The sequence below is a fragment of the Antechinus flavipes genome, chromosome 2, assembly GCF_016432865.1.
Source record: "Antechinus flavipes isolate AdamAnt ecotype Samford, QLD, Australia chromosome 2, AdamAnt_v2, whole genome shotgun sequence".
In the NCBI taxonomy this organism is placed as follows: Eukaryota; Metazoa; Chordata; class Mammalia; order Dasyuromorphia; family Dasyuridae; genus Antechinus; species Antechinus flavipes.
Genome location: NC_067399.1, coordinates 617,216,025 through 617,464,266, shown reverse-complemented (window position 1 = coordinate 617,464,266; position 248,242 = coordinate 617,216,025). Strand labels below are relative to the sequence as shown.

General features: G+C 35.8%; 5 protein-coding genes and 1 non-coding gene across 10 annotated transcripts; 2 read left to right on the top strand and 4 right to left on the bottom strand.

The window, feature by feature from the left end:
* Positions 1-21,984: 21,984 nt before the first annotated feature.
* PARG (poly(ADP-ribose) glycohydrolase) lies at positions 21,985-138,380 on the bottom strand. The gene is made up of 18 exons (XM_051981866.1): positions 137,842-138,380; positions 135,911-135,974; positions 131,678-132,646; positions 124,260-124,443; positions 122,731-122,853; positions 122,506-122,589; positions 113,450-113,524; positions 94,270-94,362; positions 90,838-90,995; positions 79,255-79,334; positions 69,519-69,579; positions 63,965-64,040; positions 57,540-57,687; positions 50,584-50,662; positions 48,816-48,924; positions 36,068-36,173; positions 26,909-27,037; positions 21,985-26,167 (listed from the first exon to the last, which is right to left on the bottom strand). The coding sequence occupies exons 1-18, from the start codon at positions 138,092-138,094 to the stop codon at positions 26,001-26,003; spliced, it is 2,958 nt and encodes a 985-aa protein (XP_051837826.1). The 5' UTR covers positions 138,095-138,380; the 3' UTR covers positions 21,985-26,000.
* An 86-nt stretch (positions 138,381-138,466) lies between these two features.
* Positions 138,467-162,524, top strand: LOC127551793 (mitochondrial import inner membrane translocase subunit Tim23). The gene is made up of 7 exons (XM_051981872.1): positions 138,467-138,789; positions 141,561-141,619; positions 142,833-142,926; positions 143,232-143,316; positions 144,876-144,934; positions 146,090-146,200; positions 161,954-162,524. Exons 1-7 carry the CDS (start codon positions 138,678-138,680, stop codon positions 162,067-162,069), a joined length of 636 nt encoding a protein of 211 aa, XP_051837832.1. The 5' UTR covers positions 138,467-138,677; the 3' UTR covers positions 162,070-162,524.
* LOC127552644 (small nucleolar RNA SNORA74) lies at positions 144,229-144,437 on the top strand. Its single transcript, XR_007951500.1, has one exon. It is a non-coding gene; the product is annotated as a small nucleolar RNA SNORA74 (small nucleolar RNA).
* A 267-nt stretch (positions 162,525-162,791) lies between the features above and the next one.
* NCOA4 (nuclear receptor coactivator 4) lies at positions 162,792-183,253 on the bottom strand. 5 transcript variants are annotated; one of them, XM_051981867.1, is made up of 11 exons: positions 183,144-183,253; positions 177,745-177,798; positions 171,695-171,848; positions 170,515-170,655; positions 170,055-170,143; positions 169,497-169,605; positions 168,367-168,456; positions 167,126-167,269; positions 165,774-166,775; positions 165,192-165,332; positions 162,792-164,397 (listed from the first exon to the last, which is right to left on the bottom strand). In XM_051981867.1, exons 3-11 carry the CDS (start codon positions 171,833-171,835, stop codon positions 164,392-164,394), a joined length of 1,863 nt encoding a protein of 620 aa, XP_051837827.1. In that variant the 5' UTR covers positions 171,836-171,848; positions 177,745-177,798; positions 183,144-183,253; the 3' UTR covers positions 162,792-164,391. The 5 variants fall into 5 exon arrangements, with proteins under 5 accessions (XP_051837827.1, XP_051837829.1, XP_051837830.1 ...); XM_051981869.1 differs by having other exon boundaries at positions 171,695-171,843; XM_051981870.1 differs by having other exon boundaries at positions 177,745-177,795; positions 183,144-183,213.
* Positions 183,254-189,701: 6,448 nt separating this feature from the next.
* LOC127547155 (chymotrypsin-like elastase family member 1) lies at positions 189,702-194,548 on the bottom strand. The gene is made up of 3 exons (XM_051973975.1): positions 192,646-194,548; positions 191,573-191,856; positions 189,702-190,291 (listed from the first exon to the last, which is right to left on the bottom strand). The coding sequence occupies exons 1-3, from the start codon at positions 192,789-192,791 to the stop codon at positions 190,116-190,118; spliced, it is 606 nt and encodes a 201-aa protein (XP_051829935.1). The 5' UTR covers positions 192,792-194,548; the 3' UTR covers positions 189,702-190,115.
* Positions 194,549-201,543: 6,995 nt separating this feature from the next.
* On the bottom strand, positions 201,544-235,780 carry GPRIN2 (G protein regulated inducer of neurite outgrowth 2). Its single transcript, XM_051981865.1, has 4 exons — positions 233,970-235,780; positions 228,934-228,969; positions 210,913-211,013; positions 201,544-209,473 (listed from the first exon to the last, which is right to left on the bottom strand). The coding sequence occupies exon 4, from the start codon at positions 209,454-209,456 to the stop codon at positions 207,840-207,842; it is 1,617 nt and encodes a 538-aa protein (XP_051837825.1). The 5' UTR covers positions 209,457-209,473; positions 210,913-211,013; positions 228,934-228,969; positions 233,970-235,780; the 3' UTR covers positions 201,544-207,839.
* Positions 235,781-248,242: the final 12,462 nt, after the last annotated feature.

Sequence of the window (248,242 nt, the reverse complement as noted above, 5' to 3'; positions counted from 1 at the left end):
AGAGATACTGGGTTTAGAGTGGGGAAGGATCCAAGAGTTGATTGAATCCAGTACCCACATTGTACAAAAGAGATGACTAGAGAGAACAAGTTACTTGTCCCATCTCACACATAAGTAGCATTGTCAAAAGTTAACCCAGTTTCTTGGACTCCCTTCAAGTATTCTTTCCACTACATCAACTCCCTATTAGTTTAGACGGTTGAAGCAGGATCTTGACAGTATTATATTTCTTGAGACTCAGCATAAAGAGTGCTGGATTTCTGAAAAAATGAAAATGTTGAGTTCAATAATTTCTAAAATCCTTTCCAACTCTAAATCTATAATTCTCTGATTCTTTCCTGAGTGAGAGGTCCATAACTGTAAGGCAAAAATTTGGAGAGGAGTCAAAGAGCATAAGAAAAGAATGTTCTTTCACCTCTGCAGGGGGACAAGAATCTCAGTTCCCTCCTGTGTCCTTAAGAGTCAGATCAGCATAGCCAACTTCATTTAGCAAGAATTGCTCAGCCGGGATGGAATTTTCTATTCCTTTGAGGCTCAGACTGAAGAACACAGCAGTAACTGTGTATAGCTTTTCTAGCAGACAGAACATCACTTCAAGGACAGAGATGAGATCACCAGCTAGACAGATCCCAGGGGACTCTGCTGCCATGAGGGTGAAGTCGCAGGGTTAAGAAAAACATAAAGAAAGCTCAAGGAGAAATATGCAGCCCTAGAGTTGGAGGAGAACAAGACAAGGGGTTATTGTTGGCCAGTTTTCTAGACATATACTTCCTAGGAGGAAAATGGTTATTAAACATCCTGGCTCCCATTAGGCTATCCATCAGATCAGCCACAAGACTGGGTACTCATTAACTTGCTTCAAACTTCTAATGTTGAGTCATCTCAGTCTCTTCTCCCTAACTCACTACTCTAGTGAGTTTAGCAATTATGAATGAAAGTGTTCTTTGGTCCACCTGCCTCCCACATGATGACAGAGATGAAACTGAGAAACCTGGATTCCTGGCATCTTATTAATCCTCATTCTTTCTTTAAAATATCTTCAGGCAACTGCAAGCACAGTGGCTTAGAAACTTCAACAATATCATTACCTTCTAGTGTATAAGAGAGATAGGTAATCTCATAACGGGAACTGGGGAGGGTCTTTGTCTCATACAGAAGCATGAGGGCTGGAGATGACTGTCTTACTGTAATAATCAATACAATTTTAGTTTTATATTGACAAATGTTATAAGGAAATATTGAAGCATTACATTGCCAGATGTAGGTTTTCAACAGAACTTTCTAATTGTTCAATGTGGGAGAAGAAAAATCTCCAACAATATTCCTAGCTGTTGAATCATGAGGATAAGAAATATATCTAGAACCTGCCATAACTCAAAATGCTTCTCCAAAAAGACATTTAACTCAGAGTTGGCATGTGGTGCCATGTTAGTCTTTCAGGTAAAGCCTACAATGTACAAGCATTTTTCTTTTAAGCTCAGCATCCCAACAATTTATGCTTTCAAATGAGGGTTTACAAAGAAGCTGATAAACTGCTTTTATCAACCTAATACCATTATTCTCCCGGTGACATAAAGACCCTTTGTGCTCTGGAGGGGATTTCTATCCAAGTTAATACTGCCAACAAAAGGAATATTTAAAGGGAAGAGATTCAAACTGTCTTCCACCATGGTTAACTGTGCAAAGTATAGGTCCACAAATAGCACAAATAATGCCATCTTTGATTTCTGTGCTTTGATGAATGAGAAGCATTTTCACTTTTGTTATTTATATGTGAGTTAGAAAATGGGCTAGACTTGGCATCAGAACTGTACGGGTTTATGTTCCAGCTTTTACTTTTTTGGCTTTGTGATTATAGGTAAGGGAGTATGCTGAAATAGAAATAACACTATATTTGGAATTAGAGGATTTAGTTTAAGCCTCAACCCTACCACTTGTTACCCAAGTAAGTCTTGGAGACATCACTTCCTTTCAAAGGCTTTAGTTTCCTCATTTGTAAATTGAAGAGGTTGGACTAGATGATGTCCGTGATCACTTCTAAATCTATATAATGCCTGGTATGTGATAAGTACTAAATAAATGCTTACTGATTGATCAATGGTCCTATGTCATCTCAGCTTCAGTTTTCTCATTTGAAAGGGAGGAATGATAATACTTTCATTGCCTACCCAGAATTGATATGGAGCCCAGAAGTTTGACAGTTATCCATTGAATATGTTTCTAAAATCATTCAAAGATGAAGAAAGGTAATAATCTCTGTAAGACATGAACTGGAGATGACACAAGTGTATGTTTGTAATGGTTTATGTAGATGATGTCACTGGATTCCAATCAATTTCTAAGGTAAAATCTCACTACTATTATTCCTTCAAAAGCCTATCTTTATTTCTTCTCCTCCTCCTCCTCCTTTTCTTCTTCCTTTATATCTTCTTCTTCTCGTCTTTCTCCTCCTTTTCCTTCTCCTTCTTCTTCTCCTTCTCTTCCTTCTTCTCTTTCTTCTCCTCCTCCTACTCTTCTCTTCCTTCTTCCTCTTCTTCCCTTCCAAAGAGTATATCATTGAAATATACCCTATTCCAAAGTGTATTGCAATAAGGTGGACAAATGATGGGCCCAAAGATCTTTACTACACCACATTTTGGAGGGCTTCTAGCTAGAATAAATGTTGGGATAAAACTGCTATCAACAATAGCTGCTATCGTTCTGGGTACACGTCTGACTAAATGTGCTGCAAAATAAAATTTAACTGTCAGGACCATGGACAGCTCACCTAGGGTTTTTAACAGCTTGCTGCTTGTATTTAAATAGCTCTATAAAGTTACAAAGCACAACTACATATATTATCTCATTTGATAATTTAAAACAACTCTGTGAATTAAGTAGTGGAAGCATCATCATCATGATCATTGTTGTTGTTGTTGATTTTGTTATCGTTGTTATCATTTGACAGAAAAAGAAGCTTACGGCTCAAAGAAGTTGTGAAGTGTCCAAGAACTTAAAAAGACTGTATTAGAATCTAAGTCTAATGACTCCAATTCTGGGACCTCTTAGTATCATACAACATTTAGTTCTGCATAATTCCATCCGTTACAGTGACTTTTCAGGTCTCAATTTGCAACAACTAAGGACTCTATCTGTCTCTCTCTGTTTCTCTCTCTTTCTCTGATTCTACATACACACATGTATACTATATATATATAATATCCCCATACATTTATGTATATATATACATACATATATGTGTACATATATACACATGCACATATATATTTAATATCTTGAATTCTCAAAAAGGAAACTTTAATTCTCTTTAATTTAAACTTTAAAATCCCATAAAACAATGTTTAAATAGGATTGATATGTGCTACAAAGATCAGCCAAATCATAGGTCAAACTCTCAAAAGGTTGGGAATCACATGCACATAGCAAGTTCTTTTGAAAAGTTCAGTGAATTTGGCAACAAATTATTTGAGTTTGAAGCTTGGATCTGCTATTTGTTACTTTTATGACCTTAGGAAGATCATTTATGCTATTTAGCGCCTCAGTTTTCTTACCTATAAAGTGAAGGTGTTAGAGTACATGATCACCATAGTCTTTTTAGTTCTAAATTCCTTACAATCTCAATGTATCATATATCTGATGAATATTGAGAACAGAGGATATGTATATCTAAGATGGTACACATAATGATTAAGTGGCATAATAAGGGCCATACCTGGGCAAAATTGTAAAATTTGGAATTTTGATCTTTTGTCCCCCTTAATCTCCTATCTATGAGCACTTTTTCCTGCCTAAACTACTACTAATTAATATTAAAGTATCGACTGATAATTTACAGTGTCACCCCTTACAGAGCTATTTGCTTCTTTTTAAAACTGCTAAGGCTAGCCTTTGTTGATCGAATCACTTGTCTGATGCCATAGTGGTATCAACATCTCTCTTTTTTGCAACACACACACACACACACACACACCCTAGAGGGTGTGGATAAATAAAGATTTGCATTGTTTCTTGAAGTGTGTTACTTGCTACAGTGAGAGGCATACTAAATAATTTGTAGGATCTGGAGGTGGAAGAGAGCTTAGAAAATATTGAGTCTAATACCTTCATTTTATACAACTTGTTCAAGATCTCCCTGGAAAAAAGCATCACTAAATTTGCTACACCACTCAAGGATAGAAACCAGTTGTCTCCATTCAAAACATTATTTCCTATTGCTTTATCTATAGAGGTATAGTGAAATAAAAAGCTAAAATTTGGGGCCGGGGGAATCTAACCTGTGTGAGACTCTTTATATACTCTTTAAATATTTTAAGAGTTCATTTCACCCATATGTGACACAGGGCATAAATACTTTTCATGCTTTGGGTAAGAAAAAGGTGCAATCTTCACATGAGCCACTGTTTTCTATCATTGAAGAATAATCACTTCTGATTTGGATAGGTGGACAATGCAAGGTAGCTTTTTTGCATTGATGAATTATTGCCCCCTTTGCTGTGTTTTGAGAACACCATGGCTTCCCTATGTCTGCATTTTAATTTATAAGATGTATGAGTCATTATGAAAGCAACCCAAGGAAGGAAAACAGCACCTTAAAAATAAAAAAATTTAAAAACCCCATAACCACTGGGGCATAATCTAGTAGCTTTGCCTTTCTTTCTAAAAGGGTAAGGTGATATCAATAGTTTCATGAAAAAAAACTGTTCTAAATCATTATCGATTAGAGAAATATAAATTAAAACAATTCTGAGGTGTTATGGGCCAGAACTCTGAACTTGAAACAAGGATCCTTACAAGGTACTAAGTGGAATTGATGAGACAATGGTTATCTAGTTTAGCATGGTGATTAATAGTTCTCTAAATTCAGTATGACTGAATTAATCTTACAACAAATAATGATTTCCTAGTGATATAATGATTGCTTTATACTCAGTAGGGCACATAAGCTGGGAGCCTCAGCTAGGTTGAAGCCGAGAGGCAGAGAAGACAAGAGAATTGGAGGCAGGAGCTTAAGCTCTTAGAACCAAGGAGAGAGATTCATTCAATCTTCAGTCAGGCTCCTGGTGGCAGGCTCTCCTCCTGTATTTTCTCCACTGAAACCAAGATTCTGGAAGGCCTTTAAGAAAGCTGCCCATCCTGAGGCAAGGAGAAATAAAGGATTTGGATTTTAACACCTGACTCTTCTTGTGGTGATTGCTCTGAACTGAAAAGAAGGCTGCTGCTCAGAGACCCCCAGGAAAACTGAACAAAGAACATTACACTGAGGTACCACCTCACACCTTTCATATTGCTAAATTAAAATGAAAAGGAAAATTATAAATATTAGTGGGGATGTAGAAAAATTGAAACATCAATGCGTAGTTGATGGAGTTGTGAACTAGTCCAACTATTCTGGAGAACAATTTGGAACTATGCCCAAAGAGGTATCAAACGGCACGTATGCTTTGACTTAGCAATATCACCACTAGCTTTATATCCAAAAGAGATCAGAGAAAAGGAAAAATAACCTAATTGCACAAAAATGTTTGTAGCAATTCTTTTATATTGGCAAATAATTGGAAATCAAGGGGATGCCCATCAAATGGACAATAGCTGTGATATATGACTATGATAGAATATTATAGTGCTGTATAAATAATGAGACATTGGCGGCTTCAGAAAACCTGGAAAGACGCATATAAACTAATGAAAAGTGAAGCAAGCAGAACCAGGAGAATATTGTATACAATAATAGCAAAACTGTAATGATAATCAATTATAAAAGACTTAGCTATCCTGATTAAGACAATGATTTAAGACAATTCCAAAGGACCTAGGATAAAAAAATGCTATCCAACTCTAGAGAGAGAACTGACAAACATTAAATACCGATCAAAGCAACCTTTTTTCACTTTTTAAAATTTTCTTGCTTTTTTCCAAACATGGCTAATAATGAAATAAGTTTTGCATAATTTCACATGTATAACTAATATCATATTGGTTGCCTTCTCAATAGGTAAAGAGACTGAAGGAAGGGAGGGAATTTGAAATTCAAAATTTTTACAAATTAATGTGAAAAATAAAAGAGTAAAATAAAGAGAAATAGTAAGCTGAATTCTAGATTCCCAGGAATGGAAGTTCCGTTTAAGAGTCAACTTACAAAGGCAGCTAAGTAGTGCAGTACATAGAGTACCAGGTGGGAAAGAGGCTGAAGGAAGGGAGAGAATTTGGAATTCAAAATTTTTACAAATTAATGTGAAAAATAAAAGAATAAAATAAGGAGAAATAGTAAGCTGAACTCTAGACTCCCAGGAATGGACATTGCATTTAAGAGTCAATTTACTGGTCAAAGGATATGAACAGACAATTTTCAGATGATGAAATTGAAACTATTACCACTCATATGAAAGAGTGTTCCAAATCATTATTGATCAGAGAAATGCAAATTAAGACAACTCTGAGATACCACTACACACCTGTCAGATTGGCTAAGATGACAGGAAAAAATAATGATGAATGTTGGAGGGGATGCGGGAAAACTGGGACACTAATGCATTGTTGGTGGAGTTGTGAACGAATCCAACCATTCTGGAAAGCAATCTGGAATTATGCCCAAAAAATTATCAAATTGTGCATACCCTTTGATCCAGCAGTGTTTCTATTGGGTTTATATCCCAAAGAAATACTAAAGAAGGGAAAGGGACCTGTATGTGCCAAAATGTTTGTAGCAGCCCTATTTGTAGTGGCTAGAAACTGGAAAATGAATGGATGCCCATCAATTGGAGAATGGCTGGGTAAATTGTGGTATATGAATGTTATGGAATATTATTGTTCTGTAAGGAATGACCAGCAGGATGAATACAGAGAGGACTGGTGAGACTTATATGAACTGATGCTAAGTGAAATGAGCAGAACCAGGAGATCATTATACGCTTCGACAACGATATTATATGAGGACATATTTTGATGGAAGTGGATTTCTTTGACAAAGAGACCTAACTGAGTTTCAATTGATAAATATCGGACAGAAGCAGCTACACCCAAAGAAAGAACACTGGGAAATGAATGTGAACTATCTGCATGTTTTGTTTTCTTTTCTTATACCTTCTGAATCCAATTCTCCCTATGCAACAAGAGAACTGTTCGGTTCTGCAAACATATATTGTATCTAGGATATACTGCAACATATCCAACATATAAAGGACTGCTTGCCATCTAGGGGAGGGGGTGAAGGGAGGGAGGGGAAAAAAATCGGAACAGAAACGAGTGCAAGGGATAATGTTGTTAATATAAAGTAATCATTAAATAAAAATTAAAAAAAAAAAGAGTCAATTTACAAAGGCAGCTAAGTAACGCAATAGATAGAGTACCAGGTCTGAAGTCAGGAGGACTTAGCTTCCTGAGCTTAAATCTGGATTCAGGCAGTTACTATGTGACCTTGGGCAAGTAACTTAACCCTGTTTGCTTCAGTTCCTCATCTGGAGAAGAAAATAGCAAATCATTTTAATATTTTAAAAATTATACCTTTTTATTTATAAGATATATGCATGGGTAATTTTTTAGCATTGACAGTTGCAAATCCTTTTGTTCCAATTTTTCCCTTCCTTCCCCCCATCTCCTCCCCAAGGTGGCAGGTTGACCAATACATGTTAAACATGTTAAAGTATATGTTAAATACAATATATGTATACATGTCCATACAGTTATTTTGCTGTACCAAAAAAAAATCGGATTTTGAAATAGTGTACAATTAGCCTGTGAAGGAAATCAAAAATGCAGGTGGACAAAAATAGAGGGATTGGGAATTCTATGTAGTGGTTCATACTCATTCATTTTAGTATTTTTGCTAAGAAAACTCCAAATGCGGTCATGAAGAATTAGACCAGAATGAAACAAAATAACAACACAGAAAGTGTGGCTGGCATATGTGGGTGGCAAAGTTCTCCCTTCTCTAGACAGAGGGAAATAGGTACCTATGTTTAAAATTTAAAGGGTTATATTGTAAATATTTATACGAGGATAAAATCAAGGGATAGGGCTTGGCTGGGGAGGAGAGGATACTAGGGGGATACCTGGAAGCAGAATTGGAAAGAATTAAAGGAGGGAGAGAGGGATTCTGTGGAGGAGTGGAGCATGACAGGGGATGGGGAGAACTGGTTCTACACTAGCCAAGAAGTAATAATGAAAAGTTTAGAAGCAGAGGGTATAGCCATTTATTAAGAGAAGTCAAGATTCATAGGATAGCATCTGATTAAGGAAACCAACAATAGCTAGAGTCAGAAACAAAATCAGTGTGTATACCAGGGCTTAAACAAAAAAGGATCTAATTATTTAGAGATCAAAAGGAGGAGAGTTGTCATAAATAAGTGTATGGGTGTGTGTGTGTGTGTGTGTGTGTGTGTGTGTGTGTGTGTGTGTGCGCGCGCGCGCGCGTTAGCTGTGAGCCTATTGGGAAGGCTTTAGACAGCATCTTCAATTCAGAAACTATAGGTAGAAGCAGGAATTTCCTAATCAGAGGAACTATAACCATGACAGGGGTTTAAGAATCCCTAGAATGGGGATTCTTGATCTGAAGTTTTCATCTATGATCTCATCTAAATCTAAGATACTATCATTTAATAAATGCACATGAATGCATCATAATTGGTCTTCTTGATAATCCTATATATTTTATTTTATTCAATAAAATGTATTATTCTGAGGCTTCCCTGGACTGCCAGAGAAATCCAGAATATAAAAAAGGTAAATAATTCTTGGTCTTAAAAAAAACCCCGTAGATTCAAGAGATCAAGAGATATCATCCGGAACTGTTTACTGCAAGGAGTCTTTTTGCTCAGTTGTTTTCAATCACATCTTCATCAATCAATCTTCATAAACCCATTTGGGGTTTTCTTGGCAAAGATGCTGGAGTCATTTGCCATTTCCTTCTCCAACTCATTTTACAGATGAAGAAACTGAGGTAAATGGGATAAAATGACTTGCCCAGGATCATACAGCTAGTAAGTTTCTGAGGATAGTTTGAACTCACAAAGTTCCCAGAAAAGCTCATTAGGTAGGGAGGAGTTGCTTAATCATTTTAATTGTGTCCAATTCTTCCTGACCTCATTTGGGTTTTCTTGGCCATGTCCTTCTCCAACTCATTTTAGAAATGAAGAAACTGAGGTAATCGGGGTAAAGTGAATTACCCAGCATCACACAGCTAGTAAGATTCTGAGAATAATTTTGAACTCACAAAATTGCCCCGCCCCCAAAAAAGTTCACCAGGTAGAGGAGGAGTATGTTTCATTGTCTAATCATTTCAATTGTGTCCAATTCTTCCTGACCCCATTAGGGTTTTCTTGGCAAGGATATTGGAGGGGTTTGCCTTTTCCTTTTCTTCATTTTACAGATAAAGAAATTGAGGCAAACAGGGTAAAGTTTCTTGACCAGGATCACACAGCTAGTGTTTGAAGCCAGATTTTAATTCCAGGTCCTGCTGAGTCACTTAGCTGTTCCCAAAGCTACTGTGTCCCTATAGTTTTACACAGGTTTAAAACATAATGTAAAACTCTACTTTTGATATACTGTGTTGACACCCGATGTTACCCTCACATTCCCTCATACCCATAATGAAATATGACATTGAACCTGAACTAGCTGTATATGTGCTTGGCTTCATGGTTCAACAGTAAAGGAACTAGAGGGAATAGAGGGAAAACTGTAAAATAATAAACACATAGCCCCGGATAGAAAACCTCATTGTTCTCCTCTGTCTGTAGCTAGTAGCAATATAATATGAATCCCAGGTTGTCCCCCCACTGATGATATCTCCCCCTTTAGGCGACCTCCCACTTGCAATGTGTCTTCTTTTAACTGCATATCCCTGCAGAGCCCCATCATCTTATAAAACCATCAGACAGTTCGGCTAACCAGGAACTGATGGGGCTTCAGTAATAGAGATGCCTCCTACATCACTCCCAGGTCACACTCACTTAGGCAATGACAATCTAACACAAGCTACTTGAAGCACAAAATAGAGAGTAGAAAATATAACCTTCTACCTCAAAGGCACCTGCTAGATACGTAGCCAGCAGCTTCTGATATCTTAATTTATTAATACCATACGTAGAATTGGAACAGAGTGGAAAGAGGAGAAAATTTCAAAATGAGCATATGAACAGAATTTGTATTGTTTGTTGGGTTTTTTTTCCACAAAGAACTAAAAGGTACAAGTATTTATTAAGTTTTGCTGTGTGCTAGACATTGTGCTAAATGTTAGGGATATAATGAAAGGTAAAAGTGTGTAGAAGTATACTAAAATAAAATTAGCCTTTTACTAGAAGGAAGATGTGGAAATATCTAGTGTTTTGGAGCAGAGAAGTCGATGGGTGGAAAAGAGAATGCAAAGATGAAAAAAAAAATCGGTTCAACAAGGAACATGTGTGAGAGAGACATGTGTGAGTGTAGTGTAGGACAATGAGAGCCAATCTTAGGGTCAGCAGCTTCAGGTTCTTTCTCCAATACTTACTACCTGTGTGACCCAGGACAAAACACAGCTTCTCAGATCTCCAAGCAACTCTCTAAGACTCCAGTGGAGGAGAAGGTGTTGCTATGCTTTGGTAGAGGAAGTTCCTCGAGAAAACCACATTTTCCCTACATCAATGAAATCAAAGATTTCATCAAAAAAGAAAATCCCAGTTCTAAGCACTGGGGTTATAAAGATGAAAACAAAATAGTACTTCTCGTACATTCTAGTAGGATATAATATGTATACAATTCATTCAGTCAATATTTATAGATGAGGAAACTGAGTCAGTAAACATTTATTAAGCATCTACTATGTGATAAAGACATTGAAGAGGTGACTGGTCTAGACACGCTACTTAAATGGAGATGTCAGAAGCTCTGTGTTCCTGAGGATGAAAGATGAGATCCGCATACTAAAACCTAGTCCATCTTGGAAAATGAAGAGACTCCTGAGGACACAATGGAGAAATCCAAAGGAGTGCCTCCAGGTGGGAAAAAGTAAAACCAGAAAGTGTAGGAAAAAAGTGTGTTTGTGTGTATGTGGGGGGGGGGTGTCTTTCATCTTCTTCAAAAAATGTGGTGTGTGTCTTTCTTCTTCTTCTTCTTCTTCTTTCTTTCTTTCTTTCTTCTTTTTTTTCCTGAGGCAATTGGAGTCATCCAGCTAAGAAGTATGAAGTATTAAGTGTCTGAGGTCACATTTGAACTCCCTTCCTCCTGACTTCAGGACTGGTGTTCTATCCACTGCACCACCTAGCTGCCCCAAAAATATATATTAAAGATACAAAATAATTTAAAGAGGGAACTAGTGCTAACATATGGCAGGGGCATTCTTGTGAGGAAATCAACATTAGATTTCGTGTAAGAAATGACTCTCAGCAATCTGGAAGTATGCCCAAAAAGTTATCAAACTGTGCATACCCTTTGATCCAGCAGTGTTTCTATTGGGCTTATATCCCAAAGAAATACTAAAGAAGGGAAAGGGACCTGTATGTGCCAAAATGTTTGTGGCAGCCCTGTTTGTTGTGGCTAGAAACTGGAAACTGAATGGATGCCCATCAATTGGAGAATGGCTGGGTAAATTGTGGTATATGAATGTTATGGAATATTATTGTTCTGTAAGAAATGACCAGCAGGATGAATACAGAGAGAGGCTTGGAGAGACTTACATGAACTGATGCTAAGTGAAATGAGCAGAACCAGGAGATCATTACACACTTCGACAATGATATTGTATGAGGATGTATTCTGATGGAAGTGGAATTCTTTGACAAAGAGACCTAACTGAGTTTCAATTGATAAATGATGGACAGAAGCAGCTACACCCAAAGAAAGAACACTGAGAAACAAAAGTGAACTATTTGCATTTTTGTTTTTCTTCCCAGGTTATTTTTACCTTCTGAATCCAATTCTCCCTGTGCAACAAGAGAACTGTTCGGTTCTGCAAACATATATTGTATCTAGGATATACTGCAACATATCTAACATATATAGGACTGCTTGCCATCTAGGGCAGGGGGTGGAGGGAGGGAGGGAAAAATCAGAACAGAAACAAGTGCAAGGGATAATGTTGTAAAAAAAAAATTACCCTGGCATGGATTCTGTCAATATAAAGTTATTATTAAATAAAATAAAATAAAATATTTTTTAAAAAAAGAGATGACTCTCAGGCAGAAGTGAGAAGGGAATGCATTTCAGACATTGGCAACTACTTGTACAAAGGTGTGGTGGTAGGAGGTGGAATTTTATGTGTTATATGATAGGAATCAGTAGAAGGTTAGCTTGATTGCAATAGAAAAATAATAAATATATGATACAATAAATAAATAATACTGGAAGTAGTGGAAGGAATCAAATAAAAGAGGATTCTAAATTCCAGACTGGAAAGTATATATTTTCTCCTAGAAGCAATAAAACCTACATAAGTCAGAATTCTATCTAGACTCAGAGACATAATGCCCAAGGGATAAGGTGGAACTCCCTCTATTTACAGGGTCACCATTTTAACACATTAGATAATGAAGATTCTTGGGCTATGTAGAAGCATGAACTATGCCCCTAGGAATAAAGAGGAGCAGGCTGAAAGACTAGCCTCTGAGTTTGCTGCCAGCCCAGAGGGAGAGACTAAGGCTTCAGCAGAAATTGTGTGGTTTGCCTTAGATGACAGCATCCTTCCTGGAGGTGAAAGATGCCAGTAAAGTATCATTTCATTTTACATTTTGTTTAAAGGCCCCCAAGAGACTTCAAATTAATTATTCCCTGACCAAATACATTAGGAAATTGGAAGTGACTGTTCTTTCCCTCTGCTTAATATTTAATTTTTTGAAACATTATTTGGATACTTCTGGGTGTTGGGTTTTTGTTTTTTCTTTAAGCCAGAGAATATGCAATTCTCTAAAGTATTTTCCTTCCTTTGATTACTAACTACTTTAAAAATCAATCATGGAGGGGGATAAAAAAGCAACCAGAAGGCTCATTGTTCTATTAAAGCTTTTTAATTAATGATTGTCAAGATTGCTTGAATTTGCAGCAGCCAATAGCTCCTGACTCTGATCCCAGAGCAGGGTTTGATTTACTCATCACTATGGCTGACACAATCCCAAATGAATATTGAACTCACCCCCATCTTTCATGTGGCAGGCAGGGACTAATGCCAAAGAATCATATAAACAAAAAGTTGGAAAAATCCCCAGTGCTTTAAAGAAGGATGAGTGCAGACATCTCCTTGTCCTTTATGGCTATTATTGATTTTTTTTATAGTAGGCTTATGTATATGGAATCCAAGGGATTGATGGCTATCACATAATACTCAACTTGCTGACATAAGTGGTTCCCATTTTTAGAAGCAATGTATTCCAGGAAACCACATCTTAAAATGAGATCCCAATTATGTGTATAATTTCCTCTGAGTGCCTCTGCCACATATTAGCACTAGTCCCTTCTTAAAGTTATTTTGTATCTTTTATATATATATATACTTTCTTATTTATATATCCTATATATACTATCTATTTGCTGATTTTACTTTTTCCCACAGGAGCCTTCTCATCCTTCAAGTTGGACTTGGTCTTGGTACACAGATCTCATGTTGCCCACAGCTACTAGAACATTAGAGTAGCCATTGAATGAGAAGGGGGAAGCAGTAAAATACAGTACTTATTATGCGATATCCAATGAGTAGGGTTTCAAAATGTGGACTACCTATATACTTTTCATTTAGAAACTCCCTCCAACATAGGTTTATACTATCCATTTGCTTTAACTTCAGAAAACTCCCGTGGATCTAGGATCTCATCAAAATGAGTGGTCCTTCCAACAACACTCCATCTATATCCTCTGTCCCAGGCATCTTTGATTCCCTTTGTCCCATAAATTTCCCCTAATAGAACAACTATAAGGGCATATTTTGAATACCTGTATGAGGATACATCAAGAGATAGTTGAGAACCAAGTTGGGGAAAGGAAGACCTCAGTTTCATCTAACTTGTTGGACAACAAGGAAGTATGAGGGCTGTAAATAATTTATTCTTCATTCTCATCCCATCTTCCTTTCTGGTCATAGATCTCTCTGCTGATATCCTTTGCACCATTTAATTTGGGCAAGTGAATGGTTGGTAAGATTGTACAACCTAATCACATTCATCGAGTCTCTCTCAGATCCTGTAGATCTGTCTTCAGATGCTGATATTCTATGACTCAAAGAAATAGAGTATCACCAAAAGTACTTTTTTTTTTTTAATAGGAGTTTGGGAAGAACGTTTGGCAATGGAGGGGGAGACCAGTGGTATCACTGAAATCACTGTATGATTTAAATAAAATCCCAACAATCAGCTATCTTCATCTTGTTCAATTTTAGGTGTTTCCAAGCACAATGTCTATCTAAGACATATGTCTATCCAAGATAGAATACTGATTGAACTACTCCATGAGTTGTCCATTCAACTACATACAATAATTTGGGCAAAAGGTCTTTTTTCATCCTTTCATCACTTAGTGATGAAAAGTGATGAAGTAGTTAGATTGGTAGAACTGGGAATAATAATAGCACCTACCTCCCAGAATTGTTGTTAGGTTAAAATCATAAATAAATATTCACATCTGTATGTATATATTTTAATAGAGTCATACACATGTGCATCCTTACACATGTGTACATACAATAAACATATATTCACTATGTGCACATATAAATATGTTTACATGTGCATACATATATACACTACAAACATTATACATGCATGTATATGCACACACAATGTATTTTGTTAACCTTGAAGTATGATATAAATGCTAGCTATTCTTAGCTTTATCTTTTTTTTCCCCCAGTACAGCTAATTGAGATGAACTCTTTTAAGTGATTATGAATCTGATATAGAAGATATATAGAAAACTCATTATACAAAAACATATATAGACAAAGGATTAATTTACAAAAGATTTTACCAAAAGGTTAACTTTAAATAATTACATCCCTGATGTGCTTAAAATTATTTGATTTGCAACAATATGATATAGTTTTTTTTTTTTAAATGATATCCCAAATTAGAAGGTAGTGTGGAATAATGGCAAGATGACTCTATTTGGAGTCAGAAGACTTTGGTCTGAGCCTTGGGTCTATTTTTTTGTACTCTCTTGATAAAGTTAAGTTTTTCTTTCTGGGACTCAGTTTCCTCATCAGTAAAATGGATAAGTTGAACTAGATCATGCCTGTTTTGATGAAAATACTCTCAAGTGTTTTACATTTACATTTTATATTTTAAATGGTCTAAAACAATATTGAATATTACTTTCATAGTATAGTTTCTATATTTTTCTCATTTGATTCAATCTATTTTAGCTTTACCTCTGAGATTATCACTATTTCTGCTTTTTTTAAAAAAACTATATTAACCCTATGTTTTATCTTTGAGTTTATCTCTCATTTTTATTGTGTTTCCTGAAAGCAACATATTGTTAAATTCAATTTTTTAATCTGCTATGCATTTTCTTTTTATGGGTAAATTTATCCCCTTCACATTCTAAGCTGTAATTACTTGTAGTTTCCAGCACTATCCACCTCTCCTCTAATAGGTTTTTAAATTAATTTTTCTTTTATGCCTATTTTTTTGAGTTAGTTACTCCTTTTTATGTCTCCCTACATACTTTTTTTTTTAGAATCACCTCATCATACTCAGCTCAGTTCAAACCTTTCTTTTAAAGTACCCAAACTCTCCATTCTTTTTTTTTTAATTTAGATTATTATTATTATTATTATTATTATTTTTGCTGAGGCAATTGGGGTTAAGTGACTTGCTCAGGGTCACACAGCTAAGACGTGTTGTGTGTGAGGTCAAATTTGAACTCAAGTCCTCCTGATTTCAGGTCTGGTGCTCTAATCACTGTACCACCTAGCTGTTCCACTCCTCTCCACCCTTAAGCCATGACAGGGATTCCCAGATACACTGTCCCACAAATAATTTTGCTCCCTATATTCTCACAAACTACATCATTTTTGTGTCCTCTTTGTTCTGGAATAGGGTCCCTGTACCTCAGCTACTGCACTCACCAGGTGTATGCTATTTCCTTCTTCCTAGCAGTGGCAGCCCAGCACAGAACAGATATTTCTGGTCAACAAGCTGAACTTGGCATCCTTCAGCAGTGAAAGGTCCTTCAGTCTTGTCCTAGTCAGTGGTGGGATTCCCACAGTCTGTGAGTCTGTGAGATGAAATTTCCTAAGGCTGAACTGCCTCCAGAGCTTGTTTCACCTGGAGGTATTTGCACTTCACTTCACTTCACTCAGGCTGAATTTCTGCCCCTGTAGGTCAGCTAATAGGTGTTTGTTAGAGCTGGAATTGGAACTCAGGTTCTCTGACTTTTGTGCATTCACAGTTTTGGTCAAGTTGGTGTTATTTTCATATTCCTACTCTTCACAAAGGCCTTTCCCTCAACCTATCCAACCATTCCCCTCCATTTTTTTGGGTGGGGGGCCACAACTAAAGTTGACTTGGCCAAAATCACAGTTATTGAGTGTCTGCAGCTGCATTTGAACTCGGGTTTTCCTGACTCAAGAGCTGGTGCTCTATCCACTGTGCCAATCACTGATCCATCCTCTCCATTTTCAAGACTCCTCTTAAATTCCTTCTTCTCCATACTGTTTTCTTCCTGACCACTGTGGTATTTGCTGACCTCTCTCCCATCTGAATTGCTTACAGAATATCATCTACATCCTATCATTCATCACAGTTTCATGTGTCAGGGCAAGCTTTCTATCAAGTTTCCTAAGGGCAGGAGCCTTGTCTTGTATTTGCATGTTTTTGACAGCACCTTAATACTAATGCTAAGCACACAGTTGCTTTGCTCTTGGACAGGACTTATGATTTCATTGCTATAGAGAACTGAAGAACGAGGATGCTTTTGCAATTCAGACTGACAATGGCCCAGCAATTTGTGGTAGGAGTTGCCTGGGGACCCTGAGACTTAATGAGTTCACACAGTCTGTTTGCTACAGATCGTGGGCTTGAAACCAAGTCTTTATGTCTCTAAGTTGGGCTAAGAGGCTCCATCTCATCTGTGTAGAAAGTGGCTGGAACACAGCAGATATTCTATAAATTCTTACTGGCTGATTTTCCACTGTCTCCCTTCACACAGCTGCCAACTGAAAGCTTATGTCCCCAAGACTCCTAGAAGAATCTCAAAATCACCTGTTTTTCCCAAGGGCCCTTACCTAAGATTGTTATGCTTTCTGCCTTCCCCAGAGACTTCTCTTTCACTGCAGTTCACTCCCCACTTAAGATAGCAGCTGTGTCATCTGCCAATTTTAGTTTTTGGTGGAAGAACTGGTCCCAGGCAGCACTCTTAATGAAAAATGAATGAAAGGGTGAGCTCTTATTATATTGACTACTGTAGTCTCTGAGCCATAACATTTCATTCTTCAACAAAGGTCACTCCGATGCAAGGAGGCCACCAGCCTGCCTTCCACTGATCTCATCCAGCTGCCTCTGGAGCTGTCCCTGGGTAGCAGCTGTTAAAGACTCCTTTGATGTGGGCTGAGCTGGAGAGGAAGAGAGCTTCTTAGGTGTTACTCAAACACTGAATATGCAAAGCAGGAAGCTAAAGCCACTAAAGTTCACTAAGATAAATTCTGCACAATTATTCTATCAATCAAACCTTGGAGAGGGAGAAAAAGTGGTTTTCTTTTGCATTACAAATTCATAATACTAGGACTTGCTCAAATGATAACAAAAGGGAATCAGAGAACCTGGGCATGTGCAAAGAGTAAAAGTCAGGAGTTCAATTCAATAAAGGTTTATTGATTAACAAATAAATAATAATAATAAATAAACCTGCTACTTGCCAGTCATTGTGCTAGGTCTATGAAGCATATGAAAACCAAAAATCAAAGCATCTGCCTTCATGGAGTTTACATTTTGCTGGAGGATAACCACTTGCATATAAATATATACACATGTATGAATGTATGTATGTATGATGTACACAAAATAAATGCAAAGTGCTTAGAAGAAGGTAGTAAGAAGTGGGGGAATCATGAAAAGCTTCTTGTAAAAGGTGACACTTGAGATGAATATTTAGGAAAGTGAAGGATTCCAAAAGATGTGGAGAGGAAAAGGAAACCATTCTAGACATGGGACACAGTCTGAGTGAAAGCACATTAGTGGGATATGGAATATTGTGTACAGGGAACAAAATTAAGTGGACAATTTGGCTAAAGGTATAATGCATGTGAAATCATTCTGTAGATACTGGTTAGAGCCACATTATAAAAGGCTTTAAGACACTAAACAGAAATTTTTTTTTTTCTTTTTCCATGAGGCAAAAGACAGATACAGAATTTCTTGAGAATGGAAGTAACAAGAGATGCCTTAGAAAATCCTCTTGCTACAAGCATGAAAAATGGGTAGAAGTAGAGAGAGAGAGACTAAATAAAGACTAAATAGGGAGCTATTGAAATAGTAAAAATAAGAAGTGATAAGGGTCTGATTAAAGATAGAGAAGGGATACAAAAAATGATGTAAAATGAAAAATTAGCCAATGGGAAGCAACATGGTAGACAGATTACTTTGATTCAAATCCCACCCCCTAAATGTGGTTATTCTTTGTCTCATTTCTTACTTAGGGTTAAGCATTGAATGGACATTGGCTCAGTGAGACTGAGACCTGTTAAAAACCTTAGTTTAAAAAGGCCAAGGTCTCCCACTGCAGCTAGGGCCATTTCTAATAGGGCTACTGGACCCAGACGGCTCTGGAGGGGAAAGTAAGGTAAGTGATCTCGCACAGCCCTCCCCCAATTAAAATCCAATTCACTAGCATGTCATGGCATCCCCTCCCTGATGTACCGATGCTCTTCCAGAATGAAGGACAAACAAAAACTTTCTGGACTTCAGTTTCCTCATCTGTAAAATGTGGGAGTCAGAGTAAATGGCTCATAAGGGGCCTTCTAATTCTACACTTGTGATCCTATGAAAGCTTGATGATTGATTGGATATGCAATGTGAGGGAGAAAGGAAGAGTCGAGAATGACTCCTAGTTATGAACCTGGATGATTTCGAAGAGTGATAACGTTATGGATGGAGATGAAAGACTGGAGAAGGGGTAAATTTAGTGGGAGAAGACTTTTATTTCAGGCATGCTGAGTTTGAGGCCTATGGGACAACCAGCTGATGTCTGGCATGCAGTTGTTGAGCCAGAACTGAAGGGAATATCAGCTCAAAGAGTCCATTTGGATTGAACTTTTTGGAAATGATGTAAAGAAGTGACCAAGCAAGAGACTCACAGTCACATCCATAGGGAATTCTCACAAGAGAGAACAGTCACAAAAATCTGAGAGAAATTAGTCAGGAGAAAGTAGTGGTCAACACTCAACTGTGGCAGCCCTTTTAGTAGCGGCAAGAAACTGGAAACTGAGTGGAAGCCCATCAGGTGGAGAATGAATAAGTTCTGGTATATGAATGTTATTGAATATTATTGTTCTGTAAGAAATGACCAGTAGGATGATTTCAGAGAGGCCTGGAGAGATTTACATGAACTGTTACTGAGTGAAGAGAGCAGAGCCATGAGATCATTGTACACGGCAACAAGACTATACGATGATCAATTTTGATGGACATGGCTCTCTTCAACAATGAGATGACTGATACCAGTTCCAATTGTTCAGTGTTAAAGAGCCATCTACCTGAGAGAGGACAGTGGGAACTGAGTGTGGATCACAACATAGCATTTTCACTCTTTCTGTTGTCGTTTGCTTGCATTTTATTTTGCTTTTTTTTTTTTTTAAACTGGTTTGATTGGATTTTTCTTGTGCAGCACGAAAATTGTATAGATATGTATGTATACATACATTAGATTTAACATATATTTCTACCATGTTTAACATGTATTGGACTACTTGCCATCTAGGGGAGGGTGTGGGGGAAGGGGAGGAAAATTGGAACACAAGATTTTGCAAGGGCTAACACTGAATTGTCCATGCATATCTTTTGAAAAATAAAAAGATTAAAATAAATGAGGACTCAGAAAAGACCATTGGATACAATAATCAAGATATTGCTGGCAACATGGGAAGAGAACAATTTTAATTGAATGGTTCAATCAGAAGTCTGATTACAGGGGGTTGAGAGATGAATGAGGTGGAGAGCCCAGCTTTTTCTAGGATTTTGGCTGTAAAGGAAATAAAGGAAGAGAGATGGCAGAGGGTTTTTTGTTTGTTGTCTGGCAAGGAAGTTGGGAATAAGTGACTTGCCCAGGATCACACAGCTATCAAGTGTTAAAGTGTCTGAGGCCAGATTTGAACTCAGGTTCTCCTGAAGCCAGGGCCAATGCTCTATTCAGAATGACATCTAGTTGCCCCAAAGATGGCAATTTAAAGGAAATAAGCAATATTTGTAAGTGGCAAGGAAGGACTTAGCAAGCAGAAAGAAAATGAAGATTAAATAGTTGAATGTGGCAAACCCTGGGATTAAGGACACAATTACTCAATGCTTCAAGGGAGTGCTCTATAAATCTGGGGATGGAAGATAGGGTATCTTGTATGAAGAACATTAAAATCAATTTAAGTGAATATAGGGAGTGACAGGAGAACTAATGTGGACTAAAGCCAGAATGGTTGGCTGGGATCAGATTATGGGGGCTCAATTCCACTTAATCCTTTAGTTAGTATTTAGTCCTGGAGATAAAAGGATCCAGTGGAGTTTACTGAGTGACATGATCAAACTTGCACTTGGAGGAAATCATTTTGGAGGATCAATTAAAAAGAAGAAGCCTGGAGGTCAAAAAAGAGGCTATTTTAACAGTTATTGTTCAGGAGATATGATGAAAGCTTCATGAACTAGGATTGGCAGACAGTTGTGGAGATGGAAACATTAAAATTGGACAACTGATTATAGATGTGTAGGGAGGATATGAAGTTGAATTTTGAGGTAATAAATTGTTACACTCTTCTCAGTAGTTGTAGCCATATTTTGGGCCTCAGTTCAGAAGTGATTTATCTTCTTCCAAGCAGGAAAAGTGGAAGGAGTTTGACAAACCATTTTTGGTCCCATGTTAGGTCTGGCTCCCTGGCAAAGGGGCAGGAAATGGGGAGGAGAGAGAGAAGAGGTATGGTTCTTAAGATGGAGAAATCAGACAGAGTATGTCCAGTGATTCATTACTCCAACACTGGGAAATAAGTTCTACAAGTTACCTTGGAATATTTCCATAGCTGAGGGCCCTGAAGACCCTCATGTCTTAGACACATTCAAGACCAAGCAAAAATAATTTTCCAGATACAGAAGCAAATCAACAATTTTACACAAATGTTTCAATACATACCAGAACATGAGACATCTGATTCTTATAAACGCTAACCTAAGGACTCAAAAAAGGGACAATGAAAATTTCTAACTTATGTCTCCCCTCCAGTTGCAAACAGAGAAATGTATCTCAACTATATGTATTAGTTTCACTGTAAATTTAGTAATGTTATAGGACTGAAGCCTTCTATGCTCTATTTCTCGTGCTGGGTGATTGTTTAGGGCTCAAAATCAAAAGCCCAAAACAAGTAATACTTTCAGATTTAAGACCAAATCTATGCAGATATAGGCCTCAACAAGCTTAACCTGTAAAGTTAAGTCAATGTCCATAAGACATTTCTACTCAGGCTTCTTGACTGACATCTCTAGGAAAGCTTGTCTGAATCTTTATTTTTTTTTTTTTCTTTTAAATCCCTTTTCCCTCAAAGCCTCTCCTAGGACTATAGTAGAATGAAATTCAGGAAAATCAGTTAGTGAAGCAGACCTAAGATAGAAAAGCTTTGATTCAAACTGACTCTTCTCCCCCCTTTTTAGTCCCTCTATCTGACAAGTAATTCTTTTTCCTTTTAATGTTTCTTCATAGTGACCAAGCCAAATATTCTTATACAACATTTGAGATGATAAACCCATACAAACTTATATTCCAAGAGTTATTCTCTGACTCCCCCCCCAAATACCCAAAGCACCCTACTTCAACTTTAATCAAGAAACAAAGTAGTAGTAACAGTATGATCAGAATGTCTTTATTGTCTTCCTATAAAAATCATGTAAACATTAGCATACAGACACCTCCCATTCTCTAAATAAAAATGATTATGATGCATTAAGCAGGAATTTAGAAGAAATTGTAAGGAAAAAACCAAATCATTTGTCAAATGGATACACACAGATTTAATTGTTACTATTTGGTAAACTGTTAAGTCTTATGGCTTGACAGATAACATAATCGTTGAGAGAGACAAGAAAACTCTGGTACTAGAATAGATGATGTCAAAAATTTTGGGGAAATTTTAGCTCTCAATTCTATTAATTGTGTCCTGTGACAACTAAAGTACAACACAAAATAATTAATTTTATTATAACAGTGCCTAGTACATAGTAGGTGCTTAATATATGCTTATTTAAGATTGGCTACTAGTTTAAATTCCTGCCTTTCATCCTAAAGCTTTTCCCTTCCACTTAAGTGAAAGATAGAATATGTATAATCAGTTTTTATTGGGACAAAATTCCAATCCTTAAATTGCAAAACTGCCTTTAGGATATCCTTGTTTTATCACAAAGACTGGAGATGGCTGGTAGTACACATGCTGGTAAATGTTAACAACCAGCTCCTGGGGTGGAGGAGATGTACATGTGTTATATTTTGAAATTTAACCTGCATTGTTTGCTCTATTGTCTTTTCTAAGTCTAAATAATCAACAAGACTCTGATTTGTAATGTTTGCTGATTTCCAAGGTATAAATGCCCACACTGAAAAAAGAACTGGCTCAAGCACACTCCTATATGAGGATACAGAGACTGCTAGAAAAAAAGAGGGGGAAAGCAGATGGGAATTAAGTGCATGTTAATTTCCCTCCCCTAAAAAGTAATATTGATGAGAAGTGTACGGGTCAGAGAGAATTCCTGTTAAAGCTCTTTTTCAAAACCCTAATCTTACATATCTGTGCTGCCATCATCATCTCAAAGAAGGGTCAGAACTATCTACTTGAAGATGGCAGAACCAATCCTATACATGTTCACTCACGAGTAATGATCAATGCCAGGCACTTAATAAAGAATGCAACTATCATTTGCTTTTCTGCCTTGTTGCTCTTTAAAGGAAGGTAAGGGTATGAATTACTTGATAGTCAAGTTTTGATTTAAATTTAACTTTCCTTCTCTACCAACACCTGAGAAATTTCTCAGAAATATGTATATGATATATTGAAAAAATTCTGAATGGTTATAAAGACACCTCTTTATTCTCATTTATACAGAAAAAAAAGAATAAACACCATTAAATGACAATGAAAACCATTAGCTTTAGTTCAAGTAGATAAAAAGACAATAAATATCTCACAGTAGAGATAGCAATTTTCCTTCCTCTGATTATTGAATACTCCAGTGGAAAAAACATTATTAGCTCAGGTAATTTCTGGATGAAGAATAACAAAGGTCTCAGTAGTCTCAATCTGGTCTGAATCGCTCATAGGTCATTAAGGAGGAAATTGGTCATCTAATGATGACTTCTCTCTCCACCTTTTTCCCCACACAGAAATGATCATTTTTTTCAAAGTTATGCCATCTACATGTACTATACTTGTTACATTTTAAAAAAAGGAACTAGACTGGAAAGAAGAGATGAAACTACTTATTTCCCTAGTTCAGCACCAAGAAGTGAGAATGAGGGCCATTAGGTTTGGAAGACCATTATCTCTGGTTACCTTCACCTGGGTTTGTGCATTTCTACAGTATACTTTGAACTGATTTGAAGAACAACAATCTACTCAATACTGAAGTGGAGATAAGAACATAAAATTTAACTATGATTACTATGCCAAAGGTTTAAGTGGATTGGAAGGAAAGGTGAAAGATATTAATAACAGAAAAAAAAGAGTAACTTTCAAGCATTTGGCTAGGTTACATGAAAATGAATAGTATCTTTGGCTGTTGTAATAAAAGCTACTGCCAATCATATGTGTACCAAACAAATGCAAAATGTCATCATACTGACAGCTAATGTTAATTGGTGCCATGAAAATACTTCTCAAGGTGAAAGATCACAAAAGGGCAGAAGTTTGGGAAAGTAGACAAAGAACTACTCAGTCAGGGAATAGGACCCAGAGTAGCCTCAGTAAAGAATCTAATGTTATTTTATTGTAAGGATGTGAAATTTTATATGAGTATTGGTTAAAATGAATTTACATTATCACTCAAAACTTAATTGAGCTATTATGTGAAGTATGTAAACAAAAATAAATTCAAGCCTTGGCTAATGAATGGCCAACTATTTCTAACAATATTTTTGGTCCACATTTGTGATTTCATCAGCATGGGAAACTCCTATTATGAAAATCACCTGAAGTGATGCAGATTAGGAACTTAACTGTAAATTTTATAGTCTTAGAGAATTGCCTGAGGTACCTAACAAGGGAAAGCATTTGTACAATATCAGTTCAATTCTATTAGAACAGGATCCAGGCAGTTCTAAAGAAGTAGTCAAAGAAGGGAGAGTCCCAGATTGAGATCAGTACATCCAAGGTCTGACCAGAGCTTTGCAACTAATTTGCTAAGTGATTTTCAGTAAAGCATATGCCCTCTATGTCTCTTTTTCTCTAAAGTGAGTGTTATTAACTAAATCGCAGCTGAGGTCCTTGCCAGTTCTCACACTTGGGGTCCATAAGTGCTCCCAACAGAACTTGACCTCGACAATATTTCCTACTAATTGATTACAAACCAAAGTTGATAGTCTGGTTATTCTAGAACTGTCTTGGAAATCTGGTCACATATTTTTCTGCTTAAATTGTGCATGACATAACAAATCATTAATATAACCCTTCTCTCTAATTTCTTGAAAAGTATGTAACCGTTCACAGGGGGTTTCCAGTTGTATGTCCATCTAACTGTAGTTAAGAGAACAGAAGACAGAGTCCCTGATAAGGCCCAAGCCTAATAATTTTCTGTCACTTCAGTTTCATTTATCTTTTATGAACACAAATTAAACATACTGGAGTCCAAACTGGTCTATAAAGAAAATACAGCTATAAGAGAAAGAATAACTTTTAAATGAAATTCCATTGAAAATCTCTTAAAATCCCACAAAATGTCAGAATGATTTCAATAAAAATAAATTAGCTTCAAGTTCCGGTTCTTAATTTTTTGCTATACACACTTCCTCATTCACCACTGATCACATATATTGATCCTAGTTTTTTTTTTTTTTTTTTTTTTTTTAGCTGCAATGCTTTTAAATCTGTATTTTGTTTTCACACAGACCTCTTCCTTTCCCTTACATTTTCCTCCATCTTTGTAGGATTTCAAAAATATGATAAAGTAAAATGTGTTTTAAGAAAAAAGGACAGACAAGTTGATATGAATGGTACTTCACCAGCAAAAATTTTTAAAAAATAATAATTATTTTTATATTGAAGACATTTAATTCAAATTTTTATACTGTGCTACACATGTGTGAACACGTATATGTGTATCTATCTGTATATAAATGTGTGTGTGTGTGTGTGTGTGTGTGTGTGTGGGTGTGTGTGTAAATCAAAAACTTAAATAATGTAGACACATAATCCTTGAATTTGAGATGGAGGAGAAAGGATTACTTGTGAGCACAGTCAATTAAAAAAACCAGGATTTACTAGTACTCACTTAGCTGCAGAGGCATTTTGTGTGATTTATAGGCATCAAAAAAGAAAAGTGAAAAATTAAGAAAAATCTTTTACAGTTTTTCAATAAGAAATCTCATAAACTATGGAGCCTATAGAATATGGACTGAAATATGATGAATAAGAAAAAAAATTATATTTAGCAAAACTGACTCTAAATCAGAATAGAGATGGTTTAAATGAACAACCTGAAAAATTCCATCTCTCCAAAATGAGACAGCATACTGGATTACAAATGCAAGATTATATACACAATTCTATTAAGTTAAGCCAGTCCCTATATTACACCCAACAATTCAAACAGCATATTGGAAGGACAGGGAAGTGGGGAAACAAAAGCTCCATGTTGACTAAGGAGTCCCATTCATTCCAATCCACGGAAACCGATCCTTTTCCCATTGTGGTCGGTGGTATCTGCATAGGAATCAATGATACTGTAAATGAAAGGATAAAGCTTAACATCAGGTCCTGAGCTGGAACAGCTTTTGCATTCTTCATGGTAATACCGGAGCAGCAGCTTATAAATTTGCCCTAGAAAATAAAAAATCAGACTATTTAAGATAAAATAAAGACAATAACGTACAGATAAAACTTACAAAATTCCCTCCCCCCATTCCAGTTTTGTGAAGATCATATCCTATAATTTGGTTCCAAGAAGTCTTTTTCATATGCATGCCTGAAGAACAATCTTACATAAAATGTTTCAAAAACTCATTTGTCTTTAAGTGTACAGATTCATAAGCATGCATCCAGAGCCTTCTCCTTGATAGCTGGATGATAAAAGGAGTAACCCAGACTGCCTGGCACATAGTAGGCACTTAATAAGTGCTTAATGATTGAATGACTGACCATTACCTAATCATTCAGCTTCTGAATAATGTTGGAAAACTTTCTGGGTTAAATTGGGGGGTGGAGGGGAGAACAACACCCAACTGCCCATAAACAATGAGCATGATACTCAGTTGATAGCCACCTATCTATACCTGGCTAATCTGCATTTTTCTTGTGAAAGGGGGAATGAACAGTCCCATCAAATTCAAGGATTTTTAACAGAATTAGCTGTATTATGTTTATTCATTATATCAAGGACATAGACAAAAAGTCACACTGGCCCACTAAAATACTGCAAACGAAACCCTCAGACCAGAAATTTCTCATCTACTCTGTCTCCCTTTCTCAAGTAAATTCTTTTCCTTCCTACTCGTGACACTATCCCGGGGTTTTAAACAAACCTCTCTTCTAAAAAGAGAGACAAAATTACCAAGTACTTACCAACTGTCTGTCCCCTTTCAGTAAGGAAGGTGTGCATGTTATAGATGTCTCTCATTAATTCTGAATCCCCAAAAGTGAAATAAGCCACATCTCGTTCAACTGCAGCTGCAGCCAGTATTTGTATTAAGGCTTAAGCAAAGAAAAAATCATACCAATCACAACTCCACATTATAACAATATATAACAAGATACCTCTAACTTTTAAAAACCGGTTATGTTACAGCTACTACCACAGTAGATTAGATTAAAGCCTTGCTGTGCAAATCACCTGAGATTTAAACTGAGCCTCAGTTTTCTTATCTTTAAAATGGTGAGAGTTGCTTCACTATAAAAATGTACCTACTTCCTAGGAATGTTAGGAAAATCAAGATAATATATATAAATGATCTTGTAAACATTCAATGCTATGGACATATCTGCTGTCATTCCTTATTATGAGTATTTCACAGTAAAAAGCAACAAATAAAAGATGGTCCTCTTCAAGAACTAAGGACAAACAACAGCACTTAAGTTACACATCTAAAAGGCTGTCCTATTTTCTAAACTAAATTATTCTCAGATAGTTATTATTTTACTTTAAACTTAGTCACTGGCCTTTCATTGACAAAAAACTGGGTTTTAGTGAAGAGGTACTGATGTGCTCATTAGAGAAGTAAATCACTAAACTTGTGATTTATTCCCTTTTTAAAAATTAAAAAAAAAAAAAAACATTTACTGATGACTTGTTTTTATTACAAGCATTTTCCATTATCTCCCAAAATTAAACTACCTCTTGTGCCAAAGAAATCAATTAATCAAAAAATATTCAACAAAGGACCACGTGTGACAACATCTAGACTCTCCCCCCCCCCCATGTAGTCTTCTACTTTTCTGCTGTGAAGGAGGAAACATATTTCATTATCTTTTCTCTAGGACCTTCACTAGTTTTTCCATTACTCAGATTTCAAATTTCTTTACTGTTCTTTTCATTTAATGTGATTTTCTTGGTCTCAATTACTTTACTCTGTATCATGGTAAGTTTTCTAGACCCAAGATCCTTTACAAAGTTAAACTCAAATTTAACTCAAAAGCCTAATTAAAAACCTCCACTAAAGTCCTCTTTTAGTACTTTTTATTGTAACATGGAGGTGACTCTAGGTTCCTAAAGAGTGTCATAAGAACATAGTCCTGGCTGCTGAAAGACTGTTGAGTCTTGGTCAGACAAGAAATTACTTAGATAATTTCAAAGAAGTTTCATTGTCAGCAGAATGACCAGAAGGGGTAAGTTTTTTCAGCTACAGCAATTCACTAAGACCATCAGTTACAATTGATTGTGTCAATACAGGAAGCATCTACTCCAATAAAATCACTCATTCTTGAAAAAATTTAAAACATTCAACATGTTTATATTACGCATTGTCAAGATGAACATGTCTTTGTCCTCAAGAAAGGGAAAAGAAAGTTGGATTACAACGATGATAAATATGTAATAGTTAAAATATCTTTTAATAACAAACTTAGAAACAACATAATTCAACTACAAGAAAGATAGCTCTGAACACATGTAGTATTTATAATATATAACTGGGAAATGGAAAATTAATGTTTTATATTCTAAATACTCTCATGTTCTGTTGCACATATGGTAATTTTTTCTTTTCCTATTTTGTATTTAAGTTTTTAAAAAATATATATAATTCAATATACATCAGGTCAAGAAAGGAATCTTTGACATTTTATTATGATTACAATTCTAAAGACTATCAAAGGATATGGTAAGTTTCATCAATTAACATTTCCCAAGGAACTGCAACTTGCTGGGTGCCACAACTGGAATTCATTAATCTCATAAGTGTTGGAGTAATTTATCTCAAGAGAGATGATATTTTAATTAAAACTACTTAACCAACTTATCTATTAAAGCTTCAGTAAACTCATTTTTAAAGGTGCCAAAGTAAGCTAATTTGCATATCAAAACTGAAGCTAATGAATCTCTAACGTCTACAAATATGACATATTATTTATTACATTTTAGTGGGAATATGAAAATCTGACTAAATATGTTATTAATAAACAAAAGACCTTTACAGATCCAGCTCTCCAAGCCAGAGAAAATTTTGAATTTTCAATTTTATGGGATCATAGATTTAGAGCTGAAAGAGATTTTTCAATCATCTCCCCTCCCCTTCCCCCTTCCCTTCCAAACATATTTGGAAACGGAGTCAGAAAGAAGAGAAATGACTTCCCAAGGCCACCCAGGTCATGAGTGATCTGACCAGAACTGAGCCCAGATCTCTCAGCCCTCAATGCCAAGAGCTTTCCCACTGCCTAGACCCTTCTGAGTTCCAGGGAGTCATCAACTCAACAGCTCAGACATTCTCTGGTCAGGAAGAGGGGCAGGCCCTCTCACACAAAGCTGGCCCACAAGTCCTGGAGCTGTAAGGACCAAAGGAGACAGACAGAAGATGGGGCTATGTGAACGTCAGCTAAAGTCAGTCCAATGCCCTCCTCGCTTTATAGAGGAATAGAAGGAGGCACAGATTAAGATCTTTTACAGACAAACAAAGTGAGGCTCAAAGAAACTGTGTGACTGAAGTGCCAGAGCCAGGACTTAATGTTAGAACCACAGGCCTCAGCATAGAATAGACTCCAGGATAGCTCCACACTGGGGATCTTTACAAACAGTCAATGGGAAATGAGCTGATGGGATGCTAAGAGCTAAATGAATTTTAGAGGAAAATGACAAGAATAATTGAATAAATGATAAGAATAATCACACACACTCACACACAAAACATGGACACATAATGTTAATAAATACGCTGACATAGGTACACTCCAAATATTCAAATTCTCACATCAGTCATTTTCAAACTTTAAAACTATTTTCCTCCCCTGAATGTATAAAAATAGTAAATATATAAAAATTATATAAGATTTTCAGAAATAGTTTAATAATAATGATGGTTAAAAGGACACTTTAAACTATAATATTGTCCCTCAGATTTTCAATACTTAAAAAAACCTAAAAATTTCTACAGCTCTAAAGAACATTTAAATTTTGCCTCTCTTTTTGACAAAGAGAATAGATCCACAATATAACAAGGTCTGGTGTGTGGCCCGAGTCCAAGAAATCGTATAAAAGCACCAGATTCTGACTTCAAGCATGTCTAAATGCCAAAGGAATTATTTAATTCGAACTGCAGGGAATTGGGTTTTAATTTTCTTCTTGGCAGAAATTTTAGGCTGTAAAAAAAAAAAAAACAAAATACAAAACAAGCATACATGACTAATTAAAAAACTAATTAAAAAAAAAAAAAAAAACTTGGTCTCTTTTTTGTAATGAATGCACTCGAAGAATGAAACAATTCAGGAAGACCAAAACAAGACTGTTCTTCAGGAATATCATATGCAGTCATTGATACAGGAAGTGAACTCTACTATACACTAGAGTAATCTTATAATGTATGATTACTTAAATGATACACATGCATGCTACAAGGGTTGTAGTCTAAGTTTTGAAAGTTAAGACAGTCGTCTCATTTAGCGTTTTTTCAGATCTCATCTTCTGTGACCCCTCCAGAAGTGATGTGAATAAAATATTTGGAGGCTAGATCTATAGACAGACAACTAGGTAGACGAATATAAATGGATGGATGGATCAGACAGACAAGCAGAGAGACAGATAAACACACAAACATATATTTGTATCTTTTATATATAACAGACATGTATATATAAAAATAATTTCTCTGTTACATGATCCTATGCTATCTTTAATTTCCTACCTTTTTTTTTTTAATTGCATTTTTATTCTATCAATTATTTTCAGGTATCTTTCAAGGCTCAATCAATCCTTAATTTTTCAGGATTCTTGTCTTTGTACATTCACTTCCCTACAAATTATTTTCTCTTACAACTTCAATTAAAAATACCATCTCTATGATGGTGATCCTCAAATCTAGACCCTCAGATCCCATCTAAAAATTAGGTTATATAATTCCAACTGTCTAGAAGATATTGCAACATGGGTATCCCATAATTACTATAAACTAAAGTTGAGTTTAAAATTAAACTCAACTTCCCTGGTCAGACAAATATCACTGTCCCATTAAGATGTGATGCTTATTTCCCACGACCATGCTTTGGCTTATAGAGTCCTTCCCTCCCCCACTCCAAATACCATCTAAACAATTCCTGTTCCTTTCTGTCTATTTTCAATGCCCAGCTCAAATCATGTCTCTTCTACAAAGCTTTACTTAGGATATCATCTCAGTTTTGGCCTATTCTATATAATTAGAATCTACATAATTAGAGGATCTCTAATCATCATTACTATATATAAAACAAATTCACAAATATCCTAAAGAATATCTGTTTATTATTTCATGCATATACATATGCTTTCATCAATTAGATTAAGGTAATCGTGAATAGTCTTGCGACTACAGTTATTCTCCCCCAGCTTTGTATGATAGACCAAAAATACTTAAAATATTTTCCGTTTGAATAAAATAGACAAAAGATATGACAATACTTGGAAGGGTTACACAAACATGTATCCTCTAGAGTGGAAAGAGGCTGTACTTAGAATCAGGGCTCCAAATTTTAATCTGGTCTCTGTCACTTATGACTCGTTTGTGACTGTCACTCAAAGTCTCAGTTTCTCATCTATACACACTGAGATACTTGGACTAGATGGTCTCCAAGGTCTTTTCCAGTTCAAAAGCCTACAATTAGAAATTTTCATCATTTATTTCAGAATTCTTTTTTTAAAAAATCAATTATCCTCAATAATTTCTAGCTGTGAGCTTTTCCTTGCAGTTCTAAAGGTCTATAATAAAATAGGTTAAGACATAATTTCCAGATTACATAAAAACCTTTTAGTGAGATAACTATGTTGTGGCAGTGCTATTCATGGAATTAGCACCGTCATAGGTAGCTTTCATGAAAAAGACAGTTAAAGCATGTAACTCTCAAGGAAAAACCAGAGCACAGGATCAAGCTATAGAATACACCCTCCTCATTTTCTTTCAGGTTTTACTTGTCATGTAATGGTTACAACATAGTAATTTGCATTTAGAGCTAGGGAAATGGGATCATATATAAGGCAGGGGAATAAGACAAATTTTTTTTAATGAATTCAAGTTTTGGCATGCATTTGTGGTTTTCCAACAAATAGTTGAAAGTATTTTTGAATTAAAATCATTTTTATTGTCTCTCTCCATGGTTACTTACATTGTATGTGCTTACAAAAAAAATTTTTTTTCTGTAATTTTTGAGTCTACCATTTTCTATATTGAGAAGCTACTCAATATGACTGAATCAAATCCAGGTTATATATTCTCTTCTTCAGTAATTCACAGATAAAACTGTATGTGATCAAGTCTGCAAGAACAACATGCCACTTCCTTAATAATCAAATTATCTTATGTCTTGACACATTTAAGAAGAATGACTGAAATTAGAGATGCTACTTTTGGTTGTTTTGTGCTTCTTTTAAAAAATGTATTTGTTAAAAAAAATTTTTTTGTTGCCTTCCATTAAAAAAAAAAAAGATATTTTAACAAATTTCTTACCTTCTTTGTGCCCTTCCAATCTAGAAGTAAACTTTTTTTTTTTAAAGACTCTAATAACATACCTTAAAACTTAATTTCACTAACAGCACAGGTAAAATAAATATTCATTACTATAAATACAAGCCTTTCACAAAAAGATGTATATCTTTTTTGAGGTATATTAACATGCGAAATGCCAAACTACCATCAAGCAGTACTAAATAAAATAGCTCAATCCTGGGAAATCCCCTGATGCCAAACACTTGTATTCCATAATTATAAGCTTCAAGAGTCCAGGACAACACCCAGACTAGGACAAGGTTGTCTTTTCTCTGTGGGATGTGACTAACAGCAGGAAAGAGAGAAATTGCAAAAGCAAAATATGCCATAATCAATAATATTGATGACTCTGTAGGTAATGTGGAAAATTATTAATATTTTGAATTGTGTGCTATAGACTATAAATCCATTAAGAATTTATAGATAGGGAAGACCAGCAAAGGTTGGAAGTCAAGCTAAATTTCATGAAAGAGGCAGAAACCTCAGATGTACCTTGGAGGACAGATAGAATTTAGATAGGTGCAGGAAATAGATAAGGGCATTCCAGGCAAGGGGAACACAGTCAGTCAAGAATGAGCATGCAACACTCAGGGAATGATGAGAGGCACATACAAGAGCAGAAGCAGTGTGCTAGATAGTTGTAGAGGGAAAGAAAAAGTTGGCTGACATGAGGGTGAAGGCTAAAGAATAAGGCAAAAGACATTAAATATAAGAATTCAAAATAATATGTAAACTGGATAGACAGACAGAGGGTAGCACTTTTGTTTGCAAAGAAGCGTTCATAAAAAGTTTTTTTTTTTTTTTTGGTTAGAAGAACAACATGATGACAACAGCATTTAAGGAAAATCAGTCTGACAGTATTACAAAAGAAAGCTTAGAGGCACAAAAATAGCTAAGACTTATTTTAACTAAGATGATAAACCTTGATTAGAATGTTTATAGAAAAATAGAAGAGGAATGGACGGGCATAAGGGATTTTAGGAAGGCAATTAGCAACTGATAAGTGACTACATATAAAAGATTAAGGAAATGAATGCGTCAAAAAGTTCCAATATAACTTAAAAGGTGATTATGGAAAAAAAATTTAGTTTTGAATTGAGATATTATCTCATTCTTTTGAGGGTTATACACTGGAGAAATGCAGTTAAGAATGAAATCTTATGCCAATGTATAAAACATCTTGAGCTGACAATCAAATAGGGCCAGGCCTATGGCAGAACTATATTTGGGGATTGATGACATAAACTTGGTCATCCATTTTACTTTGTGAAAAACAGAAAAAAGGTGGCTGTCATAAAATCAATAAGCTTAGAGTAGAAAATAGGTTTCCTAAAACAAACTCAGAATAAAGAATGAACGAGATAGACTGAAAATCAGGAATTACATTTTTGAGATAAGCAAAATTACTAGATTTTTAAAGTATTGCTGAACTTTAAAAAATCAGGAATTACATTTTTGAGATAAGCAAAATTACTAGATTTTTAAAATATTGCTGAACTTTAAAAACTATCAGTTAATACAAAATACAATTATACTTGCAAGGATCACAGGATCTGGAGATGATAGATCAAGTTAAGGATGAAAATGATTACAGGATACACAGATCATTCAACCAGTTTGTAGACAAACTAGATATAGGTAAATCTCACTACAATCAATATAACAAATGATTAAATAATGACACTAATCCTATTTCCTGGCAGACAGTCCATATTGTAATGATTTTTCCTAACAGATAGTCTAGTTAAAAAAAATACTTTCACTGGTGCTTAACTATGAAAGATAACTTTTAAAAGAGACCAGAGTCTTTTCTCCCTATAATAATCAAACACATTGTTACAGAATCTTAGAACCTAACACTTAGAAAGAGCCTGGCCTTAAAATCGAGCTGGTCCATCTCATACCTGAATAAAAAAATCATTCTACATTATACCTGGTAAGATTTAGCTCAGACATCAAATCTAAATGTGCAACTTCCATATATGCTCCAACTTCTGCAGTCTGAGGGATCAGAACAAATGTAATGTTGCTTTCATTTGATGCAAATCAGATGCTTAGAGCCATCTCTTGCATTCTCAGGAGAGCAGAAGAAAATGGAAATGTTTTCTCTTCAGGAAATACCTGAAGAGAAAGTTTAGTGTACCAAGGGAATGGCGGAGTCTTCTAAGCCCCAGCTCACTGAAACGTGCGTTATGACCCCATATGGAATCTTTTAACTGAATATGTGGAATGTGAAATTATGATTATTAGTACATGTATGATTTGTATATCTATGTATAGCTATTTTATATTCCTGTGTACCTAGCACCATGTAAAAATTTCTTAGGCAAAAAGGGATTATGAATAGAACAAGTTTAAAAAACCCTGGTCTAAGCAATAATGGCTTTGATCAACGTTGTGAGGAGACTACTGAGAGAAATTTGGATTATTTTTAATATGGCCAAAAGAATCAGAAATACAGATTCTGAGTCTTCTCACCTAGAATAATGTGAATGATGATGTGTAACTATTCTAAGGTGTGGCTGGTTGGGGAAAGGGTGGGGATGGGGAGGCGGGGGTGGGAAAGAGTGAAAGCCAAGGACTTAGCTTTGCTTCAAGAACCATTCTGGTTTGTTGATGGTTGACTGACTAATCAGGTTAATGAGATGTTATCTGTATGACAAAAAACTGGGTACTCTGGGGAGTATATAATAAAAAGATTTATTTTTGCACAAAGGACTATATCCCCATTTTATATTTTTAAAAAGATTATGTTAGAAAGAGCCTGGCCTTAAAAGTTCAATATTTACACATGTACATATGCTATGCTCCTCTCAACAACTTACTTTTCTTTTCTCAGTCATTTGAAAAGTTTTAATAAGGTGTTTTTCATCTTAATGAAGACCAGAGGAAGAGTACAAATATTAAATTCTAATACAAAGTCTGACTTACTGTACTATTTTGAGCAAGTCACTTTTTCTTATTCAATTGACTCATCTATATCATGACCCCCTTAATAATTCATTCTTCTTTAAAAGAGACTGTATGATTCTAATCAAAGTAGTGACCAATCAACTTTAAAATAAAAAGGCTGAATATAAACATACCACACACAATTCTTGACAAGATGACAGATTAGAGATACAGAATGAAATACACTTTTATGCATAGTCAATGTATTGACTTGCTGTGCCAGATTATATGTATTTGTTACAAGAAAAGGCTTCTAGAATGTGATGAATTAATGTGAATAAAGAAGACACAAAACAGGGGGAAAGAGCACCAGTAATAAGCATTAAAAATACTCAGAAGAGAAACAAAAATTCAAACACGACATAAAAGGGAAATTTTGTTACTAATATATTAAAATTACTATAAATTATTAAAAAAAAAAAACAAACCTACAGAACACAAGTTCAGTTTCATACAAAACTTTTTTTTGTTCTTTGTATACTGAAGTACTTATTGATAATGTCTAAATTCATAATAAAAAGAAAAAAAGGAGTATTATGGGAATGAATTAACTTCTGGCCCAATCAAAACATACACAAAACTATCATTTTTTTCTTTTTTCTTCACTCACCTTTTAGTCTAGCATCACCCCCAAAGGCACCACATCCCCAGTTTCCTGTGGCCACTGCTGAAAGATTCTCAGAAGAAAATCCAGGTCGAAAAAAACCACAGTAAGCCTATAGGAAAACAAGAAATATATCAACATGTGAGCAGATGTATTTTTGTTAAGATGCTTTAAGAAAAGCCATGCATGTGGATTTTTTTTAGCCTATTCTTTTTCTGAGGAAAGTAAAAAAATGTAGTTCAAAGTAAACAGTGAGAAGCTTTAATTGTACTTCAGCTTTTGTCATTGACTGCCTTCATGAAAAGCAAAGCAAATCCTTGAACCACTTATATACTTAGATTTTTTTTTTAAGCTGAAAGTAAAGAACAACAAGTGGATATGATTTATAAATTCTACCAGTTACATATACTGCAAGAGCTAATAAGATAGATCTATAAATTACTTGGGCAGTGGGGTAGTACAATGGATAGATTGCTGAGCCTTAAGTTAGGAAAACTCATTTTCCTAAGTTCAAATCCAGCGTCACATACTTGATATGACCCTCAACAAGTCACTCAACCCTGCCTTACTTGCGTCATCTATGAAATGAGCTGGAGAAAGAAATACTAAACCATTTCAGTATCTTTGCTAAGAAAACCCCAAATGGAGTCACAAAGAGTAAAAACAACTAAACAACAATATAAATTACTTTTACTTATTAGAAAGGTGCTTGTTTCCCTTTGAAATCCCATGAGAGCTCACTGTTGCACCTCTCCACAGGAGCTATGCACCCAGCCAGATATGCAGATGGTATTTAAGAAATGCACAATCTTAAATGCTCTCACTTTTGACTGGAGAAATACAAATTAAAACAATTCTGAGGGACCAACTTATACCTATCTGATTGACTAATATGACAAAAAAGGAAAACGACAAATGGTGAAGAGGATGTGGAAAAATTGGAACACTAATACACAGTTGTGGAGTTATGAACTGATCCAACCATTCTGGAGAACAATACTCAAAGGGGAACCAAACTGGGCAAACTCTTTGATCCAGCAATACTATTTATTGGGCCTATATACCAAAGATATCATAGAACAGGGAAAAGAACCTACATATACAAATATATTTACAGCAACCTTTCAAGTGGTGGCAAAGTATTGGAAATTGAGGAGGTGTCCATCAACTAGGGAATGGCTAAACAAATTGTGGTTTATGATTATAATGGAATACTATTGTACAATAAGAAATGATGAATAGGTAGATAGAATTCAGAAAAACCAAAAAGCCTTATACAAAATGATTCAAAATAAAATGACCAGAACCAGGAAAACAGTGTACACAGTATCAACAATATTGTGGAATAATCTATTATGAATAACTCAACTCTTCTCACCAACACAATAATCTAAGATGAATACAAAGGACTCATTATGGAAAATACTATCCACATTCAGATAAAGAACCAATGGACTCTGAATGTAAATCAAAGCATTTTTTTTTTTACTTTATTCTTTTGATGAATTTTTTCTTTCACAATTGTGATGAATATGGAAATATGTTTTAATGACAGCACATGCATAACCTTTATCAAATTGCCTACGATTTTTGGAAAAGGGGAGGAGAAAACAAAGAAAAATTTGGAACTTAAAATCTTTAAAATGAATGCTAAAAATTGTTTTAACAGGTAATTGGGGCAAAAATAAAATACAATTAAAATGTACAATGACTAGTTTATTAAGAATTCTGATTAACAAAAATAACTTCTACTTTCCTCACAACAGCTTCATGAGTTAAGATAGCACAAAAATAACTATTATTCCCATTTTACAGGTGAAAAACTGAGGTTCAATGAGATTAAATGCCTATTGGTTGCATCCTGGGATTTGACTCCCAGTCCCTGGGACTCCCTGAATCTGGCAGACAGCTGATAATGATCTATGGGATATGTTAATGTGGATGGTATTCCTTAACTAGAATTATTTCTAAGATACTTTCTGATGTTATAAGGCAATATAATAACAACAGGAAAGTATAATATGCCCTGTAAATATTTATTAAACATTGGGTGAATTGGCAGAATTAACTATTGGGCCTGAGAATTTTCAGTTTCCACATCTTTATTCTCAGGATAGTTGGACTTTTTGGCTTCTAGCACACATATTTTCTATCAGACAATATTAAAAAGCTTAATGTTACAGTCAAGTAAATCTGCTCTGTGTTTTCTCCAGTGCCAAATAAAGCCTAAAATATAGGTTTCTGTACAACAGTAAATGAAGGAAAGAAAATGATCTGTGACAAATGCTCCCAGGGAAAAATCTAGGATAAAGAAAGATGCTTCTACAAAATCCACATATAGAAAAGTAGTAAATCACTCAGTGAAGTTTTTGCAAAGGCATAAAAATTTATTTAACACATTGTCTGGAGTGGATTAATAAACCCGTTCTTTCCACCCCCATCTAGGCTGTAAATTCTGACAGATATTAATTATAATTTGGTACGACACTATTATTCAATGCTTGCAGTACAGAGCTTACACAAGCGTCCACAAATTACCTGCTCCATCAGATATATGGGGCTTCAGAAAATCTCTCTCAGGTCACAAATATCGAAAAACTCAATGTTTTAACCAAGTTGCTGAGAAATAACAACTCCTGCCATTATGCCATAAGGATGAATAGCAAATTTTTCACACCGAAAGATAAGCAGTTTTCCGTCAGGTCACAGCTACATAAGGAACAGGAAGTCTTCACTTTCTCCAGTTTCCTTTTCATGCATATTTGAACAGTATTTTTAAGAATTTTTATTAGCCTTTCCCTGTCTTTAATGGCTTTTTTAATGAGTCTGGATATTTTACTTGACCTCTGTTCAAAAATAATTGTGTGAAACCAAGTATGAAAAGGAAGAGTGTAGAAAACTTTGATTATTTGGGCATAAGTAAATATACACTAAAATTATAACACTAAATATTCCTGAAAATATTTAAGTTCGGTGTGAAATTTAAATAACAGAGAAGTCGTGCCATGTGAACAACAATCTACAAAGACTGAATATTACATGAACAGAACTTAAGTTATAACAAGTAAAAGTTACAAATGTGAACCAGACATCATTCAACTACATACAGAATCCTTACTTTATATCAGCATAATCAGACATAAATGGCAAGCTGATTATATAAACTGATTGTTTGTACCAATACAGCTAAAAAAAGAAGATTCAAAAAAGAAAACCTCTAAACTCACAGCCCTTTTTATGTCTCTTTTTTCTGGCATAGATGGCCAAAATGAGAATCACTGGCTAAAGCCTCTATTTCCTTCCAGCTCAGGTAACCCAAACCACAAGATGGACATTGAATCCTCAATCACACTAAACTTAGGAAGGATCAATAAATCTTTTTCTCTTTAACAATAATCACCTCTCTTCTGTGAAAAATGAAGACTAAACAGAAGAGAAACTGAAAATACAATAGTGACTAACTTCTTCCTGTGGCAAAGGAAGAGGCTAATGAGAAAGCCCTCTTAGGACCAGGCCCACACATTTTCTTTTTTCCCCTAGCCACACAGGAGGATAAACTCAGTGGTATAACTTGAGGAAAGTTCCATTAAAGTCCACACCACAGAACTGAATTTTAAAAGCATGAGGAAAACCATAGGTAAGACATAATTTTGGAGCACAGCAGTAGTGGGAAGTCTGAATTAGGGAACAGAATCAGGGATTTTTGGTATCAAGAGTCAGAAAATTTCATAACGGGGACTGAACAAACAGGGCCAGAAGCCCTAAGAAGAAGAGGAAAAACAAAGATAAGAAGGAGGAAAAGTTCAGGAGGCAAGAAGGAAAAAAGAAAGTAAGAAGTAAAGCAAGAAAGCATCAGAGGTAGAAAAAAGATAAAAAAAAGAAAAAAATAAGGACCTAAGAAAAGGAAGCAGGCATGCAGTATAGAAAGTAAGGGGTAAAAAAGCTAAAGAATTGAGGTATAATTCACTTAGGCATAAAGAGACATACCACAAGCAAATTAAGAGAGTAAGGGATAGTTTACTTGTCAGATCTTTGGAGAAAAGAGGAATTTATGACCAAAGAAGAACCAGAGTACATCATGGAATGTAAAATGAACAACTTTGATTACATTAAATTAAAAAGGTTTTGCACAACAAAACCAACAAGATTAAAAGGGAAGTAGAAATTTGAGAAATAAAGTGTACAGCCAGTGTTTTTGATAAAAGCCTCATTTCGAAAATATATAAAGATCCCATGTCAAATATATAAGAATATAAGTCATTCCCCAATTGATAAATGGTCAAAGGATATGAACAATTTTCAGATGATGACATTAAATTCATATAGTCATATGAAAAATGCTCTAAAACACTATTGATTAGAGAAAAGCAAATTTAAACAATTCTGAGGTACCACTTCACACTTCTCAGATTAACTAAAATGTCAGGAAAAGATAATGACATGTTGGAGGGGATGTGGAAAAACTAGGACACTAATGCGTTGTTGGTGGAGTTGTGAAATGATCCAACTATTTTGGAGAGCAATCTGGAACCATGCCTAAGGGGCCATAAAACTGTGCATAAACTCTCTGACCTAGCAGTGCCATTATTGGGTCTGTATCATAAGGAAATCATAAAGGAAAATGATCCACATATGCAAAAATGTTTGTGGCAGTCCTTTTTGTAGTACCAAAGAACTGGAAGCTGAGTGGATGCCCATCAGCTGGGGAATGGCTTGTTTTGGGCCAGAATTCTGAACCTGAAACAAGGAGCTAAGTCAGTGGAATTGAGGAGTCAATGTAATCATCTAGTTTAGCATGGTTCAGTATGATAGATTTAATCTTATAAGAAATAATGGTTTCCTAATGATATAAAGATTGGTTTATACTCAGTGAAAAGCATATAAGGTAAGGGCCTCAGCGAGGACTCATGGAGAGATTCAGAGGGTAGAGAAGACAGGTGAGAGTTCAAACTCTTGGAACCAAGGAAAGAGATAGGCCTCTAAGAAAGCTAACCGGGCCCCAGGAAAAGAGACAAGACTTTGAAAGAGATAATAAAGGATTTGGACTTTAACCCCTGGCTATACTTGTGTGGTGATAGTAAATGAAGGTCTGTGGGAGCAACCCTAAGAAAACTGAACAAGAGAGCATTACATTTTAGTGCCCGAACATGGGACCAAGAACCTTCATCTGTGAAATTAGAATGAGCACAAGAAGGAAACTTTACAAAGGGTTAAAGTAGTATTTCAGTTAAAATGGGACATATGTTTAGAAAGGAGATTTCTCCACCACAAGGAAAATTTGTCAAAAGTTTGGTTAAACTCATTAAAAGCCAAAGTTTGATTGTAATTTGGGAGCAGATCATTGAACTTTTAGAAACATTACAATACACATCTCCTTGGTTCTCTAAGGAAAAAGAATTAGATCTAGAGAAGTGGAAATTAGGAGAGCAACTATGTGAATACTACAGTGATAACAGACCTGACTCAATTTCTAAAGAAACACTTTACATATGTAACTTATTACACATAATTATATAATTATTACATATTATATAATATATATATTACATAATAATATAAGTTATAGAATAAGGAAAAAGAAGAAAGTGCAGGAAGGGGAGGAAATTGACAAACTAGGTGAAAAGGATGAAGAATTAGACAAGAAAGAGTTAAATACAATTCTGAGTGTGGTGCTTCACAGCAGAAGCCATTAGGGCATTCCCCATCTCATGATCCTTCCCCCCTCAATTAATCCTTCATGGGTGGAAGGAGAAGAAGGAGAGGGAGAGGCAATAACACAATAAGCACCACCTATGAAGCAGCCTATGACAAGATTACAAAAGGTACTGGTTAAGGCTAAAAAAGAAAGACAGGATATATCTGATTTAATAGAAGCATACCCTGTGACTGAAGAATTTGACTCTTCAGGTCAACAAAGGAGAAGATACACTCCTTTTGATCTGGAAAAAATTAAGGATTTGAAAAATGGCTGCACTCTTTATGGGGCTACATCATCTTATGTTAAGATGTTACTTGAGAATTTGGCTTATGAAATCTTAGCCCCTAGTGATTGGAAATCTATAGCAAGGACGTGTTTAGAATCTGGACAAAACTTGTTGTGGCTTTAGGAGTATAGTGAATTATGCAGGATACACAAGTCCAACACAATAAGCAAACTGGAGTTAATGTACAAATCACCTTTGACTAACTAGTAGGTGAAGGTCAGTATGCAGACCATCCAGCATAGATTAATTACTCCACAGCAGCATACCAGCAAATTGCTACTGCTGCAATAAAAGCATGATGTTCTCTCCCAGGAAAAGATTGAGGGGAAGCCTTCACAAAAATAGAGCAAAGTCCCAATGAACCTTTTTGATTTATACTCAATGTAGAGCATATAAGCTAGGAGCCTTAGCCAGGATTCATTAGGAGAGATTCAGAGGGTAGAGAAGACAGGCAAGAGCTTAAGCTCTCAGAATCAAGAAGAGAGGTAGGCCTCTAAGAAAACTAGTCAAGTCTCAAGTGAAGGAGATAGGCTACTTGTGTGGTGATTACTGAACTGAAACAAAGGCTGCTCCCAGAGACCCCAAGAAAACCAAAACAGAAAACATTACAATGGCTGAGTAAGTTATGGCATATAAATGTTATGGAATATTATTGTTCTATAAAAAGATTATGAACAATTGATTTTAGAAAGGTCTAGAAAGATTTACACAAACTGACGCTGAGTGAAACAAGTAGAACCAGGAATATATCATACACAGTAACAATAAGACTATACGATGATCAACTATAAAAGACTTAGTTTTTCTCAGAGATTCAATGACCCAAAGCAATTCCAATAAACTTTGGACAGAAAACAAGATCCACATCCAGAGAAAGAACTACTGAAACTGAATATAAATCAACACACACTCTGTTCATTTTTTTCCTTTTTTTTCTATTTTTTCCAGGAAAAAAAAAAAAAAAACAATGAAAAGTGAGCAATACATACCACTGAAAATTCATACTTCCTTGATAAAAATTTATCATATGAAAGCAATGCAATTAAAAACGTGTTTATTGCTGTGATCTTAAGAAATAAACCTTCTGAATCTTCCTATGCCTAAAGATATGAATATATTTGAGTTACATATTTTAGAGTTTCTTATATTTGACACTAAATATTCAATGTTCTTTTTTTTTCAATTCAATTCAATAATTCTTTTTTTATAGCTTTTTATGAACAAGATATATGCATCAGTAATTTTTCAGCATTGATAGTTGTAAATCCTTTTGTTCCAACTTCTTCCCTCTTTCCTCCCACCCCTTCCCCCAGATGGCAGATTGACCAACACATATTAAATATGTTAAAGTATAAGTTAAATACAATATATGTATACATGTCCAAATAGTTATTTTGCTGTACAAAAAGAGTCGGACTTTGAAATAGTGTACAATTCGCCTGTGAAAGAAATCAAAAATGCAGGTGGGCAAAAATAGAGAGATTGGGAATTCTATGTAGTGGTTCATAGTCATATCCCAGAGTTCTTTCCCTGGTGTAGCTGGTTCAGTTCATTACTGTTCTATTGGAACTGATCATATAATTCTTTCTTTAAAAAAAATGTAGATATATTTGAATTGTTATATCTTTAGGTTCCCTTAATTTGATATTAAGTATTCAATGTCAAATGAAAAAAACTCTAAAAATATGCATTCATGTATTCATGCATGAAATGTATTCATATATTGTATATTAAAAAGAATTCATAATTTATATTTGTATAGGTTTATGATTACTCTTATTACAAACCTTTCCTTAGAGTCTAATTAGTTGTTAATAAAGCATCCACATATTCAAACAAAAGAAAAAAGAAATCAAGGTATGGAACTCTATAGGCTCCAGGATTATGCTCTACAGGAAGAATACATTTCATGTCTAATGTAGCCCCCAAAACCCATAGTTTAACCAAACTTTTGGTCTCTTCATTCAATTGAGCAAGTTTCTGCAGCAGCTATCTTGAGCTGTAAAATTTGCTTAGTGAATTACATTCCCCCAATCTTTTAGTAACAATTATATTAATCCCATATTAACATTAATTAATAGAACCACTTTAATTTTCAAAATTTAAAAGACTTCCTTGTTAGTGTTATCTAATAAAATTTCCATAGTTGAATTTAAATTAACAAATAATACTAATTACTATATGTTAATTAGCACCAATACTGATTAAGGCTGACTTCTTCAGGTTTTAACACCTTTTGATTTCTTGGTACAGGACTCCTGGGTGAGTCAACTCCTTCTATCAATGCCAGTTAGCATCTTTTCTGAAATTTAAAATCACAGAATTTCTTTGAGCAGAATGTCAAACACAAATAGAAAGAGGGACCACTAAAATATATAGAAGTATCCCTATGGCAGCACACTGGCTGACAAAACCACATATTAATATTATCTATGCTTCATTATATATATTTAAAATTTTGCTAAATATTTCACAATTTCATTTTCATCCAGTTTGGACTACACTTGGATGTGATAGGTGTGATAGGTTGAAGGAAACTTGCAGATCACATGTTGGACACCTCTGGCTTAGACTTTGGGGAGGGTAACTGACTGATCAAGAGTCACGGTCAAAACACAGAGGCAGGGCTAAATCCAGTCTCCAAAATCAAATAACACTGTGTACACTATGTCATCCTGCAAACCAAAATTCCAAAGTATTTTTAAAAACTGATTGTATTTGAGAATTTTAAAAAATTCTATAAATGTTATCTTGGACTAATACTTCTGAAAACCTAAGAAACAAAAATATCAAGGAAGGACCATCAGGGATTAAGCCCTAGAAGAACCAGCTGCCAGTATCGAACTTTTTGTGTTCATACATTGGCTCAATACCCTATTCCTTTCCATGTTGCAAACTAGCTAAATCCATCATCTCTACAAACAATGGGAAATGATGGAAATTCTCTTTTTTAGGTAGAATTGTCATTTTTATTATATTTGCGCAATCTACCCATGGGCACTTAATATTGTTCCAATTGTTTAGATCTGACTTTATTTGTGTGGAAAGTGTTTTATAATTGTGTTTACATAAGTTCCTGACTTTGTCTTGGCAGGTAGAATCCCAAATATTTTATGTTATCTACAGTTATTTTTAAATGGAATTTCTCTTTATATCTCTTGCTGCTGGACTATGTTGGTAACATACAGAAATACTGATGATTTATGTGGATTTATTTTATATCCTGCAATGTTGCTAAAGTTTTAATTGTTTCTAGTATTTTTTCAGTTGATTCTCTAGGATTCTCAAAGTATACCAATGATGGAGATTCTCTTCAGGGATCAAGGGGATGGTTCCCTCAACATCATCTGACTGACAGAAGGTTAAGAGGATGATCACTAGTGAACGTATGCTAAGCCCCAAAACTTCATTTGATTAGTTCATTCTTCACAGGGACAGATTGTTTATGATTTTACATGGCATATTCATTTATCTTCCCAATCAAATTATTGCTTTAGATGTCAATATATAACTGATAAATGACAGTATTAAAAACTGTTTAATAGTTTTAGTTTGACAAAAAGCAACATTATTCCCCTTTAACAGATTTTACCAGCAAATCAAAAAACCAACAGAACAGGTGAATGACTGAATATAGCAAAAAGATATACAAAATTACTATTAAATTATGACTTCATAAAAAGTGATTTCAAACTATTCTATCAAATGTAATTCTCCCATTCATATTGTTAATTTTCTTGTGCTTTAAAAAAAATTGAACAAAAGCTATCTCTGAAATGACCTGAGTATAGCTTGTTTCTTTAAAGTTATATTTACATAATATCAAATGAAATCTTTTAAATTCAGAATATGTGGATCATATAAACTTCCTGGATGGCTATACTATCAATGAGCAAAAGAAAATTCCTTTACTTGTCTTAATTTTGAAGGACTGCAATTTTTGTAGATAGAATAAGAGGCCCTAAGGTTTAGATTCCTAGTCAACCTACCACTGACATTTAATAAATAAATTCATTGTTTCTTTCCTCATCAGTAACAAAATAAAAGCATCCCTTTACTAACATCTTTTAGGCTAAATTAGTGTTGATATAATGAGATGATGCAGGCCAGTTCCAATGACCTTGTGATGAAGAGAGTCATCTACACCCAGAGAGAGGACTATAGGAACTGAATGTAGATCACAACATAGCATTTTCATTCTTTTTGTTTTGTTTGCTTGCATTTTATTTTCTTTCTCATTTTTTTCTTTTAAATCTGATTTTTCTTGTGCAGCAAGATAATTGTATAAATATATATGCATATATTGGAGTTAACATATATTTTTACCATGTTTAACACATATTGGATTGCCTGCCATCTAAGAGAGAGGGTGGAAGAGAAGGGGGGGAAATTCGAATACATGATTTTGCCCATGCATATGTTTTGAAAATAAAAAGCTTTAATAAATTAAAAAAAATACATTAGTACTGATAGTTCTGTAGCATTTGTACAAAAAAAATAACTTTTTAAAATGCATTTCTTTTCCTTATGATAATACAATTCTTCATATTAAAAAAAAAAAACTATGGCACTTTTCAAACTTTTTAATATCAATATTCTCTTGCTGATGCTGCCTGATCTAATTAAAGAATGTGATTCCAAATGGCTACAACTTATTGTCAATGATAATTTTAGATCAGAGATATCAATAAGGAAATCTCTGATTGGAAAAGGACTTGGACTAGAAGGGTAACGAAAGCGAAGAAGAGAAAAAGCCTGCATGCTTAACAGATAAACACAAAATGTTAAAAGACCAACAAGAGGATTTCAGCATGTTAAACAGATCTCCTATGGGGATTTTTTGGAAGACATGGACAAGATCATAATAGGATGAGTAGATTAGAATTTTCAACAGTAGAAAGAATACTTATGATCAGTGAGAACACAGATTTATTAAAGTTTATGAAAGTGCAACCAATAGGCCAAAAATATACTTGAGTTTTCTTCAGCAAATCTATCACTTAAGAACATAATTCATAAGAAAGCACAGTAAATATATCATATATCCATAAAGATGTTTCGATAATGTTTTAAATGATAATCACATCAGTTTCTTATTTATTTATTTTCCTTTAAAATACTTCTCCTTCAAGCTTTCCTCCACCTATTCCACAAAATACTACAATCTTAATGATTATGTATCTTTCACACATGGATATTTAATAAATAGTGCTTGGTTATAATTTAAAAATGTGTCCCTTATCTCTCTCTACTTCTGGACCGACTTCAAATTGTTACTTAGAATCTGTTCAAGACAAAGACTGTCTTAATACCAAAAAGAATTCTTGTTACCATATAATTAAAATTACATTTATAGTCCATGGTTATTATGCAGATGTAAACTAAATCCATGATTCCACTGATATTTCTGGATAATCACTGCATTCTCATTTGTATCCAAACTTCATATACAAAAATCAAAGGATAGGATTCTCCTCATTTCTGTTTTATTTTAAAATATATAAATTAAAAAAAATACAACAGATTCATTGATAACTTTTTTTGTAATGAAAGGCCATACAAATACTTTATACTGTTAAGAGAAAGAACTATTTGGACAATAAAAGCATGGAGAAGATTTACATGTCCACCTCTCAAGAATTTCTTACATGTGACAACTGCCAACCTGTCTTTCAAACTCAGCTTTAAAAGGGAGGAGAACTGAAAATAGATGTCACGCTTAAAAAAAAAACAACTATAGAATATAATTTGTGTTGTATTATTTTTTAATGTAGAATTTTTGTAGGCATGAAGGTCATTTGTGACACATCACCTTAAATGTAACTTTGAAAACAAATATGCACATTCACTTTAATTTTTAAACAGAAGGATATTTTGGCAGGAAGTCTGAAAGTTCTAAACATTAAAAAAAAAAAAGTAATATATTTTAAACAGGTATGGAAGCTTTATAGCAATAAAAAAAGTCCCACATATAATATAATCTTAGAACTAAGATATAGACCAATGTGCATAATCAAGCTAAATCCTTTCAACATTGTAAATGGATTAAGAACCTTCCTGAATTTTTAAAAAATCAATTTGGCAGCTAATGTTATTGAAGACAGTGTCTACTGAGCACAACCTGATAAAATGTTCTTGTGGTAAAAGCCAGAGATGAGATGATAATATATCTTCTCTTGAATATATCCACCACAATGAACTTGTGACATACTTGCAGTTAGAATGAAAAGTGTGAAAGATTCTGACATCTTATACTTTTACCAACCAGCAAAATGAGGTAAATGGTTATAGGGAACAAAATAAATTGTACCAAAATATTAAATGTTTACTAAAATGTCAAGTTAAAGAAAACATTAAATAACCTATCTAAACTGTCACACAATAATACCAACTTTATTTTTCCTTTTAAAAATACTGAAAGCACACATTTTAGAGAAAATGTCAACAAGGAAGATTTGGAATAATTTTTAAGGGGCAGATTAGTTTATTTCTATGTGAATTAAAAACTGTTTAATTTTTTAATACATATATATTCAGACATGGACATAATATAAAGCAACAGCCTATCTGGAAAGCTCTGATTTTAATCACACAATTACAAAATGGAAAGTACATTCTGTACAAAGCTGACACCACCATTAAATCAGGAGACCTGTTGGCAGACTTGTTGACATTGCAAGAATTCCCAGAAATCATTAACTCCAGCATTTAAAAAAATAGCAGTAAGTAGATGGCGCCTCCTGGGTGATTTAAGAAATAAAGTTACTGACCTTGTTAAGTTCCCGCTTGATTTTCTCAGGCACAAACTGATCGAGGTAGCGTCTGAAGTGAAGTGCGTCAATAGCAACAATCTCCGTGCAGCGCCTCTGCCAGTCATCCCTGGGTTGATGAGGTGAAGAAGTAGAGAGAACACATCCGTGAGTTAGATTGCATAGGATTTGAACACAATTGTTCTTCCAATTTACAAATCCCCCACCCCATCCCCATCTTTAAAAAAAAATGAAAACAAAACCCTGATAATAGAAATGCACAAACTTGCCTATTAGCCAGGAAGGACATGGCCAGTACTGACAAATACTCCTTTTTCCTATGCTAACTTAAATCTTAGGACTCTTAGTAGCAGTCTTACAGTTACTGGGTGCTACTGCCGACTGCAAAAACAATTCTTCTAAACAAATAAGTGTTATACAAAATCACATAAATGATTCAGTGTAATACTTTAGCCTCACTTGCTTATTTGCCACAATGACAACAAAAAACAATTTTCCAACCAGATAATGATAACACGGACAGTAATATTCTGCATTTCAAGACCAGGAAGAACCAGCTCAGAAATAATTTTTAGAATCTCCTAAAATATATATTATTTAATATATAATAAGTTAAACTAATTTTACTATTATAAACATTTAAAATACACGTATGGCAAAGGAACTAAATTTGGAATATGAATACCAGGGTTTAAATCCCAATTCAGGTCTGTTGAAAATGTATGAGCACAGGCAAATAAATTACTTAATCCCTTTGGGCCTTAGCTCCTCTGCTTGCAAAACAAAGGCATTGGACTGGATGTTTTTGTGGGTCCCTTCGAGATCTAAATCCTAGGATTCTACTTCTCATGTTAGATGTAAAGCTGCTTAGTTTGTAATTACAACACAAATAACATTAACATTGAAACAAACATCTAAAGAAGGGCAAATATAAATTATAACTTTACAAAACTACATCTAATAAAATAGAGATTATACACACACACACACATACATACACACACACACACACACACACACACACACACAAGACCCAAACTGACACACTATATCTTAAGTGAGTCCATGACCCAAATGCGCAGTGTTTGACTTAACTATCAATGCTATCACAGTGATCACACACACACCACACATACTGCTGGCAGTTCTGTCAATACTACATAAAAATCTAACTCCAGTAAAATGGCATTAAATATCTAAAATTTCAACAATGATGCTAAGAAAATGGGAAAAAAATAAGTCCATGGGAATTTGGTCATCAAATGTTATGTGACTTGGGGTAAATACTTCTCAGTATTCTCCACATAAAAATATGAAATAACTGGGACATAGCTTCAGAGAAGAGTTGTAATGATTAACAAGCTAGTAAAGCATTTTGATTTTTAAGGACACATCTTCACCACTTTTAAGAATCTGAATTTGACAAGTAGTTAACTATACTTAGATATTTATATTCCTTTTGTGTTAATAAGGATAGGTTCAAAAAAATAAAAAATAAAAAAAATAAAAAAATAAGGATAGGTTCTCCCTTGTTCAGGATCCTTGTTTAATTTATTATTTTCCCTGTTTTTCCTCCCCTTCATGGAAGATGAGACATTCTGTTTTTACATCCAGGATGAAATATAAAAGTTTAAAACATGTAGATATGCAAATAAAGCAGCCTAGGAGACTGGGAATGCCATGGGAAAACTTTTGTATTCATTTCCTTTATTCTCTGGCAACTGTGCAACCACCACACATAAAGTAAGAAATGAATAGCAAGACTTACATTTCACTCTTATCATCATGGCTTCGGGCCCAACGGTATGTTTCTGCATAGCCTATGTATTCACTGTACTGTTCAGTACCTGAAATAATCAATTTGTTATTATACTTTTCTAATAATTTTCTAAAACCTGCTTTTTCTATCTCTTAAGCATGTTTGGTTGATAAACTTATTCCTTCTTCCTGGATATTTTGCACAGGCAAAAGACAATTTTAAAAGAAAATCAGGTCTTTATAGACAGTCCTCTTTATCCTTAAAAACAAATAGATATAAAGAAAAAAAAAACAAACACACCAAAATACTTTTGCATATATTATCTATATAAATAATGGGCATAATGGATTACATTGCTTATTCAACAAAGATGAAAATTCACTGACAGGGAATTTTCACTTCATAAAGAATATCAAGACATTCTTTTATAAAAGTATATTTCTCCTTTTAATGCAGAACCTGAACTTTTGAAAAGTAAGAAAGCTTACACAAACACATCTGCAGCTGAGAAAAGTTAAATTATTATTAACTTTGGGACTTATCTATTAATAGACAAAGTACTTTAAGAAGTTATTGAAAAACCAAAAATGACAGAAAAAAGGGAAGGAAAAACACATAATTGTACAAATTGGCATTTATTAAATTAGAACTATTATCAACTCCTCCTACAATAATATACTGATAAATAATTAGCATGGGTTGGGATTGGAGTCACAAATGTATGCTATTTAACTAAAAAAATTATGCTGCTTATTCTAGCTCCTATGGATAATACAAATACTACCAGATTTTGTAGGATAAAATTAAAATTACTATAGCCTGCACCAGTGAAAAGCTGAAAATTTTAAGCAAGAGAATCATTTTGACAAAGTATTTTCTTATGCTTTTTACATATATATATTTAATAGAAGAGAAATAATGTCACTAATAAGAGTTACAGAAGAAGGATAAAGATTGTTCAGAGCAGCCTGAAAACTTGTAAGAAATCTCATCTCAAATGGAGAATCAAGGTGCAATAAAAGAAAACATTTATGGCAAAGACATTTTTGAAAGATGTAAAAAATATTGTATCCAACAACAACAAAAAAGAACAAATAAAAGAAAAAGGAGTAAAAAAGATCATGACGACATATTAACCACTAGATCCAAGATGGTCTTCATACCAAACATTTAGTTGTTCTGAGGTACAGGTTAATTCATCTCTTGATTAAAATTTCCTGACATGCCTTTCAATATATGTGTTAAATGAGGATAAGTAATAGGATGATTTCTGTGATAATCAAGGTCACTTTGGGAATCTAGCAAAATGGAATCTGGATTTTTTATCTCTAGAGTTTTTGAGTCTGTAAAACATACTGACTCATAAAGATGAACTTGTATTTTGTTTACATCAGGTAAAAACTTTTAAATAGTCTTGGACAAGTTCTCATGCTCCTCGATCAAGAAAAAAAGTGCTATTATAACAGACTTGATAGCCAAAGAGTTAGTATGGAACTGTTCTAGTCACTGAACTAAGGAAAACAAGGTGTAAGACTTCATTTTTTTAAATGAATTGACAGCATTATTTAATACAGAAAACTGGTTTTACACTTCCTCAATGCTTCCAACTTCTTTATATTTATCAGCAAAAAGTTAAATCACAGAAAATTATCTCCTTTTTATGTGATTCTGAGAAATAAATTCCACTATCCAGATTAAGAATCAGGAACTAACAGTGATAAAATCTGGATCACTGTTCCACATTTCTGTCCAGTACTCAACAAGTCACTTAGCTCTTCTATATTCTTTAGATTCTGCCTTCAAGTAGAAAACATTTTCTAGTCAGAGCTTCAAATGATAAAAATTAATACTTTCCAAATTCTTAAAAATTAAAAACATGGTTTTAAGTCCAAAACACTACAAATTATCATTTCTATGTCTCATGTTGGGATCACATTTCACTTTTTCTTTATCAAAGGAAACGATGTTAAGATTTATTTCCTAGTGATGTGAAAAATCAAAATATGAATACTTAAATTTTTTGACCTGAGTAAATTAAATTCTGACTCCCCATTTAAGCCCCTTTCAAATTATACAGACTATCCACTGCATATTAGCTGTTCTGAAGCTGCTTAAAATTTAAATTGACTGATAAAATAAAATAGTATGAAAATGTGTGGGTAAGAATTCAGACAAGAAAGGTAAAAGAGTGCCCTTGCTCACAGCTTTCTCTAAGACTTGTGTAATTAATGAAGATGTTTCACAGTTAATAAGATAAGCTTTTTCCTATGATAAAGCTCCTGAAAGACTGTCAAAATCCTAGAAATAAGGAATTATATCATAGGTGATTTTTTCCCCCATGGAAACAGGAATGGTTAAATTCTCTAGGAAGAAATATTCTCCCTTCCTAATATGACAGAGAATGGGAATTTTAATAACACAAAAAGAAAAAATAATGTAATAAGATATACAATGCAGGAAAAAAGCCCACAGGAAAAGTTCTGGTTTTGATAACATTTCTTATACAAAAACTATTAATTTTTACTAATAAAATTCATGTTGATAATGATGATGATGTTGCTCTCATATCTAAATCAACGTTGTAAAATAAGGTTAGAAAACACTGCTCCCAAAATGGTGAGAAAAATCAAAGGATATGGGCCAAGAAAGTTGAAAGGCTAGTCTCCTACTTTTGACTTAGATAATTTCTAGGCTATTTGATATTGCCAGGATGTTGGAAATTAAGCTGATATGAAAGAAACATAAGAAATGTTTAGGGAACAATGAAATATGGTATTCTCAAATGAATAAAGTGCTACTTTGATTACTATAAAAATCATCATTTTTTTTGGTATGTATGTGTGTGGGTCAGAAAGAAAAAGGGGAGAAGGTGGAAAAAAGGAAGAAGAGATTAGGTTGAAGAAGAGGGGGGAAGAAAGAAAAGGGGGAAAGAAGAGGAAAGGGATGAAGAAAAAGAGAGAATGCTATTAATTATTGCAATAAAAAAGAACGAGTGCTATAGTAATAATATTGGTGACATTCAGAAAAGGGGTAAGTATTTGTATTCAGACAGTTTCTCTGGCAGTTTTGCTGAAATAATGCAGAATTTTTTGCTTTCTGGGACAGTGTATAGTATCAGCAGGCAGCCAATCCATTAAGTAGTCAGCATTTTATTTGGCTTAAAAGCCTTAAGGTATCCAAGTACCTGATTTATATGCTAACAAGGAACAAACAAAAGAATACTCATCAAGACCGGATGGCACTAGAGCAACTGGGCAGACACCACAGAAGAGAACACGAGAGGAAAGAAAAGTTCGGTGAGGACGGTCATTTGAAAGGACTTACATATATATCCATCTATTGCTCTCCTACTCTTCAAACCACAAAAACAATGTGAAGTTTGAGCCATTTTTCCTAAATTAATGTTTTCTTAAACTATTATTGCTCATGGTTATCCTGAGAAGAAACCACAACGAATAAGATAATAGCAAATAATAGAAAATTACACACAGAGACCATTAAAAAAAAAATCCTTAGTGTTTCTGAACATCCACCTCTCGTCTTTATAAAAGGAAAACATTGTCTGGATGAAAGCATTTGCCTGTTTGCATGACCTGTTTCATATTCATTAAAAAGCCTGATGCCAACCAGATGCTCCACAATGATGTCAAATTTAATTTATTTCCAATTTCTCAGACTCTTCTACAAATTCAAATAGCACAGTCACAGCCATTAGCCCACTGAGTCAAGATACATCATTGAAGGAATGTAATTGATCAGGCAGATAGATTGTGGCACATGGTTAAGACTCTCCTAAGCAGCGAGATGGCAGAAAGCCAGGGATCAAATATGGATGATGAAATGGCCATTTCCATTAAGGGAACATCACATCACAGATATTAATTAGGCAGTACTATAATAAAGCAAAGTGGATTTTAAAAAAAATGTGCTGAGTAAAAAGTCACCCTGGCTTGTCCTTCCCTAGCAGTGCCAATATCTCAGAAGCTCAAGTATGTTAGTAGTTCTGCAAACTTGCTTTAAAAAACCACAGGTAAAACAAATCCCCAACGAAACCCCCAGAGACCCTTTTCAGTATATGTAATAGTGGTCAAATTCAATTTAACTTCAAAATGTGGAAAAGTTTTAAATTATTTCTTAATAGGAGAAATCATATCCTTGGAAAAATTATTACCAGAAGACACTCCCTGTCATTCTAAGTCTTTTGTTACATACTTAATTTAAGCTATGTCTGCACATAGTTAACATTTTGCCAAGAAACATTAATAAAGAAATATACATTAATGTTCCTTTACAGAAATTTTCTCTTCTAATGTCTCATTTTGTATTAGAGGTAACGCTATATTTGCAGGCTCTAATAGTTACTTCTATGCTAGATAGAAGCCTATCTTCACATAAGGGCCTGAAGATTTACTCTAACCCTAGGCATTCAAGGCCCAAGCATAGATACCTTTGGATAGACTTAATCACCAAAAGGTTGGCTGCAAGGTGGTGAACTTTTCAGTCACCACAATTCATGAAAATCATCTAAAGAGTAAAGGGCTTATGTATGAATGACATGAACAAAATCAGATTCTTGAAATGAAAATCCACTTTCAATAATCTGAATTAATAACTAATAATAATAATAAATCTGAAAAACTTTGTTCCACAGGCAAAACCCCTATAAAATGCTATAAAAATGAAAATATCTATGCAAACAAAAATATTGACATGACCCAGACACTAATTTTAAGAAATACTTCCACTCAGCTAAAGCTTTCTAATTGGTAGTGCTTTACATTTCCTTGTAATAAGGTATGCTAAAAATTTAAGTTATTTAGTCATTTAATGAATACTGAATCAACTTCTTGATTTTTTTTTTTTTTACTTTCTTTTCCTTCACATTTTCCTCTTTCTTACCTATATCATTCTAATTTACAGACAGGTAGATCCTTATATTATCCACATAAAATAGGCCAGAAAGCCTAATAGAAAGTCCAAATATGAATAAGGAGATTGAAGAAGCCTAACTAAAGCCTAGGTAAACTTTCATCTTCCTTCCCTAGACTCTCTTTAATTTCAAAGAAAGAACTTTGGTAAAGCTAGTTCAAGACCTTACCAAAGTAGGACCACCAATGGAGAAGAAAGAGATGCAGTAAATACAATGCAGATTCTAAGAATAGAACATTCTGTCACTGGCCTAACTCAAGACATTTCTGTTCAACAAGTTGTCTCATTTTTCTTTGTTTCCTATGCAATGAGACAGGGTACACATGACAGGGTCCTACACAGGATTTCATGGGATTGGAAGGAATAATTTCACAGTGGTTTATAAAATAATATGGAACACCTTATGACAAAATCCTTTAGGCAACAGGTATTTTTTAGATGACAAAAAAGGGAAGAGAATTTAAAGAAAGGCAAACTAATTTCCCTGAAGACTAACTGCAGACAGATCTGTGGCATAATATGGTCTTAGGGGTGCTATCTGTTACTACAAATCAATCCAAAGAGTGTAGGATTGGTTTAGCCTTAGTTCTTCAAGCTTTCTTCTTTAGAAATAGTTCCATTGATGCTCAGTGAAACTCTCCAAGGTATGGACTATCTCTCACAGCCTTTGGTGGAAGTAACAATAAACTAATTTTTTTTCCTAGGGCAACTGTTAAGCTTCCTAAATCTTATCTGGTAAAATGGGATGGGTTCCAGAAGAAACTGGAAAACTGCTTTTGTAGAAAACAGAAATATCAATTAATGGTGACTGATAATGGCCTTTACTTGAAGTTTTTTTTTTTTTTTTACAATGCTATTTAGTGTAAGTTTATAATAGCTAGAGTGAATAGTTAGAAGTCTCTTAGGAATTCTGAGAAATAAATGACTTAATTGTTTTGTCAGCTAGCAGTGACTTTTTAGTAAATCACCCCACCTGTCCCACACCCCCCACCTCCCCTACCCCAATCTTATCATATACTGACCATCTCCTTTGAAAAGAGGTTTACATGGATAATAAAACATTGTTAAAAATCACAGCATTAGATCATTTAAAATTTTTCACTTGAAACACAAACCTGGCTAGATGTGTTAAGTCCATAATTAAACAAATACAAATACATCTATATATGGTTTTTTCTTTAACCAAGACAAATTTGGTTTGGGAATAAGAGATTAAAAAAAAACAAACAAACAAACTAATAACTAGCCTATTACTGTGCCGCTTAAATCTGCCAAAAATTTATTTGAGCTTTTTCAATTATTGCAATTTTGATACAACTTTCTTAATTACAAAATTAACAAGGTAATTTATAATGTTTGGGCTAGCTTTCTGGAGGACCTTGGGATCAGCCTGAGCCCTTGGTCTTAGTGGAGAAGTGATGAAGGCAGGTCAGCCAACACAAGGCTGGTCAAAGACAGAATGTCTATTTTCCAGTCCTTCTCAGCCCTTACATACCTTAGTACAATTACATCATTACAGCATACTGATTATTGTGTGAATGTAGAGAAATATTACATCACCATGCTAAGTACTAAGTATATATATGAACTAGAAAACCATTATCTCATTAATTCCACTGAGTTAACACCTTGTTTCAAGTATACTTCTCCAGAGTTCCAGCTCTCTACAGTAATTAACGTATTTACAGTCTGACAAATGAATCTCTAAAAATGTTACCCATTTCTTACAAAAATATCTAGTAATTTATAAATATCCTACTATTAATTCTCAAAATTCCCAATTTAACTCTGTTATATTCATTCTACAAATGGAAAAGTTCATAAAGGAATTATGTAAAATGTTTTATTCGGGTTTGAAATAAATAAAGATTGTAACAATTTTCAAAGCTCAAAAGCCTAAGGCTAATGAATAAACCTCATATCAATGGCAGGAAATAGTAACAAACTAGACTTTTATCTCTATTCTTTGTAGCAGATGTTCATGAAAAGGGAAAAGCATTACATAAAAACTTTGGAGAGTCTTGTCTACCACTAACCTGTGATGATAAGACATTCATTGTGATCCAGCACCTCAGTGATGAGTCGTGATACAATCAATTCAGGGTTGATTAAAAATCTGATTTCTTCCTGTACCAATCCTGCACTGGTTACACCCCCTCCAACAAAGCGATTAGCAAAATCTACCTGTTAGGAATAATGAAGCTAGTTTTATATGCATATAATGACTTCAAAATTTATATTAATAAAATAAATTATCTCTAAAGGTTCAATTTTCTCCTCCCCCCAAAAAAATTTTTTTTTAAAAATTTTAAACCCTAAACTTGATCATGGAGGAAATAATCACCAAAAAATCAACAAATGAGGAAAAAATTTTCTCAGAAAATTTAAATAAACATATTCGTTTTCATTTTGATTAGTTAACTTGTCTTTTCAATTCTCAGAATCCCAAACCATTATGGAGCTGAAACTTAAGTTAAAATTCCAATCTATAATATGGACTTCATTGTAAGCCTCTTTTTGGGCCACAGGAACACTCTATAAAGCTTTCATTGGAAAGCTTTCTTTCTGTAGGGGTTAACTATAGGTATTTGTCTTTTATCCCCACTTTTTTTCCCCTCAATTTCCCTGTATATATTTTACATGACTATCATAAATTATACAGCCTTCCATATCAAACATAGGAATCAAATTGTCTTATAGTACTTTTATAACTCAGTGACTGATCTTTCCTGATGCTTCTGTAAGAAAGTTTTATGAGGAATTTTTTACTTTTCTAAATATAACCTATGAAACCAAAGATTAAATGGATGTTACAAACTCTTAACTACTTCCTACATCCAAAGAACCAAGAAACCATTTATAGTCAAAACAAAAACCAAATGCGTTAGTTTTAAAGATAGTTCATGGCTCTTTTATGGGAATGATATTCAAAAACCTCATGAACAAAGCTGAGTTATGTTCTTCTTAATTAAATCAAAGACAATTCTACATGCTGGTATAGTCATATGAACAATGGCTAACATTTACATAGTGCTTCAAGATTTGCAAAGGGCATTATAAATAATATCTCATTTTATTCTCCCAACAACCCTAGAAAGAAGGTATTGTTATCATTGTCATCATCACTGATATCGTCTCCATTTCAACCTGTCTTCAGATATAAGGATATGGGTGTAGTGTACATATGTTGTTTTTTCTATTTTATTAAGAAATTTAAAATAAAATTACAATTCTAAGTCTTTTTTTTAAATAATGGAACAAAACCATGAATGCTGTATTTTCAGAAGAAAAATGCTTATGAGGGGACAAACCAACTCAGTAACTCAGAGATGGAAAAAACAGAGTCTAGCCTTCTATCCTGAAGGAGGCATCAGAAAAGTACTAAAAAACTATTTCCTAAATTCTTGAAATTAATCATTCTAATTCCATGCACACACATGCGTGAGTGCAAGTGTATACATATATTTCGTGCATCTAAATTAAATTTTTTTCCTTTAATGTTTTAAGTCGTTGATAAAAAGAAGACTACTATTTAGCATTTACTGAATCTTCTCTTAAATATAAATCTGTACCAATCAACAAGTGTTTATGATTTACTTAAAAGATCCTAGCTTTTCTCTATATGACTACTGGGTAGGTACAGGGATGTGAGAAGATAAGGAGTTTTACAACCAAGCTGAATATATTTTGGTATAAACTGAGAAAAAAAAATTATGGTACACACCATTCATTCTTTGAATAAAAAGATAGCATGTCGAATTTTGTACAGAAATCACTATACTCAACACAATAGGTCTCACAGGAGTGACTTTTCTTGAAATAATCTTTAAAACACTTTCTACTAGTTATAAAAACTGTGTTACAATGAGGTTCCTCGAATTCAGGAAATATGTATATTATAAGAAAATCGTTTGAATACTTCCATATGTTTAGTGAGTTATGTTTCCAAAGGAACATCTTCAGTTTTTTAAGTCTGTCAATTTCAACTCAAAAAATAAAAAGCAATGACAATATTGCTAAAAGAGATTTTGTAATAGTCATTTAGCTAAAAACAATTTATACAAAATACAAGGAGGTTTCTACTACTGACATACAAAACTCTCTCACTCTCTGGGGGCATGGTGGGAACAATTAGTAGTGGCAAAAGCATTTAGGCCCTTCTTTAAATCTACTTCCATTTCAGCGTAGAATTTCATGTGAGCACCATTCATCTTTAATAAATTCCAAGGAATAGGGTTAAATAATTCTTCTTTGAATTATATTGTAATAAAAGGTCAGCATTCCTAGAGTGCTGATTTGTAGTTGCTTTGTTTACTTCAAGTGGAATGTCTTACTAAAGGAATCTTGTACTCCTATATATAAGCCAATTCTCTTTTCATCTTTTTTTAAAATTGCCATTCAAATAAGACATCCCCAGACCAGGCACCACATCTGCTTTGGCCCTACATATCTGTCAAAATCGTGGCCCTTTCATTAATCAATTAAACTTCATTCCATCTTCAATTCTTGAATCCCTTGCCCCGCTGCCCTATGACCATTCAATACTTTCTAAATTCCCCCTTTAATCACCCACCTTCTCTACTTGCAGTATGGTAGACACCTCTCACGTAGTGTTAAATACAAATAGAGGAAGTTATTGCACTTTGCTGCCCAAGACCACTATAAATTAATGTGACCCAACCTCACCTGGGCCTTCAATCTACTCATTAATCTTTCTATTCTTCCCTCATGACTACATTATACATCAGTCACATCCTTTTCAGCAGAGGACTTCAATTTGGCTTAACTGAAAAAAACTGAAGCTGCTGCTTCTCCTTGAAGTCATAATTCTAAGCATCCTAGTATCCTCTTCCTTATCTACCTTGTTGCAGTCTAACATGATGAGAAAGTCTTTCCCCTTGCCAATGCCAATCTTCTACTTAGGACTTTGATGTCATGCTGTTCTGCTTTCCTGAGAGTATATCCATTTAAACATGTCCTCTTTAGTGTTCTCGCTACATCTAATGGCTCCTTCCCTGTTGTCTTTAAATGTGTCCAAATCTCCCCCGTCCTTAAAATACCTTCCGCAGATCTTCAAAAATTATCAGCCTCTTCTCACTTCAAAAAACAAAACAAAATAAAACAAAACAAAAAACAGCAGACTATACATATTGCCTTCACTCTCACCTCCCAATCACTCCCCAACTAAATGAAATCATTTCCACCAATAGATACTTGATAGAAACTGCTCTAAAATCATTAATCTCTTTATTACTAATTTCAACAATCTTTTCTCTGTACTCATTCTTCATGACTTCTCTTCAGTATTTAACAATACTGACTCTCCATGCTTGGCTTTCATGATTCTGTTCAGTTAAGGTTCTCTTTCTATATCAGAACAATCCTCAGTCTCTTTTACAAGTTCATCATCCATGCCCCACATCCTGGGTTAATGATTCACTCCATTTTCCAAAATCAGAAGGACAGAAAAGAAAAAAATCAGCTTCCTAGGGATCCAATTATTATCTCCCTGAAGCAGACTACAAAATCTATAAATCTAGTCCTCTTCCCTCTTCAAAGTTTCACTCCAACACCTCCAATTACCTACTACACATTCTACCCATGTCCCAAATGTATCTCAAACTCAAAAAACAAAACAAAAAACTCAAAAATTTAAAAAAAAAAATACTCGCTGACCTCAAGATGTTTACATTCTCCTGGGGTGGGGCAAGGGGAGAGGAATGCAACATTGGACTTTGTTAGTATATAAATTAACGTTTGAGAAAGGAAAAATTCAGAAAGATTTCTAATAGATGCAATTCACTATATTCACCTTAACCAAGTTTTCTTTCTAATTTCTCTGTTTAGGCCCCGAGTATTCCTCCCAGGCACTCAAGGTTTGTAAATTCTAGGTTAATGGAGAGACAGCATTATGTACTAGACAGACATAAAGAACACGGGATTTAAAGTTAGCAAAACTTGGCTTCAAATTCTACCTCAGACATTTAGTGCCTGTGGCAAATCACTTAACTGCTGTGCCCCATACCTTCATTTTTAAAATGATTGAGTTAAATGTGAATATTTCTAAGGTCCCTTCCAGCTTTGTATCCATGATGCTGTGATCTTCAACTCTTTTTTCAACTTACCCCCCCTCCCCACATGCAATTAGTTCCTCACCTTGTTCAGTCCACCTGTTCAGTATCTCTCACATCATTCCCCTTCCTCTTTACTATCACAACTACCCTACCTCAATTCCTTATCACTTCTCCCCTCAGATTCCTTCTCTAATCCAATCTCCACATGGCTACCAAGTGCATACTCCTAAAACAAAGGTCTTACACTATTATTCTTCTACCACAAAAGATTCAATGGCTTCTGACTGCTTTTAAGATTAAATTATAAGCTCCTCTGCTTAACAAGGAAAGTCCTTCATAATCTAGCTTCAATTTGATGATTAAATTACTCTAGTCACACTGGGTTCTTGGCTGCTGCCCAGCCCAACATTCCATCTTCTACTTCTATGCCTTTGCAACCCCAAAACCTTGGAATACTGTTTTCCTCAATTCCAGTGCTCAGAATTCTTTCCTCCCAGCAAGATGGCTTTCTTGCTTCCTCCAATTATTGGTTTCTCCCTTTTCAATCACTTTGAATATAATTTGCATAGATCTTTTAGGTCTTATCTGAGAACACACTATAATGTCTTCATATCATGCAAGGTCCTTGAAGGAATAGGCTGAATCACATTTCTTTTTGTACCCCAAATCCCTAGCACAGGGCCTAGCACATGCAGGCATTTAATAGATGCTTGTTGATTGATTATGGCCTAAGAAAAGGGTAGAAAAGAATGATTCATTTTTTATTGTGGAGCAAGTAATAATGAACATCAGCTTAGAATAAATAATTAGACCTGGTCTGTCAAAAAAGAGGATAAGATATGGAGGCAAATAAAGATTTCAAAAGAGAATTCTCAAAAGATTCAATTGTACTCCAAGTATCAGTTCAAGGAGCTGGATGGATATGGTGCCTTGAGCTCTGGGCTTGAAATCAGGAAGATTTCAATTCAAATTTGGACCAAGTAACTTCCCAGCTTGGGACAGTGTCTAATTCTGTCTGCTTCATTTTCTTCTTCTGTAAAGTGGGATAATAAAAGTACCTAATTCCCAGGAATGATGTGAGAATCAAATGAGATAATAATTGTAAAGAGCTTAGCACAATACCAGGCACAGAGTATGGACTACATAAATGCTACTTATGATTATTATAACTGCTAATTAGCAGTCAAAAGAAGACGAAAAAGCAATTAAAAACTGAACCGGTTTCCCCTCCTTGCAGCATTTTAATTTTAGTTAATTCTAAAAGGTCATTTTAAAATTATCACAGTTTCATTATATCTTTTAAATAAAAATACATAATAACTAGAAAAAAGAACATAAAACAGTTAGGAACCTTAATAAAAACATTAAGCAATGTTCAAATATCAACCTGTACCAGTCATTTAAATTAAGGGAATATAAGACCACATTCACTTTCCCACCCCTCAAAAAAGCATGTCATAAAATGTCAGCCCCCCCTTTCTGTAAAACTGCCCGACTTCACCAGTTTCTTTCCTAACACCAAACATTTGCCAAGTATCTAAGAGAATGGATTCTTGTTTTGGTAGTATTTGGACTAGATGGTCTCTGAAGGCCCTTCTAACCTTGAGATTCTGTGATAATATTAATGTATATTCTACTGGATGTGGGGAAGAGAAGCCAAAATACATGCTCATTTCTCAACTATGAGACTATAAAAAGGTTACTAAAAATAAAAAGTTCACTGATGATGTCATAAAATGATAAAGCACATAGAGGGTTTTGATTTTCAATTTTCCCAAAATTAAGACAAAAACACAGTGGAATAGAATAGGAATAATGACTGAATAAACTAAATCAATATCTCTAAAAGAAGAAAAAAGACATCAACGAGAAAAACACGTTCACTGCCTCAAAATAAAATTACTGCTAGTTATAAGAGAGAGGTCTCTCTTATCAATCCGTTTTAGATGACTGGCTCTCAGACCAAAACACAGCAGTCAGCAGCAGAGAAGCATCTCAAATCTGGTCAACATCTGGGGCAGAACAACTATGGAGAAAAAAGGAAAAAGAAATGCTTGCTGACAACTTGTCAAGATTATACCCTAGAAACTGCACTGCTGTCAGTCTACAATCAGCGCCTGTCTGCATTGAGAGACAGAAGCTACCCAGATCCAGAGGTTCTCTGTCAAAGGCTTTTTTGAATAGGCACAGATGAAAAACATAGAGAGTGATCTGGTCAGTATCACCATTACAAAGGCTGTCAAAATGACTCATTTTGTTGTTTCTATTCAGTTATTATGCTTCACAAACTGAAAATCAACTCAGGGTATACAAAAAAGAGGGAAAACTCCTTCACTCCCTGAAGTCAGCCAAAAGAAAGGGAACCATTTCTGTTATTATTCACTTACCTGTAGCATGCCTTGTCCATTTCCTTCTATGGTACCTTCATAAGTTACATGTAACCGAGTTAATTTTTTTTCACACCTACAATTAAAAAGATTTTCCTTTAAGTTGGTAAAAAAAATTTTCACTAAATACAAAGGACCTACCTACCACGTTTTTGTCTTTTTTTTTTTTTTAAACAAGCCAAATTGTATGTACGGATTCAATAAATCCCACATGATTTTCTCAGTGGCTCTATTTTCATTAGTTTGTTAATTATATTTTTCTTTTTGGTGAAAATGAAGGCAACAGAAATTCTGATCTACTGTATTCTTTTATTCATAAGGTTGTTAAATTGACTTACTGCCTTTAAGTTATCCAGAAAACATAATCATTCTCCTCTTTCACAAAGAGCAGTCACTGACATGTTTACCTACACTGAATTTAAATTAAAACCAAAGACGTTTGAGTTCAGCCACATGTTAATATTTACTTTTTCTGTTTTCCATTTCTTTAGGAAACCATATGAATTATGATAAAGAGAAATAGACTACCTAAGCATAGGATATTAAAAAACCAAAGTACTAGATTGATGAAGAGAGGCACAGTATAATAAAAAGAGTCTGAGAATCACAGATCTAGATGCTGAAGGAGGAGACAGTGGATCCCTTGGACCTCTTCATGTTTCTGTATTAGCAGGGGGACAGAGGTTCCTCCATGCCCCTAATCAGTCTGTACTAATTTGTTATTTCTTACTAAGTCTCTTGCTTAACTTTACACTAAGACAGCATAGTTTAACTTAAAGTAAAACTACTGGCTATTTAGCTATTACTTTCTAATTCAAAAACACCATATTTTTCTTAAGTTATCCTCAGCTGAATTCTTCTTTGGAAATAAGTATAATTTAGATAAAGATTATATCTTTATATACATCTATATACATATCCACATATGAATATAAGTGATTGATATACAGCATTCACAGGAAAACTATTTTATGTAATCTTTATAATGAACAGAGTTTAAATATCATCACTATGAATTCATTTCTGGGAATATACAAACTAAAGTGCTACAACATGAAACAACACAGCTTCACCTCTACTACACTCTTTGATCTAGCTTTGAAAATGAAATGCTTAGGCATGTTTCAATAAACAAACTGACTCTCATGTTATAGAACTTTTCCAAACATTTTAATGATAATAATACTGTACCTCTGTGAAATACTACCCTACAAACATAGAACATTATTTTTATATTTTAGCACAATGCCTGGCACATAGTAGGCATTTAATAAATAATAAAAGACTGACAGATTTATTGACTATTCTTCCCATGTGAGATATGAAACATGATCAGAGAAGCACAAGCTAATCTAAAGAAACCTCAGAAGTCATTTAGTTCAATCTGTTCATTTTCCAAATGAAAAAAACTGAGTTTCAGAGAAGGTTAATGGGCATGTTCAACATCATTGTGACCTAGCATGGGACAGCACAAAGATTCAAATTCAGATCCTCAGAGTCAAGCCTCAGTGTTCTCTCCACTGGACCACAACAACTCTCCAGAAAATACTCCCATTGTAACTTACGATAGTAAGACCAACTTTGGAGTGCTAGACTCATTTCTGGGAATGACATTTTAGAAATGATACTGATTAAATATTGAGCATCAAAGCAAATGAAGGATCTCAAACAGCTGTATTAATTCTAGGTGATTATTCTAGAGAAAACAAAAGGCAAGATCACAGAGAAGACACCAAAACTCGGAAAGGCCATGACACGGTTGAATGATTCACATTTATATAGAGCCTGGTGAGAAAGTTAGTATAAGTATTAGAATGTGTAGAGGGTCACAGTCAGTGGGGAAACTCTGGGCGAGGTATAAGACCTTTCACAACCAGAGGGAACCTGCTGACAATGTCTGCTTCGGCTCCCCATCTCGCCTAAGGGCTCTCAGCTTTCCCGAGAAGTCAGGGGGTGGTGACAACCTGTGTTGAGATTGAAGCAGAGTGATATCAGGTGGCAAACTATGTACAATAGCAAGTTGTTTATGTGGTCCCATGTGCTCAGTGTTGTTGTTGTTGTTTTTTAAACATTATAAAAAAGGGGAAAGCCTTTGAAATAAAATAGGCTCCACTTTCCCACCATCTTTGGGGAGTCCTGCCTCATCACTTCTCCACTAGGAAGGTATGTTTTAATAACCCTGGCATGGGGGCTCTAGAAAGCAGGATTCAATATTTTAATCACTCCAACTTGGGGGGGCTGTAGAAAGCAGAACACAACAAGTATGCTCATTCTGAAGATGAAGAAATGAGATTATGGATATGGTTGACTGTTCCTTGCCTAAGGACATTTATGGTGAAGTTTGAATTCCAGTCTCGCTTACCTCTAAGTTGCATACTCTGCCCACTACACCAGTAGTGTCAAGTAGAAATGGATCTGAGCTGAATATTCATTTAGGAACCATAAATAACATCTGTGTGTATTGTATTTTTATTTTATTATTTTATCTTGTTAAACATTTCCCAATTATGGGGGTGCTCTGGGGAGTGCCTGACATCTCTGCACTACATTGAAATGACTACAGAGCTATTGCAAAGAACAAAATGAGAAAGAGACTTGGTAAGTGGAGATGGACTTTAGGCAAATACAACTATTTGGACTCTTACAGCTTACTACTATATTGAGCTGCATGATGTACAAAACAGTTCTAACAAATATAGAGTTATCACAAAATTATATAGCCTGTTTTATCAAACATATATGTGCATCTGTATACACAGGTAGGGCCCTCTAGCCTTTATCTTGAATCCCATCATTAATGAAGTTTATATATATCCCCATGTACATATGCTTGTACATGTGTATGTGTGTTTGTATCTAATTCAAAATATGAGAGGTTACTAAGGCACATTGGATACACAATTGCCCATGAATCAGGAAGATACTGTGGTTTTGTTATTATGAACAAATCATTTAACTTCAATACCTTAAACAACTTTCTAAGATGATACATTACAGAAAGTGCTGACCTGAATGGCAAAAGGAGTTCCCTCACCTACAGCATATTCCCTCTACCAATCAAAGTCACAGATCAGTCCCTATTACTACCTATGAAATGAGCAGCCTTACATGGTATGCATGTAAACACTATCAGTCAATCAATAAGCATTTATTAAGTGTCTATCATGTGCTAAGCACTGTGCTAAGTGCCCACCAAGTACTGAAGATACAAAGAAAGGCAACAACACTCCCTGCCCTCAAGAAGCTTAAAACTAATAAGGGTGTGTGTGTGTGTGTGTGTGTGTGTGTGTACATGTGTATGTATATATATACAGCATACCTAGATGGGTGCAGTAGAGAGGGAGCTGGGACTAGAGTCGGAGAAGAGCCAAGTTCAAATCTGATTTCTAACATTTAGTAGCTATGTGATAATTAGCAGTCATTTAATCTGCCTCAATTTGTTCAAATGTAAAATGTGTATTTATTTATAACCAATTGTTGTAAGGATCCAATGAGATACTTGTAGAGAACTTAGATTAATATTAAGTGTTTAGTAAATGTTGGTTCCTTCCTATATGTGTGCATGTGTACATATGCATACCCATGTACAATGAGCTCTTTATCAACAAAAGTATTCAAGAGGAAACTAGAAATCATTTATCAGGAATGAAAAAGATCTGTGTGTTCAGTTGAAAACTGCATTAGATGTTCTCTAAGGTCTTTTCAAATGCTATCACTAAATGCCTTACTTATTTTACTTAGCCTACCTTTTCCTGTAAGGTTGTGTTTCCTCCACTTTATTAATCATTTCAACTACTACTCAATCACACCTCAGCAAAGTTCTCCATTTCAAACCAACTTCAGTGTTACCACCTGCTGTCAAGAAGATTCCTAGCCCTTCAAGTGCCCCATCCTAGGGAGCTGTCCTCAAGCAGCTGCTAGTAGAAACAATCCCCTTTCATTATACAATTCCAAACAGAATAAATGAGGACAATTACAATGACATGATAAAAAGCTAATTTTACAATGTAAATTTCAATTAATAACAACAGGTATCAGTGTGCTATGTAAACCATAATCATCAGTCCTGGCATCACAGTGACAACTATAGGACTAGGTAGAACAGGAAGTTTTAGCCCAATATTTAATGCCTATAGTTTTACACAATACAGACATTAAGAGAGTAGCACTAGAAATACTTTATTATTAATGAAATTTTTCTTAAATTTTGGTTTGTTCACATCTCCACGTTTGTGTATGTCAATATTTAATTATTTTAAATGATTTTACTCTCCAAATACAATTAGACTTCAGAACTCATGTAGCTCAGTTCTCATTACCCTTAGCTCAATTCCAAGAAGCCTCAGAATTTTAAATAGAAATTTGTTCCAGAGATGGAATTTAAACCAACAGATAAGAGAAGTTACAAGGTGTTCAAAAAAGGAAAAAATTATTATAACTGCCCCAAATCAGAATGTGTTGCCTAATGAGAAAATAAATTCAGTGCTACTTGAAGGTATTCAAGCACAGACATTATGGTTATATTCCAAAGAAGTTAAAAAAGGGAATCTTCTCTTCATCCTCCCATCCCAAGAGTATAAACTTCTTTGAAGGGAAGGATGATTTTTAACTGTCTTTATATTCTGAGATCTAAAGGTGCTTAATAAATGCTTCTTGAATTGAAATAAAAATAGTGGATACAAGACTAAAAAGATAACCTTCCAAATCTAACATTCCATAAATAAATTAATGCATTTTTTCTGCTAGGCAATCTGGGACAACCAAACATGAGTCAGATGGGTCCCTGCTTTTAGGGATCTCACAGTTTATTACGGGAGACAACATTTATATATCTACAAACATATAAATCAAGACTGAATGACCTAAATGAATGATAGAATCACAAAGTTATGAATGTTTACAGGAGGGAGATATCACTTGTGGTTGGAGAATTACAGAAGGCTGTTCATGGAGGAGAAGGTATCTAACAACAGGTCTTGAGTTAGGAATTGAAAAGAAAGAAAGCAGAGTTTATTCTCCCATTGGGGATAATCATGTGAGCAAAGGCGAATAAGTGTTAATTATAAAGTATTTACAGGAATGGTGAACAAGCTAGTTTAGTTGTACGGGAAGAGGAATTTTGGGAGAAATCTGAGAAGAAAGGTAAAGGACAAATAATGGAAGATCTTGAATAAAAACTTTAGTTTAAAGAAAATGGGAAGCCAAAATATTTTATCAAGGAAGTGACACAATCAGAATTCTGCCTTAGTAAGATTGACCTGAAAACAATATGAGGGATAAAGTAATAAGGAGAGTTAGCAATGGAAGCACTATGATTGCAATAGTCCAAGAAAGTAGCAATGATGTTTAAAGTTAGATTATATTACTTCAATTTGTTAGGGGGTGAAAGATATTAACACTATCAGAAATTAAATTCCAAATGGATTAATGGTTGGATGTGGGTGGGAAGGAGGGGGAAAAAAGGGACCAGATAGCTATAAAATTCTGTAATTCTATGACAAGAAACTTTTTAGTCCATAAGATGCTATTGATATATATAGGCAATGTTTTTTACCTTTCCCATTCTGGAAAATCTTGAAGACTTTGTCTTGTAAATGTCACCAAGCCAGTAGGTTCTACAAAAGCAACAACAGAAAAAAAAAATGCAGATATATAAACATCCCACAAGTTTCAACATATGCAAGTTTGTTTTTCAGATTATAATAGATTTAAAAATGACTATGAATCTGACCAGAAAAGCCAGAAACAGCAGAAATAACACATGCTCTTCTCTTTCTAAAACTCCTTTCCACAATAAAAATTATGTACAGAAATACTATACAATAAAAAATAAATAAAATCACGCAAAAAGAAGTCCTAACAATGGATGTTAATTAATTTCTTAATTAAATTGTACATAAGCTGCAGTTTATAAAGGATGCTTTTGGGTCAAGGCAGATAAATCAAAGATTAAAATAATATGCAGTCCTAATAGCTGAATAGGAATGTTGATAAATATCAAGAGATATGTGAGAAGAAAGAAAAAGGATTTATCCTAAAGGATCCAACAACTTCACAGGGAAAGGAAAAAAGAAACATTACTAAGCTAATAAATGCTATTTTAAAAGAGATGCCCCTTTTGGTTTTAAGAAGCCATTTCTGAAAAATCAAGTAACAATCACAAATATATCATTTAGACTAAAGGTAATTAAATTGATTCAAAGAGTAGAATTAACAAGCCCAACCATTTCTAGTTATCTTCTGAATAATTTTTTTAAAAATAGTTTTTATAAAAGGAACCATGTCAGTAGCTATTAACTATAATGAAGACAGAGCTCCAATAAAGGCTTACTAATTCCATTCCTAGTAAGCTTTCTATTTAAAAAATTCTCAATCACCAGCAACAATATCTCAATAATCCTACATGAGTGGAATCGGAAAATTAAATTTGTGAACAGAGCTTTTTTAAAAAAAAAAAGTTTCTTTAGAAGCAATCTTTTTTAGATGAATGAATAAGCTTTAAATATTTATATCTACAAAGAGAATCAAACTTCAATTTCTGGATAAACAGTCTTTTTACATACTAATATTGTTCTGTCATCTATTCTTGTCATTTAATGGATAAGAAATAATAAGTTGTAACTTCCTACATTAATACTAAGACAAAGAGAAACTAATAGCTCAATGTAAACTGGCAAAGAGATAAGTCCAAAGAAAATCAGGACGAATGGCCTTTCGACAATGTCACTGATGAAAGTACCAACAGAGATCACATAGTATCATATATACCACATATGCCATAGAAATCACAGGATCATATAAAACATACTATTTCCTCTAAACACTGTATTTTATTTAATTAATTATTCCAGTTAAAAAATTACCATATATTAATACTATATTATGTATTTTTAAATAATTGAATATGACAGGGGGCAGCTAGATAACGCAGTGGACAGAGTTCAAATCTGTTCTCAGACACTTAATACTTTCTAGCTGTATGACCCTGGGCAAGTCACTTAACCCCAATTGTCCCAGCAAAACAAACGAATGAATGAATAAATAAACAAATAGATAAACAGATAAATAAATAAATAGTTAAGTATGACATAAACCATTGAAACCAATGAAAATTTCTTTGATAATACATATTTTTAAATAATTGAGTGTTTTATATTATATTCAATTATTTTAAAATGAATTAAACAAACCAATGAAAAGATATTCTTTGAGAAATGGAAAGTACTGCTAGATCTTTTCATATGTCAAATTCATCATTGAGAGATAAGGGTTTAGTGGATAGTGGATTTTAATTTTAATTTTAGTGGATTTTAATTCTAACTAATGGCGAGAATTTGAGAAAGTTATAATCTTTCTGAATTCAGGTTTACCTGTAATATAGATTCTGCATCACTTCTGCCTACCTCACAATTTATGAAAAAACACTATTTTTGTTGTTCACTCATTTCAGTTGCATCCAATTCTTTGTGAACCCATTTTGGGGTTTTCTTGACAAAGTGTGGTTTGCCATTTCCCTCTCTAGCTCATTTTAAAGATGAAGGAATTGAGGCAAACAGGGTTAAATAACTTGCCTGGATCATACAGCTAGTAGTGTCTGAGGCTAGATTTAAACCCACAAAAATGAGTCTTCGAAGCTTAGAACACTAATATTTTCTTGGTGGAACTGTTAACTATCTTGGAGAGCAATTTGGAACTATGCTCAAAGAGCTATCAAACTGTGCGTACTCTTTGATCCAGCAGTGTCTCTATTGCATCTATAACCCAAAGACATCATAAAAAAGGGGAAAAGGATCTACATGTGCAAAAATATTTGTTAACAGCCCTTTTTGTAGTGGTAAGGAACTGGAAACTGAGTGGATGCCCATCAACTGGAGAATGGCTGAATAAGTTACAGAATATGAATGTTATGGAATATTGTTCTACAAGAAATGATGAGCAGGACAATTTCAGAAAGGCCTGGAGAGACTTACATGAATTGATATTAAATAGAGTGAGTAGAACCAAGAGAACACTATACACAGCAACAAGATTATACGATGATTAATTCTGATGATGTATCTCAATATGTTTCAATAATGAGATGGTTCAGACCAATTTTAATGGACTTGTGATGGAGAGGACCATTTACATCCAGAGGGAGGACTATGGGGACCTGAATGTGGATCACAACATAATATTTTCACTTTTTGTTGTTCTTTCTTTGCTTGTTTTTTTTTTTCCTCTCATTTTTTCCACTTTTCTACTGATTTTTCTTGTGCAGCATGATAAACGAGGAAATACGTTTAGAATTGCACATGTTTAGCCTATATCAGATTACTTGCTGTCCAGAGGAGACAGGGAGGGAGGAAGAAAAATTTGTTACACAAGTTTTTGCAAGGGTGAATGATGAAAATTATCTTTGCACGTATTTTGAAATAAAAAGATATTATTAAATTTTTAAAATTGTTCTAAACATTTCTATATACCACACACTCTACTTTCCTCATCCTGTTTTCTTCTTATAGCGGCATGACAATTAAGAACAACTTAAATACAGATTCTACAAGAGATGTAATATATAATGAAAAATTCTAAAGTTAATTAAATTAAACATTTAATTCTGAAATCCACAAATTTCTAAGGAGGAAATTAGTTCTATCTTATTAAATTCTTAATACTGAAAACAATCTAGTTGCTAGGGTTCACTTTTTGAAAGTTAGTATAGTCCTAGAAAAAGAAATTTTAGTTTTTCCCCAAAAAACTTGAAATGTTAAAAACTAATAACTCCTTTTGGAAGGACCATAATTTGCTCAATGTCCCTAAATTTAGAATTGTTTAATTATAGGAATAGGATTTATTTTACTCAGATTTAGAAAAGCAGAAAAATGTTTCTCAGAGATGAAGGATAGGGCTGAATCAGATATTTCCAAGATATGGAGGATTCTCAAATAGAAGAACTTCTCTCTTTATCAAGGCAAGTCAGTTTCTTCCCTGCAATTTGCAGTCTCAGCTTCCTAGAGCACTAGACTACTTAAAGAATTTGTCTGAGGTCACACAACCCAGTGTATGATCAGAGATGGAATTTTTAAAAAATTCAATATGATTCTAGGAAAATGGTAGTATAGATCAGAAAATTTCATACTCTCTAGATTTTCCCCACAAACAGATCAAATTTGTATTTCAGGGCGAACATAGACTGGTGAAAAACAAAGAAGAACAAGAGTTCTCCTGGGACAACCCAAGATGACTTATAGAAACCCCCTGGCCAGGGATTAAAACAAAAACAAAAGGAGCCCTGTGGCTAGCTGGGTTTGGCTGGAGCCTCAGCCCCAATCCAAGTAACTTTCACCTCCCATACAGCTGCTTCTGTCCGTCATTTTTCAATTGAAACTCAGTTAGGTCTCTTTGTCAAAGAAATCCACTTTCATCAAAATAAGTCCTCATACAATATCGTTGTCGAAGTGTATAATGATCTCCTGGTTCTGCTCATTTCACTTAGCATCAGTTCATGTAAGTCTTGCCAGTCTTCTCTGTATTCATCCTGCTGGTCATTTCTTACAGAACAATAATATTCCATAACATTCATATACCACAATTTACCCAGCCATTCTCCAATTGATGGGCATCCATTCATTTTCCAGTTTCTAGCCACTACAAACAGGGCTGCTACAAACATTTTGGCACATATAGGTCCCTTTCCCTTCTTTAGTATTTCTTTAGGATATAAGCCCAACAGAAACACTGCTGGATCAAAGGGTATGCACAATTTGATAACTTTTTGGGCATAATTCCAGATTGCTCTCCAGAATGGTTGGATTCGTTCACAACTCCACCAACAATGCATTAGTGCCCCAGTTTTCCCGCATCCCCTCCAACATTCATCATTATTTTTTCCTGTCATCTTAGCCAATCTGACAGGTGTGTAGTGGTATCTCAGAGTTGTCTTAATTTGCATTTCTCTGATCAATAATGATTTGGAACACTCTTTCATATGAGTGGTAATAGTTTCAATTTCATCCTCTGAAAATTGTCTGTTCATATCCTTTGACCATTTATCAATTGGAGAATGGCTTGATTTCTTATAAATTTGAGTCAGTTCTCTATATATTTAATCAAACCCAAACTTAATAAAAAATTTAACACATTCTATTGGGCTTATATCCCAAAGAAATACTAAAGAAGGGAAAGGGACCTGTATGTGCCAAAATGTTTGTAGTAGCCCTATTTGTAATGGCTAGAAACTGGAAAATGAATGGATGCCCATCAATTGGAGAATGGCTGGGTAAATTGTGGTATATGAATGTTATGGAATATTATTGTTCTGTAAGAAATGACCAGCAGGATGAATACAGAAGGACTGGTGAGACTTACATGAACTGATGCTAAGTGAAATGAGCAGAACCAGGAGATCATTATACACTTCGACAACAATGAGGACATATTTTGATGGAAGTGGATTTCTTTGACAAAGGGACCTAACTGAGTTTCAATTGATAAATGACGGACAAAAGCAGCTACACCCAAAGAAAGAACACTGGGAAACGAATGTGAACTATTTGCATTTTAGTTTTTCTTCCCGGGATATTTATACCTTCTGAATCCAATTCTCCCTATGCAACAAGAGAACTGTTCGGTTCTGCAAACATATATTGTATCTAGGATATACTGCAACATATCCAACATATAAAGGACTGTTTGCCACCTAGGGGAGGGGGTGGAGGGAGGGAGGGGAAAAAAATTGGAACAGAAACGAGTGCAAAGGATAATGTAAAAAAAAAAAAAAATTACCCTGGCATGGATTCTGTCAATATAAAGTAATTATTAAATAAAAATTTTAAAAAAAAATTTAACACATTATAGAGCCAACATCAAAGACTAATTTCAAGTAATTCTACATGGACAAAATGTTTGTGTTATGCACATTTAAGATTGATATCAGCAGCTCAAAAGAAAGACTTGGCCAAAGTTTAGTATGATCTAATTCTAAAAAAAAATACTGTCTTGGAAAATAGTAAAAATGTCATACAAATGAGGGTGCTGAGAAAAAAACAATATAAAGGCATTAAAGCGGGGAGGAGGGCTTGTAGTTTTGAAAATCTTCATATCAGGAATAGGTTAAGTAGGAAGGGAATAGGATAATGTGGAGCATTATGTGTATGTGTAGATTTATGGCAATGGGACAAGATATATACACTAATGGGTAAGGGATAAAAGATAAGATGAGGTATAGGAGGGTGTTGAGATTAATAGAGGTGGGATTATACAGAACAATTGGAACAGGATAAAGAGGAAAGGAAAAGGGTGGGGGGGGGAGAAGATGAGGGATCTGCAAGGCAAATTAAGCAGCAGAATTAAAGTAGAAGAGTTAGCAGAGATAGGAAATAAGAGATATACACAAATACTACAAAAGGATCAGGAGTAAAATTTATCAGAAAAAAAAAAAGTACTGCTAGTAATCACTGATCTTCGACAAAGTCAAACAGTTTCAATCAAGAAAGAAATCTACATTATATGTCAGCCATACCAACATTGTTTTAGATAAGCATGTTTGCACAGGGGAAAAGTGTGTGTGTGTGTGTGTGTGTGTGTGTGTGTGTGTGTGTGTGTGTGTGAAGGGCTGAAACTCTGAATAGGTGCACTGGAATCAGATAACAGAGCACTTAAGGCTAATTACCAATTGGACAATACTCTATTAGCATATGCTTGGAAAATGGCCCTTCTCACTATTCTGTGCTGGCTTGATCTTTTGGTGTATACAGAGAATTGGAGGAAGAATTAGGGGGTGGAGTAAGACAGGTCAGGGTCACTTTGATTGTGGACAAGGAGGAGAGAGGAGATTGTGAAGAGCTCGTAGAGTTTTCGTCCATTTCCTTTACTTCTCCCCATAAAGACCAAGGACTTTTGCTTATCCTGACTCCTGCTAATTCTAAGACTTCCAGAATGCTAATCTGGACTGTGTGTGTGTGTGTGTGTGTGTGTGTGTGTGTGTGTGTGTGTACATGCATGTATGTATGTATATACAGATATATGTATATGTGGATCTGGGAGTGGGTGTAAATATATATGAGGGTGGATGTGAGGGTGGGGGTGTATATATATACTCCCATCCCCATTCCTACTTCTTTCTCTTTCTATATAAAACTTAACTGTAGGCTTCTTGGGGAAAGTAGAGGTAATGAAAAGGGGAAAAAAAGAATAAAGTAAAAAGTGCACAGCAGAGAACAAAAGAATAATCTATAAGGAAAAAAAGACAGTCACTCATAAACATAATTTCCACTATTATTATATATGCTTTCTTGAAATTAAAATTTATTGTTACATATCTTGAATTCCCCCCCCAATGTTTTGCTGAGCATATGACAATATTTTGCTTTGTTTTTTATTTTCCTTTTTTGCCTTTTTCTATTGTTTTTTTTCTTGTTTTATTAATAAAAAATCTACAGTTAGGATTGGAAAAATACCTTTAAAATTTTAAATATATTTTATTTCATTTTCAGGTATGAATTCTCTTCTCTTAAACACTCTTCGCCCCAATTGAGAAAGCAAGAAAAACAAAATTCATTATAAATATATCTAATCAAGCAAAACAAATGCCTGTATTAGCCACGTCCAAAAACAAAAATGGAACACAAGCCTCAATCTGCACTTAGTCCATCTCTATTTGGAGGTGTTTCATCAAGAGACTTCTGGAATTGTGATTGGTCACTGTGTCAATTAGAATTCCCAAGTCTTTCAGAGTTGATTGTCCTTATCATATTGTTTGCTATTGTAAAAATTATTCTCCTGTTTTTTTGCTCATTTCCCTTTGTATTAGTTCATACAGATTTTCCCAGGTTTCTCTGAAACTATCTGCTTCATCCTTTACTATAGCAAAATAGTATTCCATCACATTCATAAGTAGCATAACCTGTTCAGCCATTAACCAATTAATGGATACCACCTTAGTCTCCAATCTTTGCCATTATAAAAAAAGCTGCTATAAATATTTTTGTACAAATGAATCCTTATCTCATTCATTAAAAGAAGAAGATTTTTCTAATAAAATGATAAAAATTTTACTTCTTTCAGTTTTGAACTTGCACACAGTTATATGTCTCCTGCTACTTATTTCATATAATACAGAAAAAACCATGAACAATGACAAGTACAAAAACTTGTTAATGTAGCTTACAGATTTCAGGATAGTCCTATAGATCCTATCAATAATTCATTCAGAAACAAGTGAATAATCTGCCTTGGCAATATATGCAAGGTATTATATATAAAGCACCCACAATAAAAGGAGAGAAAACCACTAAAATAAGGACAATTTATTGCTTCAAAAATGACCTGATAAAATGGTAAGCCTATGCAAAAGCACTGTAGAGCCTATCCTTTATCAAGCTCTCTCAACTTTCCTCAATCACACCAGGTTAGCCTACCAAATTAAGAGAAAATTGATGAATAGCAGCTAAGCTTTCATCTCAAAATTGTCATAAGAGGGGGCAGCTAGATGACACAGTGGATAGAGTACCAGCCCTGAAGTCAGAAGGATCTGAGTTCAAATTTGGTCTCAGACACTTAATGCTTCCTAGCTGTGTGACCTTAGGCAAGTCACTTTACTCCAACTGCCTCAGCAAAATTCTCATAAGAAAACACCACAACAATTGGCTTTATGAACTAATTATCATTATGAAAACCAGCATTTGCTGATACAAATACAGGTCACAGTCCTAAAAAGGGATCTTTTTTTGAAAAGAAAAAAATTTACCAGCAAGTGTACACTGAAAAGATCATATTACTATATTAAACACAAACCCAACAACAATTTACCAATTTGAGGATGATATTTTTTCATAAAAATAAATTAAAATATCTTAAATGTAATGTAAACACCCAGGACTATAAGGCAATGTAGAAAGTTCAGCTGAGAAATCACACTTGGAAATATAAAGAGGGGTAATCTTTTTAAAAATTTAAACTTAAACTCAGTGCCTTTATATCAAGCTTCTAAAAAGTCATTAAAATGTATTCATAAATATGAATTTCTCCAAACTCAGCATTTTTCCAGAGCACTCTCTCCACATCTGGCCTCACTGCATTTTTGTGAGACAAGAACACTTGCCAGTGCATTTCCTCACAATTCCTCATATTCTCAGACAGATCCATCACAGGAAGTGCCACCCACACAAGTGAAAATTTTCTATTACATCACTCATAGAGAGCTCCTACTATGGTGTTTTAAGAAAAAGCTTGCTATTTCTCTTCTTCTCTTGTCTGTCCCAGCAAGTATTTTCAGCAAAACAGAAGTTTCCTCACTTTCCTGTGGTTTCTTTGAAGTCCTAGAGGTTCTCACCCTCATCATCTAGCTGTCATATAAAACATGGATATTGCAAACACACTAGACCTGAAATAGGTGCAAGTTCCTTTATTTGCACTACCTGGCTCCTCCATTCCTGGGGTAGATTCAGGTTGTTTAAGGGCTCTAAACTAAGAGGGCTAACTTGTTCCTATACCAGACCAATAAAGATCTCCTCACTTTTCTCCTATTTGGAAAACATTTTGGACAGACATTTAGACTCCAGAATTTTAGGATTTTTGTAGCTAAGAAGGAAACTCAACAAAGATATCCTTTCCACAACCATTAATTAGCCTTCTCTTGTTTCAGGAACTGCTTTATTGCCAAGTCTATAAATATAAAGCCCACTATCCAAGTAAGAATCAAAAGTCATGTGAACATTTCAATCTGTGACAATAAGTTCTCAAGATCCACCTAGAAAGGCTTTGGTAGCAGTCCCAGAAGCGTCTCTACAAATGAGAGATCCAAAGAGCAAAACAAAGGCCAAGGTCTTTAAGTGAGAGAATCTCAAGATAACCTCCTAATATTCTCCAAATAACTTCTTTCTTCTTTAAATTTGAGGATATGGGAGGTAGAATTTTTGAGAACTTCAGTGAGATCCTATCTCTGAGGATCTAAATCTAAGATGCAGGCAGTTACTGGAAATTTGAAAGCAGAAAATCTGCTTCCTTTATATTGAAACCAATGAAGAAAACAACTGAGGCTTAAACTGGGTCTGTGACAATAAAAGTGCTATTATAAAACACAATCTTAGATTCAGAGATGGGGGGGAAAAGTATGATCTGAACTCAGAACAGTAAAGTCTAAATACAAATGAAGACTCACAAAGGTAAAAACCAAATTACTATTTCAATCACATTAGCATTTTTGACTTTGTTATTTTCTTTTTATATAAAAGCATCCTCAATCATTTTCCAGCTGAATTAACAAGCCCCTTTCCTAAAAAGGCCATGCAAAAACAAAATGGATTTACTTTTCTCTGTGACTTTTCTAAAATAGCAGAAGAGGGTTTTAAGCTTCTCAGGCTTCCTCGTTGATCTTCCTTCAAACAATCTGAAAGAGACAACAAAAAGAATCCTAGATTAAAGGTACTTAAATAGTGAAGGCAATATTCAATATACCACCTAAATAACTGATAAGAGGAAAACTGTGACATAGGGCCCTTTACCTTTATAGTACAAAAGTGGAAAACTAGTTTGTTCTAAATAGCAACTAGAAAGGCTAGATATCAATTATAACCTGAGCATATGGAAAAAGGATCAGGTTTCAAAGTAGTTTTTCCTAATTGTACATCCCTAAAGTAATACGCTTTAAAGAAAACTTTTTATTTGGAACTTTCCAAACTCAATTAAGGGCACATGAAGGACAATTTCCCCCAACAAGTGACCTAGAAAGGGCAAGCTGTGTTTACATTTCTTAATACTGAGTCCTTCATCAAAACAAATATCCTCTTTACACTTTGCAAATAAATTGTCTTGAACCAAAATGTTCATATCTGGATTTTTTAGGTGGCAAATAATAGTGCCTTGAATTATAATGCTTTTGGTAATTAGGCAAATGCATTTTTTACATGGTAAACCAAAACATTTTGTGGCATCTAGCTCCCAGCAACCTGGACCTGTACAACTTAATTTGGTTTCCTTCAAAATGACATGGTATTGTTATTGCTAATACATAATGCAATTTGTCCAGAGGAAATAGCAGTGGGAGCTTTGGAAAAAATATGCCCTGAGTATATAAGTTCTCTAAGTGATGTCTGATACAAGAATATCCTTTTGGGCTTAAGATCATGTTTTTGAAAAACATTTTTAAAATATACTGATGGTCACCGGGAATAAAACTGATGTGATGCCATCCATTTGTTCCCATGTTATGCATCTTAGATTTAAAATCAGAAATGCTCCAGGTAAAATCCACTTTCTGGGGTTAAATAAATTATTTTTCCTAGCTAGAAAAGCAGGCTTATATAATTTCAAAAGAAATGAGATAATTCCAAAAGGAAATCCTGTTTGGCCAATGAAATGAATTAGGAAAAGGGAGAGGAGAGGAGGAAGAGAAGACAATGATGATGCCTCCCCACATAATTATTAAGGTCATGCCTGAGGAAATAGCTCATATGAATATCTAAACTAAACAGTAGTCAAGAAAATATATAAAAGTAGTGAATAAGCCTGATTTTTAAAATTAAAAGATTTGTCTTGGATATCTTTTTTATTTAAAAAATTTAACTTCTTTAAAAGTCATTTCTGTGGTAATTTTATTGAACTAATACAATTAATTCTTCTAAAATTCTCTACTGCTTTATCTACTCTAAGAATCTGGCATAAAAAGAGGTTATTTCACTGTATGGGTTTGAATTTGACTTTTCAATCTATAATATCAGAATATCTGACAAATATCTGACTGCACATCTACAAAATGAATAACAATATAATGAATGTTTATGTCAGGACCTGTTGTAGTGTCCTTTTTTCTATTTTTCCTATATAGTAGGATAAATCAAGTCACATCTAAAAATCATCTACCCAATTTTCCCCACTAAAGGAATTGTGGTGTATAATTAAAAGAGGAAAAAGCAGCTATTGCACTGAGTAGCACAAAACCACACTTTTCAAAAAGTTTTAAAAGTCACTTAAAAACAGTAAATTCATAATTATCAAAGATTTTAAAACCCAGATGCTCTCCAATGGAGTTCAGTATTTTCTAATGTCCATACAGACAAATTTGAGACAATAAATGTATCATTATGATAATTAGAGGCTCTACAGGCAATTACTGCCATCCTTCACAAACTATGAACACATTACTCTGTAGGTCCACTCCTCACTGATATAAAATAGTTTTTTCAATTTATTCTGTTTATTGGTTTTCTTAAGCCTAATTTTAAACCTAGAGATAACTTACTCTTCATTCTCTTCTCTTCCTAATTGGCCAGCAATATTCCCTTCACTCCCCTCTATCCCCTTTCTAAACCATAGGAAGAATTGTGGGATCATAATTTTAGACATAGAAGCAACCTCAGAAGCCATCGATTCCAACTCCTTCATTCAAAAGTTAAGAAAACTGAGGTGGGAAGGGGTTAAGGAACTTGCTCAGGATCACATAGCTACAAATTCTAAGGCAGAATTTGAACTCAAGTCTTCCTAATTTCAAGTCTAGTACTGACTAGAAAATTCAGTTTATATTATCTATTGTCCACCATCTCAAATAATAGAATTCTGACTCTGTTGCTGTGGGGTTTTTCTTTTAAGTATATCCTGCTTATCTAATCAATTATGCCTAGTAAACCTAATCATATAACAAATTTTGTTTTATGCTTTTCCCACAACAATGCAATTTTATGTTTTCATTAGTTCTTTATTTATAACCTCCAACTCTGGATTCCTTCTTTGTTCTCAGTATGTGTACTACTTGAAGTAATACTTTGTAAAAAGAGATCCATCAACAGTTTTGCATCACTAGTTCAATTTGGAAGATGTAACAGTTAAGAGTCAGTATTCATTCCACAAGGAGTTATTAAGCACCTACTATGTATCAAGCCCTGTGATTTGCATTGGGAAGGCAAATACAATGAATTCATCTCAAAAAGAGCTTAGTTAAGCATGTGAATAGGAAAGGTTAGTCAAGCAACTTCTTCTTAACAGAAGCTTTTTTAAAGCAAACTGTCTTTACTCTAAAAGGAACAAATGTAACAAGAATTATGTTCTATCCTTCTGATTCAAGGACACACTCACAGGGAACAAAGCAATTCCCTCACAGGAATATATAAAGTTAATGAAATATGACTCTTGGCTCCAAATCATGAACTAAAAAGTTAAGGATTCATTCCATTAAAGTATATTGTAAATCAAGTACAAGCACAACCACCTCACTTTTAAGTGGAAGTAATGGATAAAATTCAACTTTAAATTTTCAGCCAGGAAGTCACTCTTTCTCTTATAAGATGTTCTGTCAAATGGCCAGGCCAGTATTTCAATCTAAAACAGGGGCTGAGAGATGTAAAAGCTGCCAAGGGCAGACCACTGTGGCAACCTACTATTTATCTTTGCCCTTTTGGGTTCCAAGCAATCTCAGCAGCATCAATGCTAATCAAATTTGAAGCTTTTTCTATGGATATTTAAGCATTCTGGGACACTGAAAGGCAGGCAGAGGAGAAGGTCAGGGGTATTTAACATAACTAAACAGGACTGTAAGAGCACTATAATAAATAAAAGGACCATTTATTCAATTTGTTGACGTCAGTCTTTAACCACATAGTCTCACTGCTTTATCTGATTTCAGAAATTCATAACCCAGGTTACTCATATCCCACCAATGGATAATGGAAGTAAAAATCTTTTACATGCCATAAAAATGTAACTATAACTAGTAATCATGCTCAAAAAATGGATGCTCAATAGAAATGTGACATCCAACAGGTATTGGGAAGATTAGTATATTTCAATATTACACAACTACAAATATTCAAAGGTTACTAATCTGTTCTCTCACTAAATGATCCAAAATAAGAGAAAAAATTAATATTGAATTTGTCATAACATTAAATCTGTAATTTCAACTTTCATTAGTTACTTAAAAATGAGAAAGATTTGCTGTTTTCAGAAGATCACAAATTTAGAGCTGGCAGGAAACAAATGAATCCTTTGTTGAAACAGAGAGAGAAACCTAGTAGACCTGCCTAGCATTACATGGCCAATAAATGAGGTGGGATTTGAATACAGATACTTCTCATTCCAAATATATTACTTGATCTACAATGTACTGCCTCAGTTTTTTCTTAGCCTTTGTTGGTATACTGCTGGTTACAGCATGCTGACTCTTGAGTAACCACTCTTACCCAAAGTATAAAAGCATAATTGTAGGAATGTTTCCTTCTGAAATAATATCTCTTGGAAACATGCATTTTGGAGGGGAAAAAAAGTCTATCATATTGTTCAGAACATTTAAGATAGGATTCATTTGAGATAAGTTACTTTCTTCCTTAAAAAAACAAAACAAAACAAAACTGGATCACAGCAAGGGTCATACACTTTTAAAACCTTACACTTCAGTAAGTAATCTAGTTTTCATTCTAGTAAGTTTTATACAATTAACTCAGCTATCTGAACCTTTTCGGTATTTTTTTAAACTCAGGTAATCATTTGACCTTTACTCAGTTACAAGGGGCTGCAGAATGTTTCAGTTCATTGAAGAAAAGGCCCCTCTCCTTTTCCTGAAAGAAGTGATGCGAAGCAGAAAATTGAACTCATTGATGAGATACCCATTTACCACAGGTCACTGCATGCTTTTTAGTTACCATACATATTTAATGCAAAATTGACAAAAAACAAAAGATAAGGGAAAAGAAAGCACAATAACTCTGATAAGATACAAAGAAAAAAAATGAACCTAATTCTCATAACTGTAAATGTGAATGGATTAAACAATCCAACAAAACAAAAAAGGGGCATTCTATTTAAGAAAGCAAAAATCATACATTCTGTTGCTTACAAAAAAACACATTGAAAATTTTTTAAATTATGCATCAACAGAATTCCCACCCCCCACCCTTCCACAAAAAAAACCAGGTTTTTCAATTGTGCTCTCTGGCAAAGCAAAAGCAAACATCCCTCTTTTCCCCCCTCCCCCCCCCAAAAAAAAGAATTAAGGAAGGAAACTATATTATTTTAAAAGGAAACACAGACAAAACTCTTACATTAGTAATAAACATATATGCACTAAATGTCTTAGCATACAAATTCATAAAGGTAACATTAAAACTACAAGACTCAGACAGTAACAAAAGTGAGAGGAGACTTCAATAGCCTTCTTTCAATTTTGGATAAATCTAACAGAAAGATAAACAAAAGGGAAAATACGGAACTGAACAAATTGCTGGGGAAAGTAGAGAAAAAGTAATATTGTCTAAATGAGAAAAAATACATATGTAGGTATGTGTATAGATAGATATAAAAATCCTCTCTCTATCGATCTATTTCCTTTTTGTTATTTATCCTTTGTTATCAAAGAGGACCATTATATTAGAAAGGTGATGCCATGACATGCAAGTGAATTGGATTTAAGTGAGGGAGGTCTATGGAAGGTTATCTGGCTCCAGCAGAGGATGTGTGTATATATGTGTGTGTGTATGTAATTATCTATCAGCACTTCATGAAACTGTGTATAATTATTTATCAGTACTTCATGAAATTTTTAGAACACCTGACCATGTGCACAGAATTATTGCAAAAAGACATAAATAAACAGTTACATTTTTATAGACCATAATACAATTAAAAAAGAATAATGGGTTCAGAAAGCGCACACACAAAAAAGATACAAAAAGAAACAGAGATGTAACAATGAAATCCCAAATAATGAGTTAAAGAACAAAACACAGAAATAATAATTATGTAAAAACAAAATTATAATGATGAAACAACATGCTAAAATTTCTGGCATGTAGCTGAAGCAGTCTTCAGGGGGAAAATCATACCCTTAAAAACATACATGATTAACACCTGGCTGCATTTGGGTGATTATTACTTTGAACTGAAACTAAGGCTGCCTCCAGAAAACCTCCCTGAGAAACCTGCTTTCTCCCAGAGAGAACCATTATTATAAAGAAGAAGAATCCAACATATAGTATCACTATATTAAACTTCTCCACATCTACTTTTCACTTTCAAGACCTATTCTTCTCTTGATATTGACTGCTACCTCTTGCTTCTATTTTTCCATAAGCCTCTCTCTGCTTTGGCTATATAGATAATCAAAGTTTTTAAGAATAGGATCCTATATACTGTAACCTATTTAACATGTATAGGGCTGCTTGCCATGTGGGGGAGGGGGTGGAACGAGGAAGGGAAAAATTGGAACAGAAGTGAGTGCAAGGGATAATGTAAAAAATTACCCAAGCATGGGTTCTGTCAATAAAAAGTTATTAAAAAAAATACATGAACTGAATATTTGTTTTTAAAAATTAAGAAGCCAACGAATAAATATAACAAAAGTATTTAAGAGGAAATATTAAAAATTAAGTGAGAAATATAAATTGGAAACCCAAAATGTATAGAAATGATAAATAAAATCAAAAGCTGATTCTCTAAAAAGACCAATGAAATTCTAACTCTCAGGGTAGCTAGGTGGTATAGTGGATAGAGTACCAATACTGGAGTCAGAAGACTTTTTTTTTTTTATGAGTTTAAATGTAGTCTTTGTCACTTAATTAGCTATTTGATCCTTGCCACTTTACCTAATTTACCTGTCTACCAGTTCCTCATCTATAAAATAAGCTGGAAAAGGAAATAGCAAATCACTCCAATATCTTTGCTTCCTTCCCCCTCCCCCCCACCAAAAAAAACCCAAATAGAGCCCAATGAAGAGCTAGACAGAAAATCGTATCAGTAGAACTGCATGAGCAAGGTGAAATCACTGTAAAACCAGAATAAAAAAATTAATCAGAAGTATTATGCACAATGATAGAAAAAAAAGACATAAAAGAAATAGGAGAGTATTTTCAAAAACATAAAACACCCAAACTATCAGAATAGGTAGATATTTTAAATAATCTGATAACAGAAAAGAGATCTACCTATATAGAAACTATCCTCCCCCCCACACACACACACTTCCTGTCCTGATAGATTCACAGGAAAATGCTTATCAAATTATTAAAGAACACAATGTGAATTACCCTCAAAAATCACAAAAGAAAGTACCCTACCAGAATCCATGTACAAAATAAGTATAATCCTAATACCTAAACCAGGGACAGACAAAGCACAGAAAGAAAATATATGCCAATACAATTAATGAATACTGACTAAAAAATATTAAACAAAATTCCAGACTACAGGAATTTCTCCAAGAAAACTTTTTTTTTTTTTGCTTATTATTGACAGCCACAGTTATTCTTTATTTATTTTTAATTATAGCTTTTTATTTGCAAGTTATCTACATGGGTAATTTTGCAGCATTGACAATTGCCAAACCTTTTGTTCCAATTTTTCCCCTCCCTCCCCCCATCCCTTTCCCCTGATGGCAGGTTGATCAACACATGTTAAGTATGTTAAAGTATAAATTAAATACAATATAAGCATACATGTCCTAACAGTTATTTTGCTGTACAAAAAGAATCGGAGTTTGAAATAGTGTACTATTAGCCTGTGAAGGAAATCAAAAATGCAGGTGGACAAAAATATAGGGATTTCTCCAAGAAAACATTATAAGCAAGTGGAATTTACAGCACTGCTGCAACAAGGTTCAACTTAGGAAAACTGCCAAATATTCAATTATATTAAAAACCAAAACATTAATTAAAAACTGCATGTCCATTTCAATGGATGAAGAAAAGACTTTTAACAAAATAATGCTCCTTCATGCTACAAACCTTACAAAGTATAAGCACAGAGGAATCTTTTTTTTAAAGTTCATAAAAATCATATATCTAAAATCAAAAGCAAGAACTAAATGCAATGGACATACATACACAAGAAACTTTTGTAATAAATATAGGAATTAATTAAGCAAGGGTGCTCACTCTTATTTAGTGCAGTTTTAGAAATGTCAGCAACAATAATAAGATGAGAAAGCAATTTTGCTTTAGCAAATTTGCAGGATATAAAATAAATCCACACAAATTTTCAGCATTTCTATGTGTTAATCAACAAATCCCAGAAACTAGAGATAGTGAAATTCCATTTAAAATAACTATAGACAAAATAAAATATTTGGGTGCCTGTATACCAAGACCAATCCAGTAACTACATGAAAGAAATTACAAAACGCTTCTCATGCAAATTAACTCAGATCTAAACAATTGGAAAACTATCAAATGCTCATCGGTAGGTCATGCTGATATGATAAAAATGACAATTCTACCTAAATCAGTCTATTTATTCAATGCCACACAAATCAAACTGCCAAAAAAGTCTTTTATCAAGTTAGAAAAAATAATAGCAAAATTCATCTATAAAAAGAAAGGGTCAAGAATATCAAGGGAATTAATTTTTTTTTAAATTATAGCTTTTTATTTACAGAACATATGCATGAGTAATTTTTCAACATTGACCCTTGCAAAACCGTCTGTTCCAACTTTTTCCCTCCTTCCCCCCACCCCTTCTCTTAGATGGTAGGTAAACCAATATATGTTGAATATGTTAAAGTATATGTTAAATACAATATAGGTATATATATTTATATAGTTATCTTGCTGCTCAAGAAACATCTGATCTAGAAAGAAGGCTAAAAAAAAAAACCTGAGAAGGAAAGCAAAAGTGCAAGCAAACAATAACAGAAAGACTGTTAATGCTATTTGTGGTCCACTTTCATTTCCCATAGTTCTCTCTCTGGGTGTAGTTGATTCTCTTCATTACTGAACAACTAGAATTGGTTTGAATCATTTCATTGTTGAAGAAAGCCACATCCATCAGAATTGATCATCATATAGTATTGTTGTTGAGTACAATGAGCTCCTGGTTCTGCTCACTTCACTTAGCATCAGTTCATATAAGTCTCTCCAGGCCTCTCTGAAATCATCCTGCTGGTCATTTCTTACAGAATAATAATATTCCATAACATTCATATATCACAATTTACCCAGCCATTCTCCAACTGATGGGCATCCACTCAGTTTCCAGTTCCTTACCACTACAAAGAGGGCTGCCACAAACATTTTTTGTGCATAGGGGTTCCTTTTCCTTCTTTAAGCTCTGGGATGTAGGCCCAGTAGAAACACTGCTGGATCAAAGGGTCTGCACAGTTTGATAACTTTTTGAGTCTAGTTCCAAACTGCTCTCCAGAATGGTTGGATCTGTGAAGCTGTTCACAATAATTCACAAGGGGAATAATTTTTTTTTAAAATGCAAAGGATGGTGGCCCAGCGATACAGGCCTGAAATTCTACTTTAAAGCAGTAGTTATTAGAGAACATTATGAAATGCAAAAGAGATAATTTTGATTATATTAAATTAAAAGAGTAGTCGAACAAACAAAACCAACCAAAAATTTTATATCCAAGGGCTCTGATAAAGGCGTCATTTCTAAAATATATAGAGAATTGACTTGTAAGAACACACGCCATTCCCCAATCGATAAATGGTCAAAGGACATGAACAATTTTTAGGAGACAAAATTAAAGCTATTCTTTGTCATCAGGCTAATATGACAGGAAAAGATAATGAAAAATGTTGGAGGGGATATGGGAAAAGTGGGAATTAATGCATTACTGGTGGAGCTATGAATTGATCCAATCATTCTGAAGAGCAATTTAAAACTATGCCCAAAGGGCTATCAAACTGTGTGATCCAGCAGTGTATCTACTGGGTCTCTATCACAAAGTGATCATAAAAATGAGAAAAAGACCCACACATGTAAAAATGTCTATAGCAGCCTTTTTTTGTAGTGGCAAGGAACTGGAAATTGAAGGGATGACCATCAGTTGGAGAATGACTGAATTAAGTTATGGTATATGAATACTGTGGAATATTATTGTTCTATAAGAAACCATTAGCAAGCTGACATCAGAAAAGCCTGGAGAGATTACACAAACTTATACTAAGTGAAGTGAGGAGAACCAAGAAACATTGTACACAGAAACAACAAGACTACGTGATGATCAACTGTGATGGACCATGGCTCTTTTCAGCAATGATGTGATTCAGGCCAATTCCAAGAGACTTGTGATGGAGAGAGTCATCTGCACCCAAAGAGAGGATTGTGGGAACTGAATGTGGATCACAACATAGTATTTTCACGCATTTTGTAGTTTGCTTTTTTTTCTTTCTCATTTTCCCCCCTTTTTGATCTGCTTTTTCTTGCACAGCCTGACAAATGTGAAAAGTATGTTTAGAAGAATTAAACATGTTTAACTATATCAAATTACTTGCTGTCTAGAGGAGGGGTTTGGGCAAGGGGGGTGATAAGGAAAGAGAAAAATTTGGAACACAAGGTTTTGCAAGAGTAAATGCTGAAAACTATCTTTTCAGGTATTTTGAAAATAAAAACCTGTTGTTAAAGAAAAAGAAAAGTAGCAATCACCAAAACCATTGGATACTGGCTAAGAAATAGATCAGTGGAAGAGGTCAATAATCAATGACCACAGTAATCAACTTACAATTTGACAAAAATTGCTGGAAACATTGGAAAATAGTATGTTACAACTCAGCATAGACCAACATCTGATATCTCATACCAAGATAAGGTCAAAATGGTTACATGACTTAGGTATAAAAGGTGATACTATCAATAAATTAGGAGAGTAAGAGATAGTTACCTATTAGATCTTTGGAGAAGGGAGGAATTTATAGCCAAAGAAGAATTAGAGAATATTATAAAATGCAAAATTGATAATTTTGGTTAAATTAAATTAAAAAGTTTTTGCACAAACAAAATCAAGGCAGTCAAAAAGGGAAGCAGAAAGCTGAGGAAAAAATTTTTACAGTCAGTGTTTCTGATTATAAAAAAAAAGTCTCATTTCTAAAATATGTAGAAAACTGACTCAGATTCATAAGAATTACAAGCCATTGGGCTAGCTAGGTAGTTCAGTGGATAGAGCACCAGCCCTGAAGTCAGGAGGACCTGAGTTCAAATCTGGTCTCAGACACATAACACTTTCTAGCTATGTGACCCTGAGCAAGTCATTTAACCCCAAATGCCTCAGCAAAAAGCCAAAAAACAAAAAAAGAATACAAGCCATTGTCCAATAGATAAATGGTCAAAAGGTATAAAGACAATTTTCAGATAAAGAAATGAAAATCATCTATAGTCATATGAAAAAATACTCTAAATCATTATTGATTAGAGAAATGCAAATTAAAATAACTCTAAGGTACGATTTCACATTCATCAGATTGGCTAAGATAAGACTGGCTAAGGAAAAAATAATGAAAAATATTGAAGAAGATTGTGGAAAAACTGTAACACTAATACAGTGTTGGTGGAGTTGTGAACTGATCCAATCACTATGGAGAGCAATTTGAAACTATGCCCAAAGGGCTATAAAACTGCACATACCCTTTGATCTAGCAGTGCCATTACTAGGTCTGTATCCCAAAGAAATCATAAGAGAGAAAAGAACCTACATATGTAAAAAATGTTTGTAGCAGCATTTTGGGGATAGAAAGGAATTGAAAAATAAGTTTTAAAAAAAAAAAGTGGTTTTATATGCAATTGGAAAAAGCACAAATTACAAATAAATAAATAAATCTGTTTTTAAAAAAAAGATGCTGTACTGATTTAGGGTGTTTCAGAAATACTACTTGAAGCTTTTTGCAAGGAAGTTTTTTCTCAAACTATTTAAAAGTTTTAAACTTAATTTTTTCCTTTAACTATTTAAAATATCCTCATGCCTTCCAAAAACTAAATTTTTGAAGTATTCAAAAGGAAATTTAACTTTTTCACAGGCTTTCAATTTCTAATCTATTCTAATATACTGTAGGTTTAATCCTTAATTTTAAAAATCAAAAGAATTTTTTTATGTAACTACTAATAGCATAAAGCTATATACTTTGGGGTTTGAGCAGAATGTCCCTTCCACCCCTTTCCATGCTTTCATTAAATGGACTTAGGAAATATACCTGTTGAAGTTAATGTCTGGGTAACTAGAATACTCCGATTTCATCTTAGCATTTCGGCGTGGAAATGTGCAAAAGAAAGCATTGGCTAGAAGACTAGCAATCTGCTCTTGTGACATCGTGATGGAGTGATTCATCTTCTGTTTCAGTAAAGGTATTGGCTGACAAAGCAAACAAAAACACACAAAAGAGAAGAGCAATAATTAGTTTAGCAATTTGAGAAACAGAAATACAAAATTACATTTACTAAATTAAAGTAGGACTAATTTAGGACCACTCCTGGGTTCTTAAATAAGCAACATCATTAAAATCTAAGACTATTTATCCTGGAAGACTGGAAAGATGTTCTCATTTGACGAATTGCAGATTTCTAATCAATAATAATAATAATAGTGAAAAGAACACAAAGCACTACTTATCAGTGAAAAACAAGACTGTTAAAGCAATAAAGATGAAATACAACATTACACACATCATTTAAAAAATCAAAACTAAAGACTAACAGGAAAAAAAAAGGCAAATACTAAATTGCCAATTTATAATTTTGGTCTTGTGCTCACTTGAGTTAAAAAAAAAAAAGATGCAGACATTTTAATATTAAGAATTATAAAATAAAATTTTTATAAGTTTTGAGAACAATGCCACAGTGGTTAAACAGGTGAGCTGGGAGGCAAAAAACCTAGGATAGATTCCTAACTATCACTGTGTAAGAAGAGGCAAATTTTTAAGTTCCATGATTCAATTACCTTATCTATAAAGTATACTTGCCCTACTTATCTTATAGGGTCAGTTTAAGAGTAATGTGAGATAATGGTATTATAATTATATAAATGGAAGAAAATGTCAGGCATCAGAAGCTGGGCATTTTTCACTGAGAACTCTCAGGTTTAAAATATTTTTCTATAATTTTTCAAATTATATTGAACACACTTTTTAAGCAAATTCCAGAATAGCCAAATAGTCTACCTCTGCACACTTTTATAGCATTGTAAATATTTTTAAAATAGTAAATGTTTCTTAATAATAAACATTTTAAAATATAACAATATCCAAATATAAATTTTGAATTATCCAACTAATTTTATATATGTGTATATAGAGATATACACACACACATATATACATAAAATGTGTTTGTGTACACACACAAACATATACTTACACACACATACACATAAAACTATCATGTGTTTTGCAGAAGTGTCAATGCAGCCCACAACCATAAGATTAAGTCAATATGAAGCCTGTGGGGATCCTTTTGTGTGATTTAGTGACAATACTGGCATGTGAGTTTGAATTTGATACCACTGGTGTAGAGGAGAGACAGCTTTGAAGTCAGAAAAATGTGGATTCACAGCCAGAAAAATCTGGCTGTTATAATATGAATGTTATCACATTCATAAATATAATCACACATAAAGGAAGTTTTACAAATAACACTAAATAACTCCCAGAACTTAGAATTAATAACCAAACTAAATCTGAGGAGAGAAAAGAAAAATGAAAGCTGCAAAGTTATAATATAGTTTCCTTTTTAAATCACAGGAAAAAATATTTGCATATTTAAAGGAATTAATTAAAAGGAAAAATATTAAAATTAGTTGTTTAAACTTTTCAGTAAGAAAAATTTTAAAAAGCAAAACAAAAGGCTAAAACATTTTTATCACAATATCAACAATCTCCTCTCTTGGTAATAGTTATTTCAAGTAAGTGAAAAACTTTTATTGATTTATTAAACCTATTTTACTGCTTTTCAATCTGTAATAAAGTAAAATATTTTAGAAAGGAGAATCAAAACTCTCCCCACTAGCTTAGTATATATCTAGATTTTCATTAATAATTTTTTTCCTTAGCACCAAACCTGAGAGAAATGATGAAATTGGTACTTATAGAATTAAAATTAAATGATTTTAAAATGATTATTTTTATTCCTTCACAAATAACAACCATTTAGGTTTTATGCAAATAAGAAATATTAATCTTTTCTGGAGTCAAAGTACCACTAATCTTAGGATGGAAAGCCTATGGTTTTCACAGCGAATGTATTTAGTAAGATTTTTGAAATGCACATCCTATAAAGAAATAAGAAGCACAAAGTTTAAAAATGTGATGATTATTGACTTGGAGCAACCCTCTAAAAATTTCTGCTTAATACTTCAGACTCTTCCAATCTTTCCCCTTATGAATTTAACTTAAAGCATCAAAAAGTAATAAAAAATATTTAATGAGACACATTTTGAGAAAAGACAATTGACTTTATAAAATATATTCCTCATTCTACACAGTAGGAATTAACTTGAGAAATTTTTCTAACTAATAATGCCTATGAAATAATAAAATAAATTTCAATTTGGGTTAAATGTCAGGAAATCACACATTTCACTTCAGTTTTTAATCAGGTCTCTTTATTTTAAAATTTAAAATTAACTTGTCTTAAAATCAATTTCACTATTACTATATAAAACAAGGAAAATATTCTCTTTTAAGACAATTTGGAGGGATTAATTGAGACTATAAGACAATATCCTTTGAATGACACAATGAATGTCCTCAGTTTCATAAGTTGACCTTGAGTGAAAATAATAGTTCCCTAAAATATATCAAACCTTTGTTGTGAAGTTTGTGCACGAAAAAAACACTTTAGAAAGTAATACATTCTCTCCAACAAGGAGAGAAAATATAAGATATAAATTGTCAAAGACTTCTATATCAGAAAATTGTAAACAGCTTAATGAATTCCTAATATATCAAATTCCATTCTAAAAAAAAAAGTATACATTTCTTACTGTGCTTTTCTTCTGACTTGTTATTAAAAACATTTACTTAGCTTGTAAGAAAACTAGAAGCAAACAAAAGCCAACTTAATTCAAAGTCCTCATAACTGATACTCTATAAAGCTCTGATGGGAAGAGGTAAGAGAGAAAAACAAAAGAAGAAGAAAATTAAACACATTGATCTATAAGACAGAAAGGAGGACTCACATCAATCATTTTTCAAAATAGTAAAAAATTAGAACCAAGCCAGAAAACCTGTTAAGAGGTATTATAAGTAAGGATGTTCTATAGTACACTGGTTTATGTTATTTGTTTAAACTATTTAAGAAATCAAATATTTTATTTAAATCCATTAATATGTTTTGGGAAAAAGTAAAGTCATTTGGTAACTATGTTTTTGAAAAAGAGAGAGAGAGATTGAGCCTCTGAGTAAAACAAGGTTCTGACAAAACCTTAAAAATTGAAAGGTACATGAGAGCCTTCACATATGCATTTTCTCATCTATTAGTGATTATGAAAGAATGATTACAACCTTTACAAGAAATATTTTTTCCTCTACCCTTTTGATCTTAGTTATCAGAAATTCATCTATAGGAAATGAATCTGTTTGTAAGGAATTTCAAGCCACTCAAGCATAGATTAACAGCCTGTATCTACTCACCTGAGTGCAAATATCTGGCAGACAAAGGGCTAATTTCACCATATCAGGCAGAATGGACTGACATAAATGCTGGGCCTCTGCTTCTTCAAGGACCTACAAACCAACAAGAGACTTTATCAGATCAGGATAAAACAAAAAGATTCTTTAATTATTACATAAAACTGTAAGGAAGACTTTTTTCCTTTGTAGATGTAGCAAAGGTTTTAATACTATTTTAGCTTTGTGTCTGCAAGCCCAGAACCTGGGGAAAAGGGAAAGGAATAAGTATTTATCTAGTACCTACTGTTATATAAATGCCAAGACCTGTGCTAAGTATTTTACAAGTATCTCGTTTGATCACAACAACCTTGCACAACAGATTCTATAATAAGCCCCATTTTAGCTCCAAGAACAATTGAGGCAAACAGAAGTTAAGGGATACAGTCAGAGTCCCAGAGTGTCTGAGAAACTACATTAACAGGTTTTCCTGATTCCGGGTCCAGTATATTGCTGTCAATCATTTCCCTGTACCCATCTAGCATAATGTCTCAGAAGAGATGTATAATATACATCCTCAATACTGGAAACCTTTCTTTGATAATCTTTTATCTGTCATTTGGGTACTATGTTTTGACTATTTTAGCTCTTCACATCTTTTGCATAAATCCCTTCTACTCTCTCTTCTCAATGTCCTAAGTTCAGTACAAGTCTATTTTTTTTTTTGACTCCTGCAACAAACTCCTAGAAAAAATTATATACTTAACACTCCATAGCACACACCCACAATGGTTATCCCACCTCTGCCTGAAAAGCTCAAGGAAGAAGCCCCAAAGAGAGCCTACCCCCACTTTGGACAGTTCTGCTTTATTGATTTCTAGTTATTTAGATCTAGTACACAGACCTGCAGCAAAGGTCTCTTGTTTTCTTTGTTCTTAGTACCAGGGTCAAGAAAAATTCAGCAAAATCAACTTAGTGAAGTATCTCCAGTTACTCAAAGTGTTTGGATCATGTGTAAAGAGAGTCTGTGTGTAGGGAGTGAGAAAGAAGGCACAATAAATATATATTTAAAATGTTAAAAAAATAAACAAAAATTTTAGAGGCTCTTTGGGTCAGGATTTGATTTTAAGTCATAACCTACTCCAATAATAAAATTACAGGAAAATGTTAAAATGCCTCTGAGGAGGGACAGGTTTTCTTCTCTTCCCCCCCCCCCCCCATTACAACATCAGTCCCTTTCAAAGAGTAGGCTCTTAATAAATGAAGATGAACTGCTGGTTTAATGGAAGATTTTGTGATCAGAATGGCCAGAATTGAAAATAGTCTTTGCTATAAAGCCTATTTAAGAAAAAAATGTTTATTAAGTTTTGTCTTTATGGACTATAAAGTAGGGGAAAAAATCTCTGTATCAAATTTTTCTGATAAGCATTTGGCAACCAAGATAAACAATTAACATATGTATGTGTGTACATATATACACATCTGAATGTATGTGTATATACATGGACACACGCAAATGTACACACAAACACACAACCAAAAGTCATTCTCCAATAGATAAAAATGGCCTAAGATACGAAGAAACAATTTTCAAAAGAATGGCAAACTATTTGCAACCATATGAATGAACAAATCCAAGAAATCCAAATCATAATAATCCTAAATTTCGCCTTGTACCTTCTATATTGGCAAAAATGACAAAATATGTGAAGATTCAATGAAGGAAGAATTGTGGAAAGACAGTCCCACTGGTTTGCTAGTGATGGAACTGTGAATTGAATACAACCATTTTGGGAAACAATTTGGACTTGTTCAATAAAGTGAGTGGTCAGGAATTCTACAAGGCTTTTACTCTAAAGTCATTGATAAGAAATCCCCCACATACACCAAAATATTTACAACACAACTTTTTTGCAACAGCAAAATAAATTCCCATTGATTGGGAAATAGCTAAACAAATTGTGGTACATGAATGTAATTGGAATATTACTGTGATAATAAATGATGAACATGACAAATACAGAGACACATGACAAGATCTGATGATGAAATGATGCAAAATGAAGTAGAGAGCCAACAAAACAACATACACAATACCTATACTACTATACACACAAAGCACCAGAAAGAAAAATCAAGTTAATGTTGTGAAATTACAAAGAACAGCTATGAAAGATATGAGAAGGTACTCCCCATTTCACTTTTTTGCAGAGATGGGAGGTCCACAAGTGTAGTATACTACACATATTTATAAACTTTTTCAAAATACTGATAAATTAGACTGATTTTTCCCTTGCTTTTTTTCCTTTTGGTGGTTAAAAAACATTTGTTAGAAGAGCTGAATTAAGGAGGGAGAGGGATCCTGGGGAAAACTGTAATGTAAGATAATAAAACATCAATAAATTATTTTTTCAAATATAGGAAATACATTAATATTTTTATTAAATATATTCAAACATTTTTGACCTCAATACATTTCACCTCAGATGTCAAACAAGCTGTCAGCTTCTTTGACTGTTCTCATTTAGGTACCTTTCTTTGTCTTTTCCAATTGACATATGAGTAGCTGTGGTCTTGCTATGCAGACTGTCACAAACTATACAATATCACTTATCTAGTGACACATTACAACACTGGACTTTTTCAGGGCCATCTATATTTCAACTATTTGTAAAATGCCACATTTAAAAAGTAAATGATAATCACAAAGCACTCCTCTCTGGAAACAGAATGACAGCCAGTAAATAAATACTCAACTCATGTCTAAGGTGGAATGAATTATCTTTAAAATGCCAATCAAACCTTCTGTCTTCTGACCTAACAGGAGCATCTTCCTTCAACTCCTAAATATTAAAAACAAAAACAAAAACATTTACTTTTAAATTAGTGTGTAACTATGCAAAAAAAATAAAAATAAAAATAAAAATATTTCACAAATTGCAATAGGTAAGCTATTTGGGGGGCAAAGATCCAGGTAGTGTTACTAGAAAATGAGAATTTGTTTACAAAGAGAGGTTTCAGCAAGTACTTTCAAAAGTGTTGATCTAAAACACTTTCATTATAAATTAACATTCTCCATGTTAATAAAAAGAGTATAACCTGAACAATAAGTCAAATAACACGTGCACAGAATGATATTAGGAAACTATAATGAAACATGATAAAACTCAAGCAAAGGAATCAAAAAAAATTAAAATCTAGAGAGTATACCATCAGCAGACATTTACAATATAATTCTGGTTTCTATTTCTAACTTTCCCTATACCAGTTCTAGGCCACCAAATGATTGAATGGCCTACATATGGAGGTTAAGGTAGAGAGAGAACAGAGAACGGATGTTTCATTTAGACCTGGAACAGTCAAATCATATCATAGAGACCACTGTCTTTCATTGTTCCATCTAAAGCTACAGAAGTTTACTTGGATGAAATGTCTCAAAAACAAACAAACAAAAGCTATTCAGTCTTTCTGTTTCTCCCAACTGTCATAACTAACCTTGTATAAAGATAAGCTACCAGTTATGGCCACTTCACATAAGTATCTTTCCTTAGCAGATGGAAGACATGGACATTTTCATTTCATGAAAAACTTTTTTTTGAGAATTTGTCTAAAATATTAACAAAGGTTTGTGCCTCAAATAAGAAAAGCTAAACATTCATTATTCCTTCTTTCCAAGAATATTTAAGGAATTCAGTTAACTGAAACAATTCTGTTTCGATTTACCATTGATTCTGTTATCATTCCTTTTCACCTCACTCAAATAGAGAGCCAAAAAACAGCAGACAAGAGATGTCTCTCAAACAAAGACAGCAAAGGGTTAAGTGACGTGGCCAGGGTCACACAACTATCTCCCTAACACTGAGGCTAGTTCCTCTCCACTGCACTATGCTGTCATAATAAGGAGGCCTGATTTACAGAAATTGTCTCCATCAGAGAGATATGGCAGCCAATGAGAGTCTGGGCTCAAAGTACAAAGTAATTAGCAAAACATGGCAAAGGATGACTGAAAACTAACAGGTAATTACTTCACAGACCAAAAATGGCACAGAAAAAAACAAGCCTTTAGAAAACATGTCCTAAGAGCCAGCATCACAAACCCAGGGTAAAGGAATCCTTAGAAGTCATAGTGCAATCACTGCATTTTACAAATGAGCACGCTAAGGCCCTGAAAAGTTACTTGCTCAAAGTCACACAGGTAAAAGTTGAATCTGAACCTAGGTCCTCTGACCACAGAGGCAGTGAGTGCTCTTGAAAAGAAATAATGTAAAAGTATTTTTACAGTGATTTATTTTGGGCTAGGATGATACTGTAGTGACCACATTTAAACTGTTTCCAGATGTATTAAGTGAGAAAATACCAATTATCACTTAAGATTAAGTCATGAAGAATAACTGGACCTCACTAAATATATTAAAAGTTACACAATTTTAAATGTACTCAGGGTTCTATTTGTAAGACATCTCAAAAGAAAATGATTACTGATTATGCTTTATAGATCTAAGAAGATATCAGCAAATACAATAGCTGCTTTTCTATATCTCTGGGAATATAATGAACTTTGAAGGCTCTACAATGGCAAAGCACTTTCCAATTATGTTTTTAAATTATCCAGTTCTAAAAATATATAAAGAATTGACTCAAATTTATAAGAACACAAGCCAATCCCCAATTGATAAATGGTCAAAGGATGAACAATTTTCAAATGATACAATTAAAGCCATTTTTAGTCATATAAAAAATGCTCTAAATTACCACTGATTAGAGAAATGAAAATTAAGACAATTTTGTGGTACCACTTCATACTTCTCAGATTGGCTAAGATGACAGGAAAAAAACATGATAAATGTTGAAGGAGATGTGAGAAAATTGGAACACTAATGCATTATTGGTGGAGTTGTGAGTTGATCTAACCATACTGGAGTACAATTAGAAACTATGCCCAAAAGGGCTATCAAACTATGCATATCCTTTGATTCAGCAGTACCACTACTGGGTCTGTCTCCCAAAGAGATCATTAAAAAAAGGCAAAAGAACCCACATGTACAAAAATGTTTGTGACAGCCCTCTTTGTAGTGGCAAGGAACTAGAAATTGAGTGGATGTCCATCAGATGGAGAATGACTGAATAAATTATGGTATGTGAATGATATAGAATATTATTATTCTATAAGAAATGATCAGCAGGATGATTTCAGAGGTCTGAAGAGATTTCCATGAACTGATCCTGAATGAAGTGAGTAGAATCAAAAACAAGAAGATTATGTTATGATCAAGCTGTGATGGACTTGGTTCTTCTCAGCAGTTCCGTGATTCAAGGCAATCCCAATAAACCTTGGATGTTAAATGCTATCCACATCCAAAGAGAGAACTACGGAGACTGAATATGGGTGAAAGCACAATATTTTCACCATTTTTGTTGTTGTTTTTTTTCTTTCATCTTTTGATCTGATTTTTCCTGCACAGCATGACAAACATGCAAGTATGTTAAGAAGAATTACACACGTTTAAAATATTGGATTGCTTGCTGTCTATGAGCAGAGGTAGAGGGGAGTGAATGAAAAAAATTTAGAACACAAGGTTTTGCAAATGTGAATGTTGAAAACTATCTTTGTATGCATTGAGAAAAATAAAAAGTAATTAAAAAAAAAAAAAGAAGGAAAAACTACATGGAAGAGATGCATTTAATCTGGGATTTTGACTAGAGATAGGAAGTAGAGTGTTCCAGGCATAAAAAAACCTATGAATAAAAGGAGACTATAGAATATGATCAAGAAATGAAAAATCCAATGCGAAAGACTTCATTGAACCGATGTTGAGTGCAACGACTAGACCCAAAAGAGCATTATACACAATAAGAGCAACATTTTACAATGATCAACTTTGATAGATTTTGCTCTTTTCAGCAATACGATAATCTAAGACAATTCCAAAAGACTCACGATGAAAAATGCTATCCACATCCAGAGAAAGAACTATGGAACTTGAATATAGATCAAAGCACACTAGTTTCACTTATTTTTCCTTTGTTTGCTTTTTCACTCTCATGGTATTTTCTCTTTTTCTTTGATTCTTCTTTCATTAGAGGACTAATGTGAAAAGATGTTTAAACATAATCATACATTTATAACCTTTATCAAATTGTTTGACATCTTAATGATTGGGAAAGGAGGGAGAAAAAAATGGAAATCAAAATCCTATAAAATGTAATGTTGAAAATTATATTTACATGTAATTGGAAAACAAAATATTAAGTGAGGGGGAAATAAAAAAAAATTTTAAATGAAATTATCAGATTCATGACAAATTAACTATAGAGATAACTTTGATAATCAAGAGAAATATAAAACTAGAAAGTCTTTGCAAATATTTAAATACCTACTATGTCTAAAGAAGGATAAGTACATTTAAAAACACAGCAAAAACATAAGATTAATAAATTCAAATATATGCAAAGTAGTTCAATCAAAGTTAGTATGGGAAAGAGAATAACTAAGGCTGCTCAACTAAGATGTTTTCTAATGTTATGGAAGATGTGTCTCATAAAGCAATAGAATTGCTGATTTATGCTAAGATTCTCCAAATGCTCTTATTCATAGATGATACAATATTAATTACATTGAGCCCTGGATACAGTAAAGCCTCCACAAAACACACAAAAAGATTAAAACTAAATCCTTAGAACTGTAGGACAAGTAGATTGTCCATCAAGCTAACCCATCAATAAGTATTTTGGAAGAAATAAAGGATAGAAGTATTTTCCTCATACAGTATTAGAATCTGCACACTACTGGCCAGTGAGCCTGACTTGAATTCTTAGTAAGATTCCAGAATATAGATTAAATTAGTAAAATACCTAGAAGAAGTGTTCACAAAGACCCAGCACCATCTCATTAAGAATAGGTCATGCCAGGCTAAATTTATGTTGTTTTTTATAACACTAAAAGATCAAAAGGTAGGGCAGAGTTAAGGACTGGCCCTGCGAATTCCTTGATAGAGGGGTACTCCAGGGAGAAAAAACTACCAATACAGGTAGGCATCTACTACAGAAAGCACTACTGAGTTATGACTTTCACAGAGTCCCATAACCAGTATGGATATGTGAGAAAGGTGATACTTTTTAAAAATATATATCTTTTACAAGCAAATGGCTAATTTGGCTAGACTGCTCCAAGAACTCTTCTTCCTTTGAATTGTCCTGGCTAACAGCAGAAGCAAGGGAAAAGGAAAAAAAGCTTCCACCTTCCTATACCTGCACTCCCAATTCCCACTGTCAAGGAGAATGAAAAAAAGGGAAGTAAGAAAAATGTATTTCTATTTTTAGCCTAGCTCTAGGAATCTACCATAAGATCCAGAATCAAGAGGAATGCTTTTCCATACTTCCCCATCCCATCATCAACATACTCCCTTATCTCAGTCTTCTTACATCTTACTCAGGCCATGGGATCTACAACTAAATCCATAAGTTTAAGACCAACGGGGTAAATCCCCATTCCTATTGCCAAGGTTATACTGAGGGACAGGTTATAAACTGTCATGTGTCTACTATGTCACATATATTCAGAATATTACAGAATAGTATAGCAAAGTATAGTATACATTATATATGGCAGCCAAAAAGAAAGGCTAATATAATTTTAGTCTACAGAGATACAACTTCTACAATAAGGCTGCCAAAGATCATTGTATTCTGTTCTAAATAAGTGAATTCTGAATAATTAGGTCCAATTCTGGAAATCATCATTTAGAAAGGAACTGATAAACTATAGAGCATCTGGAGGAAGGCAACCAGATGATGAAAGACATCACACTGAAGGAACCTAAAGTATTATCCTAGAGACAACTTTAGAGGGACATAATAGTGATCTGCTAGGATTTGAAGAAAACTATTATGTGGAAAGGACATTAAATTTCTATTTCTATCTAGAAGATAGAATGAGGAACAATATGTACAAGTTTCAAAGATTAAAAGGTAAGGCATGAATCAAAACAAAACAAAACAAAGGTACTTCAAAGAGGAATATGTCCATAGACCCCTTGGAAATAGTGAATTCCTTGTCATTAGAGTATTTAAAGTAAAAGGGACTCTTGACTCAGGATGGAATGAATCTTCCAACTCTGAAACTCCATAATTCTGGTTCATGGGATTTAAATAGTTTTTTCTTTGTTTTTATAGTATAGTCTGGTAAAATAACTATCATTTGTAATATTTTATGTATATATTTATATGTAAATGTATTCAAAATTCCAAAAAGGAAGCTTAAAAATTGAACTCTGATTCCTAGTTTGTGAATTACAAACTAATTATTTCTGTTTTGCTTAAAACTGCATTTATTAGGGGGAAAAAATGCTATTTCCCAAAGCTTTCTACTGTGATAATCTGAAAATTAATTATATGTCCTCCAACAGTCTGCTTTACTTGCCAAAACTTACCTCCCACTATTGCCAAACACAAACTCTATTCCTGTTAAGACATTCTTCTAGTGTCACATCCATCACATATAATTCACACTTATGTACCACCTTTAACTTGCTTTGCTCCTATCACCGGGGTAATTTTTTAACTCTCTCTCTCTCTCTCTCTCTCTTTTTCATTTTTTTTTTAAACACCATGGCATATCTTCCATCTCCTTAATTTTCTCATTGAAGACTTCCCTGATTATCCCCAAATCAAAAATAATCTTCTTTCAGCTGCTAATGGCACTTATACTGTTTCATACAATTCACCAGCATCTGATTACATATAGTTCTGACTGTTCTCTGGTGTTTTAATTGTACAAACACAATGCAAGCTATTTGAAAGCAAGTTCTGTCGCATATTTACATCCCTCTTATTACAACATCAAGTACAACATAAAGTACACAGAGATACCTACTGTCTGATGTGACTAACAATATTTAATCCTTTGAGATAATCATTAATTTCTTAGGCCAATGGAGTATTATTTATTAAATAAATATATAAAATTTTAGATGCACATAGAACTGTGTGAAATGCTAGACCAAACTGTCCTGATATATCTGTCCCAACTGCTTATAATCTTTAAAACAAAACAAAACAAAACAAAAAAACAATATGGCCTAGATATACATATAAGAAGTACATTAGAATAGATATGTAGATATTTAAGTGTTATGATGGTGCTAAAAAAGAGAAAACAATCATGTTCTTTATCCTTCCTGAGGTACAGGAAAAGATAAACAGACTTTCAAGTTCCTAGTCTACATCCAGAGTGTGAGAATTCACAAATTTAGCAGCACCTAGGTGATAATGATTGTAAGTATTACAAATTGTTAGATTAGAATTAGAACATCTAAAAGAGTAGGATAAAATTAAAATAGTTCTGAAACAAATGAAATATAACAAATTGGTAGACAAATAACCCGTACTAAACCTAATTCAATAAATTTGAAGCATAATACTTAATCTTGAGAACAGCCAACTAACCAACATGCTATGTGTACCTATCTAACTTTTGAAAGGCAGGCAATTCTTCTACACATATTTCCACAATTATCATGCTGCACAAGAAAAATCAAATCAAAAAGCAGGAAAAAAGAAAACAAAAAGTAAGCAAATAGCAAAAAAGTAAAAATATTATATTGTGATTCATATTCAGTCTCAAGTACTTTCAAAACTACTTCCCAAAGATTACCCATTTTAGTTTGAATTTTATGAGTCCAAAGGTTTTTGATTTTTTAAAAGAAGACTCATTCAACTAGTCAGCCTAAAAAAAAAAAAATCACTGATATTTTTATTAAAATTCATCAAGCCTCATCCCATCTTGATTTAACAGAACCTTTGTATACATGCTAAATGTTTTGTTCTTTAATAATAAAAAATACAATAAATTTGCTCCAAAATAGGAAATGCTATACTCATACCACACCCACTCAAAAGAGAATTTATTTCTCAAAATTTATTAATTTGAATTAGTACTGACTAGCAATCTGAATTAGAATATTAGGTAATGATCCTGCATAAATATGGTTATTGAAATGACTTAAGACAAGGGTTTTTAACCTTTTTTACATCTTGGTTCTCACTGTTAGTCTTTTGAAGATTATGGAATCTTACTCAGAATAACGTTTTAACTGCATAAAATAAAATATAGAAAATTACAAAAGAAACAAAAGATATAAATAATAATAAAGGCATGCTTTTCCCATCCAAGTTCCTGGACCCTTTGAAACCTAACCATGAACTCTGGTCATTTAATGAATCTTTTCCATCTGTGAATTATGTGTTATTTTATAAATATATATAATCCTAGCCATCCATCACTTGTAAATCAACACCAAAGCAAAATGTCATTATATATAAACCAAAAGATATTTTCAATTCCTCAAAGACACACTATCATGCATCTTGACTTCTGCAGGCAGGCAAAACAACATGAGATTAGAATAAATGCTATCTAACAATAAAAAAAATTTTCCTGTCTTAGAGATAACAACAGGGATTTAACTTGTTTTGACAGAAATCACCCTAATCTTTTACTAGTTTACATTTTTTTAAAATGATATTTTGAAATTTCTCTTTCTCTATATGAATGCAATTTATAAATCCATTCAAAGAAAGCTTCTAGGGTAGAATAATGCAGACATAATCCCAAAGACATTGAGGTTCAATTTCCAACCACCATAACAAAGCAAATACAGAAATAGTCACATGATTTTTTTTTGTTTGTTTCCCAGTGTGTGTAAAAGTCATGCTTACACTAAAATGTAGTCTATTAAGTATTCAATACTGTTCAATCAACTTTAATCAAAAAATACTTTATTGCTTAAAAAAAAAAAAAAGCTAATCATCAGCTGAGCCTTCATTAGGTCATAATTTTTTTTGTTCATGGAAGGACTTAGCTCAATTTTTGGATAGCTGTTAATTGATCAGGGTGGTAGATTGCTAAAGGTTGGAGGGGGATGTAGATGTACCAATTTCTTAAAATAAGACAACAATGAAATTTCCCACAACCAACTAACCCTTCATTTCATTTGAATACTTAGAGGTCACTGTAGGATTATTAATTGGCCTAATTTCAATATTGTTATCTCAGGTTAAAGGGAGGCCCAAAGAGAGGAAGAGAGGCAGGGGAACAGCCTCTCAAGTGGAATAGTTTAAAAAATTAGTTAGAAAATATAATATTTATAGAATCTAAAGTTCTTAGTTTGATACAGGGATGGTCTGTGACAGCTCCAAGACAACAGCAATAGTAACAACAAAAATCACCAATCACTGATTATGGATCACCATAAAAATACAACAATTAAAAACATCTGAAAGACTGCAATAATTGTCAAAATGTGTCAGAGGCATGATGTGAGCACATGCCAGGGAAATATAGTGTGAATTGACACACTTAACTCAGGGTTTCCCCAAATTTTCAATTTAGGGGAAAAAATAAACAGTTCATGCAATATCTATAAAGCACAATAAAGCGAAGTGCAATAAAACAAGATATGCTTGTACTCAAGGCAATAACACCAGATATAAATTCCAGGATGTACAATGTCAGTCAACTAAAATGCATATGATAGATTATCCCATAAATTACACACTAAGTAAATTTCTGCTATATTCTAAAAAGTCTCTCTCTCAATAAGAAAGAAAAATGGCATGAGCCTTGGATGCAATTATAATGCCAATGTGAATGCATGTATAAGCACAGGCAAATCACTGGACATCTCTGAACCCAGAGTCATTTAGTGGTAAATGTAGTGGTCACAGTCTATATTATATCAAAGATTCTGAACCTTTCATGCATTATGGTCCCTTAACAGTAGTCTAGTGATTGTTACATATATTCAAAATGGAAAGAAATGCTAATTTCAGCAAGAGGTAGTGAAAATAAAGTGTATATTTTTTCCTCGTACAAGTTCAAAGATCCTCTGAAATTTAACCATAGGTAGAGTGAAGCCCTCAAGTTAAAAAACCTTAGAACAGCTGATTCTAAGGTTCCTTCAACCTATACTAAAGATTAAGGGTGAATTTGAAAACCATTTTCCCAGATGGTTTCATGGCACCCCCTTGTGGCAAACTCTCAAAAAAAAAAATACAAACAAAATTTTAATAGTATAAATATGACTAAATGAAAGTAATTGCTCAGAGAATTTTGGAGTTAAGAGACCCTAGGGTCAATTCATCCAACTTTCTCATTTCCACTATATATAAACTGAAATCCAGAGTAATTAATGGTACGCCACATGGTTACAAAGGTTGGCAAAAGACAAAGCAAAAATTCCAGATAATGGCTCTTGGCTCTCAGGCTAGCACTACACCACACTATCTTTTTAAAGATACACAACACTCCTATTTCAAGCTATATTCAATTTTTAAAATCTAAGAAAATAAGAATTTGAATAATCCTCTGGAATTATATATTACAGGATTTTGACCATTAGCTGAAAGACACCATTGTTTTATGTAGTCTACAATCAAATCTAAAATGTAAGATAACTGGAAAATGTTCAGAAGGTGTCACTGAAATTCTTTTAAGTCTTATAATCTATATGGAGCTAGGAGGCATAGTGACAGTGCCTAAATAGTAAATAGACACCAAGTTTTGAATCAGAACTCATCTTCCTGAGCCCACATCTGGTCTCAGAAACTTCCTAATTTTGTGACCTTAGACAAGTCACTTCACCCTGTTTGCCTCAGTTTCCTCATCTGTAGAATGAGCTCCAGAAGGAAACCACTACAGTATCTTTGCCAAGAAAACTCCAAATGTCATGAAGATTCAGACAGGACTGAAATGAATGAACCACAAGGCCAATGGAAGGTAGGGGATCCACCAAGGACAGCAGGTGCAGAGCTCAGCCTTGTAACTAATCTCTGTGCATGTGACTCTGGATTCGAAGAGCCAGAGATAAAGAAGTCAGTAAAATGACACAAGAAAAGCGGATCTGGCCTCCACATCATGTCCACCTACAAGCAGAGTTAGCTACTACAAGTGGTTCTGGAAACTCTTAATATATGGCAGGGTCAGAAGCACTTCTTAGGACAGTAACCTCACTGTAACACCAACAATAACACCAGAAGAAAGCGCACTCCATAACAGCAGTGTTGTTCATTGAATTATTCCAAGTAACAAACACTCACATCACTACAAAGAACCTTGGGACAAAATGCCATCGTCCTCTAGAGAAGTTCTCTCCAAGAAGAGATATAAGTGTGCGCAGTGTCTGCACATAGCTACCTGGGCCAAACAACGCTTTCTCAATTGTGGGCTAGGAAGGGAGGTCGTGAGAGAGAACCTCCTAAGAACGTAAAATGTAACAAAATAGAACCAAAAACAATGATAGCTAGATAATAGCTAGCACTTACATAAAACTTTAAGGTTATGAAGCACTTTATAAATATTATCTCATTTGATTCTTACAATAACCCTGGCAGTTAAGTGCTATTATTATTCCCATTTTACAGAGCAGAAAACTGAGGCAAACAGAAGTTAAATGATTTACCCAGGTCACACATTATATCTGAGGGCATATCTGAATTCAGATCTGCCTGACTCAGCCAGTATTCCTATCCACTGCACTGCCTAGCAGCCTCTAATCGCTTGGTGAGGTAAATGCCTATTTTATGGATGAGAAAACAACCCTGTAAGGTATGTATTTATTTTATAGATGAAAAAACTGAAACTTAGAGAAATTAGGGACTTGCCTATGTCCACTCTACTACTAAGTTCCAGACATGGGATTTGACTCATGCCTTTTTCACCCCATATTCAGCACTCTATTCAGTATCCCCATAAAGAAAACTAATGAGACAAAAAAATAAATAGATGCACTATCATCTTGAAACAGGTCTTAATAGCAATCTTACTCTTGTATCTCTGAATCTTGAGAAATTAATGGAGTCAGGTTTGTATTATTTTAACTAAGTTACAAGTACCCTTACATTATTTTTTAGTATGATAGACACAGAGATTAATTAACTAAGATACAAAAATACAAAGCTAATTAATTGCATCAAACAACCAGACTTTAAGCTAATTCCTATTTCTTGTTCTAAAGACATATGGGTAAAATGGTATTTTATATTCTTTTAAATGTTTATTTGAAAGACAATATTTTAAAAAAGCATTATTTTCTTCTTTTTAGTTTCATCTTTCAGGTCACTAGGTGACACAGTGACCAACCCAAAATTCCTGTGAGAATAAAATGAGGTAATATTGGTAAAGCACTTAGCATGTGCTTGACACAACATAGGCATTTAATAAAAGTTTGTGCCCTTCATTCCCCATGAAGCTCTAATGAGATACCGCAAATAAAGCACTAGATAATTGTAAAGTGCTCCACAAATGTTTGTTAGAATTATTGTCCTCAAGTGTATACATACATACACACACTCTTTCTCTCTCTCTTTTTCTTTCACTCTCCCTCTCCTTCTTTCTCTCCCTCTCCCTCTCCCTCCTCCTTCTCTTCCTCTCTCCCTCTCTCCCTTTATCTAATTCTTGGTTTCACAGATATGGAATATCAAGCTGGAAAGGGCTTAAGAAATTCCAGCACTCAACCTTGATGGAGATAGTTCAGGACTAGGAACCCTAACTCTTGGGAATACCAATCTAAAGTCCTCACTCATCATCCTAGGAAATGACTTCTGTTGAGACACAGCCTGGCAACTGTTTTTGCTGGCTCTAACTGCAACAACTACTAAAGACACAAAAAAGAAAGTTCTTGCAACAAATTTCTAGGTAGTGTCAACAAATTCAATTGTTCAACATATCAAGAGATTGACTTAATTTTTATTAGTGGAAATATGACATTTAAGAAGCAGCACTGCCATATGCTTTTGTCTCTATACCCAGAGTCTCATGTGGTCTTGCCATCTATCTTGGAGCCACAATGCTTACTATGAAATTTCCCTGAGAGCAAGGACTTTTCTAATAGGTTCTCCAATGCTTAGCACATAGTAAGCACTTAATAAAAGCCTCATTTCATTCATTCATCCAATCCCCTTATTACCAAGATGAGAAAAAGGAAATTAACAATGGGAGAATCCCATGGTCAAGATCAAATAAGTGAGTTAGGAACAGAGATTGACTGTGCAGAATCCTGGACCTACACCTCTAAACACTTTTTTACCCACATCTCAATAGATTTTTTAATCTCCATAAGTTGAAAACACCAACCAATACCAGATCTAAGCCTATCTAATTATTAGATAAAATGCAAGAATGAAAATCTTTGTATGCATTTATTATGCTCTATTTCCTGTCAACCATTAACGGTTTTTTAAAAATTGTTATAAAAATAAACTTTATTCTTAAAAGCATTATGGCATAAATTTATTTGGAGAATTTAAATAAATCATTACATTGAATAATTTTCAATTTAATTCAATGACACTATGCTAATATATAAATTTAATAAATGTAAAAAAAACCAACAAAGTTGCATCGACTCTCATGTATCAGCAATTTATATCTTAAGACAACAGTATTCAAAATACTCCAAATATGCTTAAAATGACATTCTCCTTTTCTCTAACATAATGGAAATTTATTTTTATCTTCCTGTGGAAAACTGCAGTATTAAAAGTATTGATTCATTTAGAAGATAAATTATAGCAAATGTTTCAGATTTAATTTAATGGAACACTACACAGGAGGGCCATAAAACGGCATATTCATTCCTGGTGCTTCCAACAGCTGGCAGGGAGGAAGGCTAACATTAGCACTTAAGATGCAAATAGCACTAAATAAAAGCCACTTCAACTTAGCAACACTTTTGCAGTTTAATTTCCAAATAAAAAATTTTCAAATTACATTTTGACATATTCAGTGGTTTACTTTAACAAAATAATTAGATCAATGATTACATTGGTGATCTCCATCCAAATGAGTATATTAACATAGAAAAATCCTGTTGACCTTAATCTTGGGGATATAATGGGTAAATGTGAACAGTCCTTATAGATTCAAAATAAGTGTCAGGTAATCTTAAATAACTTGATGTTTTAATAGGTATCATTAGCTACAGAATTCATCACTCAAATCAAAGTAAATTAAAAGGAAAGCTTTTCGGAACACTAATACAAAAATGAATTTCATTCCAAAATTCGACTAACAAGTAAATACCATATTAGATTTGATAGTTAGCTGAAATTTTCTTTATTCTATTTTATTATTCACATTGAAGTGACAAAACTGTGTTTTATTTAATACTGTGCAAAATTTAAAAGAAATGAAAAGAAAAATACTCACAACATCAGTTAGATATACATAACACTAAATAGTTGCTAGAAAAGACTATTTAAGAACTTATAGTAACCTAAACCGAACAATTGACCCATTCAAACTAAATCTGTTTTCTTCTTTCAATCCCACTTAAATTTTTTTTAAAAGATTACTAAGACATATGCAAATGAAAAAGAGGACTTCTTTTCACTAAATCTAATAATAATGTCCTCTTGTGCTGTAAATTGTCAGCATTCTGTCCTAAATATCTAAAAATCAGATGAAATATAGAAAGAAATAAAGAAAGAAAAAAAAAACATTCTGAGTCTTTTCTTATTCTATCTCCTATTTTTGATTAAAACAAGAAAAGAAATTCTAATAATCTTCATTTCTAGGCAGAACAACTCATCGTTACTGGAGAGAAAGGTGAAAAATAGTCAATATGCAATGACCAGGAAATATATAACACAATCCCTACAGAAACAATAACTTTGATCATTTCATCATCATCATCATGATAATTCACTCACATCTGCTCTTTTCATGAAACTTGTCAAAACTTCTTGTACCTTTACTCTCTGAATGCATCAATCATTTCTCAACAAGGTCACCATACTAAGGGAAAAGGCAACCATGTCAGAGCATTCTTGATTAAGGAGAGAAAATATGATTTAACTCACAGGAAGATTCCTATAATATCTTAAACAGTGGCACCTTTTACTGCCACTCCAGAGTATTAAATTTAATATTATCTTCACAGAAAAGTAAATCACAATATTCAATTTGGGTCTGAAAGATAACAAAAATGCAAATGGAGCATCTGCATTTTTCTTATGTTCTGGTGATTTTAGTAAGTATAAAGAGAAAAAATTAATAAAAATAAATTTATTTTTAAAATAAAATAAACACAAAATCTTAAAGTCAAACAGAATTATTTTCAAACTTTCTGTAGCATCAAAAATAAGACCTTTTTAAAAAGCAAGGTTTGGGGATTTATTGTGAAAACATACATCCTTCTCTAATATTACAACAGACTGAAAACCTGAATTAAGTATTTTATGCCCACCTTTCAGCATCACACATGCCAAAACTCCATAAACCAGACTTCAAATTACTGACACTACAAAGATGATAGATTATTTTGGATTTTACAACAACTACCATAAAAATGGACCTTGACTTTTTTTGATGGTTAAAGGTCAATTAAGACAATCAAAGCAAGCAGGAGAGATATTAAAATGCATTAATCTGCCAACATCAGAGTGAAAGACAACCAGTGGAAAATCTAGTTATTGCACCCTTGACACAGTCTGACATCTGCTAGGATGCAGCAAGTGATTGCAGTCCCAACACAACATAAGAGAAAACATTTACTTCAAATACTTTGAATTGTATCATATTTCTGTGACACTTTCATTCTTCAGTATTGCAAAAGTTCAAATTTATATTTTAAAATCTATATATGTGTGCATATATATATTTCTTTACACACCTGCTCAATGATCTTTTCTATAAAATAGTTCACATATTTATGTTAATTTTTAAAATATGATACATTCAGAAGTGGTCTAACTTTTCACTAAAAAAATCAAAAGGAAGACATATAATTGCATAGATTATGAAGATGGACATGGAGATGGAAAGAAAGTCCATTGAGTTAGTCAGTCAAATGTATATAATAGCTAATTTACATAGCACTTTAAGATTTATGAAGCACTTAGCATACCTTATCAACATATTATACCACAGTATTTACAACTTGTACATGAGGTATGGTTGGACAATGATCTAAAACCAAAATTAAATGGAAAAACTACAAGTTTAGGAAAATATGAAGTATCTTTATGATCCCAAACTGCCTGCTGTCACAAAAGGTCATCTTTTTATACCATGATTCTCCCAATGATGCTATAAGATTATGAATCATAGACCATCATCTCAGAATTAAAATTACAAGTATATGGAAGGGAAATGTTATTTAAAAAAAAAAAAAAAGGGTGGCTAGTAGAAGATTAAAGTACAAAACATGACTTGCATAAAAGAGATGGTATAAAAGACATCAATCCTAGCAAAGAAGGCCTGTCAGATTGCTAAAGTAAAGGATAACAGGTAACCAACCTGAATGTTATGTTATACTCATAAGATATCAAAAGAACTATAGGAAAGTCCCGAAGACATTGGGTAGATCCTGTATGAAGGATTGTTATAAAGATGTAGTCAGGTACCACAAAGGGAATTGTAATCTCCATTAGTAAAGTAAGAAAATGAATCCACTTATGTATCAAAGTCTGGAACAAAAAGAAGTAATCTAAATATGTTCAGACAGCTAAGGGAACTTGACTCATTTAAAGTTTAGACTTCCTGAAAATTCCAACAATCTCCATTCTGAACAACTATACTTTGTCACTGATAAGTATACTTCTTTTTAGTCATGAAAAAAGCTCTGATGATATCCAAAGATGTCAAAAGTATCACTACAGCAATCACTAGGATACTTACTCCTATAATACAATACTATTCAACAGCACTCTTACCAATATAATTTACAGGGAAGTTCTTATGCATTTTGAAAGAAAGCATTGGAAATAGAATATTGTTTCAGAGGTTAAAAAAAAAGTTTATATTTTATGAATGTTTTCTTAGGTATTGAAAACAATCATGAAAGATTTCCTTATAGGGCAAAAACTTTAAGTCATTTAAAAACATATTTCCATATTTCTTGCTTTTTATATAGATGCACTATTAAGTAATAAAATATTATAACTAATCCAATTTGTTACACTAAAAAATGCTTTTTTGCTTCATTTTAGTAGGCAATCAAAATTATATAAAATTTATCTTGTTAGACAAATAAATGAAGAAAATGATTAATTTGCAGCAGCATGCCAAAATAGATGTCATTAAGTGAATGAGCCAAGTAGGTAATATGATCAAACAGAATAGCTGAAAATGATGGAACACAGAACAAGCAAATTAGGAGTATTTTCAACTCCTTACAATGATTACTATACTATAAATATACTGTACCTTATCCCAAAAGTCGACCAAAGCTGTAAAGTCCCATTTCTTGGCATATGCAACGTTATATTTCAATATAGCATCCTATGGAAAAAGCATCAACAAAATCTAAATCACTGACTGGGATACAGAACAGTTGTACAATTAACTCAGTTATCTACTAAGAAAGTGTCCGTTTATATAGAACTAAGACATTTTTAGGTAATAATCCAAACTCATCATCTACCTACCATATGTCATATAACAATAGATATACACAAAGAAAACGCACATTCATTTTTAAATAAGCTTATGATAAATGCAATTTAAAAAGTTAATTAACCATGGATTGTGGCAAGTGAAGAATGAGATAGGAAAACATATAATGTATTTAATTCCAATAAATAATTTTTCAATTGCCTAATATTTGATATTTCCTGTTCAATTTCTGCCACGTCAGAAAGCCTCATCAAAATTTTTTTTTATATATTTGAAATTTTACCTATATCCAGCAAACTGGTTAAGATGATAAAAGATAGGACTAGTCAATGCTAGAAGAGTTGTAGGGGGAAAAAAAATATCAATGCACTGATGGTGGAAATGTGAATTAATACAATTCCATAAAGGAATTTAAATTTTTGCAAATAAAGTGACTAAATTGTTTGTATATTTTTTGACCTGGAGATTCCAGTTAAGCAGGTACCCCAAGGGAATCACTCATTATAAAAAGTAAAACTTGACTCCAAAGAAGAACTATAGCAAGACACTTCCCACTATTTCTCTGCAGAATTGGAGGGGCATTGCTTATGCTGTCAAAAATTTTCAATTTCTTGATTGGTTTATCTCATTTTTCCTTAAAATTTGCTTTAAAAATAAAATATGCCCATTATAAATGGAATTAGGAAAAATTAATCAAGGACAGGAGGATGGAACAAAGAAATATATGACGCTCTTAAAATCAATAAATAAGATTCTTATTAGCATTTCTCATATTTTCTGTTCAACTACTATCCTCTGTCAGAGCCTAATCAAAGAATTAATTATACCTAAATTTTCACCTTATATCCAACATATCTGCAAAAACAAAAGATGGTTCGGAAGGGTTACTAGTAGTCAGGCACAGCAATAAACTACTGGTAGAATTGTGAATTGGTCCAACTATCTACAAAGCAATTTGGAGTTACATTAGGGCCAAAAATGTCTGTATCCTATGGGCTGGAAAAACCACTACTAAAAAGATATACCTAAAGGAGGTAAAAGAAAGATTCCAAATGCAACAAAATAATTGTAGCAGTACTCTTTGTGGCAGCAAAGAAAAGGAAGAAAAGTTTGTGTCCATCAATTGTGAAATGGATAAATGAAGAAGGTTTAAAATATGACAATAAAATCACAACAGGAAGAATTCACAGAAGCATGTAAGAATTACATGAACTGATATGAATAAATAGAACCAGGAAACCAACCTAGTTTCATATTAGGTTTCATACAATAATAATAATGAAAATGCAAAGAATAACAACAAAAAAAGAAACTAAGTGCTATTTAATTGTAAAAAATAATAATAAATAAGATTATCTCTGAAGGAGATGAGAAAATGAACCTCTTCTTCTTGCAAAGGGAGGAGATTATGGATATACAGTGGCTATGTATTGTCAATTCATATTAGCTAGTTTTGCTAAAATGCTTTCTACATCCTCCCCTCTTCTTTTATGCTTTGTTACAAGGTATGAGTTTAGCTGCCAGGGAAGAAATATAGATTCAGAAATGGTGACCAAAAAAGTTGATTTTTTAAAATTCAGCAATTATTTATAGTTTTGTTTTTGTACAGACTATTTTCAGGACAAAAAAAAATGTATATTAAGGAGTATTTTATTTACATTAAGACCTTCCAGCATGTTGGAAGAATTCCCAATGGCAAATATGGAAAGACAAGGACAGCAGCAATTCCAAAAGATAAACAGAAGTACTAGGTTACGATATGCATGATCTGAAAATACAGTTGAATCAATGAGATCAAAGTTCTGTTTGATACAGATGATTATGCCATCTACTGGTGTACTTGTTTAACAATTCAGAAAGACAACTAGCTGAGTCTGTTCGTGTCAATATAATTCCTCTGCATTAACTGTCTTCTAACATATTGTTATATAATTCCCCCAGCAGTTTTTGTCAAACTGTGAATCCTTTTCATGATAGGAGTTTTGTATTAGATACATTTGCGTCTGTTTCTTGTATTCCTATGTGTTCTGATGATCAATTTTTCTGTTTCTTAATCTGTACTGAATTATTTTAGTAACTGCTTTATAGCACAATTTGAGATCTAGCACTGTTAGACACCCTTTGCTGCCATTTCTTTTTGCTACAGTTATTCCTTCCATGTAACTCTCTCAATCACAGTTTTGATATATGTCAGGCTGGCATAAGAAATTAAATGCATAAGATGCAGACAACATATGAAGGCCAACAGATAACACAGAAAAAGTTTACAAGTGCAAAAATGCATAAAATATGTGTAGTATTGTACAACAACAACATATTTTACCTTCTAATACCATAAATATACACAATTTCTTCTTCTCTGGTAGAAAAGAAGGATCAAAACAATTTATGCACATTTTCCAGATTACAGAGGTACTATATCCCTAACTATATTACAGATAACTGTCTCAAGATTACTGACTTCCCCCTCTCCATGAATTTCATTATTTTTTTCTAGTTCTATAATCATTTGATACTTTGATTGGCATGATACTAAATAAGTAAATTAATTCAAGTAATGCTGTCATTTTTGCTATATGACAACAATATATACTACCCATGAGAAAAAATTTTCCCAATTACTTAAGTCTATTTCCATAAACTGTTGCATTTATATAGTTCTTGCATATATTTTAGACCTTTATATTTATTTTAAAATTTTCCTCAGAAACAGCTACACCCAAAGAAAGAACACTGGGAAATGAAGGTAAACTGTTTGCATTTTTGTTTTTCTTCCCAGGTTATTTTTAACTTCTGAATCCAATTCTTCCTGTGCAGCAAGAGAACTGTTCGGTTCTGCACACATATATTATATCTAGGATATACTGTGACATATTTAACATGTATAGGACTGTTTGCCATCTGGGGAAGGGGGTGGAGAAAGGGAGGGGAAAAGTCGGAACAGAAGTGAGTGCAAGGGATAATTCTGTAAAAAATTACCCAGGCATGGTTCTGTGAATAAAAAGTTATAATTATGGAAAAAAAATTTTCCCTAGTTGTATTCAAAACAATCTTTTTTAAGATTTTTGAGCTCTAGGTTCTGGCCTTATCCCCACACACAATTAAAAAACCACATTGTATATATTTTAGAATTTAGAAATTCCTAAGTACTTTATCCATCCTATAATTTTAAATGGAATTTCTTATTTATTTCTTCCCACTTTTGGCATTATAAAGAAATTCTATGGGACATTATATAGAAATCCTGATGATTTATTTTATAAACTGGACATTTGCTAAAATCAATTGTTTCAATTATTTCTAATTGACTCAGGTTTCTTTAAAAAACACCATCATAACAACTACAAAATGTTAATTTTCTTTACACATGGGTATTCTTTCAATTTCTTTTTCTTATTTTAATGCTATAGAGAGCATTTCTGATACCATGTCAAATAGAAATACTAATAATGGACATCCTTGCTTAAATTAAATTTAAAAAAAATTAAAATTCATTTTCACAAGGAAATAACTGGGGAAAAATTTTTTGCAGCAAGTTTCTTTGATAAATGTTTCATTTTTCCATGATATACATATATATATATACATATATATATATATTATATCTCAAGGAAATAAATGAAACCTGCTTATCATAAAAAATTCTCAAAATTACTACTAATTAGAGAAATAAAATTAAAGTAAATGTAAGATTCAACCTATTACCATCAGTGGCAAAGATGACAAAAAGGAAAATGATAAATGTTGAGGCTATGGGAAAACAGGTACACTGATCTTGGTAGATCTACTCTGGAATGGGTTCAACCACTCTGGAAAAAAATTTTGAATTATCCACAAAAAGTTACTAAACAGTATATTCCTTTGACCCTACTATGCCACTAGCTAAGCATATATCTAAAAGAGATCAAAGAAATTGAAAAAGGTCTTATGTGTATAAAAATATTTACCGCAGCTCTTTTTGCTGGAGCATAAAACTGAAAATAAAAAGGCAGTCCAAAAATTAAAGAACAATTGAATAAGTTGTTGTTTATGAATGCAGAATGAGAAAATGATTTCAAAAGGACATAGGAAGACTCATATGAACTGATACAGGATTAGGGAAAAAAACAAACCACGATGAAAGCAGAAGACCACTTATGACTCTAGAGGACCAATAATAAAACACATTAAATGCAGACTATACATGTGCACGCACACGAACAAACATACCCCCCCCATAATCTTTGAAAAAATAGATTTTGCTTAACTATGCATATTTATTACAAGAAATTTGCTATTTATTTTTTTAATGGTGTGGGAGGAAGAAAGAAGAAAAAATAGATTTCTTTTAATTTTTCAAAAGTAAGGTAGTTAGAGAGGTCCTAGAGATGTGAAATGTTGCAGCAACTTTTAATTAGTTACTGTGTATTATTACTTTTATTTTGTTACAAGAAACCTCCCACAGAGCAAGAGTAACCACTAACTACTAAAAATTTTCTCATTATTTGGGCAATTAGAAGGAGGATACATAAATAGAGGGTATAGCTTATGAATTGAATATTACAGAATGGTATTTAAAAATATTAAGAGTGAGAAGGAATGCACTGGAGAAGAGAAAGGGAAAGAGTAGTTATTGGAATAAATTATCTCATATAAAAGATATACAAAACAGTTTGTACAGTAGAAGAAGAGATAGGGGAGAAGGGGAAAGCACTTGAATCTTTTTTTGATTAGAATTGGCTCATAGAGGAAATAATAAACACACTCAGTGGGATATAGACATTTATCTTACCCTACAATAAAGTAGGAAGGGCAGAGAATAAGAGAAGGGGAGGAAAGGAAGCTAGTGGTTGAGAAGCTCATAGAAGAGAAGGAAAACGGGGAAGCAGTCCTCAGAAATAAAATGATTTTGAGGATGGACAGGGTGAAAGAAGAGAGAAAGTAGGATAAACAGGAGGAAGAAAAAAGAACAAAGGGCAAAATATGTTAACAATCATAACAGGGAAAAAATTCATAGCAAGTTTCTCTGATTAAAGACCTCATTTTTCAAAGATACAGAGAAGTGAATCCAATTTATAAAAATAAGACTCATTCCCCAAATGAAAAATGGTCAAAGTATATGGCATGGTCAGGTAGTTTTCAGAAGTAATCAGAGTTATCCATAATCATGTTACAAAAAAGTTCTAAATCACTTTTGATGAGAAAAATCCAAACTAAAACAACTCTAAGGTACTATAATATTTATTAGATTGGCTAATATAACAGAAAAAAGAATCGACAAACATTGGAATGTAGAAAAACTGAGATGCTAACTAATGCACTGTAGGTGGAGCTGTGAACTGATTCAATTCACTCCTAGAGCAATTTGGACTATGTCCAAAGGGCTACAAAACTGTACATACCCTTTGACCCAGCAATACACTACCAGGTCTGTATCCCAACGATATAAATAATAAAAAGGAAAATATCTGTACCAAAAAATGTATAGTGGATCTTTTTGTGATGGCAAAGAACCAGAAATTGAGAGGACGTTCAACAATGGTTGAACAAGTTGTGGTATGACTGTAATGGAAAAGAAATCATTAATCTATATTTAATATCAATTTCTTGGCCTATATGGTTTCTTGCAAAGGAGTACATACAAAATTTTTTTTTACCTTTATGACAGCATTCAAGGGACTCTTTCTGCTCATAATTCATAATAAATACTCGAAGTTCAAAAAAAAAATTTCCTAATCTATGTAATTACTGACTATATGATTTCTAAAAAAACCAAAATGTTTTTATTCAACTATTGAGGTAATTGTCCTTCACATGCACATATTTTTTTCCATGAGTCTGACATCTGACATCTTAATCTGATAACGTAAGTTACATAATGAGTATTTCTCATCATGCTCATCAATAGGGGTTTAGTTTTTCTCATAGTTCCTTTAGCATAAAGAAGAAAATGAGCAATTTGATATACTGAATTTAAAATCATTGGGAGGAAGAAATTAAATTTAGACCAACATCCTCTTAATTTATCACAATGAGTTTAAATAGTAGGTATTTGTCTTAAAACATAACAACAACAATTGTTATTATGATATGGAACTTTAATATAATACTTTAAATATTTATGATGTAAAAATATTTTTACTATGATGTCCAATACCTCAAAATTATAATTACATAAAAATTCTGAGGAATAAAACCTCAAAACTCCATTATTATGAAACACATTTTTTTTTTACTTCAAGGATCTATAATTTCATCAGTGTGATCATTTACTTTTACTAACAGTTTAGTAAAACAAGTTATATTGAGTGTCTACAGCTAAAAAAATTTATCAACCTGAGCACAGACTCTCGTAACTCAGCTTTTCTTTGGTCTTCTTTAGTCAAAAATAAATGTGTATTTATATACATATACGTGAATATATACATATATCATTCTATCATCCCTGACCTCATGTTCAAAGTGTTCCCTTGAAAGGATATACCAGAGCTTGCACTGTATGTTTGCCCTTCAAGGCAATCCAGCATCACAATCATGCTACACTGATGACCTAAAGACCAGTGGATATTCAATATTTCAGCATATAATCATTTTTACGATAGAAAACATATAATAAATCACCAAGCTGTAAACTATTTAAATTAACAAAGGATATCTGGTAAAAAGCTATGAAAACCAAGAGGAGACTTAGACAGTAAAGGACTTAAGAACTAGAAGCAATCCTAGCAAACATCTAGTTTAATCTCCTCTCTTTACAAATCAATGAACAGGCATCTGGAACATGCCAACTTTGTGCCAGATACTATGCTACCTTCTGGAGATCTTAAAGGAAGTAAAAGTTAAGATGAGAAGGAAAGCAATACCAAGCATGGAGGATTCCCAGGGCAAAGGCACCAAGAGAGAAGATGTAAGCCATGTGTGAGGATCAGAGAGAAATATACTTTGCTTTACCAAAGAGCACAGCAAAAAAAAAAAAAAAAAAAGTTGAGATTAGAGTGACAGAATGGTGCTTGATTTGTATTTTATCCTAGAAATAAGAGGGAACCACTAGAGTTATTTAAATAGAGCAACAATATGGTTATATCTGTGCTTAATGATAATCCCTTCGGCAGTTTATATGAATTATGGTCTAGATGGGGGAGAGACCTGAGTCATGAAGACTAATCAGAAGATTATTGTAATAGTACAGAGAAGAGGTAATAAGGGCCTGAAACTAAGATATTAGCTGACTGAATAGAGAAAAGGGTTGGACACAAAAAATGTTGTAAAAGTAGATACAGCAAGATATGGCAGATATTAAAAGAAACAAGATCTGAGGAAAAAACTGTAGTACCATATAAGCATTAGAATTTGGATGTGAGCCTGGCTTTTAGATTCAAAACCTAGTACTCAAAATTTCAATGCCCTCAAAAAGACATCTAGTCTTTTTTTATCCAATAAATTAATGCCTTCTACTATTGTCTATTCAGATATTTTGACCAATTATCAATTAGGGAGTGATATGTATTTTTATAAATTTGAGTCAGTTTTCTATGTCTTAGAAAGGAGGTGTTTATCATAAACACTGGCTGTAAACATTTTCCCCTAGCTTTCTGGTCCCTTTTAATCTTGGATTCATTTTGCATTTCATAATGTTTTCTAGTTTTTTTTAGTTATAAATTCCTCCCTTCTCCAAAGATCAGACAGGTAGACCGAGCCTTTTCTATGAAGTTATCTGAAGAGACGACCTGACAATTAAATGGAATTTAAAGTGTTCCTTAGGATGAAAAGAGCCTTCTATTGAGGGAAAAACCTCAAGGTCTCTGCATATGGATCATCATAAAGAATTGCTAAAGGGATTGATAATGAATTAGTATTTAAAAGTAGTCCATTAGATCAACTGTGATGATCTTGGCTTTTTCAATAATGAGGTGATTCAATTCCAATAGACGTGATGAAAAGTGCCTTCCACATTCAGAGAGAGAACTATGGCGACTGAATGTGGATCAAAGCACAATATTTTCACCTTTATTGTCGTTGTTTACTAGGCTTTTTTTAATTCCTCATTTTTTTTCCCTCTTTTGATCTGATTTTTCTTGAACAGCATGACCAATGTAGAAATATATTTAGAAAAATTACACATCTAGTCTATATTGGATTGCTTTCTGTCTTGTAAAGGGAAGAGATGGAGAAAGGAGAAAAATTTGGAATACAAGGTTTTGCAAACGTTGAAAACTATCTTTACATGTATTAGAAAAAAAAATGTTATTAAAAAAAAAAAATCACAAGGCCCTGAGTATCTTATCAAATAAGCACTAGGAACTGTTTCATTTCTGTCTGTATGCACAGTGCATACACATAGGAGGCACTCAATAAATGCTAACTGAATTATAGGTATTAAAAAAAAAAAACTAAACACTGACTGTCTGTATCTACCACGACGGTTAAGATTAGAAATGAGTTTCCTTCGGTTAATTTAAATTAGTACCAGTGACAAACTAATGCTTTCACTGGTTCCTGAAATTAATCTAACCAAAATAACAGTGAAAAATGATTCTATGTTCCAGTTCTTAGAAAATTATCTCCATTATTCATGGAAATTGTCCTTGTAGAGGCAGATTTTTGGATTCACTTAATATTCCTGTTAATTTTAATAATAAAATCATAAAGCACAAAATAGGGAGGGAAAGATAGTGAAAGGGGGAGGGAGGGGGAGAGAGAGAGAAAGAGAGAGAACACATTTAAGAGGGTGGAGGCACTTCAAAGAAACAACTTTCAAAATAAATGATGCACTTATTTAAGTCATTTACAATAAGTTGTCAGGGAGCACTGGAGAATGTGTAAAGTTAAAAGGTACAGAATAGTCACCAACAACTCCATTAAAGAAAACAAGCATACATTGGTCATACCTTCAAATTTTGGGGACGGTTGAACTTGTTAAGGAGTGCTGTCTGAATGAGCTCCCACCGACTGCCTGCTGTTCGTTCGCCATTCTTTTGGAAAAAAGAAAGGAAGATTAACTTCAAAGATGTCCACATTCTTTTGTATCTTAGTTTTAAAAATGGGCCAGACACACAGACATACTGCACAATTTTTTCATACATATACCTAAAAATTTCACTTCTTTTTCTTACCTCATCTTCTACAGGGTATAAATTTTGTTCTGAGCAAGGCATTTTGACATGTTTATTATCCCATAAATCCCTATAATGTGTTGGAAAAGGTTTAGGGACTTCTCCAGCTTTCAAAAGATCTACCTGCAACAAAGAGAATATTCATAATGCAATGTGTACAATCATTTATCCACCTTTCACAAAATAACCTAAAGAGTAAATACTAAACAATATAGATTAAGGTCTAAGCTTAGTCCCTCACCATCACACCCCAAAAAAGCTTTAAAACAATTCAGCATCTTTATGTAAATCTCACACATTTATAGAGAAAGTTGTTTTTAAATTAAAAAACATTAACTATAGTAAAAAGGTGAATCCTAGAGATAATAGGATTCTTGAAAGTATTTTAATCCAGCTCCTCAATTTATTGTCTGAATTTCCTCTATTACAGTATTCAAACTCAAGTAGAAAATGTACACAAAGAGCCCTTGTGGACCATCTACTAACTCAGAAAACCACATATTAACATTATCCACACTATGGGATTTTTATTTACTTTGTAAAATATTTCCCCATTATGTTTTAATCTGATACCTGCATTAAGTGTTTAAAATCTCTGCTCTACAACCAACCTGAAATGTTCTCATATAGCCTAAAATTAAGCACTTCCAATATGGCAGGAAATGTACTACCTGACAAGATGTGTAATTTTGAAGAACTTTCTGAAAAGTCATCAACAAAAGTAAAAGCTTATCAACTATGAAAGAGTGCAAAAAATAAGATTAAAGAACATGTTTTATATAATTTGATAGGCAAGAACAGGAATTATTTGGGTTTCTAACATATCGGATATGTTTCTCACATTACATAATTTTTCAGATTCTTTCATTTCCAACACTACAAATATTTTGTGACTTTAATACAGAACTATACATGTTTGATCATTACATGAGATAAAGTTTAGATAAGCATTATGTAAAGAAATTATTATATTATTGGAGTATTAAACATACATCAATAAAAAGTTATCTGAATATACTACTACATATACAAGCAAGTGCCTCATTAATGTACCATAATTTTATAGTAGGTAACATATTTAATGACCTTTGATGTTCCTAATAAGAACTAAAAACAACAAAAGTAAAAATACAAAATATTTTCAGAATAAGTTCTTGAAGTTTTTTTTTTTTTTTAATTTAAGAAAAAATAATGAATGTAATTGCATTACATCATATCATGGGTCCTAAAAGGAACCTAAGGGAGGACATTCAATTCAGCTTTGCTAAAAATATATTTAAATTAAGGATTTCAACTTTTTCTTCTCTAAATTCAGAAGTTAAAGTTAAGGAAATAATTATCTTGCTTTTTTTCTTTTTTGAGTTAAGCTGTTATTTTAATTATTACATGTACTTAACCAATGACTTCTACATCCTACACAGTTGTAACAAGACCATTTATGCATTTGGTCTAATTTAACAATGAGGATAAGGCTTAAGCTATTTTAATAAGCTCTTCAGTTTTTTCTCATTACAGGTAAAGTGACACACCCGAACAGTTACTGTATGATTTGCAGAGTGTCTCAGATGAGGAAGACGAACTCCACACAAAGGCATTCTTCTCAATTCCTCAATTGGAGTTCCAAGCCATTTTTTATCTGGGGAAATATGAGGTGGAATGTACTTGGGAATCTTCCTGTCTGGTCTTTGGTGTTTGAATTCACATTGTTCTTTTCTAAAATCAAGAAAAACAAATTGTCACAAATTATTTCTAAAAATGCTAAAGATCTGAATAAGTATAATCTGTGAGTCCAAAAAAAAGTCCCAAAACTTAGTAGCCAGATAAAATTTTACTTGTTATCAAGTAACCAACTGGAATGATTAAAAAAGATGGTTATTGTTTACTGTCTCAAGAAAGGGAGAAAACACATGTTCAAAATTCTTTTTGGACTTCTGGGATGGAGCTAAGATGGTGGCATAAAGACAGGAAGCTGCGGAGCTCTCCCAATTTCCCTTGAAAACCACATGAAACCACCAAGCCTCTGATGGAATAAAACCACTCTCTAGCTCAAGATAGATTCGAAAAACTTCAAGAAAGGTCAGTTTCACTGGGATGAAAAGGATACTTAAGCCAGCTCAGACTCTGGGAAAGCCAGTTAGAAGGTCTTAATCACAGCAAATCAGAAATTGAGACCCTCAGTCCTGATTCAATAAAGATGTTAATCAGTAGAGCAGCTTCAAGTTCCAGATTAGAAGAGAAGCTCTAGGAAACCAGGATGTTTCCTGAAAAGAGCAGGCAAAGCTACTCCCTGCAAACACAAGAGGCCCCCTGTGCTCAAAGCCAAGGTTTAAAGCTGCACAGGAAGCTCTAGCGTCCACAGAGGAAATCTCAAAGAGTGAGATAAATTGATCTCAAGCCCAAAGAGACTTCTTGGAAATGCTCATAAAAGACTTCAAAAGGTGGATGAGAGAGGTAGAAGAAAAAAATGAGAAAAGAAATGAGAGGTATGCATGCAAAGAGTCAACAATTTGGAAAAGGAAGGAAAAAAAATGTCCTCAGAAAACAATTCCTTAAAAAATGCAATTGGCCAAATGCAAACAAACAAACAAAACCCTTCAAAAGTAAATTAATCAAATGGAATAGGAAATATAAAAGCTAACTGAAGAAAATCACACATTAAAAACTACAACGGGGCAAACAGAAGCTAATGATTCTATGAGAGCAAGAATCTGTCAAGAACAAGAACAACAACAACAACAACAAAAACAAAAATGAAAGAAAATATGAAATACTTCATTGGAAAAAAAGCCGACCTGGAAAATAGATCTAGAAGAGACAATTTAAAAATTATTGCCCTATCTGAAGGCCAAGATCAAAAAAAAGAGCCTGGATAGCATTCTTCAAGAGATCATTAAGGAAAACTGCCCCAATATTCTAGAAGCAAACAAGGAAATACTCATTGAAAGAATCCATGAATTACCTCTAGAAAGAGATCCTACAAGGAAAACCCCAAGGAACATTGTTGTGAAACTTCAGAATTACAATCTCAAGGGGAAAAAAAGGGACAATTAGTTTACATGAAGAGGCACAAAAGACCTACAATAGAAGGGGAAAAGGAAAGGGAGATGAACATTGTCTGAAGCTTGATCTCAGCATTTTGAGTTCTAAGAGGAAATAATAATCATTCAGTTGGGCATAGAAATTTATCTAACCCTACAAAGAAGCAGGAGTCAAAAGAGGAAAGAAAAAGGGAAAGGCAGGATAGAGGAGAGAGGGAGAGGGAAGAAGAGGGAGAGGAAGAGAGAACGAGCGAGCACGAGAGCGCAGAAATACTAGGGAAAAGGGCAAGGGATGATAGACGATAAGGCAGTGGGTGAGATGGATCAAAAAAAAAAAAAAAAACTAATAAGAGAAGGGGGAGAGGCAGTAGAAGGTAAGGTAGTGGGTGGGATGGGTAAAGAAAAATATTATTAAGGACAGGGTAGAAAGAACAAAAGTATACACAGGAAAGAATATACAATGAGGGAAATACAGAGCTATTAATCATAATAACTGTTAATGTGAATGGGATAAACTCTCTCATAAAGGGAAGCAAATAGCAGAGTGGATTAAAAAACAGAATCCTATAATATGTTGTTTACAAGAAACACAGCTGACAATGAGACATAAAGAATAGAACAAATTTATTATGCTTTAGCTACAGTAAAAAAAAAAAAAAAACAAAAAACAGGAGTAGTAATTCTGATCTCAGATAAAATAAAAAGTAAAAATAGATCTAATTAAAAGAGATAAGGAAAGAAAGTACATCTTGATAAGAAGGTACTGTAAACAATGAAATAGCAACCATACTAAATGTATATGTACCAAGTATAGAGCAGGCAAATTTCTACAGAAGATTTTAAGTCAGTTACAGGAAAAAAAAGAAAGCAAAACTATACTACAGGGGGACCTCAATCTTCCCTTTTCAGAATAAGAAAATTCTAACCACAAAATAAATAAAAAAGAAACAAGGGAGGTTAACAGAATCCTAGAAGACCTAGATATGATAGACCTCTGGAGAAAACTGAATAGGGACAGAAAGGAATACATTTTTTTCTCCATAGTACATGACACCCACATAAAAACTGACCATGTATTAGGCCATAAAAGCCTCACAATCAAATGCAGAAAGGCAGAAATAGTAAATGTTTCTTTTCAGACAACAATGCAATAAAAATTATATTCAATAAAGGGGCAGGGAAAGATATATTAAAAACCAATTGGAAATTAAATAATTTAATTCTAAAAAAAATAAGTGAGTCAAACAACAAATCAGAGAAACAATCCATAATTTCATCCAAGAGAATGACAATAAGACAACATACCAATACCTATGGGATGCAGCCAAAGCAGTTCTTAGGGGAAATTTTGTATCTCTAAATAGCTACATGAATAAAGCAGAGAAAGAGGAAGTCAGTGAATTGGGCCTGCAACTAAAAGTTAGAAAAAGAAAACATTTAAAAACCCTAATACCAAATTAGAAATTCTGAAACTCAAAGGAGAGAGTAATAAAATTGAAACTAAAAACCAAAACACCAGAGAGCATAGGAATAAAGCTTTTCTTAAAATAATAAGCAGTATATAAAATCAACAGTAAGCATTATTTGTACGTATTTACATATATTTATTGAAATATATTAATTACATATAATATATAATGTTATGTATAAAATTAATATGTTAATAAATATATAATATGTTTATTAAATATATACATATTATATATATTTATAAGATCAAGGATGAAACAAGGATGCCCATTATCACCACTATTACTCAACATTGTATCATAAATGTTGATTTTGGCAATGAGAAAACAGAAAGAAAAGGAATTTCATAGTCAATGATGAAGTAAAACTTTCACTCTTTGCAGATGATATGATGATATACTTAGAAACTCCTAAAAAAAAAAAAAAATCATCCAAAAATCTACTGGAAACAATTCATAGGTTTAGCAGAGCATAAAATAAGTTCACACAACTCATCGACATTTCTATATATCACTGACAAAACCCATCAGCAAGAGACAGGAAGAGAAATTCCATTTAAAATAACTACAGACAAAATTAATTATTTGGGTGTTTACCTGCCAAGACAAACCCAAGAATTATATGAACACAATTACAAAACAATTTTCACACAAAGTCAGATATTAACAATTCAAAAAATATCATTTGTTCATGGCTAGGCCAAGCTAATATAATAAAAATGAGAATTCTGCCTAAATTGGTCTTACTTGTTCAGTGCCAAACCGATCAAACTGCCAAAAAATTATTTTATAGAGCTAGAAAAAATAATAGCAGAATTCATCTGGAAGAACAAAAGGTCAAGAATATCAAGGAATTAATTTTTAAAAAATACAAAGATGGTACCAAATCTAAAACTAAAACAGTCATCAAAATCATATGGTACTGGCTAAGAAATAGAGTGGTGGATCAGTGGAATAGATTAGATACATACAATACAACAATCAAGGCCTATGTTGATATAGTTTAAAAAAAAAAAAAAAACCCAAACTCCAGCTTCTGGAATAAGAACTCACTATTTGAGAAAAATTGCTTGGGAAAATTGGAAAATAATGTCAGAAACTTGACATAGACCTACATCTCACATCCCATACCAAAATAAGGTCCAAATGGGTACATAATTTGGGCATAAAGGATGATGCCATCCATAAACAAATTAGGAGAACAAGGGATAATTTACCTATCAGATCTCTGGAGAAAGGAAGAATGTATGACCAAAGAAGAACTAGAGAACATTATGAAAGGCAAAATGGACAAGTTTGATTACATTAAATTTAAAATAATATTAAAAGGCAAGTACAAAACTGGGAAAAAAAATCTTTACAGCCACTATTCCTTTTAAAGATCTCATTTCTAATATATATAAAGAAGTGTGTTAAATTAATTAAAAAAAAAAAAAATACAAGTCATTCCCCAACTGATAAATGGTCAAAGGATATGAACAAATTTCAGATGAAGAAATTAAAGCCATCTATAGTCATATGAAAAAATGTTCTAAATCACTCTTGATTGGAGAAATGCAAATTAAAACATTACTCAAGTACCACTTCAAACCTCTCACAGATTGGCTAAGATAACAGGAAAAGATAATGATAAATGTTGGAGGGAATATGGGAAAACCGGTATGCTAATCCATTGTTGGTGAAGTTGTGAAAAGATCTAATCATTCTGGAGAGCAATCTGGAACTAAGCCCAAAGGTCTATCTATCAAACTGCATACCCTTTGATTCAGTAGTGTCATTACAGAGTCTATATCCCATGGAAATCAAAAAGGACGGAAAAGGACCCACATGTGCAAAAATGTTTGTAGCAGCTCTTTTCATGGTAACAAAATACTGGAAAAAGAGTAGATGCCCATTATTTGCAGAAGGACTGAACACCTTTTGGTAATATTATTGTTCTATAAAAAATGATGAACAAGCTGATTTTTTAAAAGATTGACATGAATTGATGTTAAGTGAAACAAGAAGAACCAGGAATACACTGTATGTAATAATAGCAAGAATGTGTGATCAACTATGAAAGTGGTTCAGTGACCCAAAGCAATCCCAATAGACTTTGGACAGAAAATGCCATCTGCATTCAAAAAAAAAAAAAACTATGAAGATTAAATATAAATCAACATGTGCTACATTTACTTCTTTTTTTAGGTTCCCCCCCCCCATGGTTTTTTTCCCTTTTGCTCTGATTTTTCTCTCCCAATAATTCATAAAGCAATCTGTATTAAAAGTAAATAATTTTTTTAAAAGACAAGCTATGATAAAATCTGACCAGGGTTGCTTTCTACTTCATATGCAGGACCAAAGAAGTCCTAATGACCTAATTTTCCAGCCACCACTTCCCTTTCTTCTTCATTAATCCCTTTTCTCTCCTCACAAATGGAGCTAAGCTAGCAGCAAAAGCTAAGCAGAAGTCTGTGCTAGAATAAATGTAGTAGTAGTTCAAATTGATGAATCACTAAGCCAGACTGTGTACCTGTCAGCAACAAAGTGTTGACTATGCAAAAAACAGTAGGTACCTGGATTATATTGTGATACAGTGACTACCTGGAAGCCAAGATTTGATAAGTGTTGAGCAAAAATAGGTCAGCTAAATGGTGCAAGTTAATAGAGCACCAAACCTGGAGTCAGGAAGTCTCACCTCTCTGACTTCAAACTCGACCTGAGACATATTAGTAGTATGTAAATCACAGCCCTGTTTGTCTCAGTTTCCTGTTCTAGTCAGCATCTTTACCAAGAAAACTCTAAATAGGGCAAAGAAGAATCATACACAACAAAAGACTAAACAACAAAGCCTACAAGTTATTGAAATAGTCCCACCTTAACTTTATATATTCCAGAAGCATAACATGTCTTAGAAGGAATTGATAAATAGAAGTAGTCTCCTCCTGATAAAGGCTGAATATTGTCAAATCACAGTTTTACATCTTTAAAACTAGAACGAATCTTAAAGGTCACTGAATCAAATTCCATCTTTTTTGCAAATAAGCTAAATGAGTTTAAGAACAATTAAGTGACTTGGCCAGGATCATACAACTAGTAAGAGCCTCAAGCCATATTTGAATTTAGATCTTCCTGACTCCTGGTCCAGGATTCTATTCATTCTGATAGTAATAGTGTCAAACTCAAAGAGAAATATTCAACTGTCATAAGTTATTAACACTTGACTACAGTACTAGTAGCAGATGCTATCTAATAAAGATGAGGCATGCATTGATAGAGCAAGCTCTAGTGTTTGGGGCACTCTGAAAGTATGAGAGAAGAGTAATGTTAGACTGCATACCAAACTGAAGGTCTACAAAGTCCTTGTTCTGACCAATGTGTTATATGGCTGAGAAACCTGAACAATATATCAGTGCCATGCCAGGAAATTGAATCACTTCCATTTGAATTGTTACAGGAAGATTCTGAAAACCATCTGGCAAGATAAGGCACCAGACACTGAGATACTTTCTTGGGATGAATTGCCAAGCATTCAAATCCTACTGCAGAGGACACAAATCTAAGAGGCCACAATGATTGAATGCCAAACATGTATTTGCCTAAAAGACTATTTTATGGAAAACTCACACAAGGGAGCATTCACATGAAGTAAAAAGAAATGACACAAGGACATTCTCAAAGACTCTCTAAAGAACTTTTGAATCAACTGTGAGTATGGGAGACACTGGCACAACACTGCCCAGTATGGCATGCCTGCATCAAAGAAGGTATTATGTTCTATGAGCATAACAGAACTGCAGTAACTCAAAGGAAATATGAAATGCGCAAATTTTAGAGATAGCTTAATTCCAAATGTTCATATGGTCTATTTGTGGCTGACGGATGGTACAATCTTCCAAGCTCATTTTGAGCTGATCATCCCCAGAAGGATACAGTGTACTTTGATCCCAACACAATGCTGTCACTTTGGTCCTTTTTGAGAACAAAAGAAAACAACCAACCCCCAACCCTTAACAAACCATTCTTCCAGGTCTCCTATAGTAACTATAGATTACGTCGATTTTAGAGGATGTTTAAAAATTAAAATATATTAAATTGAACAATACACAATTTAATGACCAGGACTAATTTTTTTCAAACACATCAGTATTTAAACCTATGTAGGTTACTTAATTTCTAAGTGTATTAATTTACATTAAAAATAAAAATAAATAAATATTGAGGAAAATATCTAACTTCCAAAATGAATTTACTTTTTAGTGAGAATTTAAATTTAAAACAATGTATTTAATTGACCTAATCTGACAGACCAAGGTATCTCTATTTCAACATAACAATTCTGTTTAGCTTACTTATAAAATTACAAAAACGTCCTGCACGGAATTCAGTCAGTCGACAAGCACTTATTAAGTTCCCAATACTGAGCTAAGTTCTGAGTATATAAGGAATGGGAAAGATTACCTTTTGTCCTCTCCTCTAGGCATTCTCATGAAGTGATCTGTTATTTTAGAATCCTTTCTCCCAGCTTGCTTGGGGCCTTTGCATTCCACATTCAGACCAATAATAGTAGGGGATTTGGAGGGTAAATGATCCTCTTCAGTGGGACTCTCTACTCCTTCTAACTGAAGGCTCGATCCACTATCTTCATATACCCTAGTAGAGTGCTGTTTTTTACATTCAATTTTATTCTCTCCTGTTTGAAATTTGGATGATTTGTTTGCTGCTTTAGAGGAATTACCAACTTCTTGTTCTTCAAAACATGGGCTCGTTTCTTCTTCTGCCTCTGAATCCTGACAACTATTCTTAGAATTATCAACGTCCATTGGGGACTCTGGTTCACTTTCTTTCTCAAGTGGAGACTCTGCAGGACTTTCTTGTCTGCTCATCTCATCATTTTTCTGATCAGGTAAAACATCACCACCACCAACATCTGACAATGGACTCTCAGGAACAACATCTATCTCTTCCTGCTGACTATCTGCACTAGTGCCATGGATAGGCTTACTGGGCTGCAGGCTGCTTGAGGCCTCTCCTAGTTGTACATCTTTCATAGGCTGCTTAGAATTTGCCATCTTTACAGGTGTCAGTAAAAGCTGCCGATTGTCTCTATCTTCTTCACAATCTAGATGAATTTGATCATCACTTTGGGGTGATTGATCCACATTAGCATTTCTAAATTGATCTGCCACGAGAGTTACTTTCTGGGGTTCAGTTTCCAAAGGCTCCCTTTGATTTCCTTCACTTTGTAACTTACAGGTACTGGACGTCAGAGGATGGTTGAAATGCTTTGTACTTTTATCTTGAGATGACTTAGCATGGCTCAGCTGAGAAACATTTTCTAACTTCTCCATGTTATGTTGGAAAAAATTATCTTTCTGTATAGAACTCATCTTAGATACTGCTGCTTTGATGGTATCTTTACTATGCAAACTGCAAAGGAGGGAAAAAAACCCCATAAATTAAATAAAACTTCTCATATGAGATAATCAACAATCTACAAATGGGCCAAAAAAGAAACTCAACTTTTTACAATTTGCATTTTCACTCAGAAATTTAAACTAAGCAATCTCTAAACATTCAGCTATATGAAAATGCTTAGTCTGTAAGTGATTTAAATACTACTGCTGCTACTACAATCACAACTACTACTATTGCTGCTGCTGCTGCTACTACTACTACTACTACTTAAAAAAAACTTCAAGAATTCATGACACTATCATGTCTCTAGTCATCAATGCTTGATGCTTCAGTCAAGTTTGACTCCACCCTCAATTATCAAGTCCAGCTCATTCTAACTAGATTTAAAAATCCTAATTTTCACGCAAATATTATCTTGGTTCAATTGGCTCTCAATTAGGTTCTTCACCTCCAATCCATGCAAGTTACCTTTTCTGACAGTAACTCATATCACATTCATTTAACTTAAAAATTGTCAAGGTCTCCTAGTACTCTAGGTTTTTTATATTATCCAGAACCAAATTACATTTTTAACCTAATCTTAGATGCTCTCCCTGTATTTTAAGGAATTTGCTATTCCCCCAAATAATTATTTTCCCACCTTCATTCTTTACCAATCAATGCTAGAACAATCACTTTACTCTCTCCAATTTCCGTTTAAAATCTTATCAATCCTTCAAGACCTCACTCAAATGATCTTGATCTAAGTCTTCCCTCATACCTAAACCACCATCTAGAAGGTTTTTCTTCCTCTTTTCTATTCTTACATTTTGTTTCTGTCAATTCTGTGCAGATGTCATAGCACAGATTGCTTTATGGCTTTTCATAAATATATCATTTCTCTTATGCTCTTTAAGAGTAAGGTCTGTGTTTTACTGATATTTAATTATTTCTGGGACAGCTAGATAGAACAGTATAGATAGCATCAGCCCTGAAGTTAGAAGTATCTGAGTTCAAATTCTGTCTCAAACACTTAACACTTGCTAGCTATATGACCCAGAGCAAGTCACTTAACCCCAAATGCCCTGCCCCCTCCAAAAAAAAAGTTTTAAAAAAATTATTTTTGGAGTACTCACTATGGTGCCTTGCCTTTCATTAGAGATAATATCATACTTCAGGCATAAAGCATAATGCCTTATCACAAGGAATTTACAATCTAATCAACAAAAAACTGGAACAAAAATATATTTATAATCTAGTACTAACTTACATGGTTGCAATTAAATAGATTTGTAAATTGCTTGAAGTAAGGGCCTCACTAATATTTTACTAATCACTGCTATCTTCTACAATATTTATTATACACCTTTGCATGTTTTAGTTACTTAATATTTTTTAGTGTTAGTGATACAAATCGACAACAAGGACATGTTCTCTAAAGGAGATACATAAATGTTACAAAAGTGGTCAAAATAATTAGAGACATACAAATATATGTAGAAAGATAATCAGAGGAATAAGCTATCAAACTAAATGGAGTGAAAAGAAAGCAGCTATACAACTGAGCTGGGCTCTTGTCAACCTGCATGTTTATCCATCTACATCATCCTATATTGCCTCTCCTCTAAGAAATAATTTTAGCCTAAAAGAATGAATACTCTTGGATGGATATTCTTCCTATTGGCAATCTGATTCAAGCCTTTTGCTCCCAACCAATTATTATTTCACAAAATGCTGTCAGTTTTGGCACCTGGGACATATATAGGACTGTATGATCCCAGGAACATATACCAGAATTTGTATCTCCTTTTGCCTACTTTTTATAACTAGAAGATCTTACTGGAAGATTAGAGTAGCTGATAAGACTGAAAATGGAGGGGGGAGCAAGAAAGGGGTTAGGAAATAATATCTTCTTTCCATATCCTCAGACAAAATAAGGTCTCCTGTATAAAAGGGTTATTAGCGGATACTTATCTGTTAAAGGTGATTGGTTAATATAATAAATAACAAATGATGAGACGGAGTCCTAAACTAAACTTGTCCCCCAAGAGCATCTCCTGTCTAAGGACAGATAGAAGAAAGGACAGAAATAAATAATAAGTGCCTGTTTTATGTGCCAAGCACTATACTAACTGCCTTATAAATATTATCTGATTTGAACCTTACAACAAGCCTGGGAAATAAATGCTATTTATATCCCCATTTTACAGTTGAGAAAACCGAGGCAAGCAGAAGCAAGATGACTTACCCAATCACACAGCTAGTAATCATAGTCTTGGGGTCAAATTTGAACTTAGACCTTCCTGATTTCAGGCCCAAGGTTCTATTCACTGCTCCCTCCCCTCCCCTAAGTTGCCTACAAGAAACCTTCAGACAAATGTGGGATATAACTGCCAAATAAGTATTTGTGAAGAAAATAAATTTAAAGCAATTTTAAGGTATTCTTTGAATTAGGATTAGTATGACTTCCAGTAAGAACTGTTAGTATATAGATGGTGGAGAAGAACAGAAAGGGCAGTCAGGGAGGACCAGAAGCAGGAACAATGACAAAGAAAACTTTTATGATATATGTGTTCAATATGTATTTATTCAGTATATACATATTTAATTCTGTAAAGCTCATTTATTTTACCTGCAACAAAATTATTATGTGATATAAATCACATAACGCATATTATACATTATATGTAATATAAAATGTCCAATTAACCTGGGGAATTGCAAGTTTTTTCCTTTCTATTTCTTCATTCAAAGTCCAGTCTCTTAAGGAAATTTCTGACTTAGACTAAAAAAACTCTACCCCACTTACTTATCCTACCTTAGCTAGGGGGAATTCTTACCTTACCCAACTAGATAATTTTACAAAAAAAAATACAATTCTGGGTAAATTCCAGCCCTTTGTGTTCTACTCAGACAAGCCTGAGGAGTAGACTGTAGGGTAAAGTATAAAAATTACTTTGTCTAGATTGTAGGAAGCTAAGGGTGGGTCTGTATATCTAGCAGTAAAGTGATCAACGTCTTCCAGTTCTTCATTAGAATAGGTCTAACTCTCATTTTAAGATTTATTCTCTGATTAATTGTTCATTTCTACCTGTCAGGAAATCCCAACTCTTCTAAGGACATATAAGTCTGAGGAGCTTCTTGGGTACAAGAGAGCATAATGATCATTTTATTCATTATCTACTAATCATAATTAATAAAATTATGAATTATCCAGCAACTACATCTCTTGAAATTTTCCTATCTTATTACTAAAGATTTGTTCTTTTAATCTAGTTCACAATAAAAATCACATACCTTTTTGACCCTGTGTTGAATTCTTTAGTGTCCACCCAATTGGTAATTGTCTTTTGTTTGAAAGCTAGAAAAAAGATTAAGCATTAATTTATATATCTCGTAATTGGTCTAAGCCATAACTCATATTAACAGTAGATATAAATGTACTTTAAGATCATGATTGCAGCATCAAATGAGCTGAACCTAGAATCAGAAGAGACCTCAGTTCAACTCTTTACCAACAGCTGTTTGACTATGAGTAAATCATTTAATCTTTCTGAAACTGTTTTGTCTGTACAAAAAGGATATAGCATAACTAAGTACTTAACGAGTTGCTGTAGAAATCAAGTAAAACAACATGGGGAGAAAAATTCAATTTAAGAAAATTTGATAATGAATGCTGTACAGACATCAATATCTTCAGACAGGCATATATAATTGTTTATTAAGCATCTTGTCATTTGGCAAACTAAAAAAAAGGGGGGTAGCTGAAGATTTAATTCATTCCAAAAAACATTTATAAATTACTGTAAGGTACTATATTAAGTACCAGAGATTAGTCTTGGTCCTGATCAGTATTTTCACCAGTACAGGAAACTTCTGGTGTAGAAACTCCTTTCACTATCACAATTATACCTCTTTCCTGAAACTTAATTGTTGGACATCAAGAGATTAAGCAACTTGCCTATGGCAACCAAGTTATGGGGATGGAGACAGAACTTAAGCCATGGTCTTCTTACCCATTACTTCACTATATCTTGTAAACTTTGGGAACATAAAGACAAAAATGAAAAATAGCTGCTGAATCCTTGGAGTTTACATTCTACTTGATTATGCAACAGTAAAAGATAGTTTGAATTTGAGACTTGCAGTAAGAGGCATCTACCGTCTTACTATATCATAAACAGCAAAATCAACAGCCAAATTTCTATTCCTTTGGTAACAATCATACCCTGAAAGAATGACATAAGAAAGCAACATTAAAAAAAAAAAAAAAAAGCTGCTTTCCCTTATCTCATTTTATATATATATATATATATATATATATATATACATATATATATATCGAATAATCTCTTTAAAAAAAAAATACTAGGCATAACATCAGATTGCTTGCTATCTTAGAGAAGGGAGGAGAAAAAAAACTTGGAGCTCAAAATCTTACAAAAATGAATGTTGGAAATTTTCTTTACATGAAATTGGAAAATAAGAGTCCTATTGAGAGAAAGAAAAGTACACTGCATCTAAAAGTATTTTTAAGCCATAAAGAATCTCATGTTCTTCTTTATAGAAAGGTTTCATCATTGTTTCATTTAGTTTCACATTCCCAACTACAATGAAAGGTTCCCAGCCCTTGGTTTTCCTGCCAGCAAGTGATTTTCAGAGACCGAACAATTTATAAAGAATAAGGACGGGGCAGCTAGTTGTTGCAGTGGATAGCGCACCAGCTCTTAAGTCAGGAGGACCTGAGTTCAAATCTGGTCTCAGACACTTAACACTTGCTAGCTGTGTGACCCTGGGCAAGTCACTTAATTGCAATTGCCTCAGCAAAAAATATGTATGTATATCATGTCATTCTTTTCTTGGGGTTTCACAGGTTAGAAAATAAATTTCAACTACATAAAAATTACAGGAGCCTTCCTAGAGCTGGTTGTTAATGCAAAACATCAGCTAAATGTTTTTCCCTCATCCTAAAGGCATTCCCTGTCCAAGTGAAGCCAAATTCTCAAAAATGTGGACAAAAAGGGAATTTCCTCCCAAATCTGTCCAGTAAAACCCCAGAAATCTCTTCCTTCATCTCGAGAAGGTCTTTCATCATTAAGAAATGACCTCGGGACAGCAAAAGGGAACCCGGCGTCAGCCCAAAACGGAGCCTGCGCGTCCTCCGCCGAATCCCCTAAACAGTGTCAGATCGAAGCGGGAAAAGAAGGTCCTGGGCCCGGGGCACCCACCTTTGTTCCCCAACTTGCCGCAGATGCCGTGTGGCCCAGACGTTGTTGGTCCCGGGGAGCCGACGAATGAAGACGACGGCGTCCTCGACCAAAGAGGGAACAGGACGGTCTGCCCCAGGACGGCCTCAGGGGCCGACACCTGTCTCTTTCCTCCGGACTGGTTCAGGGGACCGGAGGTTGCGGGCGGCGGCGATTTAGAGACGCCGCAGCGGGCTCGCTTCCTGCAGGGTTTGCAGCCGGGGCCCGCACTCATGCTGGGGTCCCACGGCGCGCAGCCCCCGGGCAAGCCCGGACGAAGAGCCTCATTCACCCGGCCGGAGAGGGGCGATGGCGGGTGGGGGCGGGCGGCCGGCTCTCCCACACCACACCATGCCCTCTCCTGCGCCTCTGTCCTCGCACCCTCTTCACCTCTTTAAATGACTCTCTCGGCCCTCCCAGGGCACTGAGAGCTTTGCGTTTCTTAAATTCTCTTCCCCACAACAGTTCCTGACCCCTCAGCAGAAGCAGCAGCGACGACTTCGGATGCCTTCACTTTTGCGCCTACGGAACTGCTGCCGTCAAGTACTTCCGGTTTCCGCGCCGCGCACAGTCGCAAAGCGGACGTCAGCTACTTGACGACCATTGGACGCCCCGGAAGGTCACCGCGTGAAGGAGGCGGCGGTGGCGGCGGCAGTAGCGGGCGTAGTACCGGCACCGGCGGCGCTGCCAGCAGCGACCGGGGAGGAGTGAGGCATCGCGGTCAGGGGCCGCGCGGTGACGCGGACTAACGGCCGCCGGAAGGGCCCCGGCCTGAAGCGGAGACCTCGGGCAGCGGACGAAAAGGAAGGAGCAGGGCCATGGACGGCAGCGGAGGCAACAGCAACAGGAGCACGGGAGGCCTAGCGGGGTTTTTCGGCGGGAGCGGCGCCGGGATGAGCTACTCGAACGCAGACCTGGCCGGAGTCCCCCGTGAGTATCTGTCCGAAGGCCCACCCCGAGCTCCCTCTCCTATCGCCCAGATGATCTGCAGCCAGGTCCGGCGGCTTTCTCCGGCTGCTACCTCTATCCGGGAGGGAAGGGGGAGGGGGCGTGTCTGAGTGCCTAAACCCTGTTTTTCATTTGCTCCGCCCCAGAAAGAATTTAGGGGAAGGTTTGGGGGCGTTCACTAAGCGGAGTTTGGGATTGAGGGAGGAAAGCCCGTTTGCCCCCTGTCTTCGGGTTTGAATGAAAGGTACGGGAAAAACGTGGGAAACACGTGAAGGGCTCATGTTGTGACCCCAGTGGGCTCTCCCCGAACCCTCTTTGTCCTCAGAAACGGCGCAGGCCCCTCGTCAGGGATCCATTCCGACACCTGGCACGTGCCAGGCATTTCGAAGCACTTAAGCAGGGCCTGCCCTCCAGGACCCTAGATTTCTTTTCATTAACAGAAACCCTGACAAGGACCTCAAACTTCGTGTAAACTCAGTTTCCTAGGGAATGGTAGAGACTTTGGAGCCCTGTAGGAGTTTGGAAGGAAATGTTGTGGAGGTCCTATTAGAGGGTCAGAAAGGAGGGCTTACCCGAGAATGTCCCGAATTTGTCTTTTCAGTCAGGGGCCCTCCACGTTGTTCTCCAGAGGGATAGTCAGCCGTGGGTGAAGCTTGACCAGACGATGGACTGGGAGAGGGTCTTCACAACACTATAATTAAATAACATGTTTTTTTAGAAGGTCTCTCTTCCCAATAATTCAAAACTCATACACAACAGTAGATACTTTGTCTTTTCAACAAATTCCTGCAAAGAACAGAAATCCAGTCGTTTAGAGATGGTGAAACTGGGGTAAAATATTTCTGACTAGGGTTTGTTTTGAGCCCTGCTCCTCCTGGGAGTTAAAGATCATGAATGACAATATCCTGTCTCCAATTGTGGGCTTGATGGGTAAGAAAAATGAGTTGAGACTTAAGTTTGAGATTCTGTGCACCAAGATCCAGGTTCCTCTAAAAGTGAATTTGAGGTTGTTGTCCTTTTCTTTTTATGATTCTAAGAATTTATTTTAATATGGTTAATAATTCCTCATCCAATTTGCCTTTCCTCCATTTTTATCCTAGAATTATTTCCCTTCTTGAGAAATCTCTATAAAAAATTACTCTAATTAATTTACATATTTAACATCATGATTCAAATTCCTAGAAAATATTTTATTGAATTATACAGAAAAAATCTAGAATATAAAAAAAGATAATTAGAGAGAAGTACAAATAAGTGAAGGCAGTATAGCATTAGTAAAACTATTACAGTATTTGATAACAAATCCAAGAATATAAATTATTTCAAGAAAGCTACCTTTTTAGGCAATAAGTATTGGGAAAACTCAAAGGTAGTTTAATAGCAATTAGATTTAAATCAATGTTTATCCCATTTTTCACAATAAAACTCAAGGTGGAGATATGACCTGAAGATTTTTTTTAAATTGTTTAAAAATTAAAGTACTAGTTTAATACATTTCACAGCTATCTGGGGGAAAATTCTTAATCAAATAAGGGATAAAGAATATTATGAAAGATAAAATTAATCATTCTGACCATGTAAAAGTAAAGAAAGGAATTAGAGTGGGGGGAAAATGATATCAAATACTACGTGTAAACCTAGACTTATTTGTTTGGAGATAACTTGTGACTTTGGGAGAGTCAATCTTTTAAAGCCATGGCAATTCTCTAAAACAAGAGTTTCCAACTTTTTTGGTCCTGGACACCTCTAGCAATCCAGTGAGATCTAAATCAATTATATTGAAATAGAGTTATTCACAGACCCCAGATTAAGAATATCTCTTTGTAGAGTTGAGCGCTAAGGAATAATTGCATATTATAAATAGTCAAAAGGAAATTTGCTCCAAATCACCAATGACAAAAGAAATGCTGATTATGCAATTATAAGGTTGTTACCTCATAGTCTTCAAGCCATCAAAAAATGGGAATTATCAATGTTGAGAGCACTTTCGGCGAAGATAGGCACGCTAATATTCTCATAGTGGAACTGTGAAAAGTTACTATTTTATTCCTTTAATCCAGCATTCCCATTACTGAATGTATATCTCAAGGCAATCAAAAATAGAAACGTGAGTCTTATCTATAACAACATATTCTTAATAGCATTCTCTGTAGTAGCAAAGACCTAGACTCAAAATATGAAAAATTGAGAAAAATACTGGAAGTTTGGCCTGAACTAGTTCTGAGTAAAATGAGCAAAACCAAGAGGAGATTATAATAGACTATGATTACCAGCATGTAAATAAAAAGATAGCTACAAGGAATTTTAATTTTGAATAATTGAAAAACCTGTGTTGGTTCCAGCAACAAATAATTAAATGTTCCATCTAAGTCACAGCACAGAGGCAGGAGACTTCAAAGATCGAATGTACTACACATATCAGGTTTTCTTACTATCAGATTTTTATGCTTAATAATTACTCTTGGGTAGATTGAACAGAGCATGGCTTGGACTAGTAGATTATTCCCAAGAAATAACTGATATAAAGACAAAATGTATCAAAACTTTTTTTTTTAAGAAAAAATCCTCTTGACAGCTAAAACAAAACCTATTTAAAATCTGACCTTTTTTAATTTAATAAAGGAATAACTCATTAATTCAGTCCACCCCAAGAATTGGCTTATTTTATGTTTCACTTTGCTGCTTCTGTTTAACATTAAATATGGCATAGTACCAGGATTTTGGTTATGATCAAATATCTGTTTTCTCTCTAGTTACTGGTATGAGTCCTCTGTCTCCGTATTTAAATGTGGATCCCAGATATCTTATACAGGTAAGATTGAGTCTGAACATAATGTGATTATCCTAGAATTCTGCCTATTTTTATTGTAATTAACTTAAAAAAAAAAAACTAACATATTTCATTGGACAGAAAGATCTGGAGTTAAAGGACCTAGGGGTGCATCTGACTGCACATTTGCTACTTTTGTGGCCTTTTTCAAGTTTCTTGACATCTTGAGACCTCAGTTTATTCATCTGCAAAGTGAAGAGTTTGGAAGAGATAACCTTATCTATAGCTCTTTTCCATCTCAATCTGTCATGCTGTAATATGGTCTTAGGATATCTACTCCATAGTGGCTTATGAAATAGTTGTTCATAAAACAACTGGAGTGATATAACTGTCAGATTTCATTATCTGACATTTGTCTATAAATGAGTTTAAAATTGTAATAAAAAATTATTGGAAATTTTACCAAAAAACTGAGTTTATTAAACAAAACAGAATATTCAAGTTTGTAATAAATTTTCCTTTCTCTACAAAGGTGTCTTGCTTATCTATCTTTATTTCTGAACTTTCTGCTCTCTGCATTTTTAAAAATACTCCAATGACTCTTTCAGGAAGGGATGGCAACATTATTGCTAACTTCCTTTTCTCCCCTTCCCCCTTCCAAATTAAGAAAGAAAAGCACAATCTTTGTAACAAGTATAGTCAAAAAAAAGAAAGAAATCCATATTTGTCATGTCAAAAATGTGTCCACTTTTGTATCTATCACCCCTCCTTTAGAAGGCAACTAATAGTTCTCTGGTGTCATGACTGGTCATTTCATCAAAGTTCTTAAATCTTTCAAAGATATTTTTCTTTATAACATTGTTGCTGTATAAATATATCTCTTGGTTCTGCTCTCTTCCCTTTATCAGTTCTAAATGTATTAATACAACTTTTTGCATTGCTTCCATTTCTTTAGCATTCCATGTCACAATAGAACCCTCCTTGTAACAAGTATAGAGCAAAATAAACCAATAAATAGGCTATGTCACTTCTTAAATTTCATGGTGAGTATTTTTCTTCATTTATTCAGAATTCCCCCATGCTGTTGAAGTTACCAGAAATCTGACCTCCAAACAAGTGGGATATTTCTGTAGTTAGATGTAATATAATTAAAATTTCATTTTCTTTGAAGAATCTTATTGAAAAGTCACAAAGGACTTTGACATATCTCCAGAGGCAGGATTATTTATTATTTGTTTTTATTTTTACTTTTTAGGACACAGATGAATTTATTTTACCCACTGGAGCCAATAAAACACGGGGCAGGTTTGAATTGGCATTTTTTACCATTGGAGGATGCTGTATAACAGGTAGATATATATATAGATATATATATATATCTTGATTATTTTATATTTTAAAAGGTCAGGAAGGTGTGTAAAATATGGTGTTTATATATTATATATATATATAATATATATTTATGTTTTCATAAAGAAAATTGGGTGGATTTTTCTTCTGATAGCATAATGTAATTCTTAAAAGTAGTTGTATTTTCTGTAAAATATAACTGTTAAAGGTCATTTTTTAAAAATACTGTTAAAACAAATTTTGAAATGGTAGCTTTAACTCTGGATTCTTTATATAATAATTGTTAATATTGTGGTTCCTTAAGGAGCTGCATTTGGAGCAGTAAATGGTTTGAGGCTGGGATTGAAGGAAACACGAAAGATGGCCTGGTCCAAGCCAAGAAATGTACAGTAAGTCTTGTTTTATGCCATAATATCTAAATACTTCAACTTTGTTCAGGTTTTTCTCTATGGTTACTCAAAACTTTGATAGGGTTAATTTAAAAAGTCATTTATACTTGGCATAAGTTCAGCCAGCAGGGGGCAGTAAATGTCCTAGTTTTATTAGTATTTGTGTAAAGACCCTGAAACTTTCTGAAGGTCATTTCCTTGAAAGCCATCTTTGCTTTCACAATATGTAACTAATATGACCTTTTTCTTTTTTATTCAGATATTAATTTAACAAACTCTGCTTTGTTTGAGGTGGGTGGAGATCATTTATAGCAGTTATATTCAGAATGAAAGTGGTCTTAAAACAAGGCAACTTGAAATTATTTGATAATCTTTTCCATCATCAAAATAGATTTTTTAGTTTGATAGTTTTTACAAACAAAAAATGAAATGAAACCAGTACCAAAACCGAAATTAAAGATGTGAAAGTACTTTTAAAACTTTAATGTGAACTGTAAAAACAAATTGGTATATTGTGGTAGATTAGAAACTATGGAATCTGAATAGAAACATATTCTTTTCCTTTTTTCCCCCCATTGTGGCATTTCCCTTTTGTTCTGCTTTTTCTTTCACAACATGACTAATGTAGAAATATCTTTCCACGATTGCATATGTATAACAGATAACTTGCTGTCTTGGAGAAGAGGGATGGTAGAGAGAAGAAAATTTGGAACTCAAAATCTTACATAAATGAATGTTGAAAACTATCATTAGACATAATTGGAAAGAATAAAATACTGTTTGCCCAAAAAAGAAAAAAAAAAAAAGCTTTACACTTAAGAAACTTTACTATTTACAAAACAAACTGGTTTTAGTTGAATGTGTGATGATCATAAATGTGGTGTTTTGCTGTCACATTATAGTCTTGTGAGGTCCAGTGGTAGTCAGCTATCCAGGACATTGCCATTCCTGTGATAGTGTTACACTACTGGTAGATTAATAGTCTGTCCTCTTGATCTGATCCCTATTTTCACTGTTCTAGTGATTCCTGGTATCAGAATAAACAGAAGGAAATTGTGCTTCCTCAAGAGTGTACTGAGCAGTCATTTTGACTATTCATTGTTAGCACGGAAGCAAACAAATTATGAATGATATAACTGTTGTGGCTTTTTTATCTCAAGTTGATCATTCATTTCTTGATCCTGCATTATAACATAAAAAATAATAATTATAATTCATACTAAGTTCTCGTGGTCATAATAGGTAGCAAACAGTTTGCATAAGCCAATTTTTAAAATATATTCCATTCTTTTGTGGCCATGTAGTCAAGAACTAAAAGTCTATAGTTCTTGTAGTGGCTTTTTTCATTTCCCGAGTAAAATGAAATCTTAATGTTTGACATCGTTGCTGTGAATGCCAATGTGAGACTCTAAATAGATAAAAGTGATTTTAGACATTAATTTAAAAAAGAAAATTGTCAGAATCAGATCTGTTTCAAATTTCTATTGGGCCTGATGCTTGAATTATCTAAAATAAATGGTGAACATAAACAGTCATACTTTTTCTTTCTTTCCAAATAGGATTTTGAATATGGTAACCAGACAAGGGGCACTATGGGCTAACACTCTGGGCTCTCTGGGTAAGTAGAAGTGTTATATGGTTATGAACAAAATAAATCATTTTAATCTCATTTGAACTTTAAAAATGACTAGATTTTGGTCCAATAGTGCAGCTAAAATTTTTGAGAAATATCACTTTCAGCTCTGCTTTTTTTGCCCATTTGTATACTGTTTGCTTTAATAAACATCAGTTCTGGCAATTTCTCCGTGTAAACAGAAAATAAATTGATATATCAGTAAACATTTATTAAATATTCACTGTATTCTAGCCACTGGTGATACAAAGAAAAGCAAAAGACAGTTCCCAGTATACAGAGCACACAATCCTCTAGAGGAAACAGTATGTAAACAGATGTATAACAAGGAGACTACATAAAGTATAAATAGGAAATAATTAAGAGAAGGAAGGCACTAGAATTAAGAGGGGTTGGGAAAGGCTTCCTGTTAAAAATTTTAAAAATGGGATTTTAGTTGGGACTTGAGGAAATAAGGAAAAGCATCAGGCACAGTCTAGGAAAGAGCATTCCAGGCATGAAGGTAAACTAGTGAAAATACCCAGAAATTTAAAAAGAAAGAAATCAAAGTAGTCATAGCCCACATTAATAAAAAAAAGTCAGATCAAACCACAAAAAGATTCTGTAAAGAGCTCAGGGTCCTTTTGTGAGATGTGACACATTAATCAGGCTTTCCCTCTGTGCTTTCCTAGCAGTAGGTTCTATAAGAATTTGACATTTTTGGTAGCTTAGAGTGAATGATGATGGTGATTAATCATTAGTGCTTATATGAGTACTCATATAGTAGTCATATAAAAGCCTCAACTTTTTTTTTTTTTTTGGGGGGGGGGGACATCTAATGAGCATATATATCTATAAACATAAAGTAAAACAGAGGAATAATGGAATTTATAGTTGTTGTTATTAACAAATTAATGAAAATATTTAGGGTTATAATGCTCCAGCAAACTAATACAAAAAGGTTTAAGAAAAAAACACACATGATTCTTTATAACAGTTAAAAATATTTTAGAAACATGTTTCAAGCCCAACAGGGAAATGGTTTCCAGAATCATCTCTTAGAAAGAGTTAAGAAAAATGAATTAAGTCATTTAGCATTGAAAGTTGTAAAGAACCACAACTTTGCTGATATGTCATTGTTTATTTTTGTTCCATTGCCAGCTCTCCTCTATAGTGCATTTGGTGTTGTCATAGAAAAGACACGAGGTGCTGAAGATGACATCAATACGGTAGCAGCTGGAACCATGACGGGAATGTTGTATAAATGTACAGGTAGGTGCTGGTTTCAGTTTCAGGATTGAAATAGACATTTAGTATATGAGTATTTGATGTAAAGCTGCTGCTATTTTCAGGAAACATGGTCACTGTGACAAACTGCCAGCTTTAAGCTATTTATGGAACAAAAGAGGATGTGAGATTTTCATTCCTGTGTGATTGACACGCACTGTTTCTTGGATCCTTTGCTAAATATATATTCCATCAATGTAGTTGCTGCTTCCTCTAAGTATCATCAAGGGCTTACTTTGTACCAAGCACTGCTGCAAAGCTCTAGAAATAAGTCAAGACAATTCCAACTCTCAGGGAGTGTCCATTCTATTTGGGCAAGCTGAACAACACACAAAAGAAAAGTGTATTGGGGAAAGAAGGAAAAGCCAGGCTACAGAAGAAGGTTACTTCCAAAGTGTGGAAATCCAGGGGTGGAGAAAGCTTCTAAAGTAAAGAGCATTTTAGAGAACTGTAGAGAAAATCTGAATGAGTCAGCAGGGCAGTCTGAAGAGGAATAATAGTGATCTTCAGTGAGGTTGATTACAACCTTCCCCATACGGTAGTTTTCTTCTATTTTGTTCATGGCAAGCACTTAGCACAGGTTCTGGCATATAGTGAATCCTTTGTAAAAATGTATTATTGTCATAGACCATAAATAATAAGGCCGTGTCCTCCTTCAATTTTTCTCTACTCACTATAAGGACTTTTATTTTTATTTTTTATTTTAGATCCTCTGACCTTGACAATCAAGAGAATATGTTTTTCAAAATTTATAGATCTTCCCCACATTTCATGTCTGTCCTCATGGCTTCATTCTTTAGGATTATCTTAGCTTATTTAAGTCTGTTTTGACACTGACTTCCATATCTCTCAACTTTGCAAGGAGACCAAATTCTTTTTCATTGAGGTAGTTTCTAATATGTATTTTTTTCCTTCATCTGTTTCCTATCACCAGCTTGTATAAGTTTGATTGGGATTATATTAAATGTGTGCCAATTTTTTTTCCTCATCTTTATTTCTCTAGTTTTGTATTAAGTTTGCTCTTTGCTCTAACTCTGTACAAAGAGCTTGATCAAGAATGACTCCATACTATTAAGGAATGATTTCCTGTCAGAATGTTATCAGTTAAATTTTATATATTTTGTGTTCATTGTATTGAACATTTTTCAGCACTTTTCTTGAATAATCATGCTATTGAATGGCATGACATTTATACATATTATGTCATGTTATTCTTGTGTTTCCTTAATCCTGAATAATTTTCCAGCTTATTTTCTTACCTTCCCCATGCTCATCTTTGTTTTGAAATCATCACATTGCAAGGAGTGTGTTGATTTAACTTGGAGATTTATTTAGTTTTTTTATAAAAATTCTCTATTCCCTCATCTCTTATTTGAAATGTTAATATATTAGGTGGTGTATTCTATTGCAAGTGCTTATCTTGAACAAATCTTGGGATCCATTATGTTTATTGTTGCTTCTGGACTCAGAATAATGCCAATTCTAAGAGCAATCTTTATATTTACTTTAAAATCAGAGTAACAGAAAGTTTAAAACTTGCAGCCCTAGACAACTCAGAATTGCTATGTTTTTCAGGAGTATACATACATGTGTAGGTTTCTTTCTTGATTAATATTCTTAGGTCACTCTTTAGGATTGGATTTCGTTTTAGAGAAGGGGATTGATCGTTTTGAGAATACCTATGATTAATAAATGTATGTGTTATCTCAAGTCTGATTTTTAAAATATTCTGACTTAGAGTTTTTCTCAGCTCTTTGTTAGCAGTCCACTGAAGACTTGACCCTATAAAAGTGTTACAGCAAGGAGCTTAATTTTCTGTCTATTAAACCTTATCTACTGATAATTGTCAGCATTATGATGACCTCCTAACACTGGTGTTAGGAAGTACTTCTGTAAAATAATGAAAAATGTGTGCTTTGGGATGTAATAATAGTACTTTAAGGAGCAAACACCCTTCTGATTACTAGCATAAATTTTTAAATGGTTGATACTTGTTCTTTCACCATTTAGTGCATTATGTTTAATGGTCATATAAATATTTTGAGTGATCTCATAAGAAAATGCAAAACCATGGTATTCTAAATAAAAGGTAATACACCCACATGTTTCAGACCCTAACTGTGAATCTTAAAACTATAGGTAGGGAGTGTTGGAATAGCAGCATGGAACCAGTAGCGTTCACAGATAATTTAGGCCAGGAATGTTTGTGGAACAATCTTCAAATTTTGGACATTTGATATATATACTGGTATATATATCTGGTATACTGGTAACCCTGAAACTACAAAATAGATTAGTATGGGAGGATTTTTTCTGACATACATTTTAGTGAGCTGTGTAATAGAGATCTGCCTGCCAAAACAGACAGTTTAGGAGTTAGCAGTACTTCCATGGAGACACTCAAGAAATCCCATGTAGGAGAGGGACCTGTAACACCTGTAACAAGTTCAGAAAAGAAGAAAGGAGCTCCATCTGCCATTTTGCCTGGTCTCTGACCTGGGCCAAAAAGCCAGAATGTAATACAAGTACCTGAGATTTAATTTAACATGGGAATTTTAATTATCAGCCAAATGAAGATTAATTATAGTTAATGCCTTTTTGTTTTAATATCTTCTTTCCTTGAAAGCTATAACATTGAATGAATCACTGGGGTTAGTATGATTAGTGAGAGGTAATAAAATATAGGTGTTTAAATTAAGAAAGAACTTTAATAATCAAAGTTTATTATTTCAGAATTACTCCATGTAATGCATATCTCTAAAAGAGGTATAAAGATAAGATTTTTTCTGTCCTTAAAAACCTGTCAGGGATAATGGTAACATGCTGACTAACCAATATAATACAAATAATGATAAATGCTGCAAGGTTTGCAATCACTTTCAGCTGGAAGATTGAAGGTCATAGTGAAGCCAAGTGTCTTTGAACTGGACCTGAGTTCTATGTGGGCTGTCTTAGAAGAGTTGATCGAGAAACATTTATTAGGCTTTGTATCCAGCACTATGCTGGGCCCTAGAAATACAGCCATAAAGAAGAAAACTGGCCTTTCTCTTGTTAAAAGTTGAAATGGTAATGACGATAAGTAGAACATAAAAAATAAGTATGAGGAAACAAAATACAGAGTTGTTAAATGTAAGGGTTTGGGCTTGCTTTCTGTGTAAAGTATCATTAAAGTTCATTTGGAAAGGGGGGGGAGGGGGATCCTGTGAGGCAGAGAGGAGAAGAGAGTATATGAGGAATGGCCCACGCAGAAGCTGGTTTGGTTGCAGGAGGCTAGAAAGATAAGATGGACCAGCTTGTAAAGGATAGTAATCAGTCAAAAAGCACTTATTAACCTTGGTAGGTGCCAAACACTGTGCCAAGAATACAGAAAAAAACAAAAACAGCCCCATGCCTCAAGAATCTCATCTTCTAAAAGGGGAAAATAACACACAAATCTCTACCTACAAACATGACAAAATGGGAGGTGGTTGCAAAGGGAAGGTATCAGCATAAGAAGCCCTGAGAAAGATTTCATGCCAAAGGTGGGATTTGGAAAGAAGAGAGGGAGAGTATCCCAGATGTGTAGATTAACTGGCAAAAATGACAGAATCAGAAGAATATCTTGTTTAAAAAAAAAAAACAGCAGTAGGTAAAATATAGGATTATATGAATGTGTTAAGAATGCTTTAAGAGCAAAACAAGAGCTTGTATTTGAGTCCTAGAGGGGAAAGAGGCAACCACTGGGATTTCCAGTAACCTATTCCTCCACCCGACCTCATCTTCATACACAAAAGCTAGTTGTTCAAGATGTTTGAATTTTGAAATTCCTTCATCTGATCACAATCTGTTGTCAATTCTACTTCTCCCTTTATGTTACAACCCCAGACTTGATTCTTCATTTTCATGGTGACCTCCACTCCCTAAACCCGCCTCAGTTCTTTCCTAGCCTATTACCCCATTACTAGCCATTCTCCTTTCTTTTCCTGTCTTGATCCTTTGAACCATTCTAACTGTGCTGTCCTCTTTAAATCCCTTGCTTCATTATCTTGTTAAAGATTTTTCCTTGAAATACTCCTGCTATTTGCTGTCCTCCTTGCTGAATGAATCTGGAGGAAAAAGTCATAAAATCATGCCATCTGAATCCATTACAAATTTGTTACATGATCTCAATTGGGCCCTTATTGTGGCAGGGCAATCCATTTATACCCCTCTAATAAACTCACCTCATTATTCACCAAATGTCAAATTGATCCTCCTTGAGTACAGGTCTGACCATATCACCTTTGTATTCCATAAAATTTAATGGCTGGCTCCTTGTCACCACTAGGATCAAATACAAAGTCCTCTATTTGACATTCAAAAGTTCTTCACAACTTGGGCCCTTCCTACCTTAACCTCACAACTCATTGATTCACTAATCAATGACACTGACCTTGCTTTTTCTCACATAATCCCAATTCTAGTCATTTTCACTGGCTGATCCCATTGTCTGGAATTCTTTCCCTCTTCTCTGCCTTCTGGTTCCTTTCAAGCTTCCTCTAAAATCCCACCTTCTACAAGAAGTTTTTTCTGATTCCTCCTTAATGGAGATTGTCTCCAATTTAAGATTTTGTGTGTGTATCTTGTTTGTACAGGATTGTTATCTTTCCCATTATGGTGTAAGTTCCTTAAGACCAGGAGCTCTCTTGCTTTTTCACTGTATCCCCAGAGCTTAGCAAAGTGTCTAGAACTAAGTAAGTACTTAGCAAATGCTTATTATTGGATGGAAGAAAAGGGCCAAGAATAGATCTTGGGGGAATACACAATTCAATAACTTGAATGATACAAGAAAGGAGATTGAGAAGCACACAGAAGGGGAAAGAAGAGCAGGAAGAAAAATGTTCAGCTATGCCATAGGCAACAGAGAGGTCCAAAAAGATGAGAATTGAGAAGAGACACTAGATTTGGCAGTTAAGGAATTGTTGGTAACTTTAGAATGAATAATTTCAGTTGAATCTTAGGTTAGAAGTTGTCTCCCAAGTCCTAAAAATGAAAGTTAAAAAAAAAAAAGGAAGTAGAAGCACCTATTGTAGATACCTGCAAGAGAGATGTGGATGATACCTCACAGTCATGGACAGATCAGTGAGGGTTTTTTTGTTTTGTTTTGTTTTTGTTTTTGAGGATGATGGAGATTTGGGCCTGTTTGGAAGTAGCAAGAAAACCAGAAAAGATTAACGTAAGAGATCTGGGATAAAGGGGTCAATCTGTTGGAGAAGATGGGATGGAATAAAGTCACTTATGAGACAGGGTAGGAGGAAATAATGCAGAAAGGCACTTGAGTGCTATGTGCTGTAGGTAGGAAGAGGGAAGAAGAAGGAATTCTTGGTAAAAGGCCAAGAGTTCTTCTTGTACTGCTTCTGTGAAGTAAGTGGCAAAGTTATCAGTTGGAGCATTGGTGGGAGACAGCCAAAGAAGATTTAAGAAGGAATTAAAAGATTTGGAAGAGCTACTGTGGACAACAGGATATTGAATTCATTATGGAGGTATGGAAGGTAGGAAGGCACTGTCTTGCCACAGTGGAGTCCAAGTGAAATTACTTAGGCAATAGGAGGCCCTCGGAGTGGCCTAAGTACAGAATATACTTCAGGGAAAGCTCTTTGGTGGCTACTAAGTATTTGCACAATGAGGACAGATTTGAAGCAGGAGACCAGATGATCTAGGCAGGTGGTGATGGGAGCACAAAGTACTAACTAAATGAATAGAGAAAAAAGGTCAGGTGCAAGAGATGTGAAAGAAGCGACAAAGTTTTTTGACAAATGGTTGATTATGTAAAGTGAGTGAAAAAGATTGAATAGTCAGAAAGTCAGTTAATAGCCAAAAATCATTAAGGGACTACCATTTTTGGGGCACTATAAATTACTGGAAATACAAGAAAGACAAAAATACAGCTCTACTGGTGGAGCCTGCAGTCTAATTGGAGAAGGTGTGAAAGATAATACTTAGGTTGTTAGCCTGAAACTAGACAGATGGTGATTCCTTCTGTAGCAATAGGGAAATTTTTTAAAAGGTAAGGTTTTGGAGAGGTGAGAGGTAATAAGATCATTTTGGGACGTATTATATATCTGTGAGTTTTTGGCAGGGATAGAATTAAATCCATGGGGACTGATACAGTTATCAGGAGAGAAATGATAGGAGATATGAAACAAAACCTTGGGATACATCCACATTTTGGAGATAAGGAGAAATTTGCAAGCATTAAAGAACACTTTCCCTAAAAGAGATTGAAGTTGCGAGACAGAGTGATTGAGGCTGCAATCTGGGAGCAGGTTAGAGGGTAGATAGGAACAAGTGCCTATCTGTGGCTTAGCAAAAAGAAGGGCTAGAGACCTGGGAGGTGGCTAGCAGAGGGAGGGGATAAAGTAATGAGTGGATTGTGGTGATAAGGATTTTGAAAGGAAAGGATGGGGGAAGGGGAAATTAGAAGACTTGCAAGAGTCTGGGGCCTCAAACTTTTTAAATAAGGGGCCAGTTCACTGTCCCTCAGACTGTTGGAGGGCCAGACTATAGTAAAAACAAAAACTTTGTTTTGTGGGCCTATAAATAAAGAAACTTCATAGTCCTGGGTGAGAGGGATAATCATCCTCAGCTACTGCATCTGGCCGCAGGCCATAGTTTGAGGACCCTTGGTCTAGGCAGTTGGCAGTGAATTCTTGAACTATTGTGGTTTTGGGAATGGACATGTAATATTTCAGAAATATAACTGACAGCACTTGTGGTTTCTGAGATTAAGAAGAAGGATGAATTAGATGACTCAGTTTAAAGAATTGGTGAGAAAAAGATGATAAAAAGAAAAGTAGGAGGGAAAAGCAGGAATCCAGGAGAAATGATGAGTTTAGTTTTAGACATGTTAAGTGGGAAGAGCCTGCTGGACAGCCAGATAGCAATATCTAGTTTATAGTTAAAATGACCTTTGAGGGTTCAAGATGTGGCTATTTAGAGATTAGAATCTACCACAAAAGAATTAAAGGGATCAACATATGGGAGAGATTATGTAGAAAAAGAAGACCAAGGACAATTCATTAGGAGGAAGAATCAGAAAATGGGAGCAAGCAGGTAGGGGAGTATAAAAGAAGGAAGTATTCAGCAATATCAGATGCTTCAGGAAGGCTACAAGATAAAGAGGACAGAAAATTCATCACTAGAAAACTTGGAAAGGCAGTAGACTCTATTCTTTCTGATGTGAAGAATTAGAAGTCATTTTGCCAACTCTTAATAATTATTTTTCTTTGAGGACTATAGAAATAGCACCAATAGACCCAATTCCTTTGATTTTAAAGCCTTGTTTTTCATGCTTGGACATCTAGATTGCTTGTGACTTTTTTATAAGATGAAGAGAAAACAAATTATTACTTGTAATTAGTACTTATTTTTCCTATGGCTAGTCTTTAGTATAATATTCATTATTACACAAATTAAAATTTAAATTGACATTTATTTAATGCCTACTGTATGCATAGCACAGAGAAATAAAGTAATTCTTTATTCTGAAGAAGCTGTTTTCTAGTTGGAGAGGAAATGAAGTTACAACATGTACACCGCTCAGCATAGTAAAAGAAAATTGAGGAGTAGAAGAGTAGTATCTGGAAGGATCAAAGAAGATTTCACGGAGGAGATAGCACTGTAACTGAACCTAAAATGGACTTCTGTCCCAAGAGCCAACCTAGCTATATTTAGAAATGCTCATCACAAAAAGGTTGGCCTCATTAATTCGTAAAAAGTTCTATAAATGCATAGAAGAATTATAGCAGTCTCCTAGGATGGAGAAAAAATTCAAAGTCACACCTCAAGAAGGTCCAGCTGCACTGAAACAGGACAGCCTCTTGGAATGTTGTTAACTTTTTGTCTCTATATTAACCTTTTCCAATGTTAAACTACTTCCTTCTCAGCCTAAGAGTTGGTACGCTTTTACTGTTTGCTTTATCTTCCTTTTGGAAATTTCATATCCACAAAGTTGAATAAGATGGCTTTTCTTTTAATGTCTCAAATTAACTGTCTTGGAAGGGGATTTTATTAGGGACAGTATAGACAGTGAGTCAGATTCAACTGTTCCTTTAACAATGAAAGCAGTATTTCCCTTAAATAACAGATTATGATTAGAAGACTGTCTCTGTAGATCACTATTAATGTGCCCTCTGATGAAGCTAGGATCAGTGACTGAGCCCCTATCTTGATGCCTAAATCCAAATTAAATTATGAAAACATCTAATATTCAAGTTCCTGTTTATCACTGCCTTGGATTTGTTTGAATACAAATTACCTATAACACACATAAGATCATTTGCAAAGTCAAAAAGGGAGTGTCTGTATATTGACTATACTGTTAAAGTAAACCACAACCAAAGTTGGGTCAGTGTTTGTTTCCAAGTCCACAGTATAAAAATCACTTGTGTTTCATATTTCATGCTATCTAGACCCAAACTATGTTTGTATATAGACAAACTATATGGGTTTGTGACCCATATAACATCTCATAATTGAATATAGAGGTCATGAAATTATGATATATTATCAGTAAATGTTTAATTTGTATACCTATTTTATATACCTCTATACACGGGGTCACATAAAAATTTCTCAGAATAAAAGGGGGTTACAAATGGGAAAACTTTAAGAAATACTGATCTAGATGTCATTTGGTATAAGAAATACAAAAAAAAAAATTAATTTATTCTATGTCCCCTAAAACAGGTCATTTCTCCTCTTTTGAGTGAATGTCTCAGATTAGATATATTTTTATAACATAACATCTTGACATTTTAAAAAAAAGATTATTACTCAGGAGGACCTGAGTTCAAATTTGTCCTCAGACACTTAACACTTCCTAGCTGTGTGACCCTGGACAAGTCACTTAATCCCAATTACCTCAATCAAAAAAAAAGGTCATCATTTTTGAGAATGGCAAATATTATATCTTCTTACCTTGCAAATATATATACTACATCTTCCATAAATGCTGGTTATATTTCCATATATAAAGTATAACAAAATTATGAGCTAAAAGTTCTAAGACTATAAAGTGTGACTTAAAGGTAGAGCCTTAAATATGCCAATTAAAGGGTATAAAACTATGGTATTAATTATTCTTAATGATATTTCCATTAGCATTTCCAAAAATCTTTTTTTTTTTTTTTTGCACATGGGATTACCATGTTTTTCAATTGATAAGAGCTTAGTGAGTTCTCTAAAATGCAGAGTCATTTTATCTCGTGGCTTAAATAATTTTTCATGCTTCTAAGAATTTATAAACTATCAGGCCAGAAAATCATCTAGTCTGACTTCTGTTTACAAATGAGGAAAAATAGGTTCCAAGAGACAGCGGGGGTGGGGGAAGAGGATTCCAACGTGAATAGAGCACCAAGCCTGCAAACAGGAAGACAGATCAGTTGTGGGAACTGGGCACACTATTTAATATCTGTTTGCTTTAATTTCCTCACATGAAAAATGAGGTTAACAACTCCCAGTATTGTAAGGAATCAAATGAGATAATACTGGTAAAGCACTTAGCACAATGCCTAGCATAAGTGCTATGTGCATTTTAGCTATTATTACTATTGTTTTTATTAAGGTTACAGGTAGTAATTGGTAGATTTGTGCTTCAAGCACACATTTCCTTATCCTAATCCAATCTTATTTCAGTTATTGGTGAGCTCTGAAGTTGAAGAAAGTACAAACAGTTTTATTGGGGTGAGGTCCTTTATAAGCAGAGTAAATTTGGAAAGGTTTTGCTATTATATTTCGAATGATTGAGTAAATATACACTCTCTGGATCCATGGTTTTTTCAGTATGCATACACTCTCCTCTGACATAAATTACACCTCCCATCATGTCTATATAGTTCTTGATCTAAGATTTCCCAACTTAGCCTTGCCAGAGTTTTCAGTCCCCTGAATCACCTCCACATCCTGAAGAGGTGTCGGGGGGAGGATGCTAATGAAAGCAATAAATATATAGACATGTGTCCAAATAGAGTCCTGGAGTTATATAAGGGCTTATAAAATCTACAACAGTCCCATACCAAGTACAGCTATAAATAAATAAGTGACTTAGCAAACGTGATCCTGTTCATTTGCATCTTTCGTAGTGCTGCTTAGTAGCCATATGACTGTGGGTAACAATCTATTATATTACAACATCCAAAATACCAAGTTGGGTTTCATTATGTGGTTTTGAAGGGGCGGCTGCTGTCATTCAGGATGCACTCTGACTTTGAGTGGGATTATACCCATTTAATAGTTCTGAGATACTTGCCCTTAAACCTGTGATTAAAGTTCTGATGGTTTAACAGATGTGGCTTCATGGAAAACAGAATTCTTTACATTCCAAATGGATGCCGTTAATTCAAGATTTTCCATATATTTTTGTGGAAAATAGTCTGCCTTATAAAAACTACATTTAGAGCACATTCATACTTTCTTACAGGGGCAAGAATTAGGAGTGCTCCCATAAATGGAAATTTATAAGAGGTGGTTTGTTTAAATAGAGTACTCTATGCATGACTGTTATGTAAAGAGGCAGAAGGAAACCTTCTGAAATACCCCACTCCTGACAAATAGCTAATTTTTGAAATCAAATTTGCTCTTACCTCTAGAGCTGGCCCTGAGGATAATATGTTAATGTCCAGGCTGTAAATGGAGGAGATTGATCTTTGGAGATCTGCCATGAGTGAGGCAACTGTACTTGTAGTTAGACCTAAATGTCACTTGGAAAACAGTTGTTATTTGAGCTAGGTGCATCATGGGGTATTTTAACAATTTCCAGAGGAACAGTTGCTATTAATTTCCCACAACTCTTGAGAGCACAGAATGAGAAACCAACACTTTCAAGCCCAACTTTGTTGAAGGACTTATTCCTCCCTTTAAATTTCTAAGTTGTAACACAGGAAAGGGGGACACACCATCTGTGTATCTCTGCCTTGTCACTTGTCTCGTCAAGCTTTCAGGCAGATGTGTTTGTACCAGTGTGATGGGCTCTAAGGAGTGAAATCAGAAAAGCTTGGCCTTTTAAAATCCAGGTTCAGATACTTGCCTGCTTGCAAGAGCTCTCTACTACTTGTATCCAGGACTATAGTTTGCCTTGCATATAGCGCATTAAATCTCATAACACAATCCAGCCTCTTAGGTGAAATTTTTCCTCTTTCTTTTTTTTTTTTTTTTCCTTTTCTGCTTCCAAAGAATTTGCTTTATTGGTTTGAGCTTAACTGTATTCACTTAACTTAAAGTAACAAGCTTTCCAGAAAATAATTTATGCTTAAAGGGGAAAATTAAAACTCCTTTAATAAAAGACAAGAGACAAATACAAACTTCTTGGTTCCTATCTCATACATTTTTCATCATTGCTACTACAATGCCTGCCCTTATACAGGACTATCCCCACCCCCCACCCCCCCACCCCCCACCCCCAGTACATTTCCTGCATTTTGTTGTTTGTTGATTTTTTTGTTTGTTTCTACAAATTTTTTTTTTTAACCTCTCCACGGAGACCAAGGAGAATAACATCCTTTGGCAATGATCAAAGTTCAACTCTTATGCAAGCTATAATTACTTTATTATTTGTGCAGATTCTGTTTGGGCCTGTGGCCAGACTTAAAGACTAATCCAGTTTAGCCATAATGGTTAAGGTTCAGGGAATTCAGTCTAATTATGAATGTTTTTTCACAAGCTAAAGGAGCTATAAACCTTTTTTGATTTTTCTTAGTTCCAAATAGCTTTCACTGCACAATTCCATTCAAATGAGTTAGAACTAGGGTTTAATGACCAAACTATTTCTTATTGTTTTTCATGTTTTTGAATGACTTCACTGCCATGTTCTCCAATTTATTGCCCCTTTATAAAGTTTAATTTATATATATTTCCAATAATCCTAGCCTTTTTTGATTCATTTTCAGGTCAAAAGAACGCTGAGTAAATGTTTATAAGTGAGTCTAAATATTTTAGAATAGCAGTTAGAATATGCATATGTTTATCATTTTTCAGTGGCATTGAGAATATCATAGCAAATGTGCCCATTGAAGCACACATACCCTATACCATATGTTATACTCTAACGTAAAGAAAGGGTAGAGTTTTAGGGAAGCATGTCAAAAGACTTAAATATAAGTGATCTGCTTTTTTGCTTGCCAATTTTTTTTTTTTTTTTTTGGCTATTACTAGTTTCCTGGCCCTACCCATAAATTTGAAAGCTATTGAAAATTGGATTCCATAGCTTTTGCAGAGGGAGATAATGGAGTTTAGACTAAGAAGAGCTGAAGCAAGTTTATTATCAGAAACTGGCAGAGCTGGTGTAAATGCTGGAAGGTGTGGTCCTTTGAACTATCTAATAAATCCAGCTGTGAATGCATCCCTTGGAGAAGTGGACTCTTTCTGTTTTGAAATATTCCTCCTAAAATTACTTAAGTTCAAAAAACTGTTACTGTTTACTATCTGGCATATGAGTTTCTTATAAGGTCTTGATTAAATCTCGGTATTTCCATTTTGCCTTTAAACTATCATGTGTTTGTTTTGTAGTTCAAACACTTCACATTTACATTGAAGAATTAACTGGAACAACTAAAGAATCCCCAGTTTTTTTTAGAGATACATAAAAAGAAAATTAGGGAAATTTAGAGAAAGTTTCTTTTCCTGTGGGCTTTCTCATTTTAGCATTTCTTCACCAGGTAATCATTGATAAAGATAAAATTGTATTTTAGAAATTAATACCCAGGATATCAATAGCTATTTTTTAAAAAGCATTCCAAATCACTAATTAAAGAAATGCTAATTAAAGCTTCTCTGAGGTTCTACCTCATATTCATCAAGTAGGCAAAATCAACAAAAAAGGCAAAATAACATGCTAAAAGGACAGTGGATAAATAGGCATATTAACACACTGGTAGTATATCTGAAAACAGGTCTAATCATTCTGGGAAACAGTGGGAACTGTGCCCCAAAGTTACAAAAGTGAACATAACCTTTGACCCGCAATACCACTGCTAGGTCTGTACTCCAAATACATTTGGAGTTTATATATAAATATTTATAATAGCTCTTTTGTGGTATCAAAAAATTAGAATAAAAGCAACTTTGATAAAATTTATAAAGATAATTTTGAAAGACTTAAGAGCTCTGATTAACATAATGACCAGTCATTATTCCAGCAAATTCAGGCTAAAGTATGCTGTTCTCCTCTGAACTCAAGGGTTCAGTTGAGACATATTATTGGTTATGGTTGATATCGGGATTTGTTTTGCTTGTTAGAAGGGTTCTGAGTTTTTCCTTTTCCATGGTGGGAAAAGTGTGGGTGAGGAGAGGAGGTTAATTTTTGTTTCATTTCTAAGATAACACTCTGTCAGCAGTCTTATGAAACTCTAGAAACTCCTGGATGGAACATAATTTCATGCCACATTAATGTTCTTTAAGCAATACACATAAATCTGTCATGGACTTTCTAAAATACATTGCTCGGAAAAAAATTAGACTACAATTTGAAGCAGTGTTCAAGAGTGTGTACATTTAGCCTGATGGATGTGGATATAGACTACCCTTTTCTGACACTGGTTGCAACTCTTCTATAACTTGAGTAAATGGCCTTTTAGAGCTCTTTTGGAGGAGGATTCTGGGAAGATGGTGGAGTAGATGAATACATTTCAAGCTCTTGAGATTTCCCTCACAAATAGAACAAATTTGCATCTTATGGTGAGCATAGATGAAAAATCAAGATTTGAGGTAGGATGGGTGGGGGGGATCCTGATACCAAAGAAGATCCAAAGAAAGCCCCCAAACCAGAGATTAACCAGTGTGAAATGCAAACACCTCCAGGCTAGCTCCGCAGAAATACCAAGTAGGGGCCTCCTGGAGCTAGCTGGGTTTGGCTGAAGCCTCAGTGAGAACCACAGGAAATTTTACCTGGAGACTGCATGTAGAGTTGAGGGCCTGAGAAGACTAAGTGAACCTCAGCTGAGGTGTAATGCAAAGCAGCCCTGGGTAAAAAGGAACCAGCACAACGGGAGTATTGAGGCAGTGGGCCAGGGAGGCTGCCAGCTTCAGGCACTTGTAGGAAAGTGGAGATCTTGGTTTGGGGTTCCAGGTCTAAGGGAGAGCTGAAATGAAGCTAGAGGGCTTTACCCTGCCCCGCCCCTCCCCCACACACAATTAGAGGGACTTACATTAATACATCCTTTTTTAAAAATGGACCAACAAAGAAGATCCCCATACAAACATACTGTAGAAATAGAGAAGATTGGATTTGTCTTCAAAGGACAGTGAAATTTTAAAAAGCTGCCTCTACCCCAAAAAGTAATGTTAAATGGCTCCTTGCCCAGTGTTTCTAGGAAAAAAAACTCATAAAAGAATTTAAAAATCAAATGAGAGATGTTGAGGAAAAACAAAATAAATAAATAAATTTAATGGGTAAAAATCACCCAAGGAAAAACAAGATGATGGGGGGAAGGGGGAAAGGACGGAGGAAAGGTTAACTAACAAGAAAAGAAAATACAGTTTTTAAAAACAAAAATAACTCTGAAGCTCTAAGACACAAAGAAATAAAACATAGGGCAGCATACATGCTTAACCTCTAGCCTGCTTGGAGGAGAGAGTGGACAAAAAAGGGGGAAAAGAATAAAATTTTTAAAAATGCATCACAGAGAGCAAAAAGTAACCTACAAGGAAGCAAAGATGGATAGTTTCTTCTATTATATATACTTTCTTTGACTGGTAATTTATTGTTATATATTTTGAATCCTCCCTGAGGAGTCTGCTGAACACTTGTTTTACTTTGTTCTGTTTTTCTTTTTTCTATTCTTTTAAAATAGATATTAAAAGAAATAAAAAAGTAAACTTTTAAAGTTTTTTAAAAAGTTCTTCTGTTCCTCCATTCCCATCTATTAATGTTTTAACTGTAAACGTATTGTTGACTTTGAGATATTTTATATCAGAAAGCTACTAAGATTTCTCTGAGAATTTTTTTGGTATGTTTTTGTATGTTTTATTATTTGTCTTTCAAATGAAACAATTATTATCTTCCCTGATTCCCTCTTATTAATTTTATTTTAAGACTGGCATTTATCAAAACAAAGTCAGTATTCTATTTTTACCATATGCATTTGGAGTCTTATCCCTTTGAGTGTTTTACAAGTAGCACAATGTCAAAAGCTCTCTGAAAATGCTAATTGGTTTATAATTGTCAGGCTCACGGAAGTAAATAATGGAAAAATGACTTTTGCAAATCCACTACTTAACCAATCCATTATAGGGCCGCTGATGTCACCAAAATCGTGATTATAAATTGCCATTTCTAAAAAGCTTTTTAAGTTAAATTACTAGGTTATTCCATTCTAGGAAGTCCTCAGGTTTATGACTTGCAGCAAATAAGAAAGTGCTATCTATGCTCTTATCCTAGTTCTATTGCTGACATTTAAGTAAATAAAATGAAACCGCTCAAAATGAGAATCAATTTAAAAATATTACAGAAATGGTTACCTTTTAAAACATAATAAATGGTTGTGAATGTCTGTTTTCAGTTTTCATTATATTTTTGGACTTAACATCAATTTTTATCTTTTTCACATTAAATCTCCTTTTATAATGCCCGAGCTTGGCTTCCAAGAAAAGATGAGGGACTGGTTATGAAATGTTGCCTGTGCTTTCAAATATAGTTGATGCTGTTTGGTTTTGCTTTTAAGACCTTATACCAATTACTCCATAATATTAATCTAGTTGGGTTTTTTTTGTTTTGTTTTCTTCTAGGTGGGCTTCGTGGAGTAGCAAGAGGTGGTCTCACAGGGTTAACCCTCACTACCCTGTATGCCTTGTATAACAACTGGGAGCACATGAAAGGTTCCATGACACAACAGTCACTTTAGAGCTTGTATTGAGAAAGAACTGAATGCATAGAGGACACATCAAAAAGTTCTCCAGGTTGATTTGGAAATCGATTTGGGGTAATAATTCTGATCTACCTACATTTAGTATGAAAAAAATAACAGGATCTTTTGTACTGTCGTGAAGATCACTGACACAGTTTACCAGGACTGGCACTTCTTCCAGCCAGTAGTGTTGGAGCCAAAAGCATCTGATGCCTCATTCAGTGAGTAGCACAGTCATCATTTCTCTCCTTTGAGAACTTTCTGCTGCATGTCCATTCTCCACTACTCCCCTGAACTTTTGAAATAAGGCTTTTTCCCAGATTCAGGTCACGTAATTGTCAACACCATACCACCAGATTTATTCATTTAATGATTGATTGTGAACTATAATACACTGCTTTATTTCCAATAAAGAGTGTTCCTAGAACCAAAAGCCGTAATAACAGAATAAAGATGCATACCGTTTTTAAAGCGTCTATCATAAGCTAGGTTCAGTAAGTAGTTTAAGAAAAAAAATTAGATGTTTCATTGATTAATATTGGATTCATATGTGGGACCATTTATCAAAATATCTTTCCTCCTAGGAGCTTCCTGAAGAGTACTACATTGCTCTTTTTGGAGTGAATTTGTATAATCTTAATTAGCATTTGCAAATGACTAAACTCCTATACCACAAGGTAATTTAAAATAAGACAAACTTTACAGATACACAAGACAGCTATGATGATTATGCTTTTAATGGGGATTATCAGCAATTGTATAAAATGCTTTACTGCAAACAATGTTTTACAGACTCAATAGTATATTGTCAAGAGAAGAATAAATGGGTAACAGAGTAAAGTCTACAAAGTTTCTAAGAGCCTAAAATGTGAAGTTAATTTAAAGGATGTAGAATCAGCTGCAAACAGCTATCATTTGTTCTAAATAAGGTTAAGTAAAGTCTGAGTAGGACTATATTATAAGATTTGTAGAGCTACTGTTACAAATTTAGACATAAAGTAAAATTATTTCCAGTGGATTGGTCCTGGAGAACTCCGAAGAAGCTCTCTAGTAGCTCCTAGAAGTCCCCTAACCCAGGTCAAATACAATTTCAGGCTAAGGAGTTCCAAAAAATCCAAATTCAAAGAGGGAAGAGTTTTAAAGTCTGATATAAAGTTTCCTGTTGAGAGAATGTAAAAATGGCACAAATGTTTATATTAGGACAGTGTTTTTGAGCTTGAAGGAATGTTTCACTATTTCTTCATAAATAAATGCCCCAAGGCACAAGTAGTCAAGACAATCTATTAAGATGTTTTACGGTCTAAAACCACAATTATCCTTATACTATGAGAGCATATCTTTACATATTTCAATTGCTTAGTTGAGCAACTGAACATAATTATGTCTCTAGTGCTGCAATATGACTTTTCTATTACACAGGATACACCAACAATCCTTATGGATAGTTCAAGTATAATGGAGCCAATAGTATTTCATGGCAAGCTAGGTACTGAACACACTGTCTTGTCTTTTCATTCTACTCATTTTGAGAGTTTGAGTATTACAATACTTTCAACTCCATGAAAAAAATCAGTGAGATGCAATTAATTGCGTTATATACTGTCCACACATTGTGCTCTGTCTTGACAAATGAATAAAATACAGGGCATTCAGATAGCCAGATAGCCCAATAACTTGTAGAGAAGGTTTCAAATTTTTCACAAATGGGGTGGGGTGGGGGGGGGAATGGATCAGAGCTAACAACAAGGCTTAAAGCCAATTTTACTTTTTAGTTTCTGGACTAATGAGTATACCCTTTAAAAAGCTAGACACTTCAATGCACTGTCTAAGTTAGTTTATACATGAATATGATAGTAAAACTATGAAAGAAAAAGATTCATTGATAACCACTAAGACTTGCTCTTCCAGAGCAAAAAATAAAATAAAATAAACAATTCCGTAGAAAGGGCAATACTTTTGGTTAAGAAAGCTACACTTGAATTTTAGGGAAAAGTTATTTCATTTGGAAATTTCATTGTATGCTTTCTAAAGCAACCCAAATGGCAGCTGCAGAGGTCTTTGCAATTAGGCACCCTAATGCAATACTTAGTTAAATTGTGAATACTTTAAATGATCTCTTCACAAGTGAGCTTTTCTTTTCAGGGTTCACTGAGCAATATGTTATCGTTTAATCTCACTAGTTCAAATTTGGCAGAAAGGAAACACAACACAGTACTTAGTAAGACCCAGAAACACAATGATTCAGCAAGCTGTAGTCAGTTGGTTTATGGATGTGCGGTGATCAGCAGAAAGATTCCTTGGTTTCTAGTGTTTGTTTCCTCATATCTAGAAGGGGAAACAGTTAAAATTATTCAAATTACTCATTATTTGCCTAAGACAACACAGTCAAAATCAATATAATGCAAATACAAAAACAAGTCTTTTTTCTATATGATATTCATCCTGATGCACTAGGTCTCATGGATCATAGCAGTAAGTCATCAAACAAACCAAACATCAACCAAAGGAAAAAAAATGACAAAATGCTATAATCAACTTAAAAAAAAAAAAGTTGGATTAGATGACTGAGAATCCTCCTCTATCTCTAAATTTATAAGTCAATGAAAACTAATCGGGTCCATATTACCAAGCTAAATTTCTATGTATCAGGGCACAAGCTATGTGACTCTGGCCAAATCACTTAATTTGCCTCAGTTTCCTCACTTGTAAAATGAGTTAGAGAAGATAATGGCAAACCATTCCAGTACCTTAACTGAAAAGCAGCCTAATCTAGTGAGACAGCTCTGAATAGTTCAGTCTGTCCTGTAATTAAGCAAATTCAGGTCTTAAAAGAATTAACATTAAACCTGAGGTTGGATCAAAATCAGACACATGAATGTTTTCAACAAAAGTGTTGCTAAAATGCTTGGAATGAAAAATTCTCCTAAATATATAAATTTGAATATGTAAAAATTCTAAGATCTCAATACCAGCAATTAAACCATCTTGACAAAGAATTTGTTGCCTATATATGTGGCAAAAGCAAGTGATTGAACATAAATCACAATTTACAGCAAGCTGATTTATCAACCTGCCATTTTCAGCCATTAATGACAACGCTCACAGTTGAGGAGACCTACCTGGACAGGGGTTCGATACAACCACTTGTCTTTGTCGACTTTAAGCTGCATACAGGCAAAAAGATCACAAACTGCTGGCAGGCCATAATGGTCTTGGGGAAAGGGATGTTCTTCATGTAGGGGTGAACTGAGGAATGCTTCCTGTATGAATGAACAACCGAGAAAGAGAAAGCTGAAATAAACTCTTAATTATTTGTCCAAATTAGGTAAGCCAACTTTTTTTGCCCCTTTTATTAGAAATAATGAACTAGCTTCATTTCTCATGCATTTTAGAATATGGAGAGTGCTCAAGGGAGCAGCCAAATGAGGAAAATCTTAAACCAATAGTTACTGTTTAACAATATTGTACGCCACACTTTTGTGACTAGGTGTGACTGATATTCTTGACCCTTAGTTTTATATGGAAATGGAAATTGTCACATTGTACAAACTTATCTTACAATCTGACTGCTGGACTAAAGGGCTTTACAGCCCTTAAAGTGATGTGAAAATGTGAATTACTCAATGCCACTGATGTATAGGAATAACTTTTCTACAAGTATTGCTTTAAGACTAACCTATCAGTGTTAAACCCATGCTCACCTGGGCCTTCTTTCGAAGTAACCACTTGTCTTCCCCAGGGGGCTGGCTAGAGCTTCCTGTGTTCTTTGAAGGCAATATCCAATCAGCTGCATTAATTGGACAGTGCCAAATGGTCGTGGGATTAGGTCGCATTTGTTTGGCTGGTGACAGCCCCTCCTGGGTAACTTTGTCATCTGGACTGTTTGCTTCCTGTACTCTTACTTCTTTGGGTTTTGTTTTGACAAGCCAATCTGACAAGGAGCTGTCCAGCAAGATCTTGAGGGGTTCAGAAATTGTACAAGGAGCTGGCTTTGGTATCTTAGCCCGTTCCTCTGCCTCATCCCTAGAGGGACAGAGCCACATATGCAAGGTGGGTTTCAGCTTTGCTGGCTCAGATTTCAAAACTGGCAGTTGATCCATTGGGACACCATTTTTATCTTTTCCTTCCTTTTTCAGGAGCCACTTACACAAGGCCTCCTTCTCACATTGATCTTCACACACACACTCGGAAAAGCTGGTACAAGGCTCATTAGCTTTGCACACCTCCTCAACTTTAAAAGGAACCTGATGATGCTGAACAAGCCAATTCTCACTTGGTATGAGGGAGGAAAATGCTGGCTTCTTCCCTTCCAGGTGCTCATTCAGGCACTTCAGATTTCCCAAATTTTCAATCTCTACACCTTTGGGCTGGTTGCCCTGACAGTTGGTGCAGGAACCAGGCTTGAGAAGCCAATCACTTGAATTATAATCTTCCTTGAAAAGCCGAAAAAGCTTTGATTTATCATCTGATTCAAAGTTGCCATTCTCAGGCTCGGGAGAGGTAACCAGCCAATCAGAAAGATCCATTTCTTCTTGCTCAGGGAGCTCTAAGTCAGTCCCCTGTAGAGAGGCCGTAGAGAAGGAACTTTTACGCTTTGAGGGAATTCTTTTCTCAGAAATATCTTGCTTGTGGAGCCAGTTTTCCAAGCCCTTGAAGTTGCCCCAGATGTTACTGATATTAAAGTTGCAGGTTTGGGAGGAGCCCTATCCAAAACACACAAATGTTACCATTTCTTGCTACAATTAGCACAATTCTTAGTTTTCTATACATTTTACAAAGGATGTTAAACTGTTTACTCTTATCTATTATCTCTAAATCTCTAAAACTGGAGCCAGTTGAAATAACCAAATTAATCAGTTTGTATTTTATACTAAACAAAATAGGAAGTCACAGATAATTTCTGAACATGGAAATGACTGATGTGGCCCAACCTGGATCTCACAATCATTTTGTAAATAGTGTTTAAGATGAACACCAATTTTGACCACTGTCAAAAATACAGCACACCTTTTGACCGATACTTCAATTTGTATTTAGAACATAAAATAAATACCTGGCTGCTTGTCAAAGCTGACTTTTTGTTAAGCCAATCTTGAGGATTGGTACTAGGTACATAAGGAGACTGACGAGTTGAGGCAGGTTTGCTTCCAAGGAGCCAATCACGAAGTGGAATAAATGAAGGACGAGATGATGGTTTCTGCCAATCAGATGACACCATTACTTAATTATATACATCAATCCATTACCAATTCATGCAACAGAGACAGTCTTGGCACAGTGGGAAATGGATTAGAAGTAGAGATCTAGGGATCTAGACCCAAGTTTTCTACTAGCAAATGATAGGGGATACAAACTTCTCTGAATTTCAGTGTTCTCTTATAATCTTCCAGCTCTAAACTGGAGCCAGTCGGAATACCAAATTAATCAAGTTGTATTTTATACTAAATAAAATAGGAAGTCACAGATAATTTCTGAGCATGGAAATGAATGACATGGCCCAACCTGGATCTCACAATTATTCTGGCAACAGTGTTTAAGATGAATACTAATTAGAACACTACCATAATAGTACAGTCAAGAGAGTATGAGGAAGATAGTGGCTGAGTGGAAATAAAGAGGAAAAACATAAAAAGTATAATGGAGAGGGAAATGTATGAACCCAAGTGACACTAAAGGGAAGAAAAAAATAAATACTTTTACAGCACCTACCTCCCAGGAGGCAGACATGGGACTATAAAGGATAACATGTTTTTTTAAATATCTAATGACAGTTTTTGTAATCACCTATATTACCTATTATAGAAACTATAACACGGCACTAAGGACTTTACAAAAATCTTTTTTGATTATCACAACAACCCCATATAAAGTGTGAATATTCTTCTCTATTTTACAGTTAAGGCAATGGGCAAAGTAGGGGAAATGACCTACTCAGGATCATACAGCTAGTAAGTGCCAGAGATTGGATTTGAACTTGAGATTCTAGGGCTCCTCTCCACTGTGCCAATCAGAAGAAGCGGGTGTCTTTCCTTTGAAGAGGGGTCAGTGATGAATTTGAGGTGATACTGGGATAACAATGAGTTCCATCAGACAAAACGCCAAATAGTAAAATAGTCATTATGAAGCATATCCTGTTTGAGGGGAATGGGAGGAAGGAGACCCTGAAAAAGCTTAGCTAAACTCTGGAAACCTACAATAAAAACTGGCAAAACTGAAATCACATAACTGAGTTGGACTTAAAACTAAAATTAATGCTTAGGCAGCTGATTCAAATCCACGAACAGCTGCACTCACCTGCTCCTGCTTGGGAAAAGAAGCCCTTCTCTCTACAGGTGGCCCAGGATTGGGTGAAGCAGCACAAGTCATCAAGTGCTCGGGAATTTGCTTAAAAGGAAACAATCATCCTTTTTATTATGCCACACAACTTCAAATTCTGAAACCCCCTCAAATTATATAGTGCTACTTTCCCTCTCCCTCCCCCACCTCACCCTTTTCATTCTGTTTACTTGATTTTTTATTATTTGGAAGTTTTGTGCTTTATTTGGTTCTGTTCCTTGTAATATATATATATATGTGTATATATATATATATATATATATGTGTGTGTGTGTGTGTGTGTGTGTGTGTCCAAAACTTCATCTATATCTATATATCTATATAGGTATAGATATATGGATATATAGATATAGATGAAGTTTTGGATTCATTTATCAATTGAAAGAAAAAAAAAATTACAGTCTTAACAGTAGAGAAAGCAAACCCAAGAACAATAAAACTAAATATTTCACTGGAAATGAAATACAGCTCAGGTCCTGTAGTCTGCTACAAAAAGGTGTTTGATGCTGAACAAGTTGCCTCTTACCCTCTAGCCCATTTGCTCATCTCTAAAACAAAGTAAGTATAAGAGTTCTCTTAGGGTTCCCTCTCCACATTAATGATCTTATATAATTGATTCTTATATAAGGCAGGTAAAATTCTCAAAATTAATGAAGCTATACAAAGCTTTCAACAAGACAAGCCTTGTTGTCTACTAGTAGAAATATAAAATCTTCACTCAAATTAGTGGCAAATGCCTGTGCCAAAATTTATGCCCTATTCTTAAAATGTCATTAATTCAGACCATAAATAGAAAGAGATAGTGTCATACTAAGCTCAAAAAAATTAAAGTCTAAGTTGTATGGATGTTTTTAACAGCAGCAAGGATCTTTCAGTAAACTAAGGTGACTCCTAAACTTTTCATTTACTTGGAATTTGGGTGCAATATAATTAAATAGAATAAATCTAATTAAAATGGAGGGCCAACACATTTTCTTAAAAACCATCAAACAGTAGTTTAACAAAACCTATATGCTATTAAACACAACAATTAGGGAAGAATCAGAAATATTCCACATGTTCTCATCACAAACATTAAAGATACTCACCATGGTTTTGAGAGAGCCAAATGTAGTGATGGTCTGACGCAGAGAAGCTGTATCAGCCTCAAATAGCAGGACAGTGGAATCTTCAGGTTTGAGGGTCAAGCTACCCAGCCTAGAAATAAACTTTTCTTTTTTAATCATTAAAGACCAGAGAAACTTTCCCATGACATACATACCATTCATTTCTGCTTTAAAAACAACGAAAAAAGTAAGCTACCTACTAAAAGAGGATAGCTAGGTGGTACAGTGGATAAAGTGCCAGCCCTGAAATCAGGAGGACCTGCATTCAAATCTGACCTCAGACACAACATTTCCTAGCTGTATGATCTTGGCAAGTCCCTTAACCCCAATTGCCCCAGCCAAAAGAAAGAAAAAACTAAAAGAACCAAGGGTAAGGAGACATAAGTGTTTTATACTGCCGATAGTCATGTAAAATGTGCTGGGCAGAAAAATCTCAATTAAATGAGGTTAAAAAAAAGGAATGAAACAGCTAAAACTTCTATTTTCTAAGATACATTTAACAAAAAACAGAATAATTAAAGGCATTCAAAGGTTATTTACCTCTCCAAGCACACAGAAACTTGATTGGCTAGATCCTTGCTACGAGTACATTCCAACTGGTGAATAAGACAATTGAATTGTCCCAGTAACTGTAAGAAGAATACAATCATGACTTTAATCCTACTGAAAATGTAGCCAACGTAAAAAGTCACATCTACATTTCAAACTGCATTTGAAATCTATTAATCTATAGCTACATATGCATGTATCATGTAAATTTTTATTCAAATATTTTACAATAGGGAAAAACCACAAAGCAGTGTACACTAGTACAAAGAATAATGGACTGAGAGTAAGGCCATTTGAATTCTAACCCCAGCTCTGCTACTAACTGTGGCATGGGTTCACTGATTCACTTCTATAATTTTTGGTTTTCACATCAAAAAGAAAATTTGATTAGATGATCATCCTCAGTTCTAACAGACTAAGATTAAAAGTAAGAATTATAAGTCCTTCTGACCCAATAGAGCTGCTGAGCTTGCTGCTGAAGTGTTTCTTCTTTAAGCTGATAGATGAGATCCACCTGTTCATACAACCACACCTCACGGCTGCGCAGACATTCTAGGTGACGGCTTATGCAGCTGTGAATCTGAGCTTTAACCTAAGAAATACACAAGAGTTCCATTAGACCTCATAAAACAATTTTAATTCAAAATGAATTTTATCTAACTAAACACCTGAACAAAGTCTATTAAATTTAATTTTCCAAAGTCATGACTAACCCCTAAAACTTTATCAGTACTGCCCTTGGAAGATCCAAATTTATATTAAAACTTGCAATGTTCTTTAAAAAAAAACTTAGCAACAGTAACAAATAATTACTATATCTAAGTAATTTTAGACATTATAATTACAGTTATCTATGGAATGAGTCAAGGTCTAGAGTTGTTATCTTACTACCAATACCCACAGAAAGAGGAGTGATTTATAGTAATACCTATTTAATCAAACATGCTATGGCATGTCAACATCTGAAGATGATTAATATGACAGTTTAAGCAAGATTAATTCAAAATGCCTAAGGAAAACTATACGAATAATAATTCTAAGAAGTCTAAATTTGAAATGCCAATTCACAAAAGCTAAGCACTTTTATATTATTTATTAGCCTATAGGGATTTTAGCAATATTTCAAATACATTGTGTTCTATAACCAAGTTACACTTCAAAATCCTTAAGACTCAGAACTTAACTAATTCTGCCACTAACTATAGTAGATCTATGAGAGATGTATTTCAATAACCTAGATTGCTATAACAGGCAATATAGGTGATTACAAGGATATGGCACAAAAACTGTGTCATTATATAGAAAATCGTGTTATCCTTTATATTTGAAGATAATACTTTTCTTCTTTCCTTCAGAAGTCTTATGTTCATTAGGGTACATTCTTTGATTTATCTTTTGTATGTCCCACAGTACAAAAACACAGAAATAAATGCTCCTTAAATGAACTAAATTTCTGCAGTGGGGATGGATTCTAGTTCTCTCCGGAACTAAATTTGTCACAATAGTAAAAAAGAATTAAAAGTAATCCACATAGGAAACCTTATGACCTGAGCTTCTTAGTTTCTAGCAAGATGCTCAAATAACTGTACTGATATCCCAGAGTAGGAAGGATACATTCACAAACTTCATACTTCTCTCAAGTTGTCTTTGATGTGCTGTTCAGCCCTGAGAACACCACCAATGGCATGCTCCAATTCCTTACGGGCTTCACAGCACCTAGCCAGAGGTTCTTTATTGCTGGAACTGCCACTCTGGTCCTGTGATATATTCATGGTGGAACCTATTCTTTAAAACAAACAAACAAAAAAAGCATAGTAATATTAAGGTAAACATTAATGCTTCTCCTTAAACACACTATTTTAGACATCTCAACTATGCAAAATTTACTGATTTTTCCATCATTTTCCTACCTACCTCTTAAGTACTATAAATTTTTGTTAAACCTCATGTCAATGGACATTTGGTGAACATTTAAATTATAATTTCCCTTAATCTATATAGCAATTTCTCACAAATTCAAACAATTTCACATATTCCTCTGTATATATATTTATGAATTTATGTGGTACCAAATATGTGTGTTTCCATTTTATAAATTCAAATATTTACCTACTAATAATAGCAGCAGGGCCACAAAAATGAAAATTGACAATTCATGTCCTCAAGGAGCTTAAAATTCACTAGGAAGGATTCAACATATCCCAAAGCAATAAGGCAGAGTATACTAAAAGTAGAAGAATGAGGGGCAGCCAGGTGGTGCAGTGGACAGCACACCAGCCCTGAAGTCAGGAGGACCTGAGTTCAAATCTGGCCTCACTTAACACTTCCTAACTGTGACTCTAGGCAAGTCATTTAACCCCAATTATTTCAACAAAAAAACGAAAAAAAGAAAAAAGTAGAGGAATGAGAAAGAAATACAAATAAAATGATACTAAAAGATATTAATAAAAAAGTTCAAATTTTCAAAATTCAGATTTAAAAAATGAAATGTAAGTTTGAGACAAATTGTGGAGTGCTTTTTTTTTTTTTTAAATCTGGCTAGGGAATTTTTATTTTATCCTAGATACAACACTGGAATAAAGCATTGTGAATAGAGAAGAGAGCAAAGAAGTTGAATATGCAGTCTTTCAAATGTCAGTCTTTGTATACTGAATGGTTGTCTACTAATGATAAGTTCATAATAAAAAAAAGTTTTTTAAAGATACTAGAAAGATGTAATCAACAAAACTTGGCAACTCTAGGCTCTAAGAATGCTCAAGGTCCCTCCATGTTTTAAAATTCTACCAAGTAAAAATTCTATGATTCCAAAAAAGCTGTTAGGATGGCTTAAAGGGTTAGCCCAACTGTCATCTTACAAATTGAGTTATAAAAATGATTATGAAATGAAGGAAGTCAACTTGTTATTAAGATAAGACCACTATGAGATCCTATAGGAAGCTGGTCTCTGTTATGAAGTTAGAAGCAGTGATATAAATTTTAAAAACAGCAGATTATGAGTACCATAAAAGTAAATCACTCTAAGTTAAACCAAGTTGAGACTTAAAAAGAAATATCACATCTAAATATCACAATGCAAATTACATAACATTAAGAAAATCCAAATGAAATACAGATTGCTGACTTGGATTAATATCCAAATTTCCCTGGCATAACCCTTAGTTTAAATGGGATTGAGATTTTTATCCAGTCCTGAAATAGTAAAACATTCACAACCTAACCTACACTTGAGTTTTCTTTTTGGTCATTGTTTAGTATATTGTATAATGAAGATGATCAGGATTAATTTTTTCTTCATTTTATGCTGGAACCACATAAGAGCACTAGATAATGGCAGGATTTAAAAAAAAAATCAGAACCAATGCAGGTAAACATTATTTTATTTATGAAGATTTGAAAATTGGGGATATTTGGTTTGATTCAAAGTTCTAGAAATAGTCTTCAAACAGGCATCTTATCTCATTAACTCCCTGGTACTACAGACTCAGTTCAGAGGACTACTCCAAGGTTTAAAAGCCATTTGGAGGGACAGCTCAATGGTACAGTAGATGCAGCAGTGGCTCTGAGGTCTAATCCACTCTTAGACACTTAACACTTACTAGCTGTGTGATTCTAGGCTGGACAATTTCACTTAACCCCAGTAATTCGAGGTAGGGAGGTAAAGCCACTTAAGTGCAACCTTGAAAAAATACTTTACTGATTTTTTTTTTTTAAGAAAGAATGTTATTTAAACCTTTTTTCCAAAAAGAGTTCTAACAATTTTTGGTCTTATACAATAGAGTACTCTCTTTGAGAGTAAGGGAAGTCTTTGCTTTTGTTATTTCTAGCTCCAGTGCTTAGCATACAGGATTTTTAATTCATTCTAGCAAAGGCCCATACTCCTTTAAAAAAAAAAAAAAAGCCAATTACCAAACTCTAGAATGTATGCTGGAAATACTTTCTTTCAATTGATCCAAAAGCTCTGAAAGAAATCTTTTGAATAGCTATCAATCCAGAGAAAAGTAACCAGCTCTAAATGTGTTATGAGTAATCCCTTTTTATCCCAGTGAAATAAGTTTTATTAAAATTACAATTCTAGAAAATGAATTATAAATTGAAATATGATTTTCTCTATAGAATTCATGATAAATAGGAGGTTGTATTCCAGACCCAGAACCTAGAGAAGGAAAAAAAGATCAACCTTCTCTTTCTACTCCAGATTTACAAATTTTTATCTTCAAAATTACTATTAAAACAAATGTTTAAGTCAATTTCAAAACCTCCCAGGCTATTAAATTTCTATATGCACTTTTGCAGGTTAAAGAGTGTAAAGCGAAAAGTACAATTTAGCAAGCATTTCTTAAGAACCTACTTACATGTGAATACAGAGAGGACTGGCGAGACTTACATGAACTGATGCTAAGTGAAATGAGCAGAACCAGGAGATCATTATATACCTCAACAACGATACTGTTTGAGGATGTATTCTGATGGAAGTGGATCTCTTCGATACAGAGAGCTAATTCAGTTTCAATTGATCAAGGATGGACAGAAGCAGCTACACTTAAAGAAAGAACACTGGGAAATGAATATAAACTGCTTGCATTTCTGTTTTTCTTCTCGGGTTATTTATACCTTCTGAATCCAATTCTCCCTGTGCAACAAGAGAACTGTTCGATTCTGCACACATATATTGTACCTAGGATATACTGTAACCTATTTAACATATAAAGGACTGCTTGCCATCTGGGGGAGGGGGTAGAGAGAGGGAGAGGAAAAATCGGAACAGAAGTGAGTGCAAGGGATAATGCTGTATAAAAATTACCCTGGCATGGGTTCTGTCAATAAAAAGTTAAAAAAAAAAAAAAAAAAAAAGAACCTACTACATGCAAGGCACCAAAAAAAGTAGTATGGAATCAAAGATGAAAAAACAGCTCCTGTCTTCAAAGATTTACAATGTAATAGGGAAATGTACCATACAAACAAGAGGCATGATATAATGTATAAAGAGCAAAGTAGTGGTAACAAAGATAAAAATGCTCCAAGGAAACTTGATGAAGATTACATGAGATCAGGAAAGATTTCTTAATAGATGTGTTTCAAATTTGTAGAAAATTTCAACAGGCAAAGGAGAAGGGAATGAAAACTGTAGAAACATGGGAGGATGAGGCGGGGGAATGGGGGAGCCAGCAGGGGGAGGAGAGAGGATCTCAGACATGAAAAAAAGTTTGAATGGCATAGAATGCATTCAAATAAAACAGACCAGGGAAAGTCTTAAGTGCCAAGTTAAGGAGTTTTTGCATTTTTATATTCTTCAGAAATAAGGAATGAGAGAAAGGTTATAGGCAGGTAAATAACAAGTCAGCCCAGAAAGCACAAAGAAGCAGCTTTGTAAATGATGTTAGGGTCTTCATAAAGGTACTCATTAACTAGTCTAATGCTGTTTCAAATATTAAGGGTTATTATGAAGGTAGAATAGAAAGGATTTGGTAACTAAATAGAAGCACAGTAAGAAAATTAACTGACATTGTTTATTTCACATTTTTTCAAAGAATTTAAAACCATTTATGGTTACCAATGTTTGCACAACTTCACTTACAGTTAGAAGGCAGTGAAACACAATTGCACCACAAATCAAGGGATTTAAAACTGACGTTTCCTTTGGTTATAAAAGTTCTGATAATTACTAAAATGATTACTTCATGTTTTCTACTTCCCCATTACAAATTGAGAAATGGATGAAAAACACTTAGAATAAATTCAATGAAACTTGTCCGTATTTAAATAGCAAATTCATTATCAATGACAAAGAGACAATTTTTCCCCCACCAAAGTTTCCACTTGCAATTCAATGATAGGATTTATTTAAAAAAAACAACAACAACCACCAAAAAAAAACACATCTGAAACTCAGCTGAAGGAGTATAAAAGTCATTAGAGCTTGTGATGTTTTGAAAAGAGCAAGAGACTTGAATTCTACTTCCTGTTTTATGATTAACTAGATGCCACTGACGAGCCATTTCGGAGTAGTATAATATATCTATATCACAGAGTAGTATAATAAATAGCCTTTACTGAATAGAAAGTCCTTTTGTTTGAGAATTGTTTCATTCTTTCTGCTGGCATAAACAGCACCTAGTATAGTTAGTGCCTGAGACATTGTAGTCACTTAATGAATCCTTGCTCACTGAAGTCACATGAGGGAATAGGGCAGTGGATACAGGAAAAACTTAAGTACAGAAGACCCAGAACTATTCAAAAGAGATTCTAAATGTATAAAGCCCTTTGTAATCCTTAAAGTTCCGCAAAAATATGAGTGATTATTATTATTCAAACTCAGGCTTTTTCCCAAAGCAGAGACAACTTTCAGTACCAAAGGTACAGAGCTGTAGAATAAAGGAGAAAGGAGATTTGTAGGTAGTAATGTGCAGTTTCCTTACTGATTTAAAATATCTTACTCCCTGGTGGATTAATTACTGACAGGGAGAGCTGGAGTTAAAAGCAGATCATCTCCATCTGAGACTCATTTGGGCTAAACTCAGGTTAAAATAAAAATTACTACAGAAAGAATTAAACCTATTTGTTCATTCATTTCTTGGTAAGAATTAATTATTACTTAAACTTTTCAGTCTGATCCTCATTGTAATTCAGTTTTTAAAATCCTGGTCATATTAAGGTTGGAATTATAGGCGGGATCAGAAATCATTATTTGATACTTATCACTTTAAAATTCTGGCACTTATGTTAAGGATTTCATATCTTTTCCAAAGAAAAAATAATTCAAACCACTTTTAAAAATCCATTTAATGATCAATAACCATAATTTTTCAGGTGTTTCATTCTTCCCACACAATCTTATCAAAAATTCTTTGAAAAACAGCTTTGCTAATACTGATTATTACTTACTCCGGTAAGGATGTAGTCAAGTCAATATGACCAAACAGGAAACTTAAATGGGTTTTTGTTTCAATTCTATCCTTAATTAGCCAAAATACATTGTTAAGTTATTTACCTGGGGGTAGAAAAGAGTCCTATATCTTCACTTATGAAAAGAGGACTGGATTAGAACAGAGTTCATGAACCCCTTCCTCAACAGGCCTCTTAATCTGTGGGTTTGGGTTTGTGTGTTTTTTTCGTTTGTTTTGGGTTTTTGTTTTTTTTTTTTTTTTTTGCCATTTTGACAACTCTCCATATTTTACTAAAAAATAAAAACAAAATATGCATTATCCTTAGAAGGGATGCACAGGCTTCAATAGACTGCCAACAACCGTCCAAAAGAAGGGGAAGGGGGAAAGTTATGAACTCCTGAGAATCTCACTCATTAAAGACACCCTGATCTCAAATTATCCAATTTTAAATCTTAAAAAACTTTTGAGTTTTACTCCTTCTTTTTAGTATCTTAATCTACTTGCAAGCATTTGAAAACTTAATATAGAATAAAAGCCTTAATTCCAATTGTTAATGTTAATTTGATTTTCCTGATTTATTACAAATTCTTCAACTGAACAAAGACAAATGGGTCAACTTTTGGAACTATTGTTGAATTTAATTTGTACTTTCTAAAAAATAAGATGTATATAATGAATCTTCTAAGTTCATATGTAAATGATCATATTTCCAGTTCAAAATATAAAAAAATTTAAATATTTTAGGTGCAAAACTAGAAAATAACAATCATTAAAATGCTTAAAGTGCTTAAATTTACCTTCAAAAGGTTCTTTTTTACTTGAGGTTTTTTTCCTTCCAACTGTGGGATCTTCTGAAAAGAAAAAAGTGCCACAATCCATTACATTGCTACTACCCTTTCCAATTCTTTTTAAAAAACTGTTTCTTTAGATCGCCACAGGCAATCAGTATCTATATATTCAGCACAAATAAATATGCACATATCAGCGCTGGATTTACAAGTGTAAATCTACCACTTCAAACTCCCAAACCCAAAGACTGAAAAGTGACCGCAAAATTTTGTTGCCCAGTGCCACGTAATGCTTTTCTATTTCAAGTAACAAACTGATTCATTCAACTTTCTAGGTTTCCAAAGACACTTTCTAGTAGAAATGCAGACTTAGGGAAAAGCCCATCTGTCCCCTATTTTGTGGCAAGTCAGTTCACTGTCCCATCCTAAAAAAAAAAAGCTCATGTTTCAGACTTGACAACCTGCAGCTATGAGGCGGAGGAGCTGGCTCTGCCTCCCACACCGAAAACCAGCCTCGGCCATTTAAAGCCCTAGCTTCGGTGTCCCGACGAACCAGACCCGAATAATACAATCGCATGGCGCACACTGCCCCGGCCCGGCCCCTCGACCTGCCCGCCGCCCTCTGGGGTGTCCCAGAGCAAGGCGCCCGCATACCGTCCGCGAGTGACCGCCGCCGAGCGGGCCGGGCTCTGCCCCTAGCCAGAGGAAGGCAGGACGACAACAAAGCCTGAAGCAGACAATTTATCAGTTGAGGCTACCGGGGCGGAAAATTTATCCTGGAGCTAGCACAGCATTCGGCCCCGCCCCTCCTGTCACCTGTCACCTGATTCCTGCGTCACCAGGCCGCCACTGCCTCGGCTGCAGCTCGCACGTCCGCACTCGCGCAAAGGAGTGGGGGAGTGGGGGAGTGGGGGGGGGGGGGGCCCCCGCAGGGCGAGGCCGCCTAGCAAACCCGGATAGGTAAAGCCTCGGCGTAGGCCCCGGACGGGCCCGTGCCGGGGACGAGGTGGGGAGGCCCGCCGGACCATGACATTTCCCTGGTCATGCTCGGCCCCTTTCCGGAGCGGGCCCAGCAGGCCGCGAGGGCCGCAGCCCCCCGGAGTCGGCCGCAGGCAGTGCCCCAGCATTAGGACATCTATCCCGGCCCGGGTCAGGGTAACCGATGCGATACCTCCGGGGGCCCGAGCGGGAGTCTCGCTTTTTCCGCCCAGAGACCTCCCTCCCCCCCCCCCCCAAAGAGAAAGGCAGGCTTTGAGGGCCCAGGGAAGGGGAACAGCAAACCATGGTCACGGAGACGTACATATTCGCACATACACCTATACACACAAATACAGGCGCGCTCTAAGTACGCGCACAAAGAGGAAGCTCTCTAGCTAGACCTGTAAAAGTCGTATTTGGACGCCCAGGGCTCTACCGGCAGGAAGGGTTGTTTGCCTTCCTCCGTATCCCCAGGGCTGGCTTAGCACAGTGCCGATCCGAGGTGAAGGGCTTAAGGATGAATATGGAAATTGTTTAGAAGTCACAAGTGTAACAAATAATGGGAGAAGTACACAAGTTTAACCTATAATGGGGGAGGGAGAAAAATTTGCAACACAAGATTTTGCAAAGGTGAATGATGAAAATGTCTTTGCATATATTCGGAAAAATAAAATGCCATTTAAATGAATAAATGTTGGCTGTGCACAACATGACAAATATGGAAATATGTTTAAAAGGACTGTATATATTGTACCTAGATCTGGTTCCTAGATGTCTTGAGAGGAGAGAGGAAAAAGAAAAAGTTGGACAAAGTCTTTGGAAATATACTATTAAGAAAAAAAAAAAAGAATGTAACATCATGTTTAACATGTCATTACCATCAGACTTTTTCAGTAATATTTAGATTTATCTAACCTTTGCACTTTTTTAAACCAAATTAGGCGTACTTTTTCCTTTGAAGAGAGGAGCACTCTTCATATAATACTAGTGATAAAAAGAAAAATGTTCCAGAAATTTAAAAATAAATAAGTAAATGCTGGCTGTCTATTATAAGAACTATAGGTTTATTCTCTCCCAAGTGTCAGAATGAAGATTGGTGGGCATAGTATATATAACGGATAAAGCACTGGGCTAAAACTCTGGATAAGTGAATGCTAGTGCCAGCTCTGCTACTATCTCCTGATACCAAAAAGAATGTAAAAACAGTTTCTAGGGATTGATTACAAGGTATACAATAACTTTTATTTACTATTTAATTAGGAATCTGATCAGCTAAATTCAAAATTCACAACAAATTTCTAAATTAAACAACCAGAAATTAAGCTAAAAAATGTTCCATCCTGATTTTTCTCTCTAATGTTAGGGTTATGGGAACAATGCTCTTTTCTTGAAAGATGTTTATTCTAAACAAACAACAGAGATCTAGGACTTAACTTCAAATGTGAAAACTGTATCCATTGTAAAAATCCTCCAAAGCCATCCATATTGATACTAAACCTTTTAAAAATAAGAGAGCAAAGGGTGAAAAGAACCTAGGGATCACTTTGCTTCTAGTCATCAAACAATACCTTTTTTTAAAGTTTTCTAAGCAATTATAGCAATAACAGATCAAATTATCACTTAAGTACCAGAGTCCAATGTCACAATTACTAGAATGTCAGGCATTTCAAATTCCAATGATTTTAAGATTTGATTTTTTAAAAATTGACCCAGTACATTGAAGGGGGTAATGAAGTATTTAAATATGTCTCTCATCACTTTTAAAATAATGAGGGTTACAGAATTTAAGACTAAAAAAAAATCATTTAATAAAAACATTTTTAAAAGATGGGTTAAAATTTATTTAAATTATAAAAGTAACTTAAGCTGTTCATATCCCATATATATATATATATGCCAGCCTGTGAAAAGGCCCCAAAATGGAATGTTATATGTAAGGGCCAAGATGAACAGTTTGGCCAGACCTAAGAATACCTTAAAAGGCCTAATGTGTCTGGAAAGGGAAGCTGGAACCAAAGTGCAAGGGGCTCTAAAAACCAAGGAGAGTTTTTATTTGATCCTCCAAGTAACAGGGAGTCACTTGAGCTTATTGAGAAAAAAAGTGATATGGTCAGGCCAGTGCTTTGAGAAAATCACTTTGGCAAGTTTTTGAATAACGTATTAGAAGGGTAAAATACTTTTCACAAGGAAACCAATTATAAGGCTGTTAAAATTGCCAGAACTGAAGTGATGGCCCTCTATCTGAAGGAGACAAATCCAGATTTAATGGGGGATGAGCAATCAAGAATAACTTCAAGGTTTCAAACTTATGTGACTACAGGGAAAGTGTAATACTTAACAGAAATAGAAAAGTCTGGTCTGAGGGGTGAGTTTTGGGAGGATGATTACGCAAAAAGTCCTTCATTTCATAAATTATTCACCAGCTTTAACTATCACTTAATTCAATAGAAGTGAAATTTCAAAAGTCAAGGGACATGGGGAGCCCTAAAAATAAACTATAAACATGAATAACCCAGTCAATAATTTTTAGCAAAATATAATTTGCTTAATATTTGACAATTCAAAATAGACTAGGCTTTAAAGGATAAATGAAACACAAAAGAAATCTTCCAAAATTAATTCTATTATTTACTAACCCACTATAGATCTGAATAATTAGACAATTCAAAGAATAACCACAATACTGAAAGATAACAAGTAATTTAGTTTAAATGTTCAATGGGTGCTATAATTACTAGATACCAATATAATTCCATTCAACAAGCAATCAAGTATCTTACTAGATTCACAGTGCTACTAGGGACAGGGAAGACACAAAAATAATACAACATACATCCCTTATAGATCTTACAATGTTTGTTGGGGTGGGAAGTTGAGAGGGAAGGAAGCAATCAGGCCAGAATACAATATATTATATGCTCAAATAACCAGGGAACAAAATAAATCATAAATACATAAGAGTTCTATGTGAAAATTAAAATAGTAGAGATCCCTTCTGAATGGGGGGGGGGGGGAGGTAGAATTGGAGAACATTATAAATATACTAAACTATGTGAACAAAAAAGTATTTTTTATTACTTTGACTAGTACAGGAATGCCATGGGTTTCATCCAGTTTAATGTGAAGTGGGAACAAAATTGGGAAATAAGGTGGAAGAAATGGTGGGAAGACCTTGAATGTCAGACGAGGCATGGGTTTTATTAAGTTGTGAACGGTTTAAACTCTAACCCAGACAAGATCAGACTTGTATAAGGACGATTAATATGATCAAAGAAACACACGGCTTTACTATTCACTTTCTTTACTGTCTTCTCTTTATAATCAACCTGGCTTAGCTGCTCTCCAAGTTCAAAACAGAAGCAGCTGATCCTGTTCAATTAGGTTTCTATTATTTAAGCTTGTGAAGGAAAAACTATTATGCAATCTCCAAGTTATTTTTTTTAAAAAGACGCACTTTTAAAAAGCATCCTTCCTTAAACATTCAATTGTAGGAATAAAGCCTCGATGTGATTTAACCCGCAAAGGGGACCCCCAACAAAGGAAAAAGAGAAGCTCCGCTCCCCAGCAGCCCTGACCAGCCCACGACAGGAGCCGTCGAGGGGCCCGGGTTTTCCCGGTTTTAGGGTCAGCCCGGTGGTTACCGACCAGAATAACGGGCCAGCCGCGGCTGAGCGACTTCAGACAAAAAGTCACCGCCGACTTGGGGTGTGAAGAGGGAAGCCCGACTAGGAGGCCGTTCCAAAATCTAGGGGAGGGGTGGTAGCAGGGTCAGCATAATAGAGGTGGAACCCGGAGAGATAGGCAAGCAGAAACGGCACGAGCCGGCCCGGATCACAAGTGCCGCTGGGGGTCCCGGAGGCCCCTTAAAACGCCCGCAGCCCTGGCTAGGCAGCACATCCTCAAAGTCGGTGCAGCTCCAAGGTTTTGGGGACATCTTATGGACCCTTTTTGAATTCAAGGTACCGAGCTCGGGGACATCTCTTCCCCGCCTTCTCAGATACCCCTGTTCCCATGGGTGCTTTGGGGATGGGGCTCAACCTCCGCGTCCCTTCACCTTAGCCAGAGTCTGTCCCAGCTCAGCCTGCTGCAAAGAAGGGAGGAGTTCTCTCCTCCTCCTTCTCCGCAGCGATCAAAACGAAGAGCCGGCCCGCCTGCTCCTCGATGACTGCTCCTGGAAGCCCCACCTAGACTCGGGTCTTCGAAAAGGGAGAGGGCCCGGCCTCGAGAGAGAAGGGCCAGAGGCTGACAAACGTGGGCCGGACAGCGGCTCGCCAAGGGAAGGTCAGGATGCGGAGGAATGGCCGGCCGAGGCCCCAGCCTGTCAGTCGGACGGTCGGTACGCCTGTCTCTCTCCACCCCTCCCTCACCACCGCCCTACCGCCCCGCACAAGGCCGGTCTGAATATGTATACGAGCCCGAGCCGTTCTTACCGCTCCCCCCAGGCGCCGACGGCCACTCCCGCACAGTGCGCTGAATCCCGGCCGGTCCGCAGCGGACAAGAAGCAGCGAGACTGACAGGAGGCTCCGAGAGCGAATCTCGCGAGAGCAGCGCGTTTTGTGTCCTTCCACTTCCGGGGGGAGAGCGCTTTAACTACTCTCGCGAGATCTCCGCTCCAAGCCGGAGAGAAGATCTTGTCTGCCCTCTGTCGGCGGCACGAAAGGATGTGTCTAAGACGAAGCACGTTACCGTGGATCCCCGGGCACGTGCACCTTCCCCGGATCCTAGCAAGCATCTGCAGCTGAACTCTCTGGCCTTCACCTTGCACTCAGCACCGTGCACCCGGAATATATGTGGTGCTCGGGGAGGCCTGGTACCTCCGGTGTGAGGGCCAGTGAGCCGTTTTCACAGCCACTCTTCCACCTCAGGTGTGTCCCCCTTTCCCGGCTCTCACCTGGGCCTCGCCGAAGCGTATTCGGGGTCACCTCTCAGCAGACAGGAGCAACCGAGTTAGGAGTGGGGGGGAGGAGAGAAGGGGGAAAGGAAGAAGGGGAGGGGGAGGGGAATCCAGAGGGCGCCATCCCTTCCATTGAGCATCCCAGAGGAATTGAAAGCCCAGAAGCAGGAGGGGCGGAGGCCAGGCCGTGGCTGCCAGAAGTCACTTAAATCAATTTCATGAGTCAAGATGTGATGTCAGCTGCAGCGCCCGAGTAGCGGTTTCGGAGAGTGAGCAGCATCCAGGGTAGGGCTCACATTCATCTCGCATTTGTCGGAGAGAGAAAGTTCAGAAACTGGGGACACGTGTTGGAATAATATTTTGTTTGCCCGCCAGCCGTGCGCCGTCTTGCCACTTGTTCCCTTGGACGAGGGAGGCATTCCAGGTAGGTCCAGACTGGAGTGCCCGAGAGGTAGCAAGACGCGGGACTGGGCTCGGCTGAGGCCGAGAAGGCCAGGCGCCGGGACCTCCGCCAGCGTTTGCACCCAGCACCGCCAGTGGGACGTCTGCCCGTTATTGAAACTCTAGGGGACTCGGTTTCCTCAGCAGTAAAATAAGAGAGTTGGAATAGAATTGGTAATCTCTTTAAAAGCCCTTGTAGCTCCAGAGGCTAGATGTGCAAAATATAGCCTAAGGACTTCCAAAAAAACCTCCTCAAGTTTCTTCCAGCTATATGGAAAATGTTTTGTTTCTCTAAAATAAATACTCCCCTATTTCCTCCTCCTTATCATAGCTGGAGATAAGCTGTGTACACTGCTTAACTAGAATTAGTAAAGAAATCGGCATCAAAAGAAAGGCTGACAGAGGCTGAGGAGTCAGGAATGAGAGGAAATAATGGGTTTAGCTAAATCACCACCACAACGTTAGAAAAATGCCTCCCCATGGGGAAGCGGGGGACGGGGAAGCAGGAGATGGCCTTAAACTAGAAGGTACTGCTGTGGTTGTGGTTCAACCTGATTTTTCCTGATCCCATTTGGGGTTTTCTTGGCAAAGACACTGGAATGGTTTGCCATTTGCTTCTCCCACTCGTTTTACAGAACAGGAAACTGAGACTACCCAGTTAAATGACTTGCCCAACTTCGCGGAGCTAGTTAAGTGTTTGAGATCAGATGGAGGTGACAAAAAATCCAAATCAGTATTTCAATTGACTGAGGAATTGAGGCACTTAGTGATTTTTTTTTTAACTGACCATCTTTGTTTGCTTGAACTCCCCTAATATTCAAAGGGGACCAGATTGATCTGGGGATTATAATCAGCCAAATAGGAGACAAACTGAGAATCTCTTAAACTGGTCATATTGTATCAGAAACCCTTTGCAGTGTGTTCCACTTGCTGAACCTAGAATTTCCTCTGCTGTGCCAGCAGCTACAGAACCAACTCAGACTGGCACAGGTTGACTCCCAGTGAACTAAAGGGTCCCTAGGAACCTTTCCTTCTGACCCACTTCTCTTTACTCAGCCAGTATCTTGTAATTTTTAAGAACAGTCCAGCCAGGGTACCAATGACCAACTATGATCAGACAACTTTGCAATCACCCCTACTTCCTGACTTCTGATTTTTGTCTTTATAACCCCTGCAGCTTAAACTCACCTCAAGTTCAATTCTCACTGTAGCTCCTATGTGTGTCTGCCTGCTTGAAGAGGAATAAAACCATACATATAACCTATTTGTTTTTCTTAGTCTGAACTCTGGGAAAGGGTTGACATTGATAAGGGATAATAAAATCCCAACAAAAGGCTAAGACCCTGCAAGCAACCCAATGTCTAGATGGGTCATAGGGAGGAACCTTGGCTGAGAGAGCCTGAATTAAATAATCTAGAGACCTAGCTACTCCCTGAGACAAGCAGGGAAGAGCACTGATAGATCATCTTTTTTTATTAATAGCTTATTTTCAAAATACATGCAAAGATAGTTTTTAACATTCACCCTTGCAAAATCTTGTGTTCCAAATTTTTCTCCCTTCCCCCCTTCCCCTAAATAGCAAGTAATCCAATATATGTTAAACATGTGCAATTCTTCTGAACATTCTCACATTTATTATGCTGCACAGGAAAAAATCAGTAGATCATCTCAGTAAGTGGACTTTTTAAAATTTTGATTGGACCCTTTTTTGTTATTCTAAGTCTTTATTGCTATAGGCTCGATGAATTTCTTGTTCAATTCCTGGCATTGACAAACTCTACAGTTACCGTATCCAATCAGAAGACGAAGTTGTATCAATACCATTCCCAACCCTATCCCCCCCATATTAACTGATAACATAATTCTCCTCTGCACCCACAAACTCTCTTTTTTAGGAATTTGGCCCATTTTATAGCTTCTCAGGTTCATTAGGAACTGCCAGAAAGTTCATTAGGACTTAGTCGCCTAATGGCATCTTCCCCCTTGTTAATGGCAATTTCCACTAAGGAACTTAAGCCTGTCACTGGCATAATAATAAAATCTTTGCCTCTTGATTTAGAAAGGGTCTAAGCCTACAAATTTTTTTTGAAACACTGAGAATTGGATGAGGGTTTAGTTTTCATAGTTATGAAACTTAAATTAGAGAACTGCAGAGAAATGAAACAAACCTAAGAAATGAAACCTAAAAGTTAGGCTGATGTAAAACAAAAGAAATAAAACTTAATAGAGGGAAGTCATAAATTAAAATAAAAAATACACTATTAGATGTAATCAGGGGTGGGGACTCACACTCAGTGGGGGAATTAAGTGCTTCAGATAGACTAGAACCTCAATAATACCCAGTCAGTGGGGAATTAGGGGAAGGACATACATTTCAAGTATAGGGTATTCAAAAAGCATACTCAAGTGATTATAGAGTGTGCCTATTTCCAGACACCCAGTTTTGCAATATCTTAAATAAAAATCCTTTCCTGATTTCATCAGCAAGTCTGTAGGGTTCTTGGTAAGATGTATGTCTCTTACAAATATGATCAAAACATTTTAAAACTTTTCAATATTCTTTTGGGTATATTTTACTTTAAAGTGAGATTACTTGAGGGGGGTAAATAGCAAAGACTTCTTAATTTGACCTCATCTGTGAAGTTTTGAGAACTTTGTGTTTTGGCAGGGTCGTGAGATCTTAACAGTTACCAATCAGTTTGGTTGACTTCATAATGTAAAATGCCTAAATAAAGAAACTTGAGAAACTAGAACCATTCCCCAAATGAGGAAAATTACAGATATACTTTTGGGGTGTGGAGATCAAATAAGCCACTGGGTAGATTCCCCATATCCATCCAAGTGCCACCAAGGCTGCCTTCATAGATCACCCCAAGGTGAATCCTGCCATGACTGATTTCAGCCCAGCAAAGGTAGCAATCCTGATTAGCCCCTGGACCCAGTTAAATTGAGAAAGGAGCAATAATACACACACATATTGTGTGTGTACATATACACATAAAATATACATGAGGGATTGGATCCTAATTATTAGGGTCAAAGAAGTGGCCAAAGAGCATTGATTGGTATTGGATCTTTTCTCAGCTTTACTGAGTCCACGGGCTGGTCAGGGGTTGCTTCCTCTGTTGGGCTAAGGTTAGTCATGACAGGTTCACCTGACAGTGATGTATCCAGGTCATTTCCTAGGTAATCTTAGTAGAATCTGGATGGATTTGGGAAATCTACCCAGTGGCTCATTTGGTCTTCACACCCCAAAATATATCTGTAGTCCATAGGGAATGGATCCCAATACTAATTGATGGTCTTTGGTCACTTCTTTGACCCTGATAATTTCCTCACATATAATACACATGCACACATGAGCACACACACACACATTCATCATATATATATATGTATGTACATATACACATATATTTATGTGTATGGAGGTGGCCATATAATATGTACATGCATTTGTTATTTGCACTTTATTCTCTCTTCTGCCCTCTTGGGATTAAAGAAACAGAAGAGCCCAGTACTTATATGCATCTGATCCAATTTGCCAGCTATGCCTTTAACTTGACCAACTGCTGGATATGTTTGTATGCCCCTTGTCCTTGGGGAAAGAGATGCCCCTAGTGGATCCAAGATTTGTGTGATTATTATTTTGCAATCAGGCTAACATAGGTATAAAATAAATCAAATTGTATTGACACGGGCTGGGAGAATGAGTCTTCCCATTCATTCACTTTTAATTGGTTAAAAATCATTAACATTTCACAATTCTCATCCACTTTGAACTTGAAACATTGTCAGACCACCAGTTTTGTGCTATGAGTGAAACAGGACACAAGGTTAGTAAATAGAATGGCAAATGGACTATTTTATATATTTTACACAGTGTGTGTGTGTGTGTGTGTGTGTGTGTGTGTGTGTGTGTACACACAAATGAATGGGCAGGTGTGGTGTGGGACTGGTGCTATTGATCTTTGGTCTACACCTTCCCTGCCTCCTAATACACACTTGTGAAGCATGCATGTTCAAGTTTCTACTGTACTTCCCCCTTTAATGAAATATATTGTATATACTCCCCCTTTAGTGAGTGAGACTGAATGCGCCTTTTCATCCTATTAGCCATGTAGGGAACTAGACACAGTCTGGTGCTCCCAAATAAAATAAATAAAATTTTGCAAGTATTTGTTAATGAAACCATTAAGTGCAGTGAAGGACTGCTGAGGTCCATGTACTTGAAACAGTGATCTTACAAAACAGGCCGACTCTAGATTTCCTCCCAGCAGTGAGGAGGGGCAGGGTGTATACCCTCATCAGTCACGTCATAGGTGCACCAGGTACCCGACAACATCAAAGACATCCATACTCACATGGACTGAGTTTGGAATGCCTGGAACAAATTCTAGAAGGATGGAGAAGAATCCTGGTCCCCATGGAAATGGCTAACCTCTTAGCTCCCATATGTCTCATGATGGAAACATCTCTTTGCAGGTTTTCTCTTGTATATCCTCATAAGAATTATGTGTTGCTTGTGTTTATAATGCTTCCCTTCGTGCAAAGAACTGATTCCCAAAATTGCAAGCAGCAGAAATTAGCATGATGCAGTTGAGCAAAGACAAGTCATACAGGTCTGACTACTGTGGTATACCATGAGTATGGTTAGCACCAAAGAGGGGATTATTGTGGTCAGTCTGAGTGACCTTATGGCCTTTAGACCTTGAATCTAAGGCAGCTAGCCAGCCTGAAATGGAGGAGCTCATGTGTACTAATCTTATCTGTCTGTGACATGGCACTAATACCACCTCCTCATTGAAATATGGACTAACTGGGATTATCTTGCCCTTAAGTGGAAGTTGGTGACTCTCATCTATAAAAGCAAAACGTAGGTTGAATTCCAGGCAAGCCTTACTCTAACTGCAAGCTGCTCTGGTGTACTAATAAAATCTTTTATCTTATTTCCTGAGTTTGTCTTATTTGACAAGGAGGAAGCTTGAACCTCTGTATACCATCCCTTTCAAATTCAGTAGAAGAAAAAATCACGGATTCTGGTGGCCTCAATCCATGGCCTGTAAGAAGCAGTCCTGGTAAAGACGCTAGGCTTGTTCTCAGCCCTACAGCCAACAGGCCCAAAGCTGGCAATGCCGTGGACTTCCCACTCATTCTTTCCCATCTGGCAAAGCAAGGGGCCCCCTGAGTCTCCCTGCAAAACACCAAGGAGAGAGTTCAATTAGGGGAGTATTGATCGATCCATTAAAAACCTCACTATCCAAAGCATTATCCAAGTCTGTCTCTTTTGGCTAAAGGCTATCACTTAAGGGGTGGAAGACTTAGAAATATAGGGTAAGGGTAGCACAATATAGCTAGCAAATCAGTCAGTATATTCACCACCTTTATACCCCACCTAACAAGATGAAAACAGTTTACATTGAATTTCAAGGGAATAAAAGAGATTGGGTAATAGTAATATTACCCATATAGTAATATTGGGTAATAGTAAGAAAATTTACAAGCTCATTTATGAAGCTTAACTTTTTTAAAGACCTATCAAGGATTCTCTTTTCCCAAAATCATGGAGTAACTATGTAATAATCCCTGGATTTTACCAATATGTGAGAGTTGGTAAGTGCACAGAAAGCCCAGAGAATAACGCCCATGATAGCATTCTGTTTCCCATAATCTTAGAAAAAATTCTGTTAGAGCAAAGCCCAATAATAATATAAGTGAACCTACTTGTTCCCAGAAAAGTTGGATGTGGGCTGAATTTTGATATACGGAATCCTATTTTTTAAAGAGAAGATGTGATAAAGTAAGTAGAACCAGATGAATGTTTTCATAATGAGCACAATAAAGTAAACAATATTGGAAAATATCAGACCTCTGATTAATATAATGACTGCTCATGATTTCAGAGTACTTTGAGGGGAAAATGCCTCCTAGCTCTTGGTAGAGAGTTGCTGGACTGTAAGTGGAGAATGAAACATCTTTCAGGTATTTATTCCCCTATGCTCAGAATTTGGAAGAAGTGAAATCGGGTACCACTATGAGGTCTGAAAAGATGTCTCTGCTTCTCTGCTACCTCCGCACCTGGCATGCAGCAGGAGCCTCCTGGAGATCTTGGAAGCCCACACATAACATAGTTGGGCTTACTCTATCTCCCCAGACCTTTTCCTGTTGACAGGTAGTGAAATCCATGACAGGCATCTGGGCTTGGTTCAGAACATTAGACAAAGTCGAGTTCTCCTCTCCACCTGACAGAAACAGACAGATATTCATGTGGGAACCCCACAGATTGCCAAGCATTAGAAAGGCTTTTTGATTGAGAATAAGTTCTAAGAGCTTACTAGCCCACTTATGGAAGGATATGGGCAGGGATGAGTTGAGGCAGGAAAATCCACTTCCACAGATTTAATTACCATCCCTCTGCTAATGATCCTCAAATCTATTTTTCCTGCCCCAATCTCTTTCCTCACCTCCAATTTCACATTTTCGACTAATGCTCGGTATACTCAGTCAAAGAGAACTCCTTATCTTTTCCCCTAAACCTTCCCTAATACTGGACAACACTATTCTCCTAGGCCCGAAGCTCACAATCTAGGGGGTCCTCCCAGATCCCCAATACCAAACTGTTGTCTGAATCTTGTAGATTTCCCCTCTGAAAAATCTCTTCTTTCTTCTGACACCATCACCACCCTGGAACAGGTCCTCATCACGCCATATCTGGACTATAGTAATAAGCTGCAGGTGGGTCTATTTGTCTCAAGTCTTTCTCCTCTCCAAACCATTCCCCATTTAGCCACCAAAGTGATTTTCCTTTGATCATGTCTCCTGCTCCCCCATTCAATAAACTCCTATAGATTCTTGTTGCCTCCAGGAACAAATAGAAAATGCTCTGTTCAGCATTCAGAACCTAACTAGCCCTCTCCTGCCTTTTCAATCTATACCTACCAATTTATACCTTATTTCTGGACAGATATTCTTCAGTACAATAACAATGATCTCTTGGCTGTTCTAAGAATAAGATTCTCCATCTCCTGGTTTGGGGCATTTTCTCTGGCTGACCCCCTTACCTGAAATGCTTTCCCTACTCTATTCCCAACTAACCTCCCTAGCTCCCTTTAAGTCACAACTGAAATTCTCAACTAACCTCCTTACCTCCCTTTAAGTCACAACCAAAGTTCCCAAATAACCTCCCTAGCTTCTTTAAGTTTACAACTAAAATTGACTTTCTAGAAGAAACCTTCCCTAATTCCTCTTAATTCCAGTGCATTCCCTTTGCAGATTATTTCCTATTTATCATATATGTAACTATATATATATATATATATATATATATATATATATATATATATATATATATATATTGCACGTTGCTTCCCCCTTTCCCTTTCTATTGTAAGCTCCTTGAGGGTTTTCACTTCTTGTATTCCCAGGACTTAGCACAGTGCTTGGAACATAGTAGGCATTTAATCAATGTTTTTGATTGATTGTAATAGCTCAGGAGAGAAACCTCCTTTTCCCAATGTAATTACCTCGGGTCCCTCCCCAGCCAGTGACCCAGCAGAGCTGGCCAGGCCTGGGGTCCTGGCCTCCGGAGGCAGGTAGACAGGCATAGTGCACATAGGGACTGCTGGGGATGTCCTGCACAGGCCGGACCAGGGCAATATCATTGTTCAGCTGGTCCAGGTGTGGATAGTGGAAGTGCTCGTGCCGGTATATCCGTTTCACGTGGTGTACTTTCTGCGTGGTCTCTGTTTCGTTGAGCCGGTGTTTGCCCAACACAATGCGCCAGTTGGCAACATCATCCATCTTCCCCCTGGCATGGGGTTATTAGATCAGCCTTGGCCATGACCAGCACTGGGATTAGGTGAGGACCCAGGGAGTAAGGTCAAGGACAAAGAGGGGCTTCTCGGAATAATAGAGAAGAAATCCCCCAGTCGGGAAAGAATGCCAATTCCAAATTCCTAAGGGATCCATCCATTTCACCCTGTCTGATCCAAGGAGATTTGGATATTCTCCCATTTTGAGCCCAGAAAAACCTCTCTATTTGGCTTTATGGATATAATAAGCAGTTTTTTAGTTGTGAGGGATACTGGTAAGGACCATTCTCTCTCTAAATATCTCCCCAACCTAAGGACTGGGGGATCCAGAAAATCCACATTAGACATTCTTCCTGTTAAGCTTCACCTTTTCTATATTCCTCTTTTAAACTCCCTGGGAGGGACAGAACCCCACAGAGTTTACCACTTCAGAGGGGTTCTAGGATCACTTCTCCTTACTCCCAAGGTTCTAATCATGCATTAATAACCTGCTAGGGAAGCATTGCCTTGCAGTCAGGAGATCTAAGTTTAGAGATCCTACTTCTGCAACTTCTTGCTGTGTGACCATAGTAAGTCATATAGCTTTCTTTGGGACTCAATTATACTTTCAGTAAAATTAATGGTTCTGATTAGATGATTATTAAGACCCCTTTCTGGCTTTAAATCCTATGATATCTAGGCTTCTGAGTTGACTTTATATTCTTCAATCTAATCTCCCAGTTTAGGGAACTCATTTTGTCTTCTTCCCCTACTCATCCCCCTGCCCATATCAAACACCCACTTACCCGGAAAAGCAGTGAGCTGCAGTAAGGACCCAGCTGGGATGGATCAGGGTTCCCCCACAGACATGAACAAATCTGTGGCTCCCTTGGACTCGAGCCTGAAAGTAAGGAGAGGAGAGAAGATGCCCCCAACATGTTTGAGCCAGCATAAAACACTTTTCCTAGAGTGCTGAAATATTTTGTGGGTCAAGAGTCAAAGAGCTTTCCTCCCCTTGGCCAATAATGTCTCACAGAGACGTGAAGGTATGTGTTATGGAGAGAAGATAGCTACCTGAGGAGAGGGGGGAGGAAAGGAAAAAATGGAAGAGAGAAGGAAAGGAGAAAATAAAAGAACTCTAAGTAAATTTAAAGAGAATATATGTGAATAGTTGTGCATCAAATTCTATCTAAACACACTATGTCACTTTCTATGACCTCTGGCCCATAGTAATACCTCAATTATCCAAATACATGTTTTCCAAAAAACAAATCTTGATACTACTTATGAATCTTCGTTTTTATTTTTAATTGACTTCAGTTTTTTTATTTTATTTGATAAGAAAGCCTGCAGTGAGCTCCTTTGCAATGCATAGTGTCCTTCCTTAAACCTATCTTTTAGGTAAATTTGAATTTTCCTCTTCTTGATTTATATTAAGTCATCAGTGTCCTCATAAAAACTGGGCAAGTAAGAGATTTCAACAGATACCCAGTAGTTGAAATTGAGTAGTCTTCCTTTTTCCAAATACCAAAATTGTACACTTTTACTATGAATCTAAGCTCACAGAATTAAAGTTCATAATTGTGTCAAGGACACAAAAGACATGAAGTGCCCATACAGCTTTTGTGAGGTCAGGGAGGTAGCCTGATCACACCTTCAAATGACCAACTCAACACATTGCTCATTAATGAATGAATAGAAGATGACGTGGACCAGGGTTAAGGGGAACTGGGAGAACATAACAAAGCCCTTCTTGTGGGCAGCCCCTGGGAAAGCACCCTATCCAAAGCCTTGTACCCTGTTCCCGTAACTCTTCCTTGGCACCAGAGTGTCCCAGGAAACAGACTGTACCTGCAAGGATACTTGCCAAGGCCATGAATGAGGTATGGCCTCCCTGCCCTGGATGATCCTCTCAGCAGAGCTGGAATGATGGAGTGGAGCCATACCACAGTCCTGGGGCCAGTCTGGAAGGAGGAGGGCAGGTGGTCTCAGTGTCCCAAGCGGGAAGAACTCCTTTCCCAGTGCCCATGTCATCAAGGCTCCAAGGAGTGAGGGAACACTTGAGATTATTGCTTCATGGTAGTAATGGAGTTCAGGATGAAATAGCAACAGGCATAATTTGCAGTCCTCTAGGAACCCATCCTCCCAGACTCCCAGCTCCCTCACCTTTCCCTCACCGTGGGACTCTGGAGTGGTTCCTGGCCAGATCCCTGCCCCTGTTCCCTGCCTGCCACTTCTCCACCTTTTCTACTCTCCTCTCCTCTTCTCTGTGGGCTGTCAGGAACAGCTTCCAACTTAGTAGATCGCTCCTTTATGTCAGAATGGCCTGGCCGAGTCCCTGGCTGCCTCTTTTCAATCACCACTTAGGGGAACCTGAGCTTTACTACCAACCCATAGAGACACAGGGACTCACCCAAAGTCAGGTGCCCAGTGAATGGCACCCCGTGGGCTGGCAAGAGCCAGCCCAGAAAGAGCAGCAGGGCCAGGACATTCATGACCAGGTACAGCCTTGTCCTATGGAAAGCGTGGGTGGGAGAATTTATATCCTGCCTCCCTGGGGTTGAGACCTCTAGTTCTGATGAAATGGCTGAAACAATGCATGCAATGCCAGCCTGGGCCTGGATGCTTCTGCCTGGAGCCAGCAGATCTGTCACAGCAGCAAGGCACACAAGCAGGCAGGCTTGGCCATCAGCAGTTTTTCTCCAGAGAAAAGACCAATAGAATAGAAACTAACAGCCCATCCTCCTCCCCAACCCCATTCCCATAACTACTCTCTCCCCAAATATCCCCATCCTAACTCTTAGGGATTGGAAATCTGGCTCCTACTCCCTTCTGTGGGGAAGAAATCCAGATCAAAGACATGGGGGATCCTGAAAGGTAATAAAGCTGCCTTTATGGTGTGCAGTGGATCAAGCACTGGTCCTGGGGTCAGTTAAACCAGAGTTAAATCCAGCCTCAGCAATGCTGGACAAGTCACTTCATTTTCATCTATTTCTCTGGATCAAATAAGATCATTGTAAAAGTAGCATGGACTTCTTCAAGTTGGATACCTCCCTTGTGAGGAGTGATTGCTTCCACATTTCTTCATGGAACAGCTAGATGTCTCAGCGGATAGAATGCTCAGCTTAGAATTAGGAAGATCTGATCTGGGGCCTTAGACACTTACTAGCTGTGGACAAATCATTTTGCCTTTGTTTGCCTCGATTTCCCCATCTGTAAAATGGGAATGATAATAGCATCTACCTCCCAGGATTGTTGTGAGGATAAAATGGGATAACATTTGTAAAAGATTTAGCATTGTTCCTGGTACATAGTAAGCCCTGTGTAAATGTTAACTATAGTTATGACTAATGCAAATGCTGCTTACTATAACTTATCTTGATCTATGATGTACTGCTATCATGTCTTACATTGACATAAGACTATCATCACCACAGTTTTACTTAGTATTTATTGTGTTGGACATTAAAAAAGAATTTTGTATTGCCATTTTTTGTTTATATATATATGTATCACTTCTGTTTTCCCAATGTATGCACTTCCTCCCATCTCCCAGAAAGTCATTTTGTGTGCTGGTTATTTTTTAAGTGTTCTTACATAAATTAAGTGATTTCCTTCACAGCAGATATTGCTACTTTTATTGAAGGCCCATTCCCTGACTCCTTACTCCAGGTGGGACCTGTGGCCCACCTGAACCAGATTAAAATGTAACTGGGAAATATTTAACAAAATGAATCAAAATACAACATAGAGCTAATTTGTGATTTTCTTAAATTAACATGTGGTCCAACAGAGATCCACTTTTGTTTGACTTTGACAATATTGATTCAAGTGATTAGCAGACTGGGGCTTGGAGAAGTTGTTCCATGGGATAATGGAAAGAGCATTGAATGAAGAGCCAGAAGACCTGCCTTGAGTCTCAGCTCTGCACCTAACTTGTCAGCATACTTCTTTTCTCTCCATTTCCTCTAAAGGGTTTGAATTAGACCATGAGATAAAGAGCTGGGAGCCTAAGAAGCAGAGTGAAAATTCAAATACAGGCCATCTGGAAAGATCTCTGTCTATAGAGTCCTAAGTTCTGGGCTCAAATTCTCCCTCTGATGCTTACTCCACATATGACCTCAAAGTAGACCAGAAGGCTTCCAAGTTCTTTTCTGGCTCTAAATTTATATTTTTTGACTACAGAGTTTTCTGGAAGAGAATATGGAAAGTAAATGTGGAATAAGTAGACTTGAGTTCACATTTCATTCATGTAATCTTGGATCAGTCACTAAAGCTCTCCCTAAACCTTAGTATTTTCATCTTCAAAATGGGGATAATATTATGTAACCTCACAAGATTGTTATGAGGAAAGTTCTCCATAAATTTTAAAATGCTATATATTCTACATAAATTTTAAAAGCCACATTTTCTATATTCTGTAATAAGTTAGCCCAAAAAACCTGCTTATAATCAAATTGAGTATCAGTGAGGGGGGGGAGGGGGGAGAGAAGAGAAGAGAAAGAGGAGAGATGAGAGAGACAGAGACAAGAAAAGGATTTCTTCATGTTACTGGTAGAGAAACTGAGTCTTAGAGAATTTATCTGATTCATCTTCTCCTACCCTAACACAAGAAGCTATGGAAATTGAATCTTGACAGTCACTTCAACTTATAGTGATAAAGGACACGGGGAGGAGCTTATCCTAGGACCATGGATATATCTGGGACCATCCATTCCCATCACCACCTGGCAAACTGCCATCGAATACCCGTACCAGATAGGATTTAAAGAGTTCAGAAGAGCCAAACCTTAATCAAATATGTCTCCAAACATGTCCACTCCATGCCTGAAAATTGAGCATTTAGAAACTCACTCATTCATTTGAGATAAGCCTGGAGAGGACAAAGAATACTCCCAAAGGACTGAAAGGAGGGATACCGGATCCACAAAGTGAGCAGCAGGCTAAAAAGCTGATGTTTGTTAGAGAATGAGATTTGGCATTCTGCACCTCAGTCTGGAAATAAGAATAATAAATTCTTGGCAAGAGACAGATATGGCTTCACTGCATTCCCTGCTTCTGAGAGCCAGGAAGAAGTATTTTCCTGGAGGCTAGCAAACAAGAGGGATTGCTATTTAAAGCAAGATAAAGGAGAAAAATATCCACATGCAACTATGAAGCTAGGTACAATTTTAAAAAAAGTACATCCACCATGGAAAAACAGGGCAGATAAATGGTGCAGTAGAGAGAGTGCTGGACTTGGAGAAAAGAAGACTCATCTTCCTGAGTTTAAAACTGGCCTCAGACACCTACTAGCTGTGTGACTCTGAATAAGTCACTTAATCCTATTTGCCTCAGTGTCCTCATCTGTAAAATGAAGTGGAAAAGGAAATGGCAAACCACTGCAGTGTCTTTGCCAAGAAAACCTCAAATGGAGTCATGAAGAATTGGACACACCTGAAAATGACTACCATTCTGAACATAAAGAAGGAACTGGTTGGTGAAGTAGAAATAGCCAGATTATTGGGAGAATATATTTCAGACAGTCTGATGTATGTCCTAGAAATCAAACTTCATAGGTCTTGATATGGTTCCCATGACCAGAACCTCTAGGAGGGAAGTCAGCTCAAGAGAACTCTGCTGATGCAAACAAATGCTTCTGATGGGGAAGCAAGGGAGAAGAAAGGCCATATAAAATCCAGCATAAATGCGACACACGAGCTCAAAATTTTCAAAAATATTTAAGAAAGTTAGAAATGAGAGTAGGGGGAAGTAGATACAGACATTTATTTATTCAGAACCTATTATGTGCCAGGGATCTGTTAAATGCTTTGCAATTATATCTTTTGATCCTCACAACTACCTTGCAAGATAGGAGTTATTATTACTATTATTATTTTTACAGCTGAGGAAACTGAGAGAGGCAGAGGTAAAGGGACTTGTCCAGAGTATGGCAGCTAGTAAGTATTTGAGGATAGATTTGAACTCCTGTATTCCTAATTCCAAGCTTTGTGCTAGAGCACTCCACCTAGCTACCTTAAGAAGAGAGTAACTAAAGAATATAAAAAGTAGCCTCTTTTTAATGTAATGGTTAGTATGAAGTCCAGAATTAGCTAATTTCTGGAAAATGCCAATAATAAAAAGATCTTTTTAAACTATCTTAGGGGGAGAAATTGGAATTGTGAATCTATTTTGCTTCTTTCTTTTTCAAGGATAATCATTTTGTTTTTTCCTGGCTTGAAGGATAAACAGTGCACAGGGAATAGAAACCTAAGATAAGGAAAATGATGATAAGAGAGCACCTTGCTGATCTTCGCTGCTTTCAAGTCACCACAGCCAGAAAATTTTCTACATGTAGTTGTTGAACCACTTTATCAGGAAGAACTAAGGAATATTGGAAAGTGGAACAAAGGCCATAAGACTGGAGATGAAAAAACAGTCTCATTTTTCAAGAAAAAGGGAAGAAAGTTGATAGACTTTGATAATCCTGATATCATATCAAGTCCTGATAATATTCCAGGATAACTTGTTAAAAGGGAGGGTGGAGGAAGAACATGCAAGGAAAGGATCTTAAACCCTGTCAAGTTGGGGAGTGAGGGTGGAGAGGATAGTCAGAAATGCCTCATGCAATGGGATTGGGATATGTGATATACAACCATTTCTTACTGTTTGTCTCTCTAGATGGGAAATGGGGGGAAAGGAAGCTCAGGGAAAACACTTTCAACAAGAATAATCCACATGCTTCATTGGAAAGGACCTTTGATTTAGAATCAAAAAATGAATTAAAATCTTGGTTGTGCTAAGAAGTTGTTCTGTACTTTACTACATAGTCAAAAATGTTTTGTAGAATCTGATTCCCGCTCAGAAGCTGTCCTGTAAGATTGTGGAGCTGGTTTCAGGGAGGGAGTTGCCTTCTCTTTTCAAAATAGAGAATCAAACTTTTACAAGACTGCCCATGTATAAACTACATTGTTAGATTTCTTACAAGGTACTAAGACAATGGAATTGATGGAGACAATAATTATCTAATTCAGCATGGTACTTAATAGTTCTCTAATTCACTAATGTACTTAGTACTTATTAGAGTTCCACAAGATTCACACCTTTAAGAGAACATATATAAGCTAGCAGCCTCAACCAGGATACAGTCCAGGACATTCAGAAGTCATTCCTTCTTCCATCTTTGTGCTAGCTGGAGACATTTGGAGGGAGCTAGAGGCTGAAGCTGGCAGAGGCAAAGGACTAGTGCAAGAGCTCTCGGAACCAAGTAGAGAGAGAGGCCTCTAAGAAAGCTAACCAGGCTCAAGGAAGGAAAAGACTTGGACAGAGAAAATAAAGGATTTAGATTTTAACTTCTGGCTGCATTGGAGGTGATTATTACACTGAACTGAAATTAAGGCTGCTCCTAAAAGCTCCCCAAGAAACCTGCTCCCAGAGAATATTATATTTTAGAGAAGAACATTACACTATATTGGATTGCTTGACATTGAGATGTCAAGGAGGAGGGGGGGAGAAAGGAAGGAGGAATATAATTTGGAACTCAAACTTTTAAAGAATGTTTAAAAAAATAAATATAGACTCCTTTATGTCCCACTAGGTCATGCCTGCATCTTAAAAGAGCTGAAGGTAATATCTAACTATAAAACCCTATTGAGAGGCCCTTCTCATTAGTAGTTCCTGAAAAGCCTATCATGTTTCCAGATAAGCTTGTTATTTTTCAATTCATAAAGGGTGAAAGCAATTTCTGAGGCTTTAGTTATAGGATCTCTGAATTTACTTTTAAATTGCTGTTAAAGAAATCTCTGATACCTATGAAATTATTGTTAATGAGATAACAGATGTAAGGTCCTTTGTAAAACTTAAAGCTCTTATAAATGCTATTATTGTCTCACAAATCCTAGAATTTATGCTCTATATGGATATGAAAAGCAAGTAATCCATGTTTTCTGAAGAGGAAGAAAGACAAAAATCACAAAAAGATCAAGATGAATGTAGTGAGACAAAGGAAAGCAATGACCAGATGAAGCCAGAAAGATAGGACTAAAGAGACCCAGAGAGGATCAGTCACAGAGAGCTCTCTCACCTGAGACTGGGCCTTTTAGGCAAAGTTCTTAAACTTTTTTGTGTCATGTTATTCCCAGAATGTTTTTAAACATATAAAATAAAACACTTGGTATTATATGGAAACCAATTATGCTGAAATACAGTTTTCAAAATATTTTTAAACACAATTTCACAGACCCCAAGTTAACACATCTCTGCTGTTGTCCCTGCCCATTGTTCACAAAGGAATGAATCACAAATGGAGCATCTTGATCCAGGACCTTTTCCACAAAATAGAACTCTGTTTAAAGTTCACCAACAGGAAAAGGAATTGTAATCATTCTGGACAGAAGGCAGATAAGTGAAGTCCTGTTCCTCCTCAGCATCTTGGGCCACAAGCAGAAGGTCTGATTCTCTGGCAGGGTTCTGGTGAAGTGGTAAGTGGTCTTGATGAGAAAACCCAGCCAATACATGAAGTCAGCCCCCAAGAATCAGTCACCAGGATGATGTTCAGATAGGGTGTTTCCAATTAACCAAAGAAGAAACAAGTAATATTACACCCTTAAGACAGGTACAAGTAAAACCTGCAAATTCATTCCTTAACTTGGTCCCACATCTTAAGAGTTCTATCTAGAGAGTCTATCTGGGCTGCTCCAGTTTCCTGTTTGTCTCCAAAGCCTACAGCCATACCTATAATATTCCTCAGGACTTTGACAACTTGAATTTCAAGAATGCTAGATATGGGCAAAAGTAAAAGAGGTGGATTATTATCATTTCCTTGATAAGCCATTGTAGTTTTGTCTTTAGGAAGAAGTCTTCACAGTGATGAGTGTTTGCTCCCAGCAATGACCCAAATATAAGAGAATTTGAGTTAAGAAGCATCATGACATCCATGCACAGAGGTATCAAAAAAGGAGCACTCTCCAGTGTGGCCCAAACCAGATTAAAATGTAGTTTCCATCTGATTTTAATGTGTTGGTATATTAATTTTAAAAATATAGAAATGTGTGGTTTTCTAGTATGTAGGCTGCCAATATCCCTAAGTACAATTTAGTGGTCTCTATATTTGATTTGAATACTACTAGAGTAATGGGTAAGACAGTAAAGTTAGAATCAGAAGGACCATGTGAAAATCCTAAAATCCTCCCTCAGACACTTACTAGTGTTTGACTCTGGAAAAGTCAATCTCTCCTTTCTTCTCTGCAAAATGGAACAAGAGGTTGGATTTGATGGCTACAAAGATTCTTAATAGTTCTAAACCTATTTAGACCAGACAACACTTGGTTGCTTCTGGAAAAAAGAATAAAGTGGGACTACCACTTATCAAATTGGCATTTTATACATTAATTCAAAAATGACTGCCAGCTATAGTATATACCTATGCCTTAGGATGTATGCAAATTGGGAAATCCTAGAGCCCATGATAGAAGAAAGGATGTGGGGAGGGAAGGGGAGAGAGAAAAAAATGAAGGAATTTTTTTTTTCATTTACATCACTGTGGTTATGTTATATGTTCTTTCCCTGATTCTGATTGCTTTAATCTGCATCAGTTCTTATAAATCTTCCTGTTCTTCTCTGAATTCTCTATTAGAAATGAATGAATAAAACATTTATTAAGTGTTTGCCACATGGCAATGCACTGTGCTAACCTCTAGGGGATACAAACAGAAAACTAAGACAACTTCTGCTCTCAAGGAACTCATATTTTAATTGGGGAGACAAAACATAGGGCAGTTTCAGTTTCATGTCAGATGTTACTTCCATTGAAATGGAATAAAACAAAAACCATATTCTTAGTTTCTTACAGTGTAATAATGCTGGAGAAGCATATCCACATATATATACATATACATACATACAAATGTATATATGTATTTCATATATGAAAAAGATGGGACATTTGGCATTGTCAAAAATATATCCCAAATGTGTGCATGTATAAAAACACACACAAACACATAAGAAGCCTCAACATAAATGAGAAAGAAAAAAAATATATAGGTATAGTTGGGTAGCTATTTTTTCTACCTAGCTAAGAACTGGTATTTTTAATGTGAATTTTGCTTTCCCTTCAGATAACTCCCAGCATTCCAAGTGCTAAGATACTTAGATCTAGAAGGAAAAGATATCTACTGTACTATCTGTTTAATTTAGTCCTTATTTCTTTTGAATATTGCCTTATATACAGATAGCACTGAAAAATGAGTAATTTTAACTGAAGTAGATCCAGTTTCTTGCATCAACTATATTACTGAGAATCTTGAGAGAGAATGAATGTTTCAACTTAAAAGATGGGACATCTGGCAACATCAGCATGTACCCCAGACTTTAGGAAAGATTTTTAAAAGCTAAGGGAGAAGGTAAGGAATTGCTTCAAGGCCAAAGCTTCTATTATACAAGAATAATTTCCATGATCAAGAACAGGGCCAGCTGTTTAAAAGAAACTAATGTGATTTCATAGCGAGTTCACAGATAACCTTTCTATTTTAAAAGGACAGTTGTGGTGAGGGGAACCTGCCAAGGAGGCATAGAAGCATGTGGTACATCCAATCAGGAAATCCAAAGCCCAGAATGAGCTAAGACTTGTTTCAAAAAGCAACAAAAAGCCTTTTGTTCAAAACAAAAATGAGCCTTCAAGAGTAGGTCTTTCTCCCCCCAATATCCCTCCTTTCACTAGACCAACTACTTCACTAAGAAGATCCAGGCTATGCATCTAGAACTTCTTCTTCTATATAAATAATTTTTCTCTTTTTCAGTATTTCTGTCCTCGAGAAAGAAGCATCTCTTCTTTCCAAGATAAATTTCTAACCATCTTTTTTTTTTCAAATGAACTTGACAAAAATAAACAAAACTATTTTCATATACAAAGAACAAAATGAGAATTCTGTATGAGGCTGTGAATGTTATGTACAATATATTTTTTAAATCGATTAAATTTAGCACATTGACCCATATTTTGATCCCATTCTCCCCTACTTCCCCTAAGACTCCCTCAATTATTCTGTATCTTCAACCTTTCCTTTTCCAATGGCTCCTGCCTTGTAGCCTATAATCATGCTCAGGTTCCCTTCTCCCTAGTCTGAAAAATCCTTCCCTATTTTATCTTTGTCATACCTACCTCTTGTCTTTTTTTTTTACTTTCCTTTGCCACTGAGCTTCAGAAAATAATAGTGAGTATTCAGTGTCTCCACTTTCTATCCACTCCTTAATAAACTGACTTCTGACTCAACTTTGGGAAGTGGATAATCAATCAGATAATCAATAGCTATAATGGCCTTCTAGTCAGTCATTCTCCTGAGTCTGACACTAATGATTCCTTCTCTCTGTACTTCCATGACACTATACCCTTGATGTCTCCTACTTTTCTGACCCCTCTTTCTCCCATTTGCTAGCTCCTCTTACTGACTGTAAGGAAATTAGAAAAATATAGGAAGACTGTTATGAGCTGATAGAGTGAAGAAACAATATGCACAAATAACTACAATATCGTAAGTAAAAACATCACAAAAAGTATTTACTCTGAATAAATGCAATGACCAATATTGAATAGTGATGAAAACTATGGATGGCAAATGTAGCATGTGAATAGATATTGTTACTTATACTGGTCATTTTAGCTTCATTGTTTTCTTTGTTAAAACTGAGGGATAGGAGCAGGGAAAGCAGGGTAAAAAGGTACATTTGTTGTGATGTAAGCACATAAAGACATTCAAAGTTGGACAGGATATTAGGTTGTCCTAAAAGTAGCTGAAAATTAACTGAAGATACAATGACCAATGGGGAACAGTTGAGATTTGATTTCTATGGGAAAACAAGCAGAGCAGAGAACATCCCCATGTTGCAAGAACCAAAAGACATTGATGGCTATACAACATTAAAGGTATGTGTTGTTTTTTCACGTGTGCTCTAGCCACACACATTCCTTGTTCATGTGCTTCAACTTGGAAGTGTTTTGGCAACAAGCATATCCCCAGTGGTACATTATTCAAATTTACCCTTCTCCCTAGAGAGTATGATTATTTATGGGAGAGTGAAATCAAGATTTATATCTAGAATTTCTGCTATAATTGTAATTATTTTGCTATTTTGTTAATAGCCTTTGCTTTAAACTAAATATACCTTCTGCCTGAATAGTAAAAGTAAACATATTGGTGAACACCTATAAGCTATGGTTTTGAAAGGAATCTAACCTACAAAGTCTCTAAAACTTGGAGTAGCTTGGAGGAGGGGGTAGTGTCTCAGGGTAAGGAGTCCCCCGAATCACTTAATTGTTAAACAATGGAATAGCTTGCCTTGCTAAGTAGTGAGTTCCATTAATGGATAATTTTTGAAAATTCTCAAAGATACCATACAGGAAATTCAACTAGATGACTTCTAATATCGCTTCTAAATCTAAGATTGTATGATTCTAAAAAACAAATGTTAGATTTGTTATTACCAAAATTAATAAATAAAAAAATCTCCAGATTTTCCAGTCCCCTGTAAGCTTTCTTAGCCCAGCTTTCTCCAAGCCTACAGTTTTACCAGAGTAACTGAAATAGGAGGGAACACAAGGGGACCTGGCTTATTTCACATTTCCCACTGTTTCTGAATTTTGATTTTCAAAAAGACCTTCATTTTAAAATCTAACCTGGCTTCTGATTTATGTTTTTGTGGAACCCTTTTTGGTCTACCCCCCCCAACAATGGGAGATGGCTTTCCCTTGTCCCCCTTCCCCATCCCATGAGTAATACAACCCCAACTCCTAGACATGTGAATGAAACGAATCACCTTGGCGAAGTTTTGGAAGCTGTCTTATTCATATTGATTTTAAAAAAAAAACATACATAGTCACAAGGGAACCCAAAAAGTCATGTTATAAAATCAAGTCACAACCAAATGACTGAACTAGTGAACTGTAAACATTAAACCACAGCAGGTGTCAGACTTGTGGCTGAATTGGACAAATGCATCTTCTTGCCCAAATTTAGTCATTAAGCCCACATTTAATAACTGACTTGCTGGATTTGGACTAATTAACTCAGTTTAAGCTTAGCGATAATTAGGACAACACTTTGGGCTCAATCCCCATAGGGGCCGGTAACTTTGCACAGAAAAAAATAATAACTCTTGGTTTTCTTACTAGAGGCTGAGATACTAACACTGGCCAGGGACTGATACTGTACCCTAAACCCAGCCATAAATTGACAATATTCCAACCCTAATTATATATCAATTGATCCCTAATCCCAAATTAATCCCATAATACCAACAACAGACTGGGCTTCTAATTGTAGCCAAAGATTGATCCCTAAATTTGGTCACAGAATGACTCCCCAGTCTTTAATACAAATTGACTTTCTCCACCCCCAAACTCCAACCCTGGAATCAGCCTACATCTTAAATCTAGTCACAGACTGACATTCCTCTGGTCCTGGATCCAGACCTAAATACTGAGCTAGGACCGAGCTAACTCTCATGACAAGCAGACTCTCTGATCATGACATAGACTGACTCCTTAACTATGGCTACACGTGGCCCTTGATCCTGGCCATGGCCTGTAGAGAGAGAGCATGTATGTATATGGAAAGTGCTGGATTTGGAGCTAGGAAGAACTCAGTTCATAATTCACCTACGACACTTATGAACTGTTTGGCAAATGAGAACAGTTGGCTTATCAGGTCCCTTCCAGATCTAAATTTGTGCTCCTATAATTGAGAACTAGCTAGAAACTGGGGCTTGCCTAACCTGGCCATAACCCTCAACATACTCCCTGCTAACCAAATACTGAGCATTAATCCCAGACATAGATGGCTCTACTCCCCCCTCCATCCTAAGCACAGATTTAGCCCTGGCTCTTGGACACAGAACTGACCTCCTTGATCTGGACAAATTGAGTCCCTCACCGTGGCCACAGATTGGGCTTGAGTCCTGGCCATGGACTGACCCCAAGCTCTCTCCATGGATTCCAGCTCTCAGGGGAGAACAGGAAAAAAGTGAGGGCAGCTCAGCACAAGCCTGAATTAACTTCTGGAGCTATTATTTAGTAATGTCATCTTTGTACACTAAGGGTGGCACATTTTTCATGTTGCCACAATATTACATGCACACAATACACTAAAATAGCATAAGGTACAACAACCTTACAGAGAAGAGGGGGAAAAGCATCGGAGGAAGCAGCGTGAACACGTTTCATATTACTGGGTGGTATTAGCCCTTTCATTACATTTCAATTTTTTGGAAAAACAAAAACAAAAATACACAATGCTCATGTGCGTGCACACACACACACACACACACATACACACATACAAATCTCAAAACTAAGGCGCTATGCAGCATGGGCCAGTGCAAAAAGAACATAGATTGGGTTCACTTTGGTACCAGAATACTACGATGGTTTCTTTCTTTCCTTAAAAAAAAAGTCAAGAGCAACCAGAACCCAAGACAGGCTCAGATCTTTCCCCCAAACAAAAGGGAAATGTTAGCATTAGTTTCTCCTCTAGATCCAATTTTCCCAGTTTAAAGATGGCAGATGTGCAGGCAGAGACTGGTATCCATTCATATTCCATGATCCACACGGGAAGATCCAGAAAAACCTTGAGAGCCCACTTGAAAACATGACAATCCATCCGTGGCCAGGACCATTGGAGACGCTTTACAACGCATGCACTCTCCCTGAAGCGCCTCTTGTGCCAGGGACCGGACCCTGCCCCACATTCAGCAATATGAGCCATGCAATGTCAAGAAACAAAACAAAATCCCCACCAGCATCATTAAAAAGGCAACACCTGGGGGTTTGCAGCTTGCTATGCAAAAGCTATGAGCTAAGTTTCTGTGGGCAACTCCAAAAATGACAGGATGATACCCCTGGTCCTTGGACTTGGGAGAGTAAAGGGAGGGGCTGCTCCTTTGAATGTAAGCTACATTTATATGCTGTAATTTCCCAAGATCGTGAAGTGATCACATTTATGAAAGGTGGGACTTCCTATGCACCCCAGCACCTTTGTCTCTCCTTTCCTACCAAATGTGTTCTCCGAAAAAGAGCTGACAAACTTAATCATACCAAGATGTACACAGTCACATAAGGCTTAATGTGTGACACCCTTCTTCAGGGGGCATTTGCATTTTAACAAGTGCCAGAGAGCCTCAAGCTAAAGGAATGATGCTCTAATCATGGAATTGCAAGCAGCTTTACAAATATTAAGGGAGCAGAGATTCTTTTCTGGTCTCCCTGAAATCAAACTACATGATTTACTGATACTTCTGAAATCAGATATCACAAACTGTACTGTCTATTCACAAAGTAAGCCCCAGGCACAGGTCACACATATTGCAATTAAATGTTTTCTGAAGCAGGTCTTTCTTTTGGAAACAATTGTTCATTCTACCTGTGGTGAAGAAATAACTCAGAACTAACAGAAGTCCCCGAGCAACTTAGTAATTCATTAACTGAGCAATGACGGAAAGGCAATCACGATCAGGTGGAGGGGGGTTATGGAGAGGGCTCACATTTGGTATTGAGGTTTCATAAGACTACAGCATTAGGTCTGAAATGAGGTTAACCAACGTAACACTGAAAACAAAAAAGAACGTTTTGAAGCTAAATTTGAAAGCCTAGTCCCCATTAAGTAGAGATGCAATAAATAGACTCTTTAAAAACCCAGAAACACTCCTCAGTGCTTATGGCACCTAAATAGATGGGCTGGAGTCTAGCTCCAGCACAGGAAGGCAGAGATGGGTGATGAGTCAACAGACAGAGATTTTTCAATGGCAGTCAACTGACAATTTCCATCTCTTTCTCTTTTCCTCCCACTTGAGTCAACTGGGAGTGTTGCTAATTAAGTGACTGCCTCAGACACTTCTTATCCATCCAGGCTGGCATCCCAATCCCAGAGGGCTTTGTAATGATTTTTTTTTCCTGAATAATGCATCTTCTATACAGAGGGAACCAGCCATTCCCAGAAAGTCTGAGAATACAAAGGAAAGGGCATCCTTGTTATTCCACAGCTGTGCTCGAGTGGACACAGCAACTGGGACGTCTCAGGGACTGGATCATGGTTCGAAAGGGCCTTCTTTTCCCCTCCTTAATCAGGGCTTCCTCACCACCCGACTGGGTACCCTCTTTTGAGGGAACTGTCTGGAACTGTTCAATCTGAATCTCCAGATGTTTCTGGATGGCCAGGCCCAGAACCTCTGGATCAACCGAAGCTCCGTATACCTCCCAGGTCATCCCCTCTTCATCCCACCTGACCTCACGCACTGGGGATTTGGGCTCCTCTCTGCTGACCTCTAAGTTCACCTCTGGGAATACATGGGGGGGCACTTGGTCTTTGAGCGGAGAGGGACTGGTGGCCACAGCCTTGCAGGCTGTGGACGGAGCTGTCTGTACCTCAGCATCCCTGCAATGCAGAGAGCTCAACGGCCCCAGTGCCAGGTCACCAATGGAGGTCATGGTGGACACGTCTTTGGTCTTGGTGACAGGGTCTGGAGCTGATGGGCTTGCCAGGAGCACAGAACCTGCGCTGGATTCCTGCTGTGGGCACTTGTTCGGAGCGTAACAATGGATGCAAACTGGTGCCTCTTCCGCCAGGCGGTGGTACCTAACCAAGTGCTGGTTATGGAGGCCAGATTCACTCACAGAGGACACCAGCTTGGGAAACGGCAGGATCTCCGGTGTGGACAGGACATGGCAGCATCCAGGGACGCCCATTTCATTCATGGGGCACAGCATCCCAGGGCCAACCTGCAGAGATGGGATGGGCAGGGGGTGGCAGTAGGCTGAGTGGGTATCATTCGTCCTCACAGCAGTCTCTGCCTGCCGCGGGCAGTAGGGAGAAGAGGCCGTGTGGATGTGGCCAGGAGCCACGGGCACAGAGCAAGGTGGGGTGCTGCCTTGGGTCCTAGCCCCTGGGTCCTGAATTGAGTCACTCCCAGAGCTGTCCCCAGGCAAAGAGGCGGGTAGGGTGACTTCTGCATCCCCAGCAGCCTCAGCACCTCGGGAGAACAGATCCCCTCCCACATCATCAGTCGACCCTGGGAAAGGCGGCTGTTTGTCTGAGTCCGTACTATCATAGTGCCCCAGGCCAGGCTTCTGCATGAACATGCTCTTAGGAAGGAGGTTGCTTCTTTCACTTGGTGAGGACCCCAGGGCAGAGCAGCTCACACTGGCCTCCATGGGAACATTGAGGCTGAGATGCCGGCAGCCAGAGGCTAGGTCCGAATGGCTCCGCTGCACGACCACCCCTGGCACCCCCAGGCTCGAAGGGGACAGCTCCCTCTCCCCCATGGAGTACACATTTCCAACAGTGCTGCTCTTGGAGCGGAAGGCAGAGCTTTTGTCTTGCCAGGGGCAGGGCGCCTGCTCTGGGCTCCCTGCTCCCAATGGACTTCCCACTTCGCGTTCTGCTGCGGTCCCGGCGACACCCTCTCCAGCCAACTGGCTCGGCTCAGCCTCCCCAGTAGGACTTGGGCAGACGGTACTACTGACACTCTTGCGGAGTTCCTGCCCACTGGCTGGTCTGTCAGCCAGCAGACTGGAGGAGCTCTTGGACAGGGGCTGGCCGTGGAGAGTCGACGTGGGCTGGCACTCTGGGTGAGAGTCGCTGGTGGCCATGGCCAACAGAGGCTTCCCTGTAGGAAGAAGAGACTACTTTCAGAGCCCTGGCAAAAGGTAAATGGCAACGGGCAGCTAGGGGATGCAGTGGACAGAGCATCGGCCCTGAAGTCAGGAGGACCTGAATTAGAAGCTGCTCTCAGACACTTAACCCTTCCTGGCTGTGTGTCTTAACCCCAATTGCCTCAGCAAGGAAAAAACAGTAAATGGCAAATGGGCATGATTCAGCTTCACCAGTCCAGAAATTTAATTTCCTTAAATTTATCAAGTTTATATTGAATGCTCAATTATGATAGGCCCTTTGGAGGATACAAAGAAGACTAAGATATTTTCTAATTTTTAGGAGCCTACCATTTGGCCTGGGTAATTAATGAAGGGAAGTCATGAGGAATAATGGAAAGAGCACCAGGATTCAGAAGATTTGGGCTTTAAACCTAATTCTGCTTCTTGCTTATAATGGGACTTTAGATAATTCACATAGTTTGAACCTCAGTTTCCTTATGAGGAAAACAGAGATAATAATCACTGTCTTGCCAATCTCACCAGTTTACTATGAAGAACAAACATAATTATTTCTGAGACATAGAGCATAGCAGAGCAGGAGGGCATACAACAGCTACTCTAAAATCTTGGGAGTGCTTTTGCTTCCCAACCAGTCTTTGTAATATGGATTTACTTTAATATCTTCTCACTAGAGGGAGTTGGATTTCACGATAGAGTTTTATCATAACTCAATCAATATGTGGATTTATGTAAGTCACTAACCTTAAATTTTCTTGTCTGTAAAATGGGAAAAATGATTTCCTAATGGTTCTGGTAAAATTATGAGCTTAAAATGAGATGAATGTGTGAAAAAATTTTACAGAATTGAGAATTATATACTGAAGTTCAAATAATTCCTTAGACTTAACAATGGGTATAGAAAGGTATTTCTTAGTGAGTCATGGTAGACCACTCTCTTGAATTCCATTCGCTCTTCCTATTCTCTGAACTGTTCTCATTCTCTCAGAATTCTTCTCTCAGAAACACTTCCAAAAGAGAAGCATGGCGGGGATGGGCAATGGGTTAGTGATGGAGAAGGTAACAGGATGCCCCTTTGAAACCTGTCCTAAAGGAGATTTCATTTCTGTCATCTCTCCATCCTCTGGAAAAAAAAAAAATATGATACCAGTTTTCAAAGGATGGGTTTAGTTTAAATTAAATGTGAGCTTGTTAATTATGGGCTTAACCTATCAAAGTGTTAGTATTCTTTTCAGCAGTTTCAGGTGGGAGAATGCAATGACTTTCATTCTTGTTGAGCAAGGATGGGTTCTGGAAAATATCATTCTACACAGACATGATTCCTGCTTCTAGAATTTAACCTTCTCTAGCCCATTTTTGAGCCATTGGTGGGAAGGTATGGAATTAATTGACTTCCACCAAAGTAGTGCCCCATAAACAAAATCTACCTATTTACCTTCCAGGATTTTTTCCAAAAGCTCAGGTCAACTAGGTTCTTCCTTTTGGTCTCATCTTCTTACTGAGGCAAAACAGCTCAGGGAAACTTCAGAATGTCCTCTGGAAACATGAAAGAGAGGTTAACTCAGTTTGGGAGGAGAAACAAGTTAGAAAAAGGATGAACCAAAAACCACAAAGATCCACAAAGCAAGAAAGAAAATCAAAATTAAAGAATTAAGATTCAGAGTTTAGCAAGAACAGAAATCACCCAACAGCCAATCAAGGTTGACTAAGTAGGTACTATTTGCCATTTCCTGTACTGGACTGTGGGAACACAAAAAATAAAGAAACAGAAAGCGGGAGGAAAAGAAGGGAGAAAGGAAGGGAGGGAGGAAGAAAGGAAGGAAGGGAAGAAGAGACATATACACACACACTGAAAGAAAAAGAGGGGGGGAAGGAGGGAAACGGGGAGAGAAGGAGGAAGGAGGAAGGAGGGAAAGAAAAAGAGGGAAAAAGGAAGGAGAAACGGAAAGAAGGAGAAAGGGAGGCAGGGAGGGAGGGAGGAAGGGAGGAAGAGAAAGAAGGAGGAAGGAAGGAAGGAAGGAAGCAGGGAAGGAAGGAAGGAAGGAAGGAAGGAAGGAAGGAAGGAAGGAAGGAAGGAAGGAAGAAGGAAGGAAGGAAGGAAGGAGGAAGGAGGGAAACGGGGAGAGAAGGAGGGAAGAAGGGAAGGAGGGAAGAAGGAGGGAGGGAGGAAGGGAGGAAGAGAAAGAAGGAGGAAGGAAGGAAGGAGGAAGGAGGGAAGAAGGAGGGAGGGAAGAAGGAAAGACTTGTCATAATAGAGCTTATGGGAGGTGGGGGGAACACTATATATACATATAAAATAATATATAATAGTTTAAAAGTGAGTATAAAAGAATTGTAGGGAGAAGAAAGATTCTATCAAGCAATCAACCAACATTTATTAAGTGTGTGAGGAATAGTACTAAGTACTATTATCCAGGGGCATCAGGAAGACCTCATAGAGCAGGTAATCCTCCCTGAAGCTGAGCTCTGAAGGGAGTTAAGGATTCTAAGGTGGAAGTGAGGAAGGAGAGCATTCCAGGTATGGGGAAAAGCTTGTTTAAAGGGTCAAGGAGGGAAGTGAATTGCTTTACAATTGCCTGCAAAAACAGCACATATCTATCTTCAATATACAAGTTCAACTCCTCATATCTTCCCAGTTAAACTATAAAGTTCCTCTTCTCCCCAGCCTATTTATAACTTCCGACTTGCCTCCAAACTGAGTGTCCTGCCCCAGATCTAGTTGTACCCAGTGTAGGTTGGTAGGCTTCTAAGACCCTCTGACCACTTGCTAAAATTAATACACTCACACTAGCTGTACTTTTCAGATCAGATTGCTGTGGACAACCTGGGCAACAGAAAACTTCCTTTGTAATCTAAGTGAGGCTGAGAAATCGATAAAATGACTGTTTCTGATAGTTACCAAGATGTTCCCACAGCAAACAAAACCAAACACATCCTGACACGTGGAGTATGCGTGTGCTCAGAATTGCAAAGCAAACAGAAAAGGGATTAGAACATTGGTTGTGGATTCATCAAAGGCAGGATGCTTTCCCCCTTATCTTTTAACTTCCTTCAAGGAACAGTTGAGGGGAGGAAGTCTGCTCTAAAAGGTCTTTCCTTTTTTTTTTTTTTTAATAGTATTTTATTTTTCTAAATATATGTAAAGATACTTTTCAACATACATCTTTATATGACTTTGTGTTCCAAAATTTTCTGCTTATTTTCCCTTTCTCCAGGACAGCAAGTAATCTGATATGTTAAAATTGATATATATAATCTGATACAGGTTAAACATTATTTCCTAATCCTCAAATTTTTAGTGACCTCTCTTCTTTCTTTGTTACTTTGTATATCTTGGAATATACTTGGTATTTATCTTGTCACCACTAGGAACATAATCCCCTTGAAGGTAAGAACTGTTTGGATTCTGTCTTCATATCAATAGGCCTACCATCATGCCAAGTCACAGAGTAAGTGCTTAACCCATGGGCACAAAGGAAGGAAGAAAGGAGGGATGAAAGAAGGAAAGAAGGAAGGAAGGAGGAAGGGAGGGAGGGAAAGAGAGAGGGAAGGAGGAAGGGAGAGATGAAAGGAAAGGAAGGCAAAGAGGGAGGAGGGAAGGAGGGAGGGGAGGGAAGAAGGGAAGGAGGGAAGGAAGAAAGGAAAAAAGGAAGGAAGGAAAGGAGGAAGGGATAAAAGGCAAGGGAGGGAGGGAAGGAGGCAGATATATTTGCTGAATTGAATTTCACTCATTCCATAGAACTTATTTAGCTGAAACTAATTTGTCTCCAACAAAATGATCAGCTTGTGATTAAAAGATAGTAACCTATTTTATGTTCTATAATTGCCTGCAATTCTTCCACACCCTTCATTAGGTTCCCCCTGGTCTCACTTTTTTTTTTTTAAATCAGATCTTTCTGCCAGGTTTTCCAGGACTGGAGGTAGGAGTAGTCAGTGATAAAAGATAAGGGTTTCCAAATGGTCTTGTGACTTGTTTTGTTGTCTAATGCTATTACTACTGGATTACTTCTCCCAGAAACTGCTGCTTTGAATGCTCCTGGCTCTCCTCCTACTTGTCTGATTATTTGGCAACCTGTTGGGAGTGTTGAAGACTTGGAAGATGCCCACCATTCCTCCAATATCTTCAGTCTCTTAACTTTCACAGATATTCAAATAAATACAGATAATTTAGGAAGCTCCTGTTTGCCAAAAAAAAAAAAAAAAAAAAAAAAAAAAAAAGTTTTGCTCTTGCAAAGCCCTTTTTTAAAAATTTCAAAAAAACATTTATTAAGCATGTGAACTACATTGAATTAGGAATATAAAGATGAAATAATTTATAGCACTTGCCCTTAGAATGTATAATCTAACAGAAAAGAATAAGATATGAACATGAATGATATTATAAGACAGACCATGACAAATAAAAAGGGAAGATCTAGACAAAAATACTTTGAGACATTTGAGAATGAATAGATCATTTCCACTTGGAGGACCAGTGGTCAAGATCATATGAATGAAATGGCATTTCAATGAAAGAAAGATGAGATTTCTGAGGAGAAGGAAGTCTAGGAATAAGCAATGGCAGAGATGGGGGAGGGCAGATAAGAAATAGAAATGGGAAATGAATGTGTCAAATGTAGTTTATTTTTTTTATTTAATAAGCAAGGATGAGCCACTAAAGATTTTTATGCTGAAGAATGGCCCAATCCAAGCAGTCTATTGTTCATATGGGTAAAGGACAGATAGATCATATGGGTCCATCCATCTTTTGATAAATGGAAGCTATCATAAAAAAGAGGCAAAAAGGGCCTAAAGTAGTTCTAAGTAGGAAAGGAAGGAGAACATATAAGAGAGGAAAGATTGGGGAAGAGTGAAGGTAGGGGTAGGGGTGGAACCAAGATAGAAAAATAAAAGAAGGGACTCACCTGAATACTCCTAAATTCCCCTGTAAACAAATTTAATATAATGCCTTCAAATGCATGCTGGAGCAGTTGATCCAACAGAAGGACAGAGAGAAACAATTTTATAGCTCAAGACAACTTAGAAGGCTGGGAGGAAAAATTGTCTCACTAAGGTAGAAATGGAGCATAATCCAGCACAGTCTCCCCATGACAAGTCAGCAGCAGGCTTTGGAGGCAACTGAATTGACTGGAGTTCTCAGCCCTCAGGCTGTAAGGGAGTTGGACAACTAGTCAGAAGGAGATTAGAGGGAACCCTTAAGTGCTGGCATTATACAGTATTCTGTTGTGTCACCCATACTCATTTCTGTGTCATAATCCAGAGCAAGAAGAGCAACAGCATGTCAGAGCTTTTGACCACAGTGGGACTGGGGACTCTGGTCATGGTTCCAGGCAGAATAGAATGCTCATTGTCTCTCACAGACCAGAACACAGGCCAAGAGAGCAACAACCACACTTCTCCTTAGAACATACTACTTTAGAAGTACTGAAAACTTAAAAACCTCTAGAATTAACTCTGAAAATAGCAACACAAAAAAAACCTTGAAGCTTAGGGCAGTGCCCCCACTACCCCAGAAGCATAACTGTAGCATAAAGTTAAAAGTCAAGAAATAGGCTGCGGAAATGAGCAAACAACAGCAAAAAAGAACCTAACCATAGAAAACTACGACTGTGACAGGGAAATTCAAAATATAAATTCAGAAAAATATAAAAAAATTAAAAATAGCTATATTCAAAACCTCAAAGAAAACTGTGAACTGATCTCAGACAAAAAGAATGAATTCCTGGAAGAGTTCAAAAAGGATTTTTAAAATTAAATAATAGAGGTAAAGTTTGGAAAAGAAATGTATCTTGTATCACTATCCAGGAAAATCATGGGAAAAAAAAGAGTCAAGAGTTTGATAAAGGAGACGCAAAACAAAATACTGAAATTAACAATTTCATAGGCCAAATGGTAAAAGAGGCACAAAAATCCATTGAAGAGAAAAATCTTAAAAAGTAGAATCTGCCAAATGGAAAAAGACACAAAAACTCACTGAAGAAAGTAACTCCTTGAAAAATAGAACTGAGTAAGTAGAAGCTAATGATTACATGAGATATTAAAAAACCATAAAATGAAATCAAAATAATGGGAGAAAATAGAAATGTGAAATATCTTTCATCAGAAAAACAACTGACTTGGAAAACAGATCAAAGAAGGATAAGTATTATTGGACTAACTACTGAGTTATGAGATCATGAAAGATGAAAAAGGACCAGTATGTGCAAGAATATTTGTAGTAGCCCTTTTTGTAGTGCCAAGGAATTGGAAAGTGAGTAGATGCCCATCAACTGGGGAATGACTGAATAAGTTACAGTACATGAATGTAATGGAATATTATTGTTCTATAAGAAATAATGAGCAGAATGATTTCAGAAAAGCCTGGAAAGACTTACATGAACTGAGACTGAGTGAAGTAACTAGAACCAAAAGAAAATTGCATATAGTAATAGCAAGATTATGAGACAATAGACTGTGACAGACTTAGTTCTTCTCAGCAAAACAGTGATACAAGATAATTCGACAGACTTGGGATAGAAAATGCCATTCACATCTAGAGAGAACTATGGAGACTGAATACAAATCGAAGCATATTATTTCCACCTTTTTTGTTGTTGTTTATTTGCTTTTTCTCTGATTTTTATTTCACAACATGATTAATATGAAAATGTGGTTAAAAATGATTATGCATGTATAACCTATATCAGATTGCTTGTTGTTTTGGGGAGGAGGGAGATAAAGGAGAGAGGGAGCAAAAAAAATATAACTCAAAATCTTTTTAAAAATGAATGTTAAAAACTATCTTTACATATAATTTGAAAAATAAGATGATATTGAAATTTAAAAAAATTTAAAACAAAGTGTAAAAAAAGAAAGAAACTATTGGACTACCTGAAAGCTATAATCAGAGAGAAAAAACAGAGACACAAAGAGACAGAGACAGAGAGACAGACACATATACACACAGAGAAAAAACCACACATACAGAGAGAGAAAGAGAGCAAGAGAGAGAGAGAGAGAGAGAAAGAGAGAGAGAGAGAGCGCTAGCCTATGACATTTGATTTCAAGAAATTATGAAGGAAAACTGTCCTGATATCCTAGAACCAGGAGGTAAAATAGAAATTGAAAGAATCCACTGATCACTTTCTGAAAGAGATCCGCAAATGACAACTACCAGAAATTATATAGCCAAATTCCTGAGTTCCTAGGTCAAGGAAAAATTATTGCAAGCAATCAGAAAGAAATAATTCAAATATTTTGGAGCCACAAGCAAGATAACATAAAATTTAGTAATTTTTATATAAAAGGATCAGAGGCCTTGGAAAAACAATATTCCAGAGGAGCTAGGATTAACAACCAAGAATCAACTATCCAGCAAAATGAGTGTAATCCTTTGGGGGAGGAGGAGAGGAGGACATTTATTCAAATAGAGGACTGATGGAAAGACCAAAGCTGAACAAAAAAAAAAAAAATGACTTTTAAATATAAGACTCCAGGGAAACATAAAAAGGTAAACTAGTAAGAGAAATCATAAGGGATTCAATAAGGTTACACTGTTTCCATTCCTAATGGAAAGATGATACTAGTAACATCTAAGAATTTTATCATTATTAGAGCAGTTAGAAGGAGTAGACTTAGAGGTCATTTAGTTGCCTCCAGTAGGAAGGAAAGAAAATGTGATTAGGAAGATGTTGGGATATACCAGGACAGAAACAGAAAAGTAGAAGGAGCAAATTAGTTTGGAAGGGGAAGGACCCAGGGAAAAAGATTTCAGTTTTGTACACAGGGTTCAAAGCTTAGCTGAAAAGGACCTCTTCAACCTGTTGAATTTAAGATGCTGGAAGGATATCAAGGTAGAGGTATTTATCAGATAACTGAAAGATTAGTATTAGGGCTCTGGGGAAACATGGGATATAAAACGGCATATTTTAAAGCTTTAAAATGCAAAAATCAACATTTATTCAACCTTTATTCCATTCTACATATAAGCAAGAGATAACTGAAACCACACAAATGGATGAGATGACCAAAGGAAGATTTAAAGATAGGAATTAAGCCTTGGCAGGTAACAATAATTCAAGGGCCATAAAAGAATGAGGAACCAGTAAAAAGAGACATTTAAATGGAATTGTAAAAGAAGTTTAAAAACCATGAGAATGCTGTAACATTGAAATAATAGAGACTGAATGTTCTGGAGACATCTTGAAACTAAAATGTCCAAAATCAAATTCCCCTCCTCTCAACCCTCAATTTCCCAACTTTCCTATTACTTTTTCTTAATTTAAAATTTCTTTTTTTTTAATTTTAGAAACAAATACAAAATAAAAAAAGAAAAGAAAAACACCGCCATGTGCACAGCAGAACACAAGAGGATTCAAAATATAAAATAATAAATTTCTATGTCAAAAAGCCTATATAATAAATACTACACATTATGGTCAGAGCTGTACATTTTTTTTTTTTTGCTCCCTTATAGGTTTTCTTTTGTTCTCTGCTAAGCACTTTTTACTTTATTCTTTTCCCCCTTCCTCTCCTTCATTTCCTAAGAAGGCTACAATTAAGCATAAATATACATATATATATATATATATATATATACACATGTACACAGGTATACACACATGTACACAAATATATACATACACATATACACATAAATATATACATATACATTTGCTCACATAGACATCTATAATCCCACACATATATACACATATACATTCATATGCAACTAGGTAAGACCGTACTATACTTTTTTGTCTTCTGTTTCTCCAAAGATAAATAAAATCTTCCTTCATTAATCTCCAAGTCTTTCCATATTATTCTAACTCCATTAACTTGCCATTTCCTACACCACAGCAATATTCCAACCTTATATTATCTATAACAATATTAATTAATATGGCTGACATATAGTACTGTTTCCCTATTTTTTCTCTTGATTAAATCTATTTTAGATTTAACTTTGTCTGAGATCGTGATCCCTGCTTTTTCTGCTCCTGATTTTTATTATTACATTTATGTGTATCTCTTATTTTTTATCCCTTCTGACTCTTCTGCTTTACATCTCTACCTGTAACTTAACTTACCCTCTCCCCCCAGGATCTCTTCCTTATTCTCTTCCCAACTCCACCCCCTTTTCCCTTGCCTTCTTGTTTCTATTTGAATTTAGAGACTTTTATAGCCTTCTAAATATATTGTTCTCCTATTCCCATTAATCTACATACCCTTCTATACTTTTTCTTATCCTATTCCCTTCACTCTTATTTCTTTATAAATTTAAAAGACTTTTATTACCTCCTAAATAGCTATGTTGTTCTCTTTTTAACCAAAATCTGATGGGACTAGAGTCCCTCAAAAAAATCCCTCCCTTATCTCCCCTATCCTTTTATCCTCTTATTTCTTCCTGAATTTAAAAGACTTTTATACTCTTCTAGCTATAGATATGTCTGTATATATGTATATTTTTTTCCTCTTTAACTTATTCCCAATGAGAGTAGGGTTCCAGAACTACCAGTCCTCTTCCTCCATCTAATTTCTTTGTGTCAGTTCTTCTAGCACCTCATTTGTATAATTACTCCTTTTGTCTTTTTCTATATGTTTTTGCTTTTTGGAATCACATCATACTCAGCTCTATCCCAAACTTTCCTTCAAATTACCCAAATACAAATAACAATCTTAGACATACAATTTACATTCCTTTGTATAAAACATAAACAGTTTATCCTTATTGAATCCTTTGTAGTTAGCCTTTGATGTTTACTGTATTTTTTATTATCTCGTATGTCCAATTTTCTATTAAGTTTAGATCTTTCTGCCACAAAGTCCTGCAAGTCTGACCATTACTGAACATTCCCTTTTTTTCTCTTTCCATTACTCTTGAGGGTGTCACTATTCTTCCCAGTCATCTAGGCTGGTAACCTCAGTGTCAGCATTCACTTCTTATTCCTACATATCCCACATATCCATTCTATTATCAAATCTTGTTTCTACCTTCACAACATCTCTCTTTTATATTCCCTTCTCTCTACTCACATGGCCACCCCTCTGGTGCAGGCCCTCGATATTCTTGCATGGAATTCTAGAGTAGCCTTCTAACTCATTTCCCTGGCTCAAGTTTCTTACCACTTTAGTCCATTCTCCACTAAGTTGAAAAAGTGATTTTCCAAAAGTATAAGCCTGACATGTCACACACTCTCTCTACTCCCCAACGCCAACTCAATAAATTCTAGTGCCTCCCCCCCATTTTCTCCAGGATGATTTCTAAAATCATCTACTGGAATTTAAGGCCCTTTACATCTTTATCCCTTCCTACTTTTTCAGTCTTCTTACACTTTATCCTCCCACCATGAACTCTACAAATCACTTACACTGCAACTGCTATTCCTCAAAATATCCTGACTGAACTTGAACTGGATGACTTGCTCCTAGCAATCAAATTTCCACTTTCTGTACAAAGTCTTTCCTAGACTCTTTCCCTCCCCACCCTACCTCCAGTACCTTACCTTTGAGATTACCTTCCATTTAGACTGTATGTCTTATATGTATGTAGACTGTATCTCCCATTAGAATGAAAGCTCTTAGAGGACTTTCATTCTTTACTTTGTATTCCAAGAGCTTTAATTTGGTTCCTGGCTCACAGTAAGCACATAATAAATGCTTATTTACTATCCCATATTTTCTCAAAATTATGCTATGAATCAAGACCAATATTTTTATCCCCATTTTATAGATAGAGAAATTGAGATTCAGAGAGGTTAAATGGCTTAGATTAAATCACACAGCTATGAAGGGAAGTGTTAATCCAAATCTAGTTCTTCTAATACCAGACACTTTTCCCACTATGTCATATTAGACATTATCTTCAACTTTGTCATCGAAATAAAGAAAATTCCCTCTCCCTCTAGACTTCGCTGAAGATTTCATTGAAGAATTTTTAGCAGCTTAAAAATTCTGGATAGCTTTCAAAATCCACTCTGGAACCAAGTCAAGAATAAACTACAAATATATTCCAAACTTTAGGACATCTGTTGAGGTCAAGTTGAGAGTAGGGTAAGGGAGGCAAAAACACTATACCCAACCATGGTCAACTTCTCTGACCTTATTTTGCATAGAGTAAGTGCTTGAGGGGGCTTATTAAATGGACAATGCAGTGGGAAAATAGATGAGGCTAGAAAGTGAAAGTAGCAATAGGCTACTCTCCAGATAATTGGTCCAGCCTATATAGAATTATTAGAAAAACTGCCTAAAGCCAAACCAAAAACCTGCTCCCAATATTCAGTCCACTCCAGTACAAATAAAGGTAAAAGTAACAAGATGTGTTTAAGGGAGAATGACAATAATTAAGAACACACATGTAAGTAGTTTTAGAGAGCTGAAGCACTTTACATGGATGATCTCATTTGACTATGAGGCAGGCAATACAAGTATTATAATTTCCATCCCATAGATGAGGAAATTAAGGCCCAAATCCAATTAGTCACAAAGAAATTAGATGACTTGTTTAACATCATACAGCTCTAATGGTCAAAAACAAAAACAAAAACAAAGACAAGAACCCAATAAAATCTAAATTCCTTTCGGAAAAGAAACACTGGTTTTGTCTTTGAGTGCCCAGCACACAGCCCTATACAGAGTAGGCACTTAATATTTGATCTCTCCTTAATTGATTTCCTAATTCACTTCCCAAATAAGCTATTCCAAACCTTCTCAAGATTCCCACATCATTCCCATACTCAGCTGAGAATCTTCTCTTTCATTTTACTGAAAAAAAATTCTTGCAATTTAATCTTCTTGTCTCATTCCCATCTTAAAACTCCTTGACACCATTTCCATTCTTTTCCCTTTCCCCCTAGCCTTTAACAAGGAAATATATGTACACTTGGACTGATTCCTTCTCCAGCAGGTAGCATGCTCAGTACTTCCTCAAATCTTCAATGTCTCCCTACGAACAGGACCTTCAAACAAGTCCAAGTCTCTCCCATTCTTTAAAAAATCTTCATGAGATTCTACAACTGAAACTGCTCTCTCCCATTGTCAATGATCTCTAAATCTCCAGATCTAACTGCCTTTTCTCAGCTCTAATGCTTTTTGATCTATTGCAACATGTGATGCTGATGAGGACCCTCTCCATTAAATATCCACTATATTCTGGGATTTTGTGCCACTCTTTTCTTTGTTCTTTTATCTGTCTGATTATTCTTTCTCAATCTCTTTTGCTGGTTCATCATTCACATTATTCTTTTTATTTTTAAAAATATTTTTACATCATTCTTTTTAACTATAGACGTTCTCCAAGATTCTTTTTTCAGTCTCTATACATTCTTTCTTGATAACTTCTATAAACTCCCATAATTTAACTATTATCTCTATGCAGATGATTCATAGACCTTTAATACACAATTCAACAGGTTGATTTCAGAAAAGCCTGGAAAGATGTACATGAACTGATGCTAAGTGAAGTGAGCTACGAAGAGAACATTATATACAGTTAACACTTATCACAGACCTTACATTCTAATAGGGGAGACAAGACATACTCACATAGGAGAGGGCTGACTACATGATTATCAACTGTGGTAGATTTGGCTCTTTTCAACAATAAGGTGATTCAAGGCAATTTCAATAGACTTGTGATGGAAAGAGCTATCGGCATCCAGAAAAAGAACTATGGAGACTGAATATGGATAAAAGCATAGTATTTTCACCTTTTTGTTGGTTTGTGCTTGTTGTGTGTGTGTGTTTTCCCCTCTTTGATCTGATTTTTCTTGCATAACATGATGAATATAGAAATATGTTTACAAAAATTGCACATGTTTTGGATTCCTAGTTGTCTAAGAGAGAGGGTTTGAGAGGAGGAAAGGAGAAAAATTTGGAACACAAGGTTTTGCAAAGATTAATGTTACATGTGTCTTTGCATGTATTTATAAAAAAAATTTTTTTTAACTATTTTAAAAAAGACACAGCTCAAGCAATATTTTTTGAAAGCTTTCCTGATCCCATAATTGCTATGGCCTTCCCTCCCAAACAACAATTCACTATTAACACATTTGTATTTATTCACTTTGCATTTATGCTCTTTCTCTATATGTGTGTGAATATATATATATGTATATGTATATTTATCAAATGAGATTATATTTGTAAAGAATTTAGCACAGTACTTGGTACATGGCAGAATGCTATAAATGCTTCTTTCCCCCCTCTCCTATGAGTATTTCTTGTCCCCTTTATTAGAATGTAAGGTCCTTGTATGTGCCAAAATGTTTGTGGCAGCCCTGTTTGTAGTGGCTAGAAACTGGAAAATGAATGGATGCCCATCAATTGGAAAATGGTTGGGTAAATTGTGGTATGTGAATGTTATGGAATATTATTGTTCTGTAAGAAATGACCAGCAGGATGAATACAGAGAGGACTGGCGAGACTTACATGAACTGATGCTAAGTGAAATGAGCAGAACCAGGAGATCATTATATACTTCAACAATGATACTGTATGAGGATGTATTCTGATGGAAGTGGATTTCTTCAACAAAGAGATCTAACTCAGTTTCAATTGATCAAGGATGCAGAGAAGCAGCTACACCCAAAGAAAGAACACTGGGAAATGAATGTTCAAATTTGGTCTCAGACACTTAACACTTCCTGTTGGTGTGACCCTGGGCAAGTCACTTAACCGCAATGGCCTCAGTAAAAAAAAAGAAAAATTACATTTTTGTTTTTCTTCCCAGGTTATTTTTACCTTCTGAATCCAATTCCTCCTGTGCAACAAGAGAACTGTTCAGTTCTGCACACGTATATTGTATCTAGGATGTACTGTGACATATTTAACATGTATAGGACTGCTTGCCATCTGGGGGAGGGGGTAGAAGGAGGGGGAGAGGGAGGAGAGGGAGAGAGGGGAAAAATCGGAACAGAAGTGAGTGCAAGGAATAATGTTGTAAAAAATTACCCAGGCATGTGTTCTGTCAATAAAAAGTTATAATTTAAAAAAAAAAAAAAATGTAAGGTCTTTGGTAAGTGGTAAGAGCTTCAATCTTCATACTTATATTTCTAGTATATACCAGGCCTGAACTTAATACTTGTAGACTGATTGATACTTGTTAAACTGAATTCATACTGGGCCTCCAATAACCCAATTCAAAGTTCTAGGAGTTACCCTGTCCCGAAGGAAAGTTGTCATGACTTTTTATCTGAAGATAATAGCTAAAACCTGGGATTAACACAAAGGTATCCAGCTAGCCCTACCTCTTGCCCTATACCTGAGTTCTGAGTTGGAATTTCTGACAACTGCATCAGTATGATTTTTAATTTATTCATAAACTTTACATGGAAACAAGGTTGACAAAGTTGCTTTCTTAATTGTATTTAAATCTATTACCATAATGAAAACCTGAAAAAAATCAGTGTCAAGGATTTTGCCCAAAAAATTACACTATAAATGTCCCCTTTGCTTCTGTAAAAAAGGAAATTCATGCTTAGAAAGTATATGTGATAAGTCTGCATAAGCAAATAACAAGAGGATTGAAGGTAGAGAATCTGCTCTAAATTTAACTTTGCTCCTAACTTGCTGTGTGACCCTGAACAAATCACTTAATCTTACCTTCCTCCCTTATGAAATGAGGGGGTTGGACCTTAGAGGTCATCTTTTCATCTTAAGGGTGAATCTCCTTGACAAAAAGTTATAACAAGCTGGTATGATGGTCAAAATCGAATATGATACATTTTAAAATGTATTCATCTAGAGCACTGGCTCTGAAGTCAGGAGGACCTGAGTTCAAACCTCAGACACTTAATACTTCCTAGCTATGTGACCCTGGGCAAGTCACTTAACCCCAATTGCCTCAGGGCGGAAAAACCTGTATTCATCAAAGTCTTATATTTGAGTTAAAAAATATAAAATACCCAAATACAAAATAAGCAAGACTTGGCTAGATAGCGGTTCAGTCATTCAGCCAATAAACATTTACTAAATGATCATTATTTGCTAGGCTTTGTACTAAGCACCAAGGGTTCAAAGAAAGGGAAAAAAATATAGTCCTTCTCCTAAAAATCTTATATTCTAATGGTCTAATGAGGATGATGAGGGGGAGACAAACTGGAAAATAGAGAGAGAGAGAGAGAGAGAGAGAGAGAGAGAAACAGAGAGAGAGAGTGTATATATACATACATATACATATATCTATAGATAGATAGATAGTAGATAGATAGATAGATAGATAGATAGATAGATAGATAGATAGATAATTAGAAGGAACTAGTAACCTGGGGACTAGGAAAGACCTTCTGCAGAAGGTGGGATTTGAGTTAAACCTTGAAGAAAGCTAAAGAAGCTGAAAGGGTACATACTAGGGATTTTAGAGTGTGTGAAGGGGGAATGCTCATTTCTTCTGCCTCACAGAATGCTCTAGTTTCTTTATAAGGCTCAGCTTATCTGTCACCTTCTGCCTTTCTCAATCCCAAATTTGTTTTGCTTGGCTATAAATGTTTTAACAATTGCTTTGTTTTTCTTGCTTTATCAATGGTGAGAGTGGGAAGAAGTGGAAAGAAAAGACTTGAATATAAAACACAATTGAGTTAAAAAATTGAAGACAGGAGGAACAGCTAGGTAGTGCAGTGGATAGAACACCAACCCTGAAAGTCAGGAGGGACTTGAGTTCAAATTTGGTCTCAGACACTTAACACTTCCTGGCTGTGTGACCCTGGGCAAATCACTTAACAGCAATGGCCTTAGCAAAAAAAAAAAAAAGGAAAGAAATGGGAATAGGTTTATTCCCTTAGGCTGTGGGGGTAAAATAGGAGAGATGCAGAGAATTGGAATGTGTTGCTCTTGATGCCCACGTGATCAAGCTGGAAGGAATCTCAAAGTCCATCTAATCTAATTCTCTCATGAGCAAAGAGAAGCCATGTTCACTCAAGCAATGAGCATTTGAAGCAAGACTTGAACTCACTGACTACAGAGCCAAAGTTCTTTCCCCTATACCAAATATTTAGCTGACAGTGAAGAGGAAATTTATGTTAAGGGCTACTTTATTCAGGAGGCCTTTCTGGGCTCCTTTCACTGTTAGTCCCTTCCCTCTGAGATTACCTTCTATCTGCTTTCTGTATCTTGTATGTACATATCTATTTGTTTCCCTTGGTGGATTTTCTCCTTGAGTGAAGAGACTTTGCTTTTGCCTTTCTTGGTATTCTCAGCTCTTTGCTTACTCCCTGACTAGGTATATAAGGGTTCAATAAATACTTGTGACCCTGGATGACCTCTGACCAGGAACCTATGATTTTTTAAAATTCTATTTTTTTTTTGTTTTTAATTCTGAATTCTCTACCTCCCTCACTTCCTGCTTCCCCAACCACTGAGAAAGAAAAACAAAATTGGTTACAAGTATGTAGAGTCAAACAAAACAAATAACTCTATTAGCCTGTGTGTGTGTGTGTGTGTGTGTGTGTGTGTGTACTGGATCTCTGAGTCTATCAGTTCTCTATTTGGAGGTGGATAGCACATGAATCCTCTGGAATTATGGTTGGTTGATATTTTGATAAAATTAGGAACCTATGATTTTTATGGATAATTTCCTGTCAAAAGGTAAAGAAAATGGACAATAGACATTCCCTATTCTTCCAAAAACGTAAAGACAGAGCCTTTCTCAGTACATAAGCGGCTAGTATCTGTTTCCTAGGGAATTTGTAAAGGGCCTATCTCCTTGGGGAATTTAAATGGATCAAGCCTAGTGAGTCCCTTGGGCCCTGACATTTCTCCCAGTCCCAAGTATTAAGTATTGGACAGATCATCCAAGGGATTTGTAAAGCTAAAGGGGGTTAGGGAGATTATCTGAATTAATATATTGTCACCATTTGGCCCAATTATCCTCAGAGAAGACATAATCCCTTGATCCCTAAGGAGGTTTAAAAAAAAAAAAAAAAGTAAGATGGGTAGTATTACTATCTTGCTTTATTTAACTTTTTGTTAGTTAACCTTTTACATTGTTGTGCCTTCCCTCCCTGAAGGATGAGCTCCTTAAGAGAATGAGTAAGGACTTTGCTTTGTACATCTTTGTACATTCAAGCAGTAGGTAGCCAAGATAGGGCCTCAAACACTGACAGACTTTACAGAAATATGCTGTGGACCAAGTTCAGGAATAATGAAAATGACTATCTATTGGCTTGCCCCAGTCCCTCCTGGGCCACTCATGTGTCCAGTAAAAACCCAAAGCAATGAATTTTTGCTTCCTGTTGGCGAAAAAGTCACTCGGATTTATTGTCTCATTCTAGGATATCTTCCTAGCTTCTCTGCCCATATGACAGACATCATAAAGGCTCAATAAATATCTGTTGATTGATTACACCAAATACAGTACTTTGCATAGATAGTAGGCATGAGGCAAATAAATGTTTATTCAATTGAACTGGACAACATAGAGAGGAAAGACTGCCCCATTTCACAAATATTTTTTCCTATAGTCCATTGGGAAGGAAATGTTTGGGGGGAAAACCAAACAATCTTAATAAACTAGAAGAGGGACTAGGGCCATTTCAACTCTTCCTATTATTTCCCAATTTAAAACCTCTAGATTCAGCCTTTCAGAGTTCTGACTTAAGATTCTGGAGTGAGTGAAGGTTATTCTATAAGTGTTCCTTTGTCTCTGATGTGACCCTGTCTTACACTTTCTAAAAATAACTTTATAATGTTGTTTTACATATATATATAGTTTGCATAAATATATGTATATATAGTTTGCATAAATATATATACATGTGTGTATGTATATATTGTTATAATAATAACAAAGCCTTTTCATAATTTAACTCATTTTATTCTCCCAACAGGCCTGTGAGGTAGGTGTTCTTTTTAAGTCAGGGCACTGAGAAGGTAAATGACTTGTCCAGGATCACATAACTAATAAGTACCTGATGCAGGAATTCCAACTCTGATCTCCTTGATGCCAAGTTCTGAGCTCTAATCACTGCACCACCTACGCAATCTAGTTTCAGTGTGATTCCGGGCCAAGCTTCTTTGGTTCCCTTTCCCATTCATCTGAGCCAGCTCGTTTTGGCAACATTCTTCTTAATGGGTCAAGTCTTCCATTTTTACTTTGGCAATTAATTACATTTAACATTTCCTGGGAACAAATAAATTATTTTTTCCTTATAGGGCTGGTATCAAGGTACAAAAACTCATACAACAGATTGCTCTTTTTCCTCTACTGCCCCTCCCCCAAGTTACCTAACCACCCCTCCGCTGGTTTCTGCTGTGAATGCAGGGCAGATTAACCCCTCAATTTTAGCTATTAATCAGGGCCCTCTAGCCACCTGAGAGAAAGAGGATTAAGCAGGGTCACAGACAGGAAAAGGTAAGCAATCAGAAGTCTCTCTAAAAGTTAAAAAGGTCCTTAAAACAAAGATATCATAGATCATTGGAAGGTAGCCAGCCACACAGTGGAAATAGGAACAAGGAAGGGAGGGAAGAAGAGGTTGTCAGAATTTACTAAACTAGAGCAGGAATTGTTTCTTCCCAGCTGTTGAAGGCTGAGTCTCTGTGCTATCCATTTGTTCCCCCTGCTCTCACAGTGTAACCTCTTTCACATTTCTGAGTCAAAAATTCAGAGCATGAATACCAGCTGAACTATTTGTGTAACCTTAGACAACCCCTCAGCCTCAATTCCCTCATCTGCAAAGTAAAGGGGATGGCCTTGATGGTCTCTGAAGGTCTCTGCCAGCTCTGAATCCTATAGTCTCATTATTAAGGCTGAAATCTTACATCAGAAAAAAACCAAACCAAGACAAACCTGTTCAGCTTATTTAAGAAACATGTTTACATTTTTATTCCCAAAGTCAAATGAATATTCTTCTGGTTTGATTCTGAAAATATGTTTACATTTTCACAAGGAGTTCCTCTGTTTACATACAGAGGAGCTAGATTCAACAAATATTTTTATGCATTAATCAACACCGATAGTCTGGTCAACAAGCATTTATTAAGGACTTTAATATGCCTTGTTAAACTAGTGTTTAACAATGAGAATACAAAGAAATGCAAAAGTTATTCCCAGTTCTGGAGCACACAACTAGCAAACAACTATATACAAATGAGATAATTGGGATAAATCAGAACTAATCAATTGAGGAAAGGCATTTGCATGAAAGGAATCATAAAAAGGCTTCTAGAAGAAGTGAACTTAAAGAAAGCCAGAAGTGGAGATGAGAAAAAGAATTTCAGGCATGAGGAAGTAGCCATGGAAAATAAAACAGAAGACACTAAACAATTAGCCTTGAAAATAGAAACATAAATAGAAGTACCATTTATGAATTTACTTGATAGTCCCCTAACCAGTATATGTTGGTCATCATAAGGACAAATCAATATGGAAGCTTCAACATGTGAAATTGTATAAAAAGTGGGTGGGCTTATGGTTAAGATCAAATATGAATTCTAATACTGTGTCATAAGATAAAATGGGGATTATAATACATTGACTACTTACCTTACAAATTTGTCATGAGGAAAGTGTCACGTTGACCTTAAAAAAGGCATATAAGTATGAATTATTACCATTATCCTGGAAACGTCCTGCCCATCAAGATTCAGCTAAAATAATAAGCCTATATCAAATGCAGTGAAAGCTATCTAACAGTAATAACATCATTCCATAATGCACAATTACTCTCTACTTGGCATTTTCCCATTTTAACAATTGTGTGTGTGTGTGTGTGTGTGTACACACACACACACACACACATATATTCACACATATATTCAAACACATATACTCATATATTATATCTATACACCCCATAAATGTACACAAAAATATACATGTAGATAGATATATGTGAATGATAGGTATATATGTATTATGTATGTATAATAGAAATGTTACATATATACACACATATATTCATTTACATGTGTATATATATTTTTAAATGGAATAAATTAATTCACATTTTCATGACTGTTTCTCCTTGGATTCAGCTCCAGGGGCTTAACCGGCAGGGCAGATTATTTACTTCAAGTCCACAAGGCAATCTGTTTGATGAATGAAAAAAGGCTCAAGGCATATTTATTTTTCAGAGGAAGCTGGATCCTATCTATCTTGTTAGTAGAGTTACAAAAAAAAAAGAACAGACTGCCCCACTGGTGCTACAATTTCCTAGACCATTCTCATTCCATTTCCATCATGTGTCACCCAGCCATAAAAGTGACAAGCAAATAAGGTCTCAGCCAAGGGACAGGGCTGTCAGTTCTTTTTTTCTTTCTTCTTTTTTTTTAAATGCTCCCTCACCCTTCCCCAAAATAACTTAGGCAGAGCTCTATTTATATCGCCCAAGTGTAAAATGAAAGCTGGCCCATTTGGGATGAAAGCCTGCAAACCCCTCAGTCCATATTCTACACCCTAGCATTCCAGGACTCCCCAAATGAAAAGAAAGATGAGATGCTGGAAGAATTCCAAGGCTTTTAACATCCCACTTAATGAAAACCCCTATTAGAATGCATGGCAAGGACCCACCATTAAGGAGTAGTCATTTGCTGAATGTGCCAAAAAAGAAGTGGGGGCGAGGAAGGGAGGGGGAATAATTGATCATAGCCCCTGACCACAGCACTTACATTTTAGAAATATATTTCCCAAGCTCCTCAGGGAAATTAAAACCACTCTTATTCCCTAGATAAGGGGATCTAAGCCTGAGATCCGGCTTCTGTCAATGAAGACATCCTGTTTTCTTTTGCTTAATCCTTTGCTCCCTTTCTAAAGGGATTTTTGGCCACCCAGAACTAGGGAGACAAGAGTGGAACCAGCCATCACAATTTTTAGAAATGAGAAGGTCCCAGGTTCAAGTTCTGATGCTGACATTTCTTAGCTATATGTTCTTAGAGAAGTCAATTCATTTCTCTGAAATTAAGTTCTTTCACCCTTAAAGGGGGGATTACATCACTGGGTTGTTATGAAGCAGGAAAATCCTCAAGAACTCAAGAAAAAGGGGGCAATGACCAAATGAGGTGGCTGGGTCAGCCTCATCTGCTCTAAAACAGTCAAACAGCAAGAATCCAGGAGGTTCCTAGGGTACAGGCCGCCTTGACTAACATTGCCTTCAGAGCAGTGGTGAACTAAACTTGTTCTGATTGGCCCCAGAAAGCAGAATTGTAAAACAGCACCTGGCACACGGTAGGCTATATAAATGTTAGCTACATTGACTATTATTTTTATTAACTGGGAGCAATGTGTGGAAAGATCTCCCTCTTTTTCTCAGAGCCTGACTGCAAATCCCACCCCTGACCCTGACAGGGGACAGCAGTTAACTCTCCAGACCTAATTTCCTCATCTACAGAATGAGGGAGGAGAACCGGATGGCCTCTTTCTGCTCCAGAGTGATGATCCCATGATTTTAAAGGGAAATATTTTTGCCAGATAGGAGGGGGACAAAATTCTCCCTAATAATTAGAGCTGTTCTGAAAATAAAACTGGTTGCCTCGAGAGGCAGTAGGTTCTACTTTATTGAAAGTCTTTATAGCTAACTCCTTAAAATACAGTGTTCAGTTCCTCAACAAGGACTGTTTTTCATTCAATCTTCTTATGTCCAAAGTCTTGTACAAAGTAGGTGCTTAATAAATGTTTGCCAGACTGGACTGGATTAGAGTGAATTAGTTTGTCAGCTCAATTTCCCCTAAGAAGCAGGGGAGAGGCTGGCACCCATGGGGAGCCATGGGAACTGGGAGAAGTGAAAGGAGGCGGGGTTAGGCGAGGGTGCCGAAGATAGACCGAGTTCACAATTTTCCCAAGGCCTGCACTCTCGGGCTTTCCTGCCCTGCTTTCTGACCCTGCTGAACAAACTGTGCCTTTCTGTAAAAATCAAAACAAACAAAAACAAATATTAAATCCTAGTCCTTTGGCGTGACAGCAGGAAAAAAATCCCTGTACTGCTCACCCAGGTGGGGAAGAATGAAATCTCTGCTGAGTAGCAGCCATATGCATGCCAGCCAGGCAACACCTGATCTCATTACCCAGCGGAACCTCGACCCACCCAGTCATTTTAAATAGATATCTAATTGTATCTGCTTACCTTACTTTAGATAGGGTCAAAGGCCTAATGGCCAGATTTCTTTCCCCTAAACTGTCACAAATCTAGTCTTTTAAAAATTACAAACTTAGGAGAGTAAAATCCTATTTAAATACTGATGTGATACTGATACCTTTCTGCCAATACATTATGAAGCTGGCAAAGTTCTTTCTCAATCCTTTTCAGGCTGTGACATGTGTGCATCAGGCTATGCTAGAAGGTGTGTGTGTGTTTGTGTGTGTGTGTGTGTGTGTGTGTGTGTGTGTGTGTGTGTGTGTGTGTGTCCATCCCAGCAAGTATATCTGTTAACAAAACCAAGAGATCCTGGAGTTTTGGGTTTGGGGGTTTCTTTTTGTTTTTGTTTGTTTTGGGTTTTTTGCTGTTCTGTCAGCCTTATCCCTTATAGAATTTCCCATGGAAAATGTCATTGAATGGTAGAACAGAAGGCATCTCACAGGTAGCCTAAATCCTAAGTCCACTCTTCCCTAATTCTTGTTTCCTGTGTAGTGGAAATGATTGAAAATCAGGGCTGGACTTGAATTCTGATTTTCCCATTTAAGTGAAGTTGGGCAAGTCAATGTCCTTTAGTTTCCTCATCTGAAAAAATGAGAAAATTGAATCTGATGAGTTTTAAGGATCTTTCTAGATCTAAATCTCATAGTCCTTCTTTATGGCTACAAGATTAGAACTCAGGTCTTCCTGTTCCAAGTGCAGTGCTCGTTCTTAAAAATGGCCTCACCTCCTGGCCAGGAGCTCATGGCTTTGCTCACTCATCTAGCTATCACATTTGGAATTTAAATCTTCAATCAAGGTTTTGAGCAGAAGTTTCAAAGACCCAAAGGAATGCATTTGTAATGGTGGATGGCCATTGAGGCATTAGTGGGAAGAAAATTAGGGTCAGGTACTTTCTGGCCTCCACAAATTACTTCATGAGTAGCAGCTACTTAGCCCAACTATATACATAATACACACAACCTCGAATCTCCTCTAGACCATAACAATCATCTTTACTCTCTACCCAGCAGGTACCAATCTGCAAAGGGAAAGATAAGATATAGGAAATCAATGCACCAAGGGCACCTTCATGATGCCCTCAAGTGTAATTCATGAAACCAAGAATGAGATCCATGACCTCATTTTAGATGGGTCCAGACTTTGGATACTGCAAAAACAAAAGAAACATGAAATCTGATGTTTTGTGGGAAATCTTACACAAAAGTGCTGTTTTCATATATCTTCTTGCACAAATGCAAGGCAGAAGAACAAAATGAAGTCCACACCCAAATTTACAACCAAACACCCTGAAATGGCACTTTTCTCTGACTTCTATAACATGAAGACAAGTGGCCATCTCCTTGGATTCTGAAAGGAAAGGCATCTGGGGATGGGGGGACTGCCATAAATCACGGTTCACAAAGAGAGCCTGGAGACTCCTGGAACTTGCCTGTTCTCTCCTGTCACTGTAACAGCTGTCCCCTGCATTTCCCCGTGTCTCTCCTCTCACCCCTCCTCCCCCAAGAACCCTCAGCGCCAGCAGAGCCCTGAGGGCCCAGCAGACAAGTCCTGGGACCAGGCAGCAGCTGCTTTTCTTTATGGGGGATTATTATGCTCTGCTGCCACTTCCATATGGATGGTTGGAGAGGATTTGGGAGAGAAGAAAGGAAAGAGGAAAGAAAGAGAAGGGAAGGATTTCCAACAACCCTGTATCAAAGCAGCTCCCTGCCCATCTGCAGGAGGTCACGCGGGCACGTGTGCACCCAAATCCACAGGAATCAGGACCCACTTTTACACACAATGTGCAAATGTATGTAAATAGAATGGACACAACCCCACACGCACGTGCGAGCACACGCGCACCCACACAGGCACCCGCACATCTACACTCCGGGCACAGCGCGGGTCTCTAGAGACTTGCTTCTTTCAAGGCCTCGAGAAACGCTGCTCCGGGCAAGGGGGTCACCCCGGGATGTTACTCGGGCACACACGCTCTCCTTCCAGCCCAGGCTGAGCACACACAGCTCATCCCTCTTTCCTAACCGCCTGAAGGAGGGCGGAGGGTAAAAGGATGGAACGAGAAGAGGGAACCCAGAACTTCTCCGACCATCCACTCTTCCGCACCCCTAAACCTAAATCCCGATGGGGGGGGGTAGGGGGAGAGGCTGCGGCAGAGGGCTGGGATGGGGGAAGGAGGTTGCAACCGCTTCTCTTTTCTATCTCCACTCCCGCCCCCCCCCCCCCCCCCAATCTCTTGCCCCACCCGGGTCAGGAGCCAGTATCAGAGCCAGCCACAGCATCCCTCCCTACTCGGGGTAGGGGGCAGGAAGGCGGAGATATGGAGAGGGAGCCAGGGACTGGGGATGCATGACCCTCAGGTGTCCCTCCTCAGCCCCAGAGTCCCCGATCCCAACGGGGTAGGCGAGCTAAGGCCGTCCCTTTTCTCCCCTCCCCTCCTCTCGCCTCTTACCTAGCAGCCGGAGGGGAGGCGGAGACGGCGACTCTTCCACAGGTGCCCGGGAGGCTGCAGCCCAAGCAAGATGGAGCCGGGGGCAAGGGGATGGAGAGAATGTGGGGGTGGAGGAAGAGGGAGGCTGAGGCTAATCCTGGAGCCCCAGACAGGGCCGCCCGCCGCCGCCGCCGCCGCGCCGCCACCGCAACTCAGCCCTCCTGGGACTGAGCTGGGAGGTGGGGCCGGGCCGGGCCGGGCTGGCGGCAGCGAAGGGAGGAGGGGAAGGGGAGGAGGTGAAAGAGAGGAGGGGGAAAAGGAGCGGAGGGGGCGGGGATTGGGACCCGGGGACGCCCACTGCTGTCTCACCTGGGACCCCGCCCCCTGCCCGCTCTTCTAGTCCCGATCCCCCAGTCCTGCCCTGCCGCCTGCCCGCCGCTGCCCCCTGCTCCCTTCGTCCCTTCTCCAGCAGCCCCGCCCCGCCTCTTTCCCTCCTTACTCTGGCCTCGCTGTTCCCTGTCCATCACTGTCCCCTTCCCCTCCCCTCTTCCTTCCCGGCCCCCCTCCCCCTCCCGGCAGCCAGCTAGGGCTGGAGCCCCCTGCTCCCTGCGGACTGGACTCAGCACAAACCCCCACCCTGACTCTCGGTGCTTCCTCCAAAAGACCTGAAACCGTGCTCGGTCCTCGTCCTCGTCCTCCCTGCTGGCCCCCCATCACTCAGTCCGGGGCCTTCCCGGGCGCCGGGACTCCAGCATCCCCTAAGGAGTTACACCGCCTGATAAACCCGGAAAGCTGCACTCCGCGATCGGCCGGGAAGCAGGGCGGGGTCTGTCACTCCCCAGGCTGTTTGCGGGGAACCTGCGGCTGGTGGAACTGCCCCCCCTCCCCCTTCCCTCGCTGGGGCCTTCCAGGTCTCGGCGCGAGGAAACCCGGCCGTCTCTGAGCTGCTGGGGCTTCTCCTTTGCGAGAAGCATAAAGGCGATCATCAATTAATCAAGCAACGTTTACCCAGTGGTGCCCTGCCATCCACCCGGTAGACGTAAGGGTGTGTGCTGCCCAGGCAAAACGCTCCAGGCAAAACCTGGCTCACTTACAGAAAAAGCCAAAGCAAGGCCTTGAATCCTATGGGTACGCCCCTCTTTATTTAAAAAAAAAAGTGGGAAAGTGGGAAAAGATAAAATATGTTCTGGTGGAAGGGAAGGAGTACCCACCCTGACGAGGCCGGCAAAGACATATGGAAGTATATTTATTGAGCATCTGCTGTGTTCAGCCTTGTCTGTGTTAAAAGCTGGTGGAGGAGGGGGGATGGGGCTAGTATTTTGTTGGGGATGAGAAGATAACGATGCATAAACCTACAAGTATTTGCTAATTGCTTATTACATGCCAGGCACTGTGATGATAAAACTACAAACTAAAAGAAACACAGTTCCCCAATTAAAGACTCTTCCATTTTGACGGGTGAGAACAACACATAAAAAAAAAAAAAAAAAAAGTTTAAAAGAGGGTGGGGAAGAAGGTACAACAAAGACCAGAGAATAAAGGATGACTGGTCTAGACCCTTCCTTAAATAGAGGAACTCACAAGTACGAACTCATGAATGGGAAAAAGAGCCCCGAAGGAGAAGAAGAAGGTAGCTGGAGCATGGTGGCAAACCTAAGACAAGCATCTGCTCTCAAGGAGCTGACATTCTAAGCGAGAGGGGGGTGAAAAACAGGCACAAATATAAAGGCACATGGCAAACTTCAGGTGAATTTGGGTGAAACGAGGGCGTTAGGAAAGGGGAAGAGGTTTTCATGTGAGCTGGCAGATTGGGAAAGGTTTAAGTAAGAATGTAAAACATGAGCTGAGACTGGAATTAGAGAATAGCTGGTATTTATAAAACTTTATTCTTATAGTTACCAGGTAGACGGTGCAAAATGTTATGTTATTTTTAAAATTTGGTTCTGACCTGTGATTTAATTGGTATAAGGAACTCCCAGTGAAGAAACTCCTTTTACCAATGTTCATGTGAAACGATTTTGCAGTTTATAGTGTTGTCTCTGGGCACTGTTGTAGATGTGTCATGGAGGAGTCACTAGAACTAGTTATCTGACAGAGGCTGCCAGTCTTTTCATCTCCATTTTACAAATAGGGAAACTGAGGGTCAGAGAGAATAAATGGTTTTCCACAGTCCTACCCGATTTAAAATTCAGATCTTTTGGATCTAAATCTAGTGCTCTTTCCACTACATCAAACTGCATCAAAAGCTATAATTCCCACCATCAAGAAGTTGTAATCAATGGGATCAGTCAGGGATGTAAATATTTAACAACTGGTTGGCAGGGGAGGAAGGGAAATATGCCTAGGTTACACACTTTAAGTTCAACCTGCACTATTAGCATTTTCTCTATCACTTTATTAAGTCTGGCCAATCAACAAAACAAATCCTGATTAAGTAGCATTTGTCAATTTATAAAGTATGAATGCTCATAACTGAAAATTTAACAATCAGCCTCTCTCCATTCTCTACAAGTGGTACAAGGAATTTTCTCCTTGGGTACTATTGTCACTACGCCACACAAGAATCAGGTATTCATCTTTCCACTCTCAAAAAAGTCCTGATTCCTGTGGGTCTGAGTGCATATGTGCCTACTTGACTTCCTGCAGATAGGCAGGGAGCAGCTTTGATATAGGATTGTTGGAAAACCTTCCTTTCTCCTCTTTCTTAACTCTTTCCTTTCTTCTCTTCCAAATCCTCTCCAACCATCCATATGAAAATGGCAGCAGAGCATAATAATCCCCCATAAAGAAAAACAGCTGCTGCCAGTCCCTAGACTTCTCTTCTGGGCCCTCAGGTCTCTGCTGGCACTGAAATTTCTGGGGTGAGAAGGAGGGGGACATGCAGGGAAGTGGAAGGGACAGCTGTTACAGTGACAGAAGGCAAGTTCCTGGAGTTTCCAGGGCTTTCTTTGTGAGTTGTGATTTATGGTGAGCTCCCTCATCATCCAAATGCCTTTCCTTTCAAGGTCCAGGGAAATGGCTATTTGTCTTCTCGTTGTAGAACTCAGAGCAAAGTGCCATTTCAGGGTATTTGGTTGTAAATTTGAATGTACACTTCAATTTGTTCTTCTGTCTTACATTTGTGGTGTTTTATGAAACAGTTTTCTCTGAATTCTACTTTTCATCTTATCATCTGTGATTGGGGGGAAGGTGATGTGTGAAAACAGAACTTTTGTGTAAGATTTCCCACCAAACTTTCCACTTCATGTTGCTTTTATTTTTGCAGTATCAAGAAAGACTTTTTGAAAGAGGGGATATTGAAATTGACTCTTGAAGGGAGCTAGAGAGTCCATGAAGCAAAGATGAAGCAGGAGAAGCGTGGAGGGGCTGAGTTCTAGGGTTACCTTCACAAATAGTGGATGAGACAGATGATAAGTCAACAAAGGAGCCTGAGAAAAAGCAACCAGACTATAGGAGAACCAGAAGAAGAGCAATGTAACATAAGCCAAAAATAAGTGAGAAGGAGTAGTGGTCAACACTATTAAATACTACTCTGTTTTGAAAAATACTAAGGATTTTAAAGAATAATTGAGGAAGAGTTTATTCTTGCCATGGGGAATCACTTGTGCTATATCATGGATGGAGAGCAGGGAGTGGCCACTTTGGGTGTGAGGATAGAAATCTGGAAATATAGGTTATAGCCAGGCAGGGATAAAAGTTCCTTGAGCAATGAAGTGCTTAACACAGGGTTAATTCGTGGTAGGCACTTAAGAAATTTTTACTGACTTAAGTGACCCAGCCAGACTAATGCTCTAGGAATATTAGTTTGGTAATTGTATGGAAGATGAATGGGAGTGGGAGCTTAGAGACACAGAGACAATTTGTGAAACTATTGAAATAGAGGTAAGAGGTGATGAGGGCTTGAACTAAGTGGTGAGAAAGGGAAGGAAATGTTGTGAAGGTAAAAATCAGACTTATCGGTTGGTTAAATATGGCAGTTGGGGAAAGTGAAAAGTTGAGAGTGATTCCAAAGTTTGCCGGTGTGAGTGTCAAGAAAGGATGATGGTATCCTGGAGAGCAACAGGGAGTATAGGAGGAAGAATAGGTTTTGTGAGAAAAGATAAAGAATCCTATATGGATATGTTGAAGTTTACATTTCTACAGACAGCCCAGTGGAGCGGCTGACCAGGCAATTTGTGATTCATAATTGTAACTCAGGGAGGGGATGAGAGCTAGATTTGTAAATTTTAGAGTTATTTGCATAAATGTTAACTTTGAACCCTTGGGAGTTAATGAGATCACCCAGAAAAATAGCATAGAGAAGGAATAGAAGAGACTCTAAGATAGGGTGTTGGCAAGGAGCAAGGAAAGTAGCTATATTGCTCAGATAGTCAGGAGAAGCAAGAAAGAACAGTGTCATGAAATTCAAGGAAGAAAAAACTACATAGAATAAAGGACGATTGACAATGTCAATTGTTGATAAGGGTTCAAACAGAATGAGGATGAAGAAAAGGCCATAGAATTTGGCAGTTAAGAAAGTACCAGACAACTGCTGTGGTGGAATGGTGGATTTGAAAACCAGACTACTAAGGTGTGGAGAGAGAAATAGACACAAATGTATAGATGATTTTTTCTGTGGTTCTGGCTAAGAAAGAGAATAGAAGCAATTTTTAAAGAAACATTTAAGTCAAGACAAGATGTTTTAAGGAAAGGGAGCAGTAAGAGAAGTGGGCATATTTGTAGGGATTGGGGAAGAAAAAAATCAATAAGAATAAAAACACTGGTACACTCTGAGCCAGTTATTTCATTACTGGACATCACAGGGATGAATGACAGAAGGAAAAGTCATATGTACCAAAATATTCATAGCAGCCCTTTTTGTGGTAGCAAGAAACTGGGAACAGAGTATATGATAGATGATTGTGCTTAGTTATCCCTGGTACAGAGTAAGCACTTAATAAATATTTATTGATTGATTGACTGGGAATGATTGAACAATTTGTGCCAAGTATGTAATAAAAATATTATCAAGTTCTAAAAAACTTTGGATATAAATTTGAGAAACATGGAAAGACCTGTATGAATTGATATAGAAGACAGAAGAATCAGAATAGACACAATGAATACAATAAACATTGCATACAGATATGGATGTAGTGTCAAATGGTTTTTGCTCACTGTTTTTCTTTGTTGCAAGGGAGGGCTTCATGGGGAGAAGAGAAGTGTTGGGAAGTAAATGTGTAGGAGAGCTGCACGGGATTGGCAAACCTGTTTTATTGGATTGTAGCTTCCACAGCAGTTATATCACAAATCCATTGAATTCTTAGAGTTATAAGGGGTAACCTTCTAACAATTTGAACTGTCCAAAAGTGAATTGATATAAAAACAAAAGATGTCAATTTTTTAAAATAAAGAAAAGGAATCTATTGGCTTGCATCCTCTTGCTGCCTGGGACTTCCTCTTTAGAATGAGAGACAAAATTATCTCTTGTGCCTTCACTACCTGACCTATCATAAGGAGCATTTACCCCAAGTCCTCAAGTAGTGGTGTATTACTTTCTTCACTGAATATTTTATTTATCTGATTGCAAAAGGCAGTCCATTGGATATGTATTACCTAGTAAATATCTGTTGAATGAATGAATAGGGAAACAGGCTCATAATATCACAGAATCTCAGAGAAAGAAAATACTTTGGACTTTGTCTATCCCAGCCCATTCCTAAACAAGAAATCCTTCCACAACATTCTCAATACATGGTCATTGAACCTTTACTTAAAGACATCCATCGAGGAGAAACTCACTGCTTCTTACAGCAAGCTATTACGTCACTTTGGGACAGCTCTAATTGTTACAAAATTGCCCTCCCCTTAGTCTAAATTTGTCCCTTCAATTTCTCCCCATCACTTTTAATCATACCCTTTGGGACCAAAAAGAAGGAATCAAATCCCCCTATCATGTGACAGTCCTTCAAATACCCAAAGATTTTCATCATGTCCCACTGTTGCTTTCTCTTTTCCAGATGAAACCTTCTAGTTCCTTCAACTTATGACATAAATACAAAGCTTCCAACATCCTGATTGCTCTTTTCATGATGTTGTGTAGCTTAAATTATATCCTTCTTAAATGGTGGCTTCCAGAAATGAATATAATATTCCAAATGTGTTTTGATTAGAGCATAGTTGAGTGGAAATGTTACTTCCTTAGTCCTAGACATTCTGGTTCTCTTAAAGCCTAAGCTTACATTAGTGTTGGGTTTTGCTTATTGTTGTTTTGGCAGCCAAATTACATCATTAACTCATTTTGACTTTGCTCTAAATTTTCATCAGTGCTTCTTAACTAAGCCTCTTCCACCTTAGATTTTTGAAGCATGTTTTTTTTTTAACCAAAATGTAAAACTTTGCATTTATCTCTTTTATTATCTTGTGTGATTCAGCACAATGTTCTAGCCTGGTAAGATTTTTTTGAGTCCTGACTCATTCGGTAAGTTGCCTTTCCCTCCCAGCTTTATGTTATCTGCAAATTTGATATGCATGATAAATGTATACACACACACATTTATATATGTGTGTATATATATACAAACATACATACATGTATATGTAAGATATTGATCAAAATGATCAAAAGCACAAAGCTAAGCAGAGATCTCAGGACACTACACCGAATATTTCCAAATTAACATGGAACCATTACCTTTGGGTTAGGAGATTTAACCAGTTCTAAATCCCTTTAATTATACTATAATCTGGCACACCCTACCATCTCATCTAGCATGAGACAGTGACTAACCTTGATTCTAAAAGTATCATGATGAAACATAACTCCCTCCTTTCTGTGTGGTGTATTGTGGGTCCAGAATGAGACACAAATTATTAGACATTGTCAGTTGCCATTGGGTTTTGCTTAACTGCACTTCTCTTGCAGACGAGGGCTATATTTTTGGAGAGGGGATGGTATTATTGGAAAGTGGCAACAATTTAAACAATAGAAGCATCAATAAAACATTAATTTAAAAAGAGCAGAAAGAGAGACTTTGTCAAATACTTTGCTAAAACCTGGGAAAATTCTACCTATAGCATTTCTCTGACCTATCAATCTTGTCATTCTGTTCAGGAAAAAATAAAAAAAAAGATAAAGTAGATCTGTTAAGCTGCACAACTCATTATTAAGGAACCTATGCTGGCTCTTTGTGGCACTTTACAATTTTTTCTTTCTTTCTTTTAAATTATGAACTTGACAGACATCAACACACATGAACATTTCCTCACACTAAGAATAAAAAATGAGGACTGCATATGACATTATGAATCATTATAATGTATGACTTGCTTTTGAAAAAGGGAGAGCTAACATTTATATGGTACTTGGAGGTTTCAAAAAGCTTTACACAGATTATTTCACTTGATTTAACCTAGTAGTTTCAACCCAGCCCTTGCTTATCTCAGTTCTCTTATGAACTTCCTTCAACGCCAATCTATATTTTTAAAACTATTTAATTGATGCTATTTATTTATTTTCTTTTTCTTTTTGGTTTTACTAACATTCTTCCTCATAGTTTTCTCCCTCCAAAACCCATAGAAGCTCTTCATTATTAACAAATGAGTATAAGTTAGCAAAATAAATTCACACATTTGACTATCTCAAAATATACATCTCATTCTATACCTATAGTCCATCATTTATCTGCCAAGAGGTAAAAAATATGACATATCATTAATCTTCCAGAGTCATTGCATTAATCAGAGTTCTTAAGACTTATACAGCTTTTTTCCTTTATAATGAATACTATAGTTGTATAAATTGTTCTTGCAACTATATCAGTTTATGCAAATCTTCCAGGTTAATCTGAATTTATCCCTTTTGATCATTTTTCATTGCCCAATAATATTCCATTACACTCCCAACAATGATATAAACTTTTTTTTGAGGGGGAGGGAGCATTATGTGATTTTATTTTTTGGGGGGGGAACCACTTAATTAGTAGGTTTGGCTCAATTCTGGAATCTTTCAAAGAAGGAAAACGTGGCAAAATACAATGCTAATCAAGTATAGAATAGCTGATAAGCATCTATTGAAAACTACTCAAAACAGGAAATACTAACCCATAATTCTTATTATATTCTCTTAGAAGGTCAATACTTAAAATATTAAAGCATGAAACATTTTATTTTATTAAAGCTTTTTATTTATAAAAATATGCATGGGTAATTTTTCAGCATGACCCTTGCAAAACTTTCTGTTCCAAATTTTTCCTTCCTTCCCTCCACCCTCTCCCCTAGATGGCAGGTAGGCTAATATATGTTAAATATGTTCAAATAAGTGTTAAAGCCAATATCTATATATACATACAGTTATCTTGCTGACCAAGAAAAATTGGTTAAAGAAAGGAAAAAAAAACACCTGAGAAAGAAAACAAAATGCAAGGAAACATTAACAGAAAAAGTAAAGATGCTATGTTTTGGCCCACACTTAGTTCCCACAGTCCTCTCGGGGTGTAGACACATATGACAGTTTATTCAGTAATTCTTTAGTTAATAAACATCTACTTTGTTTCTAAATCTTTGCTGTAACAAAAAAAAATGCTTCTTTAAATATTTTTATCTTCTGGGTCTTGACCTCTGTCTTTGATCTCTTTGGGGTTTATGACTAGTAGTGGTATTGTGGGTCAAAGAATGTGCATAGTTTAACCACTTCCTTTTTAAGATGTTCACTAATCATTCTTTTAATAATGGTTTCTCTATTTTTGTTAGAATTTGAAGTCAAATTCACTAGTTCCTAGTTCAGTTATAATTCATTTGATTGTCCCCCTCCTCCTTTAAAATAAACGTTATCTAGTCCTGCAGCACTCTTCCTTCTGCCACATTTTTCTTTTTCTTTTAAAAAAATTTCTGCTTATTAAAAAAAATAGAATAAAAAAAAGAAAGACAGAAAAAGAAAAAAGAATAGAACAGAACAGAACACTATGTGCCCAGCAGAACATTAGGGAGGATTTAAAATATATAACAAATTTCCAGTTCAACAAAGAATATATAATAGTAGAAGAAATTATATTCATGAGTGTTCATCTTTTCTTTGCTTCCCTGTAGGTTGTTCTTTTGTTCTTTGCCTTGCACTTTAAAAAAAAACTTTATTATTTCCTTCCCTTTTCATCCTCCTACCTCCCTTCAAGCAAGCTATAGTTAAACACAGATATATTTAATACATAGACACAGACACACACACAAAGACACACACATATATAAGTATATTCACACTCATCCATAGGTACACACATATACATAGATTTATATACACACATTCACAGAGAGACATGCATACATATCGATATATATTCAGATACTATACACACACACACATTTACCCATACATAAATATGCATCTAAAATAAGATTAGTATGGCTGATATATAACACAGATTTTTCTCTTGGTTGAATCTTCACATTTGACTTAGTCTGAGATCAATGATTACTAGTCGTACTTTTTTCCTAATAAATTAAACTCCTGATCCTTGTTATAGTGTTAGTGTATATCTCTTCTTTCCTATCCCTGCTAACTTTTGTACTTTAATTCTGCTACTTAACTTGCCTTGCTGACCTCCCCCCATCCATGGATCCCTCACTTGTCTTCTTCTCCCATCTGCTCAGCCCTCCCCTTATTTCATTATAGATTTTGGAAGGTGCTCTACGCTTCATGGCATATATGTAGTGTTGCCTATTTAACTTATTCCCGATGTGAGTAAGTTTTCAAAACTACAAACCCTCTTCCCCACTCTGTGTCTATTCTTTCTCTGCACCTTAATTATATCAATCTTTCTTTTGAGTGACCCAGTTACTGATCTCAATCTTAAACGTATGGTATACATTTCTATGTAAAAAACATAAATAATTTGTCCATTTTAAATTCCTTTAAATTAATCTTGGATATTGGCTCCTATGTGTTGTATTATCTTATTGAGTTAGAGTTTGTTTGAAAGAAAGTCCTGAAAACCTCCAAGTTCATTGAATGTCCATTCTTTTTTCATTCAACATTATGGATAATTTTGTTGGATATGATTATTTTGGTTGCAAGCCTAGTTCTTTTGATTGTCAGTAAATATAATTCCAGGAACTTTGGTCTTTTATTGTGGCTGCTGATAAGTCCTATACAATTCTAATTGTAGTTCCAGCATATTTGAATTATTTATTCTTGCAAATTTTTTTCTTTGATCTGGAGGTTTTGAAATTTGGCAATAGTATTCCTATGTGTTTTCCACAAAGTATTTCTTTGAAGTGGTGATGGGCAGATTTTTTTTCTATTTCTACTTTCCCCTCATGTTCTATTACTCCAGGATAATTTTCTTGGATAATTTCTTACATTCTTGTGTCAAGATTCTTTTTTTAGTCACAGTTTTCAGGTAGTCCAATTACTCTTAAATTTTCTCTTCTTAATTTATTCTCTAGATCTGTTGTTTTTCTTATAAGATTTTTCACATTCTGTTCTATTTTTTCATTTTTATATAGATTCTGTCTTGTTATTTTTTAATCTCTTACAACTTCACTGGTTTCCTCTTGCCTAATTCTAATTTTCAAAGAGTTATTTTCCTCTTTGAGACTCTGTATCTCCTTTTCTAGTTGGATAACTTTTCCCTATCATCTTCTTGTTTTTCTTGGATGGTTTTTATTTAATTATTTTTTAAATTTTTCCTCAATGTCTCTCTTTTGATTTTTAAATTCTTCTTTTGAGTTCTTCTATAAATTCTCCCTGGGCAGGGAGCCATTTAACATTACTCTTTGGGATAGAAGTAGATTTTTTTTTACTTCAGTGTCCTCTTTGAAGATGAACCCCAATCTTCCCTATTCTCTTAACTAAGTTTCTATGGGTGGGCTCTTTCTTCTTTGCCAATTCATTTTTTAAAAAATATTAATACAAGCATCTCTAATCCTAGCATCTCTAGCTTCACTTCGGCTCTCCCATCTGACCTGGAAACCCAAACCTAAAATTCTACCCTCCTGCTATTACCAGCTAGCAATGTTCCTGCCCTAATGCACTTATTAGATGTTCTAATTCCTTCTTTCCCAAGATCATATCCTGCAGCACAGCTGGGCCTGGTGTTTCTAAGTAGCTGAGATTCACTTATCTCCCCAGGCTCAGATCCTAGATTCCCGAGGCTGTCCTGCTATCCAGTTGGTGAAAGTTCCTGTGGTTCTTGCTGAGGCTCCAGCCAAGCCCAGCTAGCCCCAGCACTCCCCTCTTTCTGTGGAGCTAGCCTAGAGATATTTGCATTTCACATGCTTGGGGGTCTTTCTTTGAGTCTTTTTGAGTTGTACCAAGAGGACTCCTATGCTGGCCCAAGTCTTCTTGATTTTTCACCTGTCTTATGTTCACCCTGAGGTAAAAATTTATTCTCTTTGTTGGGGAAATCTGGAGAGCTTGAAATTTACTGACTTACTCTGCCATCTTCCTAGAATCCCCCCCCCCCAATTTTTTTCAGGCTCATTAGCATTGGCTTAGCAATTACATTTACCAGATCTTTTAGAACCAGGAATCTAATTCATCAGTGCTTAGTGACTTGAACTTATTTATCAAGGACAGGCAAGTGCTCCTTTATTTCTCCTTTCTTATCTTGGGAATCAGTATCCTAATTAATCATTTTTATTCCATCCACTTAAATCCAGGGAGATTCTCTTCAGCATGAATGAAAACAAATCAAAAAGTTGTTGAATAGCAGTGCCTTCTCTTTATTTTCTCCTATTGTAGACCTTCTCATTCCATCCACTTATCTCTTTTGTGATCTTCCTTCTTTTTCCAGTATAGCTTTTTTTTTTTTTAATTCCCTATTCCTTTTCATTGTTCTTGGATTTTCTTATCAACTTCCTCAGTTCATTCTGAGTTTTAGTATTTCTGACATTATTCTTGCATGAACAATTGTGTCAGGCTTTTCTATATCTCCAAATTTATCTCATTATGTTTTCATCTTTGAAATGCCTTTTAATGCCATTTAATTTGGTTGGTGAATTCCTATGCAGAGTAGGAACAAGATTTACTAAGACCGAATAGTCCCTGTTATGTTGGTGAGGCTAGTTTTTTTTTTTTTTTCTAAGAGGACACTGGAGTGTCCTCAAGACTTAATTTGTCCAGGGAATCTCATAGTAGCATCCCCTTTCATATAAGACATAAAATTCCCAATAGGGATTTATCAGGCTTTACCATGTTTACCAAACTCCTTGCTGCAGAGTGGGTCAACCAAACCTGACCTAGTGTAACTAAACTAATATTCCTGAACATAAAGATATTAGAACAGGATAAGTAGGCTTTCACAGTTGATATTCAGTGTTGGACAATTTCTTTAACATTTCTCAATTCACTGAAAGATGGAGAGAATATAGTTTCATTGGGCATATTATTGGTTAAAAAAAGCAATTGATTTAGTAGAGTCAAAGGCCATCTTATTGACTCTTTTTCAGCAAGGTGTCTCTCATCCCTTCATCAGAATCATCCAAGATTCCTTGAAGGTTGGGACAACAGCAATAACTTTGTTCAGCTATCTTCTGATCATAAACATTAGGTGAGGCAATAAAATAGGAAGGTATATGATCACCAAAAGGATTTGTTACAATAACGAGGGAATTGAAGAAGGATTCTCTGTATCCAGAGATTCCTCTTTGCAGAGGAGATTGTGCTGATTACATCTAACTTCAAAATATTTCAGTGTTTCCTAAAAGAGATCTGTAACCATGTAACTTAATTTGACCTCAGTTGAAATCAAGGTGGTACCATAATAGGAAGAAGTACTGAAAGCTTTCCCACCACACTCCCAAATAAAACTTCATCTTCAAACACATCCAGAAAATGCACCAGACTGAATCCTGACTGAGAATTCTAAGAAAAGATTAGAAGAAATCATTTTTCTCATCTTTGATCAGCATATAGAGAAATAGATCTGTGGACATTGAGGATGGGGTCCTGACCAGCAGCTCATGGGTATCATGCATTCTAGAACAGGGAGAATCTGTACACTGGGCAAAAGGAGGTCTCGGATCCAAATTTGTGAATATGAATATATGAGTCCCAATTACTAGCTCTGTTGCTTACTATACAGTTCTGGGTCCTGGATCCATTCCTTGACAGAGAAGGGGACCTTTAAGAAAAGGGTGGCAGTCCACAAAGAGATTGTGGGACTTGGGCTGTGTACTAAGCAGATTCAGGCCCTAAGAGATATGAGCTGTGTCTTAAATCTGTCTTTTAGCCCAATCTTAACTTGTGGAGAAGAATAATGAGGAAAAGACATTCTAGACTAGACATAAACTGAATCAGCAGAGTTTTTCAATGGTGACTGAGTCCACCAGCATTAGATGACAGTTGCTTAGACTCAAATCCAGATTAGAAATTTCCAGAGCTCAGACTAGAGAGCAGCAGTCAGACTTTGCTCTGTATTATACTGAAAGCTTGCAGCTTGCAGTTTAAGCTCTCCCTGAGAATCTGGACTAACACAACTCTTTATATCCCAAGAAAGGAATAGTGGAACTAGCGCAGTCTTTTTCTACTTCTTAACATTAAATTTTTAAATCAGAAGGTTGGCTGGAAGAATGAGAGAACAAACAAAAAAAAAATCCTGCTATCAAAAGTTGTTTTGGTAACAGGAATATTTAAGGAACATATCTAGAAGGGAATGATCCCCAAACATCTATAAACAAAATCTCCAATAACAAACAAACAGACAAAATCCCATAGCCTGAGCATTATTTTAACCAGAATTTATTTTGAATATGAAGCAAGAATTGTAGAAAGAATAAAAAAAAAAAACTGTAAATGAAATGAGAGAACTAGGGAAAAAAATTGGAAAAGAAAGATGGTAATGGAAAAAATTTGGAAAGGGAATTAATATTTTGGTCCAAGAGGCACAAAATCTTTTCCAATGGGCAGCTAGATGGCACAGTGAATAGAGCACCAACCCTAAAATCAGGAGACCCTGAGTTAAATCTAGTCTCAGACTTCACACTTCCTAACTGTGTGACCCTTGACAAGTCACTTAATCCCAACTGCCTCAGCAAAACAAACAAATAAACCAAAAAATCCAACCTTTTCCACCTAATAAACTCCCTGAAAATTAGAATGGAGCAAATAGAAGTTAATGACTCCATGAGACATGAAACATGAAATTTTTCTTCCCACTTAATAGTATTTTTTTTTCCAATTATATGTAAAGATAGTTTTCAATATGTAATTTTATAAGATTTTGATTTCCATTTTTTCCTTTCCCTCCTCACCTTCCCCCCTCCCCTAGATGGCAAGCAATCTGATATAGATTTTATATATATACAATCATATTAAACAT

What these genes read in the sequence shown, in the direction of transcription:
- PARG (XM_051981866.1), bottom strand. Translation starts at nt 138,094, where the DNA reads ATGAGTGCGGGCCCCGGCTGCAAACCCTGCAGGAAGCGAGCCCGCTGC. An exon ending in ATCATACAGTAACTGTTCGG is followed by an intron (nt 122,854 to 124,259) that starts GTGTGTCACTTT and finishes TCTTTGTTGCAG; the next exon opens with GTAGATCTTTTGAAAGCTGG. An exon ending in GATTTTCCAGAATGGGAAAG is followed by an intron (nt 64,041 to 69,518) that starts GTAAAAAACATT and finishes TTTTAATTGTAG; the next exon opens with GTGTGAAAAAAAATTAACTC.
- LOC127551793 (XM_051981872.1), top strand. Translation starts at nt 138,678, where the DNA reads ATGGACGGCAGCGGAGGCAACAGCAACAGGAGCACGGGAGGCCTAGCG. An exon ending in AGACCTGGCCGGAGTCCCCC is followed by an intron (nt 138,790 to 141,560) that starts GTGAGTATCTGT and finishes TTTTCTCTCTAG; the next exon opens with TTACTGGTATGAGTCCTCTG. An exon ending in AATGTTGTATAAATGTACAG is followed by an intron (nt 146,201 to 161,953) that starts GTAGGTGCTGGT and finishes GTTTTCTTCTAG; the next exon opens with GTGGGCTTCGTGGAGTAGCA.
- NCOA4 (XM_051981867.1), bottom strand. Translation starts at nt 171,835, where the DNA reads ATGAATATATCACAGGACCAGAGTGGCAGTTCCAGCAATAAAGAACCT. An exon ending in CAGCTTTGACAAGCAGCCAG is followed by an intron (nt 166,776 to 167,125) that starts GTATTTATTTTA and finishes TGTTTTGGATAG; the next exon opens with GGCTCCTCCCAAACCTGCAA. An exon ending in TACTTCGAAAGAAGGCCCAG is followed by an intron (nt 165,333 to 165,773) that starts GTGAGCATGGGT and finishes TCATTCATACAG; the next exon opens with GAAGCATTCCTCAGTTCACC.
- LOC127547155 (XM_051973975.1), bottom strand. Translation starts at nt 192,791, where the DNA reads ATGCTGGCTCAAACATGTTGGGGGCATCTTCTCTCCTCTCCTTACTTT. An exon ending in GCAGCTCACTGCTTTTCCGG is followed by an intron (nt 191,857 to 192,645) that starts GTAAGTGGGTGT and finishes ACCCCATGCCAG; the next exon opens with GGGGAAGATGGATGATGTTG. An exon ending in TGGCTGGGGAGGGACCCGAG is followed by an intron (nt 190,292 to 191,572) that starts GTAATTACATTG and finishes TGTTTCTGTCAG; the next exon opens with GTGGAGAGGAGAACTCGACT.
- GPRIN2 (XM_051981865.1), bottom strand. Translation starts at nt 209,456, where the DNA reads ATGGCCACCAGCGACTCTCACCCAGAGTGCCAGCCCACGTCGACTCTC.